The sequence below is a fragment of the Oryctolagus cuniculus genome, chromosome 5, assembly GCF_051225735.1.
Source record: "Oryctolagus cuniculus isolate XC-2025 breed Fujian yellow rabbit chromosome 5, ASM5122573v1, whole genome shotgun sequence".
Classification (NCBI taxonomy): domain Eukaryota; kingdom Metazoa; phylum Chordata; class Mammalia; order Lagomorpha; family Leporidae; genus Oryctolagus; species Oryctolagus cuniculus.
Window position 1 is genome coordinate 14613467 of NC_142871.1, and position 251654 is coordinate 14865120.

The following is a 251654-nucleotide window of genomic DNA, read 5'->3' on the forward strand; positions in this document are numbered from 1 at the left end:
AGGGTCAGCACATTTTACTAATTTTCATATATATTGCATTGAGTCTTTACATAGAAAAATGATATTAGTTTTTCTCTCTTTGCAACTCTCAATGAAGGAAAATAATAGGGTGGTGTGTATCATAGAAACCAGTTAAGTAACAGCACAGCATCAGTGAGGGTTAGGGATATGGTGGGTAAGCCTGGGGATGAGTATAATAAACAGGATTTGATTAAAACTACTTGAATGGATTTTGCAGCTATCATTAGTGAATCTTCTATATGAAGAAGACTGTATTTATCATTTTGACCCATTCAAGTGATTTTTACCATCCAATACTTTATGTTAATATGATATTTCTACAAAGAAAATAGCTTCAATGCAGTTCACAGATACAATTCTTATATCGATATTCCCTTCTTCTTTCCCCTCCTTCCTTTCCTTCTCTCCCCTCCCCCTTTCTCTCTTAGCTTTCGAGATAACATTACCATCAAGGGTTTAATGCTCCACCAAATAAAGAGTTCAGCAAGTAAAAATCTTAAAATCCCTAGTTCAGAAGGAATACAGGCAAGGATTATAAACAATATTCAAATGGAAAGATGATCATTTCATCATTTAATTGGACAGAGTAAGCAAACAGAAAAAAATACATGTAAAATTTTAAATGTATGATGACCCCGTGGTTGATGTCTATTTTCCAAGGGTAACATTACTTTTCATTCTTCTAATTTTTATGGTCATCCTATCTAGGACGCATTTTAAAAAGTCAAATGAGTGATGCAAGTATATAAGAGAAATTGAGAGACTTGAGACTTGAGGTTTTTCTTCTGTGGCCTCCACATACACTTGTCTTGTCCCTGGAAGCCATTCTACCCCATCTTGCACATAACTTAAATCCTGACTTGTTCTCCTTACCTCTTTGACATAATCCAGTCTGCCCAAAAAATGGCTATTAGTCCACATGAAAAATGTATACTTTGGATAGCAGAATTAGGAGAGACATTATTTTTGTATTTCATCTTATTTTTGAAAGATTTATTTATTTTTTTGATTGAAAGGCAGAGTGACAAAGAGAGAAGGAGAAAGAGATCTATCACTGTTACACTCCACAAATATACACAATAACTGGGTCTGGGCCAGGCTGAAGCCAGTAGCCAGGAAGTCCATTCTAGTCTCTGACATGGGTTTCAAGGGCACAAGTACTTGAACCATCTTCTGCTGCCTTCCCAGCTGAATTAGCAGGAAGCTGGATCAGAAGCAGAGCAGCAGGAATTCAAACCAGATCTTTGATATGGGATGCTGGTGTCCCAAGCAGTGACTTAACCTGCGATAGCATACTGCTGGCCTCTCACTTAATTACCTTAATACTTTAATAAATGTACTTTATATATTACCTTGATTTTCCTTCTTTTAACATTATTAACCATAAGAATTTTCAGTCATTAATTTTATTTCAGGCAGAAACATAACTTTTAATTTTTTCTTTTCTTTTTTTTTAACTTTTATTTAATAAATATAAATTTCCAAAGTACAGCTTTTGGATTACAGTGGCTATTCCCCCCATAACGTCCCTCCAACCCACAACCCTCCCATCTCCCATTCCATTTACATCAAGATTCATTTTCAATTATCTTATGAACAGAATATCAATCTAGTATATATTAAGTAAAGATTTCAACAGTTTGCACCCACACCGAAACACAAAGTGTAAAGTACTGTTTGAGTACTAGTTATAGCATTAATTAACATTATACAACATTGTACAACACATTAAGGACTCCTACATGGGGAGTAAGTGCACAGTGACTCCTGTTGTTGAATTAACAATTGACACTCTTGTTTATGGCGTCAGTAATCACCAGAGGCTCTTGTCATGAGTTGCCAAGGCTATGGAAGCCTTTTGAGATTGCTGACTCTGATCTTACTTAGAAAAGGTCATAGTCAAAGTGGAAGTTCTCTCCTCCCTGCAGAGAAAGGTACCTCCTTCTTTGATGGCCCGTTTTTTCTGCTGGGATCTCAATTGCAGAGATCTTACATTTAGGTTTTGTTTTTTTTTGTTTTGTTTTGTTTTGTTTTGTTGTTTTTCCAGAGTGTCTTGGCTTCCCATGACTAAAATACTCTCATGGGCTCTTCAGCCATGTCTGAATGCCTGAAGGGCTGATTCTGAGGCCAGAGTGCTGTTTAGTACATCGACCATTCTATGAGTCAGCTGTGTATCCTGATTCCCATGTTGGATCATTATCTCTTTTTAACTCTGTCAGATAGTATTAGCAGACACCAGTCTTGTTTATGTGATCCCTTTGACTCTTAATTCTATCACTATATCAATTGTGAACTGAAACTGATCAGTTTCATTAGTGAGATGGCATTAGTACATGTCACCTTGATGGGATTGAATTGGAATCCCCTGGCACGTTTCTAACTCTACCGTCTGGGGCAAGTCCAATTGAGCATGTCCCAAATTTTACATCTCCTCCCTCTCTTATTCCCACTCTTATATTTAACAGAGATCACTTTTTAGTTAATTTTCAACACCTAAGAATAATTGTGTGTTAATTGAAGAGTTTAACCAATAGTATTAAGTAGAACAAAAAAATACTAAAAGGGATAAAGTATTAAGTTGTACATTAACAGTCAGGACAAGGGCCGATCAAGTCACTCTTTCTCCTAGTGTCCATTTCACTTCAACAGGTTTCCTTTTTGGTGCTTAGTTAGTTGTCACTGATCAGGGAGAACATATGATATTTGTCCCTTTAGGACTGGCTTATTTCACTCAGCAAGATGTTTTCCAGATTCATCCATGTTGCTGCAAATGACTGGATTTCATTGTTTTTTACTGAGGTATAGTATTCTATAGAGTACATATCCCATAATTTCTTTATCCAGTCTTCTGTTGATGGGCATTTAGGTTGATTCCAGGTTTAGCTATCGTGAATTGAGCTGCAATAAACATTGAGGTGCAGACAGCTCTTTTATTTGCATATTTAATTTCCTTCTGTAAATTCCAAGAAGTGGGATGGCTGGGTTGTATTGTAGGGTTATATTCAGGTTTCTGAGGAATCTCCAGACTGACTTCCATAGTGGCTTAACCAGTTTGCATTCCCACCAACAGTGGGTTAGTGTCCCTTTTTCCCCACATCCCCACCGGCATCTGTTGTTGGTAGATTTCTGAATGTGAGCCATTCTAACCGGGGTGAGGTGAAACCTCATTGTGGTTTTGATTTGCATTTCCCTGATTGCTAGTGATCTTGAACATTTTTTCATGTACCTGTTGGCCATTTGGATTTCCTCTTTTGAAAAATGTCTATTGAGGTCCTTGGCCCGTCTCTTAAGTGGGTTGTTTTGTTGTTGTGGAGAGAAACATAACTTTTAAGAGCTACAATGTATTCTACTAAATGTTGCCTGTGTTCGTATACAATTTTGAAAAGATGTTTTAGTTTTTTGCTGGCATAAATATATCCATGATGTAATTTATTATAATGCATTATTGTATGAATAAATGCTTTCTTTCCCCTAGAATAAATTCTCAGAAGTGAAATTACTGAGTGAAAGAAAATGAATTTTTCAAGGTATTTGATACAAGTTACTAAACTGCCTTCAAAAAAAGATTGATAATTTTATACCTGTCAGCAACATATTAAAATTTTCAATTACCTGCAAATTCAAAGATATCATTATTATTTAAAAAACAAATCAGCCACAACAAAAAACACTCATCATTTGAGTAGCTGTGTTACAGACTGTCATTTTAGTTTTCCATGCCTTTGATCTCTAATCAGATTAAACCTTTTCATATTTATTTGCTCCTATTTCTCTTATTTTTTATTTTTTATACTCATTTTGTAAATTACTGTCTTGCCTCTTGAATTGTTCTATTATTTTTACTATTTTAAGAGATTGTTAATATCAAAGCTTTAATTGTTTAACTATCACAAGTATTGCATATGATTTCCAATTTTGCCTATTAATTTTATTATTGATTTAATGTATCAATATTTTGGACATTTTGAAAACTTAATATTTTCTTCTTTTTTAGTATTTTTTGTTCTACTCAATAACATGGTTGAACTCTTTAATTAACACACAATTATTCTTAGGCATTTAAACTTAACTGAAAAGTGATCCCTGTTAAATATAAGAGTGGAAATAAGAGAGGGAGATGTAAAGTTTGGCACACGCTCACTCGGACTTACCCCTAATGGTAGAGTTAGAAACATGCCAGGGGATTCTAATTCAATCCCATCAAGTTGGCATGTACCAAAGCCATCTCACTAGTCAAAGTGATCAGTTTCAGTTCATCATTGATCGTAATGATAGGATTAAGAGTCAAAGGGAGCACATAAACAAGACTAGTGTCTGCTAATACTAACTGATATAATTGAAAAGGAGAGAATGATCCAACATGGGAAGTGAGATACACAGCTGACTCATAGAATGGCAGATGTCCTAAACAGCACTCTGGCCTCAGAATCAGCCTTTAAGGCATTCGTATCTGGCTGAAGAGCCCATGAGAGTATTTCAGGCATGGAAAGCCAAGACACTGTGGCAAAAAAAAAGAGGACCTAAATGAAAGATGTCTGTGAATGAGATCCTAGTGGAAAGAACAGGCCATCAAAGAAGGAGCTACCTTTCTCTGAAGGGAGGAGGAGAGAACTTTCATTTTGACTATGGCCTTGTCTAATTAAGATCAGAGTTGGTGATCTCAAAAGGTTTCGATAGCCTTGGCAGCTCATGACAAGTGCCTCGGGTGATTACTGACGTCATAAATGAGAGTGTCAGTTGTTAAATCAACAACAGGAGTCACTGTGCATTTACTCCCCATGTAGTATCTGTGTTTTTCATGTGTTGTACTATGTGAATTAATGGTATAACTACTACTCAAACAGTACTTTGTGTTTCTGTGTGGGTGCAAACTGTTGAAATCTTAGTATATACTAAGATGATCTTCTGTATTTAAGATAATTGAAAATGAACCTTGATGAAGAATGGGATGGGAGCGTGAGTGGGAGATGGGAGGGTTGTGGGTTGGAGGGATGTTATAGGGGGAAAAAGCCACTATAATCCAAAAGTTGTACTTTGGAAATTTATATTTATTAAATAAAAGTTAAAAATAAGAAAATAGCAGGAAAAGAAAAACATTTGATTTGGTAGCTTATGGTGAAGAGTAACAGGTTAACAGGAACACAAGTGTTTAGCACACATCAGTTGATTTTCAGTGTCCTAAAACAGTAAATAACAGATCTGATATTTATAATCATGTCACCTTCTTTTACTAAGAAGAAATGCCTTCTCTGCACTCTATGTGTAGGACAGAATAAAACTTTAATCAGCCATATGAACATCTAGCTACCATTTGCCTGTTAAGTTCCTGTTCTTAATTAAACTTCTTGCCTGGTTTACTGGCTAGTCCCACAAAGCTTCCCCACTCTGATTTTTACTGTCAATATCTACCAGTCTCATGCCCCCAAAGTCATTCTCCTTTATAATCAACCATTTCTCCCTTAGAATTGCTCATTCTTCTGTGGTAGGAAACTGTCACAAAGAGGGAAATCTGTGGGATTTGGAGTCAAGTACCTAACTTTGTCCTCTGCCTCTTTTGGGTGAACTTGAATTATCTATAGCTTCTTTATCTATGAAAGCAATTTAAGGAGTTCACATTATTACAGATTTTGTGAGAATGCAAACTATTTAACAGTACAAACAGTAAACACTTTTAAAATGCATCTGTTGTTGTCACTGATGTGGTTGCTAATTAGTTCTGGTACCCATCTGATACCAAGGATGAATTTTAAAAATTCTTATAGAAGTATTTTTTGCCTATGTTCCCTTTAGATTGTCATCTGCTATGCTAAAATTTACTTTCTATCTTTCCTTGGATGTTTCCATTTGGTACACAGAAAGCAAACACATTAGTAAGTAAAATTAGTTTTCATGCAGCCCTGCCCCAGACAGACCCTGGCTTGCTCCCCACTCTTACAAACTGCTAATATGCACCATGACCATGAATGTAGGGTTAACTCAGTCTTCCAATGAAGAAGTGTCTGGCTACTGGCACCTCAGCCTACTTAGGCTTAAGTTCCACAGTTTACCATATCTCCAGGATATTAATCATCTATCTGAAATCTGAACTTAACTTTGGCTTATTAGATTGTCATCATAATTCCTAATATTCCTAATATTACTATGAGCTTGTAGATCGACAGATACAAAAATTCCTTGAATCTCATAAATTCTCTCCCACTTAGACACACATCATAATTATATACATGAAGATATCAAGGAATACAAATGAATTTTCTCAATGTATCTCAATGTACAACAGCTCCATTTGATAAAATTTTAGCAATCCACCATTATGCACCACTCTTGAACAAAACAATCATAGTTCCTGCATCCAGCATTTTACAATGAAAAAAAGGAGAAACAAATCTTAAACAAGTAACTTCAAACATTAGCAAATGAGTGAATATAATAGCCTAAGATATAAGATGGTATTTTACTAATAAATTGTATCCAAATGAATAGAGATATCTATAGATAGACTACATATTGTTGCATTATAAGAATGCTTAGTTGTTTTTTTTTTTTTAAATAAGAACTCTGGTTAAATCCATTAAATGGCTTTTTATCATCAAAGAAATATGTGGACAAACAAACCTATAACTTTTCATCAGAATTTTTAAAGAGAAATTCCTATGCACAGTCAACATTTGATAAATCTACTTTAAGTGAAAATATGTATCATTATTTTTAACTAGAAAAAAAGAGAACCTTACGAACAAGGATTTAACTCTGGAACTTACCAATAAGTTCATTTTGAGGTAACCTTACCATTTACTGAAAATTTTCAAATTTCATTCTGGATTTGTGAAGTGTTTGATCCAGAAACAATTCGGTCTAAGAGTCTCCTTCCCGTAAGTTTGGCTTTTTGCCCAGTTCCAATCAAAGCAGCATTTTTATTGTCAAGTGTTTCCTCTCTGTCCCTTTGATGTAGCTCTCAGCTTATAAATATGTTCGTTCTTTTCCATCAACTTTTACTTAGTTTAATTCCTAAAGTTAGTAAGTACTTTTAGATACTACTCTAACTCTTTCAGTAACTGTATCAAATCCCCTAATTGCTAGTACACATTCAGGTAAGGATCATGATGGGAGAAGAGCATGCAAGTGTTTCTCAGAATCCAACATAGTAATTCTGGAATCTGACCAGGGTGAATCTGTTGCCACATTTCCATGTACTCATCTGAAAATGAATTGAAGGATATGTGTCTATCAAAATCACTTCATGTCATTAATAAGTCTTCAGAAAGTTAGCCAAGCAGTTAAGATGTCCTCATGCCACATTGGAATGCCTGGATTTCAATACTGAATTGAGCTTCCTGCCATTGCAGACACTGATAATTTAAGTGATTGGGTTTCTGACACCCTGTGGGAGAACTGAGTTGACTTGTTGGCTCCCAATTTCAGGGCCAGCCTAGCCCCAGCTGCTTCAAGCATTTGGGGAGTGAATCAAAGGATAGAGTTTGCTTTCTCTCTCATTCTATGCTTCTCAAATGAATTTCAAAAGAGGAAAGTTACTTGTAACTGCTTTTTGCAACTATTGGAAAATCATGATATCTAAATATGGGTGAGAATAGTGTACTACAGTGATAATTTTCAACTTACAGTTATGACTGCTCACACTCTATTAATCCATTTACTTTATTAACAGCAATATGAATATTTTAAAAACTATAATACAAATTAAATACCTCTTATCACAAATACTTTGGACCAGAAATGTTCCAGATTTTGGTTTTATTTTAAAATTTTGATGCTTGTATAATGCATAATGAGACATCATGGAAATAGGACACAAATATAAAGAAGAAATTTATACATGTGTCATATATAGCTTATATTCATAGCCTGAAAGTTATGTAATACATTATTTTTAATCCTTCTGTGCATGAAACAAAGTTTTATGGTATGGAATTTTCTACTTGTGGTATCACATTGTTTCACAGAATGTTTTGAATTTTGGAGCATTTTGGATTTTGGATTAGAAATGATCAACCTGTAATAAATTATGTAATTGTAATTGACATACAGGAGTTTATCTTTCATGGTAGAACCTCTTGACTACCTTGAAGTGCTCTGGCTCCAGTTAGATCTTATAAATTCCTATTGCCTCTTCAACTTTTGAGATCCACATTAGATCTTAATCTCTCATATGTACAGAAACCAAGTCTGGATTTTCTCCAGCGGATCCCTAGAATTTTAAAAGTACTTTAGACATTCAATAAATATTTATGAAATTAACAAATGAATGATTAAATAAATGGGTAAATAAACTCTTAAGGAATGATTTTCAATTCTTGACCCAAAGTTCCTCATGCCTGGAAGCGTGAAATCTGTAGGCACATTGTTCAATAATGATAAGTCACTGAGTTTGCGTTTTGTTGTGCGCTCAGGAATCCTTGATTGAGGACCTGCATGGTGGTATAGCAGGTTAAACCACCACCTACAATGCTGGCATCCCATATGGGTGCCAGTTCATGCCTTAGCTACTACACTTCCAATCTAACTCCCTGCTAGTGTGTCTGGGAAAGCAGCAAAGGATGGCCCATATGCTTTGGCCTTTACACCCACATGGACGACCTGGAAGAAGTTCCTGGCTCTTATCATCAGCCTGGCCTAGTTCTGGCCATTACAGACACTTGGAAAGTGAACCAGTGGATGGAAGATCTCTCTCTGTCTTTCCCTCTCTCTCCTTCTCCCTCTCCCACTCTCTCTGTGTAACTCTGCCTTTAAATAAATAAATAAATAAATCTCCGAAGAAGAACACTTTATTAGTTTCCAATTTGTTAGAAATCTTTGATCTATAATTATCTTATTCCTTTGGCTTCTGAATCCTGGTCTTGTCATTCTTGCCATAAACTGAAATGGCTTTGGCTCTGTTCTGAATTCATGGTCATCACATTCTTCTCCAAATCACATATAATCCCCAAATCAGCCTACAGGGAGCAGAAGGAGCTGAGTGTTAATGACTTTCAGTAAAGGTTCTCTTTGATATTTTTCTCAAACTTTCCCCCTATAGACAAAAACTATCAAGCAAATACAACCAACATTACTTTGGTATATTGGAAATATCACAGTTTACAACAAGATAAAGATGTCTATCTTACTCTGACCTTCCAGGAAACTTTCAGGATTCACTTGACATGGAAAACTAATGCCTCAATTACATCAGATTAGAATCTAACACTATGTCCTTGATGAATAACATTAAAAATGTAAGTAGCTTCATGAATATTTCAAAGCATTATAAATATAGTAACTTAATGTCTTCTCTGTTTAATTTAAGAAAGTTTGTGAGATCTTTCCAAAGAGGTGTCAAAAAGTCATTGTTAGTTTCTGAATCAAGTCTGATTTAGTCTCATAAAAATATGAACTTACAGCAAGTATTTATGTCAGTAAAATAACACATAAATAAATCTGTTACATCAGAGAGAACTTTCCATCCAAAGACAAGAGAGTTTTAACAAATTTTCAAAAACAAAAACAGAATGAAAGCTTGCCAGCAGATAAGAAACAACAGTGCAAAACACAGAGAGGGGCCAGCACTGTGGCGCAATGGGTTAATGCTCTGGCATGAAGTGCTGGCATCCCATATGGGCACCAGTTCAAGACCCAGCTGCTCCACTTCCAGTCTATCTCTCTGCTATAGCCTGGGAAAGCAGTAGAAGATGGCCCAATTTCTGGGGCCCCCTGCACCCGTGTCGGAGACCTAGAAGAAGCTCCTGGCTCCTGGCTTCGGATTGGCGAAGCTCCAGCTTTGCAGCCAATTGGAGAGTGAACCATTGGATGGAAGACCTCTCTCTTTCTCTCTCTGCCTCTTCTCTCTCTGTGTAACTCTGACTTTCAAATAAATAAATAAATCTTTCAAAAAAAAAAAAAAAACCCTACAGAGAGAACAACAGCAAAGGAGACACTTCCCCTTTGAAGGCAGGTCCAGAGACGTCCCAGAGTCAGATTGGCAAGTACAATGGAGGACAAGAGAGGAAAAGGTGAATGACAAAGAAATTCCTTTAGAGCTACAGTCTGAAGCTTGAAATCTCCTTCATTCTCTTTCTCGTTATCACTGGCAAATCAGTCAAAATTTTACCCTGGTAAGCACCTGAGAATGCCAAATAACTTTACCAAATGAATATTGAAATATGAATATGGGGTAATGGGATGGTTCCTGGCACTCCCATTGTGTTATGTTGGAGGTCCCTATTTAAAAATCACATCTGCAACTCATTTTGAAGTGAAGTCTGCCTGTTGATAAGCCCTTTCCCATAAGCAGTACCTAACACGAAAGACTGAGCAAGAAAACATCCTATGCAAACATCAGGACACAAATTCAGACTAGTTCCTTCAAATTCAACCTAGTCCTTGATTCTTAAACAACTAAAGATCACCAGGTATATAAAGAAAAATAATGTCCTTGAAGGAGAACTTAAAGGGAATAAACAAAACTAGTACATTTTTAATTCTTTTGGAATCAACCTGAAAACACATATAAAAAATTTCTGTGGTTGCAGAATTTACTATAAGTGGTATAACCTTGAGTATATAAAAGTAAAAGTTTGGCTGACATTAGGTGGAATAGAGGCAGACAATGTTAAGGCTACTAGAAGTCATATCTTTCAAGGTTGTAGAAGTATTCTATGAAAAAGTATCTCTTAAATGTTATGGAATAAAAAATAAAGCATATTTCCAAATGGAATAAATGTACCTAGCAACAACCATATCAAAAACTATAAGGGAAGAGTAAAGAGAATAGAGGGCAAGCTAAATCTTGTTTTATAAAATATATAAGTGAACAGGGTTTGGCGCTGTGGTGTAGTAGATAAAGCCACTGCCTGCAGTGCCAACATCCTATATGGCCACTGTTTCAAGTCCTAGTTGTTCCACTTCTGATCCAGCTCTCTGCTACTTGGAAAGCAGTAAAAGTTGGCCCAAGTCCTTGGGTACCCACATGGGAGACCTAAAAGAAGCTCCTGGATCCTGGCTTCTGATTTGCCTATCTCTGGCCATTGCAGCCATTTGGGTAGTGAACCAGCAGATGCAACACCTGTCTCTTTTCTCTGCCTCTGCCTAACTATAATTCTTCCTTTCAAATAAATAAATAAAACTTTAAAAAAAAAACAGGTATATAGATAATTCAGTAAATCAAATGAAATTTGAGTGAATTACCAAAACAACTAAATACATAAATTATTTATTTTAGTTTCCTTGGGAAAATGGAACTGAAGCATGTTGGAGGTATACAGAGACTAGCAGTTTTCTATTCTAATAGATATTTCTACTAGATTGAATTTTTATATCAATATGTAAAATAAAAATACAATTGAAAGCCTTATAGAAGAGTTGGTGAGGCAGAAGAAAGAATATCTGAGCTAGAAGACAAATCTTTGGAAATTTTTCAATCAGACCAAAAAAGAAGGAGGAGGAGGAAGAGGAGGAAGAGAAGAAGAAGAAGAAGAAGAAGAAGAAGAAGAAGAAGAAGAGGAGGAGGAGGAGGAGGAGGAGGAGGAGGAGGAGGAAGCGGAGGAGGAGGAGGAGAAATTAGAAAATTTAAAAAACAGTATTGGAGATTCATGGGATACAATCAAATGACCCCCACATATGGGTCTTAGAAGTCCCTGAAGGTGTGGAAAAATGGAATGGATTAGAAGATCTATTCGGTATTTACAGTAAACTTACCTAATTTGGAGAAAAAAGGGATTTAAAAGTACAGGAGACAAATAGAACTCCCTATAGACATGACTAGAAAAGATCTTCACCATGACACATTGTAGTCAAACTTTCAAGAGTAAAACATAAAGAGGGGTCCAATGCTGTAGCACAGTAGGTTAAGCTTCCACTTGTGGAGCCAGCATCCCATATGTGTTCCAGTTCAGCTCTCAGCTGCTCCACTTCTAATACAGTGTGCTGGGGAAGGCGTCAGATAATGACCCAAGTTCTTCAGCCCCTGCACTCTTGTGAGAGTCCTGGAAAAATCTCCTGGCTCCTGGCTTCAGAATAGCTCAGCTCTGGCCATTGTGGCCATTTTGGGGGGTGAACTAGCAGATGGAAGATCTCTCTCTCTATCTACCTATCATCTATCTATCTATCTATTTTTCTCTCTCTCTTTCTCTCATTTTTCTCTCTCTGTCTGTAATTCTGCCTCTCAAATAAATAAGTAATTAAAAAAAGAAAAGATCCTAAAATGTGCATGAGAGAAATGCCAAATGACTTTCAGAGGATCTCCAATTAGACGTACAGGTGACTTCTCATCAGAAACCCTCTAGGATAGGAGAGAATGGAGAGACATAGCCCAAGTCTTGGGAGAAAAGAAAACCTGAGAACTCAGAATATTGTACCCTGAAAAGCTCTTATTTATGAATGAAGGTAAAATAAAGATATCCCATAACAAACAGAAATTTAAAGAATTTGTCATCACTCATCCAGCCTTACAAAATATGCTTAATAATGTGCTACACAAAGAAACACAGAATGAGAGTCATCACTATGAAAGAATGTTAAGGCAGGAAATTCTGTAAAAGTACAAAAAATCCAAAGCAAACAATAGGAATATTTATCAAAAAATGACAGGGCCAAGTTATTACTTATCAATCATAACCTTGAATGTAATTGGTCTAAACCCTCCAATTAAAAGATACAGACAAGCTGAATGAATGAAAAACAAAACCCATCTATCTGTTGACTACAAGAAATATACCTCCCCAACAAAGATACACAAAGACTGAAAGTGAAACATGGAAAAAGATACCCTGTTTCTGCTAACAGAAAGCAGAAATGAGCAGGTGTAGCCATCCTAATATCCTACAAATAGGCTTTAACATAAAAATATAAAAGAGACAAAGAAGGGCACTATGTAGTGATTAAGGGATCAATTCAACTGGAAGATATGACTATAATAGAGCCAGCGCCATGGCTCAATAGGCTAATCCTCCACCTAGCGGTGCTGGCACATGGGATTCCAGTTCCAGTTGGGGCACCAGATTCTTTCCCGGTTGCCCCTCTTCCAGGCCATCTCTCTGTTGTGGCCCGGGAAGGCAGTGGAGGATGGCCCAAATGCTTGGGCCCTGCACCCCCTGGGAGACCAGAAGAAGCACCTGGCTCCTGCCATTGGATCAGCACGGTGCACCGGCCGCAGCGCGCCGGCCGCGGTGGCCATTGGAGGGTGAACCAACGGCAAAAAGAAGACCTTTCTCTCTGTCCCTCTATCTTACTATCCACTCTGCCTGTCAAAAAAAAAAGAGATATGATTATAATAAGTGTAAATGTACCCAATAACAAGGTGCCTGGCTATTTAAAAGAAATATCATAGATCTAAATAGAGACACAGACTCCAATACAATAGTAATGGGGAACTTCAACACCCCTCTTTTTCATCAATGAACTAGTCAACTAGACTAAAAATCAACAAAGTAACAATAGAGAGGATTGATACTATGGACCAAATGGACATGATATCTACAGAACCGTTCACCCCACAGTTGAAAAATACACATTCTTTCCATAAGTGCATGCAACTTTCTCTAGGATAGACCATATGCCAGGCCATAAAGCAAATCTCAGTGGATTAAAAAATCAAAACCCGACCAAGCATCTGCTCTGACAACAATGATTTCTAGCTGGAAATAAACAACTCAAGAATCTCCAGAACATATGCAAAAATAAGGAGAATGAATAATATGCTACTGAATGAACAACAGTTCCTAGAGGAAATCAGCAGAGAAATAAAAACATTTCTGAAAACGAATAAAGACAACAATACAACACATCAAAACATATGTGATACTGCCAGAGCAATGTTAAGAGGAACTTTACAGAAAATCAAGAAATTGGAAAGACACCAAATAAATGAGATAGCAATGCATCTCGAGGACCTAGAAAAATTACAACAAACCAAAGCCAAAATTAGTGGAAGGGAAGAAATAATTAAAATTAGAGAAGAAATAAAGAAAATTTAGCCAAAAATTACAAAAGATTGGTGAAATAAAGAGCTATATTTTTTTAGAAATTAATGAAATTGATATACCAACAGCCAAACTAACCAAAAAAGTAGGGAGAAGACTCAAATCAATATTATCAGAGATTAAAAAGGAAATGTAATAACAGATACCAAAGAAATAAAAAGAATCATCAGGAATTACTACAAACATCTAAATGCCAACAAGTCAGAAAATCTAGAAGAAATGGATAGATTCCTAGACACATACAACCTACCAAAACTAAGTCATGTAGACACAGAAAACCTAAACAGACCAAGAACCATGATGGACATTGAATCAGTATTAAAGACCCATCCAAAAGAAATGCCCAAGACAGAATTATTCTAGTCATCTAAAGAAAAAATAATTCCACCATTATTCAAGATTTTCAAAACTGTTGAAAGGGAGGAAATCCTCCCAAACTCCTTCTGTGAATCCAGCATCATCCTAATTTATCCAGAAAAAGAGAAACTAGAAAGAGAACTAGAGACTAATATCCCTGATGAACATAAACACAGAAGTCCTCAAAAAAAAAAAAAAAAAAAAAACTGGCTAAGTGAATCAAAGAAGACATCAGAAATATTCACCCAGACCAAGTGGAATTTATCCTTGGTATGCAGGGATGATTCAACACTCACAAACAAATACATGTGACACATCACATTAACAAACTGAAGAACAGGCCGGTGCTGCGGGCTAATCCTCCACCTTGCAGCACCGGCACACCAGGTTCTAGTCCCGGTCGGGGCGCCGGATTCTGTCCCAGTTGCCCCTCTTCCAGGCCAGCTCTCTGCTGTGGCCAGGTAGTGCAGTGGAGGATGGCCCAAGTACTTGGGCCCTGCACCCCCTGGGAGACCAGGATAAGTACCTGGCTCCTGCCATCAGATCAGCGCGGTGCACCAGCCGCAGCCCGCCGGCCATGGCGGCCATTGGAGGGTGAACCAATGCTCTCTGTCTCTCTCTCACACTGTCCACTCTACCTGTCAAAAAAAAAAAAAAAAAAACAAAAACTGAAGAACAAAAACTATGATTATTTCAATAGATGCAGAGAAAGCATTGGATAAAATAAAACGCCCTTTCATGATAAAAATCCTTAAACAAATTGGGTATAGAAGGAGCATTCCTCAACACAATCAAGGCAATATATGACAAATCAACAACCACATCTTATTAAATGGAGAAAAATGGCAAGCATTCCCACGAAGATCTGGAACCAGACAAGGATGTCACTCTCATCATTGCTATTCAATATAATCCTAGAAGTTTTAGCCAGAACCATTAGGAAAGAAAAAAGAAATCCATGGAATACAAATTGGAAAGGAGGAAGTCAAACTATCCCTATTTGCATATGACATGATTCTATATATAATGGATCCAAAAGATTCTATGGAGAGACTACTGAAACTCATAAAAGACTTTGGTAAAGTGTCAGGATATCAAATCAACACAGAAAAATCAATAGCCTTTGTATACACAGATAATGCCATGGCTTCAAAAAAACTTTTAAGATTAGTTCTGTGGCTGGCACTGTGGCATAGCGGGTAAGGCCAAGGTCTGCAGTGCTGGCATCCCATACAGGCACCAGTTCAAGTCCCAGCTACTCCATTTTTGATCCAGCTCTCTGCTATGACCTGGGAAAGCAGTAGAAGATTGCCCAAGTCCTTGGGCCCTGCACTTGTGTGGGAGACCAGGGAGAGCTCCTGGCCCCTGGCTTTGGATCAGAGCAGCTATGGACATTACAGCCAATTGAGGCGTGAACCAGCAGATGGAAGACCTCTCTCTCTCTCTCTCCCTCTCTCTCTCCCTCTGCTTCTCCTTCTCTATTTGTAACTCTGATTTTCAAATAAATAAACAAAATCTTTAAAAAAAATCAGTCACATCCACAATAGCTCCATAAAGATTCGAATACCTTGATATAAATTTAACTAAGAATGTCAAAGAGCTCTATGATGAAAATTACAAAACACTAAAGAAAGAAATAGAAGAAGACATTAAAAATTGGAAAAATCTTCCATGTTCAAGGTAAAGACCCAGCCCCAGGGCACTTTTGCCTAATGATCATTAAGGTGGTATAATAGGAGTGGCTAAAACCCTTTTGCATCACATCACCCTACCCTTTGCCCACACCCGCTGTGTACCTCAGCTATATAAACACCTCCCTTTTACAATAAAATGAGATCCTGCTTTGACTGGGCTCCCCACCACATCTGATTGTCCCCCAGGGTTCAGGGAGGCTGAGTGGTGGGTGGCCCACTTCCCTGCCTCGGCCAAAGCAAGTTGTGGGCAGCCTCCCTAATTCTCTGGCGGTAAGGAGGAAGAGTCACCTCAGAGATAAAGAAAAAATGATGCTAAAATTCACATGGAAGGGGCCAGCACTGTGGTGCAGCAGGTTAAAGCCCTGGCCTGAAGCGCTGGCATCACATATGGGCGCCAGTTTTAGTCCTGGCTGCTCCTCTTCCAATCCAGCTCTCTGCTATGGCCTGGGATAGCAGTAGAAGATGGCCCAAGCCCTTGGGCCCCTGCACCCACATGGCAAACCTGGAAGAAGCTCCTGGCTCCTGGCTCCTGGTTTCAGAGCAGCTCAGTGCCAGCCGTAGCGGCCATTTGGGGGGTGAATCAGTAGAAGGAAGACCTTTCTCTCTGTCTTTCTCTTTTACTGTCTGTAACTCCTGTAACTCTACCTGTCAAATAAATAAATTAATTTAAAAAAAGAGTTTGGTAAAGTGGCAAGATATAAAATCAACATATAAAAATCAATAGTCTTTGCATACAGACAATTCCATGGCAGAGAAAGAACTTCTAAGATAAATCACACTCACAAAGCTAAAAAAAATTTAAACATCTTGGAATAAATTTAACCAAGGATATTGAAGATCTCTTTGATGAAAATTCAAAACATTAAAGAAAGAAATGGAAGAAGATACAAAAATGAGAAAATATTCCGTGTTTGTAGGTTGCAAGAATTAATACCAGCAAAATGTCCATGTTAGCAAAAGTAATTTATAGATGCAATGCTATCCCTTTCAAAATACCAAGGATATTCTCAGAAAGAAAAAATAATGCTAAGATTCAAATGCAAACACAAGAGATCCTGAATAGCTAAAGCAGTCTTACACAAGAAAAACAAAGTCAGAGGCATCACAGTACCAGATTTCAAGACATATTTGATACTTGGTACTGACCAAAAAATAGACATGTAGTCCAGTGGAACAGAATAGAACTACAGAAAGCAGTCCACACATCTATAACCAACTTATCTTTGACAAAGAAGCTAAAATTAATCCCTGGAATAAGGACAGTCTCTTCAACAAATGAAGCTGGGAAAACTGGATCTCTGCATGTAGAATTATGAAACAAGGCCCCTGTCTAGCACCTTACACAGACATCCACTCAAAATGATCAAAAAGCTAATTCTACAACCCAATACCATCAAATTACCAGAGAAAATAAGGGAAACTCTGCAAACACTGGCATAGCCAAAGACTTCTTGGAAAAAAACCCAGAAGCTCAGGCAATCAAAGCCAAAATTGACAAATGGGATTACATCAAGCTGAGAAGCTTCCACACTGCAAAACAAACAATCAGGAAAGTGAAGATCCAACACATAGAATGGAAGAAAATATTTGCAAACTGCACAACTGGTAAAGAGTTAATATCCAGAATCTTTGAAGAGCTCAAGAAACTTAACAACAAAATAAACCAGTTAAGAAATGGGCAAAGGACTTGAACAGACATTTTTCCATAAATATTCCCATTGTTTACTTGGGACTTTTTTTGTGCTTTTACTGAGGGATTTTCTGCCTTCTCATCTTTCATAATGATGGCTGTCGTTCTGATTTTCTGTGTGTAGCACATCCTTAAGCCTCTTTTGGAAGGCTGGATGAGTGGCAACAAATTCTTTAAATTTCTGTTTGTTATGGAAGGTCTTTATTTCACATTCATTCATAAATGAGTGCTTTACAAGGTACAGTATTCTGGGTTGACAGTCTTTCTCTCTTAAGACTTGGACTATATATCACCATTCCCTCTAGCCTGTAGGGGTTCTGATGAAAAGCAGCTTTGAGTCAGTTAGAGATCCTTTGAAAGTAATTTGGCGTTTCGTGCCCATTTTAGACTCTTTTAATTATGTTTTACAGTGGAAAGCTTGACTACAGTATGTCATGGTAAAGATCTTTTCTGGTCATGTCTATTAGAAGTTCTATGTGCTTCCTCCACTTGTGCATCCCTTTTCCCACAATGGGGAGGTTTTCTGTAATTATGTCACTAAACAGGTCTTCCAGTCCATTCCCTCTTTCCACAGATTCAGGATCTCTTAAGACCTGTATGTTGAGTCATTTAATAATATCCCACAAATCCCCAACAATTTTTTTATTTGACAGGTAGAGATATAGACAGTGAGAGAGGGAGACAGAATGAAAGGTCTTCTTTCTGTTGGTTCACTCCCCAAATGGCTGCTACAGCCGGTGCTGCGCCGATCTGAAGCCAGGAGCCAGGTGCTTCCTCCTGGTCTCCCGTGTGGGTGCAGGGCCCAAGCACTTGGGCCATCCTCCACTGCCCTCCCAGGCCACAGCAGAGAGCTGGACTGGAAGAGGAGCAACCGGGACTAGAACCCAGAGCTCACATGGGATGCCAGCACCACAGGCAGAGGATTAACAAAGTGAGCCATGGCACCAGCCAAAACTGTTTTTAAGTTTCCTAGTGTGTGTGTGTGTGTGTGTGTGACTAAAATTTCCAGATTTGTCTTCTAGTTTGGATAGTCTTTCTTCTGCTTCGCCAAGTTTGCTGTATAGGCTTTCCACTGTATTTTTTATTTGATCTATTTACTCCCTTATTTCTAATATTTCATTTTGATTTCCATTTAAAATTTCAATTTCATGGGAAAGAATTTCATTCATATCGTGTATGTTTTTCTTTAGTTTATGGATTTACTTCGGGTGCCTCGCCGTTCAATCTTGTTGCCCAGCCACCTCCCAGCCACAATCAGGGGGACTGTGAATTGTTCCCTCTGCTAGAATCTCGGGGTCACAAGCATACACAAGAGCCACTGGCCAAATTTTTCTCTGTCCCTGCCACTGCCACCTGTGCTGGTGAGAAGAGGGCATCCTCTCTCAGCCAGGTGTTATGTGGCACACACAAATACTTCTGCAGCTCCTGCACAAACACAAAATGGCACCCACCCTTTCTCAGCTATGCAACAGGCACTGTTGTGAGGAAGTTGGGTGAGATACATGTGTCCCCTCTGCTTTCACTGGGCCCATGGGCAACCACTAGCAGTGCCAGCCCCCAGAACCCCAGTCCAGACTCATGCTGCACTCTCCCTCCAGAGAAGCCTCCACAGGTTGATGCAGTCTGGTCTCAGCTCTGTCTCCAAGCTGCTGCCCACTCCAGCTCTCAGCTGTTGCATTTGTGCATGCGCTCATGTTTGTGCCGTATGTCCAGACCCTGCACACAAGTGCATGGCATTCCCCTCCCTCTTGTAGGATTTCCAGTGCAGTTTTCTTACCAATTCCCCCCTGAAGCCTGCACTTCCTACACTTTTATTGTTCATCCTTTGCCTACTGCACTAAGTCTTTCCCTAATCCGCCATCTTGGAATCACCTAAAAGTCATTTTAAAGAGAGTATTTTCTCAAGGTCTATTTTTGAAAATGGTGATCTAGTTGTTAGAGTAGGGATAATGCATGAGGAATTCTTTCTCTGCTGTTCACTAGCTTGCAGAACTTGAGCAAGATTCATAATCCTCTGAGCCTCTTTTTCTTAAACATCCAGATGGGGATGTACTAGTCAGAGTTTTTATTTACAAACAACAGAGACCAACTCAGGCCAACATAAACAGAAAGCGAATACACTGTAAGGCTATTGGATTGCTCAGAGCCTTAAGAGTACCCCTTTTAGAGAAACTCACAAAATGATCAGAAGTCAGAAGAGATGAAAAAATACATTGGGACAATTTGCTTAAGACGGAATCTCTGGGACCTCCACCACAGAGCTCTCAGAATCAGGGAATGCATTCATAGAAATCTGTTCTATCTTGGAATCCTTCCCCAAGCAAGAATATGTGGTTGATCCAGCCCTCCACCTAGCCCTGGAGTCCCTGAAAATAAATATAATAGCTCATACTTTTATACCACATGACTACACTTTTTCTAAGTGCCAAACATATCATAATCCTCACCACACCACATGGTTTTATGCATTTTTAGCAATTGGCTGTTGAAGCTGTTCAGTTTGATCCACTAGCTAACGAAGTGCATGCAATGTTTGACCCCATTACACAAATTAGGAAACTGAGGAACAGAAATTTCAAGTGACTTGGAAAACTTGGTAAGTAGAGTGCTGGAATTCAAACATGTTCTTTATACTAATTTCTGTGACTTCTGTGGTGATTAAGACACCAACTGTATGGATCATCAGAGTGCATGGCACATTGCGTCTGCTTAGCAATTTTTTAAGATTTGTTTTATCTATTTGAAAGGCAGTGTTACAGAGAACAAGAGTAAGAGGACAGAGAGATGTTCCATCAACTGGGTCACTTCTCAAATGGCAGCAATAATCAGGGGTAGGAGCCAGGAGCCAGGAGTTTCATTCAGGTCACCCTATGGGTTCAGAGGTCCAAGGACATGGGCCATCTTCTGCTGCTTTCCCAGGCACGTTATCAGGGAGCAGAATTGGAAGTAGAGCAGTCAGGACTTGAACTGGCACCTATATGGGATGCCATGTCACATGCAGTGGCTTAACCTGTTACACTAAAACATTGGACCCATCTACTCAGTAATTGTGTAATAAAGTGTGACAAAGTGCTAATTGATCACGAAATATTTTATAATGGTTTGCTAAAGAATTTACATTTCAGGAATACAGATTGGAATACAGGAATAAAGTATTTACATTTCAGGAATACAGATAGGAATATTGTGTGAATGGGTACAATCTCTCAGTTTCTGGAAGACAAATTGGTGTCTATAGATCAAAATTACAACCTGACAATAAAACCAAGAAGAGCATCTTAGCCCAATGCTCCCTGCTTATATAACATTGTGACCTTCACAAATAATGATAGTGTTGTACAACACTATAACAAACTGACCAGGACATTTATATCTGGAGTCCTAAGCCCCACCTGACCACTCCTGACCTCAGGACACCCACAAGACACTCAAGACAAGTTAGTCTGAGTGGTAGACACCAATGTGCCTTCCAGAACGTTCTCAGACAGCAATAATTAATGTATATGAGATTATATTTTAGTAAAACATTCCATCTCCCCTTTTTTTAAAAAAACATCACCAGAAGATTACTATAAAACTTCCTCAAACCTACTTGTCACATGTGCACAGACTTTCAAATTCTTATAAGAAATATTTTTAAAATTATGTTATGTAATAAGCCTCAATTAGTAACATAGAATTTAAAAAAAAAAAAAAAAACCTTCTTCCCCAGTGCTGCTGCCTAGGATGTTCTGTGCTATTGGTCAGGGTCCAGCTCTGTCTCCCATGAGATATCTCCACACTATGGAGGGAGTCTGTGGTTCACAGAATGCAGAGCAGAAGTGCTGACGTGCATATAATAATCTTCACTCTTCCTCTCCTTACCTGCACACTTCACTAACTGAACCTATCTATATCTTTGCAAATGCAGCATACCTTGTTCACCTCTGACTTTTGCATATGCATAAAACCATTGTAGGTCCTAAGACCTACAATCTGAAACCTTAGGCAGTAAGGAGCTTCATCGGCAATCCACACCATTCTTCATCCACCTGGGAAACTCAAGCTGCCCAGGAAAAGAGAACCTAACCCTACTGAGACGCTAATGCAGTCCTCCTCATATCTCCCTGTAGGACATTTAAAGATGTTTGTAATCCGACTGAATAAAGTGGAGAGGAATAAACTGCTCTTAATGAAACTATTGCAAGCCAAAATCAAATCACTTTATTCATAATGGAAAAGACCAAAAAAATCTTTTCCATTAGTTTGGATATTTTGGGCAAAACATTTAATTGACCTCTTTCAAAATCTTCTCTTCATGAAAACCAGTGGGAAAAATAACTACTCTTTAATCCTGAGTGCTTTTTTTAACACTAAAGGAGAGGAAACATAGATCTACAATAGGAAATCAGCCTTGTCTTAAGACTCTTAAAACCAAATCAAGCTAATTAACAAACAAAAAAAGAATCCTAAAGCCACTTAAACATGCAAATTAGAATGAAAGTATGCTCCTAAGTAACCAGTGCTGCTTCATCACAGCCTCACATGACTGTAGCACAACATCTATGAAGTTAAAGTGAGAGGTCCCCAAATAAGAAAGGAGTATTAATGATGTGTCAAGAAACACTCTTAGGGACCAGCACTGCGGCATGGCAGGTTAAGCCACCACCTGCAAGGCCACCATCCCATATGAGTACCGATTTGAGTCCTAGCCGTTCACTTCCTATCCTATTCTCTGCTAATGTGCCTGGGAAAGCAACAGAGGATGGCCCAAGTACTTGGGTCCCTACCACCAACATAGGAGACCCGGTTGGAGTTTTGGACTCCTGGCTTCAGCTGCCCTGCTGTTGCCATTATCTGGGGAGTGAACCAGTCAGTGGATAAAAGATCTCGTTCTGTGTCTCCCTCACCCCACTCTCTCTCTCTGTCACTCTGCCTTTCAAATATACAAAATTAATCTTTTTTAATAAAACACTCTTGAGAAAATCCAGGCATCCAAATTAAAGTTCCCATTACTTGGCTGTGCTTGGAGCACTTGGGATTGGCATTTCCATGTGTCAACTCAACTAACATACCACAGGCCTGGCTGCTCAGAAGAACTTGTCCAGAGCCCCTGAGCTGCTGTCACAGGTGACCGCACAGGTGAAAATCGTGTGACAACCACAGCCATCTGTGAGGCAACTTCCTCACAGGCTGCAATGGCTGGAACTGTGCTGATCCGAAGCCAGGAACCAGGTGCTTCTTTCCAGTTTCCCATGTTAGTGCAGGGACCCAAGCACTTGGGCCATCTTCTACTGCTTTCCCAGGCCACAGCAGAGAGCTGGACTGGAAGAGGAGCAACTAGGACAAGCACCAGTGCCCATATGGGGTCCTGACGCCGCAGGCAGAGGATTAACCTACTGCACCACGGTGCCAGCCCTCAAATATTTTCTATCGACCATCTTTCAGTGCATAGTATGAAACAGAAATCCAAGAGTTACCCCATTTCATTCTCCACTCTCCATGTCCATCCTGTCATCAAGTACTATTTATTTTTCTTTTTCTTAGCCCACCATCTCCATCACCTTTGACACCATTGCTATCCAAACCATATAGGATTCTAAGGTTTCCTGTTAATACATCAAAACAGAAAAAAAAACTCAAGAACATAAAAGAAAAATTACTCTCACATTCTGAACACATCAGAAAGCATTTGGGGGACAAGAGATGTCTTCAAGTTTTATTGAGAAACATCCAAATGAGCTGGGACCTCCAGCCATCATCCTACCATCTCTCCAGTCTATGTAAACAATGACTGTGAAGAGGGAGAGGATTAAAGGAGCACAATAAATTCTGACTAAAGGACAGTTCTGTAGTTTCATGATCTACCAATCATCCCCACTAATACAGACAATAGCCACATAAAGTCAGTCAGTGATATCAAAATATGGTTCTCACTGGCTTCTCTTTGGTAAACTTATTTATGTTTCTTAAGACAATTTGAATGGATAGAAAAAGAACTGGAAAGAGGTATCAGTGTAGAGAGACAGCCTAGAAAGTCTTGAATCCTCATATTTGTTTGCATAAGGATGAGTAAGTGTCCCTTTGGACCAGTACACACCATGGCAGTTACTTGGGTGTCAATCATGCAGCCAGCACCTTATGTTGAAGGACTGTCTGCTGGGCAAAAAAACCTGGCAGCAAGAAGTTACAGGTGGTACAGGAGGGGTGGCAGTAAGAGCAGTGAGGCAACTATATAGTGAAAAGGCCCCCCAAGTGCAAAAGAGAAAGCCCACACATGTACTCCATGAAAGACACTGGCATTTGGAAGACTGTCCCTAAATAGTTGTCTTCAGGCTGCTGAATTCACCAGAAAAACAATGTTGGTCAAGAGGGTGGCCTCATCTTCAAATTAAAAGAAAGGGCATTTGATGTCTTCACATTTAATCTACAACTCAGAGGAAGAAGGGTGAATGAAAGAGAAAGAAGATGGAAAAGTCTTGATGAGAGAAAAGGAGAGTCCAAAAGTGAACATGAAATGAAATTTTTAAATGGGTCCAACATGAACCAGACTAAGTGACTGAAAATGAACAATGGGCATGGATCTGGTAGACTTAACTAAGGGATAGAAAACAAGATCTGACAAGGTTTATTTGAAAGGAGAAAAGAAAACTTTCATTCCATATTTATGCTTAATGAAACATAGATCTTTTAATAAACATAATTTTTTTAAAAAGACCCTAATCTTTCAATATATTAAATTATTATAGTGCTGTGAGCATCTTCTCTGGTCTCCCTCAAATCTCAAGGGAAGAAAAAAGGGTATATCTAACCATGTTACCTCCCCGCCCCTATTTAAAACACTTTCATCATTAAGACCAGACAAAATGTGTTTGCTTGAATTATAGACTTCCAGTTTCTGGATTCTACCTAACACCCCAGCTTCATGTTGTCCCAAGCTCCATCTTTGGTTCTTTGCTCCTGCCTTTTTCAAGCCTTCCAACTGACTATGATCTCTCAGAACCTTTACAAATGTTCGTCATCCTAAATTTGCTCCACGTTTTGCCCAGTCAAGTCCTCTATCATCCCTCTGATCTTAACTGAAATTCTTTCCTGTATCAGATAGCTAGGTAACACCCCATGTTTCTAACTCACAGCTCTGAGTAATACTCCTTTGGTGTTTATTAGAGGTGCAATTGTATATGGGCTTGTGTAGTTATCTGCAGTATGGCTGTCTCTATGATGCTTATCCTCTCTCAACCCTCACCATTGAGCTCAGTGATGATAGAAACCCTGTGTGTTGTTCTCATTTCTTTATCCCCACTGCCCAGCAACTTGTCTGGCACATTGTCTATAATAATTAAATGTCTCATGCATGAATGAATTATAAACTCCATGCATTACAATAATAGAAGTAAATTTAAAATCCTAGTTTTTCTCTTAATTAACATTAATAATAATGTTATTGAGTATGCCAGTGATCTTTAATATTTTGACAGATTGATGAAAGGTCATATAGCAACTTGAAAAATTTACCTGGAAACCTAAGATACAAACAAGATTTCAACTTTTAATCCTATAATCTCTGCATCCCGGGTCACATAGATACTGCTTCCTCAACATGCTCATATCTGAAAAAAGAAGCAAATGGGTAAATCCACTAAAGAATATAAGGTAAAAAGCAGAGGAACACAGATCCACTAATAAGACATACCTCAAAGAGCAAAATGGAAGGGAAATTGTACCAATTAAAGTACTACAAAAGTGAGTATAAAGTAAGTCTTCATCAAATTCTAGAGATTTACTCTAATTTTTAATTATGTCTAGCATTTTCATTTGCCAATAGACTTTGATCATATCTAAAATTTAGTTGCAATTTCTTGTGCTTAATTTTTTGCAAGTATTATTATTTTTACAGTTCTGAAAAAGTGCATTTGATTGTTATACTCTTAATAGAAGACTTGAAAAGTCCAACTTTCTGGAATATTTTCTTCATATCTTAAGAAACAAATAGTGTACTATATTATTAGAATCTAGAGACAGTATTAATTTAGTTTGTTTTATATTTCAATTTAGACACAGCTGACTCTTACAGATATACACCAGCCACCCTGCCCAGCACAAGGCAGCACAAGGAAAGCTACTCAAATTTCTCTAAAATCATTGGTTAATAGAAACTGTCATGGCTCAGTAATACCTTGTATTTCTGATGCTGAAGCAGTGTCAATTCCAAATGAAGTTATTCTTAGTGTGAAATTGGTTTCTCATGTCTGGGAATACCATTTGAAAAATAACCTAATGTTTTTTAAGGTTATTCTTATTGTGATTAAATAATTTCCAAATGACTGCACCAAACTGGAGAATTTTTCTTTCTAGAAAGAAATTCACCAGATTTTCAACTCCAGTATGTCATCTTCAGTCGACAAATAGATCATAAACTAAAATATTAAAGTAAAAACCAGACCTTATATGTACATCAAAAGTGCAGACTGTGTCAAATAGTGACAAGCTTTAAAAAGAAAGGGAAGGAAAAAGCCAGCATGCTTTCAAATATAAATGCTCTAATCCCTCACTAGAAACTGTTTGATTTAAACATGTGGTCTGAGCACTGTGGGCACAGAAATACCAGAAAATTGAGAACATACTTAAGGCAAGAGTTTTTTTTTTTTTCCAAAGAAAGCTTTTATTTAATGAGTACAAATTTCATAAGTACAACTTCATGAATATAGTGATTCTTCCTACCATACTGCCCTCCCACCCATTCCCACCAAACCACCTCCTCCCTCTCCCATTCCCAGTCCCAACCTCTATTAAGAGTCATCTTTAATTAACTTTATACACAGAAGACCAACTCTATACTAAGTAAAGATTTCAACAATTTGCACACACAAAATATAAAAAACTATTTGATTTTAAAAGACATATTTATGCAATCCCGTATTTTACTCAATCCAAAAGAGTGTATGTAAACATATTTAAATATTAGCCACCATCATGGAAACCATGACCTAATAACACAAATGATAACATTTTCATTAATTTCTACTGAGACTAGCAATGTTGATCATCAGGATTTAGTTTCAATGCAAATGGTTGATTGCCTCTCAATTTGTTTCTCTTGAATTTCCAGATAAGCAATCATGACTATCCCATGTTATTACAATTCTCATGTTTCATGACTTTTATCAGTATCCTATGCAAAACAAAATATGTTTCTGTGGTTTCTACTACATAAAGTCATTAACAATGAAATTGAAAAGCTTGTAAAAGTGTAATGCTTTTTTTCTGTTGCAATATTCTGCCAGCAAAGTTTGCAAATCTCCCAAATAACATAGGGCATGGCTGGGTTGCAGGGATTAGGTAGAGAAGAGGTTGAGACCGCTGCCCTTCATATAAGAATATGATGTTCATGACTCACTGTTGGGAAGCCAGGATCTTTGGGTTTTAATAATGGTGGTGTATTTGTCCTGAGTCATCCACACTCTTGCCCAGTTGTTTCTGTGACTAAGTGCTTACATTTCAACAAGTACATTCCAGCAAAATAAACATATATCACAAGATATTATGACTGTTTGTGAAAATCAGCATAGTATCGAATTATTGTAATTTCAAAACCATTTACCTGTAATACATACAAGTTTACTCCACAAAAATGATGCCATCGATATTTTTCAGCACTGTTTTTCAGGCTCTTCCACTTCAACTTCCAACGGTTCGACAAGGACTCTAAGTCACAAAAGCTTTAAAGGACAATTTTATGTCACCAGCCTTGGGGTCATTTCAGTGTTATTCCAAAATCACTTAGGGCCACACAGATTTTCTTCCCTTCATTCTACAAGAGAGGAAGCCGAAAAAAAATTTTTTTTTCCAACTTGGCTGAATGCTTAACGAGAGAACAGACTGTTAGGATAAAGCATTCTACTCACATTAGGCTGCCCAGTTCCCTTTCCAAGGCAACTTGTTCAAGGATTGGGTCATCACTGTGAGAATTTTTCACAAGTTAACAGTATGTTCTAACCGGTGAAGCCCACTGACAGATTAATTTGAAAAATTAGAATCCATGTCTGTGTATAAGTTATTAATACTCTTATAAATATATACTGCATAATCAAAAAGTTGCTTGACAAAAGAACCCAACTATGTCTCATTAGGTAGTGTGTGCAAGGGAACATAAACTGAGGTAATGGAGTCCTTTTCAGTCCTAAAGCTTAGGAAGAGAGAACATAGCCTGTGCTGCATATTAATGGGAATCTGAAATATTGCACAAGGTGAAGCCATGTAGTCTGTGAAGGACTAATACAACCAAAAGAGAACTTCCTGTTATCCACACAGTCACACAAGGGAAACTTTAGCCCCTGTCAATCTCTCTACAGAGCTCACAATGGGTCACAGGATTCAGTGAAATACTGGAACAAGAAAATGAAAATCATGAGACAAAGAAAAACTGAGTGGAACGTTTCAGAAATTATTATGTTGCAAGCATGCTAGTGTAAGTTTCAGGGGCCTTATTAAAGATTTTTTTTCTGAAAGACATATTAGGATATAAAAGTTCCCAGAGTTACAGAGAGATGGAGAGACGGAGAGAGGTTTTCCATCCATTGGTTTACTCCCCAAATGGCCACAACAGCTGGAGCTGCGCCGATCCAAAACCAGGAGCCAGGAGCTTCTTCCAGGCCTCCCACATGGGTTCAGGGGCCCAAGGACTTGGGCCATCTTCTACTGCTTTCCCAGGCCACAGCAGAGAGCTGGATTGGAGGTGAAGCAGCCAGGACTCAAGCCAGCACCCATGTGGGATGCCAGCACCACAGGCGGATGCTTAGCCTACTTCACCCAGTGCCAACCCCTCAATGATTTATATCAAATTTAAGTCTTAGGAGTTACGGCAGGGGGTTCTCTATCTTGTTCTGCTCTATTTACATTGATTGTCCAGTCAGGACTGTATAAGACAGAAATCATGAAGTGTTTAGCACAGCTAATACTAGCAGTGGATTAGTGGTAATTTTAATGCCTACCAGATTATTCAATATAATACATTGGAAATAGTAAGCTTACCTTTATGAGAAAGTGGTTGCGTTTTTTGTTAAGATTTATTTATTTATTTTAAAGAGAGATGAGAGGCACAAAGAGAGAAAGGTCTCCCATCCGTTGGTTCACTCCCCAACTGGCTGCAACAGCCAGAGCTGTGCCGATCCAAAGCCAGGAGCCAGGAGCTTCTTCCGGGTCTCCCATACGGCTGCAGGGGCCCAAGGAGTTGGGTCATCTTCTACTGCTTTCTCAGGCCATAACAGAGAGCTGGTTCGGAAGTAGGGCAGCCAGGGCTAGAACTGGCACCCATATGGGATGCTGGCACTTCAGGCCAGAGCTTTAACCCACTGCACCACAGCGCCGGCCCCAAAAGTGGCTGTGTTTAGAATATTCAACACATTTATTGTTTAAATAAAATATGTAAAGGAAATATATCATTAGAAAGATTCATAAAATTGTTTTAAACAAAGGACATTATCACATCTGCATTTTTAAAAATCCTTTGGAAGATTACAAAATGGATTAACAGCTATTTCAAAGAGTCAGGCAATAACAACCTAAGGCTAAAGGACTTATCTGTTTCATCATGCCCTAACCCACTGCCACCCCTTATCCTCTCACCACTCTTGATAAAAATTAAAGTGAAGTCGAGCCACATAATCCATACTCTGAGGTGCTCATCCTAAGGGAGTGGTTAGGATCAAAATTCGTAAAAAATATAAGGTGATAGATAGAGGGAAGCCCAGCTGAAAACAATATTTGGAAAGGAAAATAGGAGATAAAGTACTGAAAATTTTATTTATTTATTTAAAGACACACAGAGATAGATAAGAGAAACAGAGACAGAGAGCTCTTATCTGTTTGTTCACTACCCAAAATGCATGCAATGGACAGAAAGGGGCCAAGCAGAATCTAGGAGCCAGAAACTCAACCCTGGTCTTCCACAAGGAGCCCAATTACTTGAGACATCAGTGCTGCCTCCCAGGGTGCACAGTAGCAGGAAGCTGGAATCAGGAGCAGAGCCAGGAGTTAAACCCAGGTACTATGATATGAGATGCAATATGTTAAACACTATGCCAGTGTTCACCCTGCCAAGCCCTTTATTTTTTGAAAACCAGAGTTACGGAGAGACAGGGAAAGAGAGAGAGAGAGAAAGAGAGGGAGGGAGGGAGGGAAGGAAGAAGGGAGAAGATACCCTGCATCTTGATTCACTCCCCCAAATGCCCACAACAAAGTTAGGCCAGGTCATAGCCAACAGCCTGTGGACTCTATCCAGGTCTCCCAAACGGGTAGCAGGAACTCAAGTTCTTGGGCCATCACCCAGTGCTTCCCAAGAACATTAGCAGGAAATATTTCAGAAGCACAGAGTAGCTAGGACTCCAACTGGTATTCCAATATGGAATAGCCACTACACTGTAAGGCCTGTCCCAGTGAGGTAACTCATCTTGACTTCAGCCAGCAGTGGAAAATAAGCTCTTAAGGAGAGAGGAAAACAGCGTGGAAAGCAGTAGTACAGGAAAGCAATGTCACGCGTTGAGGAAAGCATTGAAATTGGAGTGAAGGAGCAACAACAAATCTCAACAGTGGATGCACCATTTAGAACAACGCACAGTGTCCAGTAGGAGTGGAATGGGAGAACTGGCAGCCTTCCCATGCTGCTATTTGGTTTGAAAGGTTGAACAATTCCAGCCCCCCCCCAGACTCCCCCAAACTTACAGGGAAAATCAAAAATGCAAGCAATGTCAAAGATAATTGGTTTCTGTGCTATCATCCAGTCATCTCATTATCTACTTAAATTATGCAGGTAATTTGAAATAGACTAAATCTTTCTCTCACTCCTTTCCTATTTTCATATTTCATTATTTTTCCAGCACTAACAATGTATTCAACATTTAGGATTTCATTAACATGTAAATATTCTGTGCTTTAAAGTTACTGAAACTGGACTCAGTTAATATCTGTTTTCATTATGATTTCTTCTCAATGTCACAAGAGTAATTTGGAAGGGACAGGGATAGGAATGTACTGGGCAGTGTTTCAGAGATACACACCTGTTTCAGGTGTAGACTAAAGTTCACATGGAATCCAGCTCAACATATCAAAAGAACTTGGTACCAAATAGAAGAACAGTGAAGGAAAAGATTTTCACAAAGAGGATAGTAGGCCCTTCACAGAAATTAAGTTGTGAACAACCATTATGCTTATCCCTACCTTCTCATAAGTTGTTTATTTCCCTAAACATTACAAAAACAGGAATATGAATACTTGTTTTCATTAAATATTTCAATATTTTAACTCAAATATAAAAGTAGTCAATTTACCTTGTAATATTTTTATTTGGTAAAATATATAGTGTAATATTTGCCATCCAAACCATTCTCAAGTATATAGTTAACTAGCACTGATTACATTCCGTGTTAGACAACCACCACAGGATCACAGATCTCTTTCCCAAACTTTTCCATCATTCAAAACATTACCTATTGAATAATAACTTCCCTCACCCCCCAACACTGCCTAATAATCTGTAACCCATTTTCTATCCCTATGACAAAATATAATGGACTGGAACTTACCATTTTTAGCTTTGTAATTTTACTTTGCGTAATATTTCTGTGGCTTATCCATGTCTCTGTGTGCAGAAAAATTCCAGTCTTTTTCATAGCTGAATAATATTCCTTTGGGTGTGTATCCCACATTTTAATCAGCCATTCATCTGTTAATGGAATCAGTTTGTTTCTACTTTTTAAAAACTGAATAATGACACAATTAACATTGCCATATGAATATCTGTTCAGGTCCTTTTTTCAATTATTGTGAACACTCATATATACCTAGGCACAGCATTACCAGGCACCTGGTAACTCTGTAATGAACTCTTTGAGGACCCATTGACCCGTCCATAGTGGCTGCACCACAGTACATCCTGGTAACAGCAGGCAATGGTTCCACTTTCTCCACATCCTCACTAATGTTAATTATTTTTCTTATTGTTTTTTGGTTATTGTAACAGCCATCCTAGCAACTATGAAGTGATATCACACTCTAACTTTGCTTTGCATGTCTCTAGTCACAGCACTAGTGCCAACTTATTTATAAAAGCTACATTTAATTAAACAATATTCTGTGTTTCTAAATGTTTGGTTCTGGTATTTTATTTTCTAGGATGAGCTTTGAAACTCTATATTCTTACATCAATGTTATTAAATGTGTTCAATAAGCAAGAATAAACTTATTGGTACTTTTCCTTTTTGTAATATATTTTAGAACTGAAATTCAATGGTCTTGAAAAAATGTTTTTAACTTTTTAAAGTACAAATGTGTATGGAACACATAAAAATTGATAGCAACAGAGAAAATAGTCAGTGTCCAGATACTATTGAATTCTACCTTTCTGTAACTCTGACTTTCAAATAAATAAATGAATCTAAATATTATTTAATAAAAACTTCTTTTTTAACTTTTATTTAATGAATATAAATTTCCAAAGTACCGCTTATAGATTACAATGGCTTCCCCCACATAATGTCCCTCCCACCCGCAACCCTCCCCTTTCCCACTCCCTCTCCCCTTCCATTTTCATCAAGATTCATTTTCGATTCTCTTTATATACAGAAGATAAGTTTAGCATACATTAAGTAAAGATTTCAACAGTTTGCTCCCACACAGAAACACAAAGTGAAAAATACTGTTTGAGTACTAGTTATAGCATTAAATATCAATGTACAGCACATTAAGGACAGACATCCTACATGAGGAGTAAGTGCACAGTGACTCCTGTTGTTGACTTAACAAATTGACACTCTTGTTTATGGCATCAGTAATCACCCTAGGCTCTTGTCATGAGCTGCCAAGGCTATGGAAACCCCCTGAGTTCACCAATTCTGATCATATTTAGACAAGGCCATGGTCAAAGTGGAAGTTCTCTCCTCCCTTCAGAGAAAGGTACCTCCTTCTTTGATGACCTGTTCTTTCCACTGGGATCTCACTCGCAGAGATCTTTCATTTAGTTTTTTTTTTCCCCCAGAGTGTCTTGGCTTTCCATGCCTGAAATACTCTCATGGGCTTTTCAGCCGGATCTGCATGCCTTAAGGGCTGATTGAGGCCAGAGTGCTGTTTAGGACATCTGCCATTCTATGGGTCTGCTGTGTATCTCACTTCCCATGTTGGATCGTTCTCTCCCTTTTTTATTCTATCAGCTAGTATTTGCAGACACTATTCTTGTTTATGTGATCCCTTTGGTTCTTAGTCCTATCATTATGATCAATTGTGAACAGAAATTGATCACTGGGACTAGTGAGATGGCATTGGTACATGCCACCTTGATGGGATTGAATTGGAATCCCCTGGTATGTTTCTAACTCTACCGTTTGAAGTAAGTCAGCTTGAGCATGTCCAAACTTCTTAATTACTTTATTATTAAATAATATACAACATGGTTCTAGCTCTTTGAGAACAACTACTTAAAGGATGTTGTCCCTGTATTTTCTTAACTAAAAGCTCATGCATGCTAATTAATAAATGGATCTTTATTTTGAAGGGCTTTAACAGTGTATCTGATCCACATGACTTTGTAAGACACAAATGAAAATATTTGCCTATCTTCAGATTTAGTTTCCTCTTCATCATGCTTCTTTTCATACTCTTATTTTATTCATTTTTTAAATATTTATTTATTTATTTGAGAGGTAGAGTTACACAGAGAGGGCAAGACTGAGAGCAAGGTCTTCCATCCGCTGGTTCACTCCCCAGATGGCCACAATGGCCACAGCTGAGCCTATCCAAAGCCAGGAGATAGGAGCTTCTTCCAGTTCTCCCATGTGGGCACAGGGGCCCGAGCACTTGGGCCATCCTCCACTACTTTCCCAGGCCATAGGAGAATGCTGGATAGGAAGAGGATCATCTGGGACATAAACTGGTCCCCACATGGGATGCCAGCACCACATGCAGAAGCTTAGGCTATTAACCACAGTGCCAGCACTATTTTATTTTTCTGAAGGCATAAAAATTGTGATTTAATTTCAAGGAGCTGTTATACATAACATTACAAGAATTCATTATACACTGAATACAAGCAAAGTGATTCTAAAAATATGATATGTAGATAACATAATTAACCTTTAATTTAGGCATCCAGAGGTTTAAATGTATTAAATTCTGTGCTCTCTATAGATATATGCAGATATCCTATTCCAAATACAGTATTAAGAAAAAGCTTGCTCAAAAAATATATTCCTCATTAAAGTATATCAACTTGGTATTCCCTAGTTTGTACATTTGTACTAATATGAGGAAAGAAATGAATAATGGATAAATATATTATGATTAAAGTATATTCAGCAGCCCAAAGTCTGTTAAGCAGGCATCGCTCATTTCTTTAACTGCATTCCATTAAAAGTTCTAAAATAAGGAGTAATAAAGACTTTTCTGTTTTTAAATGAGAGTCACTTGGGAAAATGATTGCTAATTTATCTGTACGTTTTTCCTCTTATCTATTTCCAACAGCCACACGCTCAACAACAAACGTCTCCCACTCAAAGACATTGAAATAGACATGCTGAAAATGGGCGAAGATGCATGTGTGTGATGTGACAGAGGAGTGGGCTGCCTCACTTTAGCTCCTTCTGGAAGACTAAACTGACATTAATCCTGAAAAACACATACACAGAGAAAAGCTTCTTTCCCAAACGTACACTCACACATAAGTCATTGTGGTGATAGGAGGAGGAAGTCTTTTATAAAAATGTTTAGTTATTTATTTTCATCTGCTTGAAAGAGCAAGAGCAAGAGTTTCCATCTATTGTTGCCCAAATGCCCAAAACAGCCAGGACTGGACTATGCTGAAGTCAGGAGCCAGGAACTCCATTTGGGTCTCCCATGAGGGTGGCAGGGCCCCAAGCACTTGGACCATCCTCTCCTGTCTCCCAGAATGAATTAGCAGGAAGCTGGGTTGGAAGCAGAGAAGTGGCGCTTGAACTGGCACTCTGATAATGTATGTGTGAGTCCAAAGCAGTGGCTTACCACTTTGTACCACAACACTCACCCCCAGAGAAAGGAATCTTTAAGATTTCCCAACTTTGATAAAAGGGCAGAGGGAAAGAAAATAGACAGGAATAGCTGACCTTAAAATCAAAACTGGCAAGAATTTTACTCTGACCTGAACTACTCTTATTTCTAGGAATCCATCTACAAACACTTCCATCTTCTCTTAGTACCATCATATAGATGTCTCAGACAAGAAGGCACCTATATGCATTTGTTATTGTTTTAGGAACATCATGTAGAGTAACGAATATGTTAACATATATTTTTACTATATCCTATTTAATTTTACACCTAGGATAGCTACTTACTCAGAGATCCAGGTTTCTCAAATTTCCCCAGCTATCTAACAGTAACTTTTTCCAGACTCTTGATGTTTCAACTCTTTTAGCTTTTAAGTACATAGCTAAAACAAGACTGTGATGTCCCATAAAGCTGACAGTTTTGAATAGGACTTATGCAAGACTCTACAACTGGTTTCATAAGGATCAGCTTCCAATGGAAGTAACTACACTATTTCCTTTTTTATAGAAAGCTTTTATTTAATAAATATAAATTTCATAAGTACGACTTTTGGATTATAGCAGTTCTTCCCCCCATACCCACCCTCCAACCTCCGGACCATCCCACCTCCTACTCCCTCTCCCATCCCATTCTTCATTAAGATTCATTTTTTAATTATCATTATATAAAGAAGATCAACTCTATCATAAATAGAGACAAAGATTTCAACAGTTTGCACCCACACAGACACAAAGTATAAAGTACTGTTTGAAGACAAATTTTACCATTAATTCTCATAGTACAACACATTAAGGACAGAGGTCCTACATGAGGAGCAAGTGCATAGTGACTCCTTTTGTTGATTTAACAATTGACACTCTTATTTATGACGTCAGTGATCACCCGAGGCTTTTGTCATGAGCTGCCAAGGATATGAGTTCACAAGCTCCGACATTATTTAGACAAGGCCATAATCAAAGTGGAAGTTCTCTCTTCCCTTCAGAAAAGTTACCTCTTTCTTTGATGGCCCATTCTTTCTGCTGGGATCTCACTCACAGAGATCTTTCATTGGGTCATTTTTTGCCACAGTGTCTTGGCTTTCTATGCCTGAAATGATCTCATGGGCTTTTTAGACAGATCCAAATGCCTAAAGGGCTGATTCTGAGGCCAGAGTTCTATTTAGGGTATTTGTCATTCTATGAGTCTGCTGTGTGTCCTGCTTCCCATGTTGGATCATTCTTTGCTTTTTAATTCTATCAATTATTATTAGCAGGGGCCGGCACTGTGGCTCACTAGGCTAATCCTCTGCCTTGTGGCACCTGCACACCGGGTTCTAGTCCTGGTCGGGGCACCAGATTCTGTCCTGGTGCCCCTCTTCCAGGCCAGCTCTCTGCTGTGGCCAGGGAGCGCAGTGGAGGATGGCCCAAGTACTTAGGCCCTGCACCCCATGGGAGACCAGGAGAAGTACCTGGCTCCTGCCATCGGATCAGCACGGTGCGCCAGCCGCAGCACGCCGGCCACGGTGGCCATTGGAGGGTGAACCAACGGCAAAGGAAGACCTTTCTCTCTGTCTCTCTCTCTCACTGTCCACTCTGCCTGTCAAAAAATAAAAAAAAAAAATTATTATTAGCAGACACTTGGTCTTATTTATGTGATCCCTTTGACACTTAATCCTATTTCTCACGAACTATTGTCTAGTAATTTTTATGGCTTAACAACCTCCCCCAACTCATAAATTTAAAGCCACAATAATCATGTATTTAGCTCATGAGACAACTCAGTGGAGAAGTCTCATCTAGTCTATAATGTTTTGGGCCTCAGCTGAGATAATTCAGATGGCTGGGTGGCTGGAATCTCACCATGTGATCACTTCCATGACCTCTCTATAGGGCTTTAGCTCCCCCACAGCATGGAGGCTTCAAAGTAAGTTAACTTCATATTTGTTGTTTGGAGCTCTAAAGAAGAAAAGTGAAATCTGCCAGTCCTTTGAGAGATCCTGCTCAGAACGAATGTACATCATTTTTGCCTTATTTGTCAAACAGATTGATAGGCAAGCTAAAATCCAACTACAAAGTAAACAGAATACTTCTGAGTGAGAATAGAAAACAACATGCAGTCATCTTTAACTTGCTGACAGTCAGTGACTCCAATATTTCTCAAACTACTCATTACTGAAAAGATGTCAATAGTAATCCTATGGTCAGCTTTAAATTCAAACTAATAGCAAAGTTGTGGGCAGAGCCATGCTCTTCTTAACAGGCAACTGTTCTCGAAAAACAATTCTTGGCTTGCTATTAAGTTCTTTTTTTAAAGATTTATTTATTTTATTTAAAAAGCAGAGTTACAGGGAGACAGAGGCAGAGAGAGAGAGAGGTCCTCTATCTGCTGGTTCACTCCCCAAATGGCCATAATGGCTGGAGCTGGGCTGATCAAAGCCAGGAGCAAGAAGCTTCTTTGGGGTCTTATACATGGGTGCAGGGGCCCACAGACTTGGCCCATCTTCTACTGCTTTCCCAGTCCATAGCAGAGAGCTGTATTAGAAGTAAAGCAGCCAGGACTCAATGCTGTTAAGTTCTGATAGAGACTAAGCACATGACTCTAAATTTGGTAATCAAGTAATCTGAACAGCTTATGTCTGAGCATGTGTTTTCCAAGCCATCCATTGAAGACAGGCATGTCAAACAATGCTTCAAAGAGTTACATACTGTGTTAGGCTTTATCAGGTACTGAATGTACAGTAATGTGGTAGGATATTCTCATTCCCTATTCTTGTTGCATATATTAACCACCAGCAAACACTAGGGCCTCATTCAGAATTCCCTCTGAGTAGCTGAGAGGACAAAGTCTCGGCTGGTTTACAGATGATTCCTGAGGATACTCTGGACACCACACAAAATTGGATTAAGGCTCTAAGTTTTTAATAGAGTTGACCTGAATGAAATGGGAAAAGGAACTCCTTCATGTGGAAAGAACTTCAAGTATCATATTGGTTATTGTGTTATCTATTAAAATGACTCTTAGTATAAAGGAAAAGTGGGATTGCAGATATATTATTTGAGATAAGGAGAAATATATCTATCACTCAGGAAATCTTGGTGGGCCTTTCCTAGGTATTTGGCTTTTTGTTATTGCAATGAAATGTCTTGGATAAGTTACTTATGAAGGCTGGAGGTTTATTTCACCTCAGAGCTTTACAGATTCATAATCTAAGGTAGGTTCCTTGGCTCAGCTGTGCAGAAGACGATGTGCAGAGGATCCACCACATAGCAGGTCAGTAAGCAGAAAGTGCAGCTAGACCCAACTCAGCCCTTATAATCAACCCTGTCACGAGAACTCCTTCTGTGGGTGCACCATGAACCTAAGTATCTCCCACTTCCTAAATGCCATAACTGGATTAAATTTCCACCTTCTTAGATCCACCACTTATGACTTTGGGATTTAAGCATCTGCATTTGTTTGGAAGCCAATTCCTATTAAAACCATAGCACACATCTACCTGCAGTAATAGAATTCAAAGAAATAATTCAACAACCTAGTACAGACAGGATCATCAAGATTTCAAACCTCTCAGAAATAAATTTCAAAGCACATATCAGCTCACTAAACTGCCCAGTGATGATATTGCCTGAAACAAAAGAAAATCTGATATGAGGAAATGAGAAAGAAATCATATGTCAAATATGACCCCATAAACAGCTCTATATGAAGACTATAATGATGACCCAAAATTTTTTCATTCTTCTGTTATGTTCTATTTTTACAAGATTCTTTTTATTTTCTACTCTCCGCTTTACTTCTAACTTTAATAGAATGTACAAGTAATGATAGTTCAGAGATTACAGAATATCAAGATATTTCAGAGGTATAAGCTAAAACAAGAATGAAAATAAAGCAAAAATTAATGCAGAAACTGATGAGACTGTGTATCATTGCTTTCAGAAAGAAGGGTTGTTGTGTGTGTGAGAAGAGGACACATTATGCTAGGCAGTAACACCATAATGTTATGATGAATTGATTGGAACTTTACATATCTAACTTTACATACATCTAAAGATGGGTTGTAGTGAATGTGAAAATAAAAAGAATGTACACCGGCTCCCTCAGAACTAGTTGAAACACTCTTTGAACTCACTTTCATATATTGCAGTGACTAGAAATAGAATTTGCATATTAACATACCAAAGGATAAAAGCCAGTATTACAGTTAATGCAAAAATATTTTTGCATATTCATGACTATTTAAAAACATCTGGCCAGGGGCCAGCACTGTGGCACAGTGGGTTAACGCCCTGGCCTGAAGCGCTGGCATCCCATATGGGCACAGGTTTGAGACTTGCCTGCTCCACATCCCACCCAGCTCTCTGCTATGGCCTGGGAAAGCAGTAGAAGATGGCCCAAGTCCTTGGGTCCCTGCACTCACGTGGGAGACCTGGAAGAAGCTCCTGGCTCCTGGCTTCGGATCGGCGCAGCTCCAGCTGTTTCGACCATTTGGGGAGTGAACCATCAGATGGAAAACCTCTCTCTCTCTGCCTCTCCTCTCTATGTAATTCTGACTTTCAAATAAATAAATAAATCTTTTAAAAAAAAACATCTGGCCAATAAGAAATAGAAGATAGAACTTACCAATCATAGCAGCAAAAGGCATATCTATGTTGAAATATAGATGCAAATGATATTTCAAATGAACACAGTAAAAACCAGTAAAATGCAGAACAAATGAGCCATAAATAAAAAATAAAAATTTGTCAATGTTTTCATGTTATACATTTGTCTACCAAGAAGATAATACCAATGAAAATAATTATATCATTAAACATTATTAAGTCCTTACCATATGAGTCACTTTACTAACATATTCATCTGCATTAAATAACTTCATGAAATAGATTATTAACAAAAGCTACCAAAAATGGATTCTTTGGATGAAATATAATTTTTAAAGTCTAACAAGTAGTTGGATATATGAACATAACTTATAATAAAATAATATTCCTGGGGCCGGCGCTGTGGTGTAGCTGGTAAAGCCGCTGCCCGCAGTGCCAGCATCCCATATGGGCGTTCGTTTGAGTCCCGACTGCTCCACTTTTGATCCAGCTATCTGCTATGCCCTGGGAAAGCAGTGGAAGATGTTCCAAGACCTTGGGCCCCTGCACCGATGTGGGAGACCAGGAAGAAGCACTTAGCTCCTGGCTTTGGATCAGTGCAGCTCCAGCCATTGTGGCCAATTGGGGAGTGAACCAGCAGATGGAAGACCTCTCTCTCTCTGCCTCTCTTTCTCTCTCTGTGCAACTCTGACTTCAAATAAAATAAAATATATTTGAACAGCAGAGTTACAAAGAGAGAGAGAGAGAGAGAGAGAGAGAGAGGTCTTCCATCAACTGGTTCACTCCCCAAATGGCCACAACAACCAGAACTATGCTGATCTGAAGCCAGGAGCCAGGAGCCTACTCAAGGTCTCCCACGTGGGTGGAGCGGTCTGAGCATGTAAGCCATCTTCCACTGCTTTTCCAGGCCATAGGAGAGAGCTGGATTGGAAGTGGAGCAGCTGGGACTTGAACTGGCACCCCTATGGGATGCCAGCACTGCAGGTGGCGACTTTACCTGCTATGTCACAGTGCCAGCCCCCAGAACTATTAACTATGGTAGCTAAAACGTTTTATTATTTCACAGGGATAAGCATATATATCAATGGAGATAATTTTGAAAATAATGGACAAAAAAGCCAAAAACATAGACATGTATATATAAGACAGAGGAGGCATCACAAATTAAATAACATGGAAAAATAAATAAGATATGATCCAAAATGGATTAAAGAAGCAAAATAAAAACAAACCAAAGAGTTTCTCTTAGAAGAAAATACTGGAGAATATCTTTCTGACATTAAAACAAGGAAAAGCTTCCTAAACAAAATATAGGAAATTCAAATCACAATGAATAACACATTATAAAATTTGCATGCTTTTCATATGTCAAAGGTAACCAGCAATGAGATTAAAAAACAAGCAATAGTCAGGGTGAGATGTTTGAAATATACACTGTAACATGCACTAAACTATTTTTCAAAGTATATAAATAATTTGTACACATAAAAAATAAAGAAATCAGGGGTGGGTGTTTGGCCTAGCAGTTAGGGTCCCAGTTGGGATGCCTGCATTCCCTATTAGAATGCCCAGGGTTCAAGTCCCACCTCTGTTTCTGAGTTCAGCTTTATGCTAATCTATACTCTTGTAGGCAACAGGTGGTGGCTCAGTTCCTTGGATCTCTACTACCCCCATGGGAGAAGTGGATTGAGTTCCTAGCTCTCAGCACTGGCTTGGCCCTACCCTGGCTATTGTGGGCATTTGGAGAATGAACCAGCAAATCAGTGTTCTGCTTGTCTGTCTTTACTTGTATTTGGGGTGGGAGGTGTGGTGTGTAGGAGGGGTGCCTCTCAAATTAATTTAATATTTTTTTTCCAATGGGGAAATCAGTGAAGTGTTTGAAAAACAATTCAGTGACAAAGAAACTCAAATTGGGAGGAAAAAATTTACAGCTCACTTGCAGTTAGGTTGAACCCATACAACTGAGTTTTGGCAAACTGCATATGGAAAGAAGTGATGAATGCTACTTCTAATTCTGGGAAAAAAAGAAAAAATGGGAGAGGAAAAGGAGCACAAATAAGAGAAGGCAGAAGAGGAGAAAGGGAGACAGAAAAAATTGAGAAGGAAGGAAGAGAAGCAGAGACTGCTGGCATCAGCGTCTGTGTTACCCCAGCTCTTTCCCCCCACTACAGCGAAAGGAAAGGTAGCATACTCATGTTGGTGGGACTAAAAGCTGAAGGATGGCCATCTGCCACTGCCACATTGTTTGCTGTGCATGCAGCTGAGAGTTGATGGCTTATGTACACAGCAGAGCTTAATCCTCCCTCACCAATATGACACCCTGGTTTGGCCAGTTTCTAGTTCCAAGTGATGACAACTCCATCCCTCAAAGTGTTTAAATAAAAGAATGTATGCCATTTCTACTCCTGCTTTATATTTAACATCCAACATTCAATCCACCAGAGAATCTTACGGCCCTGCCTTCAGAAAACATGCAGGACTTAGCTTTGATAGTCATCTTCTAAGAGATCATCTTCACTGGATTGCTGTACTTGTCCAAAACTTACTTTGTCTGCTTCTTATTCATTCTGCTTTAGTCTACTCTCAACCCAGAAGGCATGCTGATCCTCTTGGAATATATATCACAATTTCTGTGACATGATTCTGTCAGTGGTCCAGTTATTTTAGATCTCCCAAACATCTCCTGAAAATCAAATAGCAAACCTAGGAAGGCTGAAGACATGAGGACTTCATGTCCTAGAACATGGGTGTAGGCTGGTAACAAACCAACAACAGAGCAGGACACTTGCAAGGCCAACAGCTGTGTGACCAGACAGCATGCCGTCAAAAGCAATTAAAAAAGCTTTAAAGTCATGAAACCAAAACAAAAAAAAATCACTAGTACATAGAAAAAAAAGTTGGTGAAGTTTGAAAAAAAAAGAGCCTTCACAGGCTCAGAGTTGCAGAAAAGCGCCAAAAATCACACAGATTTAATTGAAACTATAATGAATGTGATAGTTCCAGTCTGCAGTGAAATCTCACACATGGCCAGAAAATCCTTCCATCCAAGATAGCGTCTCCCTCCACCACAAACAAGGAAACAGTGAGAAAAGAGCCCTGTGAATGAATGAATGAATATGTGTGTGTGTGTGTGTGTGTGTGTGTGTGTGTGTGTGTGTGTGTGAGAGAGAGAGAGAGAGAGAGAGAGAGAGAGAGAGAGAAAGGGAAAGGAGAGATAATGTTTAGAGAGAGTTTGGGGAACTCATAGAAACGAAGTCCAAGAAGTACTTTCCCTGGTAAATGCTGTCTAGCTGTTCTTGTTGAAAGTAACTATGTGAGATGAAAAATATGTTAATTTGTGTCATTAAATTATTTACTATCTCTATATCCCATAACACCTAATGGAAACCTCAAATATACACAGAAAAATGTATTTTTAAAATAATTCAGCACATATAAAAAGTATTGATTGTTATGAATGGATAAGACAGCAGCAACAGAAAAAGAAGAAAAGCAAAGCCTGATGCTAAGAGCACAGCCAGGGAAGGCCCCTGTGCACCTCAGGGAGGAGAGGCAGGAAAATCCAAGTCAGACGCAGTTTAGAGAAACAAGCAAGGGCCTAGCAGAGGACAGATCCTGGTGAAAACGGAGAAAGGAATTCTTTCTATGCTACGAAGAAAGTTATCCTGGCCTGTCTGTCTCCCAGTAACCCAGGAAATCCCATCCTATTTTCCTCCTCATTCAAATATTGGGAATAAGTACAAAAATACTATCTAATACCACACAAAATTATTACAATGAAAACCTGAATGAGGCATAAAAACATTAAGATAAATAATGAGATTTCACCAGAAAGATGAGGACATGGAGCAGATGAAAACTGCAATATACTATTTAAGTAATAGAGAATAAATAAAGCACTGACAAATTAGCACAAAAAAGAAATGTAAATGGATAGATACTAGTAAGAGATTTTAAAAGAAAATAATGTTCTTGAAAGAAGACTAAATTAGAAATACATAAGAGCAAAATGGCACAATAAAAGGCAAAGCAAGGGAAAAAAGAAATAAAAACAAAAAAAAGGCTGAGAAGAAATCAAGCAGAAATGTTTAAAAGCTTCTAAGAAATATGTGTGTGGGAGTCCAAAAAATGCTCCCCACCAAAATTACGAGGGGAATTCAAAGAATTAAAAATAATGTGCATTTTCTTTTTTATATAAAGGTTTATTTGTTTATTTGAAAGTCAGAATTACAGAAAGAGGGAGTGACAGAGAGATGAGATCTCTCATCTGCTGGTTCACTCCTCAGATGGCCACAACAGCCAGGGCTGAAACAGGCCAAAACCAGGAGACATGAATTTCATCCGTATCTCCTGTGTGGGTAGCAGGGGACCAAACACTTGGGCCATCTTCTGCTGCTTTTCCCAAGCCATTAACAGGGAGGTGACTGGAAGTGCAGCTGCCGGGACATGAACCAGTGCCCATGTGGGATGCAGGCATTGCAGGCTGTGGCTTTACCCATTACACCATAACACCAGCCTCAATAATACTCATTTTCCATGAACCTTCTAAAGCCCCCTTGTGCATACATCCTAATCTCTCGAAGCTGTGAACATGTAGTTGTAGATGGTAGAAGGACTCTATAGGTGAGATTAAATGAACGATACGCAGATGCTGACATCACCCTGGATTATTCAGGTGGGGGCAATGTTATAACAAGGGCACTCATAGGTAGCAGGCTCAGGGTCCCTGGAAACATGACAACAGAAGCAAAAGATGCCACGATAGGCCGTGAGGCCACACAATGCAGGAGGACCCTCGGGGCTGAGAAAGACATGGAAATAGATTCTCCCCTCCAGATTCCAGAAGGAACACACTAGTCTTTGTGATTTCTGATCTCCTTTATTAGCATAAGATTATACACATATGTTGCTTTATATCACTAAATTCATAGCAATTTGTTATATACAGTATCAGTAGGGAACCAATACAATGTAATAGACATAGAAGATTAGAAGTCAAAGAGCCAACAAACATATAATTGATGTTTTCAAAGAAGAAAATCAAAGCAATGTAAGAGAACAGATACTTAAAACTATAGCTGAAAAATATTTTCTGAAATGAACTATTAAAGGACATGGAAAATTGACTAAAAGTTATGAATATCAAGCCACATTATATTCTCTGCAAAAAAATATATTTTTGAGCAGAGTTAAGAAAATGCCTTCTGTGTGCAAACAAGAAGCTAAAAATCACTTATCAGATTGAGAATTCTGAAAAACAATGCTTATATTGCAGAAAGAATGCAACAAATTTTTTTTAAAAAGATGTTAACAGGAAGAAAATGTGAGGCAAATTTTATGTCCAACCAAACTTTTCTTCAAAATAAAAGCCAGTGACATATAAGCAGGTAAAACGTTAACAAGATCATTCCTACTGTCACTTCCTGACAAATCTACTAAAGAATGAACTTCACACACTCAATATTTGCAGAAGGTTTAGCAAATATTTAACTTACTAGAACTAAGATTAAAAGATAGTATATAGTTTTTATATATTCAAACATTAACACTTATGAAAAATAAAAGGGAGCAATAATCAATAGTGAAATTAACTTCTCATATATGAATTAACTGAAAATAGAAAATAACAAAATAGTAGAAACATAGATGTTTTGAAGGTGAAGTATATCTAAGACTTAACAACATATTTTAGATTAGTAAGTGGCTAGTAGAAGTATAAGTAATTTATGATATAAAGATCAACACTAAAATAACACTAGAGATTAAACTTGGAATGCAAGAGCAAAAGTGAGGAACTAACTTTAGTCTTGTTTATGATAAAAACCAATGGACAGCTTCTGAAGAAAGAAGTGAAGAGTATTATTTCTTTATAAAGGGTGTAAAATACATGATCTAGAAGTCAAAACTTCTAGGCATCAAAAGAAATACCGATAGGGGTCGGCGCCGTGGCTCACTTGGTTAGTCTTCCACCTGCAGCACCGGCATCCTATGTGGGCACCAGGTTCTAGTCCCAGTTGCCCCTCTTCCAGTTCACCTCCTTGCTGTGGCCCGGGAAGGCACCGGAGGATGACCCAGGCACTTGGGCCCCTGCACCTGAATGGTGCAGGAAGAAGTACCTGGCTCCTGGCTTCGGATCAGTGTAGCTCCAGCCATAGCGGCCATTTGGGGAGTGAACCAACGGAAGGAAGACCTTTCTCTGTCTCTCTCTCTCACTGTCTATAACTGTACCTGTCAAATTAAAAAAAAAAAAAGAAAAAGAAATACCGACAGAAATGATCAGAAAAAAACAAACACGTAATTACGTGTTTAAAATTAGGTGTTTAAAATTAGGTGTTTAAAATACTCACTCGTGCAGAAAATGCATTATAAAATAATAAAATAAGCTTATACCAAAAATGCCAATCACTGGGAAAACATAAACTAGCTTAAATAGCCTACTAAAAAACTCAGATTACTGATACAGTATGCAAAAGCCAATTCTTTGCCATACTTCAAACAAATTTTTTGGTAAAGTCAAAATCAAAGAATTAACAAAGATGTGCAAAGGCAATAAAAAATAATGCAGTGATCAACATCTTGACAGAATAGAGTCAAAAGTAACAAATAGTTCACATTAAAGTTATTTTATGATGTTAAAAGATACATTTCATACAAGGGCAATATACATTAAGAGCTATCACAAGAGTCAAAATCCACCAATTCAACCCCAGAGGCAATCACTGTTTTGCTTTTATTAGTATAGGTTAGATTTGCTTATTCTTGAAGTTCATATAAATAGAATCACCTGAATATATCATCTAATTCTATATGATGTTTTTATACTTATATATAGTGTATTTTTAATGTCATATTATGAATTATTATTTATATATTTCAAGTATCTTTTATTATGAATGAAGTGGAAGTGAAATTTTTTTCTAATATGAATATCTGATATCATATCCCCATGTAGGATCTCTGTCCTTAATGTGTTGTACTATACGAATTAATGGTAAAGCTAGTACTCAGACAGTACTTTATACTTTGTGTATCTGTGTGGGTGCAAACTGTTGAAATCTTTACTTAGTATATACCAAGTTGACCTGTATATAAAGATAATTAAAAATGAATCTTGATGAATAATAGGATGGGAGATAGAGTGGGAGATGGGATGGTTGCAGGTGGGAGGGAGATTATGGGGGGGGGAAGCCACTATAATCCAAAAGTTGTACTTTGGAAATTTATATTTATTAAATAAAAGTTAAAAAAAGAAATAAATGCTAGCAGAGCCTCAAATATACAGATATAGATATAGTATAGATACAGATATAGATACAGATTAGTTCCCCAAAAAATCAAAGAAAACATATATTTGTATTTTCATATGAATTCTATAAAAATTACATTAGGATGCAATTCAATTGCTTTTCCAAATTTGAGTGCATTCTCAAGACTTTGCCAAATATATTTACTGATTCTATTAGCTTTTTCTTTTAGATTTCCTCAAAATTCACTATGTTCACAATTACGTCAACTGCAAATGACACATTATTGTTTTTTGTTCAAATCCCTGTGCTGTATGTTTCTTTGTCATCACTCATGAGACTGAACAGGACCTCTAGTCCAGTACTGAAAAGAACTGTTAGGAGTGGATTTCTTTTTTGCCTTACTACTGATCTTAGGAGTAAATCATTTACTACCTCACCACTATTTGCCAAAAGTTTGTCATAGAGTCTACTTATCAAATTGAGGAAGTTATTCATTTTTTTTCTTGTTTGTTAAGAGTTTTTATCAGGAACAGATATTGGATTTGGTCGAATACATTTCCCTAATTTATTTAGAAAGTCACTTGCTTTACTGTTCTCTGTTCCAATAATATGGTGAGTTATATTGACTGCTTTTCTGAAGCATCTAAATTTTCTGACAAAAAAAACTATATTTATAGTGCACGTATACATTTTATTTATTGACGAAGATTTACTAATAACTTTGTTAAAGAAATTTGTGTCTATGTTAAGGGTAATTATCCCAGTTGGGTTGAAAGCAGAGTTATTCTGGCTTCACAAAATGAGCCGGGAAGCATTGTGCCTTCATCAATTTTCTGACAGCACTAATACAAGCTTGTAATTTCATGTTTCTTAAATGTTTATGAAAGTCACCATGTAAGCAGAGTTTTTCTTTCAGGAAAACTTAATTAATATAAGAAGATTCAGATTTTCTATTTCTCCTCATGCCATGTTAGATATTTTGTGTCTGGCAAAGAATTTGTCAATTTCACCTAATCGTCAACTTTATTGGCTATCCATAATATTTGTTATTATCCTTCAATTACCATGATCTTAGGTGCTGTTCCTGCTTTCCTTCCTAAGTGTGGTAATTGTATTTCCTGTTAGGTGTTCAATAAGACATGATAGTGATGCCTCAATGTACTGATGAATTTTTAAAAATTTGCTTCTGGTTTTTTGGTCTTCTCTATTACTTGTTTTCCCATTCATAGATTTCCTCTCTAAACTTGATTATTTTTTTCTTATTACTTTTATTTTCCTCTTTCTTTTCTTATTTTAAGGTATTAGTTTATTTCTCTGATTTTACATAATTTTTAACTATTTTCTTGGCAAGACAATCCTTCCTAAACATAATTATTGATTTTTTAGAGAAAAGGGAAAAAAGCTAGGACTGAAAAGCAGAAAGAACACATGCACTTAATCATTCTCACAATGCCTGCAACCTTGGGCACCACAGCACAGGAGGAAACAGAGCCCCACTGACTCTGGACTCAGACAAGATCACTGAAAAATGCAACAATCTGAAATTAAAAAAAAAAAAAAATTAGGTAGGCTCAAAAGCCTAGAAAACAGTACAGGAAAAAAAAAACAATGGTGAACTTAAAGGCAGATTGACAGGCATAAATTATTCAGAGTAAAGATAAAGGAAATAAAAGAGTTGAATAAACTTACTAGAAAATGTATGAAAATGCCCACAACAGGGCCGGAGCTGTGGCATAGTGGGTTAACACCTTGACCTGAAGAGCCAGCATCCCATATGGGTGCCAGTTCAAGATCTGGCTGCTCCACTTCCAATCCAGCTCTCTGCTATGGCAAAGCAGTAGAGGATGGCCCAAGTCCATGGGCCCCTGAACCCATGTGGGAGACCTGGAGGAAGCTCCTGGCTCCTGGCTTTAGATCTTCAGATGGGCGCAGCTCCAGCCATTTCGGCCATCTGGGGAGAGAACCATGGATGGAAGACCTCTCTCTCTCTCTCTCTCTCTCTCTCTCTCTCTGCCTCTCCTCTCTCTGTAACTCTTTCAAATAAATAAATAAATCTTTTAAAAAATGCCCACCAGTCCTATATATATCAAATTGGAGGTAAAACAGAGTTAAACAAATAATAGCAGAAGTTTCACAAATTTGATGATGCAATAACTCAGATATAACAAATGAAACTTGAATAAGAGAAATAACAAGAAAACCACACCGAGGCACATTATAGCACATTTGATGAAAACAACAAAAGCACATTTCATTCAAGACACTAACAAAGAAAAGGACATGCCTGAATTATCATTATAAACAAAGCAGGCAGATGACAATGAAATGACATTTTAAAAACTATAAGGAAAAGCATTATCTACTTGAAATTCTTTATGCAGAAAAGATAACCTTCAAAAATAAGGATGAAATTGAAACAAATTTATACAAATGAAAATTGATATAACCTGTTATTAGAAAGCTACACTTCAAAAATACTTTCTACTTGTAAGTCTCAGTGTTTCTTTTTCCAGAAAAGTTAGGATTTAAATATTGAATAGCTGCAATGATAAAATCATTTTTTATTTCCCAAATTTCTTTGCAAAACACCTGACTATTTAACCACAAAAGGAAAGCCTTGTGTCATGAGATTTAAAATACATAGTTGCAAAATATATGACAGTAACAGCAAAAACTATGGTAAAGATAAAAGGAACTGAATTCAACTTCTTAAATTATACATATGATAGAATATAATAATAATTTATTAATTTATGGCAGAATGAAAAATAGAATATTTGTTATAGTCCCTAAGGCAGATACTGAAAAAAATAAGGATATGTGCAGATAAAAAGCCAACATAAGATAATGTCAGAGTAAGGAATGCTGAAAACTTGCCACTTCAAAAAAAGCTGCAACATAAAAATGATACTTAGCAAATGGGTGAATATCAAGAACAGTGAACTTGTTAGCATTTTACCTTACCCTACTCTCATTCTTCACTAATCAATTGCTGTTGTCTAAATGTGTTCCCAGAGGCCAGTACTGAGACACAGTGGGTAAAACCACTGCCTGCAGTGCCAGTGTCCCATATGGGCACCTGTTCAAGTCTCAGCTGCTCCACTTATGATCCAGCTCTCTGCTATGGCCTGGAAAAGCAGTGGAGTGGAAGATGGCCCAAGTGCTTGGGCCCCTGCAACCATGTGGGAGACCTGGAAGAAGCTCCTGGCTCCTGGCTTTGGATCTGCTCAGCTCCAGTTTTTGTGACCATTTGGGGAGTGAACCAGCAGATGGTTCTCTCTCTCTCTCTCTCCCTCTCTCTCTGGCTCTACCTCTCCCCGCCCCCCAACCTCTCTGTAACTCTGCTTTTCAAATAAAATAAATAAATCTTTAGAAAATAAATAAATGTGTCCCCAGAAGTTATATGTTGGAAATTTAATCCTCAAAGCAACAGTGTTGGAAGATTGGTCTAATAAAAGATTCTTAGGTTTGGGGAACTTTGCGCTCATGAGGAGACTGACACCTTTATAAAAAGAGCTTGTAATGGTAGGTTCACTCTCTTCTGCTCTTCTGCCAGATGAGGACACAATATTCATCCCTTGCTTGTCCTTCCACCATGTGAAAACATGGTAAGAAGGTCTTCACAAGATACCAGCAACTTTATCTTGAATTTCCCAGCCTATAGAAATCAGTTCTTGAAATTACCTGGTCTGTGGAATTCTATTATACCAACACAAATGAACTAAGACACCAGTTCAGCATATAACTGCCTATATTTGTAGAAAGAGAAGTAGCATGGACCTTGAGGTTATTAAAAAATCCATTCACAAATAACTGTCACAATAGGATCTGTCTGACAGTTTTATGGAAATATCAGACAACTGTTTCAGTTTTGATTTTCTGACTCAACTAGAAAAAAATCAATAAAGTGCAATGAATTATAAAAAAATAAGATAAATTATTGAGTTGAAAAGCACCATTACAATATAAAATCTCAGCAATAAATTGGAGCAGGCTGAAGAAAGAATCAAAAAAAACTGAAGATTGTATAGTTGACCTGATCCAATTCATGTGATAGATAAAAGGGGATAAATCAACAGGGAATCAGAAATTAGTGGAAAACCATCACGTGTACTAACACCTGCATAATCAGATTTCTAAAAATAACTGAAGGAAGAAAGGGAAAGAAAAATAATCTAAAGAAATAATGACCCACCCTTCAAATTTGAAGGAAGCATTAACCTATTCTCCAAGAAGACTAATACTCTCTGAGTTACATAAAATCAAAGAAATCCACAGCTAGGCAATCAAAGACTGTCAGGAGACAAGGAGAATCTTGAAAGCAGCAAAAGAAAAGCAACAACACATCATGCACAAAAGGTTCTCAGAATAACAGCTGAGTTCTTGCCAAAAACAATGGAATTCAGAAGGCAGTGGCATGAGATATTTTAAATGCTGAAGGATAAAAAGCAAATTTTACCAAGGATTCTATATCTAGCAATCCTCTACTTTAAAAATTAAGAACTAATTTAAGATATTTCTAAATAAACAAAAATTGAGAAAGCTGACGCCAGCTGACTGTCCTGTAAAAACTAAAGACAACCCAAGGCCAACATTGTGGTGGGTTAAGCCAATACCTATGACACCAACATCCCACATGAGCATGATTTTGAGTCTTGGATGCTCAACTTCCAATCCAGCTCTCTTCTAATGCACTCGGGAAAGAAGCAGAAGATGGCCAAAAGTGCTTGGGCCCCTACCACCCACACTGGAGACACAGGGATGGCATGGCATTCCAGGCTCCTGACTTTGGCTTGGCCCAGCTCTAGCCATTGCTGCCATTTGGGAAGTGAACCATCGGATGGAAGATCTATTTCTTTGTCTCTCCCTCTCTCACTGTTAGTTTACCTTTCAAATAAAGAAAATAACTTTTTTTTTAATAAAAAAAGAGACATGTCTTTAAGTTAACATGAAAACATACCAATTCTTAAATCACATGAAGAAGTAGCAAGCACCATTTTATAAATTTATTTTTTGTTTGTAACTCTCTTTTTTCTTATTTCTTTTTAAAGGTGCATAAAGGAATAGTTACATGTCTCAATGTTTAATGGTGAAACTTGAAAAATTAACAACATAAAGAAAGAGACTAGAATTATGTAGGAAACAAAGACAATGTAAACTTTTGAAATTAAGCTTTTATTAATTTGAAGTAGAACGAAATCAATATATTAATCTGAGGAGCTGGTGCCATGGCTCACTTAGTTAATCCTCCGCCTGAGGTGCTGGCATCCCATTTGGGTGCCAGATTCTAGTCCTGGTTGCTCCTCTTCCAGTCCAGCTCTCTGCTGTGGCCTGGGAAGGCAGTGGAGGTTGGCCCAAGTCCTTGGGCCCTGCACCCGCATGGGAGACCAGGAAGAAGCACCTGGCTCCTGGCTTCAGATCGGCATATCTCCGGCTACAGCAGCCATTTGGGGGGGTGAACCAACAGAAGGAAGATCTTTCTCTCTGTCTCTCTCTGTCTAACTCTATCTGTCAAATAAATTTAAAAAAAAAAAACCTACCTAAAACATTTAAAAATGTATTCATCTGAATGATATTGTTATAAATAAAGATGTCAATAGTAAGTTACAGGAAAACCACTAAGAAAATAATGCAAACACCAAAAATAGGGGCCAGTGTTGTGGCACAGTGAGTGAAACCATTGCTTTCAATGCTGGATCCCATATAGAGGTGCCAGTTCCAGTCCTGTCTACTCTTCTTCCCATCCAGCTCCCTGTTAATGCACCAGAGGAAGGCAGCAGATGACCCAAGCATTTGGGTCCCTGCCACTCAAATGGGAGCTCCTTGCTTTGCCCTTGTCCAGACCTGCTGTTGTGGCCATTTGGAGAGTGAATAAGCAGATGGAAGACCAATGCCTTTGTCCCTCTCACACTGTCTCCCTCTGTCACTCTGTATTTTAAATAAATAAATAAATAAATTTTAAACCCCACAATAAAATAAATGACAAGTGAATGGAAATAGTACTGTAGGAAGTTCCTGTAACACAAACTGAAAACAGTAATGGAAGAATTGAGGAACAAAAAATACATGAGGAAAACACAAACAGCAAAATCATAGGTGTAAATCCTGTCTTCTAAGAAATCACATTCTATGTAATGCACCAACACTCTAATAAAAGGCAGAATGGTGAATGCACAACACACATTAAAATGCTAGCTACAAGAGAGAAACTTTAAAGACACAATAGTTTGAAAGTAAAAGTACGGAAAAAGGTACATCATTAAAGAACAAACAAAAATACCAAAAGTGACTACAAAATTTTAAAAAATAGACTTCAAGAGAAAAATTGTCAGTATAGGCAAAGGATATTTTTAATTATGTAACCAATATAGATTATGTGTATATATGTGAAATTCAGTAGCCAAAATAATGAAAATTATGTTTTTAAGTATTAAAAAATATATTTAAAGGAACAGAAATAATACTGAAATATTTTCATCATAGAGTAGTAAGACTTAAAAAACAACATTAGAAAACACAAAAATCTCTTCAACCTGGAAATTCTTCCTTCTAGGAGGAAGTAGAAATTAAATTTATAATTGCTAAAAACCCATTATATAAGATAATCTTTAGCAACTCACTTCAGCAAGCCTCAATACATTTATAAACTCAAATAAAATAATAAAAATAAAAAATTATAATATTCATATCCTCTATATATTTTCTTACATTTTTAGCTTATATCTTGGAGTAAAGAAATTAAATAAAATGTTCTATTGTTAATGTATTTCTTCCCTTGCAGTTTCTGAAATTCCTGTTTTAATAAAATCCATGCTCTGTTGTTTACCTCATTATCGCCTTGAATTTTGTCTGTGAGCTTTATAAAGTGTCATTACTTGTTTCATCAATAGTTTTCAGCTTGAATCCATGCAAGGTTTAGGGTCTCTGTTTTATTTTTAATAAGTTTACTGCGGTGCATGTCCTGTCTTCTATTTAACATTCTCAATCATTCTCAATCAGCTTTATTTAACATTCTCCATCAGTTTTCTTAGGCATGTCTGTAGAATACAGCACAGACATTAGCTTTACTTCACCTTAATACAAAAATTTTCTTTTGTTAAGATTGAAAACCCTATTTTAATGCATTAATTTGAAAGGCCACTTTGGATCTCAATTCTGCTATATAATTTTATATTGTTCACTAATTATATTTATGTGTGTGTGCTTTAATAAAGCTAGCCATCATAAAATCACCTTCTAGCCTTTCCTTTCTCTTATTCAATATCTATAGTCATTCAGTATTACTTTCTTAGTGTTTCTGTTTTTCTTAAAATATTATTATCTACTATTTTTTCACTTTAAATTATATCCTCTGATAGTCTACTATTATTTAGGAAGAAGTCTATGAGCTTACTCTACTTTCTAACTTCTATTCCCATACTACTCTGAATTTTGTTAGCTTAGTTATTTCTACATTCTCAAAGCACATAATATATGCATATGGATATTTATATTCCATCACACAATCATATTTTAAAGGATTATACATTTATCAAAATAAATTAAATGATCCCCACTTATAATTTTACAAGCTCATTGCAATCATTTCTTTGTTGGCTAAATTTTCAAATTTATTTGTATCAAATTGCACAAAGAAATCTGTTATTTGTTCTGATAATCATTTCTAACTTGTCATTCCTTATTTTGACTATCCACACTTTCTGCTTTTGTTTATTAATTTTACTGATGATTTACTTACTAGGCACATGGTGTGAGTTTTTGATTTGTTTTACCTTTTTGATTTATTCTAACAAATATTTCTGCTTACAGCTATATTAATTTCTTCTTTGGCTTTTATTCATATTATTTCACTGACATTTTTCCTAAGTTTTAGAGGGTATAATTAACATATTTAAGTCCTTCTGAAACAAATTTCCAAGTATGTAAATACAAAGAAATTCACACCAAGATTGAAGTGAAACTACAGAAGAACAAAGACAAAAGAAAGTTCTTGAAATAGCCCAGAGAGAAAGGATATATAAGTACATAAAGAAAATTGCTAAACAGAATAATGGCTGACATCTCAGAAATAACAATGGAAAATGGAATACATGAGATCTCCTCAGATCTACAGCTAAACATAACCATAAAGAGTCTCCTTAGCTGTGGCCAGAGGGAGCAAGAGTGAGGAAGAAAGTTCAGAGAATACGATTGCTGGCTTCGAAGATGGGAAAGGGCCAGGAGCAAAGCCACGTGCACGGCTTCTGGAGACAGGGAGAGGGAAGGAAGTGGTTCTCTCCTAGAGCATCCAGAAGGAATGCATCCCTAATCATAGCATGGGGATGTCAGCACAGTGAGACTAATGATAGCCTTCATACCCATAGAACTATAAGGTAACACATTCATATTATTTTAGGCCACCAAGTTTGTAATAATCTATTGCAACAGCAATAGAAAATACATAGAAAATTAATTTGTAAAAGATATAAGAATGAATTAATATAAAATACAGAATCCGAGTGAGTGCTCAGGACTTTGGTGGTGTTAGGCAAATGTTTTAATGATCAAAAGGGTAATTATATGGGTGTTATTTTTATTAGTGCTCTTTAAACCATGTATGAATATCTTTTATAAATGATATATTTCATACTTGTACTATATAGTGTATACTATAGAATAATATATAGAATCTATTATATATATGCTGTTTTTAAAAATAAAAGCAGTAGACTAGAATGTCGGCTACAAGAAGAGCATCATGCTCAGAAACCTGAGTGGACATTGCTCAGGTTCTGGGCTTGCTCACAGCCCATGACTACATAAGTGGTGGGGCAAATAGTGGGAGTGGAGGGATGGTTTCCTGCATTCTCTCTGCTTTGGAGAGCAAGGTCGCATGAATTCCTTGTGGTTCTCTGGGTATGATTCTTACCTACATTTCAGTCAAGCTGCAGGACTTTCAGCCTAGAGGGTTGACCTCTTAGTGAGAAGACCGTAGCTACAAGGGTCTGTGGGAAGACCCTCATAACTTGTGAAAAGACTGATCTAGCAATTGGATCTCAAATATCAAGGAATGTACAGGGGAGTCCATGCACCACACTCCAAAGAACCCACACAAGTACACAGCAAGCCATTGGCACCCCAGCCACATCCATGAAAACACTGGTTCATTAGCCTCTGTGTCCAGAGCACAAACATCCAACATCCCAGGCCAAGAGCAGGTAAGGAGCAAGATGTTTGCCTTTTTCCTACCTCTCTCCTTCTTGGCTCCCTCCGACCCAGGGAGCTACGTCCCAGTTAGGGAAGTTGAGGAATGGAGTAACAGAGCAGACTATACCCCATCTTCACGACACGTCTCATCAGCCAAAAGCCGGTCCTGTCATGAGAAGAAGAAAGTTTTGGAAAAGATAAAATTGAAACTTAATTGGAATGATTTTAATAATAAAAAGTGCCCAGATAATTAAGGAATCTGCCCAAGATATCATCAAGGAGTGAGAAAAAGAGATTTGACAAAGCAAGGTTTAAAACTATAATTAGGGGGAAAAAAGCTGTGACAACTCAATATTCTAACAAATTGAGACTGCCAAAGACATGTTACAGACTAGATGTTTTGTGGATACAGAGGAATGGGTTGTGTGATCCCACATAAGTAGATAACATAAAGTTCAAGTCCAAAACTTGTAGGATCGTTGCTCCTACATCAAGTGCTATAGCTCAGCCACTCTTTAATTTAGATAATTTATATAAGCTTTAATTTTCTTGTTTACAAAATGTATAATAATTTTTAAGTATAAGGGTTTGCTTGATTTTTATTACAAAAAGGTTAACAATTGGCTGGCGCCGTGGCTCAATAGGCTAATCCTCCACCTAGCGACGCCAGCACACCGGGTTCTAGTCCCAGTTGGGGCGCCAGATTCTTTCCCGGTTGCCCCTCTTCCAGACCAGCTCTCTGCTGTGGCCCAGGAAGGCAGTGGAGGATGGCCCAAGTGCTTGGGCCCTGCACCCCATGGGAGACCAGGAGAAGCACCTGGCTCCTGCCTTCGGATCAGCGCAGTGCGCCAGCCGCAAGCGCGCCAGCCGCGCCAGCCATTGGAGGGTGAACTAACGGCAAAAGGAAGACCTTTCTCTCTGTCTCTCTCTCTCACTATCCACTCTGCCTGTCAAAAAAAAAAAAAAAAAAAAAAGTACCTATTTTACAGAGTTGTGAAGATTTAATCAACTTTACATCCAAAGAATTCACATCAAGACTGTTGACACATAGTGAGCTCTCACTGAATGTGAATGTGACTCGGTGAGGGTTGGGGTGACTGCTGGAGACAGTGATTCTTGGTCTGAAGTATGAGCAATGGTTAGTCAAAGGGGATGTTGGTGATGGTGGCATGGGAACGTCCTAGGCGGTGGGAACCGTGAGCCAGAAGCATGACGACAGAGGGGCCTGGGGCAGATAGTGTGCAATTTGATGTTGCTGGAGCATAAATTGTGAAGAAAAAATGTCTGATAAACAGACGCAAGGTTACACTGTGAGAAGTTTGAGTGCACTTCTTTTTAAAAATTTTTATTCAACTGGCAACATCACCGGGAAGCACTGCCATCCTTTTAGTATCATTATAATTCAATGATGGTAAATTGTGCATGACTTCACTGGGCACATGGCACTGTGCAACATGTTGGAGTCGCATGTGTGAACAAGCACCTGCCTACAAGACACAATGTTTTATGAGTGAGAAGTTCAAATAAACAGTCAACTACTAATATATGTTATGATAGACCAGAACAGGGTACCATGAGAGGCTGGGACTCATATCCAGGCCTCTGGGATCAGAGAGGGCTTCCCTCACACCAGCAATTTTTTTCTTATATTCTCATGGCCCTCATTTAAACATTAGGGAAAGGAGGAGGACAAGAAGGAGATAAAGATGTGCTAAAATAGATTGTGTTTGTGGTATGTGTCAGAGCAAGGGTGACAGTCCACATGAAATACTATTTAATCCTCACAACCCTATAGGACATCTAATTATTATTCCCATTCCAAAGATGAAGAAATCAGAGGTAAATCATCTTGCCAATGACACCAGCTAGCGAGTGGGATAGGAAAACTCCTGCTTCACTGAGATTAACACCTATCCCAGGCTATAAGTCATTGCACTACATTCTCTGTATTGCAGCAAAATGTCTATACATTGAAGGTCATTATCACAATTGACTATACATCTTCACAGAATTGTCTCTGGTTGACTCATGTCTTACTGGACTATGTGATTCTCTACCTAGTACCTAGAGAATAGAGTCTACAGATTATTCACTGTTTATCTGCAGTGCTGTCCCCCACAGAGAGATGACCCATAGTCAGGGCTCAGTAAATGTCAGTTTGCCTACATGAAAGAAAACATGAATAAGTGAATCCGTAAATTAATGAGTTAACTTAAAAACTGAACACAGGGGGAGAGTCACGGAACTCAGAGTGGATGATGACAGCAGGTAATAGGCGAAGGGCCAGGCCAGGATGGCAAGGTGCCAGCATCATAAAGGTCCAACCACAGGCAACGGGCACATGTCCCGGCAGCCAGGCAGTCTCTGTGTCAACAGACTTGGCAACAGGAAACGGATGGCAAACCAGGCAGGCAGGTGGTTGGCACCAAGTTTGGAAGCAGGAAGCACTATCACTATATAAGACCTCATTCCATTCAAGGACTTGGGTAATAAAGTGGCATTCCTATCCCCAACAATAAAAGTGAGTATTCAAAGATATGGGAACTGAGACAAAGACAAGGGCTGAAGCTGGCTTACAAGGCCAGGGCTGTGCCAGCAGGAGAAACTGGTAGATGCTGAGCCACAGGCTATGCATGCAAGCATCTCTGGATTTCTCTGCCTGGGATCTCTCTTGTCTTTGCACCAGAAGGTTTTTTAAGCCTGTTTATAGTAATTTATTGGTCTCAGCTGTGGAGATCAGAGGGTTCCAGGAGCAGGAAGTCAAGCAAATCCTAACTAAAGCAAAGTTTCTGTGATTAGGAGAAATTCTGCGGGGTGATCCTTGATTCCTAAAATTCTTTTACACCACAAGCAGATAGCAAATCTTACAAATTTTACCTTGAAACTACATCCAGCATGTGATTTCTCTTTAACACTTTCACTGCTACATTCTGATCCTTGCCACCACTGTCCCTAAGTAATTGATTGTAATAAACTGCTAACCACTCTCCTGTTTCCTGTTCTTCCCTGCTCTTTCTATCCTCAGTGCAGTGGCCAGAGTTACCCTATTCCTATCTTGCCTCGTTTTCTATTTGGTCACTAACTCTCTCAGGTACACCAAGCAGCTCTTTATAAAGTTGTGTTGCATATGCAATGCAAATACCTTCTGGTAGGTTACTGCTTGTCTTCATGGAGTCCCTCCTTTGAAATCTCTAACAGATCCCTGACTCCCCTGAGTATAAGTGAGTTTCCCTAAGCCATAGATAGTACGTGCTTCCATTTTTCCCGCCCTTATCTCATCTTTTAGCCTTCCCCTCTCTTCCATGGTTTGAATGTGTCCTCAAAAGAGTCCATGTATCAGAAAACAAATCCCCAAATTCATGTTTGTGGTATTTGGAAGTGGAGCCTCTGGGTTGAAATCACAATTAGATGAGGTCACGGGAGTGGGACCACCATGATGACATTATTAGAACGGGAAGAGACTCAAGCTGAGTCATGTGATGACCTTTCTTCACATTATGTGCAGCAAGAAGACCCTCAACTGGGGCCAGCACTGTGGCATAGGGGGTTAAGCCTCTACCTGTGGCACCAGCATCCCATATAGGCACTGGTTCGAGTCCCAGTTGCTCCACTTTTTTTTTAACTTTTATTTAATAAATATAAATTTCCAAAGCACAGCTTTTGGATTACAATGGCTTTTCCCCCCTATAACTTCCCTCCCACCCGCAACCCTCCCAACTCCTGCTCCCTCTCCCCTTCCATTCATATCAAGATTCATTTTCAATTATCTTTATATACAGAAGATCAATTTAGTATAAATTAAGTAAAGATTTCAACAGTTTGCACCCACACCGAAACACAAAGTGTAAAATACTGTTTGAGTATTAATTATAGCATTAATTCACATTGTACAACACATTAAGGACAGATATCCTACTTGAGAAATAAGTGCACAGTGACTCCTGTTGTTGACTTAACAATTGACACTCTTGTTTATGGTGTCAGTAATCACCGTAGGCTCTTGTCATGAGCTGCCAAGGCTATGGAAGCCTTTTGAGTTCGCCGACTCTGATCTTATTTAGACAAGGTCATGGTCAAAGTAGAAGTTCTCTCCTCCCTTCAGAGAAAGGTACCTCCTTCTTTGATGGCCCATTCTTTCTGCTGGGATCTCACTCACAGAGATCTTTCATTTAGGTTTGTTTTTGTTTTTGTTTTCGTTTTTTTTGCCAGAGTGTCTTGAATTTCCATGCCTAAAATATTATTCTCATGGGCTTTTTTTTTTAGCCAGTTGCTCTACTTTCAATCCAGCATCCCTGCTGATGTGCCTGGGAAGACAGTGGAGGATGGCCCAAGTGCCTGGGCCCCTGCACCCACGTTGGAGACCCAGAAGAAGCTCCTGCCTTTGGATCAGCCCACGTCTGGCTTTTGCAGCCATTTGGGGAGTGAACCAGAGGATGGAGGACCTCTCTCTCTCTGTGTCCTTCACTCTGTCTCTGGCTCTGCCTCTGAAATGAAATAAATGAATCTTCAAAGGAAAAAAAGAAGACCCTCAACCAAATGCCAAGCATATGCAAGTACCATGCTCCTTGGACTTCTGGTCTCCACAGTCATGAATCAAATAAACTTCAATTCCTTGTAAATTACTCGGCCTCAGGGATTCATTTATACAAGGCCAGGGCTGCCTCAGCAGGGGAGAATGACAGAAAATGTCCTCAGATACTCTCCATGTGTTCACTGCTGTTCTGTTCTGGGGCCCACACTCTCCCTTCAGGGCCCTAGCTGTAGATGGCCATCTGCTGGAATCCTTTTCCTCCAGAGAGCCACTAACTCCATCTCTTGTTTCTGCAGGCCTGTGACTCCAGCAGCACCTCGGTGAGGTCGTCTATGAGACCCTGTGTGTAACTGCAGAATCCCTTGCATCTCACAGGTTTTTTATCACCTTTTCCTAATTCATTTTCCCCCCTTAGTTCGTTCTTTAAGATTTGTTTGTTTATTTGAAGGTCAGAGTTACACAGAGAGAGAAGAAGAGGCAGAGAGAGAGAGAGAGAGGGAGGTCTTCCATCTGCTGGTTCACTCTCCAACTGGCTGCAATGGCCAGAGCTGTGCCAGTCTGAAGCCAGGAGCCAGGAGCTTCTTCCACGTTTCCCACTTGGGTGCAGGGGCCCAAGGACTTGGGCCATCTTTCACTGCTTTCCCAGGCCACAGCAGAGAGCTGGATTGGAAGTGGAGCAGCAGGGCCTTGAACCAGCACCCATATGGGATGCCGGCACTGCAGGCAGCTGCTTTACCCACCATGCCACAGTGCCAGCCCCAACCCCTTATTTCTTAAAATCATCTAATGTACTATATATTTTACATATTGACATCACTTTTGTCTGTCTCTATCATTAGAATATAAGCTACATGTGGGAATAGATATTTGTTTTGTTCTTTGCTGTATCTCCAGTGCCTAGAACAGCACTTCCCATATAGTCACATAATAGATGCATGCTCAATATATACTGACTAGGGTACTGCTGTTGTGGCACGACAGGTTAAGCTACTGCTTGTGGTGCTGGCATCCCATATCAGAGTCCCAATTAGAGTCCTGGCTGCTGTGCCTCAAATCTACCTCCCTGCTGATGTGCCTGGAAAGCAGCCAAAAATGGCCCTCGTACTTGGGTCCCTGCCACCCACTTGGGAGGCCCAGATGGAATTCCAGGCTCTTGGCTTCAGCCTGGCCCAGCCCAAAGATTTCAGCCATTTAGAGAATGAGCCAACAGATGAAAGATTTATCTCTTTCTGTCTCAGTGTGTGTGTATGTGTGTGTGTGTTTGTATGTCTTCCTTTCTCTGTCAGACTGCATTTCAAATAAATAAACAAATAAATAGCAATTCGGTACAGTTGGAATGGAGATGACACATTTGCCATACCTGTGATTTTAATTACTCCCCACCACAATGTAGTCTCAATATACATTTAAAACCTTACGACCAGGGTCTGTGCTGCGGTATAGAAGGTTAAGCCGCCACCTGTGGAGCCAGCATCCCCTATTGATGCCAGTTTGATTCCTGGCTGTTCCACTTCCAATGTAGCTCCCTGCCAATACACCTGGGAAAGCAGTGGAAGATGCTCCATGTTGGAGACCCAGAAGAAGCTCCTGGCTCTTGGCTTCGTTACAGCCCAGCTCTGGCTGTTGCAGCCATTTGGGAAGTGAACCAGCAGATGAAAGATTCTCTTTCTCCCTCTCTGTCTGTTTCTGTCTCTTCCTTTCTCTCTCTCCCTCTCCTCCCCTCCCACTCTCTTCTCTGTAACTCTGCCTTTCAAATAGATAAATAAATCTTATTTAAAAAACCTTAAACTTAATATAACTGAAAACTGTAAGCAACACTATTCAAATTTTCCAATGCATATCATGTAATTCTTATTAACAAACATGCATCTCTGATATCATTTTACAACTTCCAGCTCACAAGTCCGTCTACACATACCATCTTATACAAATGGTCTCCATTCTTTGCAGGTCCCTACAAGGGCCCCAATCACCCTCAAACACTGAATATAATTTCTGTAGACTAAATGCAACTAACCCTTTTATTTCTTATGCTCTCATTTATTTGTGCAATCTTCATGAAGCCCTGCACATGCCTTGGATATTTATTAAAGATTTATTTATTTATTTGAAAGGCAGATTTACAGAGAGGCAGAGGCAGAGAGAGAGAGAAAGGTCTTCCACCCACTGGTTCACTCCCAAGATGGCCGCAACGGCCGGAGATGAGCCAATCCGAAGCCAGGAATCAGGAGTTTCCTCCAGGTCTCCCATGTAGGTGCAGGGGCCTAAAGACTTGGGCCATCTTTTACTGCTCTCTCAGGGCATAGCAAAGAGCTGGATCAGAAGTGGAGCATCAAGGACTCAAATCAGTGTCCATATGGGATGCCGGCACCACAGGTGGCTACCGGCTACACCACAGTGCTGGCCCCATGCCTTGGATATTAAGGGAGTTTAATAAGTATTTTCTACATGGCTACTGATCAAAAGCATAAGAAACTCCCTATGTAAACATGTTATTGGGGGGGGGGGTTCCTGGTTCAACTCTAGCACTGTATGCTTGGGATCCAAATTCCTATCAATGTGCCTAGGAGGGAAAAGAAGGGAAAAGATTATGGCTCAAGTACTTGAGTTCCTTCTATCTACATGGAAGACGACTCACATGGCGTTTCCGGCTCCTGGCTTCAATCTGGAACAGCCCTTGTTGTTGCAGGCATTTGAGAAATCAACTAGCAGATGGAAGACCTCCCTCTCTCTCCCTCTGTCTCTGTCACTCTACCTTCAAGTAAATAAATAAATCTTAAAAAATAGTTATATCCTAAATCTCCCCTTCCATGAATTCTTATTGCAAATTTGCAAAACCGTTCTAAACTAGTTCCATGCAAAGCAAACTCGTAGTGTGTTACTTCAATAGGCCACTTTGATCATTTGTAATTTCTGTGCTGTGCAGTTGAGAATTCTGATTATAATATGCACAATTCCTTTCATCATTCTCTGGCCTAACTCCCAGAAAGGAAAAAAAAAAAAAATACTAAATTATCTCAAGTGTTCTCACTGATTTCCTTTGGCTACATCATGTATGTAAAGCCTATTTTACCTGAATTATAAATCCACAAGGTTAGGGATGATATTTCCCATTGTATTTTTGTTCACCACCATATCCATGCTGAGGCTTTCTAAGGGCTTAAGTGAGTGAATGAGTGAGCAAATGGATGAACGAAACTTGAACAGGCGATTGCGTGCTATTGAGCAAGTTTTACTGGTGTTAAAATGTGTACATCTAGGTGAGACTGTGCAAAGAATTTTCATATATTACTTTAATTCAGAGAAAATCAAGAAACTAGGAGTTGTTACCACAACTTTTGCAACATGAGCACAGACCTGGTTTGAGCACAGATGTGTATTTCAAGATGAAACTTTAAGATTAGTCACCTGGGCTTCTTGATACTGAAGATCTTTAGGAAGTTACCAGTTTCCGCACACATACACAAAGATCAGCATCAACTTTACACCTCTCTGAACTTGTTCTGCCCTGAGCCAAAGCACAACCAAGATTCTGGAAACTACTGCAAAATCAAACCACTGCTTCCTTTATTCCCATCAGACTCCAGAAGAAGTTCTGGGAAGTCAGAAGCCTGTTCCACAACCCAGAAACCATCACTATGCACTTTCACAAATCTCAGGATAATATAACATTCACTGTTAAACTCTGGAATCCTGCTGCACTCACCAGCAATCTGATGATATCAATTCAATGTCATTTTGTTCTCTAGGTGAGAGAAATATTTTGCTATTCTTCCAAAGAAGAGCAGAGAATTGTTGTCCAACAACAGTTCATATAATTACATACTAACTCGGAAACTTTGCTTCATTCTATATATTTGGGAGACACCACTATCTTTTCTTTTTGTCTTCTCATCTCCTTCAAAGATTGATGAAGAAACACAAGTATTTTACTTCTAAATAAGATGGCTAGGAGGGACCTGTCTCAAAGTTAGGGTTAAAATGAGTTCGAGAAACACAGTAAGACTTGCTTGCTAAGTACAGAAAATGTGTGCTTAAGAAGTCATATTCAAACCATCCTGCCTAGAGAAGTTTGCCTGATGGCAACAGTCAGTATTTCCCAAATTCAACTTTTTTTTCTTTTCCTTATGTTTTCAAAGGTAAAGGATTGCTTTTAAATAGATGAACATGTGAGGAGAAAGAATGAAATTTAAAGGTGCTATACAGTTTCTTCCTGGAACAACCTTCAAAGGTAGCAAATTCTCTGAGGTAAATTCCAGGTTTCCTAATGATAATGAATCCCCCCAACTACTAGTAAATGTTCTTTTTTATTTTATTTTATTTTGACAGGCAGAGTGGACAGTGAGATAGACAAAGGTCTTCCTTTTGCCGTTGGTTCACCCTCCAATGGCCGCCGCGGCCAGCGCGCTGCGGCCGGCACACCGCACTGATCCATGGGGTGCAGGGCCCAAGCACTTGGGCCATCCTCCACTGCCTTCCTGGGCCACAGCAGAGAGCTGGCCTGGAAGAGGGGCAACCGGGACAGAATCCGGCACCCCAAACGGGACTAGAACCCAGTGTGCTGGCGCCGCTAGGCGGAGGATTAGCCTAGTGAGCCGCGGCGCCGGCCAGTAAATGTTCTTCAAATAGTTGTATGTTCTGTCCTATTCTAGTATTTCTTGTCTGCAAATATCTCATCTGCAGATCTTCTCTCTGTGCTACTATGAAGGCATTCCACCAAACTTGCTACAGCATCTAGATCCTCTCTACTTGAAAAACATGTTCATTACAGCATGGATACGCTCATGACAAAATGCTGTTTTCCATAATTACCACATAGCTATTTAATGATGATTAGCTCAGTGAGCTCTAAAATTATGTGTAGAGAGGAGAGAATGGATTCATATTGCCGAAAAGAACAGAAATCCTTTCCTAAGTCAAATACAACAATTTTATATAACATTTATATATATACATATATATATAACATTTATATATTTTGAAAAAAAAACCACTTGAAGACAAATGATAGGCTTTTTAAAAAAAGATTTACGTATTTATTTGAGAGGCAGAATTGCAGAGAGGCGGGGCGGGTGGGGGGAGATAGTCTCCCATCCGATGGTTCACTCCCCAAATGGCTGCAACAGCTGGAGCTGGGAGGATCCAAAGTCAGGAGCCAGGAGCTTCTTCCACATCTCCTACACGGTGCAGGGGCCCACGGATTTGGGCCATCCACCACTGCTTTCCTAAGTCATAGCAGAGAGCTGGATCAGAAGTGGAGCAGCCAGGCCTCAAATAGGCACCCATATGGGATGCTGGCACTGAAGGAGGAAGCTTTACCTGGTATGCCACAGCATCAGCCCTATGATGGGCATTTAATACACATTCATGAAGTCCATTGGATAATTATTGACCTCATCATCATTTGATGTCAATGACGTTGCACATATCTCCTAAGACCAAGGTATCCACAGAGACTGCAGGTGATTAAACTCTTACAAGGTGAAGGCCACGAAACCTGTGTAGTTGGCTCTACCCATTCTATCAACTCTCCAGTGGCAGGAAAAATGGCCAGTTTTTAAAATACGATCATTGAATACCTTGGCTAATGCATAAGGGATTACACAGAAAACCATAACCATTTCTTGTAAGTAAAGATTTCTTTATTATCAAGTATGCTTGCTTTACAGTTCTGGTTCTGGAAATTTTACCCTGGCATCCAGTTGAAATCTGTGTGGCTGCATTGAACCTTCCTTGCAAAGTGATCTACCTACGCACTGCTGAAAAGACAGACACCAATGGACAACAATTAGGATCCAAGAAGCAGCATCAGCAAAAAATAAAGAACACTTTTTCTACCTTTGTAATGCACTCATTCATTCCTTCATTCATTCATTCCTCACCAAATATCGACTGACTACCATTTGCCAAAGCATGTTCAGGGCACTAGAGATAAAATAGTGAAAAGTGGAGACACAGCTCTAGAGATACTTTATTTTAGCAGAGGGTGGGAAGAATAAACACACTCAAGCTGATTTGGGTAGTGAAAAGGTTTTTAGAAAATAAAACAGGGGGATCCAGCAGAACAGATTAGACTGGGTGGTCAGATCAGGGCTTTTCGAGGAGGTGATGTCTGAGCAGACATGTGCATGCTATTGAGAAGTCCACCATGCAAAGATCTAGAGATACAATTCTGGATAACAGGAATACCAGGTACCAGAGGGCACTTCAAAAAGTTCATGGACAATTGAGTCCAAATATATGTTTATTTGGGTATGAAAGTAACCTGAGACCCATGCATAGTTTCTATCATAATATGCACTTTTTAAAGAACCTTCCCAAGACTCCTCACATACTGAATTTATTCATGAAAGTTAAAGAAATAGACTTGTGTGGCTAGTACACAAGTAATTGTAGTCTAAGGGAACATCCTATAAGAAAACTAGGCTGACAGGGGATCCCAATACAATCCCATCAAGGTGGCATGTACCAATGCCATCTCACTAGTCCAAGTGATCAATTTCAGTTCACAACTGATCACACTGATAGGTCTAAGAGTCAAAGGGATCACACAAACAAGTCTAGTGTCTGCTAATACTAGCTGATAGAATAAAAAAGGGAGAGAACGATCCATCATGGGAAGCGGGATACACAGTAGACTCATAGAATGGCAGATGTCCTAAATAGCACTCTGGCCTCAGAATCAGCCCTCAAGGCATGCGGATATGGCTGAAGAGCCCATGAGAGTATTTTAGGCATGGAAATCCAAGACACCCTGGAAAAAAAAAAAAAGAAGAAGAAGACCTAAATGGAAGATCTCTGTAAGTGAGATCCCAGTGGAAAGAACGGGTCATCAAAGAAGGAGGTACCTTTCTCTGAAGGGAGGAGAGAACTTCCACTTTGACTATGACCCTGTTGGAATAAGATCGAAGTCAGCGAACTCAAAAGGTTTCCATAGCCTTGGCAACTCATGACTCGAGCCTAGGGAGATTACTGATGCCATAAACAAGAGTGTCAATTGTTAAGTCAACAACAGGAGTCACTGTGTACTTACTTCTTATGTGGGATCTGTCCTTAGTGTGTTGTCCAATGTGAAGTAATGCTATAACTAGTACTGAAACAGTATTTTACACTTTGTGTTTCTGCGTGGGTGCAAACTGATGAAATCTTTACTTAATACATACTGAATTGATCTTCTGTATATAAATATAATTGAAAATGAATCTTGATGTGAATGGAATGGGAGAGGGAGCGGGAGAGGGGAGGGGTGCGAGTGGGAGGGAAATTATGGGGGGGAGCCATTGTAATCCATTAACTGTACTTTGAAAATTTATATTTACTAAATAAAAAATAAATTACAAAATGGAATATCCAAAAACAAAACAAAACAAAACAAACAAACAAAACAAAAAAAACTAGGCTGAGACAATATTGTGAAGAACCTTGAGAGCTGCAGTAAAGATTATGGGCTGCATACAATATGCAATCAAAACCAATTGGAGAGTTTTAGGCAAAAACATACATTCTGTTTATAGATTGCTCAGCTGTCATTTGGGGAGTACGATGTTTTGGGGTTGAAATAGAAGACACAAACAAGATGACAAAAGAGGTGAGAGATGGTAGTAGCTTGCACTAAGGTTATAGCAATGGAAAGAAGTAAAGTTAATGATTTGGGGATATATTTTGTAGGTGAAGAAATCATAACTTGCAAATTAATGAGATCTAAGGATGGAAGTAAGAGACAAAACAAGACTGACTTTTTTGGATTGAGTAACTGGGTAGAACAATTTGAATAAAAACAGGTTTTCAGGGAGAGGATATCCAGAGTTCTTCCTAGATGCCTGTTAAACATGATAATTATAGTATCTACCTTGAAGCATGACTGTGAAGACAGAATAGTGGTACTGTATGTGAAAAGAATTTAGATCTGCCCCAAGCATGTAGTACTTATTCAATAAATATTAGCTATTGTAACTACTTTTCAAGCAAAGATGTAAAGATAGTTGAGATCATTAAAAAGCTCAGAGTTAAAAAAGATAAAAAAAGTCAGAGATTATGATTGAAGATACAAATCTACAAGTTATAGGATTCAGTGCTGCTCAAACTATTTTGGGTTGAGTGATTTATTTTTTTATCCATCATGGACCAATACTGCAGTGGGATAACACACCCACTCCCAAATTCAAAAACTGAAATCTGGGGCCAGCAGTGTGGTGTGGCAGATATGCGGTGCCAGCATCCAGTTCAAATCCCGGCTTCTCCATTTTCAATCTATCTCCTTGCTAATGCTCCTTCAAAAGCAGCGGATGATGGCCCAAGTACTTGGGCCCCTATACCCATGTGGGAGATCTGGATGAAGCTCCTGGCTCCTGGTTACAGCCACTGCGGTCATTTGGGGAGTGAATCAGAGGATGGAAGCTCTCTTTCTTTCTTTTCTCTTTCTTCCTCTTTCTTTCTTCCTCTCTCTCTCTCTCTCTATATATATATGCATGTATATCACTTTCAAATAAAATAAAATCAATCTTTTTAAAAACTACTGAAATCCTAACTCCCCAAAGCAATGGTATTAAGAGGTGGGACCTGGGGCCGGCGCTGTGGCATAGCGGGTAAAACTGCTGCTACCTATAGTGCCCACATCCCATATGGTCGCTGGTTTGAGACCCAGCTGCTCCACTTCCAATCCAGCTCTCTGCTGTGGGCTGGGAAAGCAGAAGATGGCCCAAGTCCTTGGGCCCCTGCCCCCACATGGGAGACGTGGAAGAAGCTCCTGGCTCCTGGCTTCAGATCAGTGCAGCTGCGGCTGTTGTGGCCAATAGGGCAGTGAACCAACGGAAGGAAGACCTCTTTCTCTCTCTGCCTCTCCTCTTTCTGTGCAACTCTGACTTTAAAACAAACAAATAAATCTTAAAAAAAGAGGTGGGACCTTCAGAAGATGATTGAGTCATGAGTGTGGATCCCTCTTGGAGTTAGTGCGCACATAAAAGATCCCATTGAGTTCCCCTTTACCATGGTAAGACAGAGCCAAATGATAGCAACCCATGAGCTGGGACTGGGCCCTCTTCAAACATCCAACCTGCCTACATGAAAAAATTTTTATTTACTTAAACATGTAAAAGTATATTTATTTATTTATTTATTTATTTGGAAGGCAGAGTTAGAGAGAGAAAAGGACAGAGAGAGAGAGAGCAAATCCATCTACTGGTTCACTCCCCATGTGGCCATATGGCCAGGGTTGAGCCAGACAGAAGCCAGGAGCCAGAAGCTTCATATGGATCTCGCACGTTGGTGGCGGAGGCCCAAAATTCTTGGATCACCTGCTGCTTTTCCTGGGCCATTAGCAGGGAGCTAGATTGGAAGCTGGCGGTCAGGTTTTGAACGGGTACTTATTTGGAATGCAGATGACCAAGGTGGTCGCTTTTTACCCACCAAACCAGAATATCCACATGGGATTTTGACTTCCGGATCTCCCCTACTGTGATAAGTGTCTGCTGTTTCTGTTAAAGCAGCTGAAATAGGGTAAGACAAATACTTCGGTAAAAGCCAACAAAAAAAAATGAATTACTTTAAAAATAAAACACTCAAAGTGAAATTGGCCAACACAGTTGGACGCCACGGCAAAGTCAAATTACTATAAAAGTTTCAAAATCTTAGTCTCAAGCCCTGTACTCACTTCCAATGGCACAGCCAATAAGGGGCAGCTTGCAGATCAGCACCAGTCCAGGGAACAGACTGAAGAAGCCAGTGCCCAAGACCTTACACATGTAGCTCAACAAAGGAGGCCTTGGAGACCACTTTGAGCCATAACTAACGTCAGGTTACCCGGCGTTGGTGGGGCGGGGGGACCAAGGTGCTCAGCAGTAGGCGGGACTGTCTGCAGGTGCACGCACACAAGCAGTGGGGAATTATGCAGATTGACAAGTAATCTATTGTAATTAGGTGTAAGAAAAAAGCCTAATCATTGCTGCAGGAACTCACTCCTCCTCGCACAGACGTGGTAACGAAAGAGAAACACAGCTTCCCCGCTTCGTCCTCACACACATGCGGGGAGACCCGAGCCAGCGCTCCCCAGGCTTAAGTATCAGAAGCTCCTCTAGCAGCCGGGCTCTGCACCAGAGAACAATTAACACACCTGACAGCCACCAAGCCGCCGCGTCATCTGCGTGTCTGGCTCAACACCCCGGCCCCGGGGGCGGACGGACGCCCGAGCCCACCACCCCGCTGGGGAGCACCTGCCAGGATCCCCAGGGAACCGGGTCCTGCTGCCGCGCGAGGCTGTCACCCCGCCGAGGGCTTTCCGCAAAGTCAAGTCCCCGGGACGCAAACTTGCCCAACTTTACCCTCCCGAGGCCCCACGCAGCGCCAGCTTCCGCCGCCAGCCCGCGCCCCGCAGGAGCTCCGAGCCTCCGCCTCGGGCGCCCGGAACGCGGGGCTGCGGGGAACAGGAACTTGAAAGAGGAGCCCGGGCGCCACGGCCGCTGTCCTCCAGGAAGGTCCGCGCGGGCGTCGCCCACGCGGGGCGGGGAGAGAGCGCGGGGAGGGGGCGGGGCCGTGACTCACACGGCCTCGCGCCCGGGGAACAAGCGGCACCTCCGGCCGCGCGGGGCGAGGGGCTGCGCCCGCCCGCGGGGCGCATGCGCGCGGCTCCCGCTCCCTGCCCGCCCACCCGCGCCTCCCCCACCCCTCCCCTCCGTCCTCGCCGCGCTTGGTCTCTCCTCGCCCGCTGGGTGCTGAAGTTGGGCGGATGGCAGCGCACCGGCTCGGCTAGAGCACGGAGCAGCCCAGCCTCGCGCCCCCGGACCCACCGCTGCGCTGCCCGCAGCTCCAGGCGACGACGGGGTAGGTGAGGTGTTGGCTCTGGAGCAAAGTCAATGACATCAAAAATGTCTGCTTTTTTTTTTTTTTTTTTTTTTTTTTTGCACCGATGGATGGTTTTTTTTTTCCCCCAGGTGGTGGTGGTGGGGGCGGAAAGAGGGGGTGGAGAGTGCGCGCGGGGGAGGCTGCGGGGCGCGGGGGTCTCGGCACGGGTCGGGAAGTTGGCTCCCGCGTCGCCGCCGGGGCTCCATCCCTTCTTCGCCCCTGCAGCTGCTGCGGAAGGGCCGGGCGAGTGTTCTGCGCGCCCCGGGGATCGTGCTCGGGTCCCGGCTCTCCGCGGAGAGCGGAGCGCTCTCTGGGCGCCGACGCGGGGCGCCGGGGGCGGCGCAGCTCCGGCGGGGGCGCGAGGTGCAGCGGGCTTGTGGTTGGCTGGTTGGTTGGTGGAGAATCGGCAGGGTCTGGTGGAGCGGCCGCCTCGAGGGGCGGCGTCTCCTCGCTCATCCCGACTTTACCTTCGGGAGGATGCACCGCGCAGGTGGGGAAAAGGTGCGGGCGGCGGGGTTGCCGGGACGGACGCCTGCAGCCGCAGGGAGACCTGCGGGGGTGTGTGTAGGGGGCGCGGGTCCTTTTGTTCGCTCCCCGCGCCGCAGGGACCGGAGGGGAGTTTCGCTGTGAGCCGCGCGGGTGGGTTGCAGCCGCAGGCTCCGAGGGGCGAGGACGAGGAACGCCCACCGCAGCCGCCGCCCCGCGGGTGTCCAGGAGTCCCCCGAGCCTAGGGTGCCGAGGGCCTTTTCGGGGCGATCGGCGAAATCGCGGTTTCCCCGCCGCCTCCTCTCCAGCCGCCCTGCGCCTGCCTTTCGCTCGTTCTTCGCGCTGCGGCAGAGCTGGGCGCAGACGCTCGGCCGCCTTCCCTTCTTCTCCCTGCCTCCCAGTCTCGGCGAAAGATGTCGGAGGACGGGAGGATGGCGGAGGGGCCGCGGCTGCTGGGCTCTGCGGGATGCGCCTCGCGGGCGGGAGGCTGTGGACCCCCGCGCGCCCTGGGCAACCCGCGCCAGCCGGGGAGTCCCCGACCCCGGAGACAGCGCGGGGCTCCCCTGGCCGCCGAGATGTCCGCCCGCCGGCCGCCGCGCGGGGACCCGCCCTGCGCCTCCGCCTCTGTCCGGAGCCCGGACCTGGCTCACCTGGGGGAGCCCCCGTCGCCCCGAGGAGCCTGGCCCTGGCTCTGGCGGAGTTTCCCTTTAACCGCTGACCCTTTGGTGAACGGTGCCTGCCTTAAAGGAGTCCCGAGGACGTTTGATTCAGAACTTTGCCAGCTTCGTAGTTGTTTCACAGCGAGATTGCTTCCCTCGTGGGATGGCTGTGACAAATAATGAGGAGAGGTCTTAGTTTGGGTACCCATCTGGGATAAGCATTCCTGAGGCCCAGTGCCATCTGCATTTCCGGCGTCTCTCAGATGCTGGCTTTCCGGGTGATGAACCCTTCTGAAAGCCATTTGACTGGAGAAGTGAGAAATAATTTCTACTCCGGCAATGCCACATAACGTTTGTCTGCTCACTTCATGTCTGCTACACACTGTGTGTATCAAAAGACTTTGAGAGCTGGAAAGCGATTTAGTTACATTGTATTTGCAAAGTCTTTTAGAGTGATCTTAGCAGTTATAGCCCCATACCTAATGAAAAGGTGGTTTTTACTCATTAACTCCAATGAATGAGAAGTTTGACCTCCTCTAGTTAAGTTAGTGTTATTAAGCTGTTTCTTCTGTTAGCGTGAACTAAAACAGTAATTAGCACACTCATGGGAGAATAGATTTATTCACTATTTTTGCAATTTAAAATTTAGGGCAGCCATGGAAGAGTGCTTTATTTATAGCTTTTGCAGATAAGAAAGCAAGTGTGTTATTTCGAACAGCTAGAGTGGTATTATTTATTAAATAAGATGGATCCCCTGCACTGACACCTGATTCTGGAGCCATGGGCTCTCTCTCCTGCACCCTCCTGAAATTATAGTTTGAAAGCTGGATAAAAGTACCCAATTCACAGAATGAACGGTATATGGTGTCCTCTTGTGCCAGTTTACACCCTTTTATTGCTCTGGCTCCTCAGATATTCTTGGTGTCTATTCCCCTTGGAAGAGAATTAATAAGCAGAGTTACTTGGAGTCCTTGTTTAAGGCAAATAGCTTTTCTTTCTCAAAAGGAGGTCTGGTTTGGGGATCTTCCTGTAGGGTCCTAGTTTGCTTAAATTTATAGTGTAAAAGGTCTTAGGCCATGATCACTCATGTGCAGTTCTTAAACTTTTGTTAAATAAATAAATAATCTTCCTTAACATTTCTTACTACTGGGGCCAGAAGCTTTGAAGAAAAGGAGAAATATATACCTATCTTTACACATTTGACCTTATAATAAAAATCAAGTAAAAGTGAATGATGCAAACCTAAATTAATAAACATTCTGTTTATCAATTTGATGTACAGCTGAGAAATAATGCCTTTGTGGTAGATGTCGATTTACTGAAATTCATGGGTTTTTCCTGGAAAAATGGAAGGCAGGCATGGATGGTGAGGTATGGAAATAAAAGGGATGGGAATCCATTGAGCTACACTTCAGCTGAGAATCCTGCTTCTGATAGATCTGACTCTTCTTTCTTGACAATGAAGATATCACATCACACAGAAGAGCAAATGCAGGGACCACGGTGTATCTGTTGGATAAGAAGAATGCTCTATGATGTTAAAAGCATTTTAGTCCATCAATTACTGTAGAATTTAAGTACAAATGCATTGTAGAGGTTTAACATTAAATGACATTTGCGGAGGGCTGTCCTAGAAACTGAAACATAATTTTTTATGGAAAACTTAAAAAAAAAAAACCTTTGCTATAAGTAGATTCTCAACATTAAATTGAAAGATACTGCTATCTTCCATCTCTCTTCCCATGACCCCTAATCCCTTGAAGACACTTTTGTAACTTCCAAAGAAACCCATTTAGACTACTCTTCTGGCTTTTGTGCCATCACCTAGTACAGTGTGTGTCAAAAGGTAAGTGTTTAGTGTTTCCTAAGTAAATTCTTTAGCATTGCCAAGGCTTACAAAAGTCTTCCAAGATTGGAATTGTATTTTTAAAAAGCATGTTCACGTTTTTTAACAAGTATACTACTTTGAGATCCCAAAAATCAAGTTCATGGTCCTATGTCTTTGTAGAAAGCAGTTTTTGGAATTGTTGTCACTTTGTGAACATGAATTTTAATATAACATTTTCATTAGCTATTTTTTACAAAGAAAAATGTCTGAAACAGAAAATAAAAATTGTGGGCTGACGTAGATGTGATGAACACAAATTTTGGGACAGTCTGGCCTTAGATTGGGTCCTGGTTCCTGGGTTTCATAGCCTTGTTGCTGTGGCTAAGTTACTGACCCATCCTGAGCTCTGGTTTCCTCAGATACACAGCAGGCATAAGAATCCACCTCCTAGGACGCTTGCAAGCATAAAGACAATGCGATGTATACAAAGTGCAGAACCTAGTGGCCTGCACGTCCTGAGTGCTTGCAATTATGCCAGTGCCTAAATATCTGCTGTTGAAAAATCAGAGCAGTTTACCACCAGTTCATTTCCTGTGTATCAAGATACTGTTGTTTAAAGAATTAGAACCACAACATAGAAATGAATGATGCTTGCTTTTTCAAAAATTTACATTACTTTGTTGCTTTTGTTCAAGAAATTAAAAATGAATATATTTTGAAATTTAAAAAAAATTTATTATATATGAAAGGCAAGGGGAAAGAGACAGAATGACAGACAGATACAGATGGAAACAAATATTTTCCATCTGCTGGCTTACTCTGCAACTGCCTGTAAATGCCAGTAACTCAATCCAGGTCTCCCACATGGGTAACAGGGACTCAAATACTTGATCCATTACCTGCTGCTTTCCATGGTGACCATTAGCAGGAAGATTAGCTTGGACTCAAATCAGGCACTCAAATGTAGGATGCAGGCACTCCAAGCAGCGACTTTACTACTGTGCCAAATGCCCACCCCAAATGATATTTTTAATATAATTAAGTGAATTCAAAATAATTCATCTTACAGGTATCTTAATTTATTTAGCCATTTTTTTCTTTTTGGGCCTTTATGGTCTTTCGAGTATTTTCATATTTTAACTGATTGACATCTGGTGCCTAGCTTTTGGATGTGAATGTGTTTTGAGCTTTATGCTTAAACATCAAATTTTTGCCAAAATAATATCATCCTTTTAAGAATATTTGCTAACATTATACGTGAAAATTATGTTTCAAAATTGTGCTTCTTTGGGGGCCAGCTTTGTGCACAGCATGTTAGCTGTTGCTTGTGACATCAGTATTGATCAAAGTGCTGGTTTACTTCCTGCTGCTCTGTTTCTGATCCAGCTTCTTGCTAATGTGCCTGGGGAGGCAGCAGATGATGGCCCAACTACCCGGACCCCTGCCACCCAAGTGGGAGACTAGGATGGAGTTCCCGGCTCCTGGCTTCTGCCTGGGCCAACCCTGGCTGTTGTAGCCATTTGGGAAATAAACCAGGAAATGGATATCTCTCTCCATCTCTCTCCTTCCCTCCCTCCTTCTCTCTCTCTCTCTCTCTCTCTCTCTCTCTCTGCCTTTCAAATAAATAAATACTAACACCCTGTTTCCTTTAGTCACTAATAAGGTTGATTACTTTTTAAAATTTATTTATTTATTTTAGGGGCAGAGAGAGAGCGTGCCTCAATCCAGGTCTCCTATGTGGGTAGTAGGAACCCATTACTGCTGCCTCCCAGGTTCTTCAGTAGTCAGAAATTGGGATCAGGAGACAGGAATTAAACCCAGGCACTCCAGTGTGGGGTGAGGACATCCTAACCCATGTCATAACTGCTAGGCTAAATGCTCACCTTAGGCTGATAACATTGTTTTTAATTTGAGAGGCAGAGAGACAGAAAAAGGGAGGGGGGAAAAGGAGGGAGATATAAGGAAGCAGAAATTGATGGGTATCGAAGCCAGGTACCAAACCCAGGTACTGTGATGGTGGGACCCAGTCATCCCCCCTGGTGTTTTAACAGCTATACCAGCACCTGTCCCAGATGGCTTTTTTTTTTTTTTTAAGATTTATTTATTTGAAAGTCAGAGTTACCTGAGTTACCTAGAGAGGGAAGGAGAGGCAGAGAGAGAGAGAGGTTTTCCATTGGTTGGTTCACTCCTCAGTGGCTGCATTGGCCAGACGTGTGCCAATCTGAAGCCAGGAGCTTCCTCTGGGTCGTCCCAGGCAGATGCAGGGGCTCAAGAACTTCAGCCATCCTCCCCTGCTTTCCCAGGCCATAGCAGAGAGCTGGATTGGAAGTTGAGAAGCTGGGTCTTGAACTGGCACCCATATAAGATGCAGGCACTGCAGGCAGCGGCCTTACCCACTATGCCACAGTGCTGCGTCCCTCAGGTTGCCTTTAGACATGCCTATAAGCAATTGTTTTCCTGTCTTTGAAGATGGCTTATTCAGAACTCTTGTCTAGGTGTCTATTGGTGTTCTCATATATTTTTCTTATTTGTGTGTTAATTTTTAAAGTAAACAAGGAAAGGAAATGCTTAGTGTGAAAGAAAACAGAGATCACTTTGTCTAAATCAGAAGGGCTGGAAATGCATCTGCCAAGGGATCAGGACTGCCGTGGTATTCATAATGTATTGCTACTATGCCTACACTTTCCAACTTGTACAATTCCTTTAGAAGGGTCAAGTTTGTATGTGAAGATTACCCAGGTTTCCATGGGTTGTTTCCGTTTGTTGCCATTGTTACAGGAGTCCAAGTTTCCTAAGATGAAGGGCGTTGAGAGAAAAGATGGGAGTACAGGGAGAACTTTTTGAGACATTAATTGAGATATCTCATCACAGTTGCATCTATTAATTATGAAACTGTGAAATTAATATTATATCCTACCTCAAATTTTAATGCATATGTGACATCAAATATTTAAAATATAAGAATTTTGTGTTTGCAATGCTTCACATGATTCAGTGGTCTTTTAAGCTCCTGATTTTGACTTTTTAAACTCTATAACATTTGACAAATTTGGTTTCCAAGCTTAATTAACTTGGAAAACCTATGAAGTCCCTTAGGTATGAAACTACCTAGCGAGTGTAAAATTTTATAATCATTGGAGGTTCCAGTTTCTTAAATATGGTACTATTTCAGGTATTCAGATTCAATGAATGCAGAACTTACAGTGAGTGGGAAGTCCCTATAGGAAGATCAGTAAGCTGTGGTGGAAAATAATATCTCATTTCAAAGACAACGGGATTTGAAAAGTTACTCTGCTATTTACTAGATATATAGGATTTCTCAAGAAAACTAAATATTTCATAATAGGAATTCTAACATGAGCAATGAACATCTGAAATCTCTCTGTCTTACACCTTGTAGGTGAAGTTTTCTTTTAAATCTTTGTGTCAATAGATGTAATTTTATTATAGACAATGAGTATGGGTTCACAAAGCAAATATTTACTTCCTTATATTGGGTCACATGGCCTTTTCATAGTACTGCTGATTGGTTATTGAATATACTGGTTAGAATTTAAGAGCTGTAGCATTGCAGTAAAACAGACACAACCCAAGGGGAATCATGACATACATGAAATGAGCAGGTAAGTGTTGACTTTGTTCTGCAGTGCTTCTCATTGGGAGTTACATTAGGAAAAATTCTTTTCTGAAAGCTGACAATACTTTATTTTCAATCTTGAACGTTTGGGGCTTATTTTGGGCAGTGATCTACTTTGGAGATTTTAAGAATCAGTTTTGTCTCTAAGAAGACCACTCCATGTCTCCTTTTTTCTCTCGATGGTTTTATGTTTTCAGGATTCAGTTAACCAAAATCAACAAATATTTGCCAGTCTGCTATGTGAGAAGCTGCAGTCCACAGGATTAATTAGACAATGTGAAAAAGCGTGTGGATAATTGCCCTTCAAAGAAAGAGACTTTTAAAGCAAAGAATGTAATTTGGTAGACAGAGATCAAGTTTTGGATTAAAATAACCAAAGGTTTTCTTCAATTCTTTGACCATTGGTCTCATTACCTTTAAAACCCAAAAGTGTTTAAGAATGAAATGAAGTTGTTTATAAAAATCCTTCATATATTGACAGTAACTATGCATGTTTTTGACACTATGTTGAGCTAAATAAAATAAATATAATAAACATTGTTTAGAGAATAAATACTTGAGATTTTAGTTAATTGCTGGTGTTTGTCTTAATGAATGGGTCCTTATTAATGTTGAAGTTGCTGTCCATGTGTTCTGTGTTATCCTTTCCTGAGTAGACGAAGAAACCAGTTAAATGAACATTCGTGAATGAATGTTTTTGAGTACCTGCTCTGTGTTAGGCTCTATGGTATGACTTTTGAATGCAATGGTCAATTAAACATGAACCCTTTCTATAAGGAGTTCACATATAAGCTTCTTCAACATATTATTACTTTGCTTTTATCTAGTTATGCTAACCTTAGAAGTCATAATTAAATACAACATTTCTCTAGGGTTTAGCAATTTAGGGGAATTAACCTCAAAATTTAGGAGCCTCTACCTCTCAAGTGCAAGCAGGCTGCAAAGCAGAGGCTCAGAGAAAGAAGGCAACAGGCAGTGGATCTGCTGGTGAGAGACTTAACAACCTCCATTAGAACATCAAAACAGCTAAAGACTGGAGGCTTAGGACTTTTGGGAAGTTACAAATTGGGAGAACCACACTTCACTGTCATTAATGTAAAGGGAATGTCTGCGTGCAACTGTACTGTGCTTTTCCTCTCACTTAAAGGCTTCCGTGGGTGGTGATCATAATATGAGTCAAGGCAGATGAAAATGGTGGTGGTAGGGCATGTGCAATGGAGACAGAAGAAGTCACAGCCATGCCCTTCCTTAGGGTTCATGTTTTGCTTCTGTGCTACTATCTTTCATAGTAATCTTGTGATAATACACTACACTGGCCAAAAGGCCTGGATACTCTTTTCAGATATATACATATATCTGATATATATATATATATATATACACACACACATATATATATAAAAAACTTGATTTTGGAAAGATGAACTCATCTTCAACATCAGCTTGTTGAAATCACTAGGGTGAATTCTAAACCCAGCAACTAGGTTTACTCTAATCCAGGAAGATTTAGTATCATTCATAGAATCTGAGTAAAGTCATCAAATCCTCCCTAACAATATGTTATGAATGTACATTTATGTTGCCTGTCTATGGTGATGAAAGACGTTGACATCAGGAATGAATTATCTTGAAGGTGTGCTAAACCCACATGTAAGCCACTAAATTTAACATGCTTGTCATTACACCTTTGACTGGGCTGTTAATGAATAACCATGTGAGCCACTTTGAGGTTTGAACCTGTTTCTTTTTCAATTTATTTCCTCTCAGCTCTACCGTATGGCATTTGTGACCTGTATGTTTAGTATGACCAAGACTTACCAGATAAAAACAAAGAAAAATGAGTGTCTCTTTTGAGGGTACTATGCTATGCAACACTATTTAAAAAATAATACAGTGATTTACATAATCTACAAACTGGTGTGACTGACTGAATGCTATATTGTGAAGTGTAGTAGTCAATACTCCACATGAATTGCAGTGTTAACATTTTTCCTAACTAGTGTTAGAATGAAGCTTGATATTTGATCTCCCTTTTTATTTTATCAACAGTATCAATAGAATTTGTAAATAGATATGTGAGAAGAAAGGAGTATAGATAGTTCTCATACAAAAATTGGTGTTTGTCATTATATTTATCTTAGAATATGTACATTTCTCCATAATTTATAATATATCATGAACTCATGTTCAATCTGTCAGGAAAAAAAAATCTCTGCTGTTTTATTCTCTTCTGGTAGTCATGGATTAACTGCCTTGCTTGTCATATCTGTGCTAGTTTATGAATAAATAATGTCTGTAATCTTGATTCAAGCCATTAGAGCCATGTTTTCTTCATCTGCTAATGTACAATAACGTCAGTTTTCACTGTTGAAATCTTTTTGATGAAATTACTTTTAAGTAATCTCCGGGTCTAATGACTCACCTGTATTTATATTAATTATGGATTTAGTTGAAAGTTATGCATGTATTACTTTTAAACCCCAAAGATAGAGAAGTCCTTTATACACTGCAGAGTTTAATATTTTGAAAAGATGATCTGTGTGGAACTGTATGCACGTATTTGTGTGTGATTCCTGTCTGTATTCATGGGGTGAGAGTGGGGAACTGCTGGCCTGCCTGCATAATCATTGGCAAATATTCAGGAGAAAAGGATGCGTACTGCTGAACACAGGTGGAGGTGTCAGTGAGACAAGAAAGTCAAGTAACAAGTAGGAAGGCTGCACTCAGAATACAAAATGATTAGCTGAAAGCTCATTATACCTTAAGATATAATACATGCAATATGGTATTATATAACTGCTGTATTATGTAACCACTTCCAGTTTTGTGAATTCATGTGACCTGATCTTAAGGAGGTAATTTTTTTCCCATTAATTCTGTAATTTCATTGACTGAACATCTGAGTAATGCAAGTGGGGTTTCATGAGGTAGAATTCCATTAAATAAATGTTAATTCCAGGAAAGAAAAAAATGTGAAGTGCTTCTTGACCTGACACAGGTTATGTTAAATAGTCAAAAATTCTAGTAGGTATAACAAAATTCAATCACGTTGATAAAAACATTTATTCCAAACTTTCCTTTTTAAATGCAACTCTTCCTAAATATACCTTATATAAAATCAACTCTGTTTCGGTGATGTAGAGAAAGCTACATATCACTTTAAAATAGCAGCAGTGAAGAAATGCGTGCACTAAGCTTGTTTATTGAGCAGCAGGACAGTGCAATAACTTAATGTCTTAACTATTTATTAATACTTTAAGGGAGTGACAAGTGTGCTTGGAAAAGCTTGTCTGCTTATTGCTGCTGAGATTGTCTTTAAGAGAATGTGGGTTTATGGCTTAGTGGGATCCCTGGAAGCAGTTACTCTATGAAGCTGCTGATTGCAACCAGATCAACTTTGCCCTTGGTATACTGGCCTATGACCAGTAGCCCCTAGAGAGTTTTAGTCTGGGTAGATTTCAGGGAAAAGAAAGAGGTCATGTGTCTGAGCATTGAGTTCAGAGGTTATACAATCTAATGAGTTAAACTAAGGGCAGGCAGAAATAATAGAAAGATCATCTTCTGGTGCATTGGTAAACAGGACCTTCATTGGAGCTGGTGTTGTGGTACAGCAGTTAAGCTATTGCCTGAGAGGCCCACATCCCTTATGGGTGCTGATTCCAGACCCGGCTGCTCCACTTCTAATCCAGCTCCCTACTAGTGCACCTGTCAAAACAGCAGAAGATGGCTCAAGTGGTTGGATCCCTACACCCACCTGGGAGACATGATGGAGTTCCCATCTCCTGTCTTTGGCTTGCCCAGCCTTGGCTGTTGTAGCCATTTGGGGATGAAACAATAAAAAATCAATCTCTCAATCTCTGTCTTTCTCCCTCTGTCTTCTTCTCTCTGTAACACTGCCTTTCAAATAAATAAATGCGGGCCGGCACTGCGGCTCACTTGGTTAATCCTCCACCTGCTGCACCGGCATCCTATATGGGAGCCGGGTTCTAGTCCTGGTTGCTCCTCTTCCAGTGCAGCTCTCTGCTATGGACTGGGAAAGCAGTGGAGGATGGGCCAAGTGCTTGGGCCCTGCACCCACATGGGAGACCAGGAGGAAGCACCTGGCTCCTGGCTTCGGATCAGTGTAGCACCGGCTGTAGCGGCTGTTTGGGGGGTGAACCAAAGGAAGGAAGAGCTTTCTGTCTGTCTCTCTCTCACTGTCTAACTCTGTCAAAAAAAAAAAAAATAAAAATAAAACAAATAACTTTTTTTTAACTTTTATTTAATGAATATAAATTTCCAAAGTACAGAATATGGATTACAATGGCTTCCCCCCCATAATGTCCGTCCAACCCGCAACCCTCCCATTTCCCACTCCCTCTCCCCTTCCATTCACATCAAGATTCATTTTCGATTCTCTTTATATACAGAAGATCAGTTTAGAATACATTAAGTAAAGATTTCAACAGTTTGCTCCCACACAGAAACATAAAGTGAAAAGTACTGTTTGAGTACTACTTATAGCATTATATCACAATGTACAGCACACTAAGGACAGAGATCCTACATGAGGAGTAAATGCACAGTGACTCCTGTTGTTGACTTAACAAATTGACACTCTTGTTTATGGCATCAGTAATCACCCTAGGCTCTTGTCATGAGCTGCCAAGGCTATGGAAGCCCCCTGAGTTCACTGACTCTGATCATATTTAGACAAGGCCATGGTCAAAGTGGAAGTTCTCTCCTCCCTTCAGAGAAAGGTACCTCCTTCTTTGATGACCCGTTCTTTCCACTGGGATCTCACTCACGGAGATCTTCCATTTAGGTCTTCTTCTTCTTCTTTTTTTTTTTTCCAGGGTGTCTTGGCTTTCCATGCCTGAAATACTCTCATGGGCATTTCAGCCAGATCTGCATGCCTTAAGAGCTGATTATGAGGCCAGAGTGCTGTTAGGACATTTGCCATTCTATGGGTCTGCTGTGTATCTTACTTCCCATGTTGGATCATTCTCTCCCTTTTTTATTCTATCAGCTAGTATTTGCAGACACTATTCTTGTTTATGTGATCCCTTTGGTTCTTAGTCCTATCATTATGATCAATTGTGAACAGAAATTGATCACTGGGACTAGTGAGATGGCATTGGTACATGCCACCTCGATGGGATTGAATTGGAATCCCCTGGTATGTTTCTAACTCTACCATTTGAGGTAAGTCAGCTTAAAACAAATAACTTAATATATCTTTTTAAATTTGCCTTTGCAGTTCTGAATTTCCAAGTGTTTGCCTTACATTTCCAAATTTTCTTCAAGTTTAGCTACTTAATGAATTTTCCTTCTTGTTGTCCTGCTTTCTTGTTCTTAATTAATGCACTGTGTTGTTGGAGCCCTAATCTGTATCTAGGAATAGAAAATTAGATATAGGGAAGTCTGAAGGAACCTAGAGTAGCTGGTGAAAAAGATACACATGCAAATTTCTATTATGATTATATCCTAGGAGAGAAATAAAATGCTGTGGGAACTCAGAAACTGGATATTAATTTTAGATAGTGCAATTGGGACATAATAAGAAGTAGCACAGACACTTTCTCAGATTACTGAAAGACAGAACTTTGACAGCAGAGAGTAGCCTTCCAGGCTCAAAGACAATATAAATTAGGGCACAGAACTTCAGAATTTGAAAAACTACTTTGTGGCACACTTTTCCAAAAGCACATTTTACATGCTGGAAAGCATAGGATGATGTGGCTAGAAGGAAGACACATTATGATGGGTGTTAGCATCAGAGTGAAAAGTGAATTTTTCTTGATGGACAAAGAATGCCATTGAAGCCAAGGGGGATTACAGGTGAGAGCTGGACTTTGGAAGGGGCACTTCCTCAGGTCTGAGCACTGGGGAGGTGAAGAGAAATGAAGACAAAATTTCAACTACCCAGGTGAGCTAGGACATGACAAAGGACCTAGCCTGTGAGAAGTGCAAGAAAAATTGCCCCACCCAGAGCCTTTAGTTCTTGGTCAACAAAGATGTAGAAGATAAAACAGGAGCCTTAAATCTGACTTGGAGGATTTGAAAAAAACTCTGTGTCTAAATAATAAAGATGCCATTTATATGTGGATACACCAAACTGATGAAAAGGCTAGATAGGAAATCCATTGAGTTTGGTTTGGGAAACAATTTGACATATCTATCAGTTTTCACAGATGTTTTTATGCTGTTGATTAAAAAGCCTTAGGGATATTAATTGCTAGAGCGGGAAGCAACAAGTATGATCTTGGGCTATTGTCAGTATAGTATCTAGGTTGAAGTTAGTGGTGATTTTATTCTTCATATTCAATCACAACTGGAATGGGATACAGGTGGTAGAATTGACTTATAAAACCAAAACAATTTATTTTAAACATGACTGAAGGAATTTTCACTTTATTAACCTGGAGTAGAATGGTTATCCTGGAGACTACATGTGTTTTACCATTTGGAGAAGAGCCATGAGAAGTGATTAAACTAATTCTAAACAGCCCCAAAGTATAATGGAAACAATAAAACCACAAGGCAGAGTTACAAAAAAATAATATGTGCAATGCCCCTGGCACACAGTTGACATTCAGTGCATCTTAGGTCTTATCGTGATTCTTAGGAATAGCATTAGAACTAATGGTCACACACGATAGAGAAAGATCTTACCATCCTATTGGAAATAACTTTCCAACAGTCACTTGACTCCATAAATGAGCTGCTTTTGCAGCCCCTGGAGAGCATACAGTGAACAAGTACTTGGCAGAGTCATAATGGAGGAGCTGTAGGAACTGGGAAGGTGAATGAGCTACAGGGCCTTATTCTGGCTCCAAGGTTCAAATGGTTCCTGGGAATTTGGGATGCAAACCTAGCAGAATGTCTAAGGCTAGAAAGTCTTTTACCTACAAGTAGCAGAAGTAGAAGCTGCGTATCCATCCATAACTAAGATGGTCAGAACCTCAGAATCTTAAAAAAAAAAATGCTGAAAAGAGAATGAAGATACTGCAGTATGCTATGAAACCAAGCAAGTGGGGATGTGCTGTACTTAACTTTATTCGTATGTATATTAATGCTTCAAAAAGGATTGGAAAAGAGAAACAGGCCCAAGAAGGAATAGCAGGTGAGTTATGTCATCTGGCAGAAAGGGTGAATGAGACCAGGATTAAGATGACACTTTAGGTTTTGCAATGAGGAAGTTACTTGTGATGGTCTAAACAGCACTTGTGATTAATCGTTTATACATCACCTATTTCCAAAAGGTTTCAGGCAGCTTAAATAAAAGCACTTTCACACAGGGCAATGAAAATGAAGCAAAATAAAGATAAGGAGTACAAAGAGAAATAAATGAGAGGGGGTGCAAGTACCACAGAACCTGGATAAGATTGTTATTGTAATAAAGGACTACTTTTCAGCCCTGAGGTTCCTGGCTACTGATATAAAAGGGAAATAGGACAGGTTCTGTGTATCTCACTGGTTAGAGAAAGGAACCAGCGTTTTCAGAGGAATTATTGTTTCCTGGCATGAAATTCTATAAAGAGTAGTATATGCCATGGGTTCTTAGATAGGGGTGGTGACATATCAGACAATAAGGTCAACAGTGGTACTGCTGAAGATCCTGACTTGCTTTGACAGCCTCTGCTTCTGCAAGCCTTCAGAGGTGAAGTATGCAGTATTGATGAGGTCTGTAAATGCCAGAAAGGTGGTGATCGTTCTTGTGGGCCGAAACTGGATTCCTGAGTCTCAGCAGCCATGAGACAGCATTAGGGAGAGGATGTCCTAAAAGGAGACATGTGGGTGGTTCCAGGAACATGGCCAGAGAGGGCATCCAGCTCTCCTGCAACCTCAAGTCTTTTGCACTTGACACTTCCTCTTCCTTAAAGGCTTTCACCCTGATGTTTCTCATCATTCAGATTTTGGTTCAAATGTCAAAGCTTCAAGGAAATCCTTCTTGAATGCTCTGCCTAATGTGTTCCCTTCACCTTGTCATTCTCTGTGATCTTTTTTAACTATTTCACAGCATTTATGCTCTGTAAGATTTTTTAGATTTGTTGGTTTATTTGGAATGCAAAGTGATAGAGACAAGGAGAGAAAAAAAGAAAGAGATATTCCATCAGCTGGTTCACTCCCTGAGTGGCCGCAATGGCCGAAGCTGATCCAGGCTGAAGCCAGAGTCCAGAACTACATCCAAGTCTCCCATATGGGTGGCATAGGCTCACGTATTTGAACTATCTTCCGCTGCCTTCCCAGTCTGTTAGCGGGGACCTGGATGGAAGTGGAGCAGCTAGGACTCTTTGGGAGATCCAGTGTGAGATGCCAGTGTTGCCTGCAGTAGCTTAGCTGACTGTGCCACAGTGCCAGCCCCTAAATTATTTTATTTATTTTCAGTCTCCCTCTTTTCACAAACTAGATTAAATGTACACTGAACCATGTTAGGAAAGAGTAGGTGCTCAGAATGTTGAAGAAATCCTTGTTTGGACAGAGGAAAGAATTCAGCTCAGTATTGATATGATAACTAAATAGGATAGTAGTATTGGGAATGGCATAAATTCTTCCTAAAACACTAGCTGAGAAGAGGATAATCTTGATAATGACACAGTTTTGTTCTGGGGATTTTTTTTAAAGATTTATTTTATTTATTTGAAAGAGTTACAGAGAGAGGTAGAGACAGAGAGAGAGGTCTTCCATCCACTGGTTCACTCCTCAGATGGCGGCAACGACAGGAGCTGTGTCGACCCAAAGTCAGGAGCCAGGAGCTTCTTCCGGGTCTCCTATGTGAGTGCATGGCCCGAGGACTTGGACCATCTTCTACTGCTTTCCATCCTAGGGATCTTAACATTGGAGTTTGGAAGAACCACATAGATTCTCTGTACACTTTGCTGCCCTGCCATCTCACAAGGAGCAAGGATGCTGATGAGAGTGATGAGCTCATGAATATTCATTGACCATGTTTATGAGGGGTGGAGCTTAAGTTAGAAGAGTACAAAAGGTCCTACATTGTGGCAACTCTTCTTTCCTCTCATGTTATATAAAATTGTTCAATACTATCCATTCAAATTTTGGAGACTATCTTTTAAAGTACCTTACACTAGTTTTGCATAAATGATTTTCAGTATTTTTTCTAGGAGTAATTGTTCAGTGTACATCTCTTTTTATGACCCTTCTTGGTAGCTAACAACAAAACTCTCATTGGGTTAAAATGTGCATGTGTGTGTGTATGTGTTAATAGTAAGAAAGGGAACAAAATTGCCAGAAATATAAATCAGGTTGCTGATAAACACATCGAAAAGCAAAGGTGACAGTAGAGAGAAGCTCATTCGAATTAAAAACTGGAACCAGGAAGGAAGAGACTGCAGATAGACCAGGAAAAAGAAGAGGGGGCCAGGAATGTAGATGAATTGTGTGGGGAAACTATGGAGAAAAGGGGGCTAAACTGGAGAGGTTACAGCAGCCGAGGTGGGGAGCACAACTCAAGTCAGAAGCAAAGGAAAGAACTGCAACACGATTTTAGGTTTAGAGAGAACTAAGCTGGTTGGCAGTGAGGAACAAAATTATTGATGTAGAAGGGCCAGGGAAAATGTCATGAAATTTCCTTGAGTATCAGTTCATTCTTGAAATATGTTTCTGTATCAAATGTAATGCATATGAGGTTTTTTGTTTGTTGCTTCTTGCTTCATTGTTTTAGGTTAGAATTGGTGCTTGGAAAAAATTCTATCGAAGCACCAAGTTGATTTTTTTCTTCCAGGCTCTAGGGTACAAGATTGCTGTTTAGAGAGTTTAGAGATAATGGAATTTTCTCAAGGTTATGGACGGGCAATGGATTTTGGAATCCTGGAGAAGATTAAGTTGAAAAGGCACCTTGAAATTGTCTGACTCTGCAAAAATAATGGGTTCTTTTTTCCCTCATCTGTTTACCTTTAATGTTTTAACACATAGCCAGAATGAATATGTTGTGAGACAACTGTTATAAATTGGTCTTTTTCTAATGGCTTTATTTTAAGCACCTGAAATGACAAAAAGTGTTTTAGAAAAAGAATAAAATAAATGTTCAAGTATATTTTGTTTACTGAATGAGTTTCGATAATAATGTTAACTGTGCTACTTAGTTGGGTAATGAAATATTTGTTCAAACAAACAAGTAAACAAAGACTTTCTTCATTATAATTTGTTGGACTTTTCCAGGAGAGGATGCCCAATCCAACTGAAGTTGTCACTGTACAGAGGGCAAAAATAAATTACCATAGTTTCAACCAAAAAAGAATTTACTCTTAAAACATGAGATTGAATATTAAAAGGAGACAGAATTATGCCACAAACTCACTGTGGAAGGACTGTTTTGAATATAAGTAGGAAATAAATTATATTTTCGTATACACTCATTTTCTTATTTGAAGGTAGGATGGTGAATGACCATTCAAAAGTTGTGAAATACGTGGAAATTGAAGTTCAGACAACGCTTCTTTTAAAAAAATGATGCCTAACTAGAAATGTTTCAGTCTATAAAGCAGAAACTAAATTCATCTCCTGTAGTGTTTTGTTGCTTGTTTGTTTCTAATGTTCTGCTTTATTTTGCTTTTATAGAAGTAGTCTGGGAATGGAGAGTAAGCAATTTGGGGAAAAGATTGTAAATAAAATGTGGAAATTTTGTGTATGGCACGTACAGTGACTGTCACTTTTAACAAATACTTACTGAACATGTACTGTGTGCTTTGTGCTGTTCTGGGAAATTCATCTTTATTAAGGAGCAAAACAAAGAATGTCTACCCCCATGAGGGTTCTGTGCTTGATTGTCACATCTAATTGGCTCATAGAGCAACATTTTGTGTGCTTTGTAAAGCAGGGCTGTTACGTTTATAAATACATATACTCTTTTACTCTTATATTTGGTGCAAATAGTGGTGTATCAGATTGGAATATAATGGGACCTGTCTACATCTTAATTTTTCAAAAACTGACAAAACTTGCTATCAGTACCTTGCAAACCAGTATATTGTACTCCTACAAATGAATTAATTGTAATTTAGAAAATATTGGAATGAGTTGTCAAAGGAAGGAGATTCTACTGTCTTGCCTCTGTCAGTCATAGAAATAGATGACTGACAGCAACCAGAGTTCTGGGCACAAGGGGGAGAAGTGAGCTCATTTTTCCCAGGCCAGAACTCTGACTTCTCTCCAGGAATTTCTCAGGAATGAGCTACCTGTTTTATCTTCATCCCTTAGCTGTTTCTTGCATTTGTCTGCCAAAATTGTTTCCTAGTGTTCAAGGCTGTGAGGTGCACTTCAGTGAATTTAGAACATAATTAACTGAAGTACAAGAATTCTGAGGTACATCAGGAAGACAGACAATAAGATAGAAACACTTTATTTTGCCTAAACTTTTGTGGAAATTATGTATGGAAGTCATATAATGTGTAGAGCCAGAGTAGGATAAAGAGTCAGAGGCAGCTTGTAACATGGTATTTCATGGTGTTTAAGGGGGCGGGGGACATATTTTACAGTTCGCCCTTTAACTAGTAAGTTCTCAGAGTTTCCATTTATATTATAAGACAAGCAGGATTCCACCAGAAGAACTCATTGGGAACAATCTGAATTCCCCCTTTTTATTTATTTTATTTTTTATTTTGCTTTTGGTTCACAATGACATATACAAAATAACAGGATGACTTTGTTTTCAAGGATGGCACTGAAGCAAGGAATGATGAATTATCAGGAACTGTTAGGGATTTGATTGCTGCCAAGGGGAAATAAAGGAAAATATTCTGAACGTATTCCAGGAAAACATGTAGTGATAGCAAAAGCTCCAGTGGTATTTTATTTGTTTTGAAGTAATGAATGTGGAAAAGATATTACAAGTACTGCACTACCAGTTGCAGTAATTTAAGGCTAAATAGAGCAAATGATAGTTTCATAACTGGGACTTTTAAATATTAATTTTTAACTTATGTATTTGGTTGGATTTTAAATGTAGTTATCATAGTGTGATATAATAGAAAACATAATATAGACTTTTAGAAGTTTATTTTGTACATGAAACTCTTTTCAGAAACTGCATGAGCTTTTAATTACAGAAATTATTTAATTGAACTTGTAAGAAAATTAAAGACTTCGAGGCGAACTGAAACTCAGCTGATAAAATGTTGTTAAACTTGTGTTAAACATGTTTTCGATGCTTCAGATATAATAATATTAGCTGTTTGGGGTTATGATTCCTAAAATACTAAAGATTCATTGAGTCATGGAGAACTGAGTTCTGGCTATAACCGTAGCTCTGTGTGGAGAACTTATGACTCCTAGTATGGCAAAGACTTGTAATACAGAATCGCTGTTGATGCCACCAGGATGTTTAGAACTGGACTCCAGCAGTTATCCAGGCATAATGGATTCTCTCTCTCGGAAGGGAAGTTTGCAAATATGGACTCTGTGTATTCAAAGGACCAATCTCTTCATCCCCGATCTTCCACCCTCTCCTTGCTGAGATGAACATGCTTCTCTGCCTCTGCCAAGTGCCTCTGCTCATACTGTTTTCAGAGCGAATGCGGGACTTGTTCGCCTTCTCTGAATCCAAAGCCGAAGTCCTAAGACCTTCATAAATCCTTGTCTGTCGCCTCATTTTGACCTCTCGCTGTACAGAAACTGCCCCATCGAAACAGGACATCAAAGTGCCCCACCAAAGCATTTTCCTTTTCATTCTCTTATCAAAGGGTGGTATCTACAGTCACTGGGACAATAGGAGTTGATCTTGATCCCTTATCATTCATACCCTGCTTAAATTTAAGTTACCCCTAACCAAGGCTCAGTATACCCCTGAGGACTTTTTTTTTTCTTTTTAAGATTTATTCATGTATTTGTAAGTAAGAGTTACAGAGGAAAGAGATCTTCCATCTGCTGGTTCACTCCCCAGATGGCCACAGCAGCCTGGGGCTGGGCCAGGGCAGAGTCAGGAGCTTTATCCTGGTCTCCCACCTGAGAGCTGGAGAGTCCCATGTACTTGAGCCGTCTTCTGCTGCCTTTCCCAGGCCATTAGCAGGGAACTGTATTAGAAATAGAACAGCTGGGACTCAAGCCACTGCCCATATGGGTTGCCAACATTTCAAGTGGCGGCCTTACCCTCTACTACAGAAAGCTGACCTCTTGAAGACTTCTTACCTCTGTTACGTTTTTCTAGTTCTGCTCTCCTGAGTCACCATCTTCATCTTGCCTCTGTTGTCACTCTGAAAGTGTGCAGCATCTCCCCATCACTGACATCACAAAATCCAGATACTTTGTATGGTCCATCCTGCAATTCTTCCCTGACTTTCTGTCCCTTGCTGCCACCTCTCAGGCACATTGTGCCCCAACTGCACTGAGTCGATGGATGAGTTTTCCAAAAGTAAACCATGCAGTTTAGGCCTCCTTGTTTTTCCTGTAATGTTCCCCTGGATGGAATGGTTTATCTGTCTTCATCCACTTGGAAAACCTCACTATGCATTTTGCTTTCTGATCTCAGCTCAAACATTGTTTTCAATAAAGCTCTCTATTCCAGCATAATAACAATTCTGTGCCACTAAAATATAAGCTCATTGAGACTAAGTCTTATTTTTTTTTTTTTTGGAAAGGGAGTCATTAAAATACCCAGAACAGAAAAATAATGTCTAATAAATATTTATCTGTTAGCTATCAGGGGAGCCAGAAGCTCACTTGTACTCTGTATGATAGATCATGTCCTATAGCATAACAATAAGGTAGCAGAGTAACATCTGTTTTTACCAGGTGACCCAAGACTAAATAGGACAGGTGAAGTAGACATTTGGGACGCCTATGACAGATTCATTGGAGCTAATGAGATTCTAGATTGCATGAAGCTGCTCTGCCTCTGGATATCATTTTGCTCTGAGTAAGCCCTGAGGTCGCTACATTCGCCTACAGAGACCTGTGGGGTCTGTCTGTGTCTCCCTAACCCCATACCTTTCTGAACTCGCCACTGTCCGTGTCCTTTCTCCTCCCTCTGCCCCTGCCTTGCAGCATCTCTGCTGTTCCCGCAGAGGACCAGCACATTCCCAACTCAGCCGTTTTCTTCCTCCTGCAGGAGTGTTCTTCCCATAGGTAGCCATGTGTCTGTTTCCTTGTTTCTTTTTCTTTGCCCCAATATCACCATTTAATGGATGCCTTCCACTATTTAAAATTGCCAGTCCTCTTATCCTCCTTACAACCTCTTTCCCTCCATAACACCTAGAAGTCCCATGAGGTTTTTATGTCCTTTGTTCACAACTGTATCCCAGGTACTAAAACAGACCTGCCTCATAGTAGCCATTCAATAAATATTTGGTGAATAAATCAATGGATCCGTCTGACATATGCAATAGCTCTTCTTGTATATCCAGCTGATATGTTTCTCTTTGAATTACCTTTATGTCCAGGGTCTAATTTCAGTTCTGGTAGTTGGTTAATGTCTGACCTTAGTCAAACATATTCTGGATTAAGAGTCATTTATCTTGGGTTTCATTCTTGGCTCTGGCACTTTCTCATTATATGACCTTGAGTGAGTCATTCAATCTTTCTGAGCCCAGTTTTTCTCATTTGTAAAACAAGGCTAATGATATCTAGTGAATTACTAGGAGTATGACAAACACATCAACAACTATAAAGTTCTATAAGCATATTAGTCACCTATTTTTATCTATTGTCTCTGTGAAAATTGAAGAGGCAACATGGCATAATAATGAGTTTGAAAGTAATAGTGAAGCAGATATGGAAATCAGTTCTGTCTCTTAACACTTGTTAGCTATTGTATGACTGAGTAACTCGAGTGTAGCTCCTTTTCTGTAAATAAGATATATTATCGCAGAATGGATATCAGAATGAGATATCAAATGAGGTAATATATCATAATTCAACAATTCTAGGGTGCATAATTTTTCCTGTTTTAGCATTTCAGAAATCAGTACACACTTTACAATCAATAGTATTTTCACTTCAGTGATTTGTAGTATGTACTGCAAAGCTTATCTGTGGAACAGGATGGTAATTATAGTTCAGAACCTTTCCGGTCACTCTGACAACCTTAAGATGTTTACCTCTCTCCCCCTATTTGGAAAACGTGGTTTCAAATAAATAATGATAAAGTGAGGAATTCCGTGTTATAATGATTAATAGCCATAATTTTACAGACTGTCTTTGAAGTTTATTTTCCTGATTTTACTAAAAGAAATGATTAATTTTTGAAGCATCAACAGCACAGTGATTTTCTGAATTTATTTCCTCTTAGTAAGAGGATAGCACCTTGTTTTTTCAGTGTTTTGCTACCTGTATCTTTGCCTCTTGTGTGATTTACACTTTCTCTTGCCTTTGGTTTGGTCATGGAGGACAGGAATAGAAGAATATCCTGGCAACCTCAGCAACTGCACTTCCACATAATACGGTTGCTAGGAGAAACGGGTCGTGGCAGCACGTGAGAGCACATGTGGCTTTGCTGTCCTGGAGGAGCAAGCAGGAGCCAGCCTTAGCCAGCAGCTGAAGGCAGCTTTCTCCACCTTGCCCTTTGCAGAGGGCACGGAAATCCAGCTGTCCTGTCATAGCCTCAGTCAACTGGTAGTAATATCTTGTGGTCTATTTTAAATAAAATACAAACATAAATGCAGAAAAAATTACTATGCAAGAAGTTATCATAAACATAGGTAACATTTCAGCCCATTGTTTCTTCAACACTCTTATATAAATTGAAAATTCTAGTGCAATGTTATAATCTAGCATTGGGTCATTAGGAGTTATATCTTCCTGTCTGCCTTGTGGTTTGTTGTGATGGTCCTGGTTTTCAGTCAACAAAATTGGAAAAGAAAAACTTAAAAGTGCCATATGGATTAGTGTAAGAAATTCTACATCCATTAGCCATATTCATTGTTCAATGAGCTATACAAATTCTGAGGTGAATGTAATGTAGTTCTGCAATGATTTTCATAGAGAAAGCTCATTATACAATTTGTTTTATTCATTCAGCAGTTATGGCTGGGAGTCTCCCAAGTGCCAGCCACAGATTGTAACTGCTTGATGGGTTCTGGACAAAATCTGTGACTCCAGCATGCATCTATGACATTATCTGCCAATCTGAGGAAGAAACGTGATCAGGGCAATGACTAAATATAAACAAGACACATACACAATGAAAATAGAATGTCTAATATTTGCATTGTACTTTGCCTTTATTTGAAGAGGGCAACAAAATGCTTTGGGGTTAGCTCTTATTAGCATTTGAAATAAAGTGATACTCAGAAAAAAGCATCCTCAAACCAACTTTCAATTGGCAGCTGTGATCAGATTCCTCTGCAGGCACCAAAGCCTGGAGGAACTCTGAAGGACCCTCTCCACCTGTGCCATTGTCAGTGTTGGAAGAGAAACACTTGAGTGACTTAGACCACAGAAAGCCAGTAAGAAAACTCAAATACTTCTGCCTCCCACTTGTTTTCGTTAACTGCTTGATGGGTTCTGGACAAAATCTACAACTCAAATGTGCATCTATTATATTATCTGCAAATCTGAGGATGAAACGTGATTCGGGTTTCTATTTGCAAGGCCTGTAAAATTTAGTTCCCTACTTTTTCTTTTCTTTGATTAGCAGGTGGACATGTAGGAAGCTCCCGGAACTCATGGGCATATGCCAATGGCTTCTTTCATTCTTTATTCCCTTTGATTTGCACATTAAAAAGTGAGAATCTTAACTTCCATTTGGATATGCTTCCATCCAAAATAAAAATGGAAATAGGTTACAGAGCAATATGGACATGATGCAATGTGGAACACTTTTTTCTTGCATTAGAAAAGTCTGAAGTCTTATATCAAATAAAAATTTCCAGTATAATTGGTAATTCTACTTCATAACCTGAATCATGTGTCTAGGAATGGAATGACTTTAAAACCAGCCTCTCTGTTCCATATGTTTGTGTAAATACACATACTTTATCTTTACAGTGTTTATTGATTTCTAAGATGTGTGTGTTTCACTACTTTCACCCCTAGAGAAACACCAGAGAAAGAATGAGTGGCATGGCACATTCCCCAGTCCGCCCTACTGATGTCCCAGGAGACTCTCTGACAGCATTATTTGGTACCCGGCTGTTAGGACTTACTAAAAGAGTTGGGTGATAAGGCTTATCACTTCTGTTAATAGAAAGTTGGGAAGGAGTAAAATGCCTTTGAAGTACAAAGGCAACAGCTACTTTGATGGCAAGAATGCCAGTGAATGAATTTTCTCTGCTGACGGAAGATGCAACTTTATACCAATATAGGGGTTCACCACTAGTAGCATGTACTTTTAGCTGCTAAGATCAACCCTACCAATCTCCAATTCCATTGCATGAAGGAATTCTTCTATAAGTATATATGAGATCTGCCTATACTTTTAAATCAATAGCATACAATGTGATCACTAATAGGTTGTATAGTAGAATAGGCATGGGTGTCGAAATGTAACACTAATGTTTAAAGTTTAGCTCCATTTCTTAGAATGTGGGCAGACTGCTTACAGTTTTCAAAACTCGGGTTTAATTTCTAGAGTGAAGAGACTATTTTGGTAAAAGTAAAACTTTTAGCCCTAGTTCCTGCTATATGTTAGTATTTAAATATTCTTTCTATTCCTTTTGCTGCATGAATTTACATTCTACTTCTTTTTTTTAATAAATATGAATTTCCAAAGTATAGCTTATGGATTACAATGGCTTCCCCCCCATAACGTCCCTCCCACCCACAACCCTCCCATTTCCCACTCCCTCTCCCCTTCCATTCACATCATGATTCATTTTCGATTCTCTTTATATACAGAAGATCAGTTTAGCATACATTAAGTAAAGATTTCAACAGTTTGCTCCCACACACAAACATAAAGTGAAAAGTACTGTTTGAGTACTACTTATAGCATTATATCACAATGTACAGCACACTAAGGACAGAGATCCTACATGAGGAGTAAATGCACAGTGACTCCTGTTGTTGACTTAACAAATTGACACTCTTGTTTATGGCATCAGTAATCACCCTAGGCTCTTGTCATGAGCTGCCAAGGCTATGGAAGCCCCCTGAGTTCACTGACTCTGATCATATTTAGACAAGGCCATGTTCAAAGTGGAAGTTCTCTCTTCCCTTCAGAGAAAGGTACCTCCTTCTTTGATGACCTGTTCTTTCCACTGGGATCTCACTCACGGAGATATTTCATTTAGGTTTTTTTTTTTTTTTTTTCCCCAGAGTGTCTTGGCTTTCCATGCCTGAAATACTCTCATGGGCTTTTCAGCCAGATCCGTATGCCTTAAAGGCTGATTCTGAGGCCAGAGTGCTGTTTAGGACATCTGCCATTCTATGGGTCTGCTGTGTATCTCACTTCCCATGTTGGATCGTTCTCTCCCTTTTTTATTCTATCAGCTAGTATTTGCAGACACTATTCTTGTTTATATGATCCCTTTGGTTCTTAGTCCTATCATTATGATCAATTGTGAACAGAAATTGATCACTGGGACTAGTGAGATGGCATTGGTACATGCCACCTTGATGGGATTGAATTGGAATCCCCTGGTATGTTTCTAACTCTACCATTTGAGGTAAGTCAGCTTGAACATCACATTCTACTTCTAACATTTGATTCTAGTTAAAATTTGATATGGAAAGTTACATCAAATTATAAAATATCTACAAGAAGTAAATTTCTGGAAGAAAGAACAAATCCAATCTAATAACTCTAAATGAGTTATTATTGCATCCTATACCAAAAAATACATAGAATATAGGAGAGAAAAATGTGGCGGTGTATACATACAAAGAGAAGCATATTTTGCTTTGAATACATAAACTGCCTGATATCTTTTTTTTTTTTTTTTTTTTTTTGGACAGAGTTAGACAGTGAGAGAGAGACAGAGAGAAAGGTCTTCCTTCCGTTGGTTCACCCCTCAAATGGCCGCTACGGCCGGCGCACTGCGCAGATCCGAAGCCAGGAGCCAGGTGCTTCCTCCTGGTCTCCCATGCAGGTGCAGGACCCAAGCACTTGGGCCATCCTCCACTGCACTTCTGGGCCACAGCAGAGAGCTGGACTGGAAGAGGAGCAACCAGGACAGAATCCGGTGCCCCGACCTGGACTAGAACCCAGGGTACCTGGGTCGCAGGCGGAGGATTAGCCAAGTGAGCCACGGCACCAGCCCTGATATCATCTTTGCATACAATTTTACTTAATCAGAACACTTAAGGAATGGACAAGCATAAATGATCTCTCTGCTTAAAATATTTACTTAATTTATTGGGGAAAAATTCTTACCAAAGTGCAAAGATATTTTCATTTCCTTTTATGCTCTAGCAAGGAGAATATTGTAAATATTGCTTTTGATTTGGAAATTTCTAGTGTCTTAAAAATGTAATGATTAAAGATTAAAGATTTCAACAGAAGCTGAGAGTATCCAGGGAACATTTTAGGGACTGAATTCCGAGTGCTGTGGTAAGTCCTTTCCTACATATTTTCTCATTTTGTCCCCGTGCATACAAGTATTATTCTCTTGTGGAAAAAGAATTATTCAAAGAAGGGAACTGAAGTGTAGAGATTTTAAGTAACATGGTTATAGTTAGTTATTCAATGTGTGGTGCAACCAGAAACTGAAATCAAGCACTTCTGGTTACCAACCCTAATCTCCATTTTCTTTTTTATTGTTCTTCACAAAGCCGTTCATCAAATACAAAGTCACTTAGATTCCAGCAACAGAGAAACTTGGTATCAACAGAATGCATAATCCTTCTAGGACAGACACATCAATTTCTTTCCTAAAAAAGAAAAAAAAAATTAGCAAACAGTTTTTCTCAGTGATGCTTCTCTAATAATAGCATGGTGGAAAATAATTCAAATTGGGTCAGGGTTATTCTTATTTGAACCTTGTTTTTCTCCTCAGAGGTATTTAAATTAAGTCCAAATCTTCTCCACAAAATTTTTAAATGAAAATTTAAAGTTCTAGAAGTGTTTCAATGTAAAATAATAAGCAGTAATTATTAAAAATAAATAGACAAAGTTACTTTTCTCAACTCTCTGGTAGGAGAGAAAGAAAAGACAGGAAAATCATGCCTTCTTTTAAAGCATATGCAGAGAAAGCAGTGGGTAAAAGTTTATCTCAACTAAATGCTTTGCATATGCGTGTACCTGATGTTCGGTTTTCTTTTCCAACCTACTATATTTGAGTAATCATATACTTCATCATGGAAATCAGATTCATTTTAGAAGGTGAAAAGGGGCACTGGAAACATTTATGTTAGAGCCAGAGATGTGAATATGAATAATTCTAGGTAAATCAAAATAACATTGATCACAGGAAACTTCTGCTGTAATTTTTATGGCCCTTCCTTCTTGTTCACTCTGTTAAAGAATCTCATGATTATTCTGAAAGCACCAGGTGCATTTTTGGATAATTTGCTGATTTATTGAGTCAGTTGCCAATGCAAGTCCAATGTTTTAAGGTCATAGAAGTTTATTAGATATTCAAACTCCCATTATGTGGCAAAAACCCTATACTTTGACTTTCTGATTGCAGTTGCCAATGGATCATTGGATTAAGCCCTGTAAACTTTGAACACTTTATATTTCCTCCCAAATGACTATCCTTAGTTTTCTGTCTCAGGGGGGAAAGAGGAAAGACACAGGACTTCCCTGGGAGGGATGAAACCACAAAAATTAGCACCTGAAAGGTAGTTTTAGCCTGGTGTAGCCCTGGCCATTGCAGCCACTTGGGGAGTAAATCAGCAGATGGAAGATCTCTCTCTCTCTCTCTCTCTCTCTCTCTCTCTCTCGGTAACTCAGACTTTCAAGTAAGTAAATAAATCAGTGAAGAAAAAAGGCAACCTACCAAGCAAAAATAAATATTTTTTAACATTTTATAGCCAGTAGATATGTTGAATGTGTATCTGGTTTCAGGAATGAAATGTTAATATCTGCAATAAATTTGTCACAACCAAATCTAAGTGAGACATATAAAAGTAGAGGTTCCTGTTATGTCATCAATCCAGACGTAAACTGATCACCAGGAATTCTTTACTCTCTCCCTTTACCTAAAGCATTGCAGGCATTGCTGTCCTCCAGCATCAGCACCTCATTTAGACTTCCATCCCTAAAAGGCTGTTCCCCTATTTTACTCCCATTGCCCACTCCCCTTGATTCCTGATAAGCCCTGCATTGTCAGCAGCAGTCACCATCTAGTCAGCCTCTTCTCTGCATACCCCTTGCACGTTACTGATCTGAGAAACCTGCCTGTCCTTTCCCTGGCAGCCCTTGCAAATGATGGTTTTTCACACCTTCCTACTGCTGGCCAGGCAGATGGAGTCGTCATTCTTATTCCCCATTGCCCCTCAAAGACCAGGCTTTGTCTCTCCTCCCTGAAAACCTCCATATTTAAAGCTCACATAATTTTTTTAAAGATTTATTTATTTATTTGAAAGGCAGAGTTACAGAGAGGCAGAAGCAGAGAGAGACGGTGGAGAGAGATCTATCTGTTGGTTCACTCCTCCCTAGGTGGCTGCAATAGCTGGAGCTGTGCCGATCCAAAGCTGGATCCATATGGAATGCCAGCATCACAGGCGGCAACTTTACCTGCTACACCACAGCGCCAGCCCCGTAAACCTCACATAATTCTATGTTGCATCCTCCTATCCTACACTACTCATTGTTGCTGTCATCTGTTTACTCTTGTGTCACTCTCCCTCACTGCTCTCCAGTTTTGCTCTGTCATTCTCTTAGCCTTCCTCCTAGTCCTGATAGTTGTGCACATCACTCCGAGAGTTCCTTGTTCTCTTCTTTCCTAGTGGTCTTGCCTTTCACTTGGTACTGGGAACTCACTCCCATGCCACACCTCCTCAGATTAAGGCATGTCACATTGCTACAATACCTCCAGAATCAGTTGCCCAGTTCTCTGACCCCACAGCCCCACTGGCCATCCCGTCCTCAGACTTCCAACAATTCCTTGTTTACACATTGCCCTAAACTCATTAATTAATTTTACTTTGACATCTTTTTTTAACTTAAAATTTTATTTACTTACTTGAAAGTGTGAGTTACTGAGAGAGAGAGATCTTCCATCTGCTGATTCTCTTCCCAAGCGGCTGCAATAGCCATAACTAAACCAGGCTGAAGCTAGTAGCCAGGAGCATCATCTGGGTATCAGGGGACCAAGTGGGTGCCGGGGGCCAAGCACTTTGACCATCTTCCACAACGTTTCCCCAGTTATTAGCAGGGAGCTGGATCAGAAATGGAGCAGCTGGGACTTGAAGCGATGTCCATATGGGATGCCAACGTAGCAGGCGGCGGCTTTACCAGTGCCAGCCCCTGCTTTGACCTCCTGATATTCTCTCACTCTAAGTGCTAAAATTTTCTAAAAATTCATCACTGGAATACTGTTAGCACAATTTACCAGGCACATGATAATTAAACACTCACTGAATTAAGAGGAAGAAATTAATGGAGTGAACATTGAAATTCACAGGTCATTTTTCCTTGCTTTTACCCTTAAGAAATATTTGTTCATTCTTTTTTAGGATGGTGGTACATATTTTTTATCCAAAGCCACAAATAAAAGCTGACTATTTCACTGCTTTTTCCTTGATTTGTTAGATAGCGAATAAGTCAGAGTGCCTGTTAAACTATGACATTTGGTTCGTAGGTTGCAAGCCAGCAAGATAGGGAGTTGAAACAGCCACAAAACAAACAGGTTGTAGATGGTTCCTCTGTCACCCATGGTAAATTTAGAGGAAGAGGCCCTAGGATAAAACAAAAACAGTCTTTACCTGTAGCCGTGGTTTTGAGATGCTATCATCTTTCTGAAATATTTCTAAGCAAGTTAATGTGTCTGAAATATCTAAACACTAAGGTGTTCAGTTTTGAATGACTAGTCTAATCCGAAGACATGCAAGCCAGCTCTGTGATCTTTCAACTCATCAAAGATGACATGTAAAATTTGTGTAGTGAAAAATGTTTCCTAAATGAAAAAAAAAAATCAAAGTTTTAGAAATTGATGTGAACTCTTGTATATGAGGTAGTAGTCATATAGCTGTAATAATAGGTGAGCTAGAGGGACTTGATATAAACATTTCTGTACCAGGAGATACAGAAAAAGGAGATACTAACGTAAAGTGGTGAAGAAATGGAACCCTGTTGACACTCAGAGTCTGTTCTGCAGGAGCTGACCTTTGCTGAGGTTTAAGTAGGGGGCACTTTGCCAGGCATTTGCACGCACCATAAAATCCCCAACAGATCTCAGCCAGGTAGAAAAATAGTTCTTGTTATCATCTGTATTGTTTTTTAATTGAAGAAGTATCCCAGAGAGCCTTTACAAATTTCTATATTATACAGCAAGTCAGTGACAGAGCCAGACTTCAGCATCTTTGACCTCACTTTTCCCTGACACTCTATACCCTTTCCTAACCTTGAGCCTTTGAACTGATGATCCTTCTATCTAGGAGGTGTGTTAGCCTTCCTTGCCCCCACTCTTAACACCCATCTGAAGCATTGCGATTTTTGGAATCAACCCCTGCCCTCCTCTGGATTCCCCCAGCACCTTGTTCTTACCTATACTAAAGCTCTTATCTTGAGAATTATTTCTTCCTGCATTGTAAAGTATCTTTTTTCCCCCATGAGACTGTAGGATCCTTGATAACCATGTCTTATTTTTTTAATTTATATTTCTTGGGCCAGAGAATGTACTTGAGAAATGTCATGGGATGATTGTTGTAAGAACATTGCAGGCACACTCCGTGTATTAAAACCTGTTATATTTACATTTTAAGTGATGAAAGCGGTTTATATACTAAGTAGATATGGTCTGTAGTCACAGTATTTGCAAATCAAGCTGTCAGTGTTTCTTATAGACTCTGAATAATCAAATGTCTTCTTGTATGGAAAATTATGCATCCCTTCTGTGACTCAGCCAATGGGAATAGTATATGTAATTAGATCACTTTTCCATAACCTTCCAATAAAGTAAATGACATTCAGGTAAACAACGTGAGATCCTTATTTCAAAGCACCACTTGGAGTAGTTACAGAAATTCAGTTCTTTATAGTGTAGTGCATTGTCATAGTCAGAAGCCTGCCATCTACAGATTCACTTACTAAGGAGACACATCTCCCTGGAGTGGCTACACTTCACAAAATATCTCAGTGAAGCCTTTTTTCCAGAATACAATAAAAAGTTATTTAAATGCTACTTCAAAAACTTTTCACCTGTTTTATTCACGTTATATTCTTTTACTTCTGTTTTTAAAAATAATCGATTACTGGTGGCCACGATATTCCCCCTAAATTATTCTTCTTGAAAGACTATCTTCAATATCAATTTTATTGTTAAATATGTTTTCCTCTTTTTAAATCTGAGTCTCTGAATTGATTAAAACTTAATTTCATATGTGTTATCTGTCTGCCATAGGGAATAAGCCATTCCATTTCAAAAGTTTCCCCAAGTTATTTTAATTGTCTAAAAACCCCACATTTATCAAATAAATAGTAGACCCTTATTGTATACATCTGAGGCTGTATTATTTTAGTAAATATTATTTGTGTAGAAAAATATTGTATTTCTTTTATTTATGAAGATTATGTGAATGAGAAATTTATAATCATCTGTATGATCATTATAAAAGTGATTATAATTTTACAAAATTAAATCTCCTACTTTTAAAGTTACTTATAGAGCTTTCATTGATTAAAAAAAACTGAGTATACTGTTTGGGGGAAGGAATAAAAACTCTTTAATCAAAATAAGTGTAGTTAAGGAGAGGTAAGAAAAAGGGCAACAAAATTATTTTGAGACCTCTTGCCATTCTTTCTCCCACTGACTGCTCATGTAATTCTGAAGTTATGAATATATTGAGAACATCTTAAATGCCTTACAAAATTTTGACAAAGGATTACAATTATTAGGTTTTCTCCTAGTACTTTTGAGTCAGCCTTCCTCAAGTTATTCAAGGCTCTCAGTTTTCTGTATTTGATTTTCAAAAATCATTATGAAAAATTTTTAGGGAAAAAAACAAAGTTACTAGGATAAAAAAATTCCTTATACAATGAAGATTCTTTAAAAAAATTTATTTGAAAGAGTTACAGTGAGAGATGGAGAAGGAGGGAGGCAGGGAGAGAGAGAGAGAGAGAGAGAGAGAGATCTCCCATTGGCTGGTTGATCCCCAAATGGCCACAATGACCAGAGCTGAGCCAGGCAGAAGCCAGGAGCCAGGAGCTTTATCCGGATCTCCCATGCGGGTGCAGGGACCCAAGCATTTGGGCCATCCTCCGCTGCTTTCCCAAGCACGTTAGCGTGAAGCTGGATTGGAAGTGGAGCAGCGAGACTCAAACTGGCCCCCGTGTGGGATGCTGGTGCTGCAGATGGTGGCTTAGCTAACTGTGCCACAGTGCTGACCCTGCAATGAAGGTTTCCTCATCTAATTACCAACTTTAAATATCACTTCAAAGGTTCACTATATCTGCCTTAAGTCATGGTTGTGTGTATATAGTATACATACAGGTGCCAAATATCACATAATCGTGTCTGCATATGAAATTTCATAGACGTTGTAGCTTTTGATCCTGAGAATAATCCTGTGGGTCCTAGATTTTGTCCCTACTTCATAGGTGGGGTAAATTAGGCTCAGTAAGTTTACATGAATTGTTAAAGACGACCCAGTGACTTAGTGAGAGTACTGGTAGGGCTGAAACCCAGGTCTCTGGCTCCAAGACCAATCATAGTTTCCTTTTTTACTCTGAGTCTCCAGAAAGGTGTCAGTGTGGATTCATTGAATATTTATCCCATCATCTTTCAAGTCAAGAGTTACTGAGGAGGTGCCCTATTTTGTGCCTTTCTGTGCTGTCTGTCCATGTGGATGCTGTGAAGTGTTTTTGTGCTTCATCCTAACCATTAATGGCCTCGTCAAAAGTGTTCCATTGTCCTCACCTCTTGTTCCCTCATTTATTCCTTATCCTTAGGGAAAGACAGAGACTTATCACAGTCAGGACTTGGGTCCCTTGTCTGCTAGTTAAGAAGCTTGGGGAAAATAAAATGAACTTTCTTCCAGTGGTTAAAAAAAGATGAGCCAAACCAGTACTGTAGTAACACATGTTACATTGACTTTAAAAAAAATGGTTCACTGTTCTAGTACCAGAGAGAAGGCATCCTGGAGAATAGTGAGTTTAAAAAGCACAGAAAATATCAGCCTTACTCACATAATTGAAAGTGTGGTTCTGCCAGTACGTATCATAAAAATACTCATTGCAGAATGACATTAACTCAAAATGTGGATTAAAATTAGACACTAGATATAGGATACTTTAAAAAATAGAATATTTCAAGTATGTGATTCTTGGTTGTAAGACTAATAATATTTCCTAAGTAATATCTTCATACACTTGTTTTTTTTTTTTTTTTCAAGTTACTTGTGGTCATTGTTAGAACTCTTTCTAGGGGCCCACACGTTGGGATGTATCAGGTAAAGCCACTGCCTGCAGTGCTGGCATCCCATGTGGGTGCAGGTTTGAGTCCTAGCTGCCCCACTTCAATCCAGCTCCCTGCTATTGGCCTGGGGAAAGCAGAGGTAGGTGGCCCAAGTGTTCAGGTCCCTGCCACCCATATGGGAGACTTGGATGAAGCTCTTGTCTCCTGGCTTTGGCCTGGCTGTTGAGGCAGTCTGGGGAGTAAAAAAATCTCTGTCTTTCTAACTCACTCTCTCTCTCTCTGTAACTCTACCTTTCAAATAAATAAATCTTTAAAAAAGAAAAAGAAAACTTCCTGATACAGAGAGTAGGAATTTCTTCTCTGAAGCCCTCTTATATAATGTCAGGAGTTAGTGCATCCCCCTCACCCTCTCCTAGTTTTCAAATGGAAGCAAATCATAGAGGAAAATTGAAACTACAGCTGCATCCGTAACGCTTTGTTCCTCAGGGGGTACTTGGACTAAAAGGAATGCACAACAGCAAAACACATTTAAGGTACAGGTGGGATGAGTCATTGGACACTGCTTGTATAATTCCAAAACTTTCATAAGCTAAATTGCACTAGGATAATTGGTGAGCCATGTTCTGACCTCTGACATTTCCAAGACTTTGTATCTTAGGGATGTTTTTAAGTGGACTCTGCCACTTTAATCTTGTGATATGCCAAGCCTGTTCTGCATCAAGACATGTGTAATTATACAGTCTTGATTCAAGAGGCAGAATAAGAAAAGATGGGATTGCAGGAACAAAACTACACAAAGATGTTCTATGAGGAAACACCAAATTAATGGGGAGTTATTTGGAATATGGATACTGAAATAGGATAGTTTCCTAGAGAGATCTTAAGACAGACAATGATAAAAACTTTAATCAAAAGCCACACAGTGAAAACTTTCTTGACCACCCTAAGGAAATGTTGCTCAAGTCTTCAGTTACTGCTGTGAAGACTGTAAATTTTACCTCAGTATTTAGATATATCAACATGATAGCATTTTCTTTAGGCAAAGAAATGAGCAATCATACACCTTGTAAAATTTTATCATAGTGCTTAACATAGGCGGGCTAAAAGATGAATTAAGTTTATATTGTTTTAAAAGAAAGTAATGTAGAACATACTCTCAGTAATCTTTTGAACTTTAAAAAAAAAAAAGATTTATTTATTTATTTGACAAGCACAGTTGCCGAAAGAGAGAGAAAGAGATCTTCTGTCTGCTGGTTCACTGCCCAAATGGCTGCAACGGCTGGGGCTGGGCCAGGCTGAAGCCAGGAGTCTGGAGATTCAACCAGGTCTCCCACATTGGTGCAGGGGTCCAAGTACTTGGCCCATCTTCTGCTATTCTCTCAGGCAAATTAGCAGGGAGCTAGATTGGCAGTGGAGCAGCAGGGACTCAAATTAGTGCCCATATGGGACCATTGCAGGCAGTGGCTTAGCCCACTGTGCCACAGCACTAGTCCATGAACATTTTTAACTTAAATTAATTGAAGATCTTCCTATAATTGTAAAAATACCTTTTGAGATATTTTCAGTCAAATCTGGGCATCATTTTTCCACCAGTTTCCCTGATAGAGGCAAGTTTTGCTTTTTATCTCATCTGTTTTTCATGGCTTGAACTAAAGATATGTAGAGTCAAATGCTAGTTGAAAATTAAGATTCATTTTTTTAAAACTTCCCCTAAATGTATAGAATAAAATTCAATGGAAACAATATTTTGAAGTCAAATATGTTTATCAAATTCTTTCTACTTAAATATGAATCTTAAGCATAGCTCATATCTTTGCATGTATGTAACTATGGAGATACCACTCAACCACCATTAATGAATATGTTTTCTTTAAAATATTCATGGATTTACACTTGGTAAGGTTATATGAGACAGTTCTTCAAATCTACCATTTTTTTTTCTAAGAGGGACGCATTATTTCAAGATACCAAACAGATGCATTTTGCATTCGGTTTTGCTCTTAGGTTGTCTGCCTAAGCAGCAGGAACAGGTGAATTTCATTTTGCTTTAAGATTCATTAGTAGGAATCTATCCCACTTTAATGCTCTTTCTAAACCAGACTCTTGTTTTTTCCTTACAAATTTCTGGCTCATAGAATTAGGAAATTGCAAATTTTCCTTTAAAGATATATAAATGCTCGGATTATTTAATATTTATAAATATTTTCATCCTTGGTTAAAGGATGTTTAATGTTTAAACATGTTTAATTAATAAAATGAGTTACTTTTTCTTTAAAGATTTTATTTATTTGAGAGGTAGACTTATAGTGAGAGGGAGGGAGAGAGAGAAAGAAAGAAAGAGAAAGAAAGAGAGAGAGAGAGAGAAAGAAAGAAAGAGAAAGAAAGAAAGAAAGAAAGAAAGAAAGAAAGAAAGAGAGAGAGAGAAAGAGAGAGAGAGAAAGAAAGAAAGAAAGAAAGAAAGAAAGAAAGAAAGAAAGAAAGAAAGAAAGAAGAAAGAAAGGTCTTCCTTCCATTGGTTCACTTCCCAAATGGCCCAAATGGCCGCAATGGCCGGAGCTGCGCCGATCCGAAGTCAAGAGGCAAGTGCTTCTCCTGGTCTCCCACACGGGTGCAGGGGCCCAAGCACTTGGGCCATCTTCTGCTGCTTTCCCAGGCCACAGCAGAGAGCTGGATCAGAAAAGGAGCAGCCGGGACTAGAACCGGCACCCATATGGGATGCCAGCGCCACAGGCACTGGCCCCTTGAGTTACTATTTAAAAAAAAAAAAAAAAACTTTTGGGGGGCCGGCTCTGTGGCACAGCGGGTTAATGCCCCAGCATGAAGCACTGACGTCCCATATGGGTCCCGGTTCGAGACCCGGCTACTCCACTTCTGATCCAGCTCTCTGCTGTGGCCTGGGAAAGCAGTAGAAGATGGCCCAAGTGCTTGGGCCCCTGCAGCCGTGTAGGAGACCTGGAAGAAGCTCCTGGCTCCTGGCTTCAGATTGGCGCAGTTCTGGCCATTGTGGCCAATTGGGGAGTGAACCAGCGGATGGAGGACCTCTCTCTCCTCTCTCTGTGTAACTCCGACTTGCAAAAAAAATGAATAAATCTTAAAAAAAAAAAAAAAACTTTTGTTACATGGTCTTATTGCTGACAGAGCCACAGAGTGGAATGTGCATCTTCTGTGTCAATCTTAGACTAGCATTTTGCCCACAGCTCTTAGATTAAGGTATCCTGCCTCAATGTACTGAGGCAGAAGCAACACTCACCATTGGACTTCTTAACTGTTCATTTCAATTGTTTGATCACCAGAATTCTGATTTGGTTTAGATCCATTATTTTCTATTTTATCAAAAATGGGCTCCTTTCTAGATAAAATCTTTGTGTTCCAATTTCAAGAATATGAATGTCTCACCAACTGGATTTGATTGGCAGATTAACTCAACATGTCTAATGCTCCACACCCAAATCCCTTCATAAAACACACACACACACACACACACACACACAGTGTTTAGCCTAGTAGTTAAGGAACTGCTTGATAATGCCTGTGTCCCATATCATAGTGCCTGGGTTCAAATCCCAGCTCTGCTTCTAATTCTAGCTTCCTGCTAGTTACCACCTGAGCACAGCAGTTGATGACTCTAGTGCTTTAGTCCATACCCCACTGTGGGACATGTGGGATGAGTCCTAGGCTCCTGGCTTCAATTTGACCCAACCTGTCTGTTGAGGGCATTTGATGAATGAGTAAACAGATAAAAAATATGATATTCTCCCTGTCTCCATTCTAAATTCATTAAAATAAATAAATAAATTTTAAATATACACAATATACATGTGTGTACATACACATATATGTAATATTTCCATAAATGCTCACATATAAAACATAAATATGTGTATATACATGTATATGTATGTATATATGTGTATATATATGTGTGTGTGTGTATATATATATATATATATATTGTAATGAAGGAAGGGAAATGGTCAAAGCTTTGAAACAAGACAAGAGGAGACCATAGTCCAAACAATGTTTGAGAAAACTTTTATGATTGGAAGTGATTCCTGAGATTCTGTAAACTGTGTCACAAAAAGATATGGGGTGGGATGTGTTCCTGGGAAACACAATTCGGTGAACAATTGGAACCACATTTTGACCAGTTAAGTTGTAACTCATTCCTTTTTCCCTTATACTAATCTGTGGGCAGCTACAGTGTCCAAATGCCCAAGGGTCAAATATGACTAAAATCATATAGTTCTGGGGCCAGCAGTGTGGCGTAGCAGGTAAAGCTGCGGCCTGCAACAGTGGCATCCCATATGGGTGCTGGTTAGGGTCCTGGCTGCCTCACTTTGGATCCAGCTCTCTGCTAATGGCCTGGGGAAAGCAACAGAAGATGGCCCCAGTGTTTTGGCCCCTGCACCTATGCTGGCTTCTGTCTTCAGCCTGGCTAAGTGCTGCCTGTGTGGCCATCTGGAAGATGGAAGATCAATCTCTCTCTCTCTCTCTCTCTCTCTCTCTCCCCCCCCTCCTCTGTCTCTGTAACTCTGACTTTCAAAATAAATAAATATAAATCTGAAAATTTGTAATCTAAAATATCAATACATAAACCACATACCCCCCAAATAAGCTACCTGCACACATCACTTACACTATGCTAACTCTGTTCCACACTATCACTAATATCTGCAAATGGACAAATGGACACTCCCAAATCAGGGCGATAATTCCCAAACCAGGATGAGTGGACAACCATAAAAGTACCATGGAAGGGAACCACCAATACCAACTAACTGAAGAACTGAAACCCAAGAAAACAAAATTTAAAAGTTAATGATTTCTTCAGAGTTCATATAATATATAGAATGTCTCATTCATAAAATAAGTATAACCATGTATAAAGAAAACAACTAGACATATGTAACAATGTATTTTAAGAAAACAGAATAGGATATACATTATAAAATGAATAGTATAGTAATTTAAGTGTATGCTTGTGTTTGAAAACTTAGTAAAACAAGTCAGTTTCAATATATATGAAGTCTTTAATCAGTTTAATAAAATAAGAGTTCTGTCATAGTAAAGTCAAGCATCTGTATTAGCTATTTATTATTACATAGAAAATTGTCCCAAAACCTAGCAATGAAACCAACAAGTATTATCTCCTGGTTTGTGTGTGTCAGGTAGTCTGTGCACAGTTTGAGTGCTTTGGCTTAGAGTATCTCACATGGCTGTAATCAAGGTGTTATTTGGGTACAGCCGTCCTGTCAGGGCTCAGCTGGGGGGAAATCCAACTCCACACTCAGTACATGGATGTTTGCAGGAGTCCTCTAGTCTTCTCTTGTTGTTGGCTGGAGACAGCCATTTCTTGCCACATGGACTTTGGCACAAAATGACAAAGTGAAGGAAGATGGCGGGGGCGGAGAAGAGGGAAAGGGGTTTTGGGAGAGGGAGGTAGATGGAGGAAACAATAGAAGCCATAATCTTTTTTATGATGTAATCTCAAAATAACATCTTACTGTGTTCACCAAAATCTCTTCCTTAAAAGTGAGTCAGTAAATTCAACCTATATTCAGAGTATAAAATCTGGCTTGAGGACCAGGAGGCAGAGATAGTCGGAAGCTGTGCCGAGATCCTGAAGAGTCTCCTCCTTTTACATAATCAGCTCAAGGTGAGCTTTTTATATAAATACAAACCTACTAGTCACTCAGAATTTTATTCTCTAAAGCAAATTTAGGTATACAAGGCTTTTTGGAAATAGTTCCTTCTCACAGCTCACGGAGTACCCTCTTTTTCTGTCTGTAGACCAGAGGGGCAAGTCATGTTTCCCACACACTGGTAAGCATTGGAGGGACATCCAAAGGGTAGTTGCAGTAGACATTTTCCTTCAGAAAGGATGGGGAGAGGGTGGAAAGCTCAAAAAAATCACTGGTCCATAGAAATTTGGAATCCAGCAGGCCAATCTTAGAACTTCTTGATTAGGTCCTAATGGGCTTAGGAATGTTTTATGACTCTTCAATAATCTTGAAGTCATCTTTCCTTCCTTTTGAAAGGTGGTCTGTGTTTACAAGCGACTAGTAGGTTTGTATTTATATAAAAAGAAAATTAGAAGAGGTATAGCGATAGATAGATTAAACATTAAACATTAAACATTGTTCCTGGATTATAGAATATTTTTCAAGATTGTATATGTCTGTGTTTTTTAAGTTCTCCAGTAAATATTTCCATCTTTGTAACACACACTCACAAGAAAACCTTTTAAAGAATGAGAGAAAATTCTCTTAATTCAAATATCCAAAGGTGATGGAAGGAAATAGTTTATACTACTAGTTCACAAGAAAAAAAAAAAAAAGTAAACCACACTCCAACTTACTAAATTTATAAGAAATGTTACTGTTAGCATTATTTTCCTATATGAATAATTATGTGAATATTAAGTCATAGTGACATGGTTGCTTGGTGAACATTGACTCAGACCAGACAAAAGTACATTATTTATGTCCTCATGCTATAACTTCGTAAGTGTTTCCACTATGGAATTCTGAATGATAATTGAGTCAGCTTGCAAGCCACTGGAGGTGGGCTGATACTGTCTTTTGAATCTACTTTTTTCAGTGGAAAGAGGCCATTTCTCTACTGTTACTCCAATTCTCCTCATTGGATGCAACTTAGTACTTTAGATTTTAGTTATTAAAATATAATTGTCTTTGGCCAGCGCCGCGGCTCACTAGGCTAATCCTCCTCCTTGCGGCGCCAGCACACCGGGTTCTAGTCCCGGTCCGGGCGCCGGATTCTGTCCCGGTTGCCCCTCTTCCAGGCCAGCTCTCTGCTGTGGCCAGGGAGTGCAGTGGAGGATGGCCCAAGTGCTTGGGTCCTGCACCCCATGGGAGACCAGGAGAAGCACCTGGCTCCTGCCATAGGATCAGCGCGGTGCGCTGGCCGCAGCGCGCCAGCCGCGGCGGCCATTGGAGGGTGAACCAACGGCAAAGGAAGACCTTTCTCTCTGTCTCTCTCTCACTGTCCACTCTGCCTGTCAAAAAAAAAAAATATATATATATATATATAATTGTCTTTGTGTCAAGTCTTCTAACTCATCTTTATCCTCATGGTTAAAAAAATCGAGGGTCACTTTTGCAGATAATAAATCCTTTAAGTTGAATTGCATTTGATTCAGTTCTGAGCTGCTTTATTGTTAAATCTGATGTATGAACTAAAAATATCTTGATTGTACTTCCTAAATTGCTTTTTTAATGGGGTATTCTTGTAGAAGTTTTAGATTCACAGCAAAATTGAGCACAAGGTACAGAAAATTGCCTATATGTCTTCTTCCCTCACTCACATTCTCTCCCACTATTATCTGCCACCAGATAAAAACATTGATTGCATTTAGTGAAGCTACATAGATATTTCATTATCACCCAAAGTCCTTAGTTTACCTTGTCATTCACTCTTGGTGTTGTGCATGTACAATGAAATACACTCAACATTACTGTGTCATACAGAGTCGGGTCGGTGCCTTAAACATTCTCTGTGCTCCACATTTTAAAAGATTTATTCACTTAGGAATTGGCAGACTTTTCTTTGTTCATACACCTTGAAACTGCTACTTGCCATATTTATTTGCACATTTCACTGCAAAAAGAAAAAGTAAATAAAACGGGTAGTAGAGTATTGAAAATTTTAGTGTTACTTTAGACCAGTGCTGTCCAATAAAATTTCTTTGATGGAGCAAATGCTATAGTGTCCAAAACAATTGCAACTATCCATTTGAAATGTGGTGAGTGGGGCTGGCACTGTGACGCAGTGGGCTAAGCTCTGTCTACAGCGCTGGCATCCCATATGGGCACCGGTTCGGGTCCCGGATGCTCTACTTCCAATCCCGTTCTCTGCTATGGCCTGGGAAAGCAGTGGAACATAGCCTAAGTGCTTGGGCCCCTGCACCCATGTGGTAGACCGGGACTGGCTCACCTCCGGCCATTGTGGCCATTTGGGGAGTGAACCATAGTGAAGTAGGCAGGCATACAGTCTAAAATCAATTAGGTTTGTGAGCTGGAAGACCACGCCTTTGCCACGCCCCTTTGTGACCTCATGCCCTACCTGATACCTTCACCACACCCCTGTGTGACCTCACCCCTGTGTGACCTCATCTCCCTAACTGGCCACACCTGGGTGCCCACTAGCCAATCAGGTTAACTAACCACTCCCCTTTGGAAGTGGGTTAAAAGCCTGGGACACGGTGTGTTGGTGTGTTCCAGGTCTTCTCTTGTTCCCTGGCCTCTTGCCAGGAGGGGGCTTGCTGTAGCCCCGTGCCTCCTGGGCGTGTGGCCTTCGGGCCAACCGCCCTAGGCTTCCTGGCCTAGATGCTCCTCCACGTGGTTGGTTCCTGGTGCTCGGTATGAACCCAGATTTACCTCCCTCTCTCACTCTCCTATGCATCTTTCGCACTAAATAAAAGCTTAAAATGTACCATGCTGCCTCGTTTATGGATGCTGATATTTATTTATTTATTCATTTATGACAGAGTTAGACAGTGAGAGAGAGAGAGAGAGACAGGTCTTACTTTTCTGTTGGTTCACCCCCAAAATGGCCACTACAGCTGGCACACCACACTGATCTGAAGCCAGGAGCCAGGTGCTTCTTCCTGGTCTCCCATGGGGTGCAGGGCCCAAGCACTTGGGCCATCCTCCACTGCCTTCCTGGGCGACAGCAGAGAGATGGACTGGAAGAGGAGCAACAGGGACAGAATCTGGCGCCCCAACCGGGACTAGAACCTGGGGTGCTGGCGCCACAGGCGGAGGATTAGCCAAGTGAGCCATGGCGCCGGCTGGATGCCGGTATTTAGAATCCTTCTCTAAATATTAGGCAAGAACCTTCTTGGGCTTATTAATATTGGGAATTTATTAATAAGTGTATGGTGATATTGTATGGCACCCCAAATTCAGGTAGCATATGTGGGACCCAAGATGGCGCTTCTGGGGAACTTTAAGGGGCCACATTTTTGATATAAATTTTAAGAGGTCATCTCCCATATCAATAGGATGGAAGACTTCTCTCTCTGCCTCTGCTTCTCTGTAACTCTACCTTTCAAGTAAATAAATAAATCTCTTAAAAAATAAATGTGACTAGTATGTCTGGAGAGTTTAATTTTTAATAGTATTTGATTTTAACTAACTTAAATTTAAATAAGTACATGTAGCATATTGGAGAACTCAGAAGTCTGTTAAGATTGACAGAGGCATAGGATTTGCTTAGTCAGACTTCAAGTACTGTCCAGAATTAACTCATCCTAAAGCATACAGAGGCACTTAGTTACTGATTGAGGGCACAGGCTTTCTGCCTAGACTCCTGGGATCCTATGGGACGTAGGTATGCTTATTGTAGGGCACATTGATCATTTACCTTTCTATGTCTCTGGGTCCTCCTTTATGTTATTGAGCTAAATAATACTGCCTACCTCTTAAAGTATTTGTGACAATTAAATGATTCAGTATATTCTGTGTACTTAGAGTGTTGCCTGATGCTATTAGCAATAACAATGTTTAAATATCTAGGACTGAAAGTATTATAGAAAGGACATTATAGGATTAGAGTTTCTTTCACAGTAGCCATTAAATATGTTATTCATCACAATGACTTTTTCCTCTAGAGATCTTTAAAACCAGCTATGTAATTTCTCTTCAGTATAACTGATGTTCAGGCTAATTTATAAAGTGAGGACTGAAATAAGTGACTACTGGTGTTCTGTTTTACCCTGGTTATACAATAGTATTTTCTCATGCTTAAAACTCACTTTCAAAGAGCCTGATTTTAAAATCATTCTATCTAAATTTGCCATTAGTGTTGGAAATACATTCACATTGTATATGATGAATCATGGCATTATGTCATCCTATTTTTTTACTGTTATTTTCTCCTATTGAGGAAAAAGAATAAGATAACCATAGTCCATATGGTGATTAATTCTGTAAAATAATTCTTGAAACAATTATTTTAGTTGTAGTTGGAGGAATAGCTGAAGCCCCTGAGTTAGTAGGTATGTAGTTATCATTCAAGGGTCTGTTTCTCACATACACATTGGAATCTCAAAAACTCTGCTGAATTATCAAACAATATAAATGATGAAGGAAAAAAGACATTTCACCTCCTCTACACTCCATTTTCTTATGTGAATTCCTCCAATAAAGTCATTTAAATTGCACAGTATACACTAATTTCAAATATACAGGCTGAAACATGTGCTTTATTTTTGAAAGGGCAATCTCTTGGACACTTAATGGATTTTGTTAAAGGAAAAAAAAAGTTTAAGGGTAATGAAGTAAGTGTGGCTATGAAACTCCAACATAACAGTTATTAACGCCATTCATCGGTACAGGGAGAAGCACACACATTATGAGTAATTTTCCTTTCAATTAGAGCTGTGCTTCTCAAAGGCATGGTCCTTAGACTAATGCTGGTCTGTCACCTGATAGTTACTGATCAGCATCAGAATGCAAACCAGTGCCCAGCTGCCCACTCTTCTTTTCCCAAGCCCCTTTTCTTAGTGTGGACCAGTAATAAACATTTTGTAGACCAGAACTTTGAGAAGCACTAAGCTGGAAGATTTCAGGTGAGAGCAGCCTGCCCACTGCCCAGTGTCCGTGTTAGGACAGAGATCTATCTTGACTCCTGTGCTTATGTGCAGTTTTCCCTGATGGAAGTCACTGACCATGTTTGTATCTTGATCTGCTCGTCTATATGAAGAGGATGCGATACTAGATAATATCTGAGGTCCTTCCCAGAATTGTAATTCAAACTCATGCACTGATTGAGTTTAGGTATAATCCTAGTCATCAGTAGAGAAAAGACTAAGTAAATTGTGGCAATTAAATATTATATTATTGAAATTATAATGGTGAATACTGTTAAAGCTAGAACTATTATAATGATAAGTGAAACTAACTCTGTGCCTACACTGTTTGCATGTATACCCTATTTATAATCATGCAAAAATACCTATAAGTGTAAATTTTAAAACACAATTTTAAAAGCGTTGTGAAATTGAGAGACCTATACCTTGATTTTGTTTTTTTCTCTGTTATCTAAACTTTGGTAATGTGATTATATTGTTCACAACATAAATGAAGAAGAGTCACATAAATGCCTGAATGCACCTATGATTTTGAGTCTTTTTCTGTGTACTTTAGTGGATGGGACTATCTTGTTTGCACCATTTGGAATTTCCTGTCAGTTAGTTCGTTGTTCTTACACCAGTAAAGACTCCTCGTTAGCAAATATTTGTAGGCTTTTGGCCATTCTGGAGTCAAAGAATCCATTCATTGGACAGAACTTTCATCACTATATCACAGTAAAGGAAGGACACTCATTGTACCAAGACAGTCTCTCCACTTGAGCTTTGATTACATTACAGTCTTAGGAAAGTTAAGTCATTTCTATCTACAGAAATAAGCTTTCCTTCCTTTGGTTCAGCAGGCTTTCCTGTTCTCTGTCATTCATCTCCCCTTCACAACTACACTTTTTGAAAGAGGTGTTTTAAGTTAGCTGACTCTTTCCTGACCTCTCCATTGTGATTCATACCTGGACAGTCAGTCTACCATTCTGTGACTGTTAAAACGGCCCAGGCTGGCCTTTTGTTGTCATTGACACCCACAGAGTTAAATCCATTTAGCTTTCTTGATCTGTGTGTCTTATCACATCTATCAGATTTAGAATCCACTCTAAAATAAAACAGAAAACACATTTGTTAAGGTGGCTTCCAGAGCTCTAAGTGGGCTGGGAAGACCTGATTTTCATAGCCAACTGTCCAAGAGCAGGGTCCAACTAGAGGATCTGCAGAGAAAACACCACTGCTACTTCTGTTCATCAATATTGAGAAAGCTCCAAGCTGGATGATAGAAGCTTGAGTAACCAAATTCTTCTGCCACCCTACCTGCTTGCCAATAGACCGGTTCTCCTTGTGTGGTCATTTCCTCCCTCTGCTAAATAAAGGGACTACTCATTCATCCAAATTCCAACAAGTTATTATTCATCACTGCATTCTGACAAACCAATGTCACATGTCACATCTTAATGCTATGTGTCAATACTGTCAACATTCCTGTTTCACGATAATGAGGTTTACAGGAATGCTTTTAATATTTGTGCATATTTTACATGTCTACGTGTGCATATCTTTAAAAAATCAGCTCAATCTGGAGAGTTTTTAATATGACAGAATGAGCATTTTCTACCCAAGAATACCATTTCATAGTTTGTGGCATCCACAAATTCAAACAAGTTTAGTTTGTCATTTCAGCTTTTCCTTGTCAAAATAAGACTCTTTGGGTTTAAATTTAATTTGTGTTGTGGCAGTTCTTTCATTTTGAATTCAAGATATAAGCCATAGAGTGGTATTTACTGATTTTTTTCTCATGCTTCTCTTTCTTTCCTTCCCCATCAATACTGCCCAAAAGTTAATGAATTCTTTCCATCAAAGATTAGTAGAAATGACCTTATTTCCATAAAAAGAGACCCACCACTCTGCCAGTCTTTCCTTCTGCAAGCTTGCCTGTAGGAAATGATCCATTAGTTAAAAATTAAAAAAGAAATTAGAAAATGTTTGTCTCCAGTAAAAGTCTGACTGTGGCAGACTATTCTGTTTCAGCATTTTCCCAAAAGAGAAAAATTTCTTAAAATCTTGGATGACAACTATAATGATTGTCTTTACTCTGTTTCCCGAGAACTAATAAAGAAAACTAAGGTTCTTATTTTCATGGTGTATTATTTGTAAATGAGTCACAGTGCTTTATCATTACTGTAATCCAGATAAAAATTTAATTAAAGATCTAGCCTTATCTTGGAGGAGATTGAGGCTGGGATTTGTGGCATTCAGAGAGGAGGTAACTTCTTAGATTAAGAATTCCAGAAATCTGCTTCATCTCCTATTGAGTTGTTCATGGGTACTAATTCATGAATGCATAAAGCAAAGCTCTACAAAGCCAAGCTAAAGATAAAGGAAGAATAGTAAACTGAACATTTTTCAGCACTTATAGTAGGCTGGAAGCCACTCAAACTCCAACCAGCTAGAATGGATGCAGAGTCCATAGCAATCACTTCAGCATTCAGTGGGAACCTCAATGGGAGTGGGGCAGGTCTGCCTCTGGAGTGATTACTATTCTAGAGTCATGCTAGCAAAGTTTTAAAATGGGCTGCAAATGGATCATGCTGATCTGCAAATAGCATAATAGCCTGTCAAAATAAAATCTATCTCCTTTGGAAAAAAAGAAAAAAATCCTACAATGTAAAATCACCATGTTGAGTAGTCAATGAAAAACTGGTGGACATGCAAAGACACAGTAAAAATGATTATTAACTGGGGAAATATTAGACAATAGAAATTTTTTTAAAAAAACAAATTTGAAATGCAGACAGATCTCCCATCTGCTAGTTCACTATCCAAATGCCCACAGCGGCCAGGCTGGGCCAGACTGGGCCAGACTAAAGTGAGAAACTAGAAACTCAGTCGTATTCTCCCACATTGGTGACAGGGACCAAACTACCTGCTTTGCCAAGCCACAACAGAGAGCTGGATTGGAACTGTGCCAATCTGAAGCCAGGAGCCAGGAGCTTCTTCCAGGTCTCTCATGCCGGTGAAGGAGCTCAATGACTTGAGCCATCTTCCACTGCTTTGCCAAGCCACAACAGAGAGCTGGATTGGAAGTGAAGCAGCCGGGTCTCAAACCGGCGGCCATGTCGGGTGCCAGCACTGCAGGCAGCGGCCTTACCCACTATGCCAAAGTACTGGCCTCATCAACAACCTTCTGTCAGTGATGGACAGCTTATGTAAAATGGACAAATTCCTTGACAGACACAAAAACAAGAAATAAAATCTAAATGTGTCTGTTATTGAATTTATTAAAGCTTTATTCAAGATAAGGCCTAATAAATATAAATAAGGCTTGCTAATTTTCTCAGATATTTAAAGAATACATAATACTTATCATCACAGAATTTTTGGAAAACAAAAGAAAGAGCACTTCTCAACTCATTTTATATAACTTCACACCCTTATGAACACTAAGCAAGAACACTTCATATCAATAGCCTTCATATAAACTGATGCAAAAATTCTTTAAATATGTTAGCCATTTTAATGCAGCAACATATAAAAAGAATAATGCATAATGACAATGTAGGGTTTGTCCTAGGAATAAGTTTTCAGATGGATGTTTGAAAGTCATTTAATGAAATTTACCATAATAATAGAATATAAAAGAAAACTGTATTAACACATCAGTATATGTAAAATAAAATGACACAATTCATCACCAATGTCTGTTTGTGATTAAAAACAAATCAACACAGTAGTCCTTGAACAGAATTTCCAGTCTGATAGAGAACTGCTGTGACAAATTAACAGCTGAAACCTCATGATGTTCAAACCTGAATGTTCCCCTTTGTGAGCAAGAACAAGCCGGGTGTATCCATTCTTACTTCTTTTCAGCATTGTATTAGATGTTTAGTTAGTGAAATAAGGCAAGAAAAAGAAATACAGATTGGAAAAGAAGAAGAAAAGATGTCTTCTTTTGTAAAAAGGCAAAGATTTTGTGAAGTATCCTAAGGAATTTACAAAAACAAAACAAAACACACATGCACACAAAAAAGCACTAGATGTGAATTTAGCAAATGAGGCTACAAAACTGATATTCTAAAAGCTACTTATGTCTATATGCTGGCACTGAGCAATTAAAAGTAGAAAGTCGTTAATGTCATTTAAAATTGTATTATCTGGAATATATATAGATTGACAGATCTTTTTAAAGTATGCAAGGCTTAAACCCTGATAAACTATGTAACAGTGAGACATTTAAGAGGATATAAAGATAGTGAGAGACACTATGATCATGCATCATTATAATCAATATTATTAAGATGCCATACTTCCCCCACCTCAGTCAAAAGACCAAAAGACTTTGTAGAAATTGATAAAGTGATTCTAAAAATCTATAAAGAAATGCAAAGCATCTAGAATAGCCAAAACAATTTTTAAATACAAGTATAAATAGTATAAATTTGAGAAGCTTACAGTAGCTGATTTTTGACTGCCTACATAGGTAATGTAAGTCGTTTTAACCTTATTTTTTATTTTTTTACTAGAAACTCCAGAAATGGTCCCAGATATTTGATTAGTTGATTTTTTTTAATGCACAGGTAAATCAGTGGATACAGCATAGACTTACCAACAAATGTTGCTTAATCAATTAGATGCTCATATTGAAAAAAATAAACATTGACTTTCATCCTATTCTGTGAATTAACTTAATAGATCATAGACCTAAATGTAAGTTTTTTAATTTTAAAACTTGTAACAAAAATAGCATAAAACTCATATGGCCTTGTGGAAAGCAGCCTTATTTTTTTAGAACAGAAATCTTAGATAAATTTGACTTCACAATTAAGTCCTTTGTTTTTGCTAGAAACTAATAACAATGTGAAGTCACAAGTTATAGACTGAAAGGCAATTGTCTCATAAATATGTTTGCAAAAGTTCTTATTTCTAGAATATAGAAAAATATTTTTACAATGTAATAAGAAGACAACCCAAATTTAAGAAATGAACCAAGGATATGAATGGAGATTTCAAAAAACAAGATAGCAACAGCAAAAACATGCAAAAGTATTTAACTGTTATTAAGAGAGGGAAGAGATGTGTAATTCGGGACGTGCTCAAGCTGACTTACCTCAAACGGTAGAGTTAGAAACATACCAGGGGATTCCAATTCAATCCCATCAAGGTGGCATGTACCAATGCCATCTCACTAGTCCCGGTGATCAATTTCTGTTCACAATTGATCATAATAATAGGACTAAGAGCCAAAGGGAGCACATAAATAAGACTAGTGTCTGCAAATACTAGCTGATAGAATCAAAAAGGGAGAGAACGATCCAACATGGGAAGCGAGATACACAGCAGACCCATAGAATGGCAGATGTCCTAAACAGCACTCTGGCCTCAGAATCAGCCCTTAAGGCCCACGGATCTGGCTGAAAGGCCCATGAGAGTATTACAGGTGTGGAAAGCCAAGACACTCTGGCAAAAAAAAAAAAGTATTTAACTGTTATTAGTTATTGGAGATATGTCAATGCATGAATTCTCCTTTAACTCCAGCATTTCCTCAGTGAAAAAATGTTATCTTCATTCTAAAATCTGATTCCAAAGTCAATGTCCTTACCCATTGTATCCTGTACTGTACTATAGTTAATAACTTTTTTCATGAAATAATTGTTATAAAGGTAAAATCACTCCAAATTACGAAAGGGAAAATTTGTATCTTGGGCCATCATTAATAAATAATAAGGCAGATTTTTTTGTGAATAACATTTCTCATTTTTCACCTTCTGTGTTACCAAATTATTTTATATAAATGGAAAAGTACAGTCAAAAATAATTCAAAATTATGAACATCAAGTACATTAGTTAATACCCTCATATGTCAATTAATGCTTATTCTAGATAATGGGAAATGTACAAGTTACCGGAGAGCAGCCCACATTAAACTATTTTCTTTCCTCTTTCCCAGTGGTGCTTTGACCTTATTCTGATAGAAAAGCTCCCACTCACTCTCCCTATTACTCATTTGAGGAAGATTTTCACTTGGAAATTACCATTTGGTTTGTGTTGATAATGATAATTCTCTTCTTTTCACCTTTTGCCCCAACTTTTCAGTTTTGAAATTTTAAACTTCAGGTGATGTGATTGATGGATGTACAGCTGCAGAAGTCTTGAGACTTTACTTCTGAGGTACTCCAGCTCATATCCCACATTTTATAAAGTTAATATCCTACTTATGATTATCACATCTGGTCAAATTAGTGAAATGCCATCATAGCATCTAGTATCCAAAGCATATTAAAGTTTCTCCAGTTTTCCCAGGTATTATATACACTCACATTTTTTCCAAAATCCAAACACATGCATTACATTTGACAAACATCTCTAATCCCTTTGTCTAAAACAATCCCTCTATACTTTTCCCCACAGCATTGATTTTTCAAGGAGTCCGGGAGCATTTCATAGCTTCCTGTACTTGTGGTTGGTCTTACTGTTTATTCAGAGTGTCATTTAACTTGTTCCTCTGTCTCCCTTATTTCTGTAAACATTAAAATTAGGCCTAGAGACTTGGTGGTATTCCATTAAAACACTTCCGGGGAAGTACAGTAGTTCCCTGAGTACTTCCTGTTACCCTTCATATTGTGTCAGTCACATGGCACCCATTAGTGATGTTTGTAAAAAGTGTTCACAGTAACATCTCTCCACTTTGCAGGTTCTTTTTCCCCTTTGCCATTAGTAAAAAATCCATGTCATGTAGGCCCTCTGTGGATTTGTTTTGTAATTTTTCGTGTTATCGTGTCAGGGTCCAATAGTAAACATTGAGCGAGTCACTGTACTGGGGAAACGGATTTTCCGTCATTCCTGCTGTACTAGTTGGCTGGCAGCCTTTTCTAAAAGGAGCTATACTATCTCCTTTGTCTGCAGTACTGCTATGGACATGAATTTTGGTTATGTTCATTGTGTTAAAAATCTATGAATGCATCATGTTTTAGACGCTAAAATGACTGCAGCCTTGGTCACTGCGGGTCCTCTTCAGATTGGCTCCTGTTTCTTTTCAAGTGAGCTTGTTGTTGTATTCAATCATTTTCCAGCTGTCTGGCACAAGAAGCCCTCGGCTCCCTTAACGACTTACTGGAGTTTCCATTTATCCATGGAATTTTGGTTCCTTGGAATGGTATTTAGAACCCAAGATTTAAATACTGTGGATGTTCATTGTTAATGGGGTGACTTTGCTTCTGAGAATTATCAGAGGGAAGATTAAGGAAATATAGTTTTAAATTATGTGAACAATTTCTTTTTAATATTAATTAATTAATTAATTATTTTAAAGGCAGAGAGAGAAGGGGAGAGAGAGAGATCTTCCATTTGCTGGTTCACTCCTCAAATCGCCACAACAGCCAGAACTGAGTCAAGCCAAAGACAGGGATCCAGGAACTCCATCTAAGTCTCCTACGTGGAAGTCAGGGGCCCAAGTATTTTGTCCATTTTTCACTGCCTTCCCACGTTCGTTAGCAGGAAGCAAAGTACCCAGGACTTGAATCAGCACTCAATATGGTTATCATAAGTGGCAGCTTCCTTGTGTTGCCACAGTATCAGTCTTATTTGAAAATTATCCTGTGGTGGTGTCACAATTTTTCTTAATTTTTGTTCTTCCCTTTTATATTGAAAATATTGGCTCTTAGTAATACCACATTTACTTATTTTTTTTACAAATTTCTGTTATTTATGTTTAATGGTTTCATGACAATGTCAATATCACAGAAAAACAGAAAAATTTAAAATTTATTTGTATACTACTAAGGATGTATAGTCAAGGTATGCTGTTTAAAAGTTACTTGACATATGTAGTAGTCATATTATTAATATATATTCATTTGTTTATGTGTTACATGTTAAGATTTTTAAAATTTCACTTCATTATTTGAACATGAAAAACATGGTTCAGGAGTGGGCCTTGGCCAGTGGTTAAGACATTGCTTGGGAAACCCACATCTCATATTGCAGTGCCTGGTTTGGAACCCCAGCTCAGTTCCCATCTCCAGCTTTCTGCTAACACGGAACCTGGGAGGCAGTAAGTGATGTCTCCAGTGACTGGGGGCTCTGCCACCCACAGGGTAGATCTAGATTGAGTTCTTAGCTTCATACTTCTGCCTGGTCCAGCCCCAACCATTGGACCAGTGAATGGAATTCTGTCTCTGTATCTTTCAAATAAATAAATAGTTTTTGAAAAATAAAACATGGTTCAAAAGTCAGTACTACATTCAAATTTATACTCTTGGAAATTCGCTTATACGTATATCAATCTCTTTACTCTGTCCCTTCCTATCCACTATAAGTAACTGTTACCATATCTGGTTTATCCTCTGTCATTATTTTGGTAAAAGTAAGCAAATATGTGTACATATATGTTTGTATACATGTGCACACACAAAGACACAGTCTATTTCCATTTCTTTTACACACACACATGAAAACATTGTCCTTTTATCTCCTCATTTAACACATGCTGCGAATTACTCCATATCATTTCATAGAGATCTTCCTCTGTTTTCACAGGTGCACACTTCTGGGCTTTATAGATGTGCAGTGCCCTCCAGGGAGTTGTCCTAGGCTCTAATCACCATTCAGACTCAAAAGACCATTAGTCTACTTGGAAGGATTAAGGACAGGAATTCCAAGGGCAATGTTGGTTGTGCTCTCAACAGGAATCCCTGCAACAATGCAGTTCTAATGACAATACATGCTAATGACAGCCCCCTAGTAAGTTCAGGAATGCTTTACCCTCAGAGAAACATCTCAGGTGCAAGAAGGTGAATTCCACAGCAGTCAGGGTGGAGGGCGGGGAGGCACCCTGGATCCCACAAAAGCCAGTATCTTTTTCATATTTCTATTGGCACAATTTTCAGGGTCCCCTATGCTTTTACAAAAGTCACCACCCCTAGTGAAGGGATTGATAATTTATTTACTTTCTCCCCAGTCCAAATGCTATTTAAAAGATACTGTCCTTTGTATCAGAGGCAGTATTGCTGGGGTGGCTTAGCATTCTCCATTTTTCAACTTAAGAGTATAGTTAGCCCAAAATTAAATCCTCACGTAGACAGGGAAAGGGTTTGATTAACACTTTACCCGACGAGTGTATCACAGTTTATTCAGTCAGCCTTCATAATCACGGACATTTTGGTCATTTCCCAGTCTTTTATTACTACAGATAATGTTACATAACCGTGTGCATGGGGCTGTTTCATATTTATAGAGATGAATTTTCACAGTGGATTCCTGGAAGTGAGATTTGCTGGATCAAACGGTAAATGTGCTTCTTCCGGCAGGGGCTGCCAAATTCCCCTTCCTAAAGGTTAAGCAATTCCATCTTCCCTCCTGCAGCCTGTGAAGAGAGAGCTTTTCTGACAGAATATGTTCCCAAGCGTTGATTCAGAAATATGAGACTGGAAAATAATATCTCAGTGTTTTCTAATTTGTGTTTTTCATATAGTAGTCTGAATTTTGTTAGTTAAAATACAACTATATTTTTATTTTTAGTGAACAATCCGTATAACTCTTTTGTTCATTTTTATTAGGATTCAGCTTTTTATTCTTTTGTGAAATACTTTTTCATTATCTGGGAACTGTTAAAAATTAGATATTTTCTGTTTGTCATTTTTCTGTTGATTATGTTTAGTGATAGTTTTTTGTTTATTTTTGCCATAAAACGGCTTCTCTTTTTTCCCAGAATTTGAGCATGGGTTCCAAGACTTTCCCTCCTTTCAGATCAAAGCAATTCATTCATATTTTCTTACATGCTGTCTATTTTCAAGTTTTGAACTTGTGTATAAATATTGTACATCTTAATAGATAGTTTGAGGTTTTAACTCATGTTTTTCTCTTTTTAAAAGACTATTCATTTTTCCCATTACTCTCTAGAAGAATCTTATTCACTTTTATTCTACATTAGATTTCTGTTTTTTTCTCTTTGTTAATACTGAACTATGGTTACCTGTGATGGGAAGAAGAATGGAATTTTTCATAATAACTCAAATTATTTTCCTGTTATTAGAAGTTAGGCTTCTAACTTAACCTTACAAATAAATCTTAGAATGCAGCTCAGAATAAAATGTATGAATTCATATATTATTTCTCCATCACCATTTTATAAATTCATCCAGTTGAAATAATCAGCCCAATTTTCCTCTCCATGCTGATCAGCATCAGGGGAAGGCAGCTCGTTGTTTCATGCTGAATTGCACTAACGGGGGCAGATGATAGTCCCTGCCTCGCCAAACCTCTCTCTTCACAATGCACTTCCAAAGAAAGCCTGCAAAATGAATTTGAGTGCCTTTCCCAACCTGAGGTTTCCATATGGAAGGAAAACAGTTAATCAACAAACCATCTATCTTTTATACTAACCATTTGAAAATTTTTGAAAAAATATTATGAACCCAAGTAATGAGGAGAGTGAAGATTGCTGGCAACATCCAGTTTACTAAGGCTAAGAGAGTTTCTAATAAACTGTATCGTCTTTGTAACTTCTGTACACCTGGCAACTGTGAAAGCGGGCTTTTTCCTGCCAATTACAGAATTAAGAAAAAGTTTTTTTCATTCTATTTCACAGTCATATCAATACAGTGACTGAAGCGTTCCAAGTATTATTAACATTCATTCTGCTCATTTTCTGATGAGGAAGCTGTTGAACATGAATGGTATTCTTAATACATATTTTATGTGACTAGTTAAACATAAGGAAGGCAGAGCCAAGCCACATGAGGAGGATGCATTATTAAGAGAATATACTCATGTTGAAATGAGTTTGTGTGTTGTTAAAACTAAGAAACACTTACTTGGAATCAACAGAGCACTGCCAACTTTAGTCTATGCTGTTTATTTGCAAATGGGTAGCCAGAAGTAAATTAAGTATCATTATAACAAGCCACAGAAAATGCTACCAGCATTGGAAATGTGAGAAATTTTGTGTGTCTCACATGTTTTCTTGGGGGATAGTGTGGCTTATTTCTTCCTTAAGGATTTTTAAATGCTGAAAATATTCCTTGTTTAGATTCCTAGAGTGACATAGAATACTCATCTTGATGGTCCTAAAATACATCTGAATTCTGACATGTATCTTGGGGTCAATCTGAATTTCACTTCCCTTTTATTTTTGTCTGGATATCACACTTAACAACATATAGTGTGGAACGTTGAACCCCCTCAGTCCCTTTTGTCATTAGACAGTTAGTCCGGTACCCACTATTTTTCCTTCCAGAACATTCTCCTCTCTTTTCCACACTTCCTTGCCCTAGGAGACTGATCTATAAGGACTACATCAATAGGTTTGCCCAGTTGTGAGCATTGGCAGCAAATGAAAGCGAATGTATGGAGAACAGCTGGGTTGTAATTCTCGTGCACCTTATGTGGGCTGACTGTGCCTCCTGACCTGAGAGTTCAGCTTTGGTTAGAAAGCCTCTATATACATAGTGCTTGCTTGTATTAGCTGCATTATCTCCTGTCACTGCGTGGCTTAGTATGGTAGCATTACCTTTTACCCATACCTTTAGCTAGTACCTAAGCTTGGCATACTGCACCATCCTTTGGGGAAGGGGTGCCTCCCATTGGTCCATACCTGTTTTGAAACAAGCCCATATTAAATATTCTGTGTTTGTGCCATCACCATCTGTTACCTCCTGGGAACCCTGACTGCCAAACCCTCTGTGAAAATTTCAAGTATGCTCAAGCTGTCAAAGGCAGGCCTTGGGTACCTCCAGCTGCATCTGCAAAAGTCACAGATGTCATTAAGACTGTCAAGTGGAGTGAGCCCATTAGGAACAGAAGATAGCAACTACATTTTGCAGCTGTGACCGAGGAAGGAATGAAACGGAGCATGAAGCAGAATGGGGTGGTTGTGCTGGAGATGAGGGATACGTATTTTATAATATGTTGCTTTCTAAAATATTTTATGGAGTGGCATTTTTACAGTGGTTAAAACACCACTGGGACACTCACATCTCATATTGGAGTGCCTGTCTCTGAGTACTGGACCCCCTTCCAGTTTTGGCTTCCTGCTAATGCAGACCCTGGGAGGCAGCAGATGACGGCTCAAGTACTTGGGTCCCTGCCACCCATGTGAAAGACCTGGATTGACTTCTGGAATCATGGCTTTGGCTTGGCCTGGTCCAGCCTTGACTGTTATGAGTACTTGGAGGGTACCCGTACTCTCTCCCCCACCCCATTCTCTTCCCCTTGTGAATACATTTTAAATATTTTAGAAGCCCCTGAGGAGATGTACTTGCAATGAAGGGGATACTCCTTTATTGCAAACAAACTCACAAACTTTTCATTGCAAACCAACTTCATGAAAACTAAGGAATCATTACAATGAAAAACAAAACCTTCATTTTGGCCTCATATGAGCACTCATAGTAGGAATGTAATACTTGCATGTTCCTTGATTATCTGAATTTGTAAATCTTTAACTATAAGCCAAAAATTTGTATTATACATTTTAAATCAATACATTTTAGATCAATTTTAGATCAATGCTCTTATGAAATGAAAATCAAGTAGTGTAAGTTTATTTTTGTGATGAACCACCAACAGGTGTTTAATTATCAGAGAACTTCAAAAAGCTGTGGAGGGACTGGCATTGGGATATAGCCTCTTGTGCCATGGCCTACATATGATGCTGGCATCCCATACTGGAGTGCTAGTTCAAGTCTTGACTGCTCCAGTTTCTATCCAACTCTCTGCTAATGCACCTGGGAAGATGGCAGATCCAACTCCCTGCCACCGCAATGGGAGACCCAGATGGAATTCCATCCAGGCTCCTGGCTTGAGCCTGGCCCAGCATGGCTGTTAGGGCCGTTCTCCCATTCTCCTCTTCTTTACTTCACTTCTTTCTTGCCCTCTCACACACACTATCTATCTATCTCTCTTTGTCACTCTGCTTTTCAAATAAATTGATCTTTAAAAATAGAAAACCTGTTCTTGGCATTAGCTAGATATCCAGTGACAAAATAATCTCTCTAGGGACTGGCACTGTGGCATAGCGGGTAAAGCTACCACCTGCAGTGCCAGCATCTCATATGGGTGCCAGTTGGAGTACCGGCTCCTCCTCTTCCAATCCAGCTCTCTGCTGTGGCCTGAGAAAGCAGTACAAGATGGTCCAAGTCCTTGGACCCATGCACCCACGTGGGAGACCCAGAAGAAGCTCCTGGCTCCTGGCTTCAGATCGGCACAGTTCTGGCTGGCAGCCATCTGGGGAGTGAACCAGTGGATGGAAGACCTCTCTCTTTGCTTCTCCTTCTCTCTCTGTATAATTCTGACTTTCAAATAAATAAATAAATATTTTTTTAAAAAAAGATCTCTAGTTTCACTTTCCTTATTTGTAAAATGAAAAAAACCTACCTAGTGAATTTGTTCTTAAGGTTGCTTGAGCATGTATGTAAAAACTGCTCAATTAAGAAAGAACTACCTGTACCCCGCTTGCATGTATTCTATGACCCATTTCTACCCACTCCATAACACATCGTTACAAGCCCTTGATTCCTGGGGCTGACTTTTGATGACACCTGTGATAAGTGCAGTATATATTTTGTTTTAATGGCTTGTGAGGAATAGAGCAATTCAGTACTATTTTTTCCAACAGTGTGTAGATTGATTTGATTTTTCCATACTGTTATTAATAGTCTTGTTTCTACGTGACAAATCACCAGCATTAACCAAGCAGCCTGTGGTAGTTGGACACTGCCTTACATGCTGCAGATACAAATGATAATATGATAGACCCCTTATCTTCAAAATCCTGGTAGACAAAGTATATAAGATTCTAAAATTAATGGCAATTACCATAACTTGTAAGCTCACATGTACCCAGCACTGTGTAAATTACAGAAATCTTTTCATTTAATCTTTACGTCAACCTGGTGAATTAGGTAGTATTATTAAATTTAGTTTATAATTAGATAACTGGGGCTCAGAATGATTAGATAACTTGACCAAAGACGAAGAAGACTATAATAGACTATGTTCTCCCTAATGATACTAGTTCTGACATTATTATCGGAACACGACTAACTACTCAATGTGCAATCTACAAGCCTGTTGCACATTTGCAGGACATTTATTATTGGTCTACAACCAGTAACAAGTAATGAAAATGAGAGTAAGCATCTAAAAACTTACTGTTCCAGAGGCAGAGATATGGAGGTGGCGGTGGGGGGAGAGGGAGAACTCTCATCTGCTGGTTTGCTCCTTGATGCCTCGAACAGTCAGGGCTGGGCTGGCATAGTCCAGATTTCCTGTATGGGTGACGGGACACAATACTTGAGCCATGACCTGGTGCTTGAAGCTGGAATCAGAAGCTGCAGCCATGAATCAGACCAAGGCACTCTGATGTGGGATGTTGATGTGTTAATCACCGTCTTACCCACTAAGCCAAAAGCCCGCACCCCTAGAAATTTTTATAGCAACTCCACAGAGCTCTTTTACATTGATTAAATCTAATAGTAAAAACTAATCTGTGCTTGTATTTTGCAAGGGTTTTTTTCACTTTATTATTCACTTTTATTGTATTTGAGATAAGTATTGCTCCATGGATGACTACAGATTAAAAAGCTAAAAGCAAAACAAACACAACACCTGGTTCTTTGCCACGAGTAGTGTGGAAGTAATTCTTCTAATCCAGAGGATGAGTGAGGTGGACAAGTATCATGAATTAAGTTAAAATTATGATGACAATATAAATAGTTGATGTTAATTGAATACTGACTCATCATTATGCTTGATACCTTAGTTTTACTCAAATACACATATATACACACACAAAATTACTTTGGTCTCTTGGAAATGAAATTAAATATACATTTATCTTGGCACAAAAAATTGAAATTCATGTATAGTTTTGCTTCTTAATGCACACTTCATGAATATTTAAAAATCTCATGTTTATGTGTTTATGTATGCATGTGTGTATATGTCTGTATATATAAATTATCTGGGGACTTCAAAAATTTCATGGAAAATAGAATTTAAAGGGAATGCAGTTTTTCCATGAACTTTAAAGAATTTTATTGGAAAGGCAAAGAAGGAGAAAGATAGAGAATGGGAAAGAGAGCAAGAGAGAGATTATCCATCTGCTGGTTCACTCTCAAAATGTGTGCAATGGCTGGAGTTGGGCCAGGCAAAAGTCAGGAGCTGAGAACTCAGCCCAGTTCACCCATGAGGGTGGGAGAGACCCTAGTAGCTGAACCATCATCTGCTGCCTCCTAGGGTGCACATTAGCAAGAAGTTGAATTGAAAATAGAGCCAGGGCTGGAACTCAGCCAGGCACTCAAATATGGGATGTGGATGCTCCAGATTGCTGCTTCTTCACTAGACACTCACTCACCCCTCCATGAACTTTTTTTTGTTCATTTTCAATTCTCTTTATATACAGAAGATCAATTTAGTATATATTAAGTAAAGATTTCAACAGTTTGCACCGACCCAGAAACACAAGGTGTAAAATACTGTTTGAGTACTAGTTATAGCGTTATTCACATTGTACAGCACATTAAGGACAGAGATCCTACATGAGGAGTAAGTGCACAGTGACTCCTGTTGTGAAATTAACAAATTGACACTCTTGTTTATGGCGTCAGTAATCACCCTAGGCTCTTGTCATGAGTTGCCAAGGCTATGGAAGCCTTTTGAGTTCGCTGACTCTGATTATATTTAGACAAGGCCATAGTCAAAGTGGAAGTTCTCTCCTCCCTTCAGAGAAAGGTACCTTCTTCTTTAATGGCCTGTTCTTTCCGCTGGGATCTCAGTCGCAGAGATCTTTCATTTAGGGTTGTTTTTTTTTTTTTTGCCAGAGTGTCTTGGGTGTCCATGCCTAAAATACTCTCATGGGCTCTTCAGCCAGATCCGAGTGCCTTAAGGGCTGATTCTGAACTTTTTGAAAGCCTCATGTGTATGTATGTTTGTGTGTGTGCACACATATAGTTATTTTACATGCTTAAAACAATCCTAGAACTTCAAGAAGTAGATACTCATTATGCCTGCTTCATCAGCTTGTGTTTCGACTATTGCTGCCAGTACCCACTTCTCCCCACAGAGCTCTTCTCTGCTGAAAACTGATCCAAATGGATTTCTTTGATTACTGATGTTCTCCCCTGGATAGGGAGGACAGAATTGTCATACTTCCCTGCCCACCTGGAGAATGAAAACACCCTGTCTTTCGTCTGTATTTCAGCGGGCAGTTTTGAGGAGGGTTGGAAATTGCTGTCAGTGCATCTGGGGAGATGGAGTCTCTCTCCCTTCATTGTCAGGCATACCCTTTATAATAGCTGCTGCCCTGTCTTCCTGGAATGAGTAAAATTGCTTTGCTGGATGAGTAAAGAGTTGATTGAATTGGCTGTATCCCTGTGTACTTCCTGCAGGTTGGTGTGTTTAGTTTAACAAGAAAAAAAAATGAAATGAGTGGATGGAACTCAGTGAAAGGACCAAGTTTGCTGAAATTACATTCTGTTAAAGGCACGGTGATTGGAAGGCATTACTTTGAATAAACAGACGTAATACATAATGTACTATAGAGAGGTGACCAAATACCTCCCCAACAGTTTTTACCTTCAGTAGAAGACAGGCTTTTTGAAAAAGTTTACTGGCTATTTGTTTGCTTGAATGTGCTGTTTGAGCTGTCTGTTAGTATGAGCCAAAAGCTTCAGAGTGTGGCTTCGGGAAGAATCGTCTCTTCCGTGTGCTGAACGTGTCTGAGAAGATGGGAAAGTGAAGCTGCTTTGTAGGACAGGAGCTACCGGGAAGACTGGGCGTGCGGTTTGGGACCAAGCCCCAAGGCTGCCCCATCCACTCCCCTTTTTGCATAATTTAGTGAAAGAAATTGTCGGTCTTTTTTTTTTTTTAAAGAATCATGAGAATCACGGGTGACCAACATTATTTAGTGACAGAAAAAAAATTTGAATAACATACCAGGGGGCTTCAAAATGATTGTGGAAAAAAATTCAATTGAAAGATAATGAGAATTTTCAACAATTGCTTTGAAAACCCTTTGTTTAGGTATGTTACATTAAATACAAGCATAAGTAGGTCATATTCTCCAAGCTTTAGCTCCTTCTGTGGATGCTTCCACATCCTGTTAATCTCTTTATTCCCATTTGACATGTTTTAAATATTGCTGTGTATTGAATTTCCATAGCAGTTTTCTCTGTTTGTATAACTATCTGAAATAATTATATGAATACTTTTTAGGGAAATATTCTTCAAGATACTCTTTTTCACATGTTGTCTATTCTACTTTTTACTTGGTGAACATTATATTTAGTGGAGTGTCGCTCCCCCTCTTCGTGGAGGAACGACACTAAACCCTGCCTAGGCTTCATATCCGAGTCACGGCGCCATTATGTCACTCCCCCTCTTCGTGGAGGAACGACTCAGGACCCTGCGCTGTTCTTTCGTCTGCTCGGCCCTCCCCAGGTTTGCTGCTGGTTCTTCCCGGGTTGGCTACCGTCCCTTCCACCTCCGTGGAAGGGCGGTTCCCCCTGGCCACTTTCCCCACTTGCGCGGGGGAGCGGCACACCACCGGCCGGCTCTCTCGGGGGCTGCACAGGTGTTCCTTCAGATAGATGTTCCCCTTAGATGTTCCTGGTGCATGTTGTCTCTCTCCTCCTTTATAGTCCTCTTCCGCCAATCCCAACTCGGCTGCCCACACGCCGAGTACGCTGCTCTCCTCCAATCAGGAGCAGGATCAGCTCCTGGAGGTCATCACTCAAGTTGGCAAGAGGCAGCTGTGTAGAAGCTGTTTCCTCCTCTCCCAGCGCCATATTGTGGGAGAGCAGATGCATAGAATAAGTCTTAATTCGAGTAACTTAGTCTAGTCCGAGTTGCTCCCCACAGTGGAGTATTAAGCCTGTGATTATAAAGTAAATGAAAGTATGCTATCATAGAATTAAAAAAATAAAAAGGAAGGAGAGAAAGAAGTATCTTTATTTTCTTAGAAATATATCTTTTTCCTCCTTATTTGAACCTTGCTTATTTGTGTGGATTGAAATAATGAGCATGTATGCTGTCTGTAAAAGTTTGATGAAGCCCAAAGTGCATGTGTTCACATAGATAAAAGTGCCTTCAGTACTTTTGTAAGTAAGAAATCAAAACAAAAGTGTAAGTCTACATGAAACAATGATTTTTTTTCTTCTTCTTTTTTTTAATGGCTTAGTTAAGTAATAGGATCATACTAAGGATGTCACTGTCTAGTGTAAGGGGCAAAAGTTGCCCTGACTGTATTTTTGCTTCTATTTCCAAAACATTCACTCTAAGCTAATGCTGCTATTCCATAATAAATCAGATGTTTGAAAGCATTGTTTTAACTAGATGGGTCTTTGGGCTTGCCAAAATTTCTGATCGAATTATCTTCCCCTTCATTTTGCCATGTAAATCCAGCTCTCTTTGGGACCCTGCTTGCTCCCTGCTGCTGGAAATAAGTCAGCTTTCCTTGTTCCTCAGATCTCACACACACTGCCTAAAAAACTATCATTTTTTAGGTTTATTCATGACACTGTTAATCATGTACCATTTTGATAATAATAGCGTCAAAATAATGAATTTTAAAATTTATGTGAAAATCAAATGCTGGCTTATGCTAGACTCCAGAATAGATAAATATGAATCAGCAGCCACAGTTTAAGGTGGCGGAGAAGTGCAATAAACTTTGTCGGAGAAACAAGGGATAGCTGCAGCTCACGGTCAGTGATGGGCTGTAGCTTCACTGAGACTTCATCGTTCTTTTGTGTGGAATTCTAAGATGAAGGACTCAGCCTCTGCCCTCAGGGGAGTCTTGTAGAAAAGACTCAGAATGGCAAAGCTCTACATCAGTATGGAATGATGGCCAGGAAGACAGAGCAATGCCGAGTGCCCTCCTCACACTGGGACGGGCCACCAAAGCTTCCTAGAGAAGACCGCTTCATCAGGTTCTGAGGAAACCAACAAGGAGCAGAGATTGCGACATCTGACTGGCATTAACGGTCCAGGCAGAGGAGCCGCCTGGTACATAAATTACAACTCCAAGTGGCAGGTGCACAATATCATGTGGACACTGAGAAGGAAGTGTCTGTTTCTGTCCAAAGTGTGTATGGGGTGGGGGATGGGAGGAGGGGAAGAAAGAGGTAAGTGAGATGAACATGGAAGGTATAGCATAGTATAGTAGTGCTGTCGTCTGTGCAGAATATGCTCTAAGGTCCCCAGTGGATGTCTGAAACCACAGATATATATAATATGTATCATGTAAAATGTTGTATCTGTGTATCCATGTATTTTCAAAGGATTTCAAAGGAAAATCATCAGGAATTTTTGGTACATATGAGGACAAGTTTCTCCAGGAGTAATAAGAACATACGAACAATTGTTGTGATTGCGATTACTAGTTGTTGGGTATTTATTTGCTTGGCACTGGCTGAAACTAGCAGTCATAACAGCAATCTATATTCTTTCTTTCTATTCTTTACAACTACTGAGTGAAGAAAATATCATCTCCCTGTCTTACAAACAAAGGTAGAGGCTAAGTAACTTGCACAGTTCCATGAAACCAGTAAGAGGCAGATCTTTGTGATTCAAGCTCATTCTAATTCCACTCTAATTCTGAAGCCACTCTGAAAAAGCATTTTCAAAAGAAACCAATATAAAGCTGATAGAAGCACAAGATCCTAAGAGTAGAGATTTTTCTGTGGAATAGAAGTGGCTGACTTGTCTGGTGATAGAAACTAGCAGCTAGGATACAAAAGATGTCCTTATCAAATAGCCCTGCTAAATAGTGCTTTTTAGTTTGTCCAAGAGATACACATGAGGTAACACATGGATATGACTACAGTTAATGGGATTTTGCCCTTTATAAAGGTAGAGGAAAGCACAGGTGTAATTATTTTCAGTCTTTTTGTATACTTAGATATAACTACATATGTGAAAATATTATTCGCATGACGAGAGAATCTATGGCTCACCATAATGTGACATTTTAGCAGGCAATATAGATCAACTAGAAGAGGGAACCACGTGGTCATATTCAATAATGATCCCAGATTCTGACCACCCAAAGTGTGAGTGAGTCAGACCATATTTTTAGTAATTATTTACTTTGAATTCACAAAAAGCTTACTTCTTGTGTTTCTGATACTTTTAATACGATCATAAACATGATGATTTTGAAAAAGACACCGTAAAAAATACTCCTTCTCAAAAAAGCAAAACTGCTTTAGTTACAACTCTTCTAGGTAAATGAGTCATGAAATAGGAAGTGACATTGAAAGCTTGCTTCGTTACATAGGCATATGCTGACTTAGCTGAAGCAGGGTAATGATGAGAAGTTTTAAATTGAGAAGTGAGTTGCTTTTCTAAAGAGGGAGAATACATCACTTCTAAGAATAAATGTCTGTACATAATGGATTGCTTCCTTGTCCACCCTGAGGACCTCAGAAACTTGGCTTCTTTGGGGCCCAACACTGAGTCAACAACTACATGGTAAAACTGAATGCTTTCACTAAACATGACAAGATGGCTGCAATTATAATGAAGTTTGATTGTCACATAACGAGTTGATTGTGGGTGCCATGAGTCACTTGAGACTTAGTTCATTTACATATGATAAAAATTACAGTGTTACTGGTGAAATAGAAAAATCAACCCATTAGCCTTCTTTCTTCACTGAGTAAGCTTTTGTGTAGATCCCTGAGGTAGGAAAATTCTAATCAATGGATACAAAAACCTCACAAGCCACTCTTTAGGAAGTTAAACGATCACTCAGCAAGATGATACTGATGGAACTCTTCAACATCTGTACCATGTCGACTTTGGGTGAACATTAAGAACTCCCCTCAGTATTACCTCAAGAGAACTGTCACTTGTTGAATATTTACCATAAGTGCCAAGATTTGTTCCAAGTATTCCAACTCAATTCATTCACCCATTACAATAGTACTGATATGTGCTATGAGTATCAGTTATTATATTTTTTCACTTTACAATCGGAGGTTTTGTTTTTATACTCACTATGCCATGAATTCATAGAGAATGCATTCCAGCATCTCAGGCTGCTTTCCATTGATTCTGACAAAGCGAGCTTGTCTGAGTGGAGCAGGCTGGCACTTCACTTGAATCCAGGTACCATTCTCTTTGACTTCCTTTTTCTGATCATTTTCCTTCCTTCCCACAGTTTGGGAAGCTCTCATCTCTTAGAGTGCTTAATATGCTCAATACATACACTAATTCTCTTGGCAAGAATCTTGCCCTTAACTTGTTTGCTTACAACAATGTTAAAAGCATGCTAGGTAACACTGTACACTCTTCCAGTTTGTCCATGATAACATATATTGAGCATTCCTTTTTTTCATCCATTCATTTTTTTAGAAAGTTTTTATTTAATGAATACAAATTTCAAAGGTACACCTTTAGGAATATAGTGGTTCTTCCCTACATACCCTTCCTTCCAACACCACTCCCGACCCACCTCCTACTCCCTCTCCCATCCCATTCTTCATTAAGATTCATTTTTAATTATCTTTATATACAGAAGACCAGCTCTTTACTAAGTAAAGATTTCAACAGTTTGCACCCACACAGGCACACAAAGTATAAAGTACTGTTTGAAGACAAGTTTTACCATTAACTCTCATAATAAAACACATTAAGGAAAGAGGTCCTACATGGGGAGCAAGTCAACAGTGACTCCTGTTGTTGATTTAACAATTGACACTCTTTATTTATGATGTCAGTGATCACCCGAAGCTCTTGCCTTGAGCTGCCAAGGCTATGGAAGAATTTTGAGTTCACAAACTCCGTCTGTATTTAGACAGGGACATAAGCAAAGTGAAAGTTCCCTTCTCCCTTCAGACAAAAGTACATCCTTCTTTGATGGCCCCTTTTTTCCACTGAGATCTCACTCACTGAGATCCTTCATGTAGGTCATTTTTGCCACAGTGTCTTGGCTTCACATGCCTGAAATAACACTCATGAGCTTTTATTTTACTGCTGTGTAGTATTCCATAGAGCACATATCCCATAATTTCTTTATCCACTGTTCCATTGATGGGCATTTAGGTTGATTCCATGACTCAGCTATTGTGAACTGAGCTGCAATAAACATGGGGATGCAGTTAACTTTTATTTGCTGATTTCATTTCCCTGGGGTAAATTCCTAGGAGTGGGATGCTGGATCATATGGTAGTACTATATTCAGATTTCTGAGGTATCTCCAAACTGTCTTCCACAATGGCTTTACCAGTTTGCATTCCTACCAACAGTGGATTAGGGTACCTTTTTCCCCATATTCTCACCAGCAATTGTTGTTTGTTGATTTCTGTATGAAAGCCATTCTGACCTGGATGAGGTGAAACCTCATTGTGGTTTTGATTTGGGGCATTCCTTTTTGAATGGAATTTAAATGGTACCCATTCCTTTGATGCCTACAATGTCACCTGTCTTGTAAATGCACAGGTATGTGGCCAAAGGAACAATGGCACGTTTTGTAAAAGGCCTGGAGGTCATGTATCAGGTGCTTCTCCTTTTTCCCTTTGCCAAATCTTGGTGAATTACTGGAAGATGGCAATTCTAGTCAAAATGAAGGACTTTTAGTATCTTTCGATGAGAAAACTGGGACATAGAGAGGAGAGGTATCAACCCAAGATCAATAAGTTGATGGCAGAGACAACATTTGCACAGAGGCAGAACAACTCCAGAGCTTATTTTATGACATTACTGGAGAGGAGTTGGGGTATGGGTTGCAGGATACTACCATTTGTGTATTTTAAGCTTAAATCCCCAACATATTTTGACATCAGAGTGAGATAAGAACAAATTTTGATATGCAGAGTCAGTTCTTTCTTTTTTAATTCAGCTTCATTTTCCAAAATTGACTATCTTACTACTGTAAGATCTTGAGTACTAAGAAAGATGTAGGAGCATTGTTTTTCTTCCAAAATGGGAAATATAAAAAATTTATTCTTATATTTTCATGTGACAGAGATAAAAATTCTAAATTCTTAGGAATTTTTTCACTTAAAATATGAGTGTTTATATTGTACCAAGCCATTCAGTCTTCAGTTCCATAGACTTCCTAGGCAGAAGTTTACCCGTCTTTTATATGGACCTTGAAGAAGGATAAGGAATACTGTTCAAATGTGGCAGAAGTCTTGGGAAAATAGATATTTTTAATCAGTAGCCAATATTTATTGTAAACCTACTAAAGAATAGAATAGTGCAACATTATACACACAGCTTCCTCTTAAGAGTTTTACAATCCTATTGGAAAACAACACTTAAATACAAAGATAGGGGCTGGTGCAGTGGCTCACTTGGTTAATCCTCTGCCTGCAGTGCCAGCATCCCATATGGGTGTGGGATTCTATCCCAGTTGCTCCTCTTCCTGTCCAGCTCTCTGCTGTGGCCCGGGAGGGCAGTGGAGGGTGGCCCAAGTCCCTGGGCCCTGCACCCACATGGGAGAACAGGAAGAAGCACCTGGCTCCTGGCTTCAAATCGGTGCAGCGCACTGGCTGTAGTGGCCATTTGGGGGGTGAACCAATGGAAAAGGAAGACCTTTCTCTCTCTCTCTCTCACTGTCTATAACTCTACCTGTCAAAAAAAAAAAAAAAAAAAACACAAAGAGTATCAGACACTGCCCAAGGATTGACAGTATGATCTATGAGAATACAAAAATTGAAATAAGCAGTGTCTTACCATCTCCTTCCCAGCTATAGTTTGAAATAAGGAGTTAGCTCTAGCAGTCCATTTCAAGAATGATAACTTCAGAACCAAGAGAAAATTTTCTGTTTAATCATCCTTGTCAAATTGAGGACCCTACAAATCACTCCCTTTCAAAGAGTTGGTCAGCCTTGGCTTGAATCCCCAAGGATGTGTGGCATGAAGCTGGCTCACAGGTGAATGAGATATGATTTGAGCATCAGGCAGACTTTCCATATATGTAGTCAGGAGTTTCTCAGTTGCCTGTATTCTTCATCCATCTTTTGCCATTTGAGTTCTTACGAAGCAAATTTATTTCCTTTTCTACATGGAATCATTTCAGACATTAGAGAGTCATGGTCCTGTTATCATTCTTTTCCTTAGAGTAAATACCTTTGTTCTAAAAGTAGTGTTCCTGGGAGACAGTGTGGTTTTTCACTCTCCTCCTTTGAGTCTTCTGAACATATTTTAATTTCTGTCTTAAACTGTAGTGACCAGAATTGAACAAAAAAGTTAAACCAATCCAGAGAACTATCTCCGCTTGTTGTAGAAAACATTCTTCTATTTGTAGCATAAATTTCCACTAACTGACTTGTTTACATCACAATATTAGTTACTATTGCATTTACTGCCCAGTAGACCACCTAGATTGTTAATATGCTTCTGTTAGACTTTGCTTCTCCCATTCCAGTCTTACACAGGCTGTTAAACAAGCTCTTGTCCTTAGATGTATCTTTTTAAATTTATTTTGGGGGTGGGTGTTGGCATAGCTCTTAAGACATTGCTTGGGACCTGCATATCCCCTATCAAAGTTTTCGGTTGCAAGGGCTAGTTACACAGTTGATTCCAGTCAGCACCCCCAGCTTGCGCTTTCTGCATTTCAAAGAGATAAATAATTTCATTTTTTTTTCATTGTCTAACCTATATGATTTTAAATGTTTTTAGAAGTTTATTTAAGTTATACAAGTTTCATATATTTCATATATAAAGATTTGGAACACAGTGGCACATCCCACCCTACCCACCCACCTGCCCATGCTCCAATGCTTCCTCCCCCTCCCTCTTGCTTTCCCACTGTTAATTTTTACAAAGATCTATTTTCAGTTTACTTAATGATAATATAGTTAACCCTACTATAAGTAAAAGAGTTCAACAAATAGTATGAAGAGAAAAAGAAAAAACAAAACCACAGTTCCTCAATGGAAGAGACAGACTATAAACAATCATCGAATCTCAGAATATCTATTTCACTCCAGTACATTGCATTTCAGGTACTCTATCAGTCTCCTTGAGGGAAAACATTATACCTGTCTTTTGGAGACTGGATTATTTCACTAAGTATAACGGTTTCCAGCTGCATGCATCTTGTTGCAAAAGACAGGACTTCTTTTTTTTTTTTTTCAGCTGAGTACTACTCCATTGTGTATATATACCATAATTTCTTTATCTAGTCAACAGTTGATGGACATATGGGTTGATCCCATATCTTAGCTGTTGTGAATTACACTGCAATGAACATGGGGGTACAGATAACCCTTTCATATGCTGATTTTTTTGGTTTGGGTAGATTCCCAGAAATGGGGTGGCTGGATCATATGGTGGGTCTATATTCAGATTTGTGAGGTATATCCATACTGTCTTCCACAGTGGCTGCACCAGTTTACATCCCCACCAACCAAGGTACCTTTTCCCCCACACCCTTGCCAGCATTTGTTGGTTGTTGATTTCTGTATGACAGCCATTTTAACTGGAGTGGGGTGAAACCTCATTGTGGTGTTGATTTGCATTTCCTTGATGGCTGGTGATCCTGAGCATTTTCACAAGTGTCTGTGGACCATTTGAATTTCCTGTTTTGAAAAATGCATGTTCAAGTCCTTTGCACATTTCTTAACTGGATTGTTTGTTTTGTTGAATTTCTTGAGCTTTTTATAGACTCTGGATGTTAACCTTTTATCAGTTGAGTAGTTTGCAATATTTTCTCCCATTCTATCAGTTGCATCTTCACTTTACTGAGTGTTTCTTTTGAGTGCAGATGCTTCCCAGCTTGTTGTAATCCCATTTGTCAATATTGGCTTTGATTACCTATGTTTCTGGGTCTTTTCAAAGAAGTTTTTGCCTATGCTGATGTGTTGCAGAGTTTCCCCCAATGTTCTCTAATGATGTGATTGTATCAGGTCATAGATTTAGGTCTTTGACCCATTTTGAGTGGGTTTTTGTTTAGGGTGTTAGGTAGCAGGTCTAGTTTCATACTTCTGCACGTGGAGACACAGTTGCCCTAGCACCATTTGTTGAAGAGACTGTCCTTGCTCCAGGGATTGATTTTAACTCCTTTTTCAAAGATGAGTTGGTTGTAGATGTGTGGATTTATTTCTTGAGTTTCTATTCTGTTCCATTGGTTTACAAGTCTGTTTTTCTGTTAGTAACAGACTTTTCTGACTATGACTGCCCTGTAGTATGTTGTTGGCATATGGGTCTTTGTAGTAATTCTTGATTATTCTTTTTATTTACTTGGTATCTGTTGTTACATTTCAATTTTCACCTCTGATTTTATTGATTTGAGTATTCTCCCTCTCTTTTTGGTTAGTTGTGCCAATGATGTATCAGTTTTATTTATTTTTTTAAAAAAACACTGCTCTTTATTTCACTGATTTTTGTATTTTTTGTTTCAGTTTTGTTTATTTCTTCTCTAATTTTAGTTACTTCTTTCCACCTACTAATTTTGGGTTTGGTTTATCCTTGCAATGAATTGATAGCTCATTTATTTGGTACCTTTCCAATTTCTTCATGTAGGCACTGATTGCTGTAAACTTCTCTCTTAATGCTGTTTTTGCTGTATCCCATAAGTTTTGATATGATGTATTCTCGTCTTCATTTGTTACCAGAAATTTTTTTATTTCTCTTTTGGTTTCTTCTATGACCATCTGTTCATTCAGGACCTTGTTGTCAGTCTCCATGTTTGCATATGATCTAGAGATTCTTGAGTTGTTGATTTCCAGCTTCATTCATTGTGGTCAGAGAAGGTACATGGCATAATTTAGATTTTTTTGATCTTTCTGAGGCCCACACTGTGGTGTAGTGTGTAAAGCCACTGCCTGAAGTGCCGGTATTCCATATGGGGGCCAGTTCAAGTTCTGGCTGCTCCACTTCTAGTCCAGCTCTCTGCTATGGCCTAGGAAAAGCAGTAGGAGACGGCCCAAGTGCTTGGGCCCCTGAACCCACTTGGGAGACCTGGAAGAAGCTTCTGGCTCCTGCCCTTGGATCGGCCCATCTCCAGATGTTGCAGCCATCTGAGGAGTGAACCAATGGATGAAAGACCTCTCTTTCTCTCTCTGCCTCTACCTCTTTGTAACTCTGCCTTTCAAATAAATAAATAAATCTTAAAAAAAATTTGCTTGGAGTTGCTTTATGGCCTACCATGTGGGCTATCCTTTAGAAAGTTCCAAACACTGGTGAGAAGAATGTGTATTCTACAACTGTAGGGTGAAAAGTTCTGTAGATATCTGTTAGGTCATTTGGTCTATAGTGTTGATTAAGTCTGTTTTTTCCTTGCTGATTTTCTGCCTGGTTGATATGTCCATTGCTGAAAGTGGGGTATTGAAGTCCACTATTCTATTGTATGGGAGTCTGTGTCTTCTTTGAGATCCATTCACATTTCTTTAAAATAGCTAGGTGCCCTGTAATTGGGTGTGTATGCATTTATTATAGTTATATTTATTGTAGTATACATTTATTATAGATACATCTTCCTGTTGAATTGATCCCTTAATCATTATATAGTGCCCTTCTTCATCTCTTTTAACAGTTTTTATGTTAAAGTCTATTTTGTCTGATATTAGGGTGGCAACACCAGCTCTTTTTTGGTTTCTGTTAGCATGGGATCACTTTGTCCATCCTTTCACTTTCAGTCTGCATGTATCTTTCTTAGTGAGATGTGTTTCTTGTAGGCTACAAATAGATGGGTCTTGTTTTTCAATGCATTCAGCTAGTGTGTATCTTTTAACTGGAGAGTTGAGGCCATTTATATTCAAAGTGACTATAGATAAGTAATTACTTGGCCTTGCTATTTTCCCATAACTATTCCTGTTATTTTCTTTGGATATCTTTTATACTTTTACTGGGGGATTTTCTGCCTTTTCATTCTTTCATAATGATAATTATCATTCTGTGTTTTCTGTATGTGGCACATCCTTAAGCATCTCTTGTAAGGCTGGATGAGTGATGACAAATTGGAGATCCTCTGAAAGTAGTCTGGCATTCCTCTCATGCAGATTTTAGAATGTTTTCTATATGTTTTACTTTGTAAAGTTTGAATACAATGTGTTGTGGTGAAGACCTTTTCTGGTCATGTCTATTAGGAGTTCTCTGTGCTTCCTGTACGTAGGTGTCCCTTTTTGCACCAAGTTGGGGAAGTTTTCTGTAATTATTTCATTAAATAAGCCTTCTAGTCCATTCTGTCTCCCCACACCTTCAGGAACTCTTAAGACCTGTATCTTGAGTTGTTTGATAGTGTCCCATAAATCTCCAACACTGTTGTTAAGTTTTCTATTTTATTTTTTTTAAAGATTTATTTTTTATTTGAAAATCAGAGTTACACAGAGAGAGGAAAGATGGAGAGAGAGAGAAGTCTTCCATCCGTTGGTTCACTACCAAATTGGCCTCAACTGCTGGAGCTGTGCCGATCTGAAGCCAAGAGCCAGGAGCTTCTTCCAGGTCTCCCATGTGGGTGCAGTGGCCCAAGGACTTGGGCCATCTTCTACTGCTTTCCCAGGCCATAGCAGAGAGCTGGATTGGAAGTGGAGCAGCCAGATCTCAAACCAGCACGCGTATGGGATAATGGCACTTCATGCCAGGGCATTAACCCACTGCGCCACAGTGCCGGCCCCAAGTTTTCTATTTTCTACTCCTCTTTTTTCTGACTGTTAGATTTCCAAAGATTTGTCTTCCAATTTAGATATTCTTTCTTCTGCCTCGCCAAGTCTGCTGATAGGCTTTCCACTGCATTTTTTATCTGATTTATTGAATTCTTCATTTCTAATATTTCATTTTGATTTCTGTTTAAAATCTCAGTTTCACGGGAAAAACTTTCATTCATGCCATGCATTGTTTTCTTTAGTTTGTGGATTTGCATCTGATTTCTTTCGAGTAATCCTAAGATTAATTCTTTGAATTTTGTTTCCAGCATTTCCTCTATGTCTTTGCATTGAAATGTTGTTGTGTTCCTTTGTCTACACTTTCTGTGAATACCAAGAGGTGTGTGAAAGATGCGGCCAGGGAGCTCTGGTCAGTGCCTCAAGGTGGGGTGAGAGTCCAGGGTAACACCCACGTTGGGCGTGGTAGATCTCAATACCCAGCTATGCCCTGCACCTTCTCATGTAACCACCAAGTCCCCATGGTCTCAGCATACAAGGCTCCCACAGTCACTGGGTCCAGAGGTTTCTCTCTGCCCTGCCAGCCTGTTCAGTCAAGAGAGAGGCAAATATTCCCTAAAACAGCTCCTCCTAGGTGTCTTGATTCTAGGAGGCTGTGTGCACACTCACCATCCTACGTGGTTGCCCAGCCACCTTCCAGCCAGTCTCACAGTCAGTGGGACTGCGGACTGTTCCCCACATTAGAGTCTCTGTATCACACACATACGCAAGAGCCACTAGCCGAATGTTGCTCCCTGCCTGCCTCTGCCATCAGTACTGCTGAGAAAGTGTCCTGTCTCAGCCATGCACAAAGGTTTCCTCAGCTCCTGCCCAACCCCAAAGTGGCACCTGCCCTTTCTCAGCTGGGCAGCAAGTGCTGTTGTGGAGAAGTTGGGACAAGGTAAACGTGCCCCCTCTCTTCCACTGGGTCCTCAGGCAACTGCTAACACTGCTAGCCCCCAGGGCTCCAGTCCGGATTCACGCCATGCTGTCCCTCTGGCTATATCACCGTGGGTTGCTGCAGTATGGTCTCACCTCCGTTTCCAAACTACCTCCCACTCCAGTTCTTCACAGCTGCAGTTGTTTGTGTTCGTGCTGTGTGTCTGCACCCTCCACACAGGTCCATAGCATTCCTCTTCCTCTTGTAGGATTTCCAGTGTAGACTCTATAGTTCTCCCTTGAAAGTACACTTCATATATATTTATGAAGTTATATATATATATACACACATATATATATATATATATATATATATATATATATATATATATATCTTCTTATCCTTAGCCTACCACAGTATGTTGCTCTGTAATCTGCCATCTTGGAATCTGCTGATCTATTTTTTTTAAGATTTATTTTATTTGAAAGGAAGAGTGATGGGAGGGAGAGAGAGAGAGAGAGCGAGCGAGCAAGCTTCCACCCATTGGGTGACTCCTCAAAGGCAGCAGTGGCCAGGGTTGGTCCAGGGAATTCCAGGAACAAGGAAATATATCTGTATCTCCCATATGAGTGATATGGTCTCAAGTACTAGTACCGCCCTCTGCTGCCTTCTCAAGCACATTAGCAGAGAACTGATTGGAAGCAGAGCAGCCAGGAGTCGAACCAATGCTCTGATATTGGTTCTGATAGATGCCAGTATCACAGATGGCAGCTTAGCTCGCTGTACCACATTGCCAGCCTGTATTTAATATTTATTTGAAAGTCAGAGAGATAGAGACAAAGATCTTCCACCTACTGGCTAACATTTTTTTTCAAAGATTTATCTAGTTTATTTGAAAGTCAGAGTTACACAGAAACAAAAGGAGAGGCAGAGAGAGAGAGGTCTTCTATCTGCCTGTTCACTCCTCAGTTGACAGCAACAGCTGGAGCTGTGCTGATCCGAAGCCAGGAGCCAGGAGCTTCCTCCAGGTCTTCCCATATGGGTGTAGGGGCCCAAGGACGTGGGCCATCTCCACTGCCTTCCCAGGCCACAGCAGAGAGCTGGTTTAGAAGTGGAGCAGCCGGGTCTCAAACCGGTGCCCATATGGGATTCCAGCACTGCAGGTGGTGGCCTCACTGGCTACGCCAAAGCACCAGCCCCACTGGCTCACTTCTGATATGTCCAGAACCGCTGGGGTTAGGCCAGGCGAATGCCTGAAGCCCGGAACACAATCCAGGTCTCTCCCATGTGGATGACAGGAACCCAAGGGCTTGGGCCATCATCACCTGTTCCCAAAGGATGTACATTAGGAGGAAGCTGAAATTCCGTGTGGAGGGCTTGCATCTAGGCACTCCAGTATGGGTGCAGGTGTCCCAAGCAACTTCTTATCTGCTGTGCCAAAGGAAAATACCTCTCTAAGATGGTTTTGATCATTGTGTCTGATACTGGGGAAAGGAAAGAAATAACAGGGAGCAAATTTGTATTCCGATGAAAGTGACATCAGAATTTCCTCCGCAAATCTTGGAACATACAGCAGTGCACAGCAGGGAACAGCTGTCTCTGACCACTATGTCTGATTCGTGAGTTATCCTTGTTAATGTTCGCCTAAGCTTTGAGGAGAAGACAATTAGGTAGGGCCACTAAAATGTTTATTCCACAGTAGCATTCCTAGTTTCTCACTGTTAGGATTAAATGAAATCTGTTTAGGGGCGGGCGCTGTGGCATATTGGGTAACGCTGTCGCCTGCAGTGCCAGCATCCCATGTGGGCACCGGTTCGATCCCAGCTGCTCCACTTCTGATTCAGCTCTCTGCTATAGCCTGGGAAAGCAGTAGAGGATGGCTCTAGTCCATAGGCCCCTGCACCCGTGTGCCCTTTGTAGCCAATTGGAGAGTGAATCAGTGTATGGAAGACTCCATCTCTCTCTCTCTCTCTCTCTCTCTCTCTCTCTCTGCCTCTCCGTGTAACTGACTTTCAAATAAAAATAAATAAATCTTAAAAAAAAAGAAGTCTGTTTAAAGGTGGCTGGTGAGAGGGGAGCAGTCTGGGACACCAGTTACACACACCACAGTTCTGTCCTGGACCTAGATCATTCCAGGGCTTCATAGATGAAAAATTTTTAAGTCCCTGCTTTGTGCACAGATATGTTCTTCTTTGCAAAGAAGAGACTAATACTTTTCCTGCCTTTGTTCTTTTGTGCTCTGTGAAGTTAAATGGTTCCTTGGTGATTTTTCTCCATAGGGAATTAGAAAGAAAGAAAAAAAAGAAAGAAAGAAATTGCTTATTCAAAAGTGAGAATTTCAATACATTGTTGTACCTCACCTTACATGTATTTTTGTTACTTGTGATATTCAAGAACATTTATTTTGAGAGGTGGGCATGGGGCATAGCAATTCAAACCCTGGTTGTGGCAAATATGTCCCATATACGAATGCCTGGATTTCACTCCAGATTCCAGTTTCCTTCTAATGCAGACCCTGTAGGGCAGCAGTGATGAAGAGTGTTGAATACCTAGCACTGACATGGGAGACCTGAGTTGATTTTCTAGCTCTGGCATTGGCCACTGTGCTATTGAGGACATTTAAGGAGTCAGAGCTCTCTCTTCTCTCTTTCCCTCCCTCCCTCTGAAAGAAGGAGAGAAGGAAAGGACAAAGGGAGGGTGGAAGGGAGGGAGGAATAAAGGAAGGAAGAAGCAAAGAGGGAGAAAAAACGTTTGTTTTCCTTAAAGCTAGAAGTTTTGAACCCTAAAATACAAAACTTTAACAATTATAGAGGTTTCCCCTGATAAGCCCTGGCTAGTTCCCTTCAGTATCTGTTGCACACAGTGCAAGATGTGAATGGAAGTTTCAAGGTGTGACCCAGGCTTACACCCATGGATGGGGTGAACAGGCTGCCCAGGCAGTGCCACTGGGCAGCTCTCTCAGATGGGTTTTCCCTTCATCACTGAGTATCTGATTCTTCGGGTGATGCGGCTATGGGCAAAATAGGAGGGGAGACTTCTCTTAAACCTAGCTGAATGGTGGCTGGTACAGAAGTTCAGACTGGGAACACAGATAAGATGCTGAACTGCTAGTATTCAGGGATCTGCATGGATCAATCAGAAAACAGATGCAGTGCACTCCAAATGGGAAGAGAACCCACACCAAAGAAATCTGAGGATGACTTTGCCTTCCAGAAGGAAGATGTTTATGACACAACACGTGCAGTTACCTCAGAAAAGCACAACGAGAACATTTGTCTTTGATTTCTTTTCTAGTCAGCCAAAAGACAGAGAATGTTTTTCAAATCTAACGACTATTTGGAGCCCCCTACAGAGATTTTGAACTACAGCCTCTCTAGAGATTGCCTGAGTAGATGGGCAAAGTGGCCTTTACCTCCAGATATTTCAAAACTGTGTATTTAACAGTGAGAAAAGATACTCGGTCTCAAGAAAGCTATGAATTCCTTCTGGATGATTTCAGGATATAGAAAAGGACTTCTCTGCATTGTGTTTGTGTGCTTTGAAAGATAAGTACAAATAAAAATATAAAATAAATAAAAATATTTTAAAAATAATGAATATGCTCCTATTCTGATATTTTCTTTTAATTTCAGATCTTTTTAAAGAAATTATCAGACAAAGTTGAAATCTTCTTTCTCCAGGGATAGCTGATCATTTTGCTCTTCAGACACCCAAAGTCACAGATCTAGTTCATGATGTATAACCTTTCTACATATATGAAGGCACTTCAAGAAGTTCCCATAAAATAAAATTAGAAGGTTAACTTTTCTTGATGCAAAAATTTCTTGAAATCCATTCATGAAAATGCACGTTAAGAAAATAATCTGCATAAATTTCAAACTTTTTCACACCAAAATAAGCTTATATTTTAATTTCATTTTCCATGAACTTTCTGAAGTAGCCTTGTGTTAAGCAGGAAAACTATATTGTTGTTTTTCATGCTTAAGAAAATTATATCCTCTTCTATTTCTTTTTTAAGATTTTATAATTCTCATCATAGAGATCTTTAACGTCCTTGGTTAAGTTTATTCCAAGGTATTTGATTGTTTTTGTGGCAATTGTAAATGGGATTGATCTTAGCAGTTCTTTCTCAGCCGTGGCATTGCCTGTGTATACAAAGGCTGTTGATTTTTGTGCATTGATTTTATATCCTGTTACTTTGCCAAACTCTTCTATGAGTTCGAATAGTCTCTTAGTAGAGTTCTTTGGATCCCCTAAGTAAAAAATCATATCATCTGCAAAGAGGGATAGTTTGAGTTCTTCTTTCCCAATTTGTATCCCTTTAATTTCTTTTTCTTGCCTGATGGCTTTGGTTAAAACTTCCAGAACTATATTGAATAGCAGTGGTGAGAGTGGGCATCCCTGTCTGGTACCAGAGCTCAGTGTAAATGCTTCCAACTATACCCCATTCAATAGGATGCTGGCCATGGGTTTTTCATAAATTGATTTGATTGTATTAAGGCCCTAAATGAAAGATCTCTGCAAGTGAGATCCCAGTGGAAAGAACAGGTCTTCAAAGAAGGAGGTACCTTTCTCTGAAAGGTGGAGAGAACTTCCACTTTGACTATGACCTTGTCTAAATATGATCAGAGTTGGCGAACTCAAAAGGCTTCCATAGCCTTGGCAACTCATGACAAGAGCCTGGGTTGATTACTGACGCCATAAACAAGAGTGTCAATTTGTTAATTTCACAACAGGAGTCACTGTGCACTTACTCCTCATGTAGGATCTCTGTCCTTAATGTGCTGTACATTGTGATTTAATGCTATAAGTAGTAGTCAAACAGTATTTTTCACTTTGTGTTTCTATATGGGTGCAAACTGTTGAAATCTTTACTTAATATATGCTAAACTGATCTTCTGTATATAAAGAGAATTGAAAATGAATCTTGATGTGAATGGAAGGGGAGAGGGAGTGGGAGAGGGGAGGGTTGTGGGTGGGAGGGAAGTTATGGGCGGGGTGGGGACAGCCATTGTAATCCATAAGCTGTACTTGGGAAATCTATATTCATTAAATAAAAGTTAAAAAAAGAAAATTATATTAATACTCTTAATATTTTGAAGCTTTTTTCATTCATCAATATTGTTTTTAACATCCTCAAGTTTGTTGATAAGATCTAGGTTACAATTTTAAGTTTTCTATATCATCATGTAATATCACCATTTTTAATTGTTCTTGAAAATACAGTTGTTAGCTTGGGCTGCTGTAACAAAGTATCATAAATGGAATAGCTTAATCAATGACATAAATTTATTTCTCAGTATTCTAGGGATTGGAAGTCTAAATCCAGTGTCCGTTTTTATAAGGGCACTACTCCTGTTCATGAAAGCTCCACTCTCATTATCTTTCAGTATGTACAACCACAAAAGAGATCACATTGGGGGATAAATTTCAACATATGAATTTGGGGGAGAACACAGACCTTCAGTCCATAATATTTTGTCCCTTGTTCACAGAAGTTCACATCCTTCTTATTTGCTAAAATCGTTCATTCCATCACAATTACCTCAGAAGTCTTAACTTGTTCTAGCATTACCTCTACTAAAGTCTAAAGTGCAGATTCTCATCTAGATTTCACCTAAATTAGATATGTATAATTCATTCTGAAGCAGAATTCCTGTCTGCTATGAATCTGCAAAACCAAACAAGTTGTGTGCTTCCAAAATATAATGGTGGGACAGGCATAGGATAAACATTCTCTTTCCGAAAGCAGAGGAATAAAATAGAGGGGAGATGTGATAGGTCCCAAGCAAGTCTTTGGTCTGGAGATAGCTTCTTGTCTTTTGGCTAAGATCAAGTGTAGGCTGGAGAATAATCCATTTACCTTAATGCTATGTCTTCCAGGCCCACTGGGATGAAGATCCCATATTTGGACCCGTTAGGGAGGAAATCCCAAGTCTGTAGCTCTACTGGGGGTTCCAAAACCAAGACTCTGTTGGGCAGAGTTGGAACCCCCAAGGCAGTTCCACCTCCACGGCTTTGGACAGAATTTGACTAGTCTGAGCATGTTTGCAGTTTAATAGTTCAATGGTCTGTCCTAAAAAGTCCAAAAAACCTCTGATGAGCTCCGTCCATTCCTTTTTGCTACTAAAGTAGCTGATGAGGTTCATGGTTCACACTCTTAGCAATATCCTTTCAAATGTTAACTTGGCCATACTCTGGTGTTCTCTTTGGAGCATGGTTTATATTTCAAATATGAGAATTTTCCAAAGCCCTTTCAACTTTTACTTCTTTTTTGCTTAATTATTTTTTCTTCAAATCATTTCCATCTTCTCATATTTTACTAGAAGAAGTCAGGAAGAACAATGTTGTTCCTTAAACATTTTGGCGACCAGTCTCCTCAGCTAAATATCCAATCTTATTGTTCACCAGTTCTAATTCACACAAAAACACTAACACCACCTGAAGATAGATCAGCCGAGTTCTGTGTCACCTTATAATAAGCTTTGCCTTTTCTCCATTGGACAAAATGGAGAAAAGGGCAATGAAATTAACAGTATTAGTGAGGACAGTTACATAATCCTCACTTCTGGGTGGTTTTTCTTCCCATATTTCTAACATTCTGTATGTGACTATTTACATATTCTCTGTAAAGATGGACGCTTCCTCTGTAGCTCTCTCCTTTCTGATCCCTCACCAAAATCACCTTTAAAAGTCCCTTCATCATAATGTTGGTTCTTTTGGCATGTATTTAAAACTCATCTAGCCTCTATTTTTAAGTTCCAAACTGCTTCCATGTTTCTAAGTACTCATTGCACCAGCACACCACTTCTCTGTACCAATCTCTTAGCTGGGAACTGCTATAATAAAATACCATAAAGAGTGTGGCGCATCAACAATGGAAGTTTATTTATTACAGTTTTGAAGGTTGGCATGTACAAGATGAAGATACTGGGCCACTCAGTGTCTTTTGAGAACCATCCTCCTTTGGAAGTACTTCCAAAGGTTATCACTTTGGGGATTAGATTCCAACAGTAGAATTTTGAGGAGACATAAACATTAAACTTTCCATCCACAACAGATTGTTTCGTTTAAGGTATTAAATATGCATACCACAATTAATTTCTTCAAGAGCAGGTGTGAAATGTTTTCCATTGTATAAATATGAAAGTGGGATTTGTCACAGGCTATTTGTAATGTTAATGAGATGCACTTAATATTATTCTTTAAAGTGACTTATCGGTTTGTGTTCCCACTATCAGTATAAGAGTTTTTCATTTACTCATGTCTTCTCCTAAAATTGCATTGTTTTATATTTTTAACTGTGAAAAATTTTGTTGTTGAATAATTGAATTTGATTTGAATTTATATTTCTTAGATTACTAGTTTTAGCATCTATTCAAATAATTTTGAATATTTGTATTGTTCTGTGAACTGCCTGCATATTCCCTTTACCCATTTGTCTATTAGGCTATTTGTATTTTTTAAAAAAGATTTTTATTTACTTACTTGAGAAGCGGAATCACAGAGAGGAGAGACAGATGGAAGGGTCTTCCATCCACTGGTTCACTCCCCAAATGGCCGCAACAGCCAGAACTGGGCTGATCCAAAGCTAGAAACCAAGACTTTCTTCCGGATCTCTCTTGTGGGTGCAGGGGCCCAAGGACTTGGGCCACCTTCACTGCTTTCCCAGGACATTAGCAGTGAGCGGGATTGGAAGTGGAGCAGCTGGGACTTGAACCTGCGCCCGTATGGGCTGCCGGTGCAGCAGGCAAAGGCTTAGTCTACTATGCCACAGTGCAGCCTCATCTATTTGAATTTTTTAAATGTGATGTTACATATTTTGCCTGCTAATCACTTGTGTCTTCCAGGCTAGTTCTTTGTTTCTCTACTTTCTTTGTAGTTTCCTTATTTGCTCAAAAGTTTTGATACATAAGATAACATCAAAAATCATTATTTCCCTGTGTCTTGTTCTTCTAGTAAGAGATCTTTGTTCTGCATTTAAGCTGTGAAGATATTCCACATTTTTGTAATAGTTTTATAATTTGTTTATAAAATTTATCATTTGTTTATCTGGGGTTTATTAGTGTATATATGTTATTATTTTGAGGCATACTATTTCCATATAGAAATCTAAACATCACAATGGCATATATTAATACTATACAATTTATATATTATATATAAATATTGCATATATAAATATATAATACATATTTTATGAGCATAGATGCATTCTCTAACTTAAACCATGATTGTACATATGCTTGAGTTTATCAGATCTCTGAGAAATTCCTTCTGTTGCTCTATTTATCCATTTTCATGCCATCTCTTTGGTCTACTAATTATTTTAACTTCATATTATTGGTACTGGTAAGACAAGTATTCCTACTTCTTATTTCTTTCTTTCTTTTTTTTTTTTTTTTTTTTTGACAGGCAGAGTGGACAGTGAGAGAGAGAGACAGAGAGAAAGGTCTTCCTTTTTGCTGTTGGTTCACCCTCCAATGGCCGCTGCGGCCAGCGCGCTGTGGCCAGTGTACCGCGCTGATCTGATGGCAGGAGCCAGGTGCCTCTGCTGGTCTCCCATGGGGTGCAGGGCCCAAGCACTTGGGCCATCCTCCACTGCACTCCCTTGCCACAGCAGAGGGCTGGCCTGGAAGAGGGGCAACCGGGACAGAATCGGCACCCCAACCGGGACTAGAACCCGGTGTGCCGGCACCGCAAGGCAGAGGATTAGCCTAGTGAGCCACGGCGCCGGCCCCTACTTCTTATTTTCAGATATGTCTTGGTTGCATGTTACTCTCTTTTTTCTTCCATGTGAATTTCAGATTCCACTTTTGGTTCCTTGATTAATTTGATACCAATTTCATTATATTCACATTGAATTTATAAAATAATTTAGGACAATTAACATTTTAAAGATATTAAATCTTCTCATATGAGAAAAGAACCTATCATCATATTAAAGTCTTATTTTATGATGATTATTTATGTATTTAAAAGACAGGGGCAGAGACAGAGAGATCACCTATCTGCTGGTTCACTTGCCAAATGCCTATAATAGAGACAAGTCACTGGGAGATTATGAGTGGATTTGAATGGAAGATTCTTTTCTGAAATTGAATTACCTGTCACTTTTTAAAATACTTTCCTAGCATTTATGATGAAAATGAAATGGAATGGAATTGGGATTGGAATAGGAATAGGAAAATACGGAGTGGTAGAAACAGTAGGGGAAAGGAATAGACCAGTGAAGAGGGGTCACATTTGCTGTTCTGATTTGGGATCTGAATGAGATAGAGGAGTCGAGGGTGAGTCCAAAGATTTTTAGTCTGAATAATTAGAAAAATGAACCTTTTTATTTGCTGAAATTGGGAAAACTGTGGAAAGACATATTTTGAGAGTTGGGGTCAGATTGCAACTTGATAATTTCATGAAGCCAAACTGAGAAAGCTGTGTAGATTTAGGGATTTCATACAGGAAACTATAAGGTGCAGTAAAATGTCCTAACGCATCCACCGACAAAATGAGGAAAAGGTTCTAAGGAGAGTACTGTGGCCTTCCGAACCGTGGAAATGATGAAAAGGAAATAATATAGACTGCGAAGAAGTGACAAGTGAGGTAGAAAACAATTGTGGTTTTGGTGCCAGGAAGGCAAGAGAAGGAGGTATTTCAAAGAGAGTGAAGCTATCACTGTGTCTACCATAGCCAGACACAGAAATTTATTTTTTATAGTTCTGAATCTAGAAGTTTGTTCCATTCTGGTAAAGGCCCTCTCCTCTAGGTCGTGGGCTGCTAACTTTTCTTTATATTCTCACATGGCAGAAGAAGGGCCAGGGAGCTCTCTGGGATCCTTTTCATAATGGCACTGATTCATGCCCTAATCACTTCTCAAAGGCCCCAGCTACCAATACCACATGAGTTAGGATTTCAACATACAGATATTGGAGGAACATGTTCAGTCCACTGCAGTGTCAAATACTGGTAATAGATCCATAATAAAAATGACAAAAATGACTACAAAATCAGCCTGAGAGGAGTATGGCAGCCCTCTCATTTTCCTAAATTATGTAGTTTTAAATTTAGTTCTTGACTGTTTCCAAACAAGGAAACATGGGGCTTCATTTTAGCTAATAATTAAGTTCAATGACATTTTATCATATCAGTGCTTTTTTTTCAAAGCAAGGTAACATTTTTATTTTTCTTAGCCTTAGTTGATATAAAAATTTATTTTTATCATTTATTAATTATTTATAATTTATTATTACATTAGATTCTCAGGGTAACAGCAAATGCATGAGAATTACTACAACACAATTCTCACCAAGTTTCAAGTTATTATCATATTAATAAAAAGAACAGATTCAATATAGTTCATAGATAGAACTCTGAGAGTATGACACTTCCCTCTCTTCCTTACTTCCCTTTTATCTCTCCCTCCCTCCCTCCCTTCCTTGCTTCCTAATTTCCCTTCCTTCCTGCCTGCTTTTCTTTCTTCCTTTCTTTATGTTTGAGATAGCATATTTCTATTTTACATTATAGTCAAAGGCTTAAATCTCCACTAAGTAAAGAATTCAACAAAAAGTAAAAATTAAAAAGACTGTAGTTCAGTGGCAATACAGACAAGGGCTATAAAAATAATTAAATGAAAAGTTGTCCATTTCACTCATATACATAAAATTTTAAAATAATCACTGGTCATTAAAACTATAGTAGTATATCATTCTTTTAAAAAAGATTTATTTATTTGAAAGTCAGAGTTACAGAGAGAGAGAGGGAAATACAGAGAGAGAGAGAGAGAGAGAGAGATTGAGATTCCATCTGCTGGTTCACTCCCCAAGTGGCCACAATGGCCAGGGCTGAGCCAGGCAGAAGCCAGGATCCAGAAGCTTCATACGGATCTCCCATGTTGCTGGCATGGGCACAAGTTCTTGAGCCGTCTTCTGCTGCTTTTCTCAAGCTGGATCAGAAGTAGAGCAGCTGGGACACAAGCCAGTCCATATGGAATGCCCACATCTCAGCCAGCGGCTGTACCTGCTGTGCCGCGCTCGCATCGGCAGCGTGTGTACGTGCTACGCCATAATGCTGGCCCCACAAGTAGTATACCATTCTTAACCACTGCTCTGACAAAGATGTGAAATAGGCTGACAAAACTAGATTCATGGCAGTGCTGATATACACAGACATTTCTTGTTTTGTTTTTGTTTTTTGGTTTATGTATTTTTTAAAATTTTATCTCCCATATAGTAAGGGAGAATATGTGGTATTTGTCTTTCTGGATCTGGCTTATTTCACTCAACATGATGTCCTCAAGTTGCATCCATTTTGATGCATATGGTAGAATTTCATTCTTTTCTGTAACTGAGTCATTCTATTCTGGGTGCATGTCCATTCATCTAATGACAGCCACTTTGAGTAAATCCATATCTGGGCTATTGTGAACAGTGCTGCTATAAACATGGTGGTGCAGGATCTCTCTGATACAATGTTTTCTTGCCTTTTGGATATATACTCAATAGTGGGATTGCTGGATCACATGGCAAGTCTATTTTCAGCTTTTTAAGAAATTTCTGTGCAGTTTTTTACTGTGGCTGTGCTAATCTACATTCTCACCAACAGAGCATAAGATTCCTCTTTCTACACATCTTTGCCAGCATTTGTTACTGTCTATCTTCTGTATTTTAGCCATTCTGATGGGTGAAGTGATAGCTTATTGTGGTTTTGATTTGTGTTCCCCTGATGGCTAGTGAGGTTGAGGAGTTTTTCATATATTTGTTGGCCAATTTTATTTCTTCCTTTGAGAATTGTCTGTTGGGGTCCTTTACCCATTTATTAACTGGGTTCATTTTATTTTGTTGTTGAACTTTTGAGTTGCTGATATATTCTGAATATTAATCCTTTGTCAGATAGGTAGTTTGTTTTCAAATATTTTTCCCATTCTATTGGATGTCTTTATTGATTGTTTTCTTTGCTGTGCAGAAACTTCTGTGTTTGATATAATCTGATTGGTTTAGTTTGGCTTTGTTTCCTGGCTCTGAGGGTCTTTTCCAAGAAGTCATCAGCTAAACTAATGTGTTAAAGTGTTTCCCCAACAGCTTCATAAGTCTTAGGTCTTAAATTGAGGTTTTGTATCAGTTTGAGTCAATTTTTGTTAGCGAGAGGTGGGGAGCTAATTTCATTCTCTTACATATATACCTCCTGGGTTTTTTTAAGACTTACTTATTTGAAAGTCAGAGTCAGGGGAGGGGTGTGAGTGCAACAGCCAGGGTTGGGCCAGGCTGAAGCCAGGAGCTAGGAGCTTCATCTGGGTCTCACACTTGGTAGGCAAGATCCCAAACACTTGGGCTTCCATGGCTTTTCCCAGGCCAATAATGGAGCAGGATTGGAAGTGGAGCAGCCGGGACACAAACTAGTGCCCATGTGGGATGCCAGGATCACAGGCGGCTGCTTTATCTGCTATGCCACAGTGCTGGCCCCTATACATCCAGTTTTGTTTTTTGCATTTTTTTTAGATTTATTTATTTATTTGGAAGGCAGTGTTACAGAGAGAGAGGGAAAGACAAATAGAGAGAAATATTCCATCTGGTCGTTCACACCCCAAAAGGCCGCAGTAGTCAGGGCTGAGCTAGGCTGAAGCCAGGAGCCAGTAGCTTCCTGCTGGACTCCCATGTGGGTGCAGGGGCCAAGCACTTGGGCCATCTTCCGCTACTTTCTCAGGCACAACAGCAGGGAGCCAGACCAGAAGCAGAGCAGCTTGGACTTGAACCTGCTCCCATATGCGGCGCCAGCTTAACCCACTGGTGCACTATAGCACCAGTCCCCGAATGTCCAGTTTTACCAGCACCGTTTATTGAAAAGATTATTCTTTCTTCAATGTATGGTCTGGGCAGTTTTGTCAAAAAATCAGTTGGCTCTATGGACTTGCATTAATTTCTGACCTCTATTCTGTTTTATATTTATTTGTATGTCATTGTTATGACAGTACCATGCTGTTTTAATCACTACAGCTTTGTAGTATGCTTTGAAGCTAGGTATTGTAATGCTTCCAGCTTGATTGTTTCTGTTCATGATTTTTGGCTATTCTGGGTCTTTTGTGCTTCCGTATGAATTTCAGGATTGTTTCTTCTAGTGCTGTAAATAATGTTGTTGGTTTTTGATAGGAATTACATTGAATCAGGAGATTGCTTTAGGGAGTATAGACATTTAAATGCTATTAATTCTTCCAGTCCATAAGCAAGGAATATCTTTCTATTTTTTTGTGCCGTTGATATTTTCTTTTATCAATGTTTTATAATTTTTATTGTTAAGATCTTTCACTTCATTGATTAAATTTATTCCTAAGTATTGGATTTTTTTGGTTTGACTATTGTGGGATTTCTGATTGCTCTTGCTAATACTTAATACTGCATTGAATAAGAGTGGTGAAAGTGGACATCCTTGTCTTGTCCCAGATTTAAGGGGAAATGCTTTCAGTTTTCCCCACTCAGTATAATGTTAGCTGTTGGTTTGTCACATGTGGCCTGTAGAATTTTGAGGTATGTTCCTTCGATACCTAATTTGTGGAAGGTCTTAATCATGAAGGCTTGTTGAATCTTATCAAATGCTTTTTCTACATCTATTGAGATAACAATATGATTTTTGTTCTTCATTTTGTTGATGTGATTTATGACATTTATTGACTTGTGAATTCTGAACTATCCTTTCATCTCTGGGTAAATCCCACTTGGTCATGATTATGATGTTTTTGAAGTGGTTTTGGATTTGATTTGCTAGGTTTTTTTTTTTTTTTTTTTTTTTTTGTATTTTGTTGAGAACTTTTGCATCTGTGTTTATCAGGGATATAGGTCTGTAGTTTTCTTTCTGTGTTGTATCTTTGTTGGATTTTGGTATGGGAGTGATGCTGGTTTCATAAATTGAGTGTGGTAGAGTTCTCCTGTTCATTATTTTGGAATTGTTTGAAAAGTACTGAAATTTGTTTCTCTTTAAAAATGTTTTGTAGAATTCAGTTGTAAGGCCACCAGGTCCTGGGCTTTTCTCTGATGGAAAACTTTATTTCTTTGGTTAAGATTTATTTATTTATTTGAAAGGCAGAGTTAGAGAAAGAGAAGTAGACAGAGAGAGATATTCCATCTGCTGGTTCACTCCTTAAATGACTGCAATGGCCAAGGCTGGGCCAGGCCAAATCCAGGAGCCAAGAGCTTCTTCTCGGTCTTCCAGAAACATGGGTGTAGGGGCCCAAGTAGTTGAGCTATCTTCTGCTGCTTCTCAGGCTTATTATCAGGGAGCTGAATCCTAAGTGGAGGAGCCAGGACTCAAATTGGCACCCCATATGAAATTCTGGCATCACAGGCAGTGGCTTAAACCAACATTCCACAACTGCGGGCAGATCAAAGACTTTTAATTACTGCTTCAATGTCATAACTTGTTATGAGTCTGTTTAGGTTCTTTTTTAAAGATTTATTTATTTTACTTGAAAGTTAGAGTTACACAGAGAGAGAAGAAGAGGTAGAAAGAGGTCTTCCATCCGTTGATTCACTCCCCAATTGGCCTCAACGGCCAGAGCTGTGCTGATCTGAAGCCAGGAGCCCCCTCCAGATCTCCCATGCAGGTGCAGGAGCCCAAGGACTTGGGCCATTTTGTACTGCCTTCCCAGGCCATAGCAGAGAGCTGGATCAGAAGTGGGGCAGCCGGGACCTGAACCGGTGCCCATATGGGACGCCTGCACCACAGGCTGCAGCTCTATCCGCTATGCCACAGTGCCGACCCCTCTGTATCTTCTTGGTTTAATCCTGGTAGGTTATAAATGTCCATGAGTGTATCCATTTTTTTGAGGTTTCTCTGTTTGTTCTCATAGAGTTTTTCATAGTTTCTCAGGATACTTTGTATTTAGTGTTCTTGGTTGTAATATCTCCTTTTCATGTCTAACTTTATTTATTTTTTTTTCTCTTTTTATTTTTTAGCCTGACTAAAGGTTTGTCTATTTTGTGCATCTTCTCAAAAGTCCAGCTCTGTGTAATTTCAGTGCTTGTTTCCTATTTACACTCCTTCTCTGTAATTTTTTTCTAACCTAGGTAGTTTCCTGTAAAGAATTATGTAATAAACTCATATAGTTGATCCCAGATACCCTCATTCTTGGATTTGTTAGCTGCATACAAAATGCAAAACAATTGGTAATCTCCCTCAGCACTTGGAGAATAGTACTTCATTGTCTTTGGCATCTAAATTCTCCCCAAAAGTCTACTGCTGTTCATGTATTACCTCTCAGTGGATAATTCGGTCTCCTTTATGTTATAGATCTATGGTTTTACTATAATATGTGTAATTGTGGATTAATTTTTACTTATCCTGACCATGTGGTGTGCTGTTTAAATGTAAGACTTTTGTTTTGTGTTCTCCAATTGTAGAAAGTTCTCAGCCAACCTCCCTTGAAATACCACTTTCCAAAAAGTCTAGCAGTGTTCTTCTTTTGATGAAAACCCTGCTGAGTGCATAGTGGAGCCTTCCGAAGTTACTGTTCTGCTTGTCTCAATTCTTTTTTACGTTTGTAGCTCTCTGTGATGAATTCTAGGGATCTTCCTGGGCACCATCGCTGTTTCACTTTAGGGTTGCTTTGGGAATAGCTTTTTTTTTTTTTTTTTTTTTTTTTTTTTTTTTTTTGACAGGCAGAGTGGACAGTGAGAGAGAGAGAGACAGAGAGAAAGGTCTTCCTTTGCCGTTGGTTTACCCTCCAATGGCTGCCGCGGCTGGCGTACTGCGCTGATCCGATGGCAGGAGCCAGGAGCCAGGTGCTTTTCCTGGTCTCCCATGGGGTGCAGGGCCCAAGCACCTGGGCCATCCTCCACTGCACTCCCTGGCCACAGCAGAGAGCTGGCCTGGAAGAGGGGCAACCGGGACAGAATCCGGCGCCCCAACTGGGACTAGAACCCCGTGTGCCGGCGCCTCAAGGCAGAGGATTAGCCTAGTGAGCCGCGGCACCGGCCCGGGAATAGCTTTTTTTACATGTAAAGTTTCTTAATGGCTCTGTGTTTTTGTTTTTCCATTTTTTATTATGTACATCCTTGTTTTATATTTGCCTACTTTTGTTTCATAATTTCTTCTCATACAGATAGTATTCTTTCCTTATTACATTGCTGATTATCATAATCATGTTTAGTAACTAATTTTTGGTAATTCAACTATTTACATTTGATCGGGGGTGTCTTCCTCTCCAAATTGCTGAGCAAGCTTTCTGTTTTCTGGTATTAATTCGTATTGTTTGCCTTCAGACAACACATTGAATGAGAAGTGTGTTTCACTTACTTGTTGTCCTTGTAAGATCCTCGGTCCTGTGGCAGCTAATGGATTAGCGTCTCAGGATTTCTTCCCATGCAGCAGGGACTTTGGAGATGTCTCTGACCCAGTCACCTGAACCAGCAGGTTGCTGGGCCTGTCTCACCTGAACCACTCTCTCTGCTGCCCTTCCTGCAGCTAGGTACCTTTGAATGATTAGAAAGACTTTTTTGGCACCATCTTTATGAATGGCAGAAAAAATAGCCTCTGATTTTATGTTTGTAGCTGAGAACCTGGCCTCCTGCTAATCAGAGTGAAACATTTTACAAAGCACTGGAGTGTGCAGCCTTGCCCCTTTCTGATTCTATATGTGAATAACAAAATTAGGTGACTTCAGCTAATATTTACCTACCACTGTGTTTGTTTCCTTTTAAAGGGGTTCTTATTTTTAAGAATACAATATTTTCAAAAGTATCTGTCATTGTATTCAGAACTAAAAATATAACTTTTGCATTTTTAAAATTTACTTGAAAGGGACAGGAAGACAGAGATCTTCCATCCACTGTTTTGCTCCCCTTATAAAGGCCACAGCAACCAGTGCTAAGCCATGACAAAGCCAGGAGCCAGGAATTCTACCCAGGTCTCCATGTAAGTGGGAGAGATCCAAGAACTCGAGCCATCACCTGCTGCCTCCCAGTGTGCATACTAGCAGGAAGCTAGATGGGAAGCTGAGTAGCCAGAACTCAACCCAGGCACTCCAGTATGGGATGTGGGAATCTGAAACAGTAACTGCTGTACAAAATTCCTACCCTCCAAATTATATTTTTTAAGAATGAGCTCACAGTATGAAAATGACTTGAAGCACTTTGTATTTTAATACTTATTGCTCTCAGCCACATATGACAATATATGTGAATGGTTTATTCATTTTTCCAAAAGTTCATGCTAAATTTAAAATTATACTAAAATCATCTTTTTTCTTTTTTTACCTACAATCCAGTCCTCAGTCAGGGTTGATACTGTAAATACTTGTAGGCAATAAGTCATTTCATCTAATTTATAAGGTCACAAGTAGAGAATGCTGCACCCCAATATTTTTATCTGCCATAATACATAAATTCTACCAAAGTAATTCCCTTTAGCTTGATGACTTTTCTATCTTCCCCAAATTCTCTATTAAATTGAAATAAATTTGGGGATGTGGGCAAGGAGAGGTGATATCTTTGCAATGCTGATACCTAATAAAAATTGAGTTATCTTAGTAGTGGCACTGGAAAATGAGTCAGAAGTGCCAAAAAGGTGATCAGGTGTTTTAAAAGGAGATGAGAAGGCACCAATCATACTCCTCACAATAGTTAGTTAGAAAACGCTGCAACACTGGCTTAAATAACGTCCAATTCACCATCCTGTAAAACATCAGAGGAGAAGCGAGTTGGTCACACAGCTGTGACAGTTTAAAGGCATTCCTAAAGGAAAGCAGATTTAATCATTCTTGAGTAATGAAGCACATTAAGAATAAATGTTCAAACCCTATCTTATTTACTTTACTGGAGCATTTGATCATGGGAAAATTTTTATAACTATAATTTTAGGCAGCAGAGAATGATAGAAGTTTATTCTGAAAGTTTTTAGGATATTCGAGAATTTTTCCTGAGAATTTTTAGTTCGGTTGCTAAAGCTCATTTGTTTTGCCTTTTCTTACATTGTCTTCATCCTCCCTTAATTAAATCATGTGTCCTTTAGGCAACCTGTCCTGTCACCGTTTTTTCAGACCTTTTGTTTTCTCTCTTCTTTCAGCCAGTTGGGGACTGAAGTAGCTGAAATGCGCAAAAGGCAGCAGTCTCAAAATGAAGGAACACCTGCTGTGTCTCAAGCTCCCGGGAACCAGAGGCCCAACAACACGTGTTGCTTTTGCTGGTGCTGTTGTTGCAGCTGCTCCTGGTATGTTGTGTTATCCGTGCATTGTGTTATCACACCTGCGCTAGATACTAACTAGAGCAAACACACATGCCAAATCTTGGACCCATGGAAGCTTCCCAACATGTTTGTTTTTCTTTTGCAAGTAGGAATCATTGAAGACTAACATTAGTTTCCACAAGCAGAATGTTAAGTTCCTCAGAATTTACATTTTAATTGATAGTAAGGTAAAGAATGAAAAACTGGTTTATGTCATGGTTTTAAATTTTCATGCTTCTTCAAGATATGGGTAAAAATGAGATCTCAGTGACATTTTTATTTGTCAAAAACAATATTCTCCAATATTACAATGGTGCAAGCACCTTAAGATGATACCTAGTACTACTGCATGTATTATGGAATTAGCTTTAGTTATGTGCTTCTCCTTAGGAGTGTTGATAATTTCATTGCATAGCTAGGTAGCCAGGAGTCTCGGGTTGGGGTTGGAGGGGACATGCGTCCGCCACAGAACTCCTGCTGATAAATAAGCTGGAAACAGCAGAGCCATAGCTCATGACCACAATCTAAAAGATCAGGGGCTGTGGTTGCTGTGAAGGCCATGTCAGTTTACTGAGAGTCTGAAGCCAGGAAAGGAGAACCTGCTCCCCACTGCGGTTTTATCCTCGACAGACGCTGGGGCTCAGAGCACCGTCGTAGCCGTGTTGTCCTCTGGTTTCCTCGTTGATAAAATGGTGAGTTTGGCAAGCTGAGTCCCGGGTCCTGCTAGTGCCAAACGTCCGTGATTCGAGTGCATCATAGAACCTGCTCCAGTTCTGAATTCCCAAAGTCCCTTTCAGTGAGAAAATCAGTAGGACCCAAGCCCTAACTAAGGTTTATGCAGGTGAAATTCCTCAAGGAGGTACAAGACTTAACGGAAATTTCTTCTGAATTGAAATTTTGGGGCCCCTTAAGATTCGGTTTGCAAGTGGATCTTCCGGACTGGCAGTGTCTTCTGGATCTTCTCAGCCTGTTTCAAAACCTTAAATAAAGGCCCAGTGTTTGAATCATCTCCTTTTGTATGCTCTCCACAGTTTCCCAATACCCACTGAGGTTGTTACTTTGATATGGTGGCAGAAGGTTGTAATCATGGTGGCCAAAATAGAAGATAAAATGACCACATTGGGCTGTGGTAGTGCCCTTGATGATGAAAAAACTCCACCAGGTCTGGAAAACCCCAGTCCCAAAAAGCCATCAGACGCCGTAGTAATCTGAAAGATTTAACCTAATTTTTGTAAATATCAAAATTGCTTCTGGGATGCAATGATGGTTCTTTACTAGGGAAAATCACCCATGATTTCTTTTCTTTCATTCTTAAGTGCGGGCAATTTTAGAAGGAGGAAATAGAGTTCTAGACGAGCTATTTCAACCACAGTTGTGTCATTTTTTTCCCCATATCATTCCTAAAGATATCGTCCAGCTCTTATTCTGTGAAAGACCGTGTAGTGACTTAATACGTGGTTCTGGAGTCAAACTGACAGGGTACTCAGTTTTGTCCTCATCATAACTACGTGTGTGACCTTCAGTGAGCTCGTGAATCCCACTGATCCTCAGATTCCTTGTCTGCCCAATGGCAGGAACACAAACCTGGACCCCTTACTGTTGTGAAAATCAAATGAGCGAAAACACATACTAAGCCGAGAACAGTGGCTGATACACAGTAAATTAATAAGAATTAGTTCCCTAGACTATGGAACACCTCATATTGGATGTATAAAATCTCATTAAAGAGGAGCTGGCTTGAAATAATGTGAAAAAATTCAGCTTATTGATAAAACACAAAGATTATCTTGGAAAAGAAAGCTCTTTTGAATTCTGTGTAAAATATTGCAAATACATTGTTACAGTATTGAGAATTATATTTCTGATTCTCATTTGCATTTTACAGTTTTCCTATAACTAGCATATCACTTTATTTACTTGTCAAAATTAATTTCTGAATTGTATTGGGATTAAAACCTCAAAACAGAATACTGAAGTTTTGTTGTATGGTTCTTAGCTGCCAAATAAATATTTAGTGAAGCTTGCTTTGGTTAATGCTTAAAATACAGACTGGATAACAAAGCATTAGCATTAGCTCATGACCATCAGATGTTGCAGAATACAGACCAAGTACAAAACAGATTTTGGAGCTTGCATCCACTTTCCACACCTAGGGTGACTCATAATTGATATTCCCAAACATGAGGGCATTAGCTATGAGCTCTGTTAGTTCCAGGCTGCACTGTTATTGTCAGGAATTGTATTTGTTAGCAATGAAGCATGGATGCCTGAGTCCAGGCCATGCAATGTACAGTCTATAAATTTGCAGATCTTTCTAAATGTGATAAATGATAGGTCATTTCTATAAAAACAACTCGACTTTTTAAAAAGAGGATAAAACTTAAATTGCCTTGAACTAAGGCTTTTAATTATAACCATATTGTCTTGTTGAAAATGAAAATGTTCCTTTTACATGCATTTTAAAATGTCATTTTTTGAGCTTAGAAAGAATATTTTAAAGACTGTTAGAGTGGGGGAGAAAAGAAAGACATGTTCTTCAGATTTTCCAAGCTAGGTCAAAGGAGCAGAACAAAAAGAAACACTAGAAAAAAATGTAATTTAGGCACTAAAAAAAGTTAGAAATCAAAATATGAAGTAACTGTCATTTGTGAATAGGAGCAGTTGTCATGTGGCTGATTTTACTTCCTTTTAAGGAAATAGAGTGCAAAGAAAATAAATTTCTGTGTCTAGTAATAAATAGAAACTTCACTCTCGCCTCACATGTTAAGGGCTTTTTAAACAACATATTTCCTTCAAATACGCATTTCTCATTCATGTTTCATTTCCAGTTCTCTCATTTTTAAATATTCCTGTCTTCATCATTATCATTCTACTCTAGTTTGGAGGAGGATACACTAAGTATATAACTGTTGACTATTTCCACAGCTTCCTTAAAAACGTTAAACAGTTTGGATCTATTTCATAATTATTTACTAAGCTGATTCCGTCTCAAGCTTTGTCAAAGAACCACTTCTTTCTGCATATAAGGCTCTTGTCCTACCTTCCATCCTCCCTTCCTTCCTTCCTTGAAAGGTAGAGTTACAAACAGAGAGAAGAAGAGACAGAGAGAAAGGTCTTCCATCCACTGGTTCACTCCCCCAATGGTCGCAATGGCCAGAACTGAGCTGATCCAAAGCAGGAGCCAGGAGCTTCTTCTCAGTCTCCCTCATGGGTGCAGAGGCCCAAGCACTTGGGCCATCTTCCACTGCTTTCCCAGGCCATCAGCAGAGATGCTGGATCGGAAGAGAAGCAGCTGGGATATGAGCCAGTGCCCATATGGGATGCCGGCACACAGGTGGAGGCTTAGCCTGCTACACCACAGCCCTGGCCCTGGCCCTGACCCCATCCCTCTTCCATCCTTTTTCACATTCCTGTCCTTCAAGAGAAAAGACAATGAGATTTAGACCATTTAACTGACTTACGTCAATGAGTGAAGGATGCCTGAATCTAGGCCATAAAATGGACAATCTATAGATGGACAAATTCTTCCATACACAGGACTCTGACCATATGAAGATGCAGTTCTAAAAGTCAAGACCCCTTGTCAAGAGGTTCAAAGTGGCACTGATAAATAGAAGGACTTTTCTCTTCAGGCAGTGAACTTCTTCCCTGTTCCTATGAGATAGAAGCCTTCAAAGATGCCACAGGTGCTTTACTCACTGCCAGCAGGACAGCATGAGTGAGTGCAGTGGGTCAGACATTCACATGTGAGACAATACATGGAGAAGTGCATTGTAGCCTCTAGACTGCTGTGTGCTTACAAACACACGATGCACCAAAAATAGGTAAAGAAGTAAAAAACTTTCTAAATACATTTTGGGCTTAAGGCTAATTTCCAAATTGTTCTGTAAACCCTCTGGTAACATCAGGGGTTACATCAAAATCACCAGACAATTTTTTCCCCAAAAACGTCTTCAGGTGTTAATCCCTTTCTTAATACCTGGCTGCCTCTAGAGGTATCCATCCCATCAAGCAATGAAGTCGGAGTTCCTTGTGTTTAGTCTTAAAATGTTAGAATGTAGAAGAGCTCAACTTGATCTCCTCAGTGATTCTGTTGACTTCTGCTTGACACGGTACATTGGTGAGATAATGGCTGTTAGGAGTAGAGATGGAAGTTTCTGGCCACCACCCTGAGCTCCCACTTGCAGTTTCCAAAGAAATGCTTCTGCCTTTAGCTGTTTATAGATTGGATTTAGCTATACTTTTTCATTTGAAAAAACAGTTTCCTCCACACCAAAGCATTGTTTGGAAAACACTGACTTTACAGATGAGAAAACTGACAACTCCCTGCTATCGCTGGATGCCTTAGGAAGCATGGTGGGATTAAAACACAAGGCTTTAATATGCAGGCTTTCATATTGTTTGGTTCACCTTAATGTGAAAATTCTGAACCTCCGTCATTTTCAGGTTTGATAGGAACTATTTCCATAAGTGAAACTTTCCCAGTCCATTTCACAATCTTGTGTCGGGTTAGATATTGCTGCCAAGATTTGGCCCACTGCACCAGATTCCTCTCAGAAGAGACTGGTTGCAGACTGTGTTTAGGGAATTAACTAGCCCTTTTGCAAGCTAAAATTGTCTTCCTTTTGGACACTAATTCACAGATTTTCCGGACCATGAGATAGTCTTACTAAGTAAATGCTAAGCACTTCATAAGCATGCTTTTGGTTGTCCCTCCCTCTATTTTTAACAAGTGCCACAGCCTCTGTAAGTTAGAAAACTTTAAAAACAATGCCCTATTTTATCCTCTGGTGCTGTCACATTTTAGCGCTCTGCCCATGGAAATACTAAGATGCATGTTTAAAAGTCAAGGGGTATTTTTTGAAAGGAAAAACAAAAATGCAGGTCTGTACCCCGTGAAGAAACCACTCCCTGGAAATCAAAGTCATCACACATGCAACGTGGATCATTTCATCTGAGGCAGCAGTGGCTCACTAGTTTTCTCTATATCTCGGAGAGCTGACTCATCCCCCAGAGCAGCTTTGCACAGGATTTCCAAAGTACTTGGAACCAGAAGATGCTAAACTGTAACTTACAAAGAACACTACAGCTTTAAAACTTCATCCTACCTTAGCATACATGTCCTCATTGGCTGCGACCAATTATATGAACCTTGAACCACACAATCAATCAAAATACCTCTACCAAAGTGAACACAGATGTCCTAGGCGATATACACACCAAAGAGTGGTTTGGGGACTATGTGCTTTGTACATGTCATTCATTGATTTTTTTCATTCATAACATATTGAAAGCCTATTGAAAACTGTTGTACTTCATCAGCATTCACTGGGTTCTCTCTGCCTCTACAGTGAGAAAACAGCCTCAAAAATCAGTTGTATCTAGATATTCTAGGCTCCTCTCAGAAAAAATGTGTCTTCTGTAAGCTGCCAGAATAGATCCTTTTCCATCAAAGGGTCTTATTTTGTGAGCTCTTTTTAACTCTGTGTTTGCTGCAAGTGTGTGTTTTTCTAGTGTCTCATTGCAGTATTTAAATCATCATTATAAAGATGGATTAAGAAAGAATGAAATAATAGATAAAACTATTAAGCCCAGTCTTATTTATCACGGAAGAGGAGGAAGAACTGTTAACCAGCAAAGAATGGGCAAGAGAAGATTAACTATTCAGGCAAGAAAATGGCAAAATCCATCTGGAAAAGCCAGGCAGGAAAAATTCTGTTCATTGAGAAGCAATAAAGCAAGATGGCACCTGGGAGACACCTGTGGCCTGGATCCCCTGAGGTGGAGGCTGAGAAGGGGAGGAAAGAGTCCACTGTGTCCGGTAGCTAGAAGAGGATAAAGACAGAAGGCATAAATGGGACAGTCATGTGGTGTAAGCCCCAAAGGGTGTGGAAGGGAAGTGCCAACATGCACCTTGCCCTGCATCAAGTGTGGGAGGAGCCACCTTTGTCAGAGTCCTGAGAGGTGGTGCCTTTGGAGAAGTGGGTGCTGGGTAGGGACTGAGGGAGAAAGTGCACCATGGAAGATGCAGAGTGCAGGAGAATTGGAGTTCCAAAGAAAAAGAGAGCCCCCAGAGGGAAAGAGTGGTAGGAGGGACTTCCCTCTGGCGAGGAAGCTGAGAGTGCAGAGGTAGAGAGACTGTAGATGCAGAGACTGGTAGTCATCTGGGGACAGTGCTATGCCTAGAGACTGGGGTAGAGTCCACTGCTCCCAGGCATCCCAGTCAGCTTCAAGTCATTTCAGGCTCAGATCTGGGGAGGATCTCTTGGATCTCAGCAAAAGCTGGCTCACCATGCTCAGGCATGGTGGTGTAGGGAGGACCGTCTGTGAATGGGCCAAGATTTGCCAGAACTCAGCAGTGGGCTGGACTCAGTGCTGGGTCACGGCTGTGGCCACACCTCCTGCCCCCTGCACAGTGCTGACCATATTGAAGGCCAGACTCTGACTACCAGCTCACTCTGTTGCTTCTCATACCAGCGATTCTCCTCCTGTGGGACAATGTTTTGGGTTCTCAGGTTAATACCTTCAGTAAAATAACACTACATGACTTTTGTAGTTGAACTCACAAAAGTTCTTACTGGTCAGTTGCGACTGGGTGTTTTCTAACTTCTGTGTCTGTCTCATGGAATATTCACACAGAAACCCAGTCCCATCACTTTTGTCTCTAAACTCTTAAAATTGATAGTATTTCCACTTCATCATAACCTATCATTCCTATAACCATAAGGAAAATTGTCAAGAAACCAAGAATAAAAATCCCAAAATATCAGCATAGTCTCCCTAAATAAACTGAAAACACCATTAATCCTAACATAGATCCACCAAAATTCATTATAGTTCCACAATCAACACCAGTATATATCATAATTAATTCTTATATATATATCTTAATTCTTATATGGAATTTGACCATGACTAATGACCATATGCTAAAGTTTCATGCTTCAAAATAGCCAAAAAATACATTTTGGCTTAAAATATGTACTTTGGCACATTAGTAGGCATTATTTAACATTTGTTGAATGATGATGGATTCAGATTTTCCAAGTGAGTCCACTTTATGCAATATGGAAATTTCTGTCACATAAATTATGCTCAACAGGTGTGTTTTCATAGGCTGTATTATGATGATGTGGAAGGCGATGCTTACTGGGGCACCACCTGATTCCTTCGTATGCACCCTAGTTTGCCATCATGCTCGGTACATGAATGTTCAGTAATAGTACCAGGGATAGTAGAAATTAGTGTTAAAGAGGTACAAGATTTTGGGGAGTGAATGCCAAAAACTGTTTAATAGTAATGTAATGTGAAATTAAGCAGGATGAAATAAAAGAGTAGAGATTGGTAAAGATTTTTTATACCACTTTAAGCAGTCAGAACTTTATACTGTACCTGATTAAGGAGAATTATACAACCAACTTCATTTTCACAGAACGTGAATTTTATTGTTGTATCTGACAAAAATAGAACAAGTGGTTCTTGAATGGTATCCTGAAATAACAGGTCCTCTGTGCCTAGACAATGACAGAAAGTAGGCTTGTCCTAAAATAATGAAGAATGTTAATAGAACAAAAAAATAGATGGCTGCAGTGGCTAGAGCTGTGCCCATCTGAAGCCAGGAGCCAGGAGCTTCTTCTGGGTCTCCCACATGAGTGCAGGGGCCCAAACCCCCTGAAGTTGATTGTATAATTCTGCTGAATCCGCTGTTATAAATATTGTGATTTCCAATACTATAAAATATGTAACTTTGTTTCAGTTATCAGCAAACTGTATGTTAATGTACATCTCAGGCACAGGTGCGTCTGTTCCTCTGTGGAAATGGAAATGGTATGAAGTAATACCGATCCTTTACAAGTACAGAACCTTTCGGTCAGCCAAACCCATAAGTAACAGTGGAATAACGCCATGTAATTCATTCTCAATAGAAGTAGTCTAGCACATTTAACTCTTACATACAAATCCAGCATCTCGTCTTCCTCACACCACGCCCACTTTGAGGAGACAACATGAAACAGGGAATGAAGAGTTCTAGAATTAGAGAGACATGGGTATGTCCTGGTTTCACATCGTGTGACCATTAAACATTGGAGAAATTGCTTCATCTCCGTGAACCTCAGCTTACTCCTCAGTAAGCTGTGATTAATAACACATATAAATCACTTAGTTTAGGACTAAGTACATGTCAAATGAACTTTTATGGGTAGGTATTACTTCTGTCCCCTCACAAGTCAGGCTGAAAGGATTCTTGGCCACCACACACCTGGAAATATTCCATCCTTGTGTTGTCACTCAATGTGGCAGATGCCACCTCTGTGTTCTGTGTCACTGTGTCCTTTCCCCTCCCCCGGCTCTCACGGGAACGAGCACAGCTGTAAGTTGGGGTGTCTCTGGGGCAGGCACCACACAGACATAAGGCTCCCAGGGTGTTACAAATTCTCTGTACTAAGTTAAGATCCCCACAGCTCAGGACTGTGTCCTTCTATCCAGTTTGTCCCCAAGAATGCCTCCCGCATCCATCCCTTACAAATACATGCACACAGTAACTGGAAAATGACAGGGAGTTGATGAATGGGTGGATGGAGGAGACTCTGCCAGATACTAAATATATTTCTGAATATTTCTGTTTTATCCTGGTTTTTATTTTATGATAGGGCCATAGTTAACTAAAGCCAGAAGCCTGAGCTCCAACTTGACTAATGCATTTAGAGACACAGGGTCTTATGAACTGATGACCAGAGTCTGTGAACTAGATAGAAGGTCATATGGCCTTTTCACACCAGAGATACTTGCTTTCCCAGAAAAGCATCCACTAATTTGCCTTTAAATGATTGGGAAAACTTCAGTGAGTTCAAGGAATAGCTTAAAATAGAATTGCAGCCAACCTGAGACTAAAAGTAGAAGATTTTGAGGGTTGGCAAATTGTGTAGATATACAATATACTCAGTTCTAGGATTCTCTTAATTTTAATGGCAAATAAGAAAGAAAAATCATTTATACCAAATCAGAAGCTTTGGTTATTTAGCTAAGATTGTAGAGCAGATCCTGGTTTTAACCATGTAATTACTTGTTAAATCTAGTTGGTATTTGAAATCAAATAACTACATCAGTGAACTCAAAGTGGCTTGGAGTTCTATTTTTTGTTTTTGTTAAAGACTTGTTTATTTTATTTGAAAGGCAGAGTTACACAGAGGCAGAGGGAGAGAGAGAGAGAGAGAGAGAGAGAGAGAGAGGTCTTCCAGTCATTGGTTCACTCCTCAGATGGCTGCAACTGCCAGAGCTGCGCCAATCAGAAGGCAAGAGCCAGAAACTTCTTCCAGGTCTCTCATGCAGGTGCAGAGGCCCAAGGACTTGGACATCTTGTACTGCTTTCCCAGGCCATAGCAGAGAGCTGGATCTGAAGTGGAGAAGCCAGTACAGGAATCTGCGCCCATATGGGATGCCAGTAATACAGGCAACAGCTTTACCCGCTAAGCCACAGCACTGCCCCTTGGAGTTTTAAGTAAAAATATAACGCAGATAAAATGGAGGGAATTTTTGAAACCCATCTTTTCCAACAGATACATGTATAGACAGAAATCAGTAGCAAGGAGAGAAGGGAAATCAGAAAATGAAAAGATTTCTCCTTGGTTTCCACGTGGTAAAAGAATTGGGGCCAGCACGGTGGCATAATGGGTTGAGCAGCTGCCTGAGATGCCAGCATCCCATACAGGCTCTGGTTTAAGTCTGGCCTGGTTACAGCCTGGCCTAGCCCTGGCCATTGCGGTCGTTTGGGGAATGAACCAGCAGATGGAAGCTCTCTCTCTTTTCTGCCCCCCACCCATAATCCTGCCTTTCAAATAAATAAAATAAATCTTTTTAAAAAATTATGTTTACATACAACCCAAACTGAAATTAAAATTCTTTGAAGATTCTTTAAAGATTTAAAAAGGGCGTAGTGGGCTAAGCCTCCACATGCGGTGCCAGCATCCCATATGGTGTCGGTTCCAGTCCCAGCTGTTCCACTTCTGATCCAGATCTCTGCTATGGCCTGGGAAAGCAGTAGAAGATGGCCCAAGTGCTTGGGCCCCACACCCACATGGGAGACCCAGAAGAAGCTCCTGGCTCCTGGCTTTGTATCAGCCCAGTTCTATCTGTTGTGGCCATTTGGGGAGTGAACCAGCAGATTGAAGACCTTTCTCTCTGTCTCTCCCTCTCTGTCTATAACTCTACCTTTCAAATAAATATATAAAATCTTTTTTTAAAATTTAAAATTTAAAAAATATTTCCTACCCATTTGTAGTTAGAAACCTTTTCTAATTAATCTAAGAATATATGAACCAGCCGGTGCCGTGGCTTAATAGGCTAATCCTCTGCCTGCGGCGTCGGCACACCGGGTTCTAGTCTCGGTTGGGACACCGGATTCTGCCCCGGTTGCCCCCCTTCCAGGCCAGCTCTCTGCTGTGGCCCAGGAGTGCAGTGGAGGAGGGCCCAAGTGCTTGGGCCCTGCACCTGCATGGGAGACCAGGAGAGGCACCTGGCTCCTGGCTTTGGATCAGCGTGGTGCGCTGGACACAGCACGCCGGCCGCAGTGGCCATTGGAGGGTGAACCAACGGCAAAGGAAGACCTTTGTCTCTCTCTCTCTCTCTCACTGTCCATTCTGCTTGTCAAAAAAAAAAAAAAAAAAAAAAAAAAAAAAAAAAAAAAAGAATATATGAACCAAGTTGCCTATTACCCCTGAACAAGACAGAAGAATGCAACCAACTTACAACTAGAAAGAGTGACAGCTATGTTAATAAGGTTGTGCCTGCCTTTCTTAAGACTACCTATTCCCAGATGAAATTACTTAGGGCCAGGGAGTATCCAGAGCTTTTCCCAAATACCAAAAAGGAAAAATGGCTGCAGTTAAGCACCCCTCTCCAAATTCAACTGATCGCCTTTAAGTTTTATGATTACATTCTCGGAAAAAATGAAGGATTCTTTTCACATCCCTTAGAAAGACATAATAATCAAAAATCCTCACATGTAAGATTAAACTTTTTTCCAAATAAGGGTAATTACTCCCAGAAACTTTGTTTCCTTTTATTCTGGAGAGGGGGAATTATTGTGTTAACAGAGGAAACACTGCCATCTAGTGGACATGTTTGTAATAACATTATTTAGAGGCCAACTTCATTTCCGGAAGTTCCACTTCCATGGATTCAACCAACTGTGAATTGAAAATATTAAAAAAATCTGTATTGAACAGATGCTGACTTTTTTCTTTATCACTATTGGCTAAATAATACAATTGAACAGTTACATGGCATTTACATTGTTTTTAGGAATTTTTTAAATTATGATTTAAAGTATATGGGAGGGGCTGGCACTGTGGCTTAATAGGTAAAGCCTACAGTGCTGGCATCCCATATGGGTGCTGGTTCAAGTACCGGATGCTCCAGTTCTGATCCAGCTCTCTGCTGTGGCCTGGGAAAGCAGTAGAAGACAGCTGAAGTCCTTAGGCCCCTGCACCTGCGTGGGAGACCCGGAGGAAGCTCTTGGCTCCTGGCTTTGTATTGGCACAGCTCTGGCCATTGTGGCCAGTTGGGGAGTGAGCCAGCAGCTGGAAGACCTCTCTCTGTCTCTGCCTCTCCTTCTCTCTCTGTGTAATGCTGACTTTCAAATAAATAAATAAATCTTTTAAAAAATAAAATATATGGGAGGATATGCCTAGGTCATAGGCAGATTCTGCACCATTTTATATAAGGGGCTTGATTATCTGAGGTTTTGGTAGCTACAAGAGGTCCTGGCACCTGTCCCTCATAGATTCCGAGGGATGTCTGTACTTGTTTGATGATATACAATGCAAGCCTTTATGGGAACAATGTTTTGTTTTGCTTTTTTTACATCATGTAACAATGCTAAAGTTATTCATTTGTGTTGTATAATAATTCCAGACACAAACTTCTTTTTTTCAGATTTATTTTTTTGAAAGAGTTAAAGAGAGAGGTAAAGCCAGAGAGAGGGGTCTTCCATCCACTGGTTCACTCCCTCAGTGACCACAATGGCCAGAGCTGAGCTGATCTGAAGCCAGGATCCAGGAGCTTCTTCAGGGTCTCCCACATAGGCTCAGGGGCCCAATGACTTGAGCCATCTTCTGCTACTTTCCCAGGCCATAGCAGAGAGCTGGATTGGAAGTGGAGCAGCTGGGACCGAACCAGCGTCCATATGGGATGCTGGCACTGCAGGCTGGGGCTTTAACCTGCTGCTCCACAGTGCCAGCCCCTCCAGACGCAAATTTCTAATGACTATTTCCATCCCAATGTTCCACATTCAAAACTAAGTTGTGTTACAAAAACAGAGGATGGGAGCTTGCAGTCATACATATGACACTGAGTTTTTAATGTTTCTGAAATTATGGATAGTCTGTGGTTACTGCCCTGCCCTCTGATGTCATTGTGTTTGTTTTATTATCATTTTAAGCAATGCATTTCCTTATCTCCTTTCCCAGGCTCTCCTTGCTGATGGGAGGAAGATGGACTTAGCGGGGAGGCCCTTCCCAGCCGTAGTATCAACTTGTTGGTAGTTGCATCTCCTATATTCCTTCTCTGTCATGCTTTGCTATCAAAAGCTGTAACAACTCCTCTCTGGTAACCTCAAGTTCCAGAGAATTGAGAAGAAGTTGATCCCTTGTAAAATGCAGGGCTCTGGGCAGCAGTCCCATGGTGATGGTGTGAGATAGTCCCTATCAGGCGGCTTTTACACTCAAATACACTGGTTTGTGATGGGGGAGAGGAGCTTACCCTCTCCAAACATTTAAGAGCAATCAGCTTTTTGAAAGATTTATTATTTATTTATTCGAAAGGCATAGTTACAGAGAAAAAGGGAGAGACAGAGAGATCTTCCAAACACTGGTTCCCTTCCCAAATAGCCACAGGGAGCAGGGCTGGACCAAGCCAAAGCCAGGAACCAGGAGCTTCTGAGTTTCCCATGTGGATGCAAGGGCCCAGGTGTTTGGGCCATCTTCTGCTGCTTTCCCAGGCACGTTAGCAGGCAGCTGGGTCAGAAGAAGAGCAGATGGGCATCGAACTGGTGCCTATATGGGATACCGGCATCACAGGTGGCAGCTTAACTGGTGATGCCACAATGCCAGCCCAAGAACAATCAGTTTTGGTAAATAAAACTAAACAGGTAAAATACCGGAGTCAACTCTTGTATACAGAGTAGCAGCATTGCGTAGCAAACGTGAGCATGAGACCAGAAGCCAGCAGAGGGACAGTCTTCCTCCTGATAGGTAGTAGTTGTGGGTGTCCTGTAACAGCCTTGATGACTGCTTCCTTGTAAATAAAATAAGGATTAATAACAAAGCCCACTGCTTACCATGCAAGGCTTCCGTGAGAAAGCAGTAGTAAGGTATTGTGCGAGGAAATGTTTTATAGTAACTTCAGAGTACAAGTCTCCATTTTTACAGGTTGAAAAGAAAGCTCTATGTTAAATTTGGAGTTGCCATTTTTTTTTTTTTTTTTTTTTTTTTTATCTAACAGTTACAGACAGTGAGAGAGGCAGACAGAGAAAGGCCCTCCCTCTGCTGGTTCATTCCCCAAATGGCTGCTACAGCTGACACTGCGCCGATCCGAAGCCAGGAGCCAGGTGCTTCTTCCTGGTCTCCCATGGGGGGCAGGGACCCAAGCACCTGGGCCATCCTCCACTGCCCTCCGGGGACACAGCGGAGAGCTGGAGTGGAAGAGGAGCAACTGGGACTAGAACCCGGTGTCCACATGGGATGATGGCCTGCAGGCGGAGGATTAACCAACTGAGCCACAGCTCCGGCCCGGAGTTGCCATTTTTAGTATGCTTTCATTTGCTCTTCACATCTAAGTGGCTGTAACAATTTGCCTTTTTGTTCTAATTTTTATTCCTTGTTTCACAGTCTTGAGAAGTAGGTTACCCCGTCATCCCCACCAAGAGTGAGCAAAGGAAGGTGCAGAAGGCCCCAGTCCTCCGGGAGGCGTTTCCACATTTAGATCCACCTCAGTGTTCCCTGGGCCCATTAGCTAACATGCACTTCCCTGCCTTTTCTCGTTGCCTGCTCCTGAAATACCAGGCCCGTCCATTCTGCTCTGTGCGTGTATCACGACGTGTGATAACTCCCAGGCTGCGCACGGCAGTATTGGACCTCTGAGTGCAGTCCCTTTTGTTCAGGTCTCCATCTGGCAATCACCAGCTCGTTCTCAACCCACTGTGATCATTACTTCCTCTCTGAAGCCTTTCTCAGCGCTCACAGGCAAAGTTCAGAACCCACACGGGTGTGTAAGAAACACCACAGGCATAATCCTCTCTTAGTTCTTTTTTTTTTTCTTCTTTTTTGACAGGCAGAGTGGACAGTGAGAGAGAGAGACAGAGATAAAGGTCTTCCTTTGCCGTTGGTTCACCCGCCAATGGCCGCCGCGGCCGGCGCACTGCAGCCGGCGCACCACTCTGATCCAAAGCCAGGAGCCAGGTGCTTCTCCTGGTCTCCCATGGGGTGCAGGGCCCAAGCACTTGGGCCCTCCTCCACTGCACTCCCTGGCCACAGCAGAGAGCTAGCCTGGAAGAGGGGCAACCGGGACAGAATCCGGTGCCCTGACCAGGACTAGAACCTGGTGTGCCAGCGCCCCTATCTTAGTTCTTATCACACTGCGCGTGATGTGTGCTTACCTGTCTGAGCTCCTCCATAGCAGAGCCTTTGTCTCGCTCATCTTATTCCTAACCCAGGCAGCATTGCAGAAACCAGGCGTTTGATACCTCTGGGGAAAGGGTTGTTAATTCCTGAAGAAAGCTGCAGCGTTTTACTGTGATATTTTGAGTGGTGAAAGTAAAATGGTGAAGAAAAATCTACCAGTTCCTTTTCAGAACCTGAAGGATGTTGATTTCATTTTTGCACAGGGAAATTTGAGGTAGAAGCTATTAGATAAAAAGGTTGATATCACAACGTGAGAATATTAAAATGCCGAGCACTGTTGGCCTTTACCAATGTCAGTGGCACTTTCTTAGATCCTCGATGTCACACTGCACTAAATGTAAGCGTACTATTGATTCCTCAGTTGAATTTTTGTGTAATTATGTGTGGTTTGGGGATCAGCCTCTATCCCAGAGTTACCATGGTTACTGCAAATAATCCATCTTATTTGCAACCATTTGAAAGGCTCTTCCTAAGAATTGATCATTTCTTTTTTTTTTTTTTTTTTTTTTTTTTACAGGCAGAGTGGACAGTGAGAGAGACAGAGAGAAAGGTCTTCCTTTTGCCATTGGTTCACCCTCCAATGGCCGCCGCAGCCGGCGCACCACGCTGATCCGAAGGCAGGAGCCAGGTGCTTCTCCTGGTCTCCCATGGGGTGCAGGGCCCAAGCACTTAGGCCATCCTCCACTACACTCCCTGGCCACAGCAGAGAGCTGGCCTGGAAGAGGGGCAACCGGGACAGAATCCGGCGTCCCAACCGGGATTAGAACCTGGTGTGCCGGCGCCACAAGGCAGAGGATTAGCCTAGTGAGTCGCGGCTCCCGCCTCGATCATTTCTTTGACAGTAGTGGGCTGTCTTCCAGAATAGACCTTGCAACCGTGTTGACAAATCAGTAGATAAACTCCCCCCTGGCATCAGGCAGTGTTTTTGCCGCCTCACTGTCCACCTCCCTTGTAAGCAAACAATCCACCTACATGCAGGGAAAGCATATTTCCTTATTTTCTGACATATACCATCTGTATCTCCTCTCTTCTCAAAGTCGTCATTCTAGAAAATCTCTAATGTGATTTTAAATGCTTATTTATTTTATTTAGACTAGTTGTCAGCATTGTACTTTCATCGAGTACTTAAGCTTTGATTGGATTTCTGCAGTGAACATTGTATATATGTTTTGTTCTCTTTTTGGCTTTAATTGTTTTAAAAGTAGAAATGTTAGTTTAAAATGTTACACACATAAAAATGAAAAATGGCATGTTTTTGTGTGACCCCACACAACTAAATTTGGTGTTTTAGAGATTTTTCAAGCACATAGGGCATGTATGTGTTGATCTAGAACAAATATTTCCATGGGGCCGGTGCTGTGGCGTGGTGGGTAAAGTTGCCACCTGCAACATCAGCATCCTGTATGGTCACCGGTTCAAGTCCCAGCTGCTCCACTTCCTATCCAGCACTCTACTATAGTGGGAAAAGCAGTGGAAGATAGCCCTAGTCTTTGGGCCCCTGCACCTGTGTGAGAGACCCAGAAGACGCTTCTGGCTCCTGGCTTCGGACCAGCACTGGCCGTTGCGGCCATCTGGGGAGTATCTAGTGGATGGAAAACATTCTCTCTCTCTCTCTCTCTCTTTCTCTCTCTCTCTGCTTCTCTGTAACTCTGCCTTTCAAATAAAATAAATCTTTAAAAAAAATAAACAAATATCGCCTTGGGGCCGGCGCCATGGTGCAGTAGGTTAATCCTCTGCCTGCAGCGCCAGTTCTAGTCCCGGCCGCTCCTCTTCCAATCCAGCTCTCTGTTGTGGCCTGGGAGGCAGTGGAGGATGGCCCAAGTCCTTGGGCTCCTGCATCCGCATGGGAGACCTGGAAGAAGCACCTGGCTCCTGCCTTCGAATCGGCACAGCTCCAGCTGTTGTGGCCATTTTGGGGGTGAACCAATGGAAGGAAGACCTTTCTCTCTGTCTCTCCCTCTGTCTGTAACTCTACCTATCAAATAAATAAATAAAATCTTAAAAAAAAAAACAAATATCTCCAGTAATTTATTACCTTCCAAGAAATTATATTACATAGGCCTAGAATGACTGAAAAAGGAAACAGAGATTCAGATCAGGGTAGGCACACAGTCCAGTATCAATTCTTTGTTTCTTTTCTCCATTTCTCTTCATCTTAAAATGGCATTTCTCAGTGATGTTTGATGATTGAAACCTTGAAATCCATTTTCTAAGATTAGTACTTAAAGGAAAGTTTATTAAAAGGACAACTTGATCAGGCTAAAATTCAGTGTCTTTCTATAAGGCAAGATTATGTCTCAATTAGTACTTAGTAAGAGATGGTACAAACAGTGAATAGTTAGAGTTTAGTGAATGACTGTCATGCATAGCTCTAAGACCAACTCTGTGTCCGTGTTTTAGCATCTGTGCGAATGGCAGATACAAACACAGTTTAGTCCTTCATCATGATCACTCTAATATGGTAGCATTTGGGATGTTTGTAAATATCACAGAGACAGACAGGAAAGCCAGAATTCGTGTTAAGAAAGTTGTGACTCATCTGTGTGGATTCCAGATTTTTCACTCCACAGCAAAGGCATAATGGAGAACAAACTTTTCAGAGATGTTGTATGAAGGATGTGCCCTATTTTGTGTGGGACACTGTATGGGAATCAGAGATCGACACTCTGGGATATTATGATATTTTACAAGTCTTTAAGTTCTTTGAAATGTATGTACACAACACACATGAAAGTTCAATAATGCTTGGCAGAATGAGTATTAATTGCCTATTTAAATAAGAACATATTCCATGAGAGTATTTCAGGCATGGAAAGCCAAGACACTGTGGCAAAAAAAAAAAAAAAAAAAAAAAACAACCCTAAATGAAAGATCTCTGTGAGTGAGATCCCAGTGGAAAGAACGGGCCATCAAAGAAGGAAGTACCTTTCTCTGAAGGGAGGAGAGAACTTCCACTTTGACCATGGCCTTGTCTAAATAACATCAGAGTTGACAAACTCAAGAGGCTTCCATAGCCTTGGCAGCTCATGACAAGAGCCTCGAGTGATTACTGACGTCATAAATAAGAGTGTCAATTGTTAAATCAACAACAGGAGTCACTGTGCACTTACTCCCCATGTAGGATCTCTGTCCTTAATGTGTTGTACTATGTGAATTATAGTATAACTAGTACTCAAGCAGTACTTTATACTTTGTGTGCCTGTGTGGGTGCAAACTGTTGAAATCTTTACTTAGTATATACTAAATTGATCTTCTGTATATAAAGATAATTGAAAATGAATCTTGATGTGAATGGAAGGGGAGAGGGAGAGGTAGAGGGGATGGTTGCGGATGGGAGGGAGGTTATGGGGTTGGAAAAAGCCACTATAATCCAAAAGTTGTACTTTGGAAATTTATATTTATTAAATAGAAGTTACAAAAAATAAGAGCATATTTTGTATGTTCATATATCTTGTCAGTAATGTATTCCTCCCACGCACTATCCCAGAATTACGGGAAAGACATCAAATTCCAGGGAACCAGTCCTACTTAAAGATACTTTGGGAAATTAATGAATCTCCTCTAAAACACTTACCTGACTCAAGTTAATAGACTCAATGGAACTGCAAGCATATTCCCAGAACTCACACGTAGAAACCTAAACAGCACTGCTGCTCCGAATCCTTCTGCCCGGCCACCTCCCATTGGAGGCCTTTGTCTTATTTCTTATTTATTTATGTATATATTTATTAGGAAGAGTGATAGAGAGGGAGAGACAAAGAGAGAAAGATCTTAGACCCAGTTGTTCGCTCTCCCAGATGGCTGCAATGGCCATGTTAGGCCAAGCTGAAGCAGAGCCTGGAACGCCATCCGGGCCTCTCCTGTGGCTGGTTGGGTCCGTAGTCCTTGGGCCATTATCCGCTGCCTTCCCAGGCATTAGCAGGGAGCAGGATCAGGAAGCGGAGGCTTCTCGTGTGTGGTTCCACACCAGTAAACTTGCCAGGACCCCTAGAAATGATTTCAGGAGAACTTACTTTATTTTGTTGTTAAATTAATTTCTTCTTTCTGGTGTTGTTTTGCTGGTTCAAATATCCTTCCCACTTCCTGTTGGGCTCTCTTTTGTCCAATTAGTCCACATTCTCCAGTGCACTTTTCTATCTAGTCTCCCTTTCAGCTGCACGTCAGGCTCCTCTTCCTTAAATTCTTCTCTTTGCCACACTCTCCATCCATACCCTTGCACCTGAAAAGGAGAGAATGAATGAGTGAGACATTATCTCTGTTACTCTTACCATACAACAGGATTAACTACTTGTTGGACACTTCTGTCCGTAAATATCTTCTTTTCATACCCATATTCAGGGACTCTTTTTGCACTCACACAGAGGATATATTGCCTCAGTGCCTGTAGTAGGTATTCAATAAAAATACAGTGTGTGTCAACAGAGTAGGGTTCAAACTCCAACAATATCACATATGTAGTGTTCCGTTTTGGAGCAGCCTACCAGGCAGCTCTGCCCTTCACTGTGTTCGTCTATAACATGGAGATAATAACATGAGTGCTTTGTGAGTGATACCTGGCTCATAATAGCCACTAAAAAAGAGCAGTTTCCACTGCCTCTAAAAGAGTAAGTAAAAGAAAGAGTGAGGCCGGCGCTGCGGCTCACTAGGCTAATTCTCCGCCTTGTGGTGCCGGCACACCAGGTTCTAGTCCTGGTCGGGGTGCTGGATTCTGTCCCGGTTGCCCCTCTTCCAGGCCAGCTCTCTGCTGTGGCCCGGGAGTGCAGTGGAGGAGGGCCCAAGTACTTGGGCCCTGCACCCCATGGGAGACCAGGAGAAGCACCTGGCTCCTGCCATCAGATCAGCGCAGTGCGCTGACCACAGTGCACCGGCCACAGCGGCCATTGGAGGGTGAACCAACGGCAAAGGAAGACCTTTCTCTCTGTCTCTCTCTCTCACTGTCCACTCTGCCTGTCAAAAAAATAAAATAATAATAATAATAATAAAGAGAGAGTGAAGAGTGAAATACTCTCTGAACTTCTTGTGCTGCCTGACAAACTGCCATGAAGGTCATTTTCTTCTAGACAGAGGTGTCAGTTTCCTACAAGAGCACACATTTTCCAAGGCTGCTGAGCCATCCTCTCCACCTTCCTTCTTAGTATTTCCCCATGACTTCCTTATTGTGTCTGCTCCATGCCTAGAACCTGAGTATTGCACCTTAAGGTGCTGCTCAGCCTCATTTTACCTGCACCAGACCATTCCTATTCTTCCACATTGCTAACAGCCGTGAGATTGTCCTAAGTTCTCTAATCCTGTAGAATTCTTGACGTGTGTCCCACAGTCAGACACGCTCCCATCCAGCTCTCTCCCAGTCTGAACCTCCAGTTCTCAAGACATTGGAGATTGACTAACGGGGTGAAAAACCAATGACAAAGTCAGGTACAAGCCCAGCAGCTAGAACCTTAGTGGTTGGAGGAAGGACAGAATCTGGGACAGTGATTCTGGTCTGTGGAGAAGGATGATCTGTGTCAGATTCTGATATCTTTGATCTTCTTAGCTATCAATGAGGAGGATAAATGGAAAACAAACTGAATGGAACTAACCCAGAGTCAAAATGATTTTCCATTTAAAGAGTAAAATAATGATACATATCAAAAATTAAGACATATAATCATGTATCTCAGAGATTTTTAAGTAATTCAGATTATGTAAGGATGAGGTCAGAATTTATAATGATTCCATTTTTGAGATTCTGATTTGCTTTTATTATATTATTTTAAAATATTCTATTTTCTTTAGTCAACATGGCCTTACCTATCATTTAAAAATGATAATGCAGGGCTGGTGCTGTGGCACAGCAGGTTAAAGCTCCTGCCTGCAGTACCAGCATCCCATGTGGGCGCAGGTTCTAGTTCTGGCTGCGCCTCTTCTGATCCAGCTCTCTGCTATGGCCTGCGAAAGCAATAGAAGATGGTCCAAGTCCTTGGATCCCTGCATCTGCGTGTGAGACCAAGAAGAAGCTCCTGGCTTCAGATGAGCTCAGCTCTGGTTGTTAGGAGTAAACATTTGGAGAGTGAACCAGCGGATGGAAGACCTCTCTCTGTCTCTCTAACTCTGTCTTTCAAGTAAATAAAATAAATCCTAGCAAAAATGACAATGCTCGTTTGTCCTTTAAATATCCTTACAGAGTTGAAAATGACATCTCCGGTAAAATGTCTTTCTTGAAAGTTTTATTCTTTTCCTTAATGACTTGAATTTCCCTTGACAAAATAAAGTGTTATGCTACCTTACAGCCTCACCGTTAGGAATGAAGAAAGAGGAGAAAATGCAGGAAGACCCACACATACCACAAAAATGGAAAGCATCCAGGTCCTAGAAGAGTGGTGAGTGTCACATGCAAACCATGATTGTATCTTGTGCTTCTGTGCTGTGTGCTGAGTGCCTAAGTAGCCTCTCTTGCTTTACAGTACTCCTCAAAGTAGTCTGATGAAATGAAGGCAAACTAAGTGTGGGGAATCTCATTTTGTGATGGCAGTTGCTTTTCATCAGTGTATCTCTTGGCTGTGTTACTTGGCTAAAGCATTGACTAAATTTATCTTTCTCTGTCAACAAATAAAAATTCTAAAGATGCTTCATAGTAATTTTTCAGCTTTTTAAAATTAGAAGTTAAGTGACTGAAAAAGTCCAGACATTATGGAATACTAACAAATCTATGAAAGATACCTGGTCCAAAAGGTAAGGATGAGTCTAAGAACTTCTTTGAACAATGCATTTTAGATGGAGATTTTTATTAAGTAGACCAATGAATGGGGAAGAAAGATCATAATCTTTTTTGTCATAAGAATTTGCAAGTTCCTCTCTTCCACTTCTTTGAATGAAAGAAAATGGAGTAATCTCCATTGGTTTCTGCAGTATAGCAGTCCCCGAAAATCGGCATTCAGATGTTTTAAAAATCCCCAGTTTCATTGTAAAAGCCCCCTGCCTTGCCAACAATAATAACTTTCAGAGTTCATAACTTTTTGTAGAAAAACTCTTAGTTTTTAGGAAAATATGTGATAAATACACACAATGAATTGTTCCTTTTAGGTCCAGTGACAAATGAGAAATGGCTCCCAGAGATGAAAATATTAAGTAAATGTATGGCTGGGAAATTGAAACCCATATCAGAGGCCAGGAAAAACTTGAATTTGTCCTTCACAGTAACTTGCAGACTGGTTCTGTCAATTTGCAACGGATTGTTAAAGTTTGAGTGCTTCCAAGCCTCACCTGGAATTTATGACGATCGTGTGCGTATTGTGTACAGCTCCCTGCTAGCTGAACGCATGTCTCTCTTACACAGGGCTTATGCCTACAGGAATTTTTGTCAAGATCCAGAAATAACTAACCCAGTTTGAGCAGGTATTTTATCAGAGCAGACCAGACTGGGTGACAAATCCTGACCACCAGATGGCAGTAGCTGCGTAGCATTTCTAGGTACTCCTCACTACTCGCCTGGCCTAGTGTTCTTAGGTCCAAGTTGCTGGTGATAATGAGCTCATTGTTTCTTTGCAGCCAAAACCCCGCCGCAGATGAGGTCTTGTCCTGGTCTCAGAATTTTGACAAGCTGATGAAGGCCCCGGCAGGAAGAAACCTCTTCAGAGAGTTCCTCCGCACAGAATACAGTGAGGAGAACCTGCTCTTCTGGCTTGCCTGTGAAGACTTAAAGAAAGAGCAAGATAAAAAAGTAATAGAAGAAAAGGCCAGGATGATATATGAAGACTACATTTCCATACTATCACCAAAAGAGGTAAAAATCCGGAAAACCTGTAGGTGGGCTTCCTCATACCTACAATAACCCCAAAGGAACCACTGATCAAACTGAGCAGTGCGTGGGACGTGGCCAGGGTAACAGATTCTCCGGGGGCACAGTTTAGCTTTCATTCTGAGCAGCTCCCTGTTGGAAGGTGAGGTCTCCCCGCTGTGTTTTGATCATTTCTCTCTGGCAAAGTTGTGTGGTCGTCCACTTGCTTTTCACAACTAGCCTGAAGGAGCCTGTTCAAGCAATTTGCTGTGACTTAAACTAAAATGGAAAAGAAGGATTTACCTGAGGGCCGTGTTTCTTCCAAGTGCAAACCCAGATCTCTTGCATGAGAGTCTCCTCTAGCTTATGTTTAAAAGGCAAACTCTTGAGGCCTACCCAGGACTTCTGAGTGTGGAGTTTTGGAATCTGCACTTTTATTTTGTTTTCTAGGTGTATACTAGTTTGAAAAACTCTGATATAGAGGCACAAAGAACATAGTATGTTTCTTGTTTATGATTGAATTTTACAGAGCTAAAGAATAGGCCTTTATCATCACTTAGATTTTGGGGGGATGGGTGTGAACAGAAACTATCTTACTTATTCTAGATTTTCTGTTATGGAAATTGCAAGTTGTTTCTCACATGTTCGGAAGGTACCTAATCAATAAAGGAACACTTCTAGAAACCAAATAGCATTTTTATATTCACTTTTTTTAAAAAGATTTTATTTATTTATTTGAAAGAGTTACAAGAGAGAGAGAGGAGAGGCAGAGAGAGAGAGAGAGTTCTTCCATCCGCTGGTTCACTCCCCAATTGGCCGCAACAGCCGGAGCTGTGCCAATCCAAAGCCAGAAGTCAAGAGTTTCCTCCAGGTCTCCCATGTGGGTGCAGGGGCCCAAGCACTTGGGCCATCTTCCACTGCTTTCCCAGGTCATAGCAGAGAGCTGGATTGGAAGAGGAGCAGCCGGTCTCGAACTGGCGCCCATATGGGATGCTGGCACTTCAGGCCAGGGCGTCAACCCGCTGTGCCACAGCGCCAGCCCCTATATTCACTTTTAAAAAGTTAATTTGCTCCTGAGAAATGTGTCAGTCAACAGTTGGATGCATTTGGTCAGATGGATCACTGTTGCCTGGAGGCCCTGCGGCTCTGAGTGGCTGGTTCCAGAGGGCTTTAAAGAGAACACTGTGGTTCTTCCAGTTCCTTCTCTTTTCCCATAGCACCTCCTTCTTTCCTTTTCTCTATCTGCTAAACTATTATGTTTTGTCTACTTATAGAAATGCAAAAATTACACAGAAATCGCCTGGCCCTTTGCTCCCACTGTGAGCACTGCTCGTTGACGAAGTCTGAGAGCTAAGCGTGGTCATCAGTGCCTCATCTGGCACTGGGTTGGGGCCGTATCCTGCCTCAACTCCTTCCCCTGAGATCTGTGGAAAGACGGTCTCATTTATACATCTCTAAATGCTGTGTAAATCGGGGACGCTAACTACGCCGTTTCGTTTCTAACGGAGCATAGCTAAGTGTTTATATAATTCACTAGGTTAAAGTGCCATTGGTATTCCAGAGTACCCCAATAGCATTGTCTCTCCAAAATGAGAAACCTTCAGTTCAATGCACAAAATGTTATATATTTTCTTTAATGTCCTACAAGCACAGTGACAAGATATTCAGAGAAACACGACTGGGAGAATTTTTTTCTGTAATTGTAATACATTTTGTACTTCTAGAACCACTGTAATTCGACATCTTTGTCGCTCCCCGTCTTCGTGGAGGAACGACACAGGACCCTGCGCTGTTCTTTCGTCTGCTCGGCCCTCCCCGGGTTTGCTGCTGGTTCTTCCCGGGTTGGCTACCGACCCTTCCACCTCCGTGGAAGGGCGGTTCCCCCTAGCCACTTTCCCCACTTCCGCGGGGGAGCGGCACACCCGCCGGCCGGCTCTCTCGGGGGCTGCACAGGTGTTCCTTCAGATAGATGTTCCCCTTAGATGTTCCTGGTGCATGTTGTCTCTCTCCTCCTTTATAGTCCTCTTCCACCAATCCCAACTCTGCTACCCACACGCCGAGTACGCTGCTCTCCTCCAATCAGGAGTAGGTCCTACAGTTTATTGGTTGAACTGGAGGCAGCTGTGTAGAAGCTGTTTCTCCCTTCTCAGCGCCATATTGTGGGAGAGCAGATGCATAGAATAAGTCTTAATTCCAGTAACTTAGTCTAGTCCGGGTTGCTCCCCACAGATCCCCCTTTCTTTTTATTTTTTGGCGTTGATACGCGCCTGTCTTCGGTGCCCCGCGGCAAACACTCTGCTCTGCTTACTGGAGTTGCCCACAGGTGCTTACAAGCCCTACCAATCAGGCAAACCGAATCTGGGTCCTCTCTTCGCCATGTTGTGAGGAGGTTTTTAGGCACTGATGCGTGCCTGTGTTCAGTGCCCTGCAGCGCATGCTCTGCTCTGCTAGAACTGCCTGCAGGTGCTTACAAGCCCTATCAATCAGGCAGACCGAATCCAAGCCTTCTCATTGCCGTATTGTGGGGAGACTTATTGATGTTAATTTGTGCCTGTCTTCGGTGACCTGCAGCGCATAAGCTGCTAGCCGCCCGCAGGTGCTCACCACCTCCCTAATCAGGCAGACCGAATCCAAGCTCTCTCATTGCCATGTTGTGGGGAGGCCTTATTTTTCTCTATTTCTCTATCTCCGGGCATTCCTATCTCTCCTATTTTACTTCTATCTACCAGCATTCCTATTTCTCTCATTTTACTTCTAAACTTCTGTTTCTCTTATCCCTGCGGCTTCCCGGCGCCCGCCCCGAGGCTGCTTCTCGGCGGCTTCCCGGCTCTGAGCCTCTTCAGCCCGCGCTTCTCTCATCTGCACGGCTTCCCGGCTTCGCGCGCCCGCACCACGGCCTCGCACTAGCCCCACGTTCCCTATTTATTCACGCCCCGTGCTCTCTCTGCACGCGGCGGCTTCCACGAGTCACACAGCACAGCTCACGTTTCCGCCACTAGCATTCAATCCAAGTTCCCCGGGCTAACCTGGCGAATTCAACCTAGCCCACGCTTCCGCCTCACGGTTTGGCTTCCCGTCTTTTGCTCCCCGGGCTAATCTGACGGATTCCAACCTGGCTTACGTGTCCACCTCTAGTTTTAGCTTTTCTCCTTTTGTTCCCCGGGCTGACTTGAAGAATTCCAACATAGCTTACGTTTCCACCTCGGCCTGCCCCCGCAGCTTCAATTTCCCTAACATTTTTCTCTACCCGGTATGTTTCCCTAAGTTTTCTTCCAACAATATTCCCCTCTCATTTCTCCTGGCTTCTCCCCACAGTCCGTATCCAAATCTGTTTGTTCTAGCTTTCACTTTCGCTTTCGACCTTAGAGATTTCTCCCAGCTTCCCCCCGTAGTCCGTATCCGAGTCTATGCCTAGGCTTTCAATAGCTTCTTCCGGCACCTTTTCCGTCCGGCTTTTCCCTAGGCTCTTTGCTAGTCTCCCTCTCCAGTATTTTCCCACTTCTTCCCGTTTCTTCCCTCCTAAGTTTGCTATCCGAGTCACGGCACCATTATGTCGCTCCCCGTCTTCGTGGAGGAACGACACAGGACCCTGTGCTGTTCTTTCGTCTGCTCGGCCCTCCCCGGGTTTGCTGCTGGTTCTTCCTGGGTTGGCTACCAACCCTTCCACCTCCGTGGAAGGGCGGTTCCCCCTAGCCACTTTCCCCACTTCCGCAGGGGAGCGGCACACCGCCGGCCGGCTCTCTCGGGGGCTGCACAGGTGTTATTCGGATAGATGTTCCTGGTGCATGTTGTCTCTCTCCTCCTTTATAGTCCTCTTCCACCAATCCCAACTCTGCTACCCACACGCCGAGTACGCTGCTCTCCTCCAATCAGGAGTAGGTCCTACAGTTTATTGGTTGAACTGGAGGCAGCTGTGTAGAAGCTGTTTCTCCCTTCTCAGCGCCATATTGTGGGAGAGCAGATGCATAGAATAAGTCTTAATTCCAGTAACTTAGTCTAGTCCGGGTTACTCCCCACAATCTTAAAGACACATTCTTTAGACTACTGATTACTTAGAATCTCAGCATCTACCAACCCTACTGAGATTTTATTAGCATAATAATTTTATTCTCATTTTTATCTTAAAGTTGCTTTTGTAGCAGACAGATAAACCAGAAGATCCAAATGCTCCCAAAGATGTGGCTTTCTGTATTAATTATACAAAATTATAGGCCTTTGGACTGCTAGTCCATTTCTCTCCTCCAGCCATGTAAAATATTTCATCTAAAATGCTTTGAATTGTGTATATGTCATTTCAAAATGATGACTTTTCCATTTTTTAAATGTTAGGGGGAAATGTATTCCCCATAGCAAGTACACATAATTCCTTTGGTTTTATAGTCTCCATTTTTAAAAGATTGATTTATTTATTTGAAAGGCAGAGTTATGGAGGGAGGGAGAGACAGAGAGAGAATCTCCTCCATCTGCCGATTCACTCCCCAGGAAGTCTGGGCCAGCTCGAGTCCAGGAGCCAGAAGCATCATCTGGGTCTCCCATGTGGGTGCATGTTGCTCCCCCACTCGCGGAGGAACGACACCGGACCCTGTGCTGTTCTCTTTCCCCGGCCCTTCCCGGGTTAGCTGCCGGCCCCCCCCCTCCGCGGAGGGGTGGCACCCCCACCGCTTCCCCCGCTTCCGCTGGCCGGCTCTCTCAGGGGTTCCTCAGATGTTCCTCCTGCATGTTGTCTCTCTCCTCCTTTATAGTCCTCTTCCACCAATCCCAACTCTGCTGGCGTTCTCTCCCCACGCGCTGACCACACTGCTCTCCTCCAATCAGGGGCAGGTTCAGCTCCTGCAGCTTGTTAGTCGAATTGGTGAGGCAGCTGTGTGGAAGTTGTTTACTCTCTCAGCGCCATATGGTGGAGATCAGATGCATAGAGTTAGTCTTAATAATCTCAGTGGTCTAGTCCAGTCTCGGTAGTTTCAGTACTTATTTGTCCATAGTCTCAGTACTTGTTTGTCTCCCGGGCGCCCAGCCATGTTGTGGGAGACGGGCCCTGCTCCCCACAGGTGCAGAGACCCATCTTCCACTGCCTTCCTAGGCCCATTAGCAGGGAGCTGTATTGAAAGCGGAGGAGCCTGGACACCAGCCCCAGCCCAGCGCCCGTCTGGGATGCTGGAACTGCGGCAGTGGCTTAACCCACTGTGGCACCACAGCACAGTCTCCCAGGCTCCATTTTTAAGCTTTACTTTTTATGAGAATTCCCATGTTCTTCATAGCTCATGACTTTCATATGTCACCAACTGATAGAGCATTGTAAAATTCTCAGTTTTCATAAAATTACATCATTTGGGGCCATATTTATAATTATCACAGCTATTGTTGAAATATAAATTATATTTTCATTATTTTGCTGAAGTAATAAGTTTTCACCAAATTTCATTTTGAACATGAGTTTCACCAAAAAGTCATTAAAACATTATTTACTGTTTAAAATAGTACCTTTTCTAAACTACTACAACTATTATTTAGTATAATAACCATAATTAGTCTCTCCTTTAATTTTTCTAATGTCCATATTTTGACAATTATTCACTCATTAATACCCTAGAATACTGGGGCAGGGGAGGAGAGAGAGAAGGAAGTGATATTTAAACTTTTATGATTTTAAAATTTATGTGCTGGGGCCAGCACTATGGCCTAGCAGGCCTGTGGAGCTGGCATTCCATAGGTGCGCCGGTTCAAGTCCCAGCTGCTCCTTTTCTGATCCAGCTCTCTGCTAATGGCCTGAGAGAGCAGTGGAAGATGGCCCAAGTGCTTGGGCCCTGTACCCATGTGGGAGACCCAGAAGAAACTCCTGGCTCCTGGCTTCAGATCCACCCAGCCTCGGCTGTTGCAGCCATTTAGGAAGTGAACCAGCAGATGGAAGACCTTTCTCTGTCTCTCCCTCGGTCTGTAACTCTACCTCTTAAATAAATAAATAAATAAATATCTTTAAAAAATAAAATAAAACTTATGTGCTGACATGTAAATAGCCCTTGACATAGAATCTAAGTTATTGGACTATATGAAGTACCTTTGTTTAACTGATTTTCTGCCTGTCAACAGAGTGAATATGATTGATATTTCATAGCAAAATACATAAAATAACCAGGAAGTATTTTCAGTTACAAAAATCTAATTGTTGAAAAGCTTTCTTTGAAACCAAGGTATTAGATATGTTTTCTCTTGGGCCATAGTCAATGACGTGACTCATGAGTACACTGTGGCACACACTTTTAGATACTTGAGCCCTTTCAGATTTATTATATCTTACTGACCTTTCTATGCAAAACTTGCCAATTTCTAATGAGCCACAATACATTACTGATGACAGTGAGTTATGACTCTTCCCATTTGGTGTTCTAACGCTGGAGAGAGCAGAGTCCTGAACAAGTAGTGTTCAGAGCACTGGACCAACATTCAAGTGTACAGGATTCTAGACCAAGCTCTATGACAGCCTGATTGTGTGGCCTGGGATAAATCACTCACCTCTTAGGCCTCAACATTCAGTTAATTTGTTTACAAAGTAACAATAAAAATGAGCACAAAGAATAGTGAATCAAATCCAGACAGGCAACTCTAAGGCTGTCTTCCTTTCTACTGTACCCAGATTGATCCTCGGACTCTCTCTTAACACAGCTTTCAAAGCAACCACTATAAACAGTCAGAATTGTTGTCTATTTCTCATTCTGAGGCAAAATAATCTAGCTTTTCTATCTCAAATTCTGTAACTTTTTCTACTAAGAATATTTTTGAAGAAAATTAACATTTGAATCATTTATAAAATAATGACTAAGTCACTAAAAATTACCAGCATTTTATAATTTTCCAAAAAAAGTGTTGTTTTCACTAAACCTAACTTTCATTTTACCTTATTTTAATTGGGTAATCAGGTTCATCTACATTTTGAAAATTATATGTATATGACATTTTTCATTATTGAAACCATTTAAACCAGTGTCCTAAAAATTAAATTTCATTGCTTTAAAGGCATACTTCATGTATTTTAACCATCTGTGCCATCATATTAAAAAAAAAACTTTTTAAAGATTTATTTTGTTTCTTTGAGAAGCAGAGTTACAGAGAGAGAGAGGTCTCCCATCCACTGGTTCACTCCCCAAATGGCCACAATGATGGAGCTGGGCAGATTCAAAGTCAGGAGCCAGGAGCTTCTTCTGGATCTCCCAGGTTGGTGCAGGGGCCCAAGCACTTGGGCCATCTTCCCCTGCTTTACCAGGCTACCAGCAGGGAGCTGGATCAGAAGTGGAGCAGCCGGGACTTGAACCGGTGCTATATGGGATGTCAGTGACACAGACACTTAACCTACTCCACCCCAGCACTGGTCCCTGTGCCCCACTGCACCATATTTAACATAAGAGATGGCGTCAATCAGGAGATGACACCATTTCTGTTCTTGGTATAATGTACATTCTAAGAGAAGAAAGAGCTAAATTTTAATTTAAAAAAAATCTAGAAATTTAAATTGAAAATATTTGTTTCAAACATAAATTTTCTTTTTATGTGATGTCCTCCAGAGGCAAACAAATAAAGAAAATGAAAAGCCATTTTAAGACCAATGGCAATAACAGATCCTGGCAGCAGCTTATGCCTGTGAAATATTAAAAACAAACACAATGAAACAAAGCTCTTGAAGAAAAAGTTTGCTTAAAGGCTATAAACAGGACTTCAAAAAGAAATAACTGTATATCCTTCAAAAGTATAGTACTTTTATGTGAATCAAAAGAACTGTGTGTTATCTACAAAGCTCCTGGGTGATAGCATTGCCATTCATCTCACGGGGACTATTATCTGCCTGCCACTTGCCATCTGTATGGCACTTGGAAACTCACTCCAGTGCCCTGTAGCCTGGGCACCAGATTCCTACAATGATGACATGGAGAACTCACTAAAATCTGCCAGGTCTGTGACGGTGCCCAGGGTGACTTCAACAGCAGGTCTGTTACTTCTGACTTCATCCTCAATTTCCAGTTGGGAGAAAAACATATACACCATTTAAAAACCAAAAGCATCTAAAAGTCACACTGAGATGATAGCCATATGGAGTCTGTGACTGCATGCACAAGAATGTAGGCCTTCAAGCAAAATTATGTATATGTAGCATTTCCAGTGATTTATGTCAGCTTTTCTTTTTTAAAAAAATATTTATTTTATTGATTTGAAAAACAGAGTTACAGAGAGAGGGAAAGACAGAGAGAGAGAGGTCTTCCATCTGCTAGTTCACTCCCCAAATGGCTACAATGGCTGGAGCTGAGCCGATCCAAAGCCAGGAGCCAGGAGCTTTTTCCAGGTCTCCTACATGGGTGCAGGGGCCCAAGGACTTGGGCCATCTTCCACTACTTTCCTAGGCACGTTAACAGGGACTGGACCAGAAGTGGAGCAGCTGGAACTAGACCCAGCGCCCATATGGAATGCCAGCACTGCAGGCTGGGGCTTTACTCCCCTGTGCCACAGCACCAGCCTTTATGTCAGATTTTCCAAGCAGATCTCATTAGATGTATTTTCCTATACTTGTTTATTTGTACGTGCATTTTCACACATATTTATTGAGTATTCAATGAATTAAATATTTTTTTTTAGATTTATGTATTTATGGGGCTGGTGCTGTGGCTCAGCGGGTTAACGCCCTGGCCTGAAGTGCTGGCATCCCATATGGGCACCGGTTCTAGTCCCGGCTGCTCCTTTTCCAATCCAGCTCTCTCTGTGTAACTCTGACTTTCAAATAAATGAATAAATCTTAAAAATTATGTATTTATTTGAAAGTCAGAGTTACAGAGAGTGAGAGACAGAGAGAGAGTTCCAGGTGCCTGCAATGGCCAGGGCTGAGCCAGGCCAAAGCCAGGAGCCAGGAACTTCATCTCAGTCTCCAAGATGAGTGGCAGGGGCTCAAAAATTTGAGACATCTTCCACTGCTTTTTGCAGGCTGTTAGCAGGGAGCTGGGTCAGAAGCAGAGCAGCCAGGACTTTAACTGGCGCTCATGTGGTAAGCTGACCTCACCTGGGGTTGCCTTACCCAAGATGCCACAATGCCAGCCCCAATGAATTAAGTATTGAAAAGACAAGCACAACAAAATAAAAAACTTGAAGAAAAAGTCTATTTAAAGCATATTTATTGAGTATTTCCTATAAGCCAAGCACTGAGCTAAGTGTCAGAGATATGATGATGAACAAGAAAGAGAGACTGACCTATTACTTACGAAATTTACATTTTAGAAAGAAAAATCATGTTGAAAACACATAACTTAAAGTTGTGATGAACGTTATCATGTGGAGAGATCCAGTGATGCAGTTTAGAGTCGAGACAGTCAGGAATGATCACTCAGAGAAGGTAAAATTCAAGCTGGTGCAAAGCAATGCAAAGACATTAATCAAAAAGGTATCAAAATTAAATTAAAATGTTACTATTAAATTTGCATTTATTTGAGAAGCAGAGTGAGAGAGAGGAGAGAGTGTCGCTCCCCCTCTTCGTGGAGGAGCAACACTGAACCCTGCCTAGGCTTCATATCCGAGTCACGGCACCATTATGTCGCTCCCCCTCTTCGTGGAGGAACGACACAGGACCCTGCGCTGTTCTTTCGTCTGCTCGGCCCTCCCCGGGTTTGCTGCTGGTTCTTCCCAGGTTGGCTGCCGTCCCTCCACCTCTGTGGAGGGGCGGGCCCCCTGCCACCTTCCCCACTTCCGCAGGGGAGCGGCACACCGCCGGCCGGCTCTCTCGGGGGCTGCACAGGTGTTATTCGGATAGATGTTCCTGGTGTATGTTGTCTCTCTCCTCCTTTATAGTCCTCTTCCGCCAATCCCAACTCAGCTGCCCACACGCCGAGTATGCTGCTCTCCTCCAATCAGGAGCAGGATCAGCTCCTGGAGGTTATCACTCAAGTTGGCAAGAGGCAGCTGCGTAGAAGCTGTTTTCTCCTCTCTCAGCGCCATATTGTGGGAGAGCAGATACATAGAATAAGTCTTAATTCCAGTAACTTAGTCTAGTCCGAGTTGCTCCCCACAGATCCCCCTTTCTTTTTATTTTTTGGCGTTGATACGCGCCTGTCTTCGGTGCCCCGCGGCAAACACTCTGCTCTGCTTGCTGGAGTCGCCCACAGGTGCTTACAAGCCCTACCAATCAGGCAAACCGAATCCGGGTCCTCTCTTCACCATGTTGTGAGGAGGTTTTTAGGCGCTGATGCGTGCCTGTGTTCAGTGCCCTGCAGCGCATGCTCTGCCAGAACTGCCTGCAGGTGCTTACAAGCCCTATCAATCAGGCAAACCGAATCCAAGCCTTCTCATTGCCGTATTGTGGGGAGACTTATTGATGTTAATTTGTGCCTGTCTTCGGTGACCTGCGGCGCATAAGCTGCTAGCCACCCGCAGGTGCTCACCACCTCCCTAATCAGGCAGACCGAATCCAAGCTCTCTCATTGCCATGTTGTGGGGAGGCCTTATTTTTCTCTATTTCTCTATCTCCGGGCATTCCTATCTCTCCCATTTTACTTCTATCTGCCAGCATTCCTATTTCTCTCATTTTACTTCTAAATTTCTGTTTCTCTTATCCCTGCGGCTTCCCGGCGCCCGCCCCGAGGCTGCTTCTCGGCGGCTTCCCGGCTCTGAGCCGCTTCAGCCCGCGCTTCTCTCATCTGCGCGGCTTCCCGGCTTCGCGCGCGCACTCCGCGGTCTCCGCGCCCCTTCGTGTCCGCACCAGGGCCTCGCGCTAGCCCCACGTTCCCTATCTATTCACGCCCTGTGCTCTCTCTGCACGCGGCGGCTTCCGCGAGTCACACAGCGTAGCTTACGTTTCCGCCACCACCAGTATTCAATCTAAGTTCCCCGGGCTAACCTGGCGAATTCAACCCAGCTCACGTCTGCGCCCTTTGGCTTGGCTTCCCGTCCTTTGCTCCCCAGGCTAATCTGACGGATTCCAACCTGGCGGCCCACATCTAGCTTCTCACCTTTTGTTCCCCGGGCTGACTTGAAGAATCCCAAGCTGGCTTACGTTTCCGCCTCGGCCTGCCCCCCGCGGCTTCAATTTCCCTAACATTTTTCTCTACCCGGTATGTTTCCCTAAGTTTTCTTCCAACAATATTCCCCTCTCATTTCTCCTGGCTTCTCCCCACAGTCCGTATCCAAATCTGTTTGTTCTAGCTTTCACTTTCACTTTCGACCTTAGAGATTTCTCCCAGCTTCCCCCCGTAGTCCGTATCCGAGTCTATGCCTAGGCTTTCAATAGCTTCTTCCGGCACCTTTTCCGTCCGGCTTTTCCCTAGGCTCTTTGCTAGTCTCTCCGGTATTTTCCTGCTTCTTCCCTCCTAGGTTTCCTATCCGAGTCACGGCACCATTATGTCGCTCCCCCTCTTCGTGGAGGAACGACACTAAACCCTGCCTAGGCTTCATATCCGAGTCACGGCACCATTATGTCGCTCCCCCTCTTCGTGGAGGAACGACACAGGACCCTGCGCTGTTCTTTCATCTGCTCGGCCCTCCCCGGGTTTGCTGCTGGTTCTTCCCGGGTTGGCTGCCGTCCCTCCACCTCCGTGGAGGGGCGGGCCCCCTGCCACCTTCCCCACTTCCGCAGGGGAGTGGCACACCGCCGGCCGGCTCTCTCGGGGGCTGCACAGGTGTTATTCGGATAGATGTTCCTGGTGTATGTTGTCTCTCTCCTCCTTTATAGTCCTCTTCCGCCAATCCCAACTCGGCTGCCCACACGCCGAGTATGCTGCTCTCCTCCAATCAGGAGCAGGATCAGCTCCTGGAGGTCATCACTCAAGTTGGCAAGAGGCAGCTGCGTAGAAGCTGTTTTCTCCTCTCTCAGCCCATATTGTGGGAGAGCAGATACATAGAATAAGTCTTAATTCCAGTAACTTAGTCTAGTCCGAGTTGCTCCCCACAGAGAGCACCCCATGCACTAGTTTACTCCTTAAATGCTTGCAAAGGTGGGAGGCTGAAGCTGAGAACTTGGAACTCAATCCAGTTCTCCCATGTGGGCGACAGGAACCCAACTAGTTAAGCCATCAGTGTTGTATCCCAACGTCCACTTTAGTGGAAAGCTGGAATCTGGAGCCAGAGCAGAGGATCCAACTCAGGTGCTCTAATGTGGGACAGTAAAGATCTACCCAGCATCTTCATCAAATACCCACCCCATTATTATAATTACAATTATTACTATTACTTTACCATGGGCTTCAACTTCACTGCTGATAAAATGGTCTTAACATATATTCTTACAGTCTGAGTCTCACAACACTCCTTTAGATGGTATCACTTTACCTCAAAGGAAACTGATTGTCAAAAGAGGTAAAATGAACATTTCAAGGCGTGAGAATTGTATCTGATGGACAGAACATGAGCCCGGGATCTGATTCTAAATGTGGTGCTCTTCCAACTACAGTGTGCTAAGTAATTCTTCTATTGCCCAGTATCTTCTCCATGACACTACTGTTGAATTCTATAGACCAACCATAGAACCCCAGACACCATGAAAAATAGTAACCTTAACCACATGCCTGAACCCTCCCCCAGACAAGTGAGATGTACTTTCCCATCTGGGTCCCAAAAATAATTTGGTTACTACTCTTTATTCCACCAATAATCTTTGATCCAAGAGGTAAATTCAGTCTTACTTGTAATTTATGTTTATTTTTAGCACAAAACAATTCCTGGCTAAATGTACATATGGTCAAATTTCATCAAAATTGATAGGAAATCAGGTATCTTTAGATCTATAAAAATTAATGCAGGAATGCTAAATTTAATTACAGTCAGAAAAGAAAATCCCCAGTGGTAGAAGTAGTTAGTAAGATTTAATATGGGCTTCTAAAGGAAAAATAAAAATGTCAGAATTTTACTTGGAAAATAATCACAAAGCAAATGCAGGAAAACTAAAAATCAGATGGAAGAAATGGGAGGAAAAAATGTCATTAAAAACTAAGATAAAGGAGAGTCCTCTGTGGGGGAAGACTTTCAGTGAAAATTCATCAGTTTCTGTATAATTCTGCTAAAATACCAGTGCCTAAATTTCCATTGCATCTTGATGGCTCTAACAAAAAGGCAGAGTCACTTAGTGTACTCCCTTGCAGCAGTAATCATGTCTCTCTCTCTCTCTCTCTCTCCCTCCCTCTCTCTCTCTCTTTTTTTTTTTTTTTTTTTTTTTTTTTACAGACAGAGAGAGAGAGAGAGAGAGACAGAGAGAAAGGTCTTCCTTCCATTGGTTCACCCCCCAAATTCCCGCTATGGCTGGCGCGCTGCACCGATCCGAAGCCAGGAGCCAGGTGCCCCCTTCCTGGTCTCCCATGCAGGTGCAGGGGCCAAGCACTTGGGCCTCCTCCACTGCCTTCCCAGGCCACAGCAGAGAGCTGGACTGGAAGAGGAGCAGCCAGAACAGAATCCGGGGTGCCTCGCCGCAAGCGGAGGATTAGCCAATTGAGCCGCGTCTGTCTCTTTTTTAAAAAGATTATAAAATGCAGAGTTCCAGGGGCCAGCACTGTGGCTTAATGGGTAAAGCTGCCGTCTGCTGTGCTAGCATCCCATACGGGTGCCGGTTCGAGACCTTTGCTGCTCCACTTCCAATCCAGCTCTCTGCTGTGGCCTGGGAAAGCAGTGGAAGATGGCCCAAGTCCTTGGGCCCCTGCACCCATGCGGGAGACCTGGAGGAAGCTCCTGGCTCCTGGCTTTGGATCAGCACAGCTCCAGCTGTCATGGCCAATTGTGGAATGAACCAGTGGGTGGAAGAACACACTCTCTCTCTCTCTCTCTGTCTCTCTCTCTCTCTGCCTTCCTTCTCTCTCTGTGTAACTCTGGCTCTCAAATAAATAAATAGATCTTTCAAAACAAAACAAAACAAAACAAAAATGCAGAGTTACAGAGAGAGATGGAGAGACAGAGACAGGTCTTCCATCTACTGGTTCACTCCCCAAATGGCCAAAACAGCCAGAGCTGAGCCAGGCTGAAGCCAGGAGCCAGGAGCTTCTGGGTCTCCCATGTGGGTGCAGAGGCCCAAACACCTGGGCCATCTTCCACTGCTTTTCCCAGGCCATTCACAAGGAGTTGGGTCATAAATGGAGCAGCTGGGACAGGAACACCAGACTCAGTGTTAATCACCTCTCCTAATATTCCCCTTCATTGGATAAGAAAATCTAGTAAGATTAGCCATATAACTCATGTACCAGGCTTCCCAAGCCACACCAGCAGGATTTCTGTGTCTTCATTCTCTCCACTCCATCTGCATACCCGAGTTGCCAGTGGATATTTTTATTTTGCTTGCCAGCTGCTTTCTTTTTTCTTCTTGTCTGTCTCCTCTTCCCTGTGGGAATGAATGCTTCCATGCTCACCAAGACCTGTCGTAGAGTCCCTTGTGTCTATTTAAACTTCAGTTGCCAGCTTTCGACACTGCCAGCGTTTTCAGCACTGCTCACATTGCCAGTTAAATGTTGCCAAATCTATCAGAGCTCCCCTATAGCCTGTCTCGGAGTAGCAGTGTTTTGTGTTTTACACTATGATTTCTGTGATGCACCTCTTGCCCCTCCATGCATCCCCAGGTAGGAGTCTATGGAGACTGGGTGAGAAGGTATTTTCTACAAGCCCAAGGGTAGCTCTTGTCTTGTGTTGCTGAACTATCTCTTTCTTCAGGATTAGTTATTTCCAGGAAACTCCCCAGTTCTTGGACCCCAAACAAGATGGCTTTACAACCCATCCAGACACACCTGAATCCTAGTGTCTATGGCTGAGGCCCAGGCTGGATCCACTCTCCCCCCTCCCTTGTACAAAGAAGCCACAGATGGAACTATAGATCATACACCCAGGGGGTGTATCCTTGTTGTGAGACCACTCCTCACCTGTTTTAACTGATTGACAACTTTTCAAACAACCAGATACTAAGGTAAATGTCTTATTTTTAAATGGGAAGAGAAAAATGCATTTTTTTGTTACGGATTACTAAATGTTGAACTGAAGTACTTTAGGATATTTCACTATTGTTTTTAATTTGTAAAACATTTAAGAAATGAGGGTTCATGAATTTAATAATCCTAGTTGTTTTGTTTCTATTAAGAAAACTAACATGATTCCAGCCTCTGATAAGAAAATGTTATACTATAATCATATTATTACTTAGGAAGTAAATGATACTCTTCACAAATCGAAGGTTTCCTTTTCCATTGAAACAAAAGGTTTTTGTCAAGTTTGAAAGTAAGAGCAACATTTACAAAAACAGTAAATTATGTTTGGGAAGATTCTGCCTTACTGTACATATCACCGTTTCAGAATATGAATCAGTTTAAGTTCTAATGACAACATTTTTCTATTGAGTAGAAACACAAAAAATATTTTCAGATAAAAATCTTCTGGAAAAATCTATATCTTTGGTCATTTTGTACTTCATGATGACTTCATATGACAATAACAGAAAATAAAAATGACACAAATGTTTCCAGAACATTTTTCTCTTTTATTAAAGAATTCTCTTTATTAAAGAATGTATGTAGTGCAGCCAATGTCTATATAAAAATAATCTGGTTAAACCACAGAAATTCAGTCTAGGTCAGCAGTTTCTGACGAACCTAGCAGCAATCCATGGGATTTATCAGTCAACTTTATTTCAGAAGTCTGTGGTATTTGGGATCTGGGAACAGTAAGACAGAAAATGAATGGACTCATTGAAAGATTTTTCAGACCCCAGACTTCGTCTGAACGATGACTGGGTAAGGAAGCCAAAAGAAAAAAAAAAATTTTGCAAAAGGCTTATGACAAATTGTTCAGATATAAATATGAAGGTTTGTGTATGACAGCTGTACTTCTCCTTTCCCAGGTATTGTTTTTGTTTTTTTGTTTTTTGTTTTTTTGCTATTTATTTATTTACCCCACTTCCCTTTCCAACATGGTCTACCAGTTCCACCAAGATTAGTGTTCACTGAGGGAAGAAGTAAAATCAAAGGCCGGTGCTGCGGCTCACTAGGCTAATCCTCCACCTTGCGGCGCCAGCACACCAGGTTCTAGTCCCGGTCGGGGCGCCAGATTCTGTCCCAGTTGCCCCTCTTCCAGGCCAGCTCTCTGCTGTGGCCAGGGAGTGCAGTGAAGGATGGCCCAAGTGCTTGGGCCCTGCACCCCATGGGAGACCAGGAGAAGCACCTGGCTCCTGCCATCAGATCAGCGCGGTGCGCCGGCCGCAGTGTGCCGGCCGCGGAGGCCATTGGAGGGTGAACCAACGGCAAAAGGAAGACCTTTCTCTCTGTCTCTCTCTCTCACTGTCCACTCTGCCTGTCAAAAAAAAAAAAAAAAAAAAGAAGAAGAAGAAGTAAAACCGAGATGATTTTACAATTTAGTTTCAGGACACTTTTCAAAGAACACTGTGCTGATTATTTTAATGGGTATTTCAAATTCCTGTTTTATTTCTCTTCTCAAAATTCCATGTCAGGCGGTTGTTCTGCCTCGTTGCTAGCACGGAGATCTTGGGATGCATCTCAGGAGAAGGATATTTCCCAGGCCTTGTCAGGTAGTTGTAAGACGTGAGGAATGTCTACTGCCTTTCTGCCTTACTAAGCCTTTTACTTGCTTGACTTCCTGCTTCTGATACAAAAGTTGCTGGGATATGAACCCGTAGGGAGTCATCATGCTGGGTATGTTACATTCTGTAAGAAGGGGCTGGTGCTGGGGCATAGCAGATAAAGCCAGAGCCTGCAGTGCTGGCATCCCATATGAGAGCCGGTTCACTTCCAATCCAGCTCTCTGCTATGGCCTGGGAAAGCAGTAGAAGATGGTCCAAGCCCTTGGGCCTCTGCACCCACGTTGGAGACCCAGAAGAAGCTCCTGACTCGTGGCTCCTGGCTTCGGATCAGCACAGCTCCAGCCTTTGTGGCCATTTTGGGAGTGAACCAGCAGATGGAAGACCTCTCTTTCTCTCTTTCTGCCTCTGCCTCTCTGTATAACTCTGCCTTTCAAATAAATTAATTAATTTAAAAAAATTCTGTAAGAATAGATTCTAACCTTGTTACCAGCAGTCACCCCCAGCAGTCACAGCATAGGAGGAGGAGAATTCATACTCTGGCAAGAGGATTCTGTAATATCTCAACAATGTTTCTTTTTAAGATCTATTTTAGTTATTGACTTGGAAGGCAGAGTGACAGAGAAGAGACAGAAAGAGATCTTTCATCCATTGGCCCACTCCCCTAATGTTCACAACAGCCTGGAACTCCATTTTGGGCCTCCCATGTGGGTGACAGAGACATCCTCTGCTGCTTTCTGAGGCACATCAGCAGGAAGCTGGATGGGAAACAGAGTACCCCAGCACTGGAACTGGTACTCTGACAAAGTATGCAGGCAATTCCAAGTAGCAAGCTGACCCACTGTGCCACAGCTCTGACTGCCAGCAATGTTTTTTTTAAAGACTTATTTATTTATTTATTTGAAAGAGTCGGGCCGGCGCCGTGGCTCAATAGGCTAATCCTCTGCCTTGCGGTGCCGGCACACCGGGTTCTAGTCCTGGTCGGGGCGCCGGATTCTGTCCCAGTTGCCCCTCTTCCAGGCCAGCTCTCTGCTGTGGCCCGGGAGTGCAGTGGAGGATGGCCCAAGTGCTTGGGCCCTGCACCCCATGGGAGACCAGGAGAAGCACCTGGCTCCTGTCTTTGGATCAGCGCGATGCGAATTGCAGCGGCCATTGGAGGGTGAACCAATGGCAAAAGGAAGACCTTTCTCTCTGTCTCTCTCTCTCACTGTCCACTCTGCCTGTCAAAAGAAAAAAAAAAAAAAAGAGAGAGTCACACAGAGAGAGGAGATGCAGGGAGAGAGAGAGAGGTCCTCCATCCGATGGTTCACTCCCTAATTGGCTGCCGGAGATGTGCTGATCCGGAGCCAGGAGCTTCCTCCAGGTCTCCCATGTGGGTGCAGGGGCCCAAGGACTTGGGCCATCTTCTGGACCAGAAGTGGGTCTCATCGAACCAGCGCCCAGGGCTTTAACAGCGCCGGCCCCAGCCAGCAATGTTTTTGACAGTTCTGAAAAGCTTCTAAATGGATGCACAGAAAATATGAGTGTGAGGAAGTCAAGATACCTGTGACCCAAATGTCCAGTTTAAAAGATTATTTTTATTTGAAGGAAAAAGATCTGCAAGCTTATGTGGCCTTTTGAAAAGGCGACCTCAAGGTGTCCTGTCATTGGATTTACTCTGAAGTTTCTCTGCAATGTCACACTATAATTACTTAATCGAAGTCTTATGAAAGATATTATTTATTTAATATATCTGCTCTTATTTCTTTTTAGGTCAGTCTCGATTCTCGAGTTAGAGAGGTGATCAATAGAAATCTGTTGGATCCCAATCCTCACATGTATGAAGATGCCCAACTTCAGATTTATACCTTAATGCACAGAGATTCTTTTCCGAGGTTTTTGAACTCTCAAATCTATAAGTCATTTGTTGAAAGTACTGCCGGCTCTTCTTCTGAATCTTAATTTTCATTAAAGGAATTATTTTGGAGGGCTGGGATGGGAACTAAAGTAGTGAAATGACATCAGAAATTGAGTTCCTGGACAGCTACACTTTAGTATTCCTCAGGCTACTGTGAAAATACAAACATTATGGTCTTTGTCTCCATTTTTATCAAGGTTATCCATGGTTAAGCTTGGAGAAAATACCACATAAAACAGTGAATTGCCAAACTAAGTTTGTTTTACTCAACACTCATTCTACTTGCAAGCAAACTGTACTTGTAGTCCTATGGACCGTCTTCTAGTGTATCTCCACAGACTGCATGTGCAAAGTGAAAACTGCTTCATTTGCCACGTAGTTGTTGTTCTACTTAATCCAATAGCAAAACCTATATATGTATTTAAGGACTTTTGTGCAATATGGTCTTATAGAAATAATTGCCAAAAATGGCTGTGATTTGCATTTTTATCATAATCTGAGATAGAAAAAGGCAATTTTTAAAATGTAACAATTGTGTTCAACATGCTATCTACTGTGTTCCGTACACTAATTTTGAAGCCGATGTTTCTGTACATGAAAAAAGAGCTATTTATCTGTTTGTTGGAAAATCCTAACGGATAATTCCTCTGGTTGATCACTGCCAAAACTGTGGCATTTTCATTAAGAAGAGTTTGCTATGTTAAAAAAATAAGAAGAAAAAAAGCACAAAACAATTTGAAGATATCCTATCTCAATGACAAATCAAAGAATGATATTGTTTTTAAATTGTAATAGAAGAAAATGAATCTATGTATATATCAGATGTCCAATACTGTAATTAATTTATTAAAGACTGGATCTCCAGTTATAAAATGGTTGTGTAAAGTTATGTACTGCAGCAAGAAAAATATAAGCTTGATAACTTAGTTTTGGAATAAAAAGGAAAGGATTTAATAAAGGAATGCCTACATGTAGCTCATGTAAAACATTTTGATGAATGGCATCTGTCCTGTGGCATTTTTCCTTGAAAGTGAAAGCCAATGAAAAACTAAGTTTTTACCAAGAAGAGTTTTATAATGGTTATGAAGAAGATAATTCTCTACTTCAGACCTTAACTGTTTTCACATAATATCTTGAGTGACTTATTTTAAAAATATTAAAACCAAACTATTAATTCTCATCCATAAGTAAAAGGCAGTACAGTGCTCAAATCTTCTAGCTGCCATATTTTTTATAATTACACTAACTCTTCAAGACAGAATACTTGCCTGACATTGGCATGTATTTCTGACATTCAAGAAAACAGTATCCTGTCATGCACAAAAATTATAACAACAATCAGTGTCATATTTATATCAAAGTGTTACATTTGAATATTAATATTCCCTGGAGGCTATTTTTTTAATCTTAAACTGAATGAATATAACACTGAGTACTCTAAAATGAAAGTTTTAAAAAGATTTATATCCACTGAGAACACTGGCCTTATATTAAGGATGATATTAAAATTATAGGTTTTCTTTGTCATTTTTTTAACTACCTCTCATTTTTTAATTTATTAAATGTTTTTTAAAAAGCGAGTTTGGAGTTTTCTTTTTAAATTTATTTTACTTGAAAGGTTGACATCATAAATTTCTTTTTCCATAAACTTAAAACATTTCAAAAGTTGTTTTTTTAAGTGAATATGATTTTATAATTTATATAGAATTCAGGAGACAAGATTTAAAGGGCTATTATCTATTCCCTATGCAAATATTTTAACTGTTGCAGTGTTTGACAAAATGGGATTTAAAAAAATTTGCAGAGTACAAAATGTTCTGTTTACACTGGCGTTGCTGACTATCCTACAATATTCAGCACTTTTAAATACATTATTTATGAAAATGTAGTTATAATGCAAGATAGAAAATATTTATAATAATCATTTCTTTTACAAATGCCTGTTTTTTCTGAAAGTGTTAGTGTGTTAAGAAATATTTTATCCATGTCACTTAGATATTTACTATTTGAATAAAATTTTTCAGTAATATGTTGAAAAAAGATAGCAATGAAGATGTTTACAAAGTCATATTTTTTCCTAAAGAGTAAAGAAAAACTAAAAGAATCATTCTTTTGTGAAGTTCTACTGTTCCTAAACTATTTCTTTTTTCTTGATTAAAACTGAGTTTATTATGCTACTATGATGTATACACATATATGGTGTAGTATCATACTTGTTTCTGTGTTTGAGGCACAACGAATTGGTGCACATGACTAGAAAATATGTAATATACTATGACACCACGCATGCATCAGCCTTTTTAAATGTAAACTTTATATTCTTGTTGTTACTATATATGATGGTGACCTGCTAGTCGTAAGTTATCTTTATAAGATACTTTGGACTATTAATTAGATGAATTGTCTGTTTGACAATAACTGTACTATTTTACCAAATGTAAAAGATAAGGGCCCTTATCAAGCGTCCTAATCTCTAACCTGGGCATTTGTGGAATAAAGATTTTGAAGCTGGTATATGCTTTTGAAACTTGGTGAGGAAGTAGTGGTGAGAATGATTCTACAGCAGATTTACACACAGACGTTAGTAACCATGCTATGTGAACATTCCTGTGCTAACTCACATTTTCAGGGGAGAGGAGAGTTTCTCATTTAATTTTAAAAATGTTTAAAGTTTCTAGGATTGTTTGTATATTTGCAGCTGTACCAGTTTTTTTAAGTGTGGTGTGACTCTTTTCTGTTTAAGTTACAGAGCTATCATAAACAAACGGAAGCCTTCAACTGGTGTCTATGCTACCATTCTAAGAGCACAAGATTTGTTTTAGAATTTGATTTTTCCTATTGAGTAAATTCCTCCTTGGGGGAAAATTAGCACTTTAGAAGGAGCACTTCGTGTTTTAGATTGCCAAGATATCTTTGTGTACTGTTAGAATCTGCTAATTCACAGGGAAAGAGGTTAATGCACTTTCTATAGTACCTAATCTCAGATGTATCTAATTATAATGGAAAGAAAAGTAGAAGACGTAGATTATGTATATTAAATAAATTGGGGATTCAGGTTTCTTTAGAGTGATCTTGTACAATCACAGGACTAATGGATGGGGAACACTACTCTGGCTAATTGTTACTATGTTACTCGAAGTTAGTGTACGTGCTCTGACAGTGCTACAAGATAGATATGAACAAAGCAAAACACAATTTTAATACTGAAACTATGAAATGCAAAAGTCAAGGCCATAATGTGGTCTTTTTTTGAAATCTTAAAATATGTACATAGGGTGACCAGTTATGAAATTTGGTCATGGTGCATGGGGTATTTATTAGTGTCCTTTGATGCTGCCTAGGTTCTTACTTACAGAATGAAATGTGTATTGTATACTTACCTAATAGCTCAGTTTTGTAAAGGACTATAGAAATAGGCAAATAATGTTAGGAGTCAAAATGCATTTTCAGCCCCTTATACTGAATTACAATAATACCTAACTCTTTTGAATTTAACCATTTCTTTCTATACCCCTTTAACTTATACTGAAAAAAATAAATCATATTGTAATTGTGACAAATTAGTTTGCAAAAAATAGAAAATATTCAATGTTTTAGTAAAGAAATGTAAATAGAAGAAATTTAAAATAGATGCAAAAAACAGAAAACTGAGGATTGTTGGGAAGACTTTATAAAATTTCTTAGAGATAGAAAATGCCAATAGTTCCAACCCTATAAAACATAAATTTTTAATACTTTGAGCTTTATAATGTTAGCAAATTATTTTAAAAGATGGTAAAGATAGTTCCAGAAAATTTTCTTGCCCTTCTATTTACTTTGACCGTTTATGACCCTAATTTTGAAAGTATATTTTAAGCAAATACTTATGTTTGAGTGTTTTTAAGTTTTTAAATTTCTACCAAGGTAAAATATTTATTCTCCTAAGAAAACATTCAATACATAAAAATTTTAATCATTCCTCATTTGCTACAGTTACAAATGTTACCAGTAAAACTGATACCAAAAACTTGTTTCAGGTTTTCTCTGCAATACTTAGAATATCCTTGGAACACACACCAGTGCTTAGAGTGGCAAGCATTGTTTCCAAATTCCAAACTGTGATTTAAGTATTTTTAAAAATTCTTTGAAGTATTACTCTTTTAGTCTTCACCAGTCCCAACTGATGTTTTTTCAGATTATGCAAGAGGACACTCAAGACTGACTAATGAGAACATTACAGAAGACAATGTGCTGCCCTAACTGGTAGCAGGTCCCAGTATGTGGCCTAATATTATTCCTGTATCAAATGTTCTAACAGGAGTAGGTAAAGGAATGCTATTAAGAATTGATGAGAATAACCAAATATTTTAAGTATTGCATATGCTCAACTTGAAATTCATCATTTCCTTGTTATTTATCATATAACAACTCTTGTTTCAGCAATTTCAGAATTTTATAACTGCTAACTTAACAGCATCTGTTCTAATAGCATTCTAGCACTTGAAGAGTTAATAAGTAAATATTTTAGAACAGTTAAGCAGATTGTGTTTCTGTCCTATGATTAGATACAGTTCCTTTCCAAAGACCTCGCTCATAGTGCTGTGTTAAAACGATGCCACATACTGTTGTTACTAATGGAAATGTATGTCCACAGACTCACATATGGAATATAGTGAAAAAACAATGGGAAGTCAGAATTACAAATTTGATTTCAAGCTGCATTTCTGTCTCATGTGACTGTGGACCTCTGTGCTTTTCCCCTACATTTTCCAAACAGACATTATAACTCAGATCAATTATTCATCCAAAAAGATAACTTTATTTTAAGATGAAGGACTGTATCATTATTACTACTTCCATAATGTGATTCAAAATCTCTACTTTCAGTTCAATAAAATCATACCAAATCTGTAATCTAGAAATATTTCTTTCAGTACACACACACACACACACTCATATGCTCAGCACTGAATATATTATATATTTTATATGTAAACATATATATGTTAAAGTTTAAATTAAAGTTTAAGAGAAATTATTGAAAACTTTATTCTTCCAAAGGAAAGAAAATGACATACTCAAGGATAGGAATAATATAAATATCAAGTTACTTTACCAAATATATAAATGGGTGATAGAGCTAAAACTAAGTTATAAGACACCATTAGAAAAATTCTCTTTAATATTATGGTAGTATGATTTTCTTTTTTTTCTTTTCTTTTTTTTTTTTTTCTTGACATGCAGAGTTAGAGAGAGACAGAGAGAAAGGTCTTCCCTCCGTTGGTTCACCCCCGAAATGGCCGCTATGGCCAGCGCGCTGCGCCGATCTGAAGCCAGGAGCCAGGTGCTTCCTCCTGGTCTCCCATGCAGGTACAGGGCCCAAGGACCTGGACCATCCTCCACTGCCTTCCCGGGCCACAGCAGAGAGCTGGACTGGAATAGGAGCAACCGGGACAGAATCCAGTGCCCCAACCAGGACTAGAACCTGGGGTGCCGGCACTGCAAGTGGAGGATTACCCAAGTGAGCTGCAGTGCCAGCCCAATAGTAGTATGATTTTCTTTAAGAATTTTACCATGAAAATATGGAAAGAAAAAGATAATAAAAGATAATGTTTAAATGTTCATGAAAGTTTTCATTAAATCGTTTGAGAATAATTTTAGACATGCAGAAAAATTACAAAGAAGTTCAAGAGAGGTGCCAGATACTCCACACCAGTGGAACATTAGTCACAATGAGCCAATATCAATTTATCAAGTACGTGCTGAGTCAGATTTCCTTAGTTTTCCAGCTAATGTCCTTTTTCTATCCCGGGATCCCATTCCGGATAAAGTTGTCGCATCTCCTTGGGTTCTTCTTAGCTGTTTCTCAATTTTTCTTTGTCTTTAATGACCTTGATAGTTTTGAGTACTGGTCTGGCATTTTCTGGAATATTCCTGTGTTGATATTTGGCTGATACTTTTCTCAGGATCACACAGTGGGCTTTGGGTTTCAGATGGAAGACCACAGAGGTGCAGGACCATTCTTATCACGTGCTATCAAAGGTACACGCCATCACCATGACCCTTCTCGCTGTGACTTTCTCAAGCTTTAAGATGCTCTCAGCTTTGGCATTGACCTTGATCGGCTAGCTGAGATAGTGGTGGTTGATGTTGACCTTGATCACTTGGTTGAGGTAGTGTCCATTTGATTTCTCCTCTGTACAGTAAAATATTTTCAAAGAGGTTATATTGATAATAAATTTACTGGGTATATAAAAAGAAATTGGAGCAGATTCCTCAACACTAGTATTAGATTCCAGTAAAGGTTACTAAGAAAGGCTTTGAAGAAAATACAAAGAACCTGCTACCAGAAGATGGAACAGGTAAACTCCAAAACAGTGTTCACCTGCATATTCCCCTGCCAGAGGAGAAAGCCAACTTCTTCCCTTGAGCTACTTTAATCCTCCACATACTTTGGGTATCAAAGAGCTTAGTCTTATTGTCCTAAGAAGTAATTAAAATTGATCATCGTTTTGCTCAGTGCTTTTCTGTATGCTGTTCACTAAACGATGAACACCATGATAATATAAAAGATTATCTCACCCAGCTTTAATCTGGCATATATACAGTGTTTGTTGTATATGATTTGAAGATGTTAAATATTAAAATGTTCAATTATGTGAAATTTAATCGTATTGAACATGTGTAATTTTTTATTACCATCTTCACTCTACTTAATCTAAACCCATATTTTGGACTCCAATACTTATTAGTGGACTATAAGGAAGTTTTGAATGCATGAATACAACTTAAGAGGCACCTTGCTTGGTTATTTTGCAACGTCAGAATAACTAGGTACTCATAAATTGAATATATAGTACAGATTATTTTTCTCCAATTTTCGTTGTTCTAGATTTTTCCTTGAATCTGTTTTTATCATTTTACCTATGTACAATAGACTTCTTAAAAATGCCAGAATCTTCACTATGTAATAGAATTTGAGCATGACAATAATGTAAGGAAACTCAGAAGCCTCAAACTAAGCATATCTGACTTTTCAAAGTAAGTCAAACTACAGTTGTTTTCATTTGACTATATTGTGGAAACTTATGGATGTTATTGTAAAATGCATATGCATTATATTGACTTTCTTAAAATGTTTTGAATTTTAATAAAGAATTCACCAATGTATCCTTAGACAAGTTACTGTTTCATCACTGGTTTAACACTATAGGAATAAAGGGTACACATATTCATGACTAGGGAAAATAAATTCTGGCTGGATTCTTTACATTGTTTTGTAGGGCTATTGCTTATTACAATTTTTCACTTTTTATATATAATAAAATATATTCTTAAAATGATTTGAAAATTCAGCTGAGAGATTTATGTCGAGTTCAAATAACTCCAACCGTTTACTTATATGGTGAAAAAAACTTTTTTTGACCAGTCCTATTCTATATTCAGATTAAAATTAAAACGGATTTCAACAACTATATTGCAACAAAAGTTTTTATAAAATAGTGTAGCCTTTATAAAGAGAGAGAATTGGAAGTTTGAGATACTTGAGTTTTTAAGTAGGGGAGCTCTTTCTATTTATTCCTTGGAGTCATTTCCTTCGGTCACTGTGTTAAGGGCTGCACCCCGGCAATTCAGGTTAACTGGAGAATGTCACACCCGACCTCAAAGGCCTGATTAGATGACTCAAGGGTATTTCTCAACCCTAAGAGCTCCCACTCCGCCATCTCTCAGCAGCCAGCGACCCCGCGGCCGGTTAGGGCCGGTCGGCCGCTCCCTGCCGCCCGCAGCTTGGGGCAGTGACCGCGCGGGTGACCCTTCGAAGGCCTCGCTGTGTCCTCGCGCTCGTCTGCTCAGCCCCTGGACAAAGCAGCCACCGCGACTGGGGTGGCCGCGGCGGGTGGGGAACTCACTGGGCGGCACACCTGCCGCGCCTTACCGACCGTGCCAGAGGGGACGAGGAACCGGAACACACCCGCCCAACACCCACGACCACCCTAAAAGTCGTCTTCCGAGACCTGACGGTCAGATTGGCACTGGGCACAGCCAGCCTCCGTGGCTGCGCCCTCTGCCGCGTCGCGGACACCAGGCTGTCCACTCACTGCTTGGGGAACAAACTCCCGCCCTCAGCAAGCGGTTTCCCCTAGCAGAGAAACGCGGCTCAGCGGCAGCCAGCAGGTGTTTCTGACCCAAGCGTTAGGACACTGGCGGAGCCCCAAATCTCCCGGGCCCGCTTAGCAAGGCGGCCCCGCCCCTTCCGCTCTAGGCTCCGCCCCCTCAACTTTTGGCCTTCGCTCAGCCTGCCGCGTTCTCACGCTAGGCCGGAAGTTCACACCAAAGCTTCCGGGATGTCATTTGACGCGTGCGCGTGCGCTGGGCGGGGATTGGCTGGCTCCGGTGCCCGGGTCCGGAAGTGGCGTAGTGTTGCGGGACCCGCCATGTTTGGTTTCCCGGTTTGGTCAGGTTCGGCCGATTCGATCTAGCTATGCGGTCCCGGTTTCTTCGGGGAGCGGCCCGGTGTCTGTGGGCGCGGCCGGCCCTGGGCCCCAGCCGCCGGCCTCTCAGCTGCGGTCACCCGGCGGTGGAGGAGCTGTTCGCACGCGGCGGGCCCTTGCGGACCTTTCTGGAGCGGCAGGCAAGCTCTGACGCCCCGTTGCAGGTCAGGAGGCCCGAGCTGGTGGCGGCCGCCAAACTCCTGAGCGAGAAGGAGCAGGAACTGCGGGAGACCGAGCATCTGCTACGCGGTAAGGGCCGGGCCGGGGGGCGGCATGCGAGCAAATCCTTGATCCTTTCGCATAGGCCGCTTAGGACGGCATTGTGCGCGTTCCGATCGCTTCCTCTCTGGTGCTTGCCTGCCACGGTGCTCCGCCCCCTTGCACCCCACCTAAATTCACATTTGTGGACCGATTGCGTGCTCTCGGGATGCCGCTCTTTAGCTCACCGAGAACCAATGAGGCGCTCGCCCCGCGAAGGCCTCCAGGGCGGCGTCCCCTCGGTCTGGCTTGGAGACCCTCTGCGGTAGCATCAAGAGCTGGGTCTGTGCACGTCGGACGTAGAATCTGAGATCTAGGAACCTGCTTCTTAGCAAGTTTCCCGGGTCATCTGTGTGCACTTTACATCCGGGAGGAGGCCTGGGTTTCCCTGCGTCCCAGGGATGCCGGGCTGCTTGCTGGTCCATGGACCACACTGAGGGTAGCGAAGCTGCAGACCGACTCGCAGTCCTCTGTGGGGGACAGAATTTATGGTAACAGAGCGGAAACGTGAAGAAATGGAAGTGTAGGCGAGCCAGAACTGTCGGGGATGTGTTGCAGAGGTGTAACGGCCCGCTCTTGTCGGATACAGTAGTTCATTGATCCCCTTCAGTGCCCGAGGTTTTCCTTAACTCTCTTTATGTATTAAATTATCTAATTCACGCGGTAAGGTGCTAGCTCCGTGTGACAGAAGAGGAACCTTAAAACAGAGATGAAATAACTCACTTCAGATTGATTCCATTTACACAGATGGGATTGGACGGACTCCAAATCTCACGCTCTTAATCACTGTACTCTTTATTAACCAAGAAAGCACAGCGGGTGTGGGGTAGTGGCCTCTTGGAACCATTTTGTTAGGTGTCTTCGTGGAGGAACGACACAGGACCCTGCGCTGTTCTTTTGTCTGCTCGGCCCTCCCCGGGTTTGCTGCTGGTTCTTCCCGGGTTGGCTACCGACCCTTCCACCTCCGTGGAAGGGCGGTTCCCCCTGCCACTTTCCCCACTTCCGCCGGGGAGCGGCACACCGCCGGCCGGCTCTCGGGGTCTGCACAGGTGTTCCTTCAGATAGATGTTCCCCTTAGATGTTCCTGGTGCATGTTGTCTCTCTCCTCCTTTATAGTCCTCCTCTGCCAATCCCAACTCTGCTACCCACACGCCGAGTACGCTGCTGTCCTCCAATCAGGAGCAGGTCCTACAGTTTATTGGTTGAACTGGAGGCAGCTGTGTAGAAGCTGTTTCTCCCTTCTCAGCGCCATATTGTGGGAGAGCAGATGCATAGAATAAGTCTTAATTCCAGTAACTTAGTCTAGTCCGAGTTGCTCCCCACAGTAAGGGAAGTCAAACACTAATCTAAGATGTTGATCTTTATCCTGTTGGCAGAAGGGAGCCAGCAGAAGGTTTTAGATTGAGGACTGAGTGACAGAAGTAACTCTGTCACCTAGGAAGCTCTATTTGTGGCAGGTTAGGTGTCAACCTAGAATTCTGAGATTGAAGATTAAAAAAGGCTAATTGAGTAATATGAATGAGTTAAGGAGACTGTAAATTAAATGATTTAAGAGAAAAGGAGCATGCCTAAAGAGGTGGTTTTTGGGGGAAAATTTATATTGTTTTCCTAGTTTAAGACAACTTTAATACCCAGTGGATTTAAAGGTTAAGTGTTTTAAAAATCAAAGTGTAGGAAAGTTAACAGAATGCTCAAAGATTGTGGATGACAGAATGCAACTTAGTTTAAAAACAACAGCAAATCTTTAGTTCTTAATTCTGTCTTGGACATTAATAATAACCAAAAGGGGGTGGGGGGATTCCCTATTAGAAGCTTACAGCATGGTGAGAGATACTTAAGAAGTTATATAAAAATGTAAGTGAATGAATTTTTTAATGGCTTCAATAAAGAAGAGTGTTATAAAAGCAGAAACTGGGCCGGCGCCGTGGCTCACTAGGCTAATCCTCCGCCTTGCAGTGCCGGCACACCAGGTCCTAGTCCCGGTCGGGGCGCCGGATTGTGTCCCGGTTGCCCCTCTTCCAGGCCAGCTCTGTGCTGTGGCCAGGGAGTGCAGTGGAGGATGGCCCAAGTGCTTGGGCCCTGCACCCCATGGGAGACCAGGAGAAGCACCTGGCTCCTGCCTTTGGATCAGCGCGGTACGCCGGCTGCGCGGCCACTGGAGGGTGAACCAACGGCAAAAGGAAGACCTTTCTCTCGGTCTCTCTCTCTCTCTCACTGTCCACTCTGCCTGTCAAAAAAAAAAAAAAAAAGGCAGAAACTGGCATTTAAATGGGTCTTTAACGATAAGCATGAGGTTGTGAGGTGGTTCAAAAGTAACTGAAGATAGAGGTGACCAGCAAGAACAAAGGTATCAAATTCTATGCAGGAACATAGAATAGGTATGGGAGATGATCACGTTGCTGAAATATGAAACAGTTATGGACCTTGCATGACAAAGAATTTGCATTTGTTTTATGGACAATGGGAAGTTAGCGTATGTTTTTAAACAGAGAAATGTTATCCTTTTTTAAAAAATATTTTATTTGTTTATTTGAGAGGTAGAGTTACAGACAGTGAGAGGGAGAGACAGAGAGAAAGGTCTTCCTTCCATTGGTTCACTCTCCAAATGGCCGCAACGGCCAGAGCTGAGCCGATCTGAAGCCAGGAGCCAGGAGCTTCTTCCAGGTCTCCCATGCAGGTTCAGGGGCCCAAGGACTTGGGCCATCTTCTCCTGCTTTCCCAGGCCATAGCAGAGAGCTGGATTGGAAGAGGAGCAGCAGGGTCTTAAACCAGCGGCCATATGGGATGCTGGCGCCACCAGTGGAGGATTAACCTACTCCACAGCACTGGCCCCAAGATGTGGTATCTTTTTACAGAGAAGTGACATCTTTTTTAAAGAAAACTTGGCCCAAGATGTGATATCTTTTTACAGAAAAGTGACATCTTTTTTAAAGAAAAGTTATTAGTGAAGTCATTCTTGAGGATGAATTGGAGTATTCTCCAGAGGCCCTGCTGGCTGAAAGGCCAGTGAGGAAAGTGTTGAAACTTTTCTGAGGGGAGGTGGTGGTAAGCACAGACATGGTTTACAAGACATTTGAGGAACAGCAGTTAGGAGTTGTTGGTTTATATCCTGAGAAGAATGAAGGAGAGACAGAAGTCCAAGAGACATCCTAGGCTTCTGTCTTCAGAACATGAATGATACTGTTATTTAAGATGAAAATATAAAGAAAAAAAAAAACAGGAGCTGTGTGTTGAATAGAGAAATTCAGTTAAAAGTACATACAACAGTGATGTTCAGAGAAAGACAGCTATACTGATCTAGGAGAAAAAACTACAGACACTGAAGAAAAATTGGAGCCTCAGTATTCATGAGAGTACTCAAGATACACAACTGCATGATAAATGAAGCCTTGGAAATGGAGAAGATTCATAGAATATTTGTAGAGATTAGGAACAGGCAGCAGAGAAAACTGTCAAAGATCAAGAAAGAAGAGGCAGAGATTTGGGATTGTAAACGAGATAGGTAAGTGAAGTTGTACAAATAAAGAAAATGTCAAGGAGTAAGAGATTGTCAGTATCTGATTTAAGAATAGTAAAGCGTGTGTCATTCCACACAGACTGAAAAAAGTGTTTAGATTTGGCAGTTTTGACAGTGATTATTTTAATAAAAATAGTTCTAATTTGATTATGGCATTCAGTCTAACGGTTTGAGAATTTTAGAGATAATAGAAGAGAAATGACAAATAAGGAATATTATTTCTAGAAATACGGGTGGGAAAAAGGATAGCAACAAGCAGTTACTTCAAAGATTGAATAGAAAAGGATCTTTCAGAATAGGGAAGCCATAAACACCTTTGCAGGCAGAGAGAAGGTAAGGAAAAAGTATGCATGTGGGCGGTGCCCAGTAAATGTGTTTTGATTTACAATCTTGAAAGAGAAAATAAAGAACTACTGCATTCTCACTGCTTATGTATAACCCAATTCTAAACTCTAGAGCTGAGCCCAATATATATTTCTATGATCCTCACTCAGTTCCCAGCATGGTTGGTTCGTAATTAAATAAGCACTCAGATTGGTACTTTGTAAGGGTTTGATTTTTCAATAGAGGGAACAATTTGTAATAGCCAAAACAGTCGTCTTCCCTCTTTCTATAGGCTGCTCATTGTCCATAGAGTAGAGAAATCAAAAAGTATATATATATATATTTTAACTTTTATTTAATGAATATAAATTTCCAAAGTACAGCTTATGGATTACAATGGCTCCCCCCCCATAACTTCCCTCCCACCCGCAACCGTCCCCTTTCCCACTCCCTCTCCCCTTCCATTCACATCAAGATTCATTTTCGATTCTCTTTATATACAGAAGATCAGTTTAGCATATAGTAAGTAAAGATTTCAACAGTTTGCACCCACACAGAAACACAAAGTGAAAAATACTGTTTGACTACTTCTTATAGCATAAAATCACAATGTACAGCACATTAGGACAGAGATCCTACATGAGGAGTAAGTGCACAGTGACTCCTGTTGTTGACTTAACAAATTGACACTCTTGTTTATGGCATCAGTGATCACCCGAGGCTCTTGTCATGAGTCACCAAGGCTATGGAAGTCTTTTGAGTTCACCAACTCTGATCATATTTAGACAAGGTCACAGTCAGAGTGGAAGTTCTCTCCTCCCTTCAGAGAAAGGTACCTCCTTTTGTAAGGTTAGAATGAGAACTGAAATGATGGAAAAATAGTAGGGGTAAAGCCAGAGAGAGGGGAGTACTTCATGTAAACATTTGTAACCATTGGACAGAATCTAATGTTTTTAGGTGGATATTTATTTTATAGTAATGAAACATTTACAAAGACAATGAAAACATTGTGCTTTTTAATTCAGGTTGGTTTTATTGATGAACCTTCTCTTGCCCCTTTGGTCTTTCTAACTAAATGCATTCATATACTATTTACTAATGTATTTTACATAGGTAAAATTATAGAAAAGCTTAATCAGGTTCTTTATATTTTTATGTTGTTTTAGTTTTAAAAGAATAACAAGGGGCCAGTGCTGTGGCACAGTAGGTTAATCCTCTCCCTGTGCTGGTTCTAGTCCCAGCTGCTCCTCTTCCAATTTAGCTCTCTGCTGTGGCCGGGGAAAACAGTGGAAGATGGCCCAAATGCACCCACATGGGACACCAGGAAAAAGCACCTGGCTCCTGGCTTCAGATCAGCACAGCTCCGGTCGTTGCAGCCATTTGGATAGTGAACCAACAGAAGGAAGACCTTTCTCTCTGTCTCTCCCTCTCACTGTCTGTAACTCTACCTTTCAAATAAATAAATAAAATCTTTAAAAAAAAAAAAAACAATAACAATACAACTGTTAACCTTGAAAAGAAAAAAGTTAAACTGTTTCCTTTTCCCATTAGATGAGAATGAAGATTTAAGGAGACTTGCAGAGAATGAAATAACTCTGTGTCAAAAAGAAATTACACAGCTGAAGCAACAGGTATGGTATCTGTGCAAAAACAAAGCATTTGTGCTGTTATTTCTTAGACATTTTATTAGAGGTTTATAAATAACAATTCAAAAAGCAACCATGTCTTTACTACTTAGAATAAACTTTTATCTTTTTTCCAGCTTTATTGAAATATAATTGACAAAATTGTATCTATTTTAAGTTGTATACAATATGGTTTGCTATATACATACTTGTGAAATGATTACCATTATCAATAAATTGGTTTTTAAAGCAAGAAAAGATACTCCTCATGTGGTTCTATTTTCATCATACTAAAAGGGATTGCAGAGCTCTCACAGAGAAAGAGTAATGTCATATTAATAGGATTTTCTGGAAAGGCAGTAAAACATTAGTATATTTCTCTTTTTTATTTTTTTTTTAAGGGGAGTGGGGAAAGACAATGAGTAGAAGAGATTATACAGTGATAGTAGACTGACCTCTTCAGGAACAGCAATGTATTAATCTTTCTATCTCAGGCACTATTTAGACTATCAGACCACAATTTTAAGAAGTGAATTGTAGGGGCCGGCGCCGTGGTGCACTAGGTTAATCCTCCGCCTGCAGCACTGGCATCCCATATGGGTGCTGGGTTCTAGTCCCGGTTGCTCCTCTTACAGTCCAGCTCTCTGCTGTGGCCTGGGATAGCAGTGGAGGATGGCCCAGGTGCTTGGGCCCCTGCACCCACATGGGAGACCAGGAAGAAACTCCTGGCTCCTGGCTTCGGATCAGCGTAGCTCTGGCTGTTGCGGCCATTTGGAAAGTGAACCAACGGAAGGAAGACCTTTCTCTCTTTCTGTCTCTCACACTGTCTGTAAACTCTACCTGTCCAAAAAAAAAAAAAAAAAAAAAAAGAATTGCTTTGATTTTATGTGTGGGAGAATTGTAAAACATATAGGAGTTATAGAGTAACTACATGAAATTAGAACTCTTCACTCTTTGTTGATTCTGTAAAGCAGAGCTTCAAAGGTCAATGGCAGTTATCTTTTTGGGATAATAAGTGATGGAACATGTTAAGGTGAAGAAGGAGCCAGGAAAAGGAACATCTAAGAGATACTGCCTTTTCCCTAGCCAAATGTGAAACGCATTGGAGGTTAATGTCCTTGACACCTACTCTAGAGGAAGTTTTACTGTAAAGTAAAAAGGCAAGTGTAGCCTGCCTTCTACCCTTTTTTCTAGTTTCTGTGTGTGTTTGCGTGTGTGTGATTTAGAAGGACATGTACATTAAAGGCTCCTATTCAGTGGCTAGGAACCAAGAAACAAAATTTATTATTTGTTATTTAAAGATTCCAATGATTGTGTTATAGTGGCATAGGCTACAGAGATAGAAAAGTATTATCAAGTATAGCTTCCTGCTAACATAAAGTGTGATCAGTTTAGAACCAAAGTACACTTGGATTCCATTCTAGCTCTTCAACTTTCTAGTTGTTTGTAGTGGGCAGCTAGATTACTTAGCCTCTCTAAACTTAGTTTGACATTAAGGTAGAACTGTTAATAGCTGGCTACCAGTACCTACCCAAAATTGTTTTAAGGATTAAAATACAGGGGCTAGTGTAGTGGCACAGTGGGTTAAGCTGCTGCTTGCGGTGCTGACAACCATATTGGTGCTTGTTTGAATCTCAACTGCTCTGCTTCCCATCCAGCTTCCTGTTAGTGCACCTGGGAAGGAGGGGAAGATGGCCCAAGTCCTTGGGCCCCTGTACCAGTGTGGGAGACCCCCCCCACTACGAAGCTTCTAGCTCCTGGCTTTGGCCTGGCCCAGCCATGGCCGTTTGCGGGAATGTACCAGCAGATGGAAGATCTCAGTCTCTCTGTATCTCCCTCCATCTAACTGTACCTTTCATACAAAATAAAATAAAACTTAAAAAAAAATTACAGTGCTCAGCAGAATGCCTGTCATATACTAACAAATCAATACATGTTGGTGACTTCTATTAAATGATCTAATCTAAGAAGTTTTTGTTCTAGGTCCCCTTAATAGTACCTTTTTTGTGTGTGTTGTTGTTTTTAAGATTTATGCATTTACTTGAAAGGTAGAGTTACAGAGAGAGAGAGATCTTCCATCTGCTGGTTCACTCCACAAACTGCCATAGCTGGGCCAATCAGAAGCCAGGAGCCAGGGGCTTCTTCTGGATCTCCCAATTGGGTGTGGGGGCCCAAGTTTTTGGGCCATCTGCTGCTTTCCCAGGCACATTAGCAGGGAGCGGGATCAGAAGTGGAGCAGCCAGGACTAGATCCGGCACCCATATGGGATGCTGGCACTGCAGATGGCAGTTTTCCCTGCTATGCCACAGTGCCGGCCCCAACAGTACATTCTTCAGTGCAAAACATACTATCATAGTGGAAGGAAGACTGTTGTGGGCACATAGGTTTGAAGTTAACAAGTCTTTTAACCTCTGCTAACCCCAGTTGACTTTACTTGTGAAATGAGGGAATTAGACCAGGTCACCTGTAAGGGCCTTTCAGTTCCAAAATTACAAGTTTTCTCTGCTGTTTTAAGAACCTTGTAAAAGTACAACTGGAAATTGAGTGCTTTTGTTTTTCTGCCATGCTGCGCCTTACATTTCAGGAGGGTAGAGCCTGGATCTTCTGCATTCTGTATACAAATATCGTCATACTCCCACCAAACACTTAATTCTTACCAACTGAAGAGTGAGCTGGTATAAAGCATACCATAATGCTAAGAAAAAACAAAAACAGGCCTGTGAGTTATAGCTGAATCTCATTGTCTTTATAACAGTTAACATTAATACTTTCTGGAAGATATGCATCATATGGTTCTAATTGGCAAGATAATTGAACAGCTCTCAGTAATAAATTGCTTCAAGGGACTTAAATATTTAAAAGTGCTTCTGTGTAATCACTTAGCTTCTTTCTGGTTAAGTTTTAATTAATTCTTAATTACAGGAGAGTTGATATTGTTCCATTTACAGATCGTTTTACTTTTGGTTCCCTCAGAAGAAACAGATGAAAATGATTTGGTCCTGGAGGTAACTGCAGGAATTGGGGGTCAGGAGGCAATGTTGTTTACTTCAGAGATGTTTGATATGTATCAGCAATATGCTGCATTTAAAAGATGGCATTTTGAAACCCTGGAATATTTTCCAAGTGAAATAGGTCAGTAAACTGTTCAGTTTGCTTTGGGTAAATTTTAGAGTGTGTCTTTTGTCTGCCTGTGTCCCAGGAAAAAGGTTTGAATGATTATAACGAGGTTTTATGGCTTATTTGTAAGGATGCTTAAGTAGTTTTATGCTCATTATTTACTTAATAATTTTAAATGCCAAATATTCCAGTTTTGAAATGGCTTATAAGTTGTAATGGATACTAATTCAGCAGTACTGATCACTGAATGACTAATTGTCTTTAAATTGGTCTTTTAGATGTGTTACTGATGTCACTTCTTTAGCACCATAAATGTTTGCTTAATCATTGTAACCAGTAAATTAGAAGAATATTACAGCCTTGCTAAATGTTTCATTTTTTTTTTTTATTTTAAATACTTCATGATAGTAGATGTGATGGTCAAATGTTTATAAATGGGTGGAATAATTAAAAACAATTCTGTTTTCCCTGTATTTTCAAAGGTGGCCTTAGACATGCATCCGCCAGCATTGGGGGTTCAGAAGCCTATAAGCTCATGAAATTTGAAGGAGGTGTGCACAGAGTACAGAGAGTGCCAAAAACAGAGAGGCAAGGCCGCATCCATACTAGCACTATGACTGTAGCAATACTACCCCAACCTACTGAGGTAAGGCAAATTCCTCTCCTTAGAATCTTGAGCCTAGCATGATTCCTTATTCCCAGAGTGTCATACAGAGTTTACTAAATTGAGTATCTTATTATTATTATCTTCCTCACATACTTTGAATTGCTTTTGAGAGCCTATTATCCTATTCCAATATAGGACGGTGATATTCCACAATAGATGGTGATAGCTAAGGATTTTAAACTGATCCAATCTTACATTATATTTACCAGTTTTTTGCATCACTTACATAGATACTGTGAGACCATCTCTATAGCTAAATGTTAACCTATTTAAATAAGGGCTGGTTGACTTTAAGGACACTTTTCCTTTGTGTGACAGATTCCTAGGGTATTAAAGCAAGAATCTTGTTTTACAAACAGTACAATTGCTACTTCATAACTCACATTAAAATAAAAAATTTTGTTAGTGTTCCTAATGAGTATACTTTATTCTCACAAAGCAAATTCTTAATCTATATTTGCGTAATAACTTTGTTTAGTTCTCTTAGGTCTGGCAGTGGAGCCCAGTAGGTTAAGCCACTACTTGCAATGCCAGCACCCATATCAGCTGCTCCGCTTCCAATCCAGCTCCCCACTAAAACAACTGGGCAGGCAGGGGATTATGGCCCAAGTACTTGGTCTTCTGCCACTCACGTGGGAGACTAAGATGGAGTTCCTGGTTTCAGCCTGTTCCTAACCTGGCTGTTGTGATCATGTGGGGAATGTATAGGAGATGGAAGATCTCTCTCTCCCTGTCTATTCCAGTCTGTTACTTGTCTTTCAAATAATTAAATAAATCTTAAGTTTTGTTGTTTAATTTCCCTTCTAAAAAGTGATAGAAAATATTTTTCAGAATGGTCTATGAATGATTTGAGGAGAAGGAATTTAATTGAGGGTTTCTATTAAGTTTTTGGGGAAAAGTATTATTTGACTCTATAATCAGATTGATGGAGGCCCTTTGCTTAAATCTAATTTTCCTTTGAAGCCAGAACAGTTGAGGGAGTAAAGTAGAATAAATGGCAGGAACCATACCTAGAAACTAGTCATTTAGTTTAAGCATCTTTGGAGATACAAGTTTTTAGTAAAAGATGGGAGACTGAAGTCCACATATCATCTAATTCTTTTAGTAACTATGTGAGGGTGTCCCATAGCAAGACTTGGAGGGCCTAGGAAATGGTAGTTTTTACTGGAAGGGTGTGGATATGTCACAGAGTGGTCCATGAAACACCTTTTTATACCTAGTGCTACTTTTTTAAAATTTTACTTTTATTTATTAATTTTATTTGAAAGTAGAGAGGCAGACATCTTGGAATTCACTGCCCAGATCCCTGCAACAGAGTTGTGCTTGGTCAAATCCAGGAGCCAAGAATGCAATCCATTTCTCCCATTGGGGTGGCAGGAACCTAAGTACTTGAGCCATCAAGTTAAGTCAAATTAAGTCTATACCCCTGACTTTTGGCCTTTGTATTTCCATTTATCTTACTTCTGCTTCCAAAATGTTTGAAATTTAACAATATAAGCCCATCGTCTGGTTAAGCTAACTTTTTTTTTTCTTTGCCAACATCTTTTAACTCAGAAATACTTGGTAAAGTCTTATTTTAGCTCATTATTTTCACATTTCTGACTGAAACTAGGATCTAGTGTTTGTTACAAAGAAGAATGGTCTTTGGGAATTAGGGAGAGGATTTCTGTTACTGTTCTGTATTACTGTGATTCCCTACTCTTTCAAAAAGTAAAAAAGGTTTAAAAATGGTATCCTTCAAACTACTTTTTTCTTAAAACTAAACCTTCTAAATCCTAAATGAGTTCTGACACAGAATTATAAATGAGCAGTCCTTGACTTTATATAGTTGGTACACATGATTTTTAAAAATCTAAACTTTTCTTCTTATATATAGATTAACCTGGTGGTTAATCCTAAAGATTTGAGAATTGATACAAAACGAGCCAGCGGAGCTGGGGGGCAGCATGTAAATACCACAGACAGTGCCGTCCGGATAGTTCATCTTCCCACAGGTATGCACTGTCTTTCTTCAGTTCAAACACTCAAGAGAAATCAATTTCTCATCCTCCATTACCAGGGAAATATACACTGATAAGATTGATTATTAAACACTTGATTGATCAAATTTGGAATCCTTAGCTGATACTCTCCTGGAAATTGCAAATCCAGGAACAGGGAGGGTTCCAATCCTAGAGAATTTCTTTGTAAATGACTGTAAAGAGAAGGTATATGGTTAATCCTTGAAGGTGGACTTCTGAAGTTTTATGTAATAGTTTTAGTATGAAGTAATATCATGAGTTCTTTATCAGAAAGTACTCTAGCTCACTGGATCTTAGTCTTTTGAGGGAAAAGAAAAACATGGACTAGAGAAAATGAAGACAATAGCTCTCCTACCCAGAAACACACATACATAACAAAGTTTTGCATATAATTTTCTTCCAGTAAGTACATTCACAAATTTCCAGGTTATCTGACTAGACAGACAAAGGGACTGTACCCAAATCTTTTCTTAACTCTCCAGTATACTATTAAATAGAACTAAACATGTTTCCCAAGTATTCTTACAGTGATTTATGTGTGATAAAGAGCATATGGATAGGGGCCTGTGTTGTGGTACAGCAGGTTGAGCCACCAGCTGTAATACCAGCATTCATTGAGCAGCAGTTCAAGTCCCGGTTGCTCTGCTTCCGATCCAGGTCCCTGCTAATGCTCCTAAGGCAATGGAGGATGGCTCAAGTGCTTGGGCCCCTGCCACCCTTGTGGAAGAACTGGTTGGAGTTCCAGGGTCTTGGTTTTGGCCAGGACTGTCACCACTGAGGCCATTTGGAGAGTGTACCAGCAGATGGAAGATGTCTCCCTCTATAATGCTTTTCAGATAAATACATAAGCCTTAAAAATAGCATATGGATAGCATTCCTCAGTTATCTGGAAAGAACACAAGGATCCTTTACTGTTAGTTGATGGTATGCTAGTTGATAGGGTTTTTTTTGTCTTAAATATGAAAAAATCATCTTTTAAGTTTTAGGATGCTGTCATAACAAGAAGGGAGGTAAAATGGAAATCCTAAGGATCTTTAATTTCTATATATCTCAGTTTCTAGTTATCACTTTGAAGAAAGTATGATAACTTGCTGAGAATTTGGGAAAACAATCCTTATTAAATGATTTATTCTTCAGTATATATGCCTTCAGTATGGAAATACTTTGTGCTATAGCTCAAACTCCAATTTTTTGATTAACTATAAAATATTGTTTATAGTCTTCCTTTTATATTAGAGTCCTGTTTTTCTCTCTTCATAAAGGAAGAAGAAAAAGAATGAGATGGAAATGAAGTATTCCTTAATAAATAAAGAAGATTTTCTATTAAAATTCTTTCATTCTCATAACAATATTCAGGTATTGTTTCTGAATGCCAACAAGAGAGATCTCAACTGAAAAATAGAGAGATGGCCATGAAAAAGTTATGTGCAAAACTCTACAGCATGCATCTAGAAGAAGAAACAAGTAAAAGATATAATGCCAGGAAGATTCAGGTAAAAATCAATTTAAAACATGCTTTACCTGGAGTGGGCATTTGGCCTAACAGTTATGCCACCAGTAATTGGGTCCCTACCACCTACATAGGAGATCTGATTTGAATCCCCCACTCCTGGGCCTTGGCCCAGTCCTAGCTGCTGTGGGCACTGGATAGTGAATCCATCTGTGTCTCAAATAAATAAACAAACACATTAAAAAATACCCATAGAGTTAAAAATATTTTTAGGTAGCTCAGTTTTTATATGTCAAAATAACAAAACAATTGAAGTAGTTACCTAAAGGCAGTACTTGTTTTACAGTAATGTTACATATCTGCCCTATCTTCTGTATTCAAAGTATTTCTCCCAGACTTTCATTCAGTTACTAAAAATGATGTACTTAGTCCCCATTCAGTTTTAATCTTTTCAAATCTTGGAACAAAGTTGGAAAGAAAACTGTGAACTTAACTTTCCTCCTATTTGATATTGAATTTTCTAACAATAAAGGCTTTTTAGGAATTCCTTAATATGGAAACTTCATCAAGTGATCACCATTCAGAATGACTACATTATTTCACAAGACTAGATGGGTAAACTGAGCTACCATTTAAGTATCAACTGTTTGCCAAGCTCTATTTATGCATCATCACTGTACAGTAGACACTATTTGTATTTTACAGATGGGGAGAGTTTACAGTTGAAGTAAATTGCCTGAAGTTGCACTGAAATGGTAGACAGGATTCAAGTATGAATCTGATTTAAAAACCATGTATTTTTTTCTGTATCATGTTCCTATATCATTTGAGGACTCAAAATATTTAACACTTGGTTCTAGTGTGATGATTTCCATTATGTGTTGTGAATTTAATTTCTAAGTAAGTTAAATTTGTAAGTTTGCTAGTTACCTTGGATCTAACTGCATCTCTTTTTTTTTTTTTTTTTTTTTTTTTATCTAAATAGGTTGGAACTAAAGGAAGGTCAGAGAAAATAAGAACATATAATTTTCCACAAAATCGGGTCACAGATCACAGAATAAACAAATCAGTGCATGATCTGGAAGCTTTTATGAAAGGAGATTACCAACTGGATGAAATGATACAGTCATTGAAAGACTATGCTAATTATGAATCTTTATTAGAAATTATTTCCAAAAACCTTTAAGTCTATTTGTTGTTAATGTGTCTGGGAAAGCAGAAGATGGTCCAACTATTTGGACCTTTGCCACTGATGTCAGACCCAGATGGAGTTCCAGGTTCCTGGCTTCAGCCTGGCCCAGCCCTGACCACTGTAGCCATTTGAAGAGTGAACCAGCAATGGAAGCTGTCTGTCTCTCCCTCTCTTTCTGTAATAACTCTGCCTTTCAAATAAATAAGTCTTAACAAAAAACTTCTAAGAAGTTCAAACTAAAATACTAGAAATACGGCAATACTCATTTTTTAGGGTCCAGTCAGGAGACAGATACCATATCATTAATTCAACTAATGGAATTAGCTGTTAGAAGGATGTGAAGAGAGAAATGTGATACACTAGGACTGAGAGGGTACTCTAAGACCAAGGGTATCCAGGGAAGGAAACCTTTTGGAGATTGAGCCTCAGCAGATGTCCATATTAGGATTCTCCAGAAGGTAGAACCAATGTATATGCAGAGATTTACTGTAAGGATTGCCCAGGTTTCAGGATGACAGTCTGAAGTCTGAGCCAGCAAAAGCTGATGATGATGCAGTTCCAGTCATCAGGCAGTCTGCTGGAGATTTCTCTTGCCTGGAGGAAGCTGTTCTTTTTGTTACTAAGGTCATCAACTGACCAAGTAAAGCCCTCTGACATAATGGAGTCTGCTTTACTCAGACTTCACTAATTTCAATCTCAATGTCAAGTAAAAGCATACAGAAATGCCCAAAATAATGTTTGATGAAATATCTGGGTACCCTGTGGTCCAGAAAACTTTACATATAAAATTAATCATCATAGTATCCAAACTTTTGCAACCTAAATGCCTCCCTCCCAAAAGACCTACTTTCCAACACTTGAATGTGCATAGGGGTAGGTGTAGGGCACACAGATTGTGGGATATGATAAAGTGCTATGGAATATAAATGAAAGGGCAGTTAATTCTGCTTACGGGGCAAGATGCCCTTTGGGTTGAACCTTGAAATTTATACAAAGTTTCCCAGGCAGAGGATCAGCAGGAGTGACAATGCATGCTTTATAGTTAAAATAACTCGGTATATGGGTTGTGCAAGAACTGGTAAATTCTGAGAATCTTAAAGACAGGATTCCAGCTGCTTCTGCAACAACTGTGGTACTCTACTTTTTCCAGGTTTTCAAAGTTAAATTTGATGAGTTTATATTAGCTTTGCTCTCATAAATACATTAATTTTAGAAGGACTTGAAGAATTTGGTACTTTTTGCCCTTCTGCCTTGTCGAGGACACAGTATCCCTCACCTTGAGGACAAAGCATTCTAAGCACTATCTGGGAAGTCTGCAGCAGCACTCACCAGGTGTCAAAGCCCTGATCTTGGCCTTAGCTCCAGAACTGTAAAAAAGTTTTGTGTTATTACCCAACCTGTGGTATTGTTAGAGCACCACAAAATTGACTAACATACTATACCTGGAAGATAACATGTATCATGGAGTTGATGAAGCTTGGTAGGTAAAGCCGTCATCTGCCATGCCCGCATCCCATGTGAGCACTAGTCTGTGACCAATTCTCCACTTCTGATCCAGCTCTCTGCTTATTTGCCCTGGAAAGCAGTGGAAGATGGCCCAAGTCTGTAGGCCCCTGCTCCCATGTGGGAGACCTAGGAGACGCTTTGGACTCCTGGCTTCAGCCTGGTCCAGCCCCAGCTGTAGTAGCCATTTGGGGAGTGAACCAGCAGATGGAAGATCTCTAACTCTGAAATAAATAATATTTAAAAAACAAGAAGGGCCGGTGCTGTGATGTAGCAGGTGAAGCCACCGCCTGCAGTGCCAGCATCCCATGTTGGGGCTGGTTTGAGTCCCGGCTGCTCCATTTCCAATCCAGCTCTGTGCTGTGGCCTGGGAAAGCGGTGGAAGATGGCTCAAGTGCTTGGGCCCCTGCACCTGCGTGGGGGACTCAGAGGAAGCTCCTGGTTCCTGGCTTAGGATAGGCCCAGCTCCGGCCGTCGCAGCCATCTGGGAAGTGAATCAGCAGGTGGAAGACTTTTCTTTCTGCTTCTCATAACTTTGCCTTTCAAATAAATGAAAAATCTTTAAAAAAAAAAAAAAACATGTATCACAAGATAGTTAATTTACTGGTTTATATAGGTTCTGAGATTGCTGAATAAGGCTATGGGAAAGGGTGGGTCAAGGAGCAAGATGAACTACAGATGGTCCCAGACTTCCATGGTTTGATTTGGGATTTCTCAATTTTACAATGGTGAGAAAGTGATACATACTTTTAGTGGAAACCATACTTCAATTTTTCTTGGCCTTGCTATGTGTGGTAGGATACTCTCAAGGTGCTCTCCTAGTCAGCCCCACAACTGTGAGGGGACACAGCCTACAGTACACAATACTGCAAAGCTATAATATTCAATACACGTGTACTAGATAAACTTATAATAAACTTATAAATGGGCTTATAGGGACTTCACCCCACCTCCAGTTAAGAACATCTCTGCTGTACATCTCTCTTCAGGACCTAGCCTGGTGTTAAGAGGCACTAAAATGTCCCAAACCAGTTTATCAACTATTTGTCTACAGATCTATTGTGTTGTTCAGAATTGAACTTAATCAAAATTGAACTTAAGGGGACCAGCACAGTGGCTCAGCGGGTTAAAGCCCCAGCCTGTGGTGCCAGCATCCCATATGGGCGCCAGTTCAAGTCCCAGCTGCTCCACTTTCCATCCAGCTCCCTACTAGTGTGCCTGGGAAAGCAGCAGAGGATGGTTCAAGTGCTTTCTCACCTGGGGTACCTGGAGAGAAGGCTCTTGGCTCATGGCTTTGGACTGGCTCAGTCCTGGCTGTTGCAGCCATTTGGGGAATGAACCAGTGGATAGAAGATCCTTTATCTTTCTTTCAATCTCTGTCTCTTTGCCTTTCAAATAAAATAAAAAGTAAAAATTTTTAAAACTGATTTTCCATCTGCTGGTTCACTTCCCAAATGGCTGCAACAGCTAGGGCTAGGCCAAGCTGAAGCCAGGAGACAAAAGCTTCATCCAGGTATCTCACCTGGGTGCAAAGGCCCAAGCACTTGGGCCATCTGTTGCTGCTTTCCCAGACACATTAACAGGGAGCTGGATTAGAAGTGGAGCAGCTGAGACAGGAATGCCAGAACACTGGCCCCTGTTTTGTTTTTTTTTTTTCAAAGGGGAGTGTGCACATCTGCTGGCATCTAGTAAAATTCCAAATGGCCCTAAAGATTAAATTAACAGGGTCCGGTGCTGTGGCGCAGTGGGTTAACACCCTGGCCTGAAGCGCTGGCATCCAATATGGGCGCCAGTTCAAAACCCGGCTGCTCCACTTCCAATCCAGCTCTCTGCTATGGCCTGGGATAGCAGTAGCAGATGGCCTAAATCCTTGGGCCCCTGTACCTGCACTGGAGACCTGGAAGAAGCTCCTGGCTGCTAACTTCGGATCGGCACAGTTCCAGCTGTTGCGGCCAATTGGGGAGTGAACCATTGGATGGAAGAACCCTCTCTCTCTATGTAACTATGACTTGCAAATAAAAATAAATAAAGCTTTAAAAAAAATTAACAGGTACCCATTAACCTATTAATCAAGTTATTTGTCAGATAAGAAGAGTATTTTGAGGGCAGGTACTGTGGCACAACAAGTAGAGCTATGGCTTGGGACACCTGCATCCTGTATTGGAGTGCTAGTTCAAGTGCCTGCTTCCAATCTAGCTTCCTGCCTATGCACATCCTGGGAGGCAGTGAATATCAGTTCAAAGTGCTTGTGCCTCTGCCACCCACATAGGAAAACTGGCCCAGGCTCCTGGCTTCAACCTGGGCCAACCCTGGCTGTTGTGGCTATTTGAGAAGTGAACCAGTGGATGGAAGATCTCTCAGTTGTCTCTCCTCTGTCACTTAAAAAAAAAAAAAAATGTATTTCTTTAGTATCAGTTAAAGTGCAAACATTATTTAAAGCCAATGATTCAGTAATCCAGTAATCTAATACTGACAGAGACCCTCACACATCATTTCCATATGCAACAAAACATGTTTGGTTCTTTACATTACCACAGTAATTCTGATTTTCCCAGTAATATGTTGGCCTTTTTCTGGAGGGGGAAAAAAAACTACTGGAGAACACTTTTAAACTATGGTAAACAGTCAAAGCTGCCTCCCCTCAAATTTCATATCTATTTCCACAAAGATAAGAAAGAGATGAATAATGACAATCTCTAAGGTTAAACAGGAAGGTAATGAGAAAATATACTATAATCAACTAGTACTCCAGCAAATATTATTCTCTAGTATAACACAGAGAAAAAGTAACAGGACTTTGAAAGTCCTGCATACTCCCAGTATTGATAAAAGAGTTTTGGCCTTTTTTGGCTTTCTGCCTTCTGCCTTATGAGGACACAGCAGTCCTGAGAAATCTCTCAGTCTGCAAGATTCAAAAAAATCCATGTTCTTTGCTTATGTGCTATGTGATTCTAGTAATCACACAGTATGAGCTTCAATTTTCAAGCACAATCATTGAATGAAATTATTGCTAGGGCCTGTGTTATGGCACAGCCGGCTAAGCTGCCACCTTTGACACTGGGATCTTGTATCAGAGGACTGGTTGGAGTCCCAGCTACTCTGTTTCTGATCCACTCCCTGATAATTAGCCTGGAAAGGCAGCAGAAGATGGCCCACCCATGTGGGAGACCGGGATAGAGTTCCTGGCTCCTGGCTTTGGCCTGGCCAGACACTATGGTCATTCAGGGAGCAAACCAATGGATGGAAGATCTTCTTTCACTGTTTCTCTTTGTCACTCTGCCTTTCAAATAAATAAAATCTTTAAAAACTACATTGTTCAGATTATTGTGAGAATTAATGGCTAACAATTACATTATTTTTATATATAACAAGAAGCAATTATAATTTAAATATTAGGTCATCATTCCCTTGCAAAAATTCCTCCAACAGATACCCTGGAAATCACAACTTAAAACACATGAAAACCTGTGCAGTCCTACAGAAGCTGGTTCTGCCTACCTTTGACCTCATCTGCTCTCTTCCTTGCTCCGGAGTGCTAGTCAGTCATCCTAGACCTCCCTGTTCCTAGGCAGGTCTGTACTGCCAGCTTAATAGTCAGACCTTGTTTCAAAGCCTCAGAAACCTTCCTGACCAAAGTCCTTATTCTGCACTCCTACTCCCCTTTCTCTATACATCCTCTTCGATTTGCCGAAATGGTTCCCTGACCATTTCTTTCCCACTGGTATGCAAACTCCCTGAAGGACAGGAATTTTTTGCTTTTTCACTCCTGTTTCTCCAGAAGCTAGTAAGAGGGCCAGCCTATGGTAAGGCAAAGTGAGGCACATGCCTCAGATGCAAAATGCTAAGGGTACGGATAAAACTTTCAGTAATCCCAAATCGTACTATTTTAATGGAACATTTAAAAAAAATGGATACAACAAAAAACCCCTAACGACTGAAAAAAACATCAAAAGTACAGACCCCCAGGATGCACCCAGCGCCTAGAAAACATCTGCTTCGCACAGCAGTTGCACCAACTGCGTGGAACACTGTACTAGCTACCTGTGGCTGCAGAAAAGCAAGAGGAGGAACGGCAAAAACAAAACAAAACACACACACACACACACACACACGTGGGGCTTCAGAGTTCGCGGAGCTCGCACGGCGCTGTAGCCTAAAGCCGAGTTCGGGGCACGCTCAACGCGTGCAAAGTGCACCACTAACAACGCGGGAGGCTGCGTCTTCAAAGACCGTCAGCACTTACATCCCTTTCTGCCAGAAACAACACGCACTCGGCCAGGGACTTGCAGCCCGGGAGGGGGAGAGGGGTTACTCTTTCCGGGCTAGGGGTGCGGGGACAGCAAGGACTACAGTTCCTGGAGCTCACTGGGGAGGGCGGCTTAACGTCAGTACAAAACAGCGAGGGCTGGAGACGCAAACCGGCCCGCTGACGAGGAAGAGGAGCCGGCCCCAACCTGAGCCCCGAAAGGAGCCGGTACCACCCACCCGTGACGACCCGGCCCCAACCTGAGCCCGGAGAGGAGCCGGTACCACCCCCCACCCCGTGAAGACCCGGCCCCACGCTGCGCCCCGTGAGGAGCCGGGCCCACCCCACACCCCGTGACGACCCGGCCCCACGCTGCGCCCCGTGAGGAGCCGGCCCCAACCTGAGCCCCGAGAGGAGCCGGTACCACCCCACACCCCGTGACGACCCGGCCCCGCCCCGCGAGGAGCCGGGCCCACCCTCCACCCCGTGAGGAGCCGTCCTCAACCTCCGCCCCGAGAGAAGCCGGGTCCACCCTCCACCCGCCGGAAGGCCCAGGCAGGCGCGGCTCTCGGACTCCCGCCAGCCGGGACGTGCCCAACGCTCGGCGCCCGCGCGCAGGCGCAGGACTAGCCGCGGACCCACCCACCGCCGCAAGCCCCTCTCCCCGCCCCGCCCCGCGGCAAGCCGGCGCGGAACGCAGCGCGCAGGCGCCGACCCGCCAACTCGGCCCCCGCCCCCCAGGGGCGCCCGCGCGGCGGCCGGGAGCAGGGGGCGGGGCCAGGCCGGAGGGAGCGCAGAGAGCGCGCGCAAATCCTGGAGAGGCTGGGGGAGGGCTTGTCTTCCGGAAGCGGTGGCTTCCCGGGCCACGATCCGAGAGCTGCGGCTTGTCGGTCGCCTCTGCGTGAGGTGCCGGAAGCGAGCCGGTGACCCCAGGCACCCGTCAGAGCTCTTCAGAGAGAAGCTGGAGCTGCCCTAAGCCTGATGGGAGGACCTGCTGGAGGCCGGTTTCCAAGACAGCGGAGGGAAGCCTGGCGGGCACACGCATGCGTGGTAGGCTCCCTCCACGTGCGGCGGGGCCGCGGCCTCCGCGCGCTCGCAGGCCCCGCCCCCGGCCTCAGCATCTTTCCGGGCGTGCGGAGCCGACGCCATGGAAGGGGCGGGGGCTTCGCCGGGCGGCCCCGCCTCGGCGCCCTCCTGTTGGGCGTGGGCTAGGGCGCCCCTCCTCCCCGTCTTCTTATTGGTGCGCGCTTGCAAGCCAGGCGCCCCATTGGGCCGCGCGAATTTGGGCACCAAATTCAAAGATTTTAAAAGTACCCAGCTGGCGCCTTTTAAGAGAGAGCGCTCTGCAAAGCAGGCGGCTGGCCCAGTTGCGCGGATAGTTGTCCCTTCACTCTGAGGCGGACCCCCCCGTCCGCTGGGATGAGCCGGAGCCCCTGCAGCTGCGTCGCACGGCCGCTCTCCTGCTCCTGCAGCGCCGTGACAGCCGCCGGGCGCCTTCGCCCCTCGGACGGTGAGTTGAGGGGAGCAGACACGAGGGGGGCCAGCTCCGGAAGGGCTGTTCGCTCGGTGACGGGCGACCCTGACCGAGTATCCTCCCGGAGCTGCTGCATGCTGGGCCGCGGTGGGCTGCGGCGGCGCGCTCTGGGTCCGGGAGAGGGGAAAACCGGGGTTCGGTGGGACGCCGGGGGTGCTGGAGCGGGATGGCGGGCCCCGGGGTCCCACCGATCGTGCCGAACCTGGGCTCCCAGCTGCAAGGCGGATGCAGGTGGTGGCGAGCGAGGGCGCCCTTTCTCCTCGCGGGACGAACCACCCATCCCCTCCCCGCTTGAAGAGGCGCCAAATGCCCCCTCCCCTCCCCCACCGAGGCCCCGGCCCTGACAGGGCTGCGAGCCGGCAGCCCCCCACCAGCAGGGCCCAGGACCCTCGCCCCCTGGCCCTGCGCCCCTTCTCGGTGTCTGTCCCGCAGCCTCACGTCCAGACTCGGTTTCCCCAGCCTGGGCCGGGTCGGCTGTGCTGGCGGGCGCGGGAGATGGTGCTGGCGGTGATCTCCCGCCTCCGCAGGTCCCGCGCGGAGGGGACGGCCCTTCGGCCCCTCAGGGCCTCAGGGTCTCCCTCCCGCCAAATGAGAAGCCTCCAGCGCTGTGGGACCGAACTCGGTGGGGACTCCAGCAAAAACGCTCCTTTTCTCCTTTTTTCCTCTTTGCCCACCAACTCCGGCGCGAGAGGACTTGGGAAAGCACTCTTAGCATGCGAAGCCATGAGTCTCATGGCACTATTTGGTTGATTTTGTGAGAACTGAAGAATTGATTATTTTTGTCCTGCACTCCCAGATGGTCCTTTATTCCAAAATTTGGAATGGAAGGCACCAAAGCGCTTATTTTATCCGCTTTGTCGCTTTCTAAATGAAATGCAAATACATTTATTTAAACTGAGAAATTACCAAAAATGAAAAAAAAATCCACAATAGTAGTAGTTAGATTAATATTGGGGGCTGCCCCTTTGACTATTAACAGGGTAAGAATATTTCTGGAAGATCGTGGATCAACCTGCATGAAATTCTAAAGCTTCATGGCTTTATGAGGGCATTTTTTTTTTATTAAGTTTGGATGTCCATCTGCCTTGCTCCTCTAAGTATGTTGCTCCGGAATTTCTTTTTCCATTTACAGGTTTGAGGAAATGAAATAAATGATTGTATCCCACTATTTTTGGAAGTAGGCTTTAAAACTTTTTCTCAGCCTAGGGCCCCTCTCAGATTCTTAAGTAAAAGGGAATGGCCATGCCTGACATAGGGCACATGGTGGTTATCTGTAGGCATTGGAGACTGTGGCACTCAATTATTTCATTAACATATTTGAAGAGCTAGCAGGATTTTTAAGCATTTGTAACCTTAATTATGATATTTAATATAGAGAAGCAGTTCTATATTGGAATGTGAAATGGAAGATCAAATTTTGTGTAGTCTACTATAATGCCAGTTTCTTCATCATTGAACTGAGTTGGTATATGAGAATTTTGTTTTTTGTTTTTTAACCCAATTTATTCATTACCATCTCTGCTTTAGGAAAAACCAAAAGTACTAATACAATGACTAACACAGGTAGTTCCAAGTTAACAAAACTAGTCAAGAGATTTCATTTGAATTTGGATCTGAATTTTGAATCTGTACTTTATAATGTGTTATTTTGAAATGTGTATTTCCACATGGAGTACATTTTACTACTTTGAGATGTTTGGGATTTGGCTTATGAAAAATGTAAAAATAGATTTTATTGATTAGACTCTTGTGACAGAGACTCTGTGCCATGAGTTTAGTGGTTTCATTTTCTTATCCTTATTTTATGGATAGGAAGACGAATTCACGACTTCCTTGGTTTTCCCCAACTCAGCAAATGGCACTTTTTAAAAAGATTATGTATTTGAAAGGCACAATAACAGAGATCTTCTGTCCTTTATTCACTCTCCAAATCCCTGCAACAGCCCAGGGCTGAACCAGACTGAAACTAGGAACCAGAAACATCTGAATCTCACACCTGGTTGACAGGGACTCAAGTACTTGGACTGTCATCCCTGCTCCCAGGCACATTAGCAGGAAACTGGATTCTAAGCAGAGTAGCCAAAGACTTGAATCAGGCACTTCAATACAGAATACAGGCATCCCAAGCAGCAGCTTAACTCACTGTGCCACAATACAAACCTTAAACCCAGGGCATTTTGTTCACTCTACTTCTTCAAATCCTGTACATCAGCAAACTAATTTTAACCTTACCCTCCTACATAGTGTATCTTCAATCTAGCCAGTTATCTTCATTTTCACTGCAGTCATCCTAGTGCTGGGTACACAACTCAACTCCTATTATAAACACTTCTGTTTTTACTCAAAAGGCAGAGAAATCTTCATCCACTGGTTCACTCCCCAAATACCTACAATAGCCAGGGTTAGCCAAGTCAAAGCCAGGAACCAGAAACTCCATCCTAGTCTCCCACAGAGGTGGTGGTGGAGATGTGAGTACTTGAGCCATCATCTGCTGTCTCCCAAGTTGCATATTAGCAGGAAACTTCATCACTAGCAAAGGTGGGACTTGCTCCCAGACACTGTTAAAGAGCAGATTTTCTTGAAAGTTTAGGCAAGGTAAAGGGAAATGTCCCATTCCTTGAATTTACCCTATGGTTGGGTAGGTACACACTTTAAATACCTTATTGTCACTAGACCATCAATCAAAATAAAACATTGGAGATGAGAACAAAGGGAATTCAGGTAGATTTTAAAAAGACTTATTTATTTATTTGAAAGAGTTACAGAGGTAAGAGATATCTTCCATCCACCTGTTCATTCCCCAAGATGGCCACAGCAGCCACTTCTGAAACAAAGTCAAAGCCAGGAACTTCGTCTGGTCTCCCACATGGGTAGCAGGAACCCCAGCATCATCCTCCACTGCTTTTCCCAGGCATTAACAAGGAGAACAGGGAGCTGGGTTGAAAGTGGAGCAGCCAGAACACAAACTAGCATCCATATGGGATCATAGCCTGTAGCTTTATCCACTGTACCACATGCTGGCCCCTTCAGGTAGATTTTTAAGTTAGAAAAATGTCATTTCAAATTCAGGATATAAACACTGATACAATATGAAAAGTCTTCAGAAAATGCTTACTGTGAAAAAACTGCATGGATTTCAAAGTCTTTTGGACCAAAATTAACTTGACCTTTTTGATATACTTGATTTCCTCATTTGTTCCAAAAGTACAGATGCTTATGATGTAGCCTCTTTTTCAGCTGTCTTTTTTACTTAGATATAGGCTAAGTAGTCAAATGTTGTAGTTATGCAGATCCAGTAGTCTATTCTCAAGTACCTTTTTTTTTTTTTTTTAAAGATTATTTATTTGAAAGGTAGAGTTACAGAGGAGAGGCAGAGAGACAGTCTTCTATCTGCTGGTTCGCTCTCCAGATGGCCACAGTGGCTGGAGTTGGCGCTAATCCGAATCCAGGAGCTTCTTCTGGGTCTCCTACATGGGTGCAAGGCTCCAAGGACTTGGGCCATCTCCCACTGCTTTCCCAGGCAACAGCAGAGAGCTGAATTGGAAGTGGAGCAGCCAGGACTGGAACTGGCACCCATATGGGATGCCAGCACTGAAGGCGGCAGCTTTACCCACTACATCACAGCACTGGCCTCCTGAAGTGCTTCATCAGTACTTAAATATTTAAGCAATATTTCCACATTATTTTCATTTCTCAATAATTAAACTTGGATAATTTAACAACTTCTAGGAAAATATGCATTGGGCTGTTAAGAGAATGCAAGGTAAGTCCTTATATTCTGAGCAGAGATATATGAAAATTTTGTGATTAAAAGTAAATGTTGTTTCTTTGTAGGTTGTAAAGAAGAAAGTTCCATCTTACCTGTCAAAATGAAGTGCGATTTTAATTGTAACCATGTTCATTCTGAGCTTACACTGGTAAAACCTGATGACAGTGGAAGACAAGGTTCTTATACTCCTGCTTTTTTGCAAGGTTCATGTAAAGACTGCACTAAAGACTATGAAAGGCTTTCATATATTGGGTCTCCGATTGTGAGCCCTAGAATTGCAGAACTTGAAACCAAAAGCAAGCCCTTGCATAACAAGGAAAATCAACATGTACAACAGACACTTAATAGTTCAAATGAAATAGAAGAACAAGAGACCAGTAGATTTTATGAAGACAGTGGCTATTCCTCATTTTCTCAACATAGTGGACTTGGTGAACATGAAGAAGGTAGTCTTGCCCTGGAGGAAAATTTCAGTCACAGTCCACAATCCTGCCTGCTACAGATGCAAAGCCCGGACCAATATCCCAACAAAAACTTGCTGCCTGTTCTTCATTTTGAAAAAGTGGTTTGTTCAACATTAAAAAAGAATGCCAGACGAAATCCTACAATAGATCGAGAGATGCTGAAGGAAATTATATCTAGTGGAAATTTTCAACTACAAAATTTAATTGGCAGGAAAATGGGCCTAGATTGTGTAGATATCCTCAGTGAACTCTTTCGAAGGGGACTCAGACATCTCTTAGCAAATATTTTGACACAGCTCAGTGACATGGACTTAATCAAGTAAGTGTTATTGTTTTGAGTAGATTGGGATGATCGATTCAATATTTTTTGTTGATGGTTTAATACATCCAGCTCATGCAAAGATTAATGTCAGAATACTTTTAGATTGGGCTTTGTGTATTAATTTCTAATACATTTTACATCTTTGGGGCTTAACTATAAAAAGCCCAGTTTCAGTCAACAGCTCCAATATATACAACTTTTGCTACACTTGAAATTATGAAATTTCTGTTCTTTTGGAGTTATTTTTGATGTAGAGCTCTCCTGGGGTTAAACTATGGTGATCTACAAGTAGAGATTCCGTTATGACTTTAGAAGCCTTATACAAACTATTCTTTCTACCAAGAGAAATTAGTTAGAAGAGGTATCTTTGAGAAGAAATCTAGAGGATTTTACAGAATATTGAGCTATGTTGGATTCAGCATCACTAGATTGAAATTTTTCCATTTACATAAATTATTTAGAGGTATTCTTTTGAGGTGAGGCTTCATGCTAGTCTTCATGAAATAAAGCTAAGTAAAAAAGATATGACTGTTGATTTTTGTTGATCAGCTGCTTGAGGGATAATCGGAATCACAGACTCTACTTTCTGTATTAGCATAGTTGGTTTTTAAAATTGACTTCTAGTAGCAGTGTGTCCTAGAATGCTTTGAAAATTGTCTGCAGCTTATACCAGAGAGTATCAAATATGCCATGGGGTCCACTTACTAATGTTTGCAAATATTGCTCAAAAAATTAATAAAATACAAAGCAGTCTAAAAACAAAAGTTTTCTTTATGTATTTAAGAGTGAGATACAGAGAGATATTCCATCCACTGTTTCAACACCCTAAATGACCATATAGCCAGGTCCGGGCCAAGCAGAAGCCAAGAATCAAGCGCTCCACTTGGGTGGCTGGGGCCCAGGTACTTCAGCCATCTTCCATTCCCTTCACAGGCACATTAGCAGGAAACTGAATTGGAAGCAGAATAGCTAGACTCAAGTTATACTGGTGTCACATATGGCAGCTTAATCCTTTGCACTGTATTACCTGCCCCAAAGCAGTCATTGATGGGGAGGTTTTTTTTTTTTTTGGACAGGCAGAGTGGACAGAGAGGGAGAAAGGTCTTCCTTTGACACTTCACCCTCCAATGGCCGCCGCGGCCGGCGCACCGCACTGATCCGAAGGCAGGAGCCAGGTGCTTCTGGTCTCCCATGGGGTGCAGGGCCCAAGCACTTGGTCCATCCTCCACTGCACTCCCGGGCCATACCAGAGAGCTGGCCTGGAAGGGGGGCAACCGGGACAGAATCCGGTGCCCCGACCAGGACTAAAACCCGGTGTGCCAGCGCCGCTAGGTGGAGGATTAGCCTATTGAGCCATAGCGCCGGCAAGGAGTTTTTTTTAAAAAGGAGAACTCTAGACCCCATTTTAGACCAATTAACCAAATTACTAGGACAGGAGCATCCTTAAATCCTAAGAGCCCTGACCAATTCTAATGTATAATCAGGTATGATTGAAAAGTGCTACTAATACGAATTTATTTTGTTCTGTTAATGTTTCTCTGCTGTAGTCAACATCCTTGTTGGGCTTTAATTATTTCCTTATTTTATCATTTTTTTCCTAGTGTATCTAAAGTGAGCACAACTTGGAAGAAAATTCTAGAAGATGATAAAGGGGCATTCCAGTTGTACAGTAAAGCAATGCAAAAAGTTACTGTAAGTCTTTGTTGATGTTTCTTTTAAAAATGAACTGCTCTTTTAGAAATGAGAGAAAAATAGGAAAACGGGTAATCTGGAAACCATTTAAAAACATTTCAGGCGGCCAGTGCTGTGGCTTAGTGGGTGAAGCCACCACCTGCAGTACCAGCATCCCATGTGAGTGCCAGTTTGAGTCCCAGCTGCTCCACTTCAGGCCTGCTCTCTGCCACGGCCTGGGAAAGCAGTAGAAGATGGCCCAGGTCCTTGGGCCCCTGCACTCCAGTGGGAGACCTGGAGGAAGCTCCTGGTTTTGGATTGGTGCAGCTCTGGCTGTTGCAGCCAACTGGGGAGTAAACCAGCAGATGGAAGACCTCTCTCTCTCCCTCTGTCTTTGCCTCTTCTCTCTCTGTGTAACTTTGACTTTCAAATAAATCTTAAAAAAAAATTTCTATTTTTTAAATTTATTTATTTATTTGAGAGGCAGAGGTCTTCCATCTGCTGGTTCACTCCCCAAATGGCTATAACAACCCTATGTGGGCCGATCCATAGCTAGGAACCAAGAGCTTCCTCTGGGTCTCCCACATGGATGCAGAGGCCCAAGCACTTGGGCTGTCTTCCACTGCTTTCCAGGCCATCAGCAAGGCACTGGATTGGAAGTGGAGCAGCCAGGACTCAAACCAGTGCCAGTGCTGCAGGTAGAGGCTTAGCCTGTTACACCACAGTGCTGGTCCCATTTCAGTCTTCTAGAACTCATACAAAAGCAACTACAAATTAAAGAAAAAGGAATAAAGAGCATTTAGTGTAGAAATTACAGTACCCACTTTCTACATGGGAATGTCTGGGTTCAATGATATCCAGCTCCTGATTCCAGCTTTCTGCTTTTGCAGACCTTGGGAGGTAACAGTCATATCCCAAGTAATTGGGATATTGTATTAGGTTTCCAGCTTCTAGCTTTAGGATCAGAAAGGCCCAGTCCATTGTGGCCATTTGAGGCGAGAACCAGCACTTTGCTGTGTCTGCCTCCTCTCTGTGTCTCTGCCTCTCAAATATATAAATTTAGAGAGAAGGGAATCCCACCTCAGTCATTTATTTTATTGGGTTCTCCTAGAAATAGAATGTGCAAATAAGGTTAAAGTTACTCAGCCCACAGATAGTGAATCTTGGCATCTGTGTGTGTATGTTTTTATAATTTAGAAAAAATTTTTGATTTGTACTTTTTATTCCTTCAATTACAGGAGATGTGTAAATTTGAAGATTGTTTTTGTGGAAGGCAAAGGCAGTTTTATAAAAACTAAATGTTTCTGAAAATACAAGTCAATATTTGGACAGACTTGGGTCCAAATTTTATTCAAGTTTCATTTTTATTAATAAACTTGTGGTAATAAAAAACTTACCTAAAAATTAGTTTTTAAATCTATTCATAACACTGAAGTGACTGGACTGTGTCATGTACTGGTTGTGTAAAGAATAACTTGTTTTAGCAGTAGTACTTTTCTATATGATTAATTATAAATTGTGTAACAAGTGCCATATAGACTATGCATGTAAAGTGACTTCTCAGTTTCTGGCTTACACTTTCTGTCAATATTAGGTTTAAATTAATGGGTATGTGTGGCAATGTCTAACTAAGCATGTGTAGGTAAATTGGATATGGAACTTAGTCTACCACGTTCTTATGTACCCTTAGATTTACAGTCACAGTGACTGTGGAATTAATATAGGAGAAAGTATTTTAAGCCCTTTTAATATTATCTTAATTAGGAAAACAACATAAAATTTTCACCACATGCTTCAACCAGAGAGTACGTTATGTTCAGAACTGCATTAGCTTCCATTCAAAAATCAGCAACCCAGACTCCTCCCCAGAAGAATGTTCAAACCAAGTTATCCAATCATGGTGATCAGAAGGGTTCTGCTTACAGTCGACACAGTGAATTCTCTGAGGTAATTTTTTGTTTAATATGTAAATCAGAAACAATATTGTTAGAAGAGTTTAAAGTGAGAAATGAGGGACCAGTGTTGTACCAAGAATCTACTGTTTGGCATTGTTGATGAAAGTTCAATGAAACTCTACCTTTGAAGCAATAAAGTAATGAAAAACTCTTGACTTTAAATTTCTTTAACACTATTGAATATTACTTTTTGCATTAATGCTGCTAATAACTAAAGAAGAGAGTTAAGCAGAAAAAAGCCAACTTTCAAAATTTAGAAGTCTATTAAATGATTGCAAGCTTAATTTAGAAAACCATAATTTTACCTAAGATTTTGACTGATGTTGGTCAATAAATGTGAATTGTATGATAATTTTGTTTGTCTTCAGTGTTGATGATATGGTTAATACAACATGTAAGTTCAGCAAGTGTTAATTGAGTATGTTATCTATCAGGTACTGAAAGAATTAGAGGAGAAAGAGCAACCAGCCTCTCTCTGATTCTACAAAGAATTCCTAGAAAAGATGATATTTAATTAGGCACTGAGTGCAGGTAGCATTATGAGGTAAAATAGCATACTTAGAAGTGGCCCTGGAACCACTTGACAAATGCTGTCTCTTATCCACTGAACAGTAAGCAAGCACAGGAGCTGCCTTGTATGTGGCCATGAAGTATTCAATCCTTACTATAGTTTATTTATGGATTTTTTTTTCCTCTTACAGGTTGCTAAGACCTTGAAAAAGAATGAGAGCCTCAAAGCCTGTATTCGCTGTAATTCACCTGCAAAATATGATTGCTATTTACAACGGGCAACGTGCAAACGAGAAGGCTGTGGATTTGATTATTGTACAAGGTGTCTGTGCGATTATCATACCACCAAAGACTGCTCAAACGGAAAACTCCTAAAAGCCAGCTGTAAAATGGGTACTCTGCCTGGAACTAAAAAAAGCAAAAAGAATTTACGAAGGTTGTGATGTTTTATAAAATTAATTGTAGCTGGCCATGAGGGTTAGTTAGAAAACAGTTAGGTTTTAATTTAAAATAAAAATAGTTGTATGTGATTCTCAGTTTTATGGTGAAATCAATGTAGTATCCAGGATTTTCTCAGTGGATAGAGAACATACAGCCTTTTAAAAACATTTTACAATTTCATGTGAATGGGCTTAAAATTCTCAGGACAAGTCAGGAAATTAAATATTTTAGGAAGAACTAGAGTTCTGGTATTTGTGATTCAGAGGATAAAATTGAATTTATTAGATTTTTATGATAAAGGAAGGCCATGAGATTTTACCTAGGCAGTCTTAAAACATAAATCTGGTCTACCATCTATTAGCATTTGAGACATTTTATTTGATTTACTGAGTTAATGACAATAGAAATATCAGTTTCTAGTGTGTGTTAATTTAAATGTTGTATCAGCTTTCTTAAACCTTTTTCTCCATGTGTATATTTTCCAAAAATCCTTTGTAAAAAAATCTTCCAGTTTTCCTTATTTCTGAAGTCTGTTTTAATGTTGGTGTATATGTAAATATTTTTGTATTTTATCTGTCAAAATAAGAAACTGTCTTGTATATACATATAATTTTATTTCTGTAACAAATAAAATTCCTATATTTCATAATTTTTTTCTTGTTTTTTGTTTGCTTGTTTAAGGTTTATTTATTTGAAAGAGTTAGAGGGGGAGACAGATCTTTCATCCATTGATTTACTCTCCCAAATGTCTACAATGATCAAGGCTGGGCCAGGCTGAAGCCAGGAACCCGGAACTCCCATCTGGGTCTCCTTTATGGGTGGCTGGGCCCAAATACTTGGGCCATCTTCTGCTTTCCCAGGTGCATTAGCAGGAGGCTGGATTGGAAGTCGAGCAGTTGGGACTCAAACCAGCGCTCACAAGAAGGATGCAGGTCTCAGGCAGCAGCTTCACTTGGTATACCACAGTGTCAACCCCTACCTTTTGTTTTTTAGACAAATGAATTAGGAAACTGGAGAGAACTATGTGTGTATGAAGGCATTGAGTGGATCTGTGTGTATTAAAAACTTCTGAAATTCTCTGGCTTCTACCTGATCTGTTTTCTTCTCACTAGCTTAATTCAGTCATTATGGAGTTGGTTCTTGAAATGAATGGTTCAATGTAATAAGACTAAGCAAATGCTGCCATTTCTTAATTCGTATATAACTAAATACCAGAAAAATGTGTAGGATAAAATTCTTTTTTTGAAAAAAGTTATTAATAATAGTTGGCACATGGTTAATTCAACTAGTTCTTTATTGTACATGACAACATCTTCACTAGACTGAGTGCTCAAGGATTTGAGATGATGCACTCTTTAGCACACCCCAAAGGTGGAGATCCACTGTATTTTCACCAAGCAAAGCATCAGCCGCAGCAGCAAGGAGCTGTCAACCAAACGCTGGGAACACAACCATTTTTAAAATGCATTTCCATCATTCCTTTTTAGAAGCCAACAACACATCTTCAATAGTTACACATATATCTTGACTACCTTTAAGAAGTATGTAATTTCACAGATGAAGTCTAATTTTCAAGTTGAAATTCATCTTTTTTTTTTTTTTTTTTTTAACAGTGGATAGAGAGACAAAGGTTTCTTGCCGTTGGTTCACCCTCCAATGGCCGCCGCGGCTGGCGCACCGCGCTGATCCTAAGCCAGGAGCCAGGTGCTTCTGGTCTCCCATGGGGTACAGGGCCCAAGCAGTTGGGCCATCCTCCACTGCACTCCCTGGCCACAGCAGAGAGCTGGCCTGGAAGAGGGGCAACCGGTAAAGAATCTGGCGCCGCGACTGGGACTAGAACCTGGTGTGCCGGCGCCGCAAGGTGGAGGATTAGCCTACTGAGCCATGGCGCTGGCTGAAATTCATCTCTTTCATAGGTACCTTTTCGCGACCCACAGACCTACAGGTTGCGTTTGGCTTTCATTAGAGAGGGAGGTGCTCACATTTTTGTTCAATTGGTGCAGATGGGGGATAGCAGAGGAGCTACCTCAGACAAAGGGAGCCTGGAACAAACGAGAGGGATCTGGCTCATTCCTTCTGAGCTTCCCAGGAGGTTCTGGACAGTTTTCACTTATTTTTTTACTTTGCTTTGTTAAAAAATGACAATCAAGCCCTGTTTGTAGTAAAAAGTTCGGAGAATGTGCAAAAGGCAGGTGCAGCGGAGTCTTGAGTTTCCTTCAAACTCCCTGTTCCAATCTTCGCATTTTATTTAGTAGTATTACAAGGCCATTCTCTGTCACATGTGTCCAGGTTTTAGAGTTTAGAGTTTCAAAGAGAGGAGAGACAGACATCTTCCACCTACTGGCTCACTTCCCCAATGGCCGTAATGGCTGGGCTGGGCCAGGCTAAAGCCTGGAGGCAGGCGCTTTGTCTGGGTCCCCCATGTAGGTGGCAGAGATCCAAGCACTTGGGCCATCTTCCACTGCTTTCCCAGGTGCATTAGCCTGGAGCTGGATTGAGAGTGGGGCAGCTTGACTTGGTGCCCATATGGGATGCTGGCAGTCTCGCCCCACTGAGCCACAACTCCAGCCCCAACGTGTCTCCAGGTTGAATGGCTGTGGTTGTGCGTATCCGGGGGTAGAACTGGGCCTTGGGGGTTCAGAATTAATCATACTCTTTAAGAATAGAGTAGGGAAGCTTTTATCACACTGCCACCTCTCCAAACAGTTTGAAATAAATACTGTGTTTAAAAACACAAAAACGGTCAGCACTCCAATGCCAGTTCAGTCTAAGAAAACACATGGACACTTCCTGCAAAACATTTACTAAACAAACCCAAGGTGTAATTTGCTAGGAGGGCACAAATACATTTTAAAAAAGTACCTGAGGTTTTGTTTGGTTATTTAATCGCATCATTTTGGTTTGTTGTTGATGATTAGATAGCAATTTTTATGCATTTTTAGTGGCTTCCTTCATCTTCTCAGAACTTTGAAGTACCGTGAGTACTAACTACCCTAAAAAGAGAATAAAGACGACTACACAATGAGTCCCTTTGAAGTGAATCCTTTGGTTTCCTTATTGCCCCAGGAGGCTCTAAACAGCAGCAATTGCTGTGGTTCCTTCTCCAAGCATCCCCTCCATGTAGCGGGCATTGCTGCCCGGGCCAACAATGAGGCCGACTTCGCAGCGAGGGTCTTCATGGCCACAGGTCGTCATGGTTCCCACTGCGTCATTCGCCACAGCAACCACGGCCAGGGCAAACCCCTCTGGCCGGCGGCTGGCGTCCTTCAGCAGGCTGACTCCGTCCTCACCCTCGCAGCTGGACGCCTGAAAGCCTGTCGTCCACTTGAGGAGGATGCTCTCGTCCAGGCTGCTCTGCTGGCACGCGAAGGAGTAGGTGAAGCCCAGAGGCAGCGACACACCACCCTCCGTGCCCATGTACTCCAGCAAGCCGGCGATGCTCTGCACGATGCGGTCAAAGAGCTCCTCCCCTGTGCTGCGCATGACCTCCTGTGGGATGCAGTAGATCTTGGGCATCTCCTCTCCGTGCCACTTCCCGTTCCACACCCGCACCAGAAGGACCTGGAAGTTTGTTCCTCCGAGGTCCAAGGCCAGGAAGTCTCCTTTCTCTGTGCCATCGGGAGTGGCACACACGTAGGTGGGCAGCATCTTGCCAGGGGCAACGACGTGGGTCTCTTTGCTCAGGCCACACTGCATTTCTAACTTTATCCTCCTCTTCACCTCTAGCAGCTGCTCGTGGCTCAGCTTCAGGGATTCCAAGGTCTTCTGGCGGGCTCGGTGTCGGTCAGCCCCACCGCTGTCACCATGGCCGCCCCTTTGCCACTGCTGTCCTCGGAGCGGAGGAAGCAGACATTACAGTCGGGTACCAGCCTCCGCACGGCCTCGCGAAGACGCCTGGCGAAATGGGGGTGTTTCCTGTAGACAGAGCTGTCGACCCCGATGGTGGAGCACAGCCGCTCCTCGCCCTTGTTCTACTTGATGCCCGCAGCACAGCTGCCAGCATGTATGGATCTGCAGTGCTGGCATCTCATATGGGCGCCAGTTCAAGTCATGTCTGCTACACTTCCAATCCATCTCTCTGCTATGGCCTGGGAAAGCAGTACAAGATGGCCCAGGTCCCTGGGCCCCTGCACCTGCATGCGAATACCCTGAGGAAGCTCCTGGCTCCTGGCTTCAGATCATTGCAGCTCTGGCCATTGCAGCCAATTGGGGAGTGAACCAGCAGATGGAAGACCTCTCTCTCCACCTCTCCTTCTCTCTCTGTGTAACTCTGACTTTCAAATAAATAAATAAATCTTTAAAGCAATATATCAGTTCTTCTAAACCATGAACATAGTATATCTTTATTAGTGTCTTCAATTTCTTTCATCAGTGTTTTGTAGTTGTATGGAGATTCTGGGTTTTGAGCTGAGGCTATAATGGAATGAAACTTTTGAAAGTTTACAGAGGGAGTATTTTTCATATAAAAGGGATATGAGTCGCTGGAGGCCAGAAAGCTGACTGGTAACTTCCTTCCAAAATAGTCTCCAGTGATTTCAGTCTCTAGTATTCGTACCTCTTGTGTAATGCCCTCCTACACCATATTTGTCTTGATGTATGTGGCTAATAGAATACAGTAGAAATGACGGCATATCCCTTTCAATACAAACTTACAAAAGACATTGTGGCTGGCACCGCGGCTCAATAGGCTAATCCTCCACCTAGCGGCGCCAGCACACTGGGTTCTAGTCCCGGTCAGGGCGCCGGATTCTGTCCCGGTTGCCCCTCTTCCAGGCCAGCTCTCTGCTGTGGCCCTGCAGTGCAGTGGAGGATGGCCCAGGTGCTTGGGCCCTGCACCCCATGGGAGACCAGGAGAAGCACCTGGCTCCTGCCTTCAGATCAGCGTGGTGCACCGGCCGCAGCGCGCCGGCCGCAGCGCGCCGGCCGCGGTGGCCATTGGAGGGTGAACCAACGGCAAAAGGAAGACCTTTCTCTTTCTCTCTGTCTCTCTCTCACTGTCCACTCTGCCTGTAAAAAAAAAAAAAAAAAAAAAAGACATTGTGATTTCTGCCTCTATTTCTCTTCTTTGGATAACCTCTCTAGGAGAGTGTAGCTATCACTTTTGAGCTACCCATGGGAATAGCACATTATAAGGAACTGAGGTCTTAAAAAATGTCCCAAATGGAGAAAAACTGAGGTTTTCTGCCAATTTCTATGTCTGCGAGTCTTCCTGAATGTAGACCCTTTAGCTGAAATCAAAGCTGTAGGCAACTTTAGTCCCTGCAGTTATACTGAGTGCAACCTGAGTCACCCAGCTAACTTGCACCCAAATTCCTGAGCTGCAAAAAATAAAACTAAGATTATAAATGTTTGGTGTTTTAAACTTCTGATTTTTGGGATCATTTATTATGCAGTAAGAAATTACTCATATAATGTGGGTCTAGTCTTCTAGTAGAAGTTGGCAAGTGCAAAATGAGCAGATGTCATCTCATATGCTTTGGCTATGCCAATATTGAGATTATTTGTTCCCTGAGATTCTAAGACATGTGATTGCTTGGGCTAGAACTAATACTAGTTTAGCTACAAGAGCAACCTTGTGGCTGTAAGGTATTCCCTAAAAAAAAAACTCATATTCCAAGCCTATTTTGGTTTGGGTCTCAGCAGATCATAAGAAAGGCTATTTTGGAGTAAATGTCTGGCACAATAGTTAAGTTGCTGCTTGGGATACCTTTTTCCCTTTTCAGAGTTCCTGGTTTGAGTCCTGGCTACTCTGATTCTGATCCAATTGCCTGCTTATTTCTACCCTGAGAGACAGCACATGATGGTTCAAGTACTTGGGTCCCTGCCACCTACATTGGAGACACAGATGGAGTTCTAGGCTCTTGGCTTTGGCTTGTCTCAGCCCTGGCTGTTGTGAGCATTTTGGGGAGTGAATCACTGGTTGGAAGATTTCTGTCTCTCTGCCTTTCAAATAAAATTAAATTAAATAATTTTTCTAAAAAAATGTACTGTGAAATTTCAAGCCTCCTACATAGAAGAGAATGAATAACTTATGCTAGTTAGTATTTCCATTGTTACTGTGAAATTTAGAACATTGAAACCTTTGCATAATTTTCCATAATATGTATTTTCCATGAACTTTTTGAAGACTCCTCATATACATAGATTTCAAAAATGTTCATGCCAAAATAAACTTATCTTTGAATTCTGTTTTCCATACACTTTTTGAAATGCCTTTGGTGTAGTATTTTTAAGTCACTCTTTTTTTTGTTGTTTTAACAGGGAGTCATAGTACTGGCTTAAAGCTTACTGGCACTTCTTTATCTGTATTATGGCATCCAGGGAAATTCTGTTTATAGATAAAATTAAGTAAAATCTTTCTTGAAGGACTCCTTCAATTATTCATATTGTGACAAGAATACATGATTAAATGCATTCAGAAGGGCCTTTAAACTGAACCTGGCCAAATGTGGTCTAAGTTGGGAGACCAGCTATAGAATGACCTCCTGTTTATGGTCGAGACAGTAAGCAGTCTCTATATTTACATGGTCATTCCTGGTGATCCTAACATTGTGTGGGACCAGCCAGTATTGACAGTTAACTGTAGTGGCCATTTAATGGCAGGTGGACTTCACTGAATGTGGGGAGCAAACCGGACTAGACTGAGTTACTGGAATTAAGACTTATTCTATGCATCTGCTCTCCCACAATATGGCGCTGGGAGAGAAGTAAACAGCTTCTACCCAGCTGCCTCTCACCAACTTGACAAGCTGCAGGAGTTGCTACTGATTTGGAGGAGAGCAGCGTACTCGGCGTGTGGGCAGCCGAGTTGGGATTGGCGGAGGAGGACTATAAAGGAGGAGAGAGACGGCATGCACGAGGAACATCTAAGGGGAACATCTAGCTGAGGGAACACCTGTGCAGCCCCCGAGAAGAGCCGGCCGGCGGTGTGCCGCTCCCCTGCGGAAGTGGGGAATGTGGCAGGGGGAACCGCCCTTCCACGGAGGTGGAAGGGACAGTAGCCAACCCGGGAAGAACCAGCAGCAAACCCGGGGAGGGCCGAGCAGACGAAAGAACAAAGCAGGGTCCTGTGTTGCTCCTCCACGAAGACGGGGAGCGACAACTGAAGACTTTATTCTAATGAATACATTTCAGATTTGGCCTTCCTGTTGTAGCTCTATTATCATTCATGGATGGTGGAAATGATATTTTAATGTTTCTTCTAAAATCTCAATGTGTTCGTATGTAGCAGTCCTTTGTGTGTGTTCTCAACTCCAGCCTCAGACATTTCACAGAAGCAAATGCCATGTTAAAATACTGGCACTGAATCCTACTTGCCATTCGCTGAGGTTCATGTTGGAGTGTTCTCAGAGATTAGCATTTTGGAGTCATCTGTCCAAGAATTTTGTAAGCCTGGTTCATACACCATGATACCTGCCATAAAGACTGTATGTAAAGGAAAATAGTGATAGTTCATCTTAAATTCCTAAACTCATAATCCCACTGTGTTTGGTATTCGCTCTCTCTCTCTCTCTCTCTCTCTTTTGACAGGCAGAGTTAGACAGTGAGAGAGAGAGAGACAGAGAACAAGGTCTTCCTTCACCCTCCAAATGGCCGCTACAGCCGGCGCACTGCGCCGATCCAAAGTCAGGAGCCAGGGGCTTCTTGCTAGTCTCCCATGTGGGTGCAGGGCCCAGGCACTTGGGCCATCCTCCACTGCCTCCCTGGGCCACAGTAGAGAGCTGGACTGGAAGTTTGTGTTTGGTATTCTCTTTTCCCTAAATTCTGTTTCAACAGTGCAAACACAACATCACACCACAAGATGGTGCTCTTATACTAGTCAAGTTCACTCATTCATGTGCAGTTTCATCTAAAACAGCACAACTTTGAAGATTAAATGTCTGCAGGAGTTCAGGAGACAGATCCTAAAAAAACCAAGCAATATGTCAATGTGGGCTCATCACTTATAACAAATGTGCTACTCTGAAGGGGAATGTTGGTAATGGAGGAAGTTATACATGCAGAGAGGACAGGCAGGGTGTTTATAGAAAAATATGTACATTTCACTCAATTGTGCTGTGACATAAAACTGTTCTGAAAAATAAGATTATTAAAAACAATGAAAAAAACTGTATGAAATAATAATATTGCTATTCTATTAAATTTATGTTGTCAGATTATAAAATTAAGTCCATATATATTATTGAGCTAGGACAGGCAGATACAAACCATTTACTTTTTTTCTCAAATCTTGTTTGCCCTCAGTAGTTTTACTCATTATTTACATTATGCATATACATGCATTATTTACACTGTGACATACACACTGTCAAATGCAGTGGCAACATGTGGCTACCAAACACTTGAACTGTGACTCCTTCAGATCCAAACCGAGATGCACTGTAAGAGTAAAATACATACCAGATATTGGAGATCTAGTATCAAGAAAAGCAAAAATATCATCAATAATTTTGATATTGACTATACATGAAAAATAAGAATATATTGGATTTACTGGGTTAAATACAATACCATGGAGATTAATTTTATATGTTACTTTTTTGTGTGTGTGGCAACTATAAAATTTAAAATACATATCTGACTCACTTTGTATCCTATATGCAGTGTTTTTCTAAGATCACACAACTAAGTAAGCACCCTAGGAGTCTTTCCTGGCCCTGAAACCTAAATGTGGCACAATGTAGTACCCTGATACCTAGATTTCTCATATTAAAAAAAAAAAAAAGTTCTACATACAGAGATGAAAAGACATTTCCTAATGGAAAGATCTCATCTAAATAGAATTTAACAATTTCTTTCAGAACCACCATTACTCAAGATTCCACAGTAATTCACTCCTCATTTGATCTTTGCCCCAGTCTTCACTCTTAGATAAGAAACTGCTCTTATCAATGCAGCTCAGATCCTATAACACTGTCATCTGGAAAATGCTTAATAAATATTTCTGGAATGAATGAAACAAAGAACTAGAAAGATTCAGGCTGACTTCTCTGGGGGTCAGTGGAGTGCCACTGAACTCAGGCTCTGGCTGCATATTAGCAAAAGAATCTGCTGTAACCCTTTTCCAAACCTCCCTCAAGGGCACAGGTGTTAGGCATAAGATTAAGATACTGGTTAAGAAGCCAGCATCCCATATCGGAGTATCTGAGTTCAATACCCAGCTGGCTCCCGTTCCTGATTCTAGCTTCCTGCTAAAGCAAAACCTGGGAGGCAATGGCAATGGCACAATTAATTGGGTTCCTGCCATCCACATGGAAGACCTGAGCTCCTGGCTTTAGCCTGGCCTACTCCCTGCCCTTGCAGGCATTTT

General features: G+C 40.6%; 4 protein-coding genes, 1 long non-coding RNA gene and 1 pseudogene across 11 annotated transcripts; 3 read left to right on the forward strand and 3 right to left on the reverse strand.

Annotated features, from left to right (window-relative positions):
- Positions 1 to 65341: 65341 nt before the first annotated feature.
- On the reverse strand, positions 65342 to 70587 carry LOC149126417 (uncharacterized). The gene is made up of 2 exons (XR_016233621.1): positions 69978 to 70587; positions 65342 to 65553 (listed from the first exon to the last, which is right to left on the reverse strand). It is a non-coding gene; the product is annotated as an uncharacterized LOC149126417 (long non-coding RNA).
- Positions 70588 to 71004: 417 nt separating this feature from the next.
- On the forward strand, positions 71005 to 204862 carry RGS17 (regulator of G protein signaling 17). 4 transcript variants are annotated; one of them, XM_051854220.3, is made up of 5 exons: positions 71005 to 71143; positions 162279 to 162422; positions 183385 to 183474; positions 184643 to 184877; positions 203143 to 204862. In XM_051854220.3, exons 2-5 carry the CDS (start codon positions 162304 to 162306, stop codon positions 203329 to 203331), a joined length of 633 nt encoding a protein of 210 aa, XP_051710180.1. In that variant the 5' UTR covers positions 71005 to 71143; positions 162279 to 162303; the 3' UTR covers positions 203332 to 204862. The 4 variants fall into 4 exon arrangements, with proteins under 4 accessions (XP_051710180.1, XP_051710181.1, XP_051710182.1 ...); XM_051854221.3 differs by having other exon boundaries at positions 71008 to 71143; positions 162283 to 162422; XM_051854222.3 differs by lacking the exon at positions 71005 to 71143 and adding an exon at positions 71524 to 71654.
- Positions 204863 to 205000: 138 nt separating this feature from the next.
- MTRF1L (mitochondrial translation release factor 1 like) lies at positions 205001 to 228010 on the forward strand. 4 transcript variants are annotated; one of them, XR_007922784.3, is made up of 7 exons: positions 205001 to 212007; positions 217409 to 217488; positions 220431 to 220614; positions 221082 to 221245; positions 223143 to 223260; positions 224550 to 224780; positions 225723 to 228010. XR_007922784.3 is itself a non-coding variant. In XM_002714942.6 (7 exons), the coding sequence occupies exons 1-7, from the start codon at positions 211749 to 211751 to the stop codon at positions 225921 to 225923; spliced, it is 1143 nt and encodes a 380-aa protein (XP_002714988.1). In that variant the 5' UTR covers positions 205001 to 211748; the 3' UTR covers positions 225924 to 228010. The 4 variants fall into 4 exon arrangements, 2 of the variants coding, with proteins under 2 accessions (XP_002714988.1, XP_089188692.1); XM_002714942.6 differs by having other exon boundaries at positions 224644 to 224780; XM_089332566.1 differs by having other exon boundaries at positions 220456 to 220614; positions 224644 to 224780.
- Positions 217522 to 232827, reverse strand: LOC149126418 (uncharacterized). The gene is made up of 4 exons (XM_089332404.1): positions 232744 to 232827; positions 230931 to 232650; positions 227372 to 227991; positions 217522 to 218322 (listed from the first exon to the last, which is right to left on the reverse strand). Exons 1-2 carry the CDS (start codon positions 232825 to 232827, stop codon positions 231655 to 231657), a joined length of 1080 nt encoding a protein of 359 aa, XP_089188530.1. The 3' UTR covers positions 217522 to 218322; positions 227372 to 227991; positions 230931 to 231654.
- On the forward strand, positions 232435 to 242993 carry FBXO5 (F-box protein 5). Its single transcript, XM_002714953.6, has 5 exons — positions 232435 to 233188; positions 237047 to 237764; positions 239369 to 239459; positions 241203 to 241385; positions 242095 to 242993. The coding sequence occupies exons 1-5, from the start codon at positions 233098 to 233100 to the stop codon at positions 242344 to 242346; spliced, it is 1335 nt and encodes a 444-aa protein (XP_002714999.1). The 5' UTR covers positions 232435 to 233097; the 3' UTR covers positions 242347 to 242993.
- Positions 242994 to 245416: 2423 nt separating this feature from the next.
- On the reverse strand, positions 245417 to 246347 carry LOC103349962 (hexokinase-2 pseudogene; annotated as a pseudogene).
- Positions 246348 to 251654: the final 5307 nt, after the last annotated feature.

Excerpts from the sequence above, each read along its gene's own strand:
- RGS17 (XM_051854220.3), top strand. The coding sequence starts at position 162,304 with ATGCGCAAAAGGCAGCAGTCTCAAAATGAAGGAACACCTGCTGTGTCT. Across the intron at positions 183,475-184,642 it reads ATCCAGGTCCTAGAAGAGTG|CCAAAACCCCGCCGCAGATG; the intron begins GTGAGTGTCACA and ends GTTTCTTTGCAG. Across the intron at positions 184,878-203,142 it reads CCATACTATCACCAAAAGAG|GTCAGTCTCGATTCTCGAGT; the intron begins GTAAAAATCCGG and ends ATTTCTTTTTAG.
- FBXO5 (XM_002714953.6), top strand. The coding sequence starts at position 233,098 with ATGAGCCGGAGCCCCTGCAGCTGCGTCGCACGGCCGCTCTCCTGCTCC. Across the intron at positions 233,189-237,046 it reads GCGCCTTCGCCCCTCGGACG|GTTGTAAAGAAGAAAGTTCC; the intron begins GTGAGTTGAGGG and ends GTTTCTTTGTAG. Across the intron at positions 241,386-242,094 it reads GACACAGTGAATTCTCTGAG|GTTGCTAAGACCTTGAAAAA; the intron begins GTAATTTTTTGT and ends TTCCTCTTACAG.
- MTRF1L (XM_002714942.6), top strand. The coding sequence starts at position 211,749 with ATGCGGTCCCGGTTTCTTCGGGGAGCGGCCCGGTGTCTGTGGGCGCGG. Across the intron at positions 217,489-220,430 it reads TTACACAGCTGAAGCAACAG|ATCGTTTTACTTTTGGTTCC; the intron begins GTATGGTATCTG and ends TTCCATTTACAG. Across the intron at positions 224,781-225,722 it reads ATAATGCCAGGAAGATTCAG|GTTGGAACTAAAGGAAGGTC; the intron begins GTAAAAATCAAT and ends TTATCTAAATAG.
- LOC149126418 (XM_089332404.1), bottom strand. The coding sequence starts at position 232,827 with ATGGCGTCGGCTCCGCACGCCCGGAAAGATGCTGAGGCCGGGGGCGGG. Across the intron at positions 232,651-232,743 it reads AGGCCGCGGCCCCGCCGCAC|GGCAGCTCCAGCTTCTCTCT; the intron begins GTGGAGGGAGCC and ends CATCAGGCTTAG.